Consider the following 288,358-nt stretch of genomic DNA (forward strand, 5'->3'; position numbering starts at 1 on the left):
ACAGGAGTGTCATGGTGGAGAGGGGAGCCATGAAGTAGAAGAGATCTGCAAAGAGCAAGAATCCCCAGCACCCCAGGGAATCCCAAGAGCTTAAAGTGGCCTAGGGAACGGGTCCAGCAAAGGAGAGACAAGGACGCCTAGCTCTTGCACTGACCCAAGCAGTAGCCACTTACACCACAGGTGGTTATTGAGCACTGGAAATGTGGCTGGTTCTGAATGAAATGTGCTATAGGTATAAAAATATGTCCTGAATTTTGAAGTCATTGCACAAAAATGATGTAAAATATCTAATTTATAATTTTTATATTATTTACATGTTGAACAGATTCTATTTTGGATGTACTGAGTTAAAGAACATGTGTCTTTAAATTTTATTTCATCTGTTTCTTTTTTACATTTCTTATGCAACTATCATAAAAGTTTCTTTCTTTCTTTCTTTTTCTCTTGCGGTGCTAAGGATTGAACCCAGGGCCATTCAGTTACACCCTCAGGCCCCCAGAAAAGTTAAAATTATGTATGTGGTTTGCATTGTACTTCTGGTGGTATAGACAGTACTGGTTAGTGTCTGCATCTGAGGCTGGGAATAGGCCTGCAGAGGCCAGGGGAGTTTTTAACTGGGAGGTGCCGCTAGTTTAAATATTTCTCTTAAAAAAACCATCATTTTATAGGATTTATTTTTAAAAAATCCGGGGCCATAGGAAGAAGGGGGTTCTGTCATGTTTACTGTGCCAGGAGATGGACCCACTAACCTGGAAGAGGAACCCTAAGATACAGGAACTCAGTGTTCTTTCTACAGCTACTCAAAACTTCATGTTTTAGATACCATACCATGTACCTGTTCCAGGGCCTGGGGATCCAGCAGGGAACCTAATGAAGATTCCTGCTTTCATGGAAAGGGTATACTTTCCATGAGGAGTTAGGCAAGACTTAGTATGGAATCTACAAGAAATTGCAGAAAATACATAGCAAAGAAGGGGATGTGTGGTAAAGAGAAAAGAAAGGCGAGTTGGGGGTTTTTGATTTTGAATGAGAAGGCTTCACTGGGAAAGTGACATTGAGGCCAAGCCTTAGCAAGGTGAGAGAGTGAATATGAGGGTCTTGCAGAACAGCAAGGGCCTGAGGTTGGGGTGGGTCTGACATGCTTTGCTCTGAGTAAAATAGGGCACTTGGAGAGGGACACTAGCTGAGACATGATGACCTGAGCCATGTTACCACAGGATCAGTAGGAGGAAGCAGGGAGATGTTAGAAGACCACACATCAATTAGAGGAAGATAAAAGGGTGGCTGCTACCAGAGTGGTCAGGGTGGAGATGAATGACTCAGTCAGGAATTGCCTGGGTGGCCTTCAGGTCTCTTGTGGCTTTCGCTTCTCCCCCAACAGTGTAGGCTGTACTATTCCTGAGGCAGGGAGGGCTGCTGACCCTGTCCACACTCCTAGTATTTTCCTCTCTGTCATCCGCCATCTGCCTGGGTGCTGGCCTATTGTTCACCAAGCTCTTCCTGCTTCTGGATGTCTGCTTTGTTGATGCCACTGCCCTCCCTATAGCCAGTTCCTTCTCATCGTCAGGTCTTGACTCAGATGTCACCTCTCAGTCAGGCCTCCCCCCACTAGAGCTTCAAGGAGCCCCTCCCCATTGATGTCTACAATGACACCGTTTTGTCACTTCTTTGCCTTAGTCGCTGGGCTAGGGCAGTCTTATTTATTTGCTTACTCCTTTATTGTGGGACATGGTTGGTGTCACTGCTGTGTCCCCAGTGCCAAGGGGAGTGTTGAGAGGATGACAGCTTGTGTAACACCCACTGCAACCGGCCATGGGTCTGTCTGTCTTGTCCCTCAAGCTGGAGGCAAGGACATAAGGCATGGACTCTTGGCACTGTAGACTGGGCTCACTTGCTTGCTATGCAACCTTAAGCAAGATTTTTTTCTTTCTGTAAGCCTCAGTTCTACCATTTGTAAAATGGGGACAATGTGTGCAGCCACCTCCTGAGGCTATTATGGGGAAGAGTGACAATGCTTAATAAAGCACCTGGCATTATTAACAAGTGCTTATTTATATCGTTCCATTCTCCTATTGTCTAATGTGCTTTCAAATGTCCTGAACTCTTCTTTTCCTTAAGCACTCTAGAACAATACTGTCCAATAGAAATTTCTTCAATAATTGAAATATTCTATGTCTCCACTGTCCAGTAATGCAGCCACTGGCACCTTGTGACTTCGAGCACTTGATATGTGGTTTGTTTGAGGGAGGAACTAATTTTAAAATTCTACATAATTTTTGTTAATTTAGTTAATTATTTTAGTTAATTTCAATTTACACTTAAATAATCACATGTGGCTAGCAGTTACCATTTGGGGTGGCACAGCTCCAGAAACTATGAACAGTGGGAAAACAAAGCTTTTAATGAAAAAAGATTGGGAGAATTTTAAATAAATGCAGTTATTAGTAAAAGGTTCTTTCAGATGTATACTCACTTTATGTAATTTGTCATATAAGAATATGTTTTATGGATGTTGATTCACTTACAAAATGTTTTGGTGTTTAAATATGTAAAAGTTCTTAATTTCCTTCCTGCTCTACCACTCTCTCCTTCCTCTATTTCTTCTACTCCAGTTGTTCTGCTTTTTGGAGGGACAAAAAGTTATTTATAAAAGCTACCCCTCTTTTTCACTCTCTTCTTCTGTTCCTCCTCCTCCTTCTTTAACCTTCCTCTGACTTCTTCACTCTAGTTGCTGTTTTCTTTGTTTCTTTTTTTTTTTTTCTTCCCTAGGTCCTTCTTTCTCTGGCAATAGCTGAGTGGATAATGAGGCTGACAGAAAGAAGCTGCCCTAGTTCATTTCTCTTCTGTTGTCTAAGGATGCCCTGCTTCAAGTGGCACTGTCCCAAGATTGCTGGGTGCTGAGAGAGGGCTGCCCCTGGGGGTCCATTGGATTTAGGAACAACAGAACAATGTGGGACACTGCAGTGGGAAAATCATGAATTTTTGACCTGAGAGGTTCTTTAGAGAGTGTCTGCTCCAAGTCTTTCATTTTACAAATAAGGAAATAAAACCCAGAGAGAGGAAGTGACTTAACCAAAACCCAGGACTCCTGACCCCAGTCCTTGCTTGTACCATAGCTCACAGTGGCTGGCCCACATATTTTTCCAATTCTTTTTCCTAAGAACAAAAGCAATTAAAACTCAACTGCATTAAACCAAACCAGACTTTCAGATTTTGTTTTTCAACTCTTGAGTCTTTTGGGTAGATCTAGGTTTTTGCAAAGAATTTTAGTCTTGATGCATGGGGGAAAAAACTAAAGACATCCTTTGATTTCATTGAAAGAATGACTATTCTATAAGCTTTAAAAATATTGCATCATTTTTAAAAATACTTACTATAAGAATGAAATTACAGAATATTGCCTAATTACTGTCATATATTTTATTCACTTGGTTTTTAGATAAAAGAAACTGCCTGAGTGTTGGTGGCAAGCTACTAACTGAAGCATAGCAAAGCATTTTTTCATATTGAACGTTCATCTGATATTGAAAATAAACTTTAACAAACAACATGCAAAATAGCCTATCTTATTTGAGTTCGCATGAGAGCACCTATTTTCCCTAGCTATTAGATAGCATTGTATTTAAATGTTGAGGTTTTTGCTTTGAGTCCTTGCTCTGGTGTTCACAGGCTGTTTGTAAGTCAGCTTGGGCAGCTGACTTAATCTTTCTGATTCTGTTTCTTCATCTTGTAAAATGGATTAACAAGAGTACCTACTTTAAAGAGCAGAGGTAAGAATTAAAGAGAATCTATGTAGCCAGGCACAGTGGCCCATGTCTATAGCCCCAGCTACTCTGCAGGCTGACACAGGAGAACTGCTTAACCCCAGGGGTTCAAGATCAGCCTGAACAACGTAGTGAGACCCGGTCTCATATGAAAAAAAAGAAGAGGGAGCATATATGTAAAATTCATAGTATGGTATCTGGCACATAGTAAATATTCAATAAGTTGTCATTATTATCATTTACTTATTAAATATGAGACATGTGAACTTTGCAAATTAAGTTCTATGCAAATAAAAATTATTTAAATTATATTGATATTTTGAAAGAAATTAAGTGTAAATTTCTTTTTTCTTTTGTCTGTGTTTTTCTTTCTTTTTTTTAAATTGTTTTATTATTCATATGTGCATACAAGGCTTGGGTCATTTCTCCCCTCTGCCCCCACCCCCTCCCTTACCACCCACTCGGCCCCCTCCCTCTCCCCCCCACCCCCTCAATACCCAGCAGAAACTATTTTGCCCTTATCTCTAATTTTGTTGAAGAGAGAGTATAAGCAATAATAGGAAGGAACAAGGGTTTTTGCTAGTTGAGATAAGGATAGCTATACAGGGAGTTGACTCACATTGATTTCCTGTGCATGGGTGTTACCTTCTAGGTTAATTCTTTTTTATCTCACCTTTTCTCTAGTTCCTGATCCCCTTCTCCTATTGGCCTCAGTTGCTTTTAAGGTATCTGCTTTAGTTTCTCTGCGTTAAGGGCAACAAATGCTAGCTAATTTTTTAGGTGTCTTACCTATCCTCACCCCTTCCTTGTGTGCTCTCGCTTTTATCATGTGCTCAAAGTCCAATCCCATTGTTGTGTTTGCCCTTGATCTAATGTCCACATATGAGGGAGAACATAATGATTTTTGGTCTTTTGGGCCAGGCTAACCTCACTCAGAATGATGTTCTCCAATTCCATCCATTTACCAGCGAATGATAACATTTCATTCTTCTTCATGGCTGCATAAAATTCCATTGTGTATAGATACCACATTTTCTTAATCCATTCGTCAGTGGTGGGGCATCTTGGCTGTTTCCATAACTTGGCTATTGTGAATAGTGCCGCAATAAACATGGGTGTGCAGGTGCCTCTGGAGTAACCTGTGTCACAGTCTTTGGGTATATCCCCAAAGTGGTATTGCTGGATCAAATGGTAGATCAATGTTTAAAGTAGCCTCCAGATTTTTTTCCAGAGTGGTTGTACTAGTTTACATTCCCACTAACAGTGTAAGAGGGTTCCTTTTTCCCCGCATCCTTGCCAACACCTGTTGGTGGTGGTGTTGGTAATGATGGCTATTCTAACAGGGGTGAGGTGGAATCTTAGCGTGGTTTTAATTTGCATTTCCTTTATTGCTAGAGATGGTGAGCATTTTTTCATGTGTTTTTTGGCCATTTGAATTTTTTCTTTTGAGAAAGTTCTGTTTAGTTCACTTGCCCATTTCTTTATTGGTTCATTAGTTTTGGGAGAATTTAGTTTTTTAAGTTCCCTATATATTCTGGTTATCAGTCCTTTGTCTGATGTATAGTTGGCAAATATTTTCTCCCACTCTGTGGGTGTTCTCTTCAGTTTAGAGACCATTTCTTTTGATGAACAGAAGCTTTTTAGCTTTATGAGGTCCCATTTATCTATGCTATTTCTTAGTTGCTGTGCTGCTGGGGTTTCGTTGAGAAAGTTCTTACCTATACCTACTAACTCCAGAGTATTTCCTACTCTTTCTTGTATCAACTTTAGAGTTTGTGGTCTGATATTAAGATCCTTGATCCATTTTGAGTTAATCTTGGTATAGGGTGATATACATGGATCTAGTTTCAGTTTTTTGCAGACTGCTAACCAGTTTTCCCAGCAGTTTTTGTTGAAGAGGCTGCTATTTCTCCATCGTATATTTTTAGCTCCTTTGTCAAAGACAAGTTGGTTATAGTTGTGTGGCTTCATATCTGGGTCCTCTGTTCTGTTCCGCTGGTCTTCATGTCTGTTTTTGTGACAGTACAATGCTGTTCTTTTTTTTTTTTTTTTGGTAGTACTGGGGTTTGAACTCAGGGCTTCACACTTGCTAGGCAGGTGCTCTACCACTTGAGCTACTCTGCCAGCCCCTAAGTATAAATTTCTTTAAAGAAATGTTTGAGGGCTGGAGGCCTTCCTCAAGTGATGAAGCACCTGACTAGCAAGTGTGAAATCCTGAGTTCAAACCCTAGTACCACCAAAAAGAAAGAGTTTGAAAATAAAAATGTAGAAAAAACAAAAATCACCTGTAATGTCACCATTTAAATACAACCACTGGCCTTTTCAATACAACCACAAAACAAACTAAGAAGTTTTGTTTTAGTCTTTCTTCTAAACACTGTAATTTTACCTTGTATATATTGTTCAAATATTGGGCCTCTGGCTGGCTGTGATGGCATGCACCTGTAGTCCCAGCTACTTGGGAGGACAATCACCCGTTTGAGGCCAGCCCAGACTACATAGAAATGTTTTATATTAAAAAATAATTAGTCTCCATCTTTAATATTATCTTCATGTTGTTTGTTAAACTCAGAACAAATCTGAAGCCCACCAAAGCAAGGTTATGGGAATTCATGGTCCTTTTTCTTATTGAAAGATCTTCCCTTCCCTCCCTTCCTCTTTCCTTTACTTCCTTCCTTCCTTAAGAAAAACAGCTTTCCTAGGAAGATGAAAATGACAGTATGCTCACTCAAGCAGCTGGCGTGTATAAGAAAGGGGCTGAAATTCCCTTTGTGATGTCCTCCAAGAGTTTACCTTGTTCTTTCTTCAAAGAAGAAGAAAATAGATAGCCACATACATTTCAACAATTGATGGTCCTTCCTGTTCCCAAGTACAGAGATTCTGACAGCTCCTTCTCCCCAGCCAGCCCCAGCGGGTTCATCTTTACAGAATCTGGGGTTAGGATAGAAGGTAAGCCATGTGAATATTTCTTTATTGGGATCTCCCCTTTCTTTTGATTTATATTACCTCTATATTTTTAAAGATCCCTGTAACTTTTTTTTTTTTGTGGTACTGGAGTTTGAACTCAGGACTTACATCTTGAGCCATTCCACTAGCCCTTTTTTGTGATGATTTTTTTCAAGATAGTGTCTCTTGCACTATTTTCCTGGGCTGGCTTTGAACCCTGATCCTCCTGATCTTTGCCTCCTGAGTAGCTAGGATTATAGGTGTGAGCCACTGGCACCTGCCTCTTACTTTTTATTTTTTACTTTCTGGTGGTACTGGGGCTTGAACTCAAGGCTTTGCACTTGCTAGGCAGGCATTCTACCATGACTCCAGCCCCAAACTTTTTTTTTAAAGAGAGGGTCTCATGTTGCCCAGGCTGGCCTGAAACTGGCTATATAGCCAAGGTTGGCCTTGAACTCCCCATCTTCTTGCCTCAGTTTTTAGAGTGTTGGGATTACAGGTATACACCACCACTCCTACCTTAATTTCAATTAACATTCTATTTGGAATAAGAAATCTGTGACTCAAACCCTGGTTGCACATTAGGATCAGGAAATCAGGAATACTTTAATAAAAAGTTCTAGAAGTGTGGCTGAGCAGTGGCCTGTTTTAAAGTACCCCCCCATTTTTTTTCTGATACTGGAGATTGGACCTAGAGTCTCCAGCATGTACTTTATCACTTGGGCGATGTCTCCAGCACCCCCCTCCTTTTTTTGTTTCTTTGGTGGTCCTAGGGATTGAACTCAGGGCCTTATGGCTGCTGGGCAGGTTCTCTCCTCTTGAGCCACTCTCCCAGCCCTGTATTTTGTATAACTTTGCTTGGGCTGGCCTTGAACTCTTAGTCCTTCTGCTGATTCTCCTGCTTCTACCTCCCAAGTAGCTAGGATTGCAGACATGTACCACCATGCCTCGCTTCCAAATATTTGTTTATGTAAACAAATAAACAATTATAATGATTTCCTATATCATTATTGAATATCATTCCTAAACACATGCTGGTTTAATTAAAAAATAAAAAAATTATTATTTTACTGCCAAAAATGCACAGCCTGAATCCAGTCATTAGGAAAATATCCAACAAACCCAAATAGGGAAACATCTTCAAGATACCTTGTCTGTATTCTTCAAAAATGCTAATGTCTTGAAAGACAAACTTAGAAACTTTTCCAGAGTAGAGGAAACTGAAAAGACATGGCAACTGAGCATAAAATGGAAAATGGGATTTTTCTCCTGTTACAGAATATTGAGATAATCTCAGAAATTGGAATAATGACTCATAGTTTGATGATAATCAAATAATCATCATCAATAAAGTAGTTTAGGGAGAGAAGAGTTTCGTATCTCAAATGATTCCAAACAATAAAGCAGTAAAATATCATTTGGGGAACCATCTGGGTGAAGGACGTAATTCTTGTTTCATTGTTGCAATTTTTTGTAAGCCTGAAATTACCTCAGAATAAATAAAAACAACTTTTACAAGGTCGTAAAAGGAATAAAATAGGGAAAAAAGTGCAATCTCCCCGCTTTTTTGTTTTTGCTAAAATAATCTATAGCTTTTTGGAGAGAGTTCAGAACCATCTTCCACACATGCTGGCAGAGGGTGTCCAGCAGAGGGCGGTGCAGCACTACAAAGACTAAATCACATCCCGTGGGTTTGGGGTAACACTACTTAAGCTGATTCTAGGGTGTTAACAATAGAATGAGGTATTGAGAATCTTAGAACTGAAGTTTATTCACATCTCAATTTGCACATGAGTGGACTGACACTCTCAGTGGAAAAACAACTTGCTCAAAGTCGTAGCCACAAGCAGCACAACCGCCTGGCACACCACAACCACAGCTGCCATTTCTTGAAGGCTTTACCTTGTGCTGGGCGCTACACTAGCACTTTTTAATCACCTTGCCACCACCTTTCAGTTCTGAAGTTGGAGTCTGATAAGTCAGTAACTTCTCTGGTGTCACTACAGACTGATACTCTGCCTGTGTCCACAGTAACGGCATTCTGTCCCATGATTTTGTGGGGGTACTTACCCCCCTTTTTTGGGTGGTACTGGTGTTTGAACTCAGGGCCTCACATTTGCTAGGCAAGTGTTCTACCACTTGAGCCATGCACCTAGACCTTATTGATTGAGGTGGGAGTCTTGCTAACTTTTTGCTTGGGCCTACCTCGAGCCTAGATTCTCTCAATCTGTGCCTCCTGAACAGCTAGGATTATAGCCACTGCACTCAGTTTGGGGAATTACTTTTAAAGAATCAGTCTCCTAGTAGGGAGGAAGAACATAGCCACCAAAAGAGAAATTAACGTCAGTGTCTCACAGCTACACCCCCACAGGCAGCCAGAGATTTGGTGAAAGAAGGTTGTTGGACTGAAGAAAGCAGAAAAGGAGGCTGCAGTGGGCAGTCAGTAGCCTATGAAAATGGACAGGTTTAGAGATGGTGAGAAAACAGAGTAGAGAAAAGGGGAAACAAAGCAGAAACTTGGTAAGGAGGGCCACGAGACTTCTAGCTCCACTACCCTGGGTCCCCTATAATGAACCCATCAGTTAGTTTTCTTAACTCCACTTCCAGAAACATCCAGGATCGCTTCACCTCTCTTATCTACTCCTACCTCTGGCTCTGATCACATAACTCCTCACTTTGATTCTTCTAAAACCTTCACACTGGTCCCATTGTTTATTTTCTCCTACTTTTCACAATTCATTCCACACACAACTGCCAGAGTTAGCCTTTAAAATATCTATCCCATAATGTCACTCTCTTATGAACATCTACCGCTTTCTACTGCACTTAGAATGAAGACAAAACGCCACTCTCGGCTCTGCTGGAACTGGCCCCTGCTCACCTCCCAGCCTCATCTCTTGCTATCTCCTCCTTCTGCCACACTGTCCTTTTCAGCCTGAGGACTGGTGGATCTTGTTCCCACCTCAGTGCCTTTGCACATGCTGCTCCTTTTGTCTGGAATGCACTGCTTTCCAGTCCCCAGATGGTCGACCCCTTTTTTTTCACTCAGGTCTTCCCTAAATGTGGCTCCACGGAGAGGACTTACCACCATCAGGTCTAGGGTGGCTCCACTCCTTTCCATCACTGCATCCTGCTTTGTTCAAGCTATTATGAGTGCTGTTGCTGGCACAGTGCAACCCTTATTAGTATCTGAAACTATCTCCTTCACATGTGTGCTTGTTTACTGTCTACCTTTTCCCCTTTAGAAGGTATGCTTCCTGAAGATAGCATCTTTTTTTCTTCCTTTGTTGTTGTGATGGATAGGGGTACATTGTGGCATTTACACAGGTTCTTACAATGTATCAAATATATCCTACACTAATTCACATCCTCAACCACTCTCCTTCATCCTCCACCCCTCAACCCCTGGGGAAGTTTCAACAGGTGTCACTTTTGCATTTACATACAGGTGTACACATTTTTTGCACCGTATTCACCTCCTACTCCCTTTCCCTGCCACCTCCCTCCTCCCACTGTTGTCATCCTCCTTCCCTGGGCAGGACTTGTTCTGCCGTCCTGTTCTACAATTTTGTAGAAGAAAAGAGAAAAGAGGAAATGAAAAACATGACATTTTAGCCTGTTTGAGAAAAAGATAGCTACATAGAGAGTTTCCTTATGATATTTCCATGTGTATATATATATTATAATCCCAATTGGTTTATTCCTTCTAATTTTTGAAGATAGGCTCTTGTTCATCACACCAGTGCCCAGAGCTGAGAGTACAGCAATGGAGTCACTGATGGGTTTTGATTCTTTCCTCTCTCCCTCTCTCCTTCCCTTCTTCACTCCCTTCCTCCCTCCCTCTTGTACTTGGGATTGAACCCAATACCTCTCACAGGTGATCTACCACTTGAGCCACACCATCCGCCCCTTTTTGCTTTGATTATTTTTTGAGATAGGGTCTCACTTTATGCTTAGGCCCACATACTTTTTTCTATTTATGTTTCCTGTGTAGCAGGGATGACAGACACTCACTACCATGCCCAGCTTTTATTGGTTAAGATGGGATCTTGTGAACTTTTTGCCCAGACTGGCTTTAAACCGTGATTCTTCCAATTTCCACCTTCCAGGTAGCTAGGATTATAGGCCAGAGCCACCATGCCTGGCCTTTGTATGTTGTTTTTGAGATGAGGTCTTTGCTGCTAACTTTACTTGGCTTTAAACTTACCATTCTCCTGTCTCCACTTCCTGAGTGCTGGGATTACACGTGTGCTGCACACCACGTCCAGCACTTTTTTTAGTTCTTCTTCTCAGGACTGGGGATTGAACTCAGTACTTGAGCTTGCTAGTTAAGCATTTTACCACTTGAGCCACGTCCCTGGCCCTCTCTATTTTTAAACTAAATAAAATTTCTACTTTGACCATATAACAACAAAAGTTATGACTCATGCTTCTGTAGACCCTTCAGTTGAACATCTCAGTAAGCGAGCTGGAATGTGCCCCAGCAGTGGCAGGGTCTGAAAGACACCTGAAAGTGGAGTCAGATAGGCTGGGGTTTCAGCTTGTCCTGGTTTGTGGGTGACAGCATTTGAGTCAGTCTTTAAGGACTTAAGTCACAGGACTTAAAAGTCTTAGCCCCAGAAGGGACCCAGTCCCTTTTCATTTTACAGTTAAAGAAAAAAATAGAGTAGAGAAGAGAAGTGACTTGCCCAAGGCCTAGAGGCCAGAAGAGCTCCCTCTGTCTCACAGAGACTTTACCTTTCTGAGTTAGGGGTCCTGGAAAATGCAGAGACAAAGTCTTTTGCATGGGATCTTGTAAATACTGTGAAAGGGCTTTGCAAACCATGCAACAATGGGGCTCACATGATATTTTATTACCACTTGCCATATCTGCCAGCTTAGCATTAGCTTTGAACCAGATTTATTATGACAAATTTTATTCAGTGTCTGCAAATGCAGGTCTTGCTCTGGGCACTGGAGACTGCAGAGAACACAGCACTTGCAATTTCTACCCTACTGGTGCTCATATGCTGGTGAAGTGTGTGCACACACGTGTGCTCTCTGATGACAAATGCTATAGAGAAAGTGAGGCAGGGAAGAGGAACAGGGAGTTGTCAGGGGTCGGGGAGGGCTGACTGGTAAATAGGGGACTCAAGGACGGTTCTCAGAGAAAGTCACCCAGATTCTGGGCTGCACTTAGTTAGTATGGTGAAATATCAGCTCTTGGGGAGCAGAGTCTTGAAGGAAAGGCTGATAATGTGAGGGCTTGTGTTGATGACCATCGACCCTGTGGCTGCAGAAAAGAAACCTCCACATCACTGTTTTAGAATACCAGATAGAACTTCCTGCTTCCTTCTTGAAAACTCAACCCAAGCCAAAATTTTGGAGGTTAGCAGAAATAATTTGTACAAAGACTCATCCTCAAGTAGCCTACTTCTGTTTAGCTTACTATGGTTGCCCAGGCTAGCCTCAAAGTCATGATCGTCATGTTTCTTCTCCCCACACTAGCTTCAAGTCTTCTTTGAGTAGCTTAAGAAGGAGGCAGGGAGCCAGGCGCTATGGTTCATGCCTATAATCCTAGCTATTCAGGTGGCAGAGATCAGGAGAATCGAGGTTCAAAGTCAGCCCCAAGCAATAGTTTGCAAGACTCTATCTCGAAAAAAACCCATCACAAAAAAAGGGCTGATGGAGTGGCTCAAGCAGGAAGACTGCCTGCTTAGCAAGTGTGAGGCCCTGAGTTCAAACCCTAGTACCACCAAAAAGAAAGAGAGAGGAAAAAAAAGGAGGCAAGGTCCAACCTTGGTTGAACCCTACTATGTGCTAAGTGCATTGTTAGCTTCTCCATAACTGGTCCCATTTTACCCTCAATGATACAAGGGAAGTATTATTGTTCCCATTTCATAGATGAGGCACACGAGGCTCAGAGTGGCCCTGTGACTTGCCCAACATCAGCACAGCTGGGAAGTGACAGATCAGAGATTCAAACCCAGGATGGCCTGGGCCCTATCCTGAACTCATCTCTGTGTCATCTTCCACTTCTGTGGACAAAGAGCTGGAGTAGTTTTGAAAGCTTCTACTGAAACCTTTACCAGAAGGAAATTCAGAAATTTCACAGTCCAGCTTCTTCATTTTACAAATCACATGAGCTGGTAGCCACGGAGTGGACGTTGGTTCCTGCCTTTGCAGGTTAGATGTGAAGTTACTTTCCTGAGGTTGCACAGCAGGTTAGCAGCAAGACTTCCAGATCCCTGCCCTGATTCACTTAAGGGTTAGAGGTCAATGCTTATAGGTCAATGACACAAAGAAGAACTGTCAGGCCTACAGAGGATCTGATGCCCACTTCACCAGACTCTCTGGGCAGGAGGGGAATGTGAAGAAGGTCTAGAAGCCCTGTCCTCTTCAGCTCCAGCTGAGGGGAGCAGGAGAAAATCTCTCTGGATGATTTTCATTCAGACTTATTGTAAAGCAGTATTTATTCACCACCACTGACTGGGTGCCAGACACTGGGGATAAAGAAGTGAATGCCTGAACAAGGTCCAATCTCAGCCCTCTAGATGCTGGCAGGTTATTGAGTGGGACAGATAAGCAAGCAGACACTGGCAGTCCCACCACTTGGGTCAGCAGAAGGTTGAGTGATGTCTCCCATGCTGCAGGACTGATTGCTTCTGAGATGTCTTCACATGGTTGTGTTTCTGGCAGAAATTGCCTGAAAATCTCCACTCCTGTGTTTGTCAATGATGATTTAAAGCTTCCATAAAAAATGATTATTTCAGGGTAATAGTGGGGGTGGCTGGAGTAAAAGGGCCAAAAGCAAATTGTGAAGAACTGAGGGGGTGGTGCTGAATTCTCACTCACCCTGCATCTGTCACACTGGATTTGTTTTTCAAGTGCTTTGCTGTGAGAGGCAGAGTGGTGGTGGGCACTTGGAGTTGTTGTCTAGTTTCCACATTTACCGGATGAACCTAAATATCAAGAATAATGAACAGTAACTAACAGAAAATGAGCCTAAATGTAGGGTGGGGCTACAACCTGGGGTAGCAGCTTGTATGACACGCCCACACAGTTCCTGCTCTGGGGGCGGAGCTAAAGCTTGGGGCGGGACTAAACCAGAAGAGGTGTGGTTGCATTTAATTTTCCCAGTACCCCATTATTGTCTTTCCTGTTTCAAGGGTGAGAAGGCGAAGGCTCTGGGATCCTCAAGTTCACACAGCCAGTGAAAACTAGAATTCAAATCCTTCCGGGCTCCATTTCCCCATCTGTGTGTTGGGGGTGTGTGAAGAATTCCTTCCTTCTATTTCAATGAGAAATTGCCACATGGCGGAGGAGGGGAGCGTGGGAGGGGTGCTGGCAATTTCCGTTTGTTGGAGGGAAGGCCCTCTATTACAAGCTGTCTCCCTTTGTCCGGGAAATTCGCAAGGATGGGCCTTTCTGCAAACATGAGGCAAATCCCCACCCATTGTCCTTGGGGACAAGGGTGGGGTCACCTCATTCCCCACGCAGATGCTGTGGACTGCACCATGAGTGCTCTTCGGTGACTGTGAAGAGTGCCTTTTCCGTGGATCTTCACCCGTGGCGGGGGGCGGGGGGGGGGGAGTTGGGGAGAAATAGTATTTCTGGGGGAAGAAGCCAGGGGGACAGTTGGCAGCTGCCTGGGAAGTTATTGAAGATTGAGTAATGGAGGCTTGTGACTGCCTCCTCTGAGCTATCCAGTCACCCACTCATCGCCAAAGCTCTGAGACGCTTTGTGAATACACTGATGAGTTACCCACCTCCAGATGAATTTTGTTGAAACAGGGCAGTTAAGATTGAAAGTGACTGTTGGAACCCACCTGGGGTCTTGATATCATGATGGTACTATCATGGAGGAGAAACACTTTTGGAAGAATAGGAGACTCTGAACAGTATTAATATTTGGGTATTTTCAAATCAAGATCAAGTGGGAGATAAGATTAATTTATAGTTAGAGACTAGAATCAGGGAATGCAGTCTTAGAGATCTGTAGAGACTATCTTTAAAATTTGAATTTAAATGACTTTAGGTGGGGATTGCAAACTTTCTTGGTTCACACCAGCTCCCTATGCACCCCATCTGATTCACGTGTTTATCAGCCATCTGTCCAACCCCTGTAGCTATCTGGGTTTTCTATCCTAACAGTGGGTGTCTCCAACCCTTGAGGGTTTATTTATTCAAGCATTAATGAGCCAAAAGTGGATTTGATATAGTTTTAAATTTTTGAAACTTTCTCAGTGTAATGGCATAGTAATAGTGAATTTTATTGATGATCTTTATTGATCATAATAACAATTGATGATAAAAAATGGTGATTAAGCTGTCATTCATTTCCATTCATTCCACATGTGTTGAGAGCTGCTGTGTGCCAGACACTTATTCTAGGTCTTGAGAATACAGCAGTGAAGAAGACAGTCAAAAATGGACCTAGAACTCCAGTGTGGGTAGTGGGAAATCAATCATCATTGTCAGATGGTGGAAGTGCTAAGGAGGAAAAGTGAGAAAGGGATGTTTCACAAAAATTATGGAAGGCCATTTTCTTTGACTGAGTTTCTTCTTGAATTAGGCCCCAACAGCTCAGACCAAACAAAAATTGAGTTGCTCAAGTTAAATGCTACATAACAAAATTGAAATTTTAAGGAAGCAGATAAATTCCCAAACAGACTAGTTTTTACTAAAAGCAGGAGATTCTAGTCTACCTGAGTCAGGGCAATAAGGAAGGCCCCTCTTATTACAAAAAAAAAGTAAACTGATGTTAACCAATCAGGGTTTTTTTTTTTGGTGGGGGAGAGGTGTTAGGGATTGAACGGGGTGGGGGGCTTTGTGCAAACCCTTTCTACCAGTGAGCTACATCCCCAGCTCCAGTTTTGTTTTGTTTTTTGGTCCCATTTCCTTGTTCCCACCTTACAAAGTCTACTGTTCTATCAACTTAAATATTAATAATGAAAGACAGGACTATAAAATAGGTACAATGTATGTATGGGGAGGTACTAGTAGGTGGGGGTAAGTGTGAATGAAGGAGATTAAGGTGAGGGTTTATGGTTGATGGACTTCATATACCTAGAACTAAAAAACCTCTTGCAATTGCTTTAAGTGGGGAGGGGAGGGGGTTAAGGGGGAGAAATGATGGGGGTGATCTAACCAATGTACAATATAAGCCTAATTGGAATTGTCACTATGAATCCCCTCCATATAACAAATATATTCTAATAAAAAATTATAAGAAAAAGAAAAAACCCTACTGTTCTGCCATGTCCTTCCCGTGGGAGCTTTCATTCTATTTTATAGAATAGGAGCTTCACTGCTTCATGTATTGCAAATAAAAGCAGTTAGATCTATAAAATTGGGTCAATTAAAAAGAAATTCAACCTATAAATAAAATTGTCATTTTGTCTTTTGATGGGAAATAGGAAATGTTGGAGGAGGAGTGGTAAAAGAGTTGGCTTTGCTGAAAAAATGAATATTTAGTAAAATCTTGAATTAAGTGAGAGAGCTGGCTGTATGGCTAACTGGGTCAGAAGAGCTCTAGGCACAGAAAACAGCAAGTACAAAGGTCCTGAAATGGACCAGGTCTCGGGTGTTGAAGGGGAGACCTATCAACATGCCAAGCGCTATTCTACACTTTCTCACTCCTGTGAGGGAGGAGCTGTTATTGCTGTACTTACAGATGGGCTAACCATAGCCAGGGAGGCTACGAAACTTGCTCCAGGTTATATAAGAAGCAGAAGCAGGCTTCTAACTCAAGCTGAGTTTGTGTCCTTAAATACTAAGTTATTAAATCATTACAGAACTGATATCATTGGCCTGGGTAGACCCAGGTACCAAAGACTTACACCTCCAGCTCCAAGTGAACTTTCCAAACCCTGGAGGAAAACCCTGGGTGTGGTGGTAGGAGAGGGAGTGACTCAGGCCTTGGCTGGCTTCCTGCTGAGTCACTGCTTCTGGGCTGAGGAGGAAGGCCAGGGGTGCTCACCCCTCATCTCCTCACAGTGGCAGGTTCCTGCGTTTGGGGGAGATGCCTGGCCACAGGCTTTAACCGCACACTGACAGTGGATGATTTTGCCTGACTTTCCTAACAGTTCAGTTGCAAAATCGTGGGTGGGCTGTATTTCCTAATGTGGTCCCACAGTCAGCAAGAAGGAACAGCCATGGAATCTGACTTTCTGCTCAACCTAGCACTTCATCCCTCTAACATGTCCTGGATGGACATATTCTGTCCCTTGTCAGGCTGGCTCTTTGCCATCTCAGGTGGAATGATTCAAGAACAGTCATGAGCTTGGCATGCCAGGACAAAGGTAGGTAGGATCCAAAGGGGAGGCACTCATATCACCCAGGGCTCGTGATGCTCAGCCTACACACATTCATACATACAGAGGGCTAGGAATGGGTAAGTGCTACAGCGTGTATACAGGTTTGGTAAGTCTTCAAAACATGAATCTCATGAGTAATAACTATAGTTAACAGGTATTGAGCACTTCAGCCGTGCCAAACAGTATTATAAGCACTTAACATGATTTATTTCATTTCCATAACCCTCATAACACCTTACAAGGGATGAACCTCCCATTTTATAGATAAGAAAATGAAGTTACACAGATGTCACAGCTAGGAAAGGGCCAAAAGGATAACAGGGACAAAATTCTGGAGTCAGGAGAATGGAGGCTAGATTTAGGGAGCTATGAGGGCTAGGGTGAGAGATGGAGGAGGAGTTATAGTGAGAGATGAGACTGGAGGGGACAGCACTGACTGACTATAGCATTTGATCATGAATTGATAGATGGTAGAGAAAGAGTCACTGAATTTTTTTTTTTTTCTCTTAGCTGGGTGCTCTTGGCTCACATCTGTAATCTTAGCTACTCCTTAGGAGGCTGATATCAGGAGGATCTCAGTTTGAGGCCAACCCAGACCAGGAAGATGGTTTGAGAGACCCCCCCCCTCCATCTTCAAAATTACCAGAGCAAAATGGACTGGAGGTATGGCTCAAGTGTTAGCGTGCCTACTTTGTTTTTATTTATTTATTTATTTTCTTTTATTATTCATATGTGCATACAAGGCTTGGTTCATTTCTCCCCCCTGCCCCCACCCCCTCCCTTACCACCCACTCCGCCCCCTCCCTCTCCCCCCAACCCCCTCAAAACCCAGCAGAAACTATTTTGCCCTTATTTCTAATTTTGTTGTAGAGAGTATAAGCAATAATAGGAAGGAACAAAGGTTTTTGCTGGTTGAGATAAGGATAGCAATACATTGACAATACATTGACTCACATTGATTTCCTGTGCATGGGTGTTACCTTCTAGGTTAATTCTTTTTGATCTAACCTTTTCTCTAGTTCCTGTTCCCCTTTTCCTATTGGCCTCAGTTGCTTTTAAGGTATCTACTTTAGTTTCTCTGCGTTAAGGGCAACAAATGCTAGCTAAATTTTTAGGTGTCTTACCTATCCTCACCCCTTCCTTGTGTGCTCTCGCTTTTATCGTGTGCTCATAGTCCAATCCCATTGTTGTGTTTGCCCTTGATCTAATGTCCACATATGAGGGAGAACATATGATTTTTGGTCTTTTGGGCCAGGCTAACCTCACTCAGAATGATGTTCTCCAATTCCATCCATTTACCAGCGAATGATAACATTTCATTCTTCTTCATGGCTGCATAAAATTCCATTGTGTATAGATACCACATTTTTTTTATCCATTCGTCAGTGGTGGGGCAATCTTGGCTGTTTCCATAACTTGGCTATTGTGAAGAGTGCTGCAATAAACATGGGTGTGCAGGTGCCTCTGGAGTAACCTGTGTCACAGTGTTTTGGGTGTATCCCCAAGAGTGGTATTGCTGGATCAAATGGTAGATCGATGTCTAGCTTTTTAAGTAGCCTCCAAATATTTTTCCAGAGTGTTTGTACTAGTCTACATCCCCACCAACAGTGTAAGAGGGTTCCTTTTTCCCCACATCCTCACCAACACCTGTTGTTGGTGGTGTTGCTGATGATGGCTATTCTAACAGGGGTGAGGTGGAATCTTAGTGTGGTTTTAATTTGCATTTCCTTTATTGCTAGAGATAGTGAGCATTTTTTCATGTGTGTTTTGGCCATTTGAATTTCTTCTTTTGAGAAAGTTCTGTTTAGTTCACATGCCCATTTCTTTATTGGTTCATTAGTTTTGGGAGAATTTAGTTTTTTAAGTTCCCTATATATTCTGGTTATCAGTCCTTTGTCTGATGTATAGTTGACAAATATTTTCTCCCACTCTGTGGGTGTTCTCTTCAGTTTAGAGACCATTTCTTTTGATGAACAGAAGCTTTTTAGCTTTATGAGGTTCCATTTATCTATGCTATCTCTTAGTTGCTGTGCTGCTGGGGTTTCATTGAGAAAGTTCTTACCTATACCTACTAACTCCAGAGTATTTCCTACTCTTTCCTGTACCAACTTTAGAGTTTGGGGTCTGATATTAAGATCCTTGATCCGTTTTGAGTTAATCTTGGTATAGGGTGATATACATGGATCTAGTTTTAGTTTTTTACAGACTGCTAACCAGTTTTCCCAGCAGTTTTTGTTGAAGAGGCTGCTATTTGTCCATCGTATATTTTTAGCTCCTTTGTCAAAGATAAGTTGGTTATAGTTGTGTGGCTTCATATCCGGGTCCTCTGTTCTGTTCCACTGGTCTTCATGTCTGTTTTTGTGCCAGTACCATGCTGTTTTTCTTGTTATTGCTTTGTAATATAGTTTGAAGTCGGGTATCGTGATACCTCCTGCATTGTTCTTTTGACTGAGTATTGCCTTGGCTATTCGTGGCCTCTTGTGTTTCCATATAAATGTAACAGTAGATTTTTCAATTAGAGTGCCTACTTTGTAAGTGAGTTCAAATGCCAATCCCACCAAGAAAATCTTTTTTTTTTTTTGTTGGTGCTAGGGATTGAACCCAGGACTTGTACATACTAAACACACCCTTTATTGAACAAAGAAACCTCTTGTAATAGTTTTAAGTGGGGATGCTGGTGGCTGACGCTTGTAATCCTAGCTACTCAGGATTGCAGTTCGAAGCCAGCCCCAGCTGACTTCATGACTTCTTGAAAAAACCCTTCACAAATAAAGGGCTGGAGGAGTGACTCAAGGTATAGGCTCCGAGTTCAAATCCCAGTACTGCAAAAAACAAAACAACAAAAAAAACCCACTTCTTCTAAAGTGAGAAAAAAAAAAAGACACATTTTACCTCTGAGCTTTTTAAAAAACCTTGAGTTTTTAAGATTTAAATTTTTTATTTTAAGAGATAGGGACCTACTATGTTGCCTAGGCTGACCTCAAGTTCCTAGGCTTAAGTAATCCTCCTGTCTCAGGCTCCTGAGCAGCTGGGACTAGAGGCTCGTGCCATTGCGCCCAGGCCTCACGCTTGCCAGGCAGGTGCTCTACCACTGGAGCCAACCCACCACTGAAGATTTGTGAGCATATTGCTTCCCAGTGCCTCAGATCTGGATCTGCGCTGGTTTGGTTTCAGATTGTCTTGGAGAATGAATAGTGGAACTGAGCAAAGACAGTAGAAAAAAACTCAGACTCTGTGTGGCAAGGAGACCTCTCATTTGCTCCTTGCTCACTAAGAACCCTCTGTATTTGCTGAAATTCTGCTCTAGCACATCCTTAATAAGAAATGTATGTTCCAGCAAATATCCTGACAGGTGCTATCCACAGCGAGACTGTGCTCTCCTTTCGCTTCTCCTGATTCAACTCACTTTTCCTCTCTTTCACCCCCTTGTTCCCCAATTCTGATATGCACATTAGTTGTTTCTGTCTGGCTAACATTTCCCCTTTTTTGGTAAAACTTCTCTTCATCCATATTATAAGATCTGGTGAGGTTGCTTCACAATCCTTTCTTGTCATGTACACCATTAATTATCAACTTAGTCTCTCTCCTTCCTGGCTTAATTAACTCCAGTTTTGCTCAGTTTGACCACATGGTCTGCCTCAGGCAACAGATAGTTATATATCTAAGCCAATTATGACAACCCTGTTTCCTACTTTCCCAGCTTCCCTTGCAGCTTTGCTAATAAGACCTAATGGAAAGTAGGCTGTGGGGCTTCTAAGAAAGCTTTTGATTTTCCTCCTTCCCTTCTGCCCAACTTAAACAGTCATAATGGCTACAACTCTCCATGACTGGAAGGATATGAACTGAAACTCGTCACCAGCCATAATTTGCCTACTGAAAAGTGAGCATGATCCAACGCAGAGCAAGGAAAGAAAAATAGGTTGAGGCCTTGAGTGCCTAGATCTATTCATATGTAAAATTAATGTCACTCCTGGGATTCCAAGTGATGTCAGCAATACATGCCTTTGTCCTCCAATGCTTCCCCTATTTGCAAGCAAAGGAGTCTAATACTCCGAGGCCTGGGTTTTCTATATTGACAGTGAATGTTTGTTTAGCAAGGCCCCCAACCTTCCTTTACCTGTGACACTTGTGACCTTGACTGGCTGTGAGGATGGACTGGGTGGGGGTGGAGTTTCAGGAATATATGCATGCACCTGCCTGTCCTCACCTCAGCAACTCTCCTTCCAAGATATCTCCTTACTGTCCTCTTGGTCAAAAACTGACCCAAGGGAATGAGGAATGAGGAAACCCAGGATGTCACCACATACCAAGGCCACTTCAATTCCACAATGTCCTTACAAGGCCCGCACAACATCTATGTTTGAGAAACTCTAGGGTTAAGAAATGGGAATCAAAGAAAAACTAGCAGAGGAGGCTGATGTGGGATTTGTTTGATCTGGGAGGAACTTTAGGTACGAACCCATTCTCTCATTCATTCATGTGATGGTTTTGTTGAACATTTACTTTGTGGCAGACTCTAAAATGGTCCCTGCCTTCTCTGTATGTAGGTGAGGAAACATGGAGTATCATCTAAGAAAGGTAGAAAAGAAACTCAGTAGTCTCTATCTTCCCTCAGGTTTCTCAAAGGTTATGCCCTTGAAAATAAAAGAGCTGAGCTCCAGATTGGCAATGAGAGCAGTACTATTGGCCAGATGTGGGATGTTAACATAGTGTGTCACATTGGGATTTGGAGACTCCTTTCCTGGAAGTCTTCAGAAATAAAAACCTAAATCATCCACTCATGTTTAACAGGAAGCCCACGGAGTAATGTATGAAGCAAGGGCTGCTGAGTGACTGGACTTAGGTCTGAATCCTGTTCCTTTCTTGAAATGTGTGAAGTTGGACAAACTGTTGAACCTGAGTCTCAGTTTCCTTAGGGTTGTTGTGGACATTTCATGGAGATGAGAATACTATAACATTTATTGAGAGCTTAATATCTTCTGATTGAGCTAAATTCTCTGTGTGTATTAATTAATTTAATCCTCACAATATCTGAAGGACCTTACTGGTCTGCTGCAGGCCTGGCTTTGAACCCAGAGATCTGGCTCTGGAGTCTGTGCTGGTACCCAGATCATTTACTCCAGCCCCACTGGTAAAATGGGGATGATTCACTCATTTTATTTATTTAAGCAATTATTTGTTGGCAGTACTGGGGCTTGAACGCAGGACCTCAAGCTTGCTAAGTAGGTGCTCTCTTACTTAAGCAATATCCCCAGCCCTTTTGTGCTTTAGTTGTTTTTCAGATAGGGTCTTGTGTTTTTGTCTAGGGCTGGCATCAGTCCGTAATCCTCTACTTATGCCTCCCATAGTGCTAAGGTCAGAGGTCTGTGCCATCATGCCTAGCTTGTTGGTTCAGATGGGGTCTTGATAATTTTTTTTGTCTGGTCTGGCCTCAAACCTTTATAGGTGTAAACCACTGCATTTAGCAACTCACTCATTTTAGATTTGGCCATCGTTAATCAAGAAAATAAATTCAATAGTCATTTTGTTGGTACAAAGATGCTTTTATCACTCATCTGTAGTGAGAGGAGATAGGGAAACGATAAAATACATGGACTCTGGAGCCAGACTGCCCTGGTTCAAACTGATTTCTGACTCATTAGCTGTGTGACTTGAGTTATCACAAGCAAGTTATTTAACTTTTCTCTCCTTGCCTTGATTTTCTTATCTGTAAAATGGAGCTGATAACACTCTTAGAGTTTGGGGAGGATTGAGTTAATGCAATAGACTTAGAATGGCACCTGGTGCATGGTAAGTGCTCTCTAAATGCTGCCTATGATTCCCTTCCTAAAGGAGTGCTCCTTCCGGATCTTAATTATGTTGTTCCTCCCTGATCATCACCCTCATAAAACCCTGTATCTTCCCTGAGTAGCGCAGAGGACGATTTTTAATCACATGAGAGTGACCATCTCACAGGGTTACTATGATGGTTGAGGAAGACAATGTGAGGAAAACACAAAGGGTGGTTTGGCTCTTGGCAAGTGTGAGTTATTATTATTACTATTACATTGAATTCCTTCCTGGGTTAAAACCTCTGACATATTTATATTATTAGTGATTTCACCAAATCTAAGACACATCATTTGTAACTTACACCATTATTGATGTATTTCTAAGAAGTAGAAAAACTGTGACACAAAGCTTTCCTATCACTCAGAAATTTCATGCTGTGCATACTGAAAGGGCTCCTTTAAGTCTTATTGAGACATAGATTTTTTATCATCTATCAAATGGCTGTGTTTCCTTGCCTTTTTTTTTAGTACACGATAACTTTCATTTTAGTGCCAAATCAGCATGGAAGTTTCTTGAAGTCATGTAAATGGCAATTAAACTCAACACCTGTGAACCAACAGTGCACATGCCTCAAGGGAAAGGATGACAAGAGGGAAAGCCTGACCAGGTTTGTGCACCTGCAGACACATGCATGACTGTCACCTGGCTGTCAGCAATTTGAGATACCACACATTGATTTACACATCCATGTAAAAATGTGAAAAAAGTGTTTTAAAATTTAAATGTTCCCCTCCAACGGGTGTGTGGTTCCCTCCCTATTTGACATGGCAAATGCTACCATGGTTTAAATCAAATTTGTAAATTTGTTTAGATTTTCCTTCTAAGTAATGACTTTATCTCTCATATTTAGCTTTGTGTCAGTTAAACCAGTTTGCTGCTATATCAGATAAACCTTAAAACTTCCTCAGTGAATACTGTAAAGGGTTCTCTCTTGCTCACATAAACCCCAAGTCAATAAGTTCCTCCATGGCAACAAGGGCCCTACATAGTCATTCAGGGATCCAGACACATTAAGATTTTACCAGTTTCAACCGGTCATTTCAAGGGTTGCCATAAGAGTGAATGGTTTTGAACCATGGCTGGAAATAGCCTGCACAGAACACTTGCTTACATTCCACTCTGAGAGCTTGTGCATAGGTCTCATCTAACTGCAAGGAAGGCTGGGAAATGTAGTCTAGCACAGTCCTCAGAAAGAAATGGAAATGGGTTCTGTAGCAGGTAGCTATTTCTGCTCCAAACTTTATAGAAGAGTTCAAGCTCTGTGATGATGGGCATGCTGGATAAGTTGATTTGTGTCACTCTCACAACACCACCATGAGTGGATATTGTCTTTCTTTTACAGATTAAGAAACCAAGGCTCAAAGAGGTGAGATGACTTGCCCAAAGACATGTAGTTCTCCAGTCATGGCATCATGGTTCAGCCCTGGTCTGTCTATCCTTTTCCCATTACATCCATTCACCTTTTTGAATTGTCCAAAAAAAGTGAAGAGAAAGAAACTATAGTCCCCCATAAATGGCTGCTTCACATTTAGGGTACATTTGTCTTTTGCCAAGGCTGTGAAGTTTACCCATTGTCAATTACCTTTTACCAGTGGATGGGAGGGGACCAGGCTACACCATTTAACACCTACAAATACCCTAAATTTCTTTGAGCTAGGATGTGTCCTCTTCTGGGTACATGACATTTGTTGACAACCATTTTGACAATGGAGTCATATCTACAGATATAGATGAGACATAGACATAGATATTAAAAAGAGACTTAAAGAGCTAAAGGGCTGGCATAATGGCTCAAGTGGTAGAGCGCCTGCCTAGCAAAGTGTGAGGCTCTGAGTTCAAACCCCAGTACTGCAAAAAAGGGAAAAAAAAAAAAAAGAAAGATTTAAGAGTAAAAACAGCCAAACACATGTGTAGATGCTGAATGAACCCTAGTTTGAAAAAACAGCAGTAGAAAATATTTTGGGAACAATTTATGTATTCATGTATATAGTTTATTTGATTATATTAAAGAGTCATAAGTTTTATTGGGCATGATAATAACACTGTGGTTAAGTAGGAAAATGTCTAGCTTTTTAGAGACGCATACTGAAGTATTTAGGAGTAAAATGTCAGGATATTGCACTTTAAGTTACAAGTCAACAACAATAATAGAAACAGAAAAATGAAACAAACATGGAAAAATGTTACCTGTTAACTGTTGGCAATAGGTAACAGATGCTTATTCCATTACCTTTCCCTGTTTCATTTACTTTTTGAAGTAAGACTATGGGATATTTGGGTCGGGCTTAAAAATCACTATCTGATATTTTTATTTTCTTTACTTGTTGATCAATCCATTTATTATCTTTGACCCTCTTCCCCTTGACTATAATGCCATGAAAACAGGGACTTTGCTAGCTTTCATTAATTCTGTGTTCCTTGCAGCTAGCATAAAACCAAGGGGTGTGTGTGTGTGTGTGTACTGGGGTTTGAACTCAGGGCCTTACATTTGCTAGGCAGGTGCCCTACCACTTGACCCATGCCCCTAACCTTTTCACGTTAGGTATTTTTGAATAGGGTCTTGCGGTTATGCCCAGATCATCCTGGACTTTGATCCTCCTATTTATACTTACTTTTTGTTTTTTTTGTGGTACTGGGGTTTGAACTCAGGGCTTACACCTTGGGCCACTTCCCCAGCCCTTTTTTTGTGATGGGTTTTTTTCAAGACAGAGTCTCAGGAACTATTTGCCCAAGCTGGCTTTGAATCAAGATCCTCCTGATCTCTACCTCCTGAGTAGGTAGGATTACAGGCATGAGCCACCTGCCTTATCTTAATCTATCCTTGCTCACAGGTCCAGTTGGGCAGAAAGCAAAGGGCTGCTGGAGGCCCATGTGCTCACCAGAGCGTCAGTAGCAGCCTGCCATAGTCTCCCATCCTCCAGTGACTTGCTGACATCAATCTGTCCACTGTTTGGTAATGTAAAAGACTTGGGGCTGTACTTAGCTAGGGCTCAGAAATCAGTAATGATTGGTTGTTTATTGTTGATTGATCATTCGAGAAATAGTTTCATGCATTCATTTCCTTCCTCCAATTATTGTTATTAATTTTTTAGCCCATGGTCTTATGCATGCTAGGCAAGCTCTCTATCACTGAGCTATACCCCAACTCCCTTCTCCTATTTTTTTAATTATACAGGTAACATAGTCATTGTAGAAAAATTAGAAAGTGGAAATAAATTAAATGAAATAGGATAAAACAATTTGAATTTCATCTCTTTTTTTATTTGGGTACATTAACTTTTTCTGTACATATACTTAAGTGTATTTTCTCTATATAAAGTGGGATTATTTTTATCCCAAATATTTTTCAGCCTAAAAGTCTTCAGAATATTCTTCCATAGTAAGAGGTATTAATCTATGTCATCACGTTATCATAATTTATTTAACTAGTCCCCTAGTGCTCATGTAGGTTGCTTCTAATTCACTACTATGCTGAGTATCTTCACACATGTGTGTCTTTATTCATTCAGCAATTTTTGGTTGAGTCCTTCTTGTGTATTTTTTCTAGGCATTGGAGAAACAGCAGTGGATTTTCTGGAGTAAAGATAACATCATCATCATCACTGTCTTTTTTTTTTTTTTGAATAAGGGTTCTTGCTATGTTGTCCAGACTGGTCTTGATCTCATGGGTTCAAGTGATCCTCCTGTCTCAGCCTCCCAAGTAGCTGGGACTATAGGTATGTACCATCATGCCTGGCTTTCATCATTGGCTTTTAATATATGTTGCCAAACTGCCTCTAGAGAGACTAGATTGTCTCTCTATTCCCATCTGCCATGTCGAGTCTTCCTATGTCCCACCCCACCATCATCCTTCAGAGCCAGCTCTGGACCCCTTTGCAGGGATATGTCCTGCAGTGTGTTGGACACCCATTCTCTCTCCCTTCCTTCTGGGGTCTCTCCTTGGTCACACACCCTGCCTTTCGGCTCTGGCCTTTTAGTCTGGCTGCCTTTTGTGCTGCTTGGCTCTGGCTCACTGACCCCAGCTTCCTGCTCAGCACAGAGCAGGCCTTTGGTTTTGAGGTTCCCTGCTGATATCCCTCCACCCACCATAGCACATGCAGTGCTCCCCACAGAGTCAGCCACTACACGTTGGTCCCCAAATAGAGAGCCGAGACAACCAGAAAGCAAGAATCAGGCTGGTGTCTGGGGCTCCATGGGTGATGTCTGGCTTTAACTTTCCTTTTCCTCTCCGTCCAATGTCATCAATAACCTCGAACCAACAGGGATCTCTCTCGATCTACACATAAGAGGCTTAGCCACAGTTGGAAATGAATTTCACCCTTTGGTCTAAGTCTTCCCAGAGCAGCAGAGATATCTCTTGGCTTCCAAGGGTTTGTGTGTAGTGAGCAGCCATGTATTTGGATGGTGGGAGCAGAGGATCAGTGTTCCAGTGGAAAGAACATTCTAGTCTGAGAACCTAGAGACCAGGGTGGAACCCTACTTCCACATGTCTTGTGTGACCATAGTAGATAACATTTGGGATGTCTTGCTCAATGCTCAGTGGCACCATGCCGGTGCATTTGCTCCCAAGTGGGAGTGATCTCTGATAGACACTTTTATACATCATGGCCCTGTGCTCTCAGCCACACTGACTAGAACATGGGATCCAAGCTGGGCCACCAATTTCCTCTGGGAATTCCCTCTGGGAATTGGGGTTTGAGGTGGACTAGGAGACTGTGTAAGGACTTCAAACAGAGGTGAAGACAACTGGAGAGAAATGCACAGAGAAGCAGAGAAGGGTGGCCTGCAGCAGGGAAGCAAGAAACAGATGTGCAGAGAGAGACACAGCCAGCCTGGGTACTTGATGGCCTTCTGGTTCTTAGTGTCAGTGTTCATGGAGGCCTTGACACATTTCTACCCTGAGGTTTCTGAGATGTCCCATTGTCCTTAAAATATTTTAGACCACCTCTGTAACCTACAAACAAGCAAACACAGATGTTACATGAGATGATGCACAGGGCTAAATGTCAATCCTGAGTCTCTACTTCCTTGTCTTTAAGATGGGAATATTAACAGTGCCCACTTCTCAGCATTGTCCAGAGGGCCAAATATGTTGCTTTCAGGGCCATAAGTTGATATCCATCTTGATTCATCAGAACATGTGTCCAACTGGTTAAAATATTTAAGTATTACCCTTATTTATATGTGAAAGAACTTTGCAAATTTTAAAATGGTATGGAATTGGGCATATGTGCATATATTTTTATGTATATATAAAATTATGTTACATACATATACATACATAAAAGTAAAGATAAATATGTAGGATTGTGAGCATGGCTCAAGTGATAAAGTGCTTGCCTAGCAAGGATGCTGCCCTGAGTTAAATCTCTAGTACCAAAAAAAGAAAAGAAAAGAAAAGATACACACACACACCTTTAGTTGTGAGCAAGAGATGAGTGTCACTTCCAGGATACAGTATTTCACTGCCAGTTCAACACTGTCTTTCTGTTGCTGTGACAAATACTCGAGATAATCAGCTTATAAGGAATACAGATTTGTTTTGGCTCACAATTTCAGAGGTTTCAGTATACAGTCACTTGGCCCTGTCGCTTTGGACCTGTGGCGGGGCCATACTTGGTGGAAGTGTGTGGAAGGAGAAACCTGCTTATCCCAACATCCCCTTCAAGGTCATGCCCCATTGATCTAACTTCCTCAACTAGCTTTTATCCTAAAGTTTCCACCACCTTCCAATTGCACCACAGGCTGGTTACCAATCCTTTAGCACACAGGACTTGGGCGGGGGGGGGGAACGACACTTAAAATCCAAACCAAAACAAAGATCTCCCAAGCTCTCTCTTTGCCACAGCAATTGGCAAGACTTCAGATAGTGTCTTGCCCTCTGGACAACATGAGTCCTGGAGTGAGGGACGATGATATGGAACACAGCCCCCAGCCGACCTGCAGTGGGCACACAATGAGAACAAGACATCATGTTTATTACCTTACGTCACTGATGTTTGGAAGGTTGGTTGTTGCAGTAGCATAACCTAGCTTATCCTGACTGATAGGCCAATCTAGTCCTCATTTTATAAAAAAAAACTATAGCGTGATGTGTGTGTGAGTCCTGACATCTAGTTATCGGTGTCTTAGGGCCCTGAACTGCAATCTCCTTTCCTTTCCATCAGTGACTGTGTCTTTTAACACTTGGTTTTCCTGGAATATGTGACAGGTACTTCACACTTGTCATTTCCTTTCATCTTCACAATTGCTTGAAGTCAATAAATTTCCTTCTTCTCCTTCTCCTTCTTTTCTCTGATGATTAAACTCAGGGTCTTGTACACACTAGGCAAATTTTCTACCTCTGAGCTATATCCTTAGTCTTCATTCATATTTTCTCTCTGTCTTTCTTTGTCTGTCTGTCCCTCTCTCTCTCTCTGCAGTTCTGAGGTGCTTGTTATGCAAGTGCTCTACCATTTAAGCCATTTAACTTTGCCTGGGCTGGCCTTGAACCATGATCCTCCTACCTCTGACTTCCGAGTAGCTGAGATTGCAGGTGTGCACCATTGTGCCTAGCTCCCTGATCCCACTGTTTTTCTTTTCTTTTTCTCTTTTTTTTTTTTTTTCTTTTTGGAAGTATTAGGCTTTGAACTAAGGGCCTTGTGCTTGCTAGGCAGGGGCTCTACCACTTGAGTCATGCTCCCAGCCCTTTCTGCTTTCATTATTTTGGGGATAAGGTCTGTTGTTTATGCCCATGCCAGCCTGGTCCACGATCCTCCTCTTTATGCTTCCTGTGTAGCTGAGAGGATAGATGAACACTACTGCACCCAACTTTTTATTGGTTGAGATGGGGTCTCTCAAACTTTTTTTGTCCTGCTGGTCTTGAACCTCCAACCTCCCGATCTCAGCCTCCTGAAGTAGTTATGCTTATGGGTGTGAGCTACCACGTCCTACTTTTTATGCACCTTTTTGTGCAGTAAGTATATAGGATTTGAACTTATGACCACCTGATCCAAAGCACACAGTCTTCCCATCACACATCTGCTTCAGATCTTCTAAAAAGACATTTTAGTAATTACAAATATGTCCATGGTATTTACTTTACTCCAAGGAGTATTATAAGTGATTTACTACTTTAATACTCGAAACAATCCTATGAGATGGATATTATAGACATCAACATTCTTGTTTATAGATAAGGATATTGAAACATAGAGAACTTATGTAACTTGTCCAGGGACACACAGCGAGTAAGTGGCCAGACCGGGATTTGAACCTGGCTGACTCCATGGCAAGAGTCCATAACTTGTACTCAGTACATTTAATTCCTAAGGACAAAGCTCATGTATCTATATTATAGAATATATATATATACACACACACACACATATCTGTATATACATATTTACATACATAATTTAACTTACTATATATAATTTGTATTTGATTACTGGTATTTTCTTCTGTACCAGAAATCATTGCAACTTAATTTCTTACCCTGACTGTATGAGTCCAGGTGTCCTATAGATCCAGCGTAAAATGATTAAGAATTGTTTTTTAGCCAGGTGCCAGTGACTCACACCTGTAATCTAGCTACTTGGGAGGCTGAGATCAGGAGGATCATAGTTCAAGGCCAGCTTGTGAAAATAGTTTGTGAGACGCCCCCCGCCATCTATAAAATAACCAGAACAAAAAATGGATCAGAAGTATGGCTCAAGCAATAGAGCAGCTGCTTTGCAAGTGTGAAGCCCTGAGTTCAAATCCCAGTCCCACACAAAAATTTTTTTCAATCTAAAAAAACATCCAAAAACTGGGGCTGGCAGAGTGGCTCAAGTGGTAACAGTGCCTGCATAGCAAGCATGAAGCCCTGAGTTCAAACCCCAGTGCTGCAAAACAAAGAAACCAAACATGTCTTTTCAAACCTGAGAAAAGTTCATTTGATTTTAACAGGCCTGGAAGGACCCAGCTGCCTGAGGACTCTGGTAGCTCACTGGCCTTCTTGTCTTTATACCTCTCAGCCCTTGCTTTCTTTGAGGTAATATTCCAGCTGCTGGCTTGACTGCCTCCTGCCCCCTGCCTGTCACTTCTGGGCTTTGTGCAAAAGTTGTTCACAAGCCCTGGACAAAAGTTCCTTGTCCTGTAGGCCCCAAATCTCCTTGTCACACACTTCCTGCTCCCAGATACCTTAATTAAGACCCCAACTACTGGGTCTGTCCTGGCAGGGCTTGATGTGGGTCCTAATAGCTCTGGAGGTGGTCTGCTGGCACAGAAGCCAGTATGCTCATCATGGGGAGTGTCTGTCATGGAAAAGGTGGGGACCTTTGAAAGCAACAGCTCTCTGTCTTCCACATCCTGAGGTGGCTGCTGTAAACATTTTTCCCTGGTATTGAAAATCTGTCACATGCAACTGTCTCTTTGGAAGTCAAGGCTTGTTTCTTATCTCAACACACATAAGCGTTAGAGATAAAGAGAGAATGAAAAGAATTAGGAAAGTGCTTAATGATGCAAGTGCTTGAAGTCAGAAACAAAAGGACACTGCCAAGGCACCTCCTGGGCTCTGTGTATGGGCAGGTGATTAAGTAGGGAGGAACTGAGGGCTGGTGGACAAAAATGGACTTCTAACCACAGCTCTGTTATTAGCCCACGGGAACCATCCTGTTACTATTATAAAGACGAAGTGCTAGGTTTTTTTTTTTTTTTTAACTTTCTAAAAGTCTTCCTTTCCATTCTGATTCAATTCAAGTCTGCCAGGCAGGAAGGTCTCAGGGAAGCCATGCCTGCAACATTAGCTAATCAGACTCTCAAGAAACATTCCATTCTGCTTAGGAGGGCTTTGGAGAATGGCTTGCTCCCAGTGGCTTTTAAAACAAACGCAGGGTTGCCAGGATGAATGAACTCCCCACTGGGTTGGTGACCTGGTTCTAGGCCAGTACCCAGCAGACCTGCCTCCTGGTGGGATGTGGACTTGTCATTAAACATGATCGTCTTGCCTATTCCCAGCTCTTGTGGGATGAAGTGTAAAGTCCTCTTTTCTGTCCCTTCCCATTTTAAAAACTGGGGAAACTGAGGCCCAAGAGAGTAATAACAGAAGAAAGTAGTAACAGACAATGCACAGAGCACTTACACTAACTCATCTATAAGCATCAAGGGGAAAAGCACTGTGGGTGTAGTGGCAAGAAAGGTAATAATTTCAGATTTTGGTTTTGCCATTCTGAAGATGTGTGACCTTGTAAAATAAGTAAATCAATGTCTCTGAGACTCCGTTTCCTTTTTTTGTGAAATACTGATAATGGTCCTGGTTTTGGGTCTATGGGGTGTTTGTAAAGTGGAGAAACAATGGATGTAAAAATGTCTGGAACTGCTTGGTTCCTGGCAGTTACCTGATGATGTATTTTTTTTTTTTGGCAGGGGGTGGGGTGTGATATGGCATTTGAACTCAGGGCTTTGAGCTTGCTAGGCAAGGCACTTTACTACTTGAGCCACTCCTACCAGCCCCTGACACATGTTTTAAATTATTATTAGTGACACAATGCAGGCCAGTTACATGACAAATAGTATTTCTTAACCATACCTTTAACTCAAAGAAGTGACTAAAAATACAGATTCCCAGGCTTCACCCTCAACAGTGTAAGGAAAGGATGTATGAATCTATACTCTGCCCAGCTTCTGGGTGACTCTTCCTAGGCAATTTTGGAATACCTCTAGAAACCCCTGACTCAGCCTCTTGGTTGGCCTCTGTTCTCTATGCATCTGACCTCACATTCAGTAAAGCTTTACCCTTTGTGTGAAGGGGACATGATTAAAAGGTCAACTATTACACTGAATAGTCTCATGGTGTATGTATCCTGAACTTTGCATTGTAGATTTATTCCTGAAAAACTATTTGCAAATAGAATTTGTTGTGTGTGTGTGAGAACAGACACATATTTAGTATCTTACTTTGCTATTCAAAGGAATGCATTTAATTTAACTAAATAAATATTACTGGAGTGACTGCTATGAGCTGGGGATACAGGCCCTATCTTTAAGGGGCTTACTTAAGAGTCCACAGAGGAAGGAGAATAAATAAGTAGAAATACAAAATGATGGTTTGGTAAGGTTAAGCACAGGGAGCTATGGTGTGTGGAGGGGAAATGCAAGTTGGAAATGTCTAGCTGTAGTGACATCCGAGGGGGAGACCTTTCATGTGGAATCTAGTGGCAAATCCTTTGCAAAGAGAATGATCCCTTTTCTAGCTTGTCTTCTTGGAAGAACCAACTTTCAGATCATGGTATGTCTGGATACATTTGTACAACCACACATCTGCACAAAGATTGAGTTCTTGGTGTGGGCAAAATGCTGAGTGAGGTGTCACAGGGTAATCAGAGGAGCCCAATCCCTAGAGTTCATACCATACCACACCTACTCAGGGTTAATTTCATTCCTCACACGGGTCATCAATTCACTGTGATGTTTATGACTTGGAGACTTAATTTATTAATTCAGGTCTGTACTCCCTTCACTGAAAAGGCTGCTTATCCTATTTGTTCTCCATGTAGAGCGCAAATCCCGTTCTAGTCAACATTTTAGTGAGGGCATACTTTTTACCCAGGAGAAAACCAAAGTACCTGCAGGAGTTTGCAGAGCTGTTTGCAGACCCAAGTTATGAATCTGTGGAGACCCAGATGGGTCTTTTGGGTCTGTGAGTATCTGGGGCAGAATGCAGACCTAGCAATATCAGGTTCTCTTTTCCTCTGGGCATTGTGGACATGAATGGCTTTTATTTTTAATCATTTTTATTTTTTATGAACACCTTTTAAACCACCTGTCTCTGGCTCAAGAAGGGGGAGATGACCAGGTGCCGGTGGCTCACACCTGTAATCCTAGGAGGCAGAGATCAGGAATATTTTGGTTTGAAGCCAGCCCTGGGCAAATAGTTTGTGAGACCCCATCAGGTAAAAACCCATTTTGAAAAAGGGGCTGGTGGAGTGGCTCAATTGGTAAGAGTGCCTGCCAAGCAAGCATGAAGTCCTGAATTTAAACCCTAGTACCACCAAAAAAAAAAAAAAAAAAAAAAGGAAGAGGGAGACAACAACAAAGAACAGAATTTCTTGTGAATTAGGACAATCAAAGTGTAAGTGGACAGGTGAAGTCTTGATCTTTACTTGTCTGTGTGCTATCTGGTGGGAGCCACTGGGAGGGAATCTCTAAGTGAAGATTTGTTCCCATTCTGCAGAGAGCTTGAGGTCCAAGAGATGCCTGGAGGCAGCAGGTTGGACATCTGATGGTCTGCTTTGCTCTGCATAGAATCCAGTCCAGACTCATTATTCAGGCCTTTGAAATCACACCAAATATGAACTCTCAACATCCCATTCCTGTTTCTCAGAAGGGCAAGCCTGAAGCACCTGCCTCCTGCTTTTTGCCAAGCTGCTGACACTTCCGGAGACATACCTTCCCTCTATGTGCCTGATGAAATTCAACCCATTCTTCAAAGCCCAGCTCAGATGTCTCTTCTCCTACTGGTTGGAATCAACCTCTCCTTCCTAGCACTCCTTGGTTTGGCCCTTTCTCTCATTACTTCTCCTTGAGCCAGTGGCTTAGGCTCCCTAGTTTTCTCCTGTGTGCACAGCAGCAGTATCTGCAGGAATCTGTAATTCCTTAAAGGTCAAAAACTTGTTTGACAATGTGACCAGAGTTGCCCTGAAGAGCTAAATGTGTATTGCAGGGCCTGTGTGTGGGTCCCTGAGTTTATTAGCTCTTTATCCACCTTCTCAACCAAGTCTCTCTAGACAGGTACTAGTAGTATTTTCACACAAAAGCAAAGGGAGGCCCAAAGAGGCAAAAATGCCTCTCTTGAGGTCACACAGCTAGTATTACTAGCTTGCCATATGCCACGGCTGGAGTTCTAATTACTGGACGTGCTCCTGTGCTGGCTCTCTGCTTACCTGGCCCAGGCAGGGACTAGGGAAAGAACACAACGCAGGACCTGCCTCCTAAATTTCAGGGTTCACACCCCTCTAAGCCCACCCACTGGCCAGGTCAAGAACGCCTTGGCTGTGTTGCTTAGAAAGCAGGCATGGCTGTGACATCAACAGGGGTCTCGGTCAACATCTGGTGACCCCAAACCTGGGGCCACGGAGTGGGTCGGAGGCTGGGCAGTCCTTACCGATCGGCACCGGCTCGTGGCGCTGGAGCAGTGGAGTGGTGTCCCGGGTCCCGAGTCCCAGGAATGTGGGAGGCTGGGCGGAGGGGGCGGGCGCGGAGGGGGCGCTTCCTCTACCAGCCCGAGGGGTCCGCTAGGGCGCGCGCGGAGCCCGCCGCCACCCCCTTCTCCCCTCCCCGCTAGCTCGGTGGGGGCGGGGGCTGCGGCGGGAGGGTGGCGAGGGGCCGCGGAGCTCTACAGCCGCCTGCCCGGCCGGGGCGGGAGGAAGCGATGAATATTCAGAGGGGGAGGGGGAAGAGAAGGGCCTGAGCGCTCGCCGCGGCTCCCTGCAGCCCGAGCCGCATGACGCGCGGAGGAGGCAGCGGGAGCAGCTTGAGCCGCGGGAGCCGGGACCCGAACGCCGCGCGCGGGGGGTGGGCGCCGCTCGCTCCGCCCCGCGAAGCCTCTGCGCGCCCAGGGACGCGGCCCCCCCGCTGCAGCCGCGCCAGGGTCCGCCGTGTGGCCACCGCCGCTGCCGCCACTGCCATGTCCCCGGGGAAGCCCGGGGCGGGCGGAGCGGGGACGAGGCGGACCGGCTGGCGGAGGAGGAGGCGGAGGCGGTGGCTGGAGGCGGCGACGAGGGCGCCCGGGCTGGGGCGCACGGCGGGGCCCGATTCGCGCGTCCCGTGCACGTTCCAGGGCGCGCAGGGCATGAAGCCGGCGGCGCGGGAGGCGCGGCCACCCCCGCGCTCGCCGGGGCTACGCTGGGCGCTGCCGCCGCTGCTGCTGCTGCTGCGCCTGAGCCAGGTAAGCCTTCTGGTGGGCCCGGGCTTGGGGGTGGGAGGGCGGGGACGGCACTGGCATCCCTTGCACCTGCCCGGGTGTACCTCGTCTGGGGGCTGCGGGGGGAAAGGGGGCGAGGGGTCCGTATGCTCGGAGCCCTCGTCCTGGAGGGGGCTTGCGGGGACCCTAGCTGGCCTCGCACGCCGGCGACCGAGCCCAGTCCCTTCCCTGGCTGCCCAGGACTGGGGGGCGGGCAGGATCCAGGGGCCCTAGGGTGCTGGTAGCCTTTCTGGAAGCCCCCTTGTGGGCTCAGGCGGGCTGTGGCCCGGCCCTTCCCGGAGCTGGTCACATCTGGCCAGCGCGGGCCCAGCTTGCGCGCCCGAGGCGGCCGGAGGGGGCGTGTTTGTGGAGGGCTCTGGATGCCGAGCAGGGCCGGCCTGGCCGAGCCGCGGCCGACCTCCGACCTGGCCTGCAGGGGCCGGAGGGGTTGGGCTGAAGGGCATTGGCAGCGGCTGGGTGAGCCCGGACAGGGTCGGGCGCTGGGCGAGGGGAGGGACCTCGGGGGTGTAGGGCGCTGTTTCTGGGGAAAGTTCCTAGCCCTGGGAAAAGCGTGCCCCTCGAAAGCGTGCCTTGAGGCAGGCGGCCCTTTTCTTGTCGTCTTCCCGGAGAAGGTGCTTGCTTTCTTGGGTGTTTAATTCGTGCTTTGTGGGCGCCGGCTACATTCCCTCTCCCACCTCCCCCCGACACACACACACACAGCCAGTTGTCTTGCTTCACTTTTTAGATAATGCTGTGCCTGGCGTTTTGGTGGTCGACCTTTCTAAAAGTGCCGTTTCCTTTTTGTGGCATTTCCATTGAGGGTGAGGTAGGGCAGCTGGGGGACATTTCCATTTCACAGATAGGGAACTAAGGGAGAGAAGTGAAAGAGCGGAGTCGCCCAGCCCGTGCTGAGGAAGCTGAGCAAGCGGGTTCTTCCTCACAACCTTCTGGGAGCCTGCTAGGGCCTTGAACCTGCAGCGGAAAGTGTCCTGGCGATGCCCCTATTGTGCCTTTTGCTAATAAAAGTCTTGCTCGTTTATAGACACCAGCTTTCAGGAGATGATGAAAGCTGTGAAGTGAATTACTGATTGGGGATAGAACCTGGTTTCAGGGAAAACTTTTCATGCAAAAAATACAGGATTGTCTACACACACCCACGGGCAGCAATGCAATCGCGCAGGCAGGAGGAGGCCTGGGAGCTTCCCTAACCCTCAGCACCCAGAAGGTCACTCAGCAGTTTCCTGCAGCAGGTATTGGCCCTCATGAGGGTCTGGAAGGCTGCAGGACCTGCTCCAGAGAATACTGTGTGGGACTGGGTGTGAGAGTACTGGCTAGAGGCACTGCATCGGACTCGAACTTTTGCTCTTCCTTCTCCTTCCATCCTCACTTAACAGCATCTGTAGAATGGATGTAATACCAGTTGTCTAGCAGAATTGTTTGGAGGGGGGGATTTCCATTGGCCAATGCCTGAAAGAATTTTGTAAACATTAAAAATTCATGTTTGAGCCGGGCGCCTGTAATCCTAGCTACTCAGGAAGCAGAGATCAGGAGGATTGCGGTTAGAAGCCAGCCCCAGGCAAATAGTTCTTGAGACCCTATCCGGAGAGAACCCATCACAAAAAAAAAAAAAAGCCAGCTAGCAGAGTGGCTCAAGGGGAGAGCGCCTGCCCAGCAAGTGTGAGGCCCTAAGTTTAAATCTCAGTGCCACCTAAATAAATGAATGAATGAATAAATAAATAAATAAAAGAAAAATATTCTCTTCAGATAATTTTGTACAAGATGGAATTATCATTAGGGTACAGTATGTATTGGCTGTCTTCTCCCTGTCCTTGTCAGGAAATTCATGGAGAATGATCTATGAGGTTAAAAATAATTATCTCCTATTTGAAGATCTCCTGTACCAAAATTGATACTGAAGTAACATTTGCACTCCATTTACATTTAGTTTAATTTGGTACATATATTGCTTTTTTTTTTTTTCCATCAACTGTGCTGTTGGTTGCTGTGCTTTGAATCAGCAGAAAGTTTCTTGCCCAATTCTTCCTTGTTTTTCATTAGCGTATTGCCACTTTCCACTTGCTTTGTATTCAGTTATTTCCTTCCTCTATAGTTTATTCTGTAGAAACTCAAAAGGACTTGATATTTCTCATGTTTGGATCCATTATAAAATAGGACATCTAAGAAGCTGTCTGAAGAAGCATTCCCAAATCCACATTCAAGAGTTCATTTTGAGATTGGCTTTTTCAGGGAATCAGTGCACTTTCGAGCAGACTCAAAGATAGCTCTAGACTTTGAAGATACCTAGAACCTCTCATACTCAGTAGATGAAGATATCAATGTCCAGAGAATTCAGTGACCAGGCTGAGGTTACCTGGGAAGATAGTAGAGAAACCAGGGTTGGATCTTGGGTTACCTGCTTGTGCCCACATACATATATTTTGGTAGTGATGGGGTTTGAACTCAGGGCCTCACACTAGGCAGCAAGCATCTCATTCCCCTTCTCCAGGATAGGAAGGATGATCAGAGATAATTCCAGCATGAAGACTTTACTGGTTGCAATATCTGACTCCACCCATCCTCGCAGCAGTTCTGCACACTAGTTTTGGTTTATGTGTATGTTTTAGGCAATGTGACGAAGTGATTTTTCCCCACCTCTTTCTCTTGAGAAGTAGAGTCCTGATAGATTCCTTATGAAATCAGCTTGATAGTAGGCCACTGTGAAATGAAAAATGGAAAAAAAAAAAGCTGATCACTGATAGCTATTTTGTTGGTCTTATTTTACTGTGTTTTGGTTTGCTTTTTCTTTGCTTTCTTATTTCCCGGAGAATAATAACTGCTTATGTTTATTATCTTATTGTAGGCTAATCCGTAAGCCTGATTACTTACCTGCTTCCTCCAGTGTACAAAAATTATTTTGACTGCTTTTCAAAATTCTCACAGGAGTGATTTTAAGTTTTGTTTTGCTTTAGAACAATTACGGAAAAACCAAACGATTATGTTTTGTTTGCAGACAGTTTAAGCAAACAGCAAATTAGTTTATGATTAGACTGTGACTTTGAGCTGCCGTCAAGTTCAGCCCCATGATAAAGATGACCACGGAATACCCAAGCTTTACTAAGCAGAGAGAATCCTGGCTCCCCAGTGAGCAATTTCTGTCAGCAAAGAGGTTATTTAGCTCCTAAAAGTAATGCTTGAGGCCGAGGCAGAGTTGCTGAATGACTGTAGGCCTGGCTCTAGCTGGTGCATCACAAGTAATTACTTCTGAGTTCATTTACTTCTTGGCCAAGGGACTTATTTTAAGTGCTGGATAAGATGCAATTTTCTGTGTATTTCCCTTTTAACATCATGCCACTGATAATATTATAATTAATAGGTAGCTTTAGGCGTGGTAGGCACTGTGTTAGGGGTTTCAATGCGTTATCGCATTTGGCCATTTCAGAAATACTAAGGTGGGGGTGTTCTTATTCTTATTTTGTGTGAGAGAAACCGAGGTTCAGAACTTCCAGAGTCATAACTAGTGAGTGGCAGAGCCAAATTTGATGTCTCTGCTGCTCATGTGTGTTAGAGGTTTTTGGTGTACAGCTAAACAGTGAATGGCAGATTTTGTGGCAAGAGACAGATTCTGAGTCCTGAACTCTTTTTGTTTCCCAAACCCTGCAGGATTGGCTTCATTTGTAACATGGACAACTCAGGGATCCTCTTTCCTGCTCACGTTTTTTTGGATTCCAAGTATACAAATGGGAGCCTGGAATGGAAAGACCTGGTTTTGGGTCCTCACCCTCTTTCTTAGTAGCTGCTTAAACTTGGGCAAGTCACTTAACATCTGTGACTTTTCATTTCCTTATCTGGGAAGTGGGACTAATATTTCCTGTTTCACAGGATGGTTGAGAGGATCAATAAGATAGAAGAACTGCCAAGTGAAGCCTAAAGCACAGTTCATTGTTGTAGCCACTGCTGTGTACGCTCCTCATGAATGTGTAGGGAGAAATGAGGTTCCAATCATTAGTTCATAGAAGGAATGTTTACCAAGTAGTTCCTGTAGAGTGGTACAGAATAACTTGGTGGCATGCAGAATGAAGTTAGCTATCATAGTACATTTTTTGAAATACTAAGAAGTATTAGCTGGGCACTGGTGACTCATGTCTGCAATCCAAGTTACTCAAGGAGGCAGAGATCAGGAGGGTTGAGGTTTGAAGCCAGCCTGAGCAAATAGTTCTCGAGACCCTATCTTGAAAAAAATCCATCATAAATAAAAAAAAAGGGCTGGTGGAGTGGCTCAAGGTGTAGGCCCTGACTTTGAACTCCAGTACCACAAAAAACAAACAAACAAAAAAGAATTATTTATTTTATGGAACATTAGTTAAAAATATTTGTAAGCTGCGTATCTCACCTATGATTTTATAAGTAGAATGAGGCACTTTCATGATAAAGAAACTTGTTTAAATTTAATAAATAGTCGAGTTAAAAAAAACAGCAACCAAACGGGTAAATAATTTTGTAAGTACAAGGTGGTTGTCACAAAATTACAAAGGTGACAGGTAGCTTAATTTTGGGGACAGTTGCTGAGTGGAGGTCACAGTGAGGAACAGGAGCCTGCTTTCATGCCTCTTACTGGCCATTGGGGTGAGACACAATTCAGATCTCACCCAGCTAACCAGTCATGTTGTGACATCGGCTGTGTGTGTGGCATCCTTGTTTCCCCTTCAGAGAAAGGACTGGCACTGGATTAGCTAGAAGAAGGGGTGCGATAAGAGGGGCAGAGTCCCTAAGTGGAGATGGCTGCAAGTGGCAAGCATCAGAGACCAGAGATGCTCACGGCAGCTTTGTTAGTACATTGAATGGCTGGCTGTCCAATGGCTTTTCTGGTGACCCCAGAAAGGACAGGAGCTGTAGGAAATTTGTTATTACTTCCTTATTAGTGACAGCTGCACTCCTCCTATTGTCTCAGAATTTCCATGGCATGGAAATGCCTGGCTGAGAGGTGGTGGTGATGAGAGAGCGGATGGGGGGCATTTTGAAAGCAAAGTAGTGTCAGCTCCCACAGAAGTTCTAATTTTAAACATGCAAATAATTTTCAGTTCCACTTTTCCTTCTTCCTGTTAGAGGGAAGCTGTACCCTGCTGCCATTTCTGAGGCTTGGGCAGACAATGTCGTTATTATGTCACAAATTATCTGCTTCTTCAGGGCAGGAATGAGGTTATGTTTTTCTGGGTGCCTGAGTCAGGACCCAGCCCAGTGTAATTTCATGGCTTCTAAGTAAGTGAGTGAATATTAAAACTCAGCAACAAGATGAAGTTTATAATGCAGTAGTTATTAATCTTTCTGGGGGGGGGAATGTATACAAGACTTTTTACAGAGTACAGGAGAAAAATCTCTTCTTAAAAGAGTACATATAATTACAATTTTGTATTTGACTTTAGGGGTTTTATGGATGCTTTAGAGTGGAATTTGTTTTGGTAGGGCACTGAGAATTGAGTCTCATGCATGCTATACCACTGAGCTATGCCCCCAACCCCTAAACTCTTTTAAATAGCCCACAAAACCCAAATTAGAAAACTCCCAATCTAAAATCTGCCTGTGGTATTCCTACCTTATCTTCAGGTTTGCTTTGAGGTTTCAATTACCCATAGTCAACTGAGGTCTGAAATGTTAACTAGAAAATTCTTTATTTTCAGAGACAAAGAATGTATTCATATAACTTTAAAGTATATTGCTATAGTTCTATTTTATTATTAGTTTATAGTTGTTAATATCTTACTATGCCTAATTTATAAATTAGACTTTATCATAGGTATGTATGTATAGAAAAATCCACAGTTTATATGTAGGGGTCCATACTGTCTGTGGTTTCAGGCATCTACTGGGGGATTAGAATAGCTACCAGTTCTCTTCAAAGGCAGATATTCTTCCAAGAAAAGAAATGCTTTGTGTGATGTACTTAGTACCCATATTTGTTTTTTTAGACTGATAGACTGGGGGTGTAGCTTAGGGGTAGAGCGCTTGCCTAACATGCACAAAGCTCAGGTTTCCATCCCCAGAACTGAAAAAATTAAAAGTTACTTTATAGAGCACATTATGTATACATTGTTCTGTGTGTAGCCTTTTAGTTCACTTAGTTATCTTGGAGGGGATGTCCTATTTCTATCTATATCTCTAACTTCTCTAACTTCTTAGAGATATAGTGGCTAGTATTCTGAGTGAATTTACCATAATACATTTAAACCATCCACCTACGAATGGACACTTTAGTTGTTTTAGTGCACTCCCTTTTTCCATTGCAAATCATTCTTCAGAGAATGTCTTTGGTACTTATTTCCTGTAACCTTCACAAGTGTCTCAGTGGGGTAAAGTCCAAGTGTTAGGATTGCTGGATTAGAAGATGCAGGCATTTAAGACTTTGAGAGCTATCCTCTATTGTCCACAGGTCTGTTTTCCATACCCTCACCCGAGTCTTGTGAAGTTTTTAAATGTGTGCAAGTCTGAGAGGTGAAAAATTCTATCCTGTTACTTTTATTTGTATCTTTGAGTTTAGTATCTTTTCCTGTGTTTTGGGCCATTTACATTTGTTTCTTTTTGTTGTTAACTCCCAGTTCAGTTTTTTTTTTTTTGTTGTTTTAAGCCTTAGTTTTCAATTTGTACAAACTTCGAAAATTAAAGAAATGTGTTCTTTGATTATCATGCTCTCCTCCCCTCCTCTCCAGTTATTTTAGATGCAGTTCTTGTTCATTAGGAACTCAGATAATAAGTGTGCATTGAATTTGGAACTAGACTGTCATCTAACTAGCTGGGTGATCTTAAGCAGGTGCCCTGACATCTCTCATCCCTGTTGCTCATATCCCTAAAATCCTGTTAGAAGTGGTACTCCTCACACAGGGTAGTTGGATAAGTTAAGTGAGATCACATTATGCTAATGGTCCTTATAAATGGTTATAGAATTTTAAGAATAACATTTTACAAAATGCTGAGGCATCCTATTTATGCAAGAGATAGACTCCTACCGGGCATGGGTGACTCAACACCTGTAATCCTAGCTACTTGGGAGGCAGAGATCAGTAGGAGTGCAGTTTGAAGCTAGCCTTGGCAAATAGTTCATGAGACCCTATCTAAAAAAAAAAACCCCTTCACAAAAATAGGACTGGTGGAATGGCTCAAATTGTAGGCCCTGAGTTCAAACTCCAGCACTACAAAAAAAAAAAAAAAAGATTCCAAAATTAGGGCAAAGACCATCATTATGAATTGGTAAAATTATGCTGTGAAACCTCTTAAATTGGATTTAAGAGATTAAATCCAACATGGATTGTGTTTTTTTTTATATTCACACATATGAATGTATTGAAATGTAAAATGTGGAGCAGTGGAGATTTCTCTGATAGCACAATTTAAATTATATTTCTCTTTTGACAAATGTGTGTAATTAAGTTAATACAGGGTTAAGTAACCACAAGATGTGACCAAGGAATGTGATCCGAGCCCCCCAGAGGAGCCACAGGGATATTGCCCACGTCCCTTAAAAAAACATGATTCTCACTGTGTTAGCTTGAACGTTGCTCTTTATCTTGTGGCTGAGCCAGCCCTGGCCATGGCCACGGCCACCTCCTGTCTCTGGGTATATTTTTTGTAGGGTCCAGAGGCATTATTTTAAGCCACCAATGAAAAGTGTAAAGGCATAATCCTTGGCTTTGATTGCAGGAGATGGGTGGCTACAAGAGTCTCCTTGAATGTGCCACCTGTTTCTATGGGGGCAGCTAGGGGATCAGGCATTTCCTGCTGCTGGCTGATGGGCCAACACATTGTCATGTCACCATGTCATGGGAATTTTCCTCTTTCATTGAGATCAGACTTTGCTGGTGGTCCTGGATGCTGATTGTTTGGGTGTGGAGGGAGTTGCTGCCCAATGCTTGGTGCATGGGCTTTGGAGTCAGACAGACCTGACTTCTCCACTTCTTAACTATGTGACCATGGGCCAGCTCTTCTAATACTCAGAGCCTCACTTGTCTTCATCAGTATAATGGGAACGAGAATACCTACCTCTTTGGATTGCTGAGGAGGATTAAATGGATATGCACAACAGCTGTTTAGCATGGTATAACCTATCAGATATTGACTTTTTGGCTGGGTGCTGGTAGCTAAAGCCTGTAATCCTAACTGATCACAAGGATCATGGTTTGAAGCCAGCCCCGGGCAAATAGGTTTGTGAGACCTTCTTGAAAATACCCAAACCTAAAAAGGGCTGGAGAAGTGGCTCAAGCAGTAGAGCACCTCCCTTGCAAGCGTGAGGCTGAGTTCAAACCCCAGTACCACACACACATACATACACACAAACATGCACGCACACAAAAGATATTGACTCTTTTTGTATTGTGTTATTTTGCTGAGACACTGGCATAATTTACTATTTTAAGAAAATATTTTGAGACAAGTTCTTGCAATGTATTCCAGAGTGGCCTGACATTTGCTGTGTAGCCTAGGCTGAACTCACGATCCTTCTGCCTCTGAGTGCTGGAATTACAGTTGTAATCTACCATGCCTATGTAAAATTTTTTTTTATCTTATATTTTGCATAACATTCTTGGGCTTGTTCAATCCACACAGTATTCCTGTCATTGTTATTTCTATTTAAGTTGTGGCTCAGAGCCACTACAAGTGACTTGTTTATTTCAGGTATCATCTGTCTTATACACAATAATAATGTATATTCATAGTGTACTCTACTTTTAAGAATTATTTAAATTTACAGTTTGCTTACAAGAAACAAATCAAGTTGTGTCCTTTGGTTTGGTTCACACATAACTATGAACTATATAAATTTTATACTGTTTTTGGTCTTCAGAATATTGTCAATTGTGTATGACTTCAACCTAATATATAGAAGTACAGAAAATGTACTTGTGATGTGAAGTTTGGAAAACCAAAAGCGGTTACTTGAAGTTGTGGGTTAAAAAATTAATTTGGTGCTTGGTGCTAGTGAGTCACGCTTATAATCCTAGCTGTTCAGGAGGCAGAGATCAAGAGGATTGAGGTTTGAAGCCAGCCTGGGAGAATAGCTCTTAAGACCCTATTTCAAAAATGCCCAACAAGCCCCCCCCCAAAAAAAAAAAGGACGGGCAGAGTGGCTCAAGTGGCAGAGTGCCTGCCTAGCAAGTGTGAAGCCCTGAGTTCAAACTTTAGTACCACCAAAAAAAAAAAAAAAAATTGATGTTTGACCAGCATTAAAAAATGATAGACTAGAAAATGCTAGTTTACTGGTACACATTATGCTTTGTGCTATAGACTCATTTCTACTATATATGCATGGCATGTGTGTGTGTACTAAATTTTGTATGAAGTGAATTTCTTGTCACAGGTTCAGCTGTTATCAGAAAAAAAACAAAAAATACTACTGGATGTCACTGTTACAGGGAGTGAAATGGTGGGAGGTGTCAGGTGGGAGATGGAGGTGGATTCTGCTTCCAGGGACAGTAAAAAAAAGTTGTCAGTGTACGTCTTACGGCCACGATGTGACTGATACAGGAAAGACCATCCTCTGGAGAGGTGCTTTAGGCAGGAAGAGGACTGACTGAATGCTAAGGAGGTCTGCCTTGAGTGTTATCCTTTTGGAAACTTCAGGAGAACTTCAGTAAAACAAGCTGTTGGTCAGTGCAGTGCTTGGTTTTCTTTTGGCAAGTGGGTTTAATAGAGAGCTACACTCGTTACCTGCTTGTAGAGCACTTTATTTGGCAGTATTGGGATTTGAATTCAGGGCTCCATGCTTGTGAAGTAGGCTCTGTACCCCTTGAGCCATACCTCTGGCCTTTTTTCTCTGGTCATTTTGGAGACAGGGTCCCACTTTTTGCCCAGGCTGACCTGAACTGCAGTCTTCCTACTTTAGCTTCCCACTGTAGTGGGATGACAGGCATGCACCACCACACCCAGCCTGTTTCTGTTGAGATGTGAGTTTGTGAACTTTTTTCCTGGGCTGGCCTGGAACTGTGATCCTCCCAATCTCAGCCTCCCAAGTAGCTAAGGATTATAAGGTAAGAACCCCTGGGGCCGGCTTGTTTTATTTATTTGTCTGTTTTTGTGGTGTTTGGGTTGGATCCAGGGCCTTGCACATACTAAGTGTTCGACCTCTGAGTGACGCCCATGGGGTATGTATTTTTTTTACACTTGATCTTAGCCCAAAGGCTGAGAAGTGGTGCGTGTGTGCTTTAAATGAGAATTTATGATAATCTCAGGGTTGCTAAGGCCCTGAGAGGTTACCTATCCGTGGGTTCAGTGGTAGAGGCAGTTCAGTTTTTTTGTAATATAAATATAAATTTTAATATAAATAAAATTGAAAAATATGAATAAAAGAAAAAAAAACCAAAATTACCTATAATCTCTGCTCCCCCAAAGTTAACTCCTGTTACCATTTTGATGAATGATCTTTTGTCTTCTTAATGCATGTTCTATTTTTACTAAAATGGGATAATCTCTTATACATGCTCTATAACTTACATCTTTCACTTACTTTTTTTCCTGTCATTATCTCTCTCTCTTTCTGTCATTCTTTCTTTCTTTTTTTAACAATTGGAGTAGATGTCTCCCTAGGGGTACCCCAGGAAGTCACAAGATAAACACAAGCCTTCTTCCTGAAGGGTCACTGTTACTCAGTGGAAAGTATTTTAAAATGTTTTTTGAAAACAAACAAACATGGACATATTATAGACTAGATACCAAATTTGCATCAGGATTTTTTTTTTCATCCACTGCAGGAGACCACAAAGTATTCTGTACTAGGCAGACCCTCAGGGGGTGATGAGTTCACTCTGCTGTTCTCTGGGGCGATTTGTGCCAGTTGTGAGGTGCTAACAATATGTTGCCAACATTTTCCCTTGCCAGTAAATATTCTTGTGTATAACTTTCAGCTCTCACATCCCATTCCATTATATGGAGGCCCCTAACTTACCTAATTAGTCCTGGGATTAGTCTTCAGTATGTTTCCTAATTTTTTTGTCTTGTTGAATATTATTTAGGTGACTTGTGATTAAACCTTTCAATATCTCTCTGATGCTTGTGTTAGGATAAACAGATTAACAGAAATAATAATAGTAGCTACCACACATTGAACATTTATTATGAACTGTTGTCAGCACTTTGTATGTATTCACTCATTTGATCCTATGACATAGGTGTAGAGCAGGAAACTGAGGCTCAGAACCTCCAACTGCTAGTCGCGGAGAGTCTATTGGGCCAGGGCATGTTGGAATTTTCTGGAAGAACAAGTGAGCTCAAGGGCTCTCCTTATACATGGGATGGCTATCTTCTTGTTGGATGGGTGATATGTTGAGCCTCATTGTTCAGAGCTATGATGTGTCAGGAGTGACATGCTTCACAAAGCCACAGAAGAAGAGTGTCTTAGAGCCCAGAGCTATAAGGTGGTGAAAGACTGACCCTCTGGGGCCTTGGTCCCAATCAAATGAATAGCATAATGGCATTGTGTAGAGTTCTTGGCCTTCTTGTTGTGAATGAATGTGGATATCATAGAGGTTGAAATTAGGCACAGATGACATGACTTCAGGATGTCCCATAAGAAGAGGAACATGGGTAGAGCGTGGGTTTTGATGTCAGCAGAAGCCTGGATCCAGATACATGTTCTTTATCTGCAGCCACATGACCCTGGCCTCTGCCCAGGCTCAGCACTTCTCAGGACCTGGGGATTGGCAGGCCACAGGGCACCCAATCCAGATTGTGGCACTTAGCAGACCTTTTCATGTTCTCTCCAACTTACCCCTCTTTACTAACATACTTCCTGATGTTGGGGCTGCACAGTCACGCAGAGGACTGCCTAGGGTTGCCCTGTGCCCAAGCTGTGTTCCAATAACTTCTGTCAGCCTCGGTGCCAGGGAGTATTGCCGCCTAGAGTGGCTACTGTATTCTGCTGTGTGGGGAGACATTATTTGGGATAGAGGGATGGGAGCTCTTACTTAAGATGACATGTTGGGGATGTAAGACCCAGACCATCTGCCTCTATCTGACCACAGAGTTTGTGACTAGTCTTTGACTTCTTTGGGAAGATGCACATTGAGTGCTTAGCCTTTGCTCTTCTCTGGAGCCTAGCATTTAGGCTTTGCAGCTGTTCAATAGTGTGGTTAGGGTTGTGGCGACAACTTCTTTTCCTTTAGCCCACAGTTTCTCAACTTTAGCACTATAGTCATTTTTGGCTGGGTAATTTGTTGTAAGAGATTGTCCTGTGTGTGCACTGTAGGATGTTTAGCAGCATCCCTGGTGGCTGCCTTTGGGATGCCAGTAGCATCCTTCCTCACTTGGGACAACCAACAATATATGTCCAGTGTCTTCTGCGGAGGAGCCACCCTGAGTGAAAGCCATGCACTAGGTAACATCTGTTCTGAAGTCTTGATAAGGATAGGCTGTACCTTGACAGTCTTACTGAGGGGGGCTGGCTGTCCTTGTCTTGCCATGTGATCACTTTAGGTTCATACCTGACTTCCTCCCAGCAGGACAGTAGGCCTAGATTAACAAGAGCATTTATACATGGGACAAATGCCCAGGTTGCTAGGTCGCAAAGTGATCACCTCTAATCCTCTGGTCCTTTATAGAGCATTTTTTTAGGATGCCATAGCAGCATAAGCACAGTAGCAGGAGTCTTGCCTTTGGTGTTGATTCTGCCATGTTTTTCTTTGTGTTCCCTAGCCTCAGTTTCCTTCTCTGTAAAGTGGGAATGACTGATCCTTTTCCCATCTCGCCTGGTGTGGGACAGGAAGCCTGTGTTAATGTGATAGGGGCAGTGCTAAGCTGTGCTGCAGGGCATGTGGCGTTGAGGGGGAAGCTCAGCATTACCAGAAGCTGTGAGGCCAGACTTGCCAAGTTCCACACAGGAGATAGGCCCTGTCAAAGGGAGATCCCATTACAAAGAGAGTTCACTGCCAAGTCCCTCCACCCACCAGCTCCCTGGAGCAGTTTTCAGCTTTTAGAGTGTGTAGAGCCTCAGGGCATACAACTGGAGTGTTCCTTCAGAGCCAGTGTGGGTGTGGACAGCAGAAATGAAGCAGGAGGAGAAATGCACTTAAAGTGTGATGTCAGGGGTGTGTGTCGGGGGGTGGGGGTATGGGTGGGAGAAGCCAGGTTGGGTTGACTTTCGGAAAACTCAATTTTTCATGTAACTTATCAGGAGCCAAAAAAGAACTCTGGGCTCAGTGCTGGACAGACCTGGTCATTACATTACCCAAATTCTAGCATGTTCTGAGATGTCCACTGGACACTCAAGCCTAACACTGTGTGCTAGGCTCTTGGGCTTCTCTACACCTCCTATATCCATTTTAGAGATGAACCACAGAGAGGTGGAGTAACTTGCCTAAAGCCAGGTATGTGGGTATCTTGTAATCTCACTTCTACTGCCTTGTGATCAACAGCAACTTAGGAGCTTTCAGAACTTGAATTTTCTCCTGTGTCAATGGGGATAATAAACACCTCAGAAGATTATGAATAAGAGATCATGAGAAAATGTGTGAGCCCCCAGCAGGGTGCCTGGCCTGTAGAAAGTACTCCATAAGTGCCAGCTGCTACCATTATTATTGTTTGACCTGCCAGTGATAGTAGAAAACACCTGCTTTGATGAGGTTTTCCAGGAATACCTACTGCTTTGTACTAGTCTAATCCTATAGTCTATCTCAGGCCTGGTCAGTAAATGTTGGAGGTGCCACTGTTGAGGAGAGAGGGGTGGAGTGTTGCCTGGGGAGGACAGAGAGTCTGAGACTCAGGAAATAAAGCAAAACCTGTCCTCCTGGATGGAACATGTGATCTCATGGTCTGATCAGCCTCAGACAGGCTGAGCTCATTGCCAGGCAACTAGGTTGTTAATGATAGGCTAGTAAAACCGGAAGAAGGATCATTGTCTCAAAGAATGTTAGAGTTGAGAAAGACCTCAGGGACATTAGGCAAGGAAAGACAAATGGGTTTGAGTTTCTGTCCATCTTCAAATGATAGTGGCTCCTTGTGTCCTGCACAGAAGGGATTCTTAGATCATTTGGAATGTCTTGGCTTAGCAGGAGACAATGCTGGGATCAATCAGTGATGTCTGCCATGGCCTCAGGAAAGGCAAGAGGTAGCACACATGCTGTTTATTTGCTGACTTTGGTTGTAGTTACTACAACCAAACCTATACCGAGGGCTAAGTCTTGTTCTGTAGGGGTCACACAGAAAGGTATAAACCCACAAAAATATCTTTCAGAATGGATCTTTTAAGAGTGTCCAGTTCATGCTGTATGTGCTGGTGCATCCCTGTAATCCCAGTACTTGGAAGATTGAGGTGGGAGGATCGAGAGTTTTGAGGCCAGCCTGGGCTACATAGTGAAATCCTGATTTAAAAGAAATAAAGAAGTGAATTTAAGAAAATAGAACAATCAGTGAGTAGGGTGCGCATACTGTCTTTATCAGTAGAATTGAAAACAAAGGTTTTATTTATTGTGTAAATTTCAACCCCTTGAAATCAGTTTTTGCACATAGATGGAGGAGGATATATGGGCTGGAGTCTTAATTTTTGTATTTCAAAAGGCAGTACATTCTGTCTTTGGACTATTCTCGGAGTTAGAATTTACACCATTGAGGGTTGAGGCCTTCGAAGCCCATTTTGATGGGCTCTTCTGAACTGTGGTTGAATCTGTGGAGCCCTTGGAAAATAACCAATTGGAGCCCCCTACTCTAACCCAAGTGGATTTGGATAGCTCCCTCAGGACCTGGATCTTGCTGCAGTGTCCTTCCTTAGATCTCTTGGCTTTTACCATTCAGCCTCCTTTATTCTGTTACCTACTTCCTTTCTTTCTTCCCATCCTTTTTGCCTACTCCTTCTGTCTGTCTCCCCATATCTTGGAATATAAACTTTAGAAAGGTAGTGACCTTGACTGTCTGGTTCCCTTATGCCTAGAAATAGAGATTCTTAGACTCTTATCACTTCCGGTTATCTTAGCGCTCTTACCTTTTGCAATGACAACCCTAAGTGTGTGTGTGTGTGTTTTGGAGGGAGGACGTCAGTAATCCTTTTGGTTGGTTTTAGCTTGCTCTGGCAAAAAGAGCACAAATTTTGGAGCTATTCTGACTTGAGTGTGAATTCCAGCCCTGCCTCTTCCAAGTTCTTTGATCCTAGGGAATTAGTGAACCTCTCTGAGCTTCAGTTTTTTTTTTTTTTGACTGAAGAATAATTAACTGACATTGATTGAATGCTTTCTATGTCCCAGGCACTGTACCAAGTATTTTATGAGTTTTGACCAAATGAATCCTCATGGTGACCTGTTGAGCTAGGTTTCTTTTTTTTTCCCCTCCACTATACTGGGGTTTGAAATCAGCCTTACACGCTTGCTAGGCAGGGGCTCTACCACTTGGCTCACACTTCCAGCCCTTTTGCTTAGTTACTTTTCATATAGGGCCTTCCATTTATGCCTAAGCTAACTTAGACCATGATCCTCCTGTTTATGCTTTCCTTCTAGCTGGGATGACAGGCACACCCAGCTATTGGTTGAGATAGGGTCTTGAGAACTTTTTGCCTGGGTTGGCCTCGAACCACAATCCTCCTGATCTCTGCCTCCTGAGTAGCTCGGATTACTAATGTGAGACACTGCACCTGGCTAGGTCCCCATCCTTCTCTTGACTTCATTTTGCAGGAGAGGAAAACAAGTCAGAGAAAGTGAAGCATCCTTTCTAGTTGCATAGCTAATCAATTAAGCAGCCAGGATTGAAGCCTAGTCCTGTGGTTCTAGAATCAGAGTGTTAGGAATTTATGAAATCATGCTCAAGATACCCCAGAATGGGTCATGGTACAGACAGGAAATAATAGTTGCTACCCTCCTTCCCCTTTGACATTTACTCTCTTGGTGACATTTAAGTTTTCTTACTCATTTGCTCTCAGGCTGGTAACAGAGGTATTGATTTCCTGTCTGATGGAGGTGCTCACTTCCAGACACGGCCTCTGTTGATAAGACCTCAGTGAGCGACTTTTAGGGTATATGGGGTGTCGCATGGTGGTTTGCTGAGAGAGTGAGGGCAAGTGAGCACATTTTCTTATTGAAAAACTTTCTGCCTCAGATATTTACTGTCATTTACAGGCATCATGACTGTGACCAGCAAAACATTTTAAAACAGTAACTTGCTGTTTGATCTCCCCAACTCAGCAGTCCTTTATTTTTTCATGATCTGTTACCTGGGTGCTTGTCTTGGTTGTGATTATGTTTATTGGAGATGCAGACATGTGACTGTGAGGTGGGTGTCTCCTTGCTGAGGCCGGGTTTCTGGGAATCTTTACCCTGTTTGGATAAACAGAAAAGTAAGCAGCCAGACCTGCACACCCGTGTTTATTGCGGCACTGTTCACAATAGCCAAGTTATGGAAACAGCCAAGATGCCCCACCACTGAAGAATGGATTAAGAAGATGTGGTATTTATACACAATGGAATTTTATGCAGCCATGAAGAAGAACAAAATGTTATCATTTGCTGGTAAATAGATGGAATTGGAGAACATCATTCTGAGTGAGGTTAGCCTGGCCCAAAAGACCAAAAATCGTATGTTCTCCCTCATATGTGGACATTAGATCAAGGGCAAACACAACAAGGGGATTGGACTATGAGCACATGGTAAAAGCGAGAGCACACAAGGGAGGGGTGAGGATAGGTAAGACACCTAAAAAATTAGCTAGAATTTGTTGCCCTTTACGCAGAGAACTAAAGCAGATACCTTAAAAGCAACTGAGGCCAATAGGAAAAGGGGACCAGGAACTAGAGAAAAGGTTAGGTCAAAAAGAATTAACCTAGAAGGTAACACACACGCACAGGAAATCAATGTGAGTCAATGCCCTGTATAGCTATCCTTTTTTTTTTTTTCTTTTATTATTCATATGTGCATACAAGGCTTGGTTCATTACTCCCTCCTGCCCCCACCCCCTCCCTTACCACCCACTCCGCCCCCTCCCTCTCCCCCCCACCCCCTCAATACCCAGCAGAAACTATTTTGCCCTTATTTCTAATTTTGTTGTAGAGAGAGTATAAGCAATAACAGGAAGGGACAAGGGTTCCTGTATAGCTATCCTTATCTCAACTAGCAAATAGCTATCCTTATCTCAACTAGCAAAAACCCTTGTTCCTTCCTATTATTGCTTATACCCTCTCTACAACAAAATAGTTTCTTCTGGGTATTGAGGGGGTGGGGGGGAGAGGGAGGGGGCGGAGTGGGTGGTAAGGGAGAGGGTAGGGGCAGCGGGGAGAAATGAACCAAGCCTTGTATGCACATATGAATAATAGAATTAAAAAAAAAAAAAAGCAGCCAGAACTGCTTTTCAAGTGGCTGCCTTGTTTTGGGGTGAGCAGGCAGGTGAGCCTCAGCATTTCTGTCAGACTAAGCTGGTACAAAAAGATTTTGGTCATTTTTTTAAATACTAAGTTTTTCCTAATTATCTAAGAATAGTATAGCAATTAAAAGAAATTCAAGACTAGAGAAAGGGAGAAAAAGCCATTTGTCATCACAGAACCAGGATCCTTTTTTTTTGGTATTTATTTATTTATTGTGAGACAGGGTCTCACTTTGTAGCATAGGCTGGCCTTAAACTCTCAATCCTTCTACCTCAGCCTCCTGAATGCTGGGATTGCAGGCATATGCCACAGTGTTCAGCTAAGGCAGTGGTTTTGGTCTGTAGATTCAAATTAGCCTTGAATGATATATTTATTTTTTACATTTTAAAAATTATATTATTATTGTACTAGGGGTACATTGTGACATTTACAGAAGTGCTTACAATATATCGTACTTGAATTCACCCCCTCCATCATTCTCTTTTATCCCTTTCTCCCTGTTCCTGGAATAGTTTCAGCAGGTCTCATTTTTCCATTTCATACACGCGTGCGTAATATCTCCACCATATTCACCTCCCACACCCTTTTCTTATATCCTCTTCCTCTCCCACTGGTACCAACTCTCAGATAATTATCATTTTTGAAGTGATACGGCTAAGATTTATTCCAGGTGTTTTTTTACTTAAAATGATTGCAATCACAGAGCAGAACAGTTTCAGATTGTTTAGTGCCAGAAGGCTAAACAAAAGGGCATTTTTGACCATAGTGCTCCATCTGTGATGTAGCCGTAACTTTTAACAGCTGCAGTATATTGCAGAGTAGATATCCTGTAATTCACTTAACTTTTCCCGTATTGAGAGATTTAGGCAGCAGCCAGTTTTTCAGTTATCAGTAGTGTAGGGATGTATATCTTCTCCATTACAGCTTTTTAAATTGAGTAGAAATTTAATTTCTAATATTTGACCTCAGTTTGCCAAACAACTTTTCAAAGGGAATGCTTTGTTTACAAGGTCTTTAGAATGTATGAGACTGCTTGTTTCATTATGTTCACGCTCCCGCTGGGTGTTACTGTTTCTCTAAAAACTTTTTTTTTTTTGGTGGGACTGGGTTAGAACTCAGAGCTTTGTGTTTGCAAAGCAGGAGTTCTACTGCTTGAACCACTTTTCCAGTTCATTTTGCTTTGGTTACTTTGGAGATGGAGGTCTCATGAACTGTTTGCCTAGGCTTGCTTCCAACTGTGATCCTTCTGGATCTCAGCCTCCCAAATAGCTAGGATTACAGGCATGAGCCACTGGTGTCTGACTTAAAAAGATTTTTAAATTTAATATTTGCATTTGCAGACATGTCACCTGGGGTGTATAGTGGCTGCTTTACACTACTTTTTGACTGTGTGTGACTCATACAGAATCTGCTTTGTGTGATACTCTTTTAAAATTAATTTTCTAAATGCTCAGGGAAGATGTCAGATCACTATGTTTTGCACTACCATTTGCACTTGTCTGGTGGTATCTAGAAAAAATTGTAACTGCAGCCAGAAACCAGCTGGACCTAGTTGTATATTATCCAACTACAAAGGTTTCATTTCCAGAGCTAATTTTAGGGGTGCCTGCTCTCCAGAATCTAGCTCTAAACCTGAAGGGTAGGATTGTTAGATGAACACCTGTGAAGTGAAATACGATCAAGCACCTACTAGATGTCCAGGCTTTCCTGGTTACATCTCCAGAGGGACAGCCTGTGCTCCCACAATGGGAAGAAAATGCTGCAGTCAAATCCCAGCCTTGTTCCTTGCCTCGTGACCTGAATCAGGCTCCTCCTGTCTTCCTCCCTACCCTTCCTCCACCACCAGCCTTAGTTTCTCCACCTGTTTATGTTATCAAGGATTTAGCACACAGGAAGTCATGGTGATGGCCTGAGGGTTGGGGATAAAAGAAGAGGAAAGGAAGCTGATCTGGGCCTCTTTCCTGTAGGATGTTCCAGATTAGTTGGAGAGATGAACTGGTCTGGCAGGAGAGTTTCAAGTCACAGCCAGTGTAGGCTTCAATGTAACAGCCAGGGTTGAGACAGGAGGAAAGCCAAGCAGGTAATTGAGTAGCAGTTGTTATTGTTCATTTGGGGTGAGTATTAGGAGCCCAGGTGTGTGGTGGGGTGCATTGAGGGGCTCCTCAGTGTCTGGGACAAGGGCGGCTGGGGCAGGATTTGTAGGTCTCAGACACCTGAGTGACTTACAGTTAATGAGGCATTTGAAAAGATTTTCTTTTCATGTTGTATTGATCATTTTATTGCTTTGTTAATTTTTTGATGGCAATTAAAAATAAACTTTGTCTAGATATAATTCACATACACTAAAAATCACCCTTTTAAGCATTTACATTGGTCTTTAGTATGTTCAGAGTTGCACCGCCATCATCACTGTCAAGTTGCAGAATTTTCCCAAAGGAAATTCTGTATCCATTAGCAGTCACTCTTGATTTCCTCCTCCCTCCAGCTCCTGGAAACCACTGATTTGCTTTCTATTTCTATGAATTTTCCTAGTCTGTGCTTTTCATGTAAGCAGAATCATACAGCATGTGTCCTTTGCATATGGCTATTTCGCCTAGCCTAATGTTTTCAAGGTCTGTCCATATTGGAGCATATAGCCCTCATGGGTTTTACTATCCTTCCATGAAGTGGTAGATACTTGGGTTATTTTCACTTCTTGGCTGTTATAAATGGAACCTCTGTGAACATTTGTGTGTAAGTTTTCGTGTGGAGGTATGTTTTCAACATACAAAGATTTGGGCTTAGGGAATGGTGTGAAGGCATTTGCAGTCTTTGGGCAGGGTAGACTTTGAGGAGCCTGTGTGTGTCTTCCTTGACCAGGTCAGGTCCAGGGCTAGCTTTGTGTGCTTCATTCCTTTTAAGTGACTTTCTGGGGCAGGGTCTGTTCTTATCTCTTTACAGATGGGGGCACTCAGGCTTGATGAGTCATGTAAACTGCCCACTAGAAGGTGGCTGAGCCCAGCTCTGTCCAGCTCTTAGCCAGCCTGCAGCCACCTGTCCCTGGTAGACCAGGCTGGGGCCCAGAGGCAAGTAGTGTTTTAGAGACAGCAACCTGGACAGGGTGGTACTCTCATGCTGGTGTGATTGGTTGTGGGGTGAGGGGAGACAATTTGGAGGACTTGCTGTGTAGATGTCACTGGAGAAAGAGAGTGTGCTGGATTCTTGGAGTGACTTTTGTGACCTTGGGCTGATCTTGTCTCCTTTCGGTACCACCTCCCTCATCTGGAACCTAGGGCTTTTATCCTGGCTTCCTGCCTCCTTCAAGGCTGAATAGGGAGGAAAGGAGAGGAAGAGAGGAGAAATAGTGGAAGGAGGATTGGAGAAAGAGTGAAAGAGAACCTGTAGAGCCCAGCAGTGGTGGGTAGGGGAAGAGGGAGGTCCACACAGCAGGTGCAGGTGGGCATGAAAGGAGGTAGCTTGCTGGTCTGGGAGGATCTCTGCCCACTTAGGGGAGTTCTGGATTCTGCCAAAGCTCCTACTCAGAGGCTGTTGAGTTGGTTGTGATCCAGAGCCTATTGATTTTTCCTAGTATTTGAATTTGAGCCTTTGTTTCTGGGAAGAGAACCACCTGCAGCATCAGCAGCCCCCCTACTTCCTTACCTTGAAGCCTGGAAGCTTTCCTGGGTTTTGGAGGTCTCCTGGTGGTCTGGCCTATGTGGATCTGTCTAAGTGACAGGACTGACTGTGTTCTTTATCTCTGACTTGCAGCTTGCCTGGGCTTTGTAAAAGGCTTGTCATTGCCAGTTAGAAAATGGAGATAGGAACCTGTTCTAGGAGCTGATTTTGCAATGACTTGTTCTTGTTCTGACTCTACTATTTTGCTGGGTTATTATGAATCAGTCACTTCATTTTTTAAAGTGTGATGAACACATTTGTCTTAATATGAGAAAAGCTAGACACATTGGGTGACTTTTTAAAAATAAGAAACCAGAATTCTCCCCCTGCACCTGAATCAGACAGCAATTGCTCCTTTGCATTCCTCTTCATCCTGTCCCGTATGGGGGACATAGGTGGAGATCCCTTCTTCTGTGTGTACCTGCTCTCTTCTCTCCAGGGGCAGCTGCTTGGCTGGGAGCTGTACTTACGAGTTTGCATCATGAATTTAGTCACTGAACATCTATAAAAGTGGTCAGACCCAAGGAACTCATTCAGAGTAGGAAGGGGCCTTGATGCCAGTCTCATGCAACCTGTTCATTTTATAGATGTTGAAACCAAGGCTCAGAGAGGGGAAGTGACTTGTCCAGGACCACACAGTTTATCCCAGTGTGAACCCATGTGAGCCTGACTTCTTGACTCCAGCCCTTTGTTCTAGCCTAATATTCCAGACAGTAAAGTTCTGATAGTGAACATAGCAAATTCAGAGAACATAACCTGCCTTTGACTTGTTTCTAATAGATGCTGAATTGGGTTTCTGGGACTAAATTCTGACAGGTACTATTCCTTTTGGGGAAGAGTTGAAGAAGTCTGCTGGATTCTGGAATGTCTGCTGTTTCCAGTAGTCTGGGGGAGGTTGACCATGCCTGACCCAGGAGGCGTTGGCTGCCAGATGCCTGGCAGTTTCCATCCCCATTTATTGCATTTGCATTCAATAGGGAAATCACCCCAATACTCAGATGAACTTACTGCTAGTGAAACTGGGAAGTTAAGTTTGGGAAGAAAAATAGTTCCTTCTATAATAAAACTTGCTGATATAACATTAAAAGTCATTGTCTTACTCATCCTTCTTTGAGATAAGTCACACAGTGGGTGGTATCGGGTGCATAGTTCCCTGAGAGGATTCAGCGGGATGAACTGTGCATGGGTTTCCATTAAAAGCAAGAAGCCGGGCTGGGCACTGGTGGCTCACGCCTGTAATCCTAGCTATTTGGGAGGCAGAGATCAGGAGAATCTCAGTTTGAAGCCAGCCTGGGCAAATTGTTTGCAAAATCCTATCTTGAAAATACACAACGCGAAAAAAAGGCTAGTGAGTGGTTCAAGTGATAGAGCTTCTGCCTGGCATGCATGAGGCTCTGTGTTCAAGCCCTTAGTGCTGCTCAAAAAATGAAAAACAATTAAAACAGTTTTTAATTGTTGGGCTGGAGTTGAAACTTAGTGGTAGAGTGCTTGCCTAACATCCATGAGGCCCTGGGTCCCATCCCTAGCACCTCAAAAAATGAAACAAAATGAACAAAAGCAAAAAGTAAAATCCCCCAAGAAGACATGTAGAAACAACCTAAATGTTAAGAAACCAAGGATTGCTGAAATTGTGGATTACTATGCAGTGTGATACATGCTTTCAAAGAATGTTGAATGATATGGGAAGATGCTTATAATATGAGCGTTTAAAGATGTGGACTACTACATAAAGTATAATTGGGTAAAACAGTCAAGCAGACCTGAAACTTGACAATGTGCTTTTATGGATACGTGGCCACTTTTCACTGTGGTTCTTAAAAGCAAGTTAAGTGGACCTGACTGAAGTTGAGTTCTGCCACATAAATGTTTTGTGTCCTTGGGAAATCAGTGGACCTTTCCAGGCTCAGGGTTCTCATCTGTGAAATAAGAATGGTACTGTCTATCTTTAAGTTGATGTGAGAATTAAATGAGTTATCTGGCCTTCCAGAGAAAGGGTTTTGTGCCCCTACTATTGGACATCACCAGTTGAGTCAACAACTTTGATCAGTGACTGATCAAAGCAGACCAAGTTATCTACTGCTGTGAGCCCAGGCTCCTGGTGTCTTTCAGATGCAGAGAACACACTCTGTTTGAAGGAGAGAGTTGCCTCCCCTGCCCACTTTTAAATGAATACATATAATGTTTACCAAGTGCCAGGTCCCTTTAAAAAATTATAGTAAAGATTACATACATAACATAAAAGTTACCATTTTCATCAGTTTTAAATTCACTGTCATTAAGTACATTTACAATGTTGTATACTTGCCACTGGTTTTTTTTTTGCTTTGCAAATAATTAATTATCACTTATTTAAATTTTCGTAAGGAGTCTATATTTAAAGTTTTTCATTTGTGAATTAAGGAATCTAAGGTCAGATGTTTCAAGTAAGTTGCCAAAGACCACGTAACTAGTTAGTGCTAGAGCTGGGATTCTAAACCTAGGAGACCCAGTGTGGCCAGTGATTCTAATTTTTTTTTTTTCCTCCAGAAAATTTGGAAATACAGAATTTTAGAAATGTTAAACCTCCTCTTTTTTTTTTTTTGCAGTGTGTGGGATTGAACTCAGAACTTTATGTGTGCAAGGCAAGCACTATACCACTGAGCTAGATCCCCAGCTCCTCCTTTTTGGAAAAATGATTAAAAAAAATTTTTTTTACTTTCAACTTTGAAAAAATTTCTGACTTACAAGAAAATTGCAAAAATAGTAAAGTTCCCAAATGCCTTTTTCCCAGCTTCTCCAAATTACGCAACATGAAAAATGATCAAAACCAGGAAGAGTATTGATGCAATACAACAAACACACATATAAACCTTATCATTCAAAAATTTCCAATTTTCTTATGATTGACCTTTTCCTGGTTCAGGATCCAGTCTAGGATCCCATGTCATATTTGTTGCATTAGTCTTCTGTCTGGAGTAGATCTGACCTTTCAGAAAGGGGTGTGTGTGACATCAATCACTGGTCCATAGCAGTTTTGAAATCCAGCGTGGCATGTGAATGGGGCTTAGTCCCATGCCTGGGAATGTAAATCTCCTGCTTTCTAACAACATTGACACAAATTAACCCAACAAAACACCGTTGGGGCCAGATGACACCATCTCCACTGTAGACTGGGCAGGGTACTCACAATAACTTGGTGGGGTTCTGACACCCACCCTCCTGACATCTCCAATGGAGATGGGAGGATCCAGGGAGATGAGAGGCATGAAATGTTTGATGATCTGTGAAGAGCAATATAGATGTCAGAAGCAGGGTTAGTGATAGCAACTGATGTGTATGTTGACTGCTTAACTGTGCAGACCTCCTGTTCTAAGCATTTTAATTTTTAAATTCTTAAAGAAGCCCTCTGAGGTTGATGTATCATTACCCTCCTTGTGCAAATGTGGAAGCTAAAGTGGCGCAGCTGGGAGGGATGGAGTCAGGGATTAGAGTCCTGGCAGTGAGACTTCTGAGTGGGCTCTATTCACTGTACTTATTGCCTTATGTACTTATTGCCTTATGGGCCCCACTCTCTGGAGTTACCAGGGGAGGGGCTGGGATGGGCATCCGTTAAGCCTTAACTGCTGCCAGACACTATACTAGGTACTTCCTTCCACTGTATTTCATCAAACTCTCATGGCAGTCCTGAGGCTTTATTGGGGTTTGTCATTTTACATATGTGGAAACAGGAAGCAGAGAGGTCTAATGACTTGCTAGGTTCATACTGGGAAGGAAGGAAAAGTTAGGATTTGAACTTGGGTCTGAGTCACTGCCAAGCCCATGTCATTCTTTCCTGCACATGGGAAGGTAATAATTAACTGATTTTCTTTTTGGCAGCACTGGGGTTTGAACTCAGGGCCTCATGCTTGTTAGGCAGGTGCTCCTGCCTTGAGGCACCCTGCCAGCCCTTTTTTTGTGATGGCTTTTTTTTTTTTTTTTTTTTGAGATGGGGGAGAACTATTTGCTCAAGGCTGGCTTTGAACTGTTATCCTCCTCATCTCTGCCTCCCAAGTAGGTAGGATTACAGGTGTGAACCACTGGCACCTGGCTGATTTTCAGTTTTTAAAAATACCTGCTTCATGAAAGAATACTGAAGCCAGGCATGGTGGTTCATTTCTGTAATCCCAGCATTTGGGAGGCTAAGGCAGGAGGATTGTGAGTTTGAGGCTAGCCTGGGTTACATAGACACTCTCTCAAAAACACAAATAAAAAAAATAAAACAAAACAAAATGAAATACTCAAAGAAGAAAGAGCACTGAAAAGGGTAGCTCTGTGGGAGTGACATTCATGCCTGTTTTGGGTAACTTCTTGGGGGAGTCACAGGAGTTCACATGATGGGGCATGGCTTGGGGGAACTTTTAAGCAGGGGTTCCTGGGGTGGCTGTGGTGCTAACTGCTGCCTGTCTTTTACTTGTTTCTCTTTTGTTAGTACTTTGTTAGTGGCACCTTTGTGGATCAGCTTGTTTGGCTCCACATCTTCTCTCTTAACTGGTGCTAATTGAATTAATTCCCAGTCCCAAGGTCATGCTTTCAGGGTTGGCACCAGAAGGTGTTTTGCTGGTCAGAAGGTGCCAACCACCACTTCTGTTGATTCAGCAGGACCCTGAGTGCTTACCCTGTGCCAGGCCTTCACAGCATGAGAAGAGTGAAAGTAGAAGACAGTGTCCCCAAAGTTATAGACCTCATCGTCCTCTGTGTGTGTGCGTCCCCTCCTCCATCTACCACATAGCAGTGTAGACTTTGGGGAAGGATGTTACAGGCAGCAAGAACAATATGGGCAGAATGGGAAAGACACCTGTGGAGGGGGGCTTGGGAGAAGAGCCCTCCAGGGTGAGCCCCTTGAAGAGGACTCTCGGCTCTCATCCATCTTCTTATCCTGGCACTTTGCCTATGGCCTGCAGAGAATGTGTCTTGGGGTTTCATTGAAGATGCCACACCTCATAGGACAGAAGGTAAGAGACACATGATACTGAACTCCATTTGGGCCCACATTTGCCTACAGGCAGCCTTAACTTCTTTCAGATACGTGGAATGAGCACTAAGACAGGGCCATGAATCAAGTGGCCATGTGAAGTCATACATTAGGTATGGACTGCCAGTCTGGAGTGCCACAGTAGATAGGAATCAGAGGTCAAGGCCAGTGTTCTCATCAGAGGCTGAGGTTCTGCCGGAGCCAGGGTACTAGGTAGACAAATGAGCGAGTGGCCCAAGGACCTACAGGGTAGGGAGATGAGGCAGCTGCCTGGAAGTGTTTGGTAAACACTTGTTAATTATTTCCTGCCTGAGGAAGAGCTGTAGTGTGCCCAGGAGAGCCCTGCTCTGTGTGTGTGTGTGTGTGTGTATGCACGCTGCACGCATCCATGCTTCTCATCCAGGTGGCTTGACTTCCTGCCTGCCTGCTGGCTCTCTGGGAGCTGGAATGGTGGCACTAGCCTCTGGAGGCAGGCGGGCATCGAGCGTGGGTGGCTGTGTGAGTAAATAAGCAGTAACATAGCAAGGGGAGCTTGTTGCTAGGCGCTTGTGGGCTTAGTGAGCTAAACCATGTGACACATCCTGCAGGTGGACACCCAGGGACTCCAGGACACATACCCAGATCCCTCCTGCTCTACCCAGTTTTAAAAACGTGCCATCCAGTCTCTGGGATCTTGGCTTTGACTTGGGTATTTCTCTGCATTCAGGCAGCCCTAAGCCAAGGGAGTTGGCTTTGTTGAAGCTGGACTGAGCATGTAGGTTCTGGAATGTGTAGGGGCCTCTGGAGTATTCATCTGTCCAGATGAAGGGGGCTTTTTAACTCTAAAGGATCCATTTGTTTTTTCTTGGGTGGGGGGCAGTGCATACTGGTGCTTGAACTCAGGGCCTCACTCTTTCTAGGCAAGCACTCTACCACTTGAGCCATGCCCCCAGTCCTAGGATCCATTTGGTTTTAAACAGTGCCATGTGTTCCAGAGTTAATAGGTGGTGGTGGTGGTGATAGAGTTGGTGTGGAGAGTAGGGATTCCTTTTGTTCCTTTGCTGTTATAAGGTGGTGGCTCCCTTTCCTTCTTAGAATTATTTGAAATCCCCATGGGGTTCTGAGAACTCTTATCTTCCATTCTTGTGAGGAAAAGGAGGAAGTACTGTGGTTAAGCAAATTTGGAGAATCTGGGCCAAACAAAAAGAGCTATCTTTCTTGTAGGACTTGTAAGAACCTTTAGTATCCTTGTGATTCTTTTTTTTTTTTTTTTTTTTTTTTGCAGTACTGGGGCTTGAACTTAGGGCCTTCACCTTGAGCCACTCCTCCAGCCCTTTTTTGTGATTTTTTTTTTTTTTTTGAGATAGGGTCTCGCAGAACTATTTGCCCAGGCTTGCTTCGAACTGAAATCCTCCTGAGTAGCTAGGATTATAGGCATGAGCCACTGGTGTCTGGCTACTTGTGATTCTTTTAAGAGAGAGAGAGAGAGAGAGAGTTATAAAACTTACTTTCCCTACATTTTGATTTATTCTGTTTCTATTTAATTAATTAATTAAATAATTTATGGTGGTACTGGGGTTTGAACTCAGGGCCTCACGCTTGCTAGGCAGGCACTCTACCACTTGAGCCACTTCCCCAGCCCTCTTTCTCTTTTTAGAAGTATCTTACTACACTAGCGTTTCAGGAACCTCCTTTAGAAAATTAATTAATTAACTCATTAATTAATTATTGAGCCAGCAACTGCTTTAGATGCTTGGGATACATCAAAGACCAATTCAAACCAAGATCCTTGAGGATTCTTGAGGAGCTTATAGCCCAGCAGAAGGGATGGAATAGTCTTTATGGAGCACCTACTGTAAGTCAGACATGAATTTCACACGCTAACTATTTGTTGGACTCTCCCAACAGCCTAGTGAAGTGATTGGACCATTTTAAAGATGAGATAGCTGAGGCCAGAAGGGATGCAGTACTTGCCTAGGTGGGCTGAATTGACCTTTTTGGATGATGCCTTCAAATTGTAAGAATTGTTGGTGAAATAAGAAATACCTGGAGGAGACATGGGAGTGCTATAACCTTGCTGATAAGCTAGTGTGTCCCTTTATGAAGGTCTGGTGGAGAAATTTTCCTGGGACCCTGGCTCAGGCAAGGAAAGATGCATTTCTCAAGATCTGCTGGTTGGTTTTCATGTTAAGGGCACTGAGAATCTTGTGGCAGATCATGTTTCTCTTTGGCTTTGGTTACTAAGCACCTGGGAGATAGATTTGTGGCCCATCTTGACACTTCTGCAGGAAGAGGCCAGAGGGTGTGCATTTCTAGGTGCTAATCTTACCCCTGCTTTACTATTTTCCCTATACTCTTTTTCTCTTGGCCTGGTTCCCTTGACTGCTTATTTTATTCTTTTATGTTGTTTGTACTATTCTAAGCTACCACAAATACTTGGTGGAGTAGGACTGGGTATAACTAAAATTGAAAAATAATGGTAAGATGATTTGTATAAGATCCCTCCAGCTAGTCTGTGGGGAGCCAGGTTCCAGGCTTCACCCTCTTTCACCACACTCTGTACCTTTCCAGATCAGGATCCCCCAGGTTCCTTTGCCTCAGGACCCAAGTCTGTTTGGCTTTTGCAGCTCCCAATTTGTAGGTTGCAGAGGAAGCTGGTCTGCCTGGTTTGGGGGTCTCTCTAGTGGTTTGAATTGACGTGAATGTCTCACATGTGGCTTGCAAAAGGCTCTGGGCTTGGCTTTCTTCTTGGTGAGGGCTGCTCAGCCTCAGCCAGGAGAGAAGCCTTGCTTCTAATTATTGCTTGTGGGGCATCAGCTTCTAAGAAGAGACCAGATGAGATCAGTACTGTGTGATGTTCACAGCTACTTCCCACTCACTGTCCTCATGGCAGTCCTGGTAAGAAGGGGAGAAGAGCAGGTGGTGTTGATGAAGAAATAACCTGCAGAGGTTCAATGATTTTTCCCACTGAGCCTGCACCCCAATATAAAATCTCAGTTCCCTCACAGTTCCCAGACCAGGTAGCCCCAGTGAGAGCTCATTGAATTGTCTGGGGGATAGTAGGTGGCACAGGAAGCTGCGAGAGCTTAGCATTTGGGAGCTGGATGACAGGGTTTGAGTTCTGGCCAGAAGTGTATGCTGCTTTTTAAAACATGGGCCTTAATTCCTGCCCCAGTCACATCCCAGGATTGTGAGGAATTGAATGAAAAGATGGACATAGAAGCCTCTTTTGGGTAGTAAGCACTGTGCCTGTGTATTGTGCATGATGATAATGATGGTGAACATTTAAGCCATGTTGATGTCTGTATCAGATACTGCACATAAAAAGAAAACAATGGATTGTTTTTATTCGTCTTTATGTACATTATTTAATAAATGCACAAACAAAGCAGGTGAATAGAGACCATCTATTATTTTCTCCTTTTTATTGATAGAAACAGAAGCTCAAAAAAAAGGGTTAAGTAATTAATTCAAGGTTGTAGAGATGTTTGGTAACACAGTCAAGATTTGATCCCAGGCAGCTGACCGTACCATGACATCACCGCTTGCTGTCTTTACCCATGTGCACACCATGCCAGGACATGCTCTATTGAACACAGAAAGCACCTTAAGATGCCCAGAGCACACCAGCTGCAGGTTGCCCAGTGGATGATGGACAAGGGAGAATTGTGTGTGTCACATTTTTTCCTAGAATTCTGGGCAGTAACTTCAGGCTTAGCCCATGAGTGCAGCTGTCAGAAAGCAGAAGGTCATAGAACCATTGTCAATTCACGGGAAGCTTTGAGGTTTTAGAAGTACTTTATAAACCGTAAAGCACTTCAGAAATGTAAAATTTTTCCCTGCACTGATGGTAACCAAACCAAAATGCACAAAAATTGCCAGATCTACCAGGCTGGGGTGGGGAAATGAATGCATATGCGGGTGTGAATGTGATTTATTTGATTATAAAAAGTAGTTTATGTATATTTACGTGAAACTTGCAAAATAGAGAAAAGCATAAAATTGAACATAAAATTCACCCATAATCCCACTAAGTAGCCATATCATTTAATGTATTAGCGAATACCTTTTCAGGTTCTTCCTTCCCCCACAACAGGGTTTTGCTACGTAGCCCAGGCTGCCTTCTAACTATTTTACTTCCATCTGTGCTGGGCTTATAGACCTCACCACCATGCTGGACTCCTTTCAGTCTTTTTATGCAAAGGGTTTGTAACCCTTTACATTCTGCAAACTGTTCGGTACTTTCTTTTTTTTCAGCCACTTTGTTGAGATCCATTTTGCAAACTACTCGCACAGGTACAGGTTCATACCTGGGGATGTTGCTCAGTGAAGGTGAGAATGTGCTCTGCTGTGATTGGGACTGGATGTGTTGAGAGAGTTGAGAAAAGTCATTAAGAATGAAGCCCTAATATAAAGAGACTAGGATTCCTGGAGTTGGAGGGCAGAGGGATCTTTTTTCTTACCATATAAAAGTAATAGTAATACTTAAAAAAAAACTACTGTGAAAAGCAGTTAAATAAAATATAAATGCAATGCCGTTGAAGGCTTAAACCAGGCTCAGGAGAAACAGGTTAAGTGAGAGCAGGATCCTTTGTGAATGCCAGTTGGAGGAGAGGGGTACTGAGCAAATTCCTTATTCTGGACTGAGCAGGAACATGGCTCTGACCTGCTGAGTTTTGGAGAGGAGTGAGTGACAGCTCCTTTTCTTTATAGCTTTGTTCTTTCCCAGGTACAAACCATCTAGTCTTCATTCAGTCTATGGCAGCTGGCAGCTGCCCCAGGAGGATAGAGCAGAGACCTTTCTTCCCTCTGCCTCTCCATACTGGCTGGGAGTGGGCAGGGAGTCAGGTTACCCTATGTCCAGACTTTGTCCAGGCTTTTTCAGGGTGTGTGTGTGAGGTGGCAAGGGCTAGCTAGGAGGGCACTTGGATTTTATGAGAGCAGCGGAGAAGGATTCTCAGGGGAAAGCAAACGTCCTGGTTCTCCTTCCAGCCTATCCCCATGGGCAGATGCATAGGGACAGGCCTGTCCTGGCCTGAGACTTCAATAACCACACTTCCCTTCTCTGAGCCTCAGAGGGTTAATTGTGTTAAGAGTGGTGTGACAAGCCTCAGGAAGAGGCCCTCGTCCCTGCTGTGACTGCTCAGCAAACACATTTACCTAACTCTGGAAAGTAAAATATAGTGACCTAGATTAAGAAGTGAAACAAGGTTGTGACGGACATTTTGCCAGGGTGCCAGCAGTGTGTTTGTTTGTTACCTGTTCCCAGGTAACATTTAGGAACATTTAGGTTTCTAATTTTTTTTTTTTGCCTCCTGTTGTACTGAATATTGTCAGTGTCCTCCCGTTTCTAATAAATTAAGGAACGTTGATTTGCTTTTAGAAATCGGCATCTGCATATGCCCCGTCATACTGCATGCAGTTGAGAGATTACTGCAGCTCTTTAGAATTAGCGGCCTGTGTTGTGTGCATAGCGATAGGCTTGGGTGGTGGTTATGGGTGCAACTTGGGACAGAAGAGGAACCATAAATTTTGCAGGAAAGATTTGTTTTGGTACCCCATTACATTTGCTTTGCATTACATATTGTTTAAAAGGGAGATATTTTTTGTCAAAGGAAAAGGGACTGTGTATTTGAGATAAGAAGTAAAATAAAGTGAAATAAATAGTTGGGGTTTTTTTTTCATGTGGCTGCTAAAGTGGCATTATTTCTGAGATCACCCTGTTCCAATATTTATGCAGAAATTAGAAAAATACAAAGTACGGACATTTCTGAGATCCTGGTTAGATTTTAATTTATAATAGCATTCATTTTCCTTTGTTTCACAGAGTTGAGTTTGGTGAAATTTTAGGAGGTTTCAGTCAGTGGTGATCCAAAGATGATAAACATTGCTTTGTGGGGAGGTCTCCACCCTGTGTCTTACTTGGTGACCGTTAAGTGGTAGCCAAATGTCACAACCCATTATGCAAATGTGGAAATGGATAGAGTTGAGTCAGTTACCTCAGCCTGTGGTGTGAAGTACTATGGCTTATGGTTGTTGGTGGTGGAGAGCATCTGTGTGGGGAGTGGGGATGCTCTTTGTTCCTTGATATTATGGAGATGCCTTTGCCTCTTCAACATCTTATTTGGGGTCGCCCCTTTTCCTTCTTAAGCCATTTGGACTTTCCTGGGCTTTGAGAATCCTTGTGCACCTGTTTCCCATTCAGCTGGATTGGGAGGTCTCATAAGCCGAGTTTGGTGCTATCTAAGCAAACGCCCAGACTGTAGCCAGTTATGGTTCAGTTCCCGGAGGTTGGGAGCAGCTGAGTAGGCACTGATTTCAAAACTCTCTGAAAACCAAAGCTTTCAGTCCCATAGTTGCCACCTTCTAGCTCAGAGCTTCTGGAAGTAACTATTGCTTGAGTTGGGTTTCAGTAGTAGACTCTTCTTCCTGCCCCTTACTGGTGTGTGGATGTATGCATGAGCTAAGAACAGCCTGTGGATGAGTGAAACCACCCCAGGTTATCTGACTTTATTTTTGAGGGGCAGATGCCAGAGTTGGATAGAGGAAGGTTCTCAGAAAGAGAAAGATTCTCAAAGGGAAAGGCTAGCTTCTGGTGACTATTTATTTTTGAAGAAAGAACAGGCATTTTACTTTTCTGTGATGGAAGGGGAGGCTGGTCATAGCCTAGAACTTACAGCAAATGGTTAGGTTTTATACCTAGGCCATTTCTAGTAGCTGTTCTGGAAGCCAAATGGTTTGGGGCATTAAGTGTGGGAAAGAAGCCAAGAATAGGTATGTCCAAAGGACAGCTGCTTCAAGAATAGGTTGCAAAATTTAGGCCACTGTGTAGATGAACATGTACTGCACGAACATCCACACTCAAAGCTTGCAGCACCTGAGGATGAAAGCTGACAAAATGCTTAACTGTGGGCCTGGAACGTTTAGTCTTTTGTTGGAATTTCCAGTGTCCTGTCTGGTTTTGTTTTCATTTCTATGAGACTTTGCTTTGCTTTTCAAGGGAAACTGAGTATATTTCAGTTATCAAGTGGTTAATAACACAATGTTCCCTTTTCTGCCAAAAGGAAACAAGTGATTTCTTTTGTAAACTGCTCAAAAATCCTGGGCACAGAGCCAAGGCTGCCTGTTTCAGATACCTGTACTGTTATTTCTGGGCCAGTGTCATTCAGGTGACATTTGTTGAGTTACTTAACCTTTCTGTGCCTCATTTTCCTACTCTGTAAAATGGGAAGGATAATAGAATGTATGACATAATGTTGACATAATCTGTGTGGAGGGCTGAGAGGAGTAGTAGGAACATGGTAAGCCTTTCTTTTTCTTTTTTTTTTTTTGTGTACTGGGGTTTGGAATCAGGGCCTCAAGCTTGCTTGGTAGGTGCTTTACTACTTGAGCCACTCCACCAGCCCATTTTGCATTGGTTATTTTTATCTTATTTTAGCAAGGATTTATTTTAGTATAACAGGATAAAGCATGGACAAGGTTGGTTGTGGGGCAGAGAGAGAAACATTTCCTGTTTGCCACATAAGAAAAAGGAGAAAAGACTCTTTCATTGGATATTTTTGAGATAGGGTCTCTCTTTATTCCCAGGCTAGCCTGGACCATGGTCCAGCTATTTGTGCTTCTGCATGTAACTAGGATGACAGGCATGTGCCACCGCAACCAGCTATTGGTTGAGATGGGGAGGAGTTCTTGTGAACTTTTTACCCATGCTAGCCTTGAACCATAGTCCTCCCAATACCCATCTACCTCTTGAGTAGCTAGGATGACAGCTTGAACCACTGTGCCTGGCCATGCCAAGTGTTACCCATGTTAGTTATGTGAGATGATTAAGATGCCATGTAAGGCAGGAAGAAGAGTACTGGTCAGGTGAGTCATATCTGGCTTTGGCCTGTTGCTAACAAGCTGTGTGTGCGTGGGCCAGGCCCTTTCCTTTTCTTGGATTCTAATTTCCCACCTATAAGATGAAGTTTGACCTGAATAGTACTTTTCTTAGACTCCATAGTAAGGGGTAGGAGTACAGTCCCAGGACCAACTGACAGAAGCTTCTAGACTTCTAAGCTTACTATAGCCACAGCAGCCTGAGTTCATTTCATTTATGGATTTTGGTTTGGGAGAAGAAAGAGTTCTTTTTTTGGTGTGTGTGCATGTGTGTTATGTGATGATAAAGCAGAGTGTGGGTATGGCGGAATGAGGTGACTGAGGACTCTTTCCAGGGAAAATGCAGGAGAAAGAGGGTAAACCAAGGGAGGGGGAGGTCTGCTGGAGATGGGCTTGCTAGGTGTAATGGGCCTGAAGAGAGGGATTTGAAGACTTGAGGTTGCACAGTATGGGACACAGATAAATACAGTATGTGTTAGAATGGTGGGGAGATGATGTTAGCAGTTTGGCCAAGTGAGAGGAGTGGCATACTTATTAGGGATGATGGTGCATGCTATAAGATGTCAAATTCCTCATTTGGATAAAGTGAGAAGAGTTTGGGGGAGAAATTAAGAATAAGAAAACAGAAAAGCGAGTGTAGAGATTAATTTTGTTGGAGGTCTCCCTTTTTGAACAGAGCAGTGGTTGTCTGTGCTAGAACTTGGACTCTGCCAGTAGTTAATTCTCATGCTTCCTCCTCCGTCTTTCCTTTCCATTCTGATAATCACTAGGAATTTCCCTGATACCAATCCATTCACTTGCATTATCATTCAGAGATGAGGAGCTGACTTGCCAAGTGGAAAAACCATTCACAGCCTAAATCTGTGGCTTTCTGAGTCAGATTTTTTCCCGGGGTTTTAGAACTTTGCCCTCATTTAAGTGGAATTTAACATCTCTTACCACTTGATTGTAGCTTTATTAGCTCTACACATTTTTTTTTTTTTGGTCACAAGAATTTTGATTATTTATAATCTCATAGGCCACCTTGCTTTTTGCCCATCCAAAATCCTCTTTGAAAACCTATCTCTAGCACTTCATCCAGTAGGCATTTTGTCAGGCCCAGCCATGTTCGTATCCCTCTCACACCTACAGTTGGTGGCTTCATCCATCTCTAGGGTTCTTTGCTTTGTTCTCAGATAGACTGCTTGCTCACTGAAGACAGGAACCACACTTTCTACTTTTCTGCTTTCCTATCCTGATCAGCTTTCTCTCTTTCTGTAATTCTGTGAATCTGACACAAATGGGTGATGCTAATGGGAGTAAGTGGATTGTCTTATCTACCCTCTTCTGAAACACTGTACCTGCTACCTTATTTACTCACTGGAGAGTGTTGAGCATTTGGCTGTACAGTGTGCGTGGATTGCTAAGCTTCACGCGTGAGCTGTACTGTCATTTCCTGTATTCAGTGTGGCATGTAAGCCAGGGCTACCTGTGGTTTTTTAGGTCTAGCAGACCTGGCAAACACAGCGATCCTGTCTCATTCAACTGTACTTCTTGAACCCTGCTTAGAAGGTCTGACACACAGTAGGTAACAGGAAGAGCTGAGTTTACCAAGTCCTGTTGTACTAGAAGGGAAAGTAAAGGTATATAAAGAGTTCTCCTAGGCTCCATGCCCAGTTCCCTGGAGGGGCCTTTGGATTTCCTTCAGCACTGCCATCTGGCACAGCCTGAGGGTATATGGGAAGAAGCACGGTACTGGGCTGTTGGTTCTGGATCTTGTATGTGACCTGTGGGATCTGAGTGAGAGGTTAACACCTGGAACTGAGAGGATCAGGATTCTAGTGGGCCCATAAATCTAAGCTACCTTTGGCTGAGTTTTGCAAACTCAGGGTGTGGTAGATACCTTTTGAAAGATGATAAATGGCTAGTGGACATTTGTTCTCAGTCTAAAGGATTAAAAAGATTATTGTTGTGGGAAATTGGAGGATGGGTGCTCTGCCTAAATGGAGCAGCTGCTAGTCAGCTTCTTTGTAATGTAAAACTGTAGCCCTAGAAAATCCAAGTTTTTAATGCAGTGCCTTTTAATTTTTAAAAATTGGCAGCCAATTCAGCTACAAAATCATGCTTGTTGGCCTGTAAGCAGCAGACGTCACTAGTATGTGTCAGAGGCCACCTAGGAACACACACACACACACACACACACACACACACACACAGTCAGATTAGCTGGGTGTTAGTCACATCCAGATGGTCAGATACAAGCACTGCTATAGAAAATTGACATGACATGCAAAACAGTCGGGATTGGCATGATGGAGGCATTGATGACGAAAGCCCAGTTCTTTACCCACTAGGAAGCCTTCTGTCCCTTGTCTGCTTCCCTCCCCCAAGAGCTCTGCCCTCTTATTCTACAGTGTAAGTCTGAATTTTCCTGCCTGGTGTTCTAGGCCTACTGTGCCATGCATATGGGATGTAGAGTAAGTGGAGCCTTGGCTTCACTGTGTGGCCTTGACTTACCACTCCAGTGTTTTCTACCCCTAGATCCCCACAGACATCCAGGCTGCAGCTGCCTCAGACTGGTGGGTGTTCTGAAACATGCCCACAGTCTCTTCCTGCCCTACTTTTATTCATGTGATCCTGTCTTCTGGGAATGCTAGTTAACCTCCCTCTCCACCTCCCAGTTATGGAAATCCTCCTCCTCACTGTGCCTTCACAAAGACACATTCTTCCTGAAATCAGCCATTCTCTTCACTCTGTAAATTTGGAATCAGTCACATCTTTCTCTCAGCTTCCATAGCATTGGCCTGCATTTTCAGCACAGCCCTTGTCTCCACTTGTCAGAGGTCTGTGGTCTCTGTAGATGATGAGGTCATTGTGGAAGGTGCACATCTTACTCATCACTGTGTCTGTCCCCTCAGGGTTTGGCTAGGGTAACAGTCAGTGAGGGTTTCTGTGTTAGACACTTGATGTTGGGGTATGGAGAACTGACTCTTAAGAGAAAGCTCTATATAGAGGGGGTAAAGGGGGCAGGAAAAGAGGGATCTAACTGATCCTCAGCCTTAGGTAGTGCTCAATACCATCTACTCCTTTTACTGTGGGTCTTCCTTACTGTACGCAGTGAGCCTCAGGTGGGTCTGACATGAGTGCTAGGATTTTAGGTCTGTTCTTGACACTTGACACCAGTGAGAAGTTTAGGCAGAGACAGAATCAGACAAACCCAAGTCCATTCTTGACCCTGTTACAATGGCTTCCCCTTGTGTACTTCCTCTTACTCACCATGACAGGTCTTCTGAGGGAGTGGGGACAACCTAGGGTTGTGGGCACGTGGAGGCCGTTGGAGAATGAGAAGCAGCAGAGTATTGTCACAAGAACCCTGGTTCTGGAGCATGGAGAACAGGTCTCTCTCTTCCAGTTGGGTGACCTCGGGTGAGACTCAGCTCAGAGGTTTATTTCCTCACCTGGTTTAAGTGGTTGCTTGGGTCCTCTTGGGTCCTGGCATCCCATGACTCAGGGTCAGATGGTTATCATTGTAGGCTTGTAAACTCAGCTGTCACTCCCTGTTCCTCACCGCAAAGTAGGCACTGATCCAACACAAGGGAGAATGGAATGATTTTAGAGGACTTTTCTTTAAGGACCCTTTTTAGGGTTTGAAACGGGTTCCATGGCCGTGGGTAGATGTGAGTGAAGGGCCATGGTTGGGTGAGATCCCAGGGTGAGATTATCCTGTAAAAGGAAGGGCCGCCAGGTGACATGCACAGTTTGGTCTTGATGCTGATTGGGTCAGGATTTCCATATTGTTGCTAATAATATGCAATTAAACCCCCACAACAAAACAAAACTAAACAAAACAAAGCAGGTTATTGAGAAATTTGGGACACAGGCTTTTTTTTTCCTGTTGGAAAAAGGAAGATACTTCTTTTATGACTCTTTTTTTTTTTTTTCCTTCTGGTATTTTTATTTATTTATTTATTTTTCTTTTATTATTCATATGTGCATACAAGGCTTGGGTCATTTCTCCCCCCTGCCCCCACCCCCTCCCTTACCACCCACTCCGCCCCCTCCCGCTCCCCCCCCTCAATACCCAGCAGAAACTATTTTGCCCTTATCTCTAATTTTGTTGTAGAGAGAGTATAAGCAATAATAGGAAGGAACAAGGGTTTTTGCTGGTTGAGATAAGGATAGCTATACAGGGCATTGACTCACATTGATTTCCTGTGCATGTGTGTTACCTTCTAGGTTAATTCTTTTTGATCTAATCTTTTCTCTAGTTCCTGGTCCCCTTTTCCTATTGGCCTCAGTTGCTTTTAAGGTATCTGCTTTAGTTTCTCTGCGTTAAGGGCAACAAATGCTAGCTAATTTTTTAGGTGTCTTACCTATCCTTACCCCTCCCTTGTGTGCTCTCGCTTTTATCATGTGCTCATAGTCCAATCCCCTTGTTGTGTTTGCCCTTGATCTAATGTCCACATATGAGGGAGAACATACGATTTTTGGTCTTTTGGGCCAGGCTAACCTCACTCAGAATGATGTTCTCCAAGTCCATCCATTTACCAGCGAATGATAACATTTCGTTCTTCTTCATGACTGCATAAAATTCCATTGTGTATAGATACCACATTTTCTTAATCCATTCGTCAGTGGTGGGGCATCTTGGCTGTTTCCATAACTTGGCTATTGTGAATAGTGCCGCAATAAACATGGGTATGCAGGTGCCTCTGGAGTAAACTGTGTTTATGACTCTTCCTAATGGGTTTTGCCCACAGAGTCTTTAGTGGATCTGTTTTTGCAAGAAAATAAGTATTGGTGGTACCATTTTTATCTTTTCCAGACCTATTTAGACTCAGTGTTTAGGTTTCGAAATCTGTAGGTTGTGGCCCAGTTTCCGCCTATAGAGAGAAGTGTTGTGTAGGCTGCAGGTAGTATGTTACCAGACCAGGCCCTTAAAAGCAGTGAAAAGGCCAAGTCAAAGGTTGTGTTTCTTAGTTGAATAAATAGGACTCATGGCTTATCATTGCAGAGCTGGGTTTGGAACCCAGAGGCAGAGACCCAAGAGTACCACAGGGAAGGCCTATGGCCAAGCAGAAGCAAATTTTACCTGGAAAGGAAAAAAGATTTAGGGTATCTCCCAGTTCTCAAAGCTAGCATTTTGTTGTCCATCTCCTACTGACAGTGATTTTGGGAACGTTAGCTTCCCAACTTTGGTTTCTTCTTTCATAAATATGGAACAGATGAGACCTATGTCCTGAGGTTGTGAGAATGAAATTTGGTTACATTTGTAAAGCACCTGGCATTTTGCCTGTGCAAGATAGGCACTTAAGAAATAGAGGTTCCTGCTCTCCTAATCCTCTCCCTAGCTCTCAGACACTGTGACATTCTCATCTCTGTCCTGAGCCATTTTGGTGATCATTCATTGAGGTGTGTGTAGTGGGCAGGAGGCAGCCAGGTGTGTGGTCCACTCACTCACTAGAACAAGGTTCTGTGGGGGTAGTCTGTCTGTCTTCCCTTAGCTAGGACTGCTTTAGAAATGCATGCATTACTATCTGGCCCTCACAACAGGATCCAGGGACCTTCTTTGGCTTTCAGAGTAATAATGGAGACATGGGATTAGATATGACTCTCATATGTCAGTTTTCTTGGTGTTGTAGCCGCACGTTTGGATGGGCCCTTGACTAGGTCCAATGGCCTCTGTGGGCTTCAGTCCAGGGGCTGCCTGCGCTCAGGAAGGCTTGTGATAGTAGCCCTGCTTTATTCACTGTTTCACTTTCTGAGGTTTCAGTTGCCCATGATCAAAGTGCAGTCTAAAAATACCAACTGCAAAATTCCAGAAATGAGCAATTCATGACTTTTAAATAACTTTTATTATAGTGTAATTATAATTTTTCCATCTTGTCACAAGTTATTGTTAATCTCTTATGCTTAATATATAAATTAAGCTTTATCTTAGGTATGTATGCATGTACCCATGTAAAAGGGAGAGACTACAATATTGTAAAATTTGTTACTTTTTCCTATAAAAACTTTGGAGAGCTGTAGGTCCCTGGATTACATGCATCCATGTGACCCTGCCTGGGTCCAGGCAGTGAATGAAGTGAAGGGGGCTCGAGGTGGAAGAAAAAGATAGCCAGTGTTCATAGTGTTGTTCACAGTTGCACTAGGCTCACGTAGCACACATGAAAGAAACCTCTTCGTTATCATATGTTGTCTCACATTTGTTTGAAACACAAGGTCCTCTTGATTTATCTTTCCATTTTGTGCTTTTGATAGAGGCATGGTCACTGAGAGACATTTCTCTTAAGGTACAGAAATAGGTGACAGGGCTGGGTGCAGTGGCTCACACTGTAGTACTATCTACTTGGGAAGTGGAGATCAGGAGGATTATGGTTTGAAACCATCCCTGGCAAAAGAGTTAGTGAAATTCCAGTTTAATAAACAAAGCTGGGCATGGTGGTGCACATCTCTAATTCCACCTATGTAGGAGGGATAGGTCAGAGGATTATGGTCTCAGGGCCTTCCACGCAAAAAGCATGAGTTCCTATCTGAAACATAATCTACGGCAAAATGGGCTGGTAGTGTGGCTCAAGTGGTAGAGTGCCTGCATAGCAAGCTTGACGTCTTGAGCTCAAACTCCACTAGCACACACACATACACACACAACAAAAAGCCAAAGAGGGATGATGACCTCAACAGCAGTGGTGCTGTACATGGCTTGGTAGCCCACCATTCCTCCTTTATTCATGCTGTCATCTCCCTGTGGCCCCAATACTGCCTGTTATCCAGTTATTCATGAAAAATTGGAAACCTGGACTTTTGGTATGAAACCTCCTAATTGTTAAAGGACACTTAGGTTTGTTTTTAAAACATTTTAAGGGGAAACCAAACTCACCTGCAAGCATGCCTCAACCTGTAGCTCACCAGTTCTTGGCCTCTGTTTAGGTTCACAGTGGAGATGGAGGTTAAGCTACACATGGGGACTCCTGTACATGGAAGGAGGTTTGGAAGTGTATTAAATTATGAGTGTATGATTTCATACCTTTCTGGGAGCATTTGCTTCTCGGCACAGATTGGCTCTGTGTTATATGATGGCTTTGAGCACAGCTTTGGCAGTAGATTGGGAGGGCCCTCTGCTGAGAGTTGCAGAGGCTTTGGGGTGAGGTAGACAGGGTCCTGGCCACCAGCCTCACCGAATATCCCCACTCATGCCAGAGGATATGTGCCTGTTTACTTGGGCCAGGGGCGTGCATTGTGTATTGTGACCTCATTGCATATTGGTCCAATTACTTCTCAGAGCCATGAAAAGCAGCTATTGTTTTTTAAAGGAAAAAAAATGAAATGATAAACTAATGATATAGGTAGTTCTGTAAAATTCAAAATATACAGAAAGAAGAAAAAGAGGGAAAATTACTCTTTCCTTTCTTTTTCTCCCTATTCTTTTCCCAGGAAGGATGCCTGACTGGTTATATGACCTGAGATCTATCCTTTGGCCTCTTCAGACTCAAGGTTCCATATATATTATGGGATCATAATAAAACCTAACTATTATTATTATTATTACTATTGTCATTATTACTTCTTTAATGTGGATTAAGTGATTTGATAAGAAATTCCTAAATCCTGTGCACATGTAAGGGGTGCTTATGGAACTTTTTTCCTCTATGGTATAGTCAGGATTTCTTCAGTGATCTGGGGGACTGAAGGCTCTGGTAGGTCAGCACAGTCTATGTTGACTTACCTAACTCTTCAGCTAAATAAGAGAAAGAATAACTGCAGTAAAGAGGAGCAGTGCTATTTTCAACTTGAAGTCCTGCTCTGCCCCTTTCCCTTCCAAATGGAAGCTTAAAAATGCTCTCTGGCCCCCTCACCAGATTCATGAAGGCTTCTAATGGGTGCCTCCCAGTAAGACCAGGGGACATTTTTTCTCTTAATTGCAAAAGGATTTCAAAGTACCACAATAACTTGTAGAAATATGTAGAATCTTGGCTGCATATTCTTGGAGCCAGTGATAGAGACAATAGTATACAAAGTTCTGGACATGTAAATATAAAGCAGGCTAATTTGTAGGAATGTTGGATTTTTATCTGAACAGTGTTTTGCTTTTAATAGAGTTGGATAGAAATAAGAGATGGGGCAGGGTTTTGTGGTGTTTTATTTTTTCTTTGGGCTTGTGTTACATAGGATTCGTTTTACTGTACTTAGTAACGACAAACTTGATTAACAGTAATTCAAGAGAGACTCAAGTGATGTAAGGTTTTAGTTCTCAGATACCAACTTGGAGGCAGCATTTCAGGACTCTTAGAAGCCTGAAGCTATTATCTTCTACTTTTCTATCCTTGGCTTCCATTGTTTGGGTCACCTCTCAGTGTTGACTGAGAACTCCAGCTCTCATGTCCCTGGGCCCTATGTTGGCAGAAAAAGGAAAGGCACAGGACAAAAAGGATGCTTCCATGCTGCAGCAGCTCTTCTGAAGCAGTTTTCCTGGAAGAGCATGGAACACTTCTGCTCTCACTGGTCCTAACATAGCCATGTGTACATACCTAGCTGCTGGGGAGGCTGGGAAATGTAGTCATTAGTCCTGAGTGCAATGTGTAAAATGAAAATCAAGGGTCCTTTTACTAAGAAAGAAGAAGAGAGTAAAGATTGTGGATACAAGCAGCAAGGTGGGATTTCAAAGTACTATAATAACTTGTACAAATATGTAAAAAACCTTTTTTTTTTTTGAGCAGTACTGGGGTTTGAACTTGAGGCTTTGCACTTGGTAGGCAAGCACTTGAGCCATGTCCCCAGCTCTTTTTTGCATTAGATTATTTTTCAGATAGGGTGTTGGTGCTTTTGCCTGGGCCAGCCTTGGACTGTGATCCTTCTGCATGTATCTGCCTCTCAGATAACTGAGATTATAGGTGTGTGCCTGGCCAAAATCTATAAATTAACCTCCCTTTTACTCCTCTGCTTCTAGCCAAAGAACCACCTGATCGTTCTGTGCAGTGATCATGGCCCGTTAGATTCTCAGTGTGTAGGCTTCAAGCCAGCTTTCTTTTCATTCTTTTTTTTTTTTTTGGTGGCATTGGAGTTTGAACTCAGAGCCTCACGTTTGCTAGGCAGGTGCTCTACCACTTGAGCCACTCCCCCAGCACCTCTTTCGTTTTATAAATGGAATGAGAATCATAGAACCTGGAAAAGGGTAGTTAAAGATCAAATAGCATAAGAGTGGAAGGTAAATTGTGTGTAGCTTCAGAATGAGTTAGGGCCCTGGTGTCAGATGACCCAGGTCAACTCTGGATCTTCACTGGGACTTGGTCAAGTCTCTTACCTCTCAGAGCTTTCCTGTTAGTGAGATGGAGGAATGATACCACCTCATGGGACTCTGGTGCTTCACTGACTTGGTACTGTGGGAGGTCCAAGTGGGCTCTAATGTGTAATTCAGATGATCAATACTTACTGGGCTGAAGTGCTTGTAGAAAGCACACATGTGAGATGGGGTCTCCTTCCATGGGACTGGGATTACATTCCATTGCTGGGTGAAATACTTGGGTGGAATGGCCTCTGGGAGTCTGGTTCAGCCTCAGGATCAGATTCCAGCTGTGCTCCTTACCAGCTATACATACAGCTTTGTCCCAGAGGGGATAGAACACTGGAAACATGTATTAGTCTTCCTTGTTGGTTTGCTGGTGTGTCTTAGAATGGTTATTTTGCCATGGTAAGTACAGGCTCAGGGACTAAAAATGCGTAGTTTTGTATGGAGTGGCTCTAAATGAAAGCTGATAGTCCCATTACTTTGCCTCCTCCAGTGCTGGCACTCAGGGGACAGTGTGTTTGCCTGCAAATGCTCATGTTAGAAATTACGAAGGTTATTTATTTGGTTTGTACATGGTCTCTTCACCCCCATCCTGGTGACATTAGAACCTAGTGCTGCATTAGAGGCAGTGTCCTTGTCATAGGATTGTCATGAGGGTGAAGTGAGGCAGAAGTGGACAGTGACAAGCTTGGTGCCCAGTGCTCTATCAAGGCTCAGTAAGTGGTCACTGCTGCGAGTGCTGCTGATGCTGTGTCCAGCTGGTGGGATCAGCACAGACAGCAGACATTGACTCAGTTTCCCAGTGTCCCACCTGGTCCTCTGTCAGGGTGCTTTCCTCACAGCCTGGTTTCTTTCTTTTTTTTTTTAATGCAGCTCTTGGGATGGAACCCAGGGCTTTGTGTGTGCTAGGCAGGTGCTCTGCCACTGAGCTATATCCCCAGCCCCTGGTTTCTTTTTGTAACATTCTCATTCCTCAGCTCTGGAGTTTTGGTAATGTACCACTGGTTTCAAAACATTGTGAAACAAAACATAGGGAGGAAAAAGGAGGCTGTAGATGACCCCTCACCTGGGCATTGGCACTTCTTAAGACTTAAGTTAGGCCCCAAGTGCAATTTTGTTTTTAGACCCTCTGTTTGCCTACCTTGGCCTCAAAGTAATTAACCGATTAGATGATTCATTCAGCACACATAATTTACTTAGCACCAGCTCTTTAACACTGTTTGTTATATGCTGGGAATATTGACATAATCAGGACAGACCAAGTTCCTGCTCTCATAGAGCTTGCCTTTGTTAGGGGGAGATAGGTACATAAACAAAAGTACAAATTGGGTAGACTTCAGGGATGTGAGGAAAAGTGAAATAGGATAAGGGGATGCAGTGTGAAGGGGGTGGAGTGGGTACCATTGTTCTATATGGTGGTCAAGGAAATCCTCTCTGGGGGGCATAAGAGGCAGCAGGTGCAAGGCTCTGGGGCAAAGCCTTGTTTGTGGAGTGGCAAGGAGCAGCTTGGTGGAGAGTTGAATGAGTTGGAGGGAGGATTTTGAACTTTTAAGCTTGAGGTGCCCAGTAGACATCTACATGGCATTGTTGCACAGCCTATTGGAGCCAGGAGCCTGGAGTTCAGAGAACATATTGAAGCTGGAATTACAAATTTGAAAGGCATCAGCTGCTATGTGAAGCCATGGGATGGAATAAGCATCCTGTCATGTCAGAGAGGTGGCACTGGCTGGGTGGTTTTCAGCCTCTGAGGGTGTTCTTGGGATATAGCTGCTTCTCTGTCTCACTAGCCTTGGTCCATCTGACTCTGGGCAGAGTGACCAAAGACAAGTTACTGAGTTCTTCCAACATGGCTATGGGATGGATTAACAACCTGGGTGTGGAAATCCCTTGGAATGATGAAGAAGATAGTCACTGGCAGGTAGTCTGTGCTTGTGATCTGACCCTAATAGCTGTGTGGTGGGTGGTACCACTGTTACTGCCCCTTCAAAGGATTTAAAGGGTTTGAAGAAGGAAGAGGAGAAGAATGGCTGAGTAAGCAGTGGGGAAGAGGGAAGACGCCTGCCTTTTGTTTCTGCAGATCTTTTGGGACTGGTTAGCACACGACAAAGTGTTTGACCAATGTTAGCAGTGGAGTGTTCAGAAGATGCTTTTCCTGCTGGGAGGCTTTTCTTCAAAGCATGTTGGGGTATGTGATGTGTGGAAACTTGTGAGGACTTCTCCAAACCCTGTGCTCTGCTAACAGTGCCCAGTGAAGCCTTTCCCTCTCATTTAGAAAGTAACCTGCAAACTTGGCTTGAATCTCCCTTTTCCTGTTCTTCAGCCCATCCTGTCTTGCTGTGGATGTCGGCTCTGGCCATCTCAGCAACCATCCTTTCAAGATGATGTAGGAGGAGCTTGTGCTCTTTCCAGAAGAATTTGGTTGCACAGGCAAAGACTTAAGCTAGAAAAAGAAAAATGGATTCATTCAGTGCTTCTTATTAACTGTCTCCTTCCTCTCCTCCTTCCCCCATCCAAGCCTATAAAAAAGGAGGACTCAAAATCTTTAGATTTTAAGCCTTGATTTTACGTCATGGGATTCTGTTTTACTTGGGTTTCAATTCAAAGATTATATAACGATGGGTATGAAAGCATAATGTAGGTTATTAGTAACTATTGCTCTGATTGCAGGGTCCTGCTCCACAAACCCCCCCTTCCCGATTCATCTTATTTTTATTTAGCCTGAATGCACATGCATGCACACCCGCCCTCCCCCTCCCCCATGTGCATATATGCACACATACTGTATAAATGCTTTGTAAATTTTAACCCATTTAATCCTCACAGTAGCCCTAGGAGTTAGGAACTATTATTTTTACCCATCTGACAGACAAGGAAACAGGCATGGAGAGATTAAATAAAGTCACTAACTAGAAAGTATCAGAGCTAGGATTTGAGTTGGGGGAGCATTACACTTCAAGGCCTATTGGTTTCTCCACAGATCTTTACAAAGGAATAATGACAACAGCCACAGTAATATTTGTGGCTCTTTTCATAGTGTGCACTGTGTTGTGTATTTCAGATGCTTGAGTAGAAATTCCCTACAAGGTATTAGAGGCCCATGTTACTGACGAGGAAATGAAGGCTCAGAGGTAGCTCAGTAGCTTTACCCAATGTCCAAGGCTAGGGAGTAGAGGTGGAATTCAAACTCAGGTCTTTCTGGCTTCCAAATCCTGCTGTTTCCTTAGTATAGTGGTTGTCCTGCAGCACTTTTCTGTGATTCCTGGCACCTGGAAAAAGCCTTTTCCAGACTTTTTGTGGCCCACTGCTCTCACTTGAGCCATAGTGGCCCACATCAGTCAGGCCTGACATGAGCCACGCCAGTCAAGCCAAAGCTAGATCCACCTGGACCACTCCATATCCTTGTTACGTTTCTAGCTTGAGGTTTCCCTGAAGCATTGCAGATGTCCTCTTCCTGCACAAAGAGATCAGGCAGAGATGCACACACAGGGTAATGTGTGGGTGTCCAGTTTCTGGTCAGCATCAGGGTGGGCAGTTTCTTGTGAAGTGCCCAGGCCTGGGAAGCCTTCGGCAAGGGTGGGGACCATCTGTGTTCTCCTGTAAGGGAAATCATGGCTTCGTTCTTTTCTTTTTATTTTTTGTTCTCTCTTCCTTATTTCTCTTCTTAAGTTTATGGGAAAGGGAGATTTGTGTCTCAGTTGAGTCTTTGTGGCATTGTGTTACAGAGAGTCACAGAAAATGTTCTATGTGAATGACTGTGTGCCCTGATTAGAGCCTCAATAGGCAGCATTGTGTCATATTGCTATTATTGGCGATTGCAGGATACCAAATGATATTCTCATCAGGCTGAAAAAGTTCAGTGTTCACAGTGAAACTCGGGGTTAATTATACTGTTCTGAATTAGAGCATAGAATTAAGTTGTAGGGAGAGCAAGGCTACTGCTCTTTCCCCCTGTGTCTCTTCAGGGTTGTTGCTGGGGGTTTGATCAGAATATTTTTTAACCCATCTTCTAAATTTGTACTGCTGGCATTTTGCTCTTGATGAGTTACTACCCCTTTTGGTTCTGGGAAACACAGGACCAATTTATAGGACAGTTGGAGAGGGGGGCGACACGGTCTACTTAATAGTGCATTCTTCTCAGTCAATAGCGGGGTAAAAAATAGCTCAGAGATTGAAGTCTTTGGGGAGGGCTGTCCTCCCTAGAGAGGCCTCTTTAATTTAGCTCTTGTCTCTTCTGCCTTTGAGTTATCGGCTCCTCTGATCCCCACTCACCTCTTTGAAGAAATGACACACTGACCTACATCTTGGCAGCACAGATAGAAGAGTCTGTCTCTGTTCTGTCCCATCTTGGCATTACCTACACAGCCTACAAGGGGGGGCAGTGACAGGTCCTCTCGGGTTTCATGGCATTGACTTCATTGCCTCTTTTTAATTGCGGAGTTTTGCTCTTTTTGAGCCATTCCTGATCATAAACTTCTTGCATTTCTTTCTCTCATTTCTTTTATATGTAAATTTCATGTCCCCAATATCAATTCTAAAGTTTTGAATATAATTATCATCCAAAAAAAACTGAAAAGATTTTTTTTAAAATTGGTGGCCTCATAGATTATCATGTTTATGTAGAACTATTTAAATGTTTTACCATTTTTTCTTGACATTTAAGTTGAATTCTAAGTTCTTAGTTTCTTCCTCTTCTTTTTCTATTGTAAGTCTCTATGTATTATTAGCCTAGGAAAGATTCCTGGAAATGAGCTTATGGACAGTATGAAGTTAAGAGGAAGTTAGGATTTAAACCCAGACCTATCTGCCTTCAAATCCAGTGCTGTTTAAACTGGTATTAGTTCTTCTGTCTTACCTGTCAGAATTCCAGATCCTTCTTAGAGAAACCAGGTGCACACTATTCCTCATGAGGGAGCTGCTTTTGACTTGGGAGATCTAGGGTGAGTTGCTCTGTAATTCTCCTTCTCCTTCTCTCCTCTCTCTTTCTTTTTCTTTCTTTCTTTTTTTTTTTTTTTGTGGGGAGTAGTCCTGGAGTGTGAACTCAGAGCCTTGCCTTTGCTAGGCAGGTGTTCTTCCACTTGAGCCAAACCCCAGCCCCTTCTTTTAATTCAGTAGTGGTCATCTGTCTTTGGAGCAGTACTGGATAAGCTATTTCCTTCACCTGACATGGACACTAGTTGTCATGTCTACCACTTGCAAGCTTTGCAGGTTAAAGACTATCACACTGTGAAAGATAAGTACATTTTAGAGCAAAATATACTTTGAAGACTTTATCAAATAAAGCACATGTAATTTAATCTGATCAATTTACAGTTCTTATAAGGTGCTTCAGAGTTCTGTTTGTAGGCATTGGTTACCATTGATCAGTACAGTTTTGATAAGTGTAGTAACATATCTGATCAGTGTAGTACCATATTTTCTGTTTTAATGATATATAAAGTAGGCTTTCTGAGGCAGAGTCCTGATGAACACAGTAGTCTTTTCCAAACTTCATTCTCTCAGAATGCTGAAGATAATATTGAAGGAAGGGCCCTTTGGTCATTGCCTCAGCACTGCAGTAAGGAATCCCCATTTGGCCCTGTGGCATAAGCAGCAAATAGAATGTTGCAGAGTGTAGGATGAAAGTCTACAGTCATGGCTTTTTAAGCCATATAGCATGCCTCAATCTGTGCTGTCCCCTTCTCACTTCCTGTTCGTCTTGGCCTCTGTGAATCTGTGTGTGCCATCCTTTCTGCTTGGCCAGTCCTCCCCTTACCTCTACATAGCTCACTTTGACCAATTTTCCTAGGCTTAGTTCAGATCTTCTTTATTTGCTTTATCCTTTACATCTTCCACACAATTTGTCTTCTTGGCCTCCTGTATCCTCACAACTGCTCTTTGTACCTGCTGTGTTGACTCCTTTTTTGTGAGGCATGACATGTCTTTTCAACTTGATTCATCTCCTGGAATACAGAGTTGGCTTTCTTTTCCTGCAGTACAGCTGTCACACTGCTTACATGTGGTGAGTGCTCAGTGAATGTTTGTAGGACAGATGCTCTTGGCCAGGTAATACCTCCATTGGAGGGAGGGTCTGACAGCAGTGAAGATAGTGAACATGCAGTTTCTGCCATGTTACTGTAGAAGACACAGAATCTTCTACACTCAGCTCTGGGGAAGACAGCCTTGTTTCTGATTTTCTTCTGATCGGTTCAGTGATTTTTTTTTCCTCTATAAAACTACTGATGGTAATAGTCTTCATTTTTGAGCACTATATACGCTAACAACTTTAAGCACTCTCTCTCAAACCTTATGTCTAACCTGTGGTTTGAATTTGTTATTTAGGCAATGACAAACCAGAGAGGTTAAAAAGCTGGCTGAAGCCAGGTCATATGGCAAATGACAACGCTGGGAATTAAACTCGTGTCTAATTCCAAACTCATTTCACCACGTAACTTTCACTAAACACAACATTTGTGCATGCATGTGTGTGTGTGCGTGTACATGTGGGATTTATTGATTTATTGAATTGACCTTGGGATCTTCCTTCCTGCTGTCCTCTTATCCGTTTTTGGGGTAACACTGTTTCTTTTTCAGTTTTTATTTGTTTTTTACACTTGTTTGAAGGCAGTTGACAGCAATGGCTAAATTTAGTCATGCTGCTAATTTATCTCCAAAGGTTTGTTTAGCATACCAGAATAGCATTTCTTTTTCTCTTCTGGGCATGGTATTCATGGGTTAAAATATGGCTAATCTACCTGCTTTTATAGGTTCTCTTTCTCTCCCCTTCCCCCCTCTCCCCTCTTCTCCTCTCTTCCTTCCTCTCCCCACCCCCCTTTTCTTTCTTTCTTTTTTTTTTTTTTTGTGGTACTGGGGCTTGAACTCAGGGCCTTCACCTTGAGCCACTCGGCCATCCCTATTTTTGTGATGGGTTTTTCGAGATAGGGTCTCGCAGAACTGTTTGCCTGGGCTGGCTTCAGATCATGATCCTCCTGATCGCTGCCTCCTGAGTAGGTAGGATTACAGCTGTGGCCACTGGCGCCTGGCTCTTTTCTTTTTTTGATATTGGAGTTTGAACTCATGCTAGGCACTCTACCACTTGAGCCATGCCCCCAGTTGTTTTTTGCTGTAGTTATTTTTCAGATAGGGTCTTGTGGCCTCAGTCTCCTGTGTAGCTGAGATCACATGTGGTTGCTACCACTCCTGGCTTCTGCATAGAGATGGGATCTTGCTAGATTTTTGTTCAGGCTGGTCTTGAACCAAGATCCTTCTTATTTCTGCCTCCATAGTAGCTGGCATTATAGGCGTGAGCCATCACACCCTACCCTACACGTTTTGTTAATTTTATTTTTGAAACCTTTTTGATACCCTGTCTTGTGTGAGACTAAAGGGTTTTTATCTCAGGCATGACAATAATAGTTAAGAGTTCCTTCCAGTCTAACAATTTCCAAGTCTATGATTTAAAAAAATTTTTTTTGGTGGTGCTGGGGGTTGAATTCAGGGTCTCATGATTCCTAGGCAGGTGAACTACCACTTGAGCCATACCTCCAGTCCTTTAGGTTTTAGTTTGTTTTTCATATAGGGTTCCCTGCTTTTTCCTGGGTTGAACTCAGACCATGATTATCCTACCTCTGTCTCCAGAGTAGCTGGGATAACAGGTATCTGTGCCACCAAACCTGGACCCGATTGTGGGTCTCTTCCTGGACTGGTTTTGAACTGTGATCTTCCAATCTCTGTCCTCCATATAGCTGGGATTACAGGCATGCACTTCTGTGACCCGCCCTCCAGTTTGTTTCCTTTGGAGACAAACTACAGATAGATGCTGCTTTTTACTAGAGTACACGTCTAGCATGGGTTTTGCTAAACAACAAAGCACAAGGAACCCCATCGTAAGGCTCTTGTGGTACTGTGCATGTGTGTCCACATGTGCATGTGCGCCAGGTGAAGTGTAAATAAATCTTTATGGGAAGGAAACAGAATTCTTTCCCCTGAATTAAAATTTGGATTTTCTCCTTATGAACATGGCTTCAACCATGATTCCATATGTTTTCCACAGCTTTGCTTGTCTTCAGCCTCCACAAATTTATTTTCCATTTCACCACTATCAACCAGAGATGTTTCCAAAATGCAGATCTGATCATAGCATCCCACCATTGAACATTCTTCCTGACCCCCTGTTGCCCTTGGGGTGATGGGCCAGTTGTCTGCTTTCTCTCTCCAGTTTCTTCTTTTAGGTTCTTCTCCTGTGATTGCCCCCAGCCTCCTCCTTCATGTGTACACTTCTTTCTTTTGTCTAGGCCTTTTAGACTGTCTGTGTACCCGCCTTCCCCTCCTCTATCTAGCTAGTTCTGTGGCTCATGGCAGTCAAGTCCATCCTGGAGCTCTCCTTCTGGAGCATTATTCAGTCTACTGTGCTGTGTCTTGTTTCTTTTGTTCCAGCTACACCATTCATCTCTGGAGTGCAGGCATTATGCCTTCTTCATTTCTGTATCTATAAAATCAGTGTGTGGCACACAGTAGGTGCTCAGGAACTAATTGTGTTCAGTGAAGATTATAGGAAGATAGGAAACAGCATTTTTTTGTTTCTTGAGCATTCCAAGGTTTGTGTAGTAACTACCATTTATTGACTGCCTACTGCATACATTGATGAGTGCTGTACAGTTTTTCATTAGTCCGCATAGTATGCCCAGATACATGGTGTTATCACAGAGATTTCTTATGTGAAAGTCTTTGCTTCAGAAAGACCATGGCTTCTGAGCATTTCAAGAAACTTTCTGGATTTCAAACTGAAAGGCCTCACTCCAGAGATTCAGAGAAATAGTGTGAGAATATTTTAAACAGGATTTAGGTGCTTTGACCTTTGGAGTCTATCAGTTCTAAGCTCTTGAGTACAGAGACAGAGAGAGATAGACAGATACAGGGTTTTTCTTTCTCAAAGTGTTTACTTTTTTTTGTAAAGGCCAAGTTGGAAGTTGTACTTATTTATTAAATCAATAAAGATACTATCTCTTCAAATACTTGAGAATTGAATATCCCTATTAGACTGAGCTCAGCTTTTGTGAGGGACACGGGACTGTTGGGTGGGACATTGTAGCAATGGGATTTATGGTATAAGGAGTCTCTTTAGTGTCTTCTTGGTCATATGAATTTTATTTTCCCAGTTGGATATGACTGAGGCTCTGAATAGTCAAAGAAAACATCTCTCTTATGTTTTTCTCATGAATAGAACACTCTGTGTCCTGAATTGTTGCTCCTCTGGGGCTAGCACGTGGTGCATTTTCCTAGTATTTGAACGAACAGGCTTTTTCATTTTGGGGCAATCCAGGTAAAGATTCTCTGGTGCTCTTATGTGGCAAGGAAAGCATGTCTTCTCTTATCTTTCTCTTTTTCCTTTCTGTCTCTGAGTTTGAAAGATATATTTTGAATTATAAGACTAGTGTTAGCAAATGTATTGGAAATTGATGTGATCAGGAATTTCTTCCTCTCCTGGCTGTCTTCCAAACCAGTATCCTGGAGCTAGAGGGTGCTGGGGGACAACAATTGAGACACTGGAGACATTTGCAAAGATAAATCTATGGTCCTGGGCTCTGACAGACACGCTGTCTTTTGCTTATTGCTGCTTCTGTGTGTGGGGGTGGGGAGGGGATGGAGGGTGGGAGGGAGAGATTGATTGATTGATTGGTTGATTAGAAAGTTGTTGCCCAGATGTAAGATGCAAAGAGACATAATAGATATCCATGTTTTCCTGCCCTGGATTCAGACTTGCAGTTGGTAAAAGGTTTTCTTATGATTTGTGGTTCTCTTGGTATGAAAAGTCTTGTAAAAGTATAAATATAACATCGGTGGGCTGCCTTAGAAGAAAGAGCACACTCCTACACAGTAGGCACTGACCTGTGAGGCCTGCAGATAATGGTCTTCACAGCCTTTGAGCAGCTTTCTTTTAGGCAGAACTTTCTCTTTTAGCCCCATATTTATAAGTGAGGTTACATTTAGTCACATCTTTTTCTTTTCCAGAAGAACAGCACTACACCCCCAGATTGGAAATATACAGGCATAGGCTTGGGGAGACCAATACTTTCTGACTAGAGGGAGATGGGAGCTGAGAATTAACCATTGTAGACAAAAGCAGCATTTTTGTCTTTAGAAAAGATTCAGTGTTCAGTTAACTAGAGCAGGTGCCACCTGTAGAAGACAGTGGGTGGTCAAAGCAGAATAGGGAAGGAAATGAGTGAATAATTCTTTTTTCCTTTCTTGAATTGTTTTCCTTTCTCCCCATCGAGAAGGATATTTCAAGATTGGCAAGGTCCAGTAAAATGGATCGTGGGATTCTTGGAGGCAGGAGTGGGGGGGGTCCCTGAAGGGGATCAGTCACAGTTGGCTGCTTTTACTGAGTGTTTGCTCTGTGCTACATTTCATGCTTACTCCTCTTAACTGTCCTAAGGGTGGGGGAAGTGGAAGCTTAGGGAGCGGCAGCAACTTTGCCATTATCTGTCTGCTTCTAAGTGGCTCTCAAGTCCGTGCCGCCTGGCTGGCTGGTGAGGAAAGCCTTTGATATTTCGAAAAGGACCATTGTGCAGCTCTCTCCACTCCCTCTGAAGGAAGATATAGTCTTCACCTTACTTTGACAGTGTGAGAAGTTCCAGGACCAGGTGGTCAGTTTGCTCTGAGGGCTTCTGTAGCACTGGGTGCATTTCCTCCTATAGGAGGGACTGGACATGAGGAATGTCTGATGGGCAGGGCTCTCAGCCCTCACAACCTTTTCTAGGACAGTGGGGCCACCCTCGTCTTTGCATTTGTATTTGTTTCAAGGTCCATGTGGTGCTTGCTTGGGTGGGGTTGAACTATTTCTTCACACAGCTGGATGGATGTAGGGTTGACTTCCTCAGTGAGTTCCACCTGGGGAGGTGGGAGGTTTGTCTTCAGTGGGGGCCACTATACGGTTGGTCAGATTCACAGCTGCTTTGAGGTTGAGCCTGATGGATGGTGAGGGCCTAAGGGGCATTGGGCTCATCCAAGCTGGAGCTAGGTTGCATGTGATTCTCAGCGGGGCTGTAATCCATCTTTAACACTGGTTGGCTTATGGGTGACTTTGGAAGAAGGAATTACTCATTTTTATAATGCTTTCATATGTATCAACTGGATTTAGGTTTTATAAATAACAGGGTTACTTACCAGTAAGGTCAGTAGGTCAGCTCAGGTGCTTGCCTTCCCCATTTCCTATGTGAGCAAATGGAGACTTGTGTAAGATCAGAAGGTGTTGTCACTAAGAGTAGCTTAGTTATTCTTAATCTGCTATTGCTTCTATAACTGTGTCAAAACCAGGGTGAGGACATGGGTCAAGTCATGTCTTTAGTGACCAAAACTATGGGGGAGGGGAGGGCTAGCTAGACTTGGCAGTGACAAAGACAGAGTAGAGCCTTCATGGTTGGCGTTGGTCTTGTTCCCTTCTGTGTGCCTGGCCCCTGACAGTGTGTGACCATATGAGGTTTTCGTAAGTGTTTGCTGAGAAGATGAGACAATACCTTTGGTGCTGGGGCTGATCACACCTACTTGCCCAGCACCTTCCAGGATTTCCCCTTTCCCCATGTAACACTGTCCTTTCCTCTCAGGGTCACACCTCTTATCCTATGTGTGTGATTAGCTCTCAACAGCACCCTTGGGATGTCCATCCAGTTTTTCTTTTCTACACAAATGATGGAGACTGAGATTGTTCTTCAGGGATAGTCTTTTGTCTTAGTGGGTTAGGCCTGGATTTTGAACTTGATTCTGTACACATAGACCACTTTTGATGCAGAAGAGAGGCCTTAGAACCTCTTTATTTTGCCAACTGGGGAGAGCAGATTCCAGAGAGGCTTAGGCACTGGCTCTGCTTGGCAGACCTGGATTTGAACCTGATTCTTTCCTGCAGTGCTTTCTCTGCCCAGGTATGGTGGTCTTGTACTGTGAGCATGGAGTATGAAGTGACCAGGCTCATCCTTTGAGATTTATGTCTCTGGTTCCCACCAAGAGGAGCTGAGTGGGAGAGAATTTCTCTTTAGTGTCTGCTTGTCCTAGTGAAACTTTGGGACTGTTTGCTCAAGACTGTTGTAGCTCTCAGATTTTTCTTGTGAGGGTTTGGTTTACTCCTCTTCCCTTTTCTCCACTCATCTTTTGATGTTGAACCACTCCTGGCTACTTGGGCTGCAATGGGAGGAGGGGAACGGTTGTAACACTTGAGTGGGGTGACTGTTCTCTGTAAGTGTGGAGCCAGCTTCCCAAACCCTTGCTGAGGTGGGGCCAGTGCCTGTGGTCCTGTTGCTGGCCTTCTGCAGGCAATAGCTGTGCCCTGCTGCCTGCTGGAAGGTTGTGGGGAGGCCACCTGGCATGAATTTGGTTCTACATGTGTCCTTTCAGTGGAGGGGAAAATTAAGATACCACTGGATAATGTGCATGTTGTGTATAACCATTTCTGAGTTTTCTATTGTCTTTATGCACCAGGTGGAGTCCCTAAATTGGCATGTCCCATCCATCATCTTATTTAATCTTCACAGTAGGACATATGGTAATTATCTCCATCTTACAGATGAAGAAATGGAGAGTTAGACCTCTTTGTCCCAATCATCACGTTCATTCATTTATTCATTCCACAGATAGTAATTGAGCATCTATTGTGTACTGATCCCTGGCCTCAACTTGGCCTTGGTAGACAAGAATGGCAGGCTCCTTGTTCTTAAAAAGCTGAGAGTCTGGGGATGAGGGTTTCCTTTCAAGGATTCTGTAGTCCTGTTTGGAGAGGGGGTGGTGATGATTGGGGACTGGGAAGAGAGTTAGGATTTTAGCTCTGTTTACCAAATGCTTTGAATTGTACCACTTTACCACCCTTTTCCCTGTGGCCCTCATCCCCCAGCCCCTATGTAGATGAATATCACTGTTTACACATGTGAAGCCTAGGCTTAGAGAGGCTGGGAAAGTTATCCAAGGTTATATGGTACATGGCCTGGAATTTGAAGACTCTAGTTGAGTTTTATCATCCTTTATCTGTGAATAATTATTTACATAGAATAATTTTAAAAAGCAGTTTGCAGAGGAATAATCAATAATCTGTTTACATTTTGGTGAACTCAAACACATTTTGAAAAAACTGAAAACCAAGGTGAAGACCTGGGTCTAGTCTTATAATTCGTATCTTAGCAGTGTGAGTTGTCTGGGATCTGAAGGCCAGAGTGAGGGTCATTGTCTAACATGATGGCCTGGTTGTCATCTGACACACATTCTAGTTGGGGTTGGGGTTAAAAAGCATTTTGAAATAAACTTCTCACATTTGTTGCCAACATTAACCTTTATTAATTTTTAGACTCTGCTCAGAATTCTGCTTTAGAAAAACAGAAGTCTGGAAATTCCTCCCATTGCACGTGAGCATGATTGTGACACGGGATGGGGAGGATGACGAGGCCTGGCAGATGCTGCAGCAGTTCTTTGGAAACAGAATTTCCACTGCACGTGCGGTCTTCACCTCTTGTGGGGTTTTTGTGAGGCTCTGAATCTGTAGGATTGGTTATTACCATCTTGATTGGCTTCTGGTTGGTAATGGCTTTCTTGGGGGATGTCTTGCAGTTTGTGTGCATTTTAGGGGACCTGCTTGAGGCCCTTGAATACCTCAGTCTCTGTTATCCATATTACTTTGCAACACATTGGAAGGGGTTGTGGTTTCATCCACCTGTTTTTCCTTTGAGGTTTTCAGAAAAGCTCTGGTTAGTTCTTTTTATGATCATATTTGTCCTTCTCCCACCAAATGTTGACTTAAGAGTGGCCTGCTACCTGACCCTTATTCCTGCTGCTGTTGCTTAGGAATTTGTTGCTCTACCCAGGATATCTTGGAGGGGGGGGTGTATAGGTAGCCCCAAGAAACTCTGCTCAGTCACTGGTGTCTCTTCTCAGTGAACTCTGATCTGCCTTGAGCTTTCTTGGGGGCTCTGCCTTGTGCTGGAAAGCCTCCTCTCTGCCTGATGCCTCCTTCTGCAAGCCACTCTGCATGTACAGCCATTGCCATGTCACAATCTGGAAGATCTCTCAGTGCTAATGCATTTTGTATCTGCATTGTGCTGGCATGGAACACTCTAAACACTTTATGAACTTAATCATTTTTACAAAAATCTTGAGAGGCATGTATTTTTTTTGGCCCCATTTTCCAGCTGAATAGACAAAGGTTTGGCTGGAATCCATCATTATCTGAGCAAGGATAGAGGGCTCTGCCTCCCCCAAAAAGCACTGCTTAGACTCAGCCTTAACTTCCAGTCCTGAGGCAAGAGTTTGTTCTTTTTTAAAAAAAACTTTCTCAGCATTCCACTCTTTAGCTTTCAAGTGTAGTTTTGCTGCCTGGCACCACTGATGTTTGGGACCTGGTAATGCTTTGTGATGGGTTGTTTTGTGTATTATAGGGTGTCTAGCAGTATCCTTTGCCTTTGCCTGCAAGATGCCAGTAGCACTCCTCCCTGTCCCACCCAGTTACAACAACCAGAAAGCGTCTGCGTGTCATCAGATATCCCCTGGGGGTCAAGATCTCACTTGATTGGGAACCACTGAGTTACGATGATCATTTCGAACCCTATGCTGGGATGTGTGGTGAGTGGAGACTGGAGGTGGGGACAGATAAATTGTTTTAACACAGGGACTGTCTGGAAAACGTGGAACACTGTTGCTTTAACTACAGGTATTTATGGGAAGGCAGTGTGACAGTGGGGCTTATGTGATGATAACCTTTCAAAATGAAAATTAAGTTATATATAGTACTGTATACCTGTTGGAGGCCTTGTATGTGAAGCCACCTTAAAATATTTTCTTTCTGCACTGTAAAGTTGTGGGAAAAAATCACAGGCTTAGAGTTATTCTAGTTTGGTAGATAAAAGCTCTTTTTGTTGAAAAGAATCAGGTGAAAGCTAGAAAGGCTTCTTTTGACACTTAGAAAATGTCCAGTGAGCAGAACATTCCTGTGCTGTCTGTAACAACCTGGTGAACCTGCTCTTCTGGTTCCAAAGCCTTTCTCCCAACAGATGGTTTGAGAATGCATGTTTTGTGATGTGTGTGCAGAAGTGTATTTCACTGCGTGTCAATACACTTAGGTGATACACTGCCACATTTTATCAAATGTGATATTTGAAAAGAATTAATTTATTCTTTAGAGTAGTTTCAGGTTCACAGCAAAATTAAGTAGAAGGTACAGAGATTTCTCCCATCTTCCCTGCATCCACATATGCATGACTTCCCCCACTTACCCACATCTCCACCAGAATGGCACATTCATACATTGTTATCACCCGAAAGCCACAGCTTACGTTAGGGCTCACTCTTGGTGTTGTGCATTCTGTGGATCTGGGTATAATGATATGCAATTATGATTTCTTTTCCTCAGTTCAGTGGATGGTCCCTGTTTGTTCACGCATTGATTTGTCAGAATGCTAATGTACCTACTATGTACTGGGTTGTATTTGGAGCCTCTGGGCATTTATTTGGAGAGTTTATTAGACAGAGCATGCAATTTGATGAGATGTCTTGTACTAAGAAAGTCTAATTTATAAAAACTTCAAATAGAACAGTAACATCAGAGGAGTTATTTTTTGGGGGCATGATAAACCCATTTCTTGGATTCTGTAAAACAGAGCTGTCTCTTGTTATATCATAAATTAGGTTTAATTTGCAACATCTTTTTACACACACTTTTATGGACCAGATGTCTGGGCCAGGGTGTGGTGCACGCTCTTCTGTAGCAGGCAGCTTTTTGGGGGGATATCCTAGGATCTTATTTTTAGTACATCTCAGGAGGGTGGCTGATTTTCAGGAAATGGCTCACTGTGAGTCTTGCTAACTCTAACAGAGGAGTTTTGCAAAAGTGCCTGGTGAACTTTTATCTCCTTGTCAGTGTAATATAGCTCCCTCAGGGGAGGCAGTCAATTAATTGATGACATCTTTTTATTCCACAGTCAGTACCCATTATTTTTATTCCCAGGGCTTAACCCCTCCTACACTATAAAGGTAATAATAACAGCTACCATTTAGGGCCCCCTTGCTATATTAGAAGTGTTATTAACTCAGAGAAGTTTAATACCTGGCACAGGGTCACCAGCAGGTAGGAGGTAGAGCTCGCTACAGCCTGCACTTGCCCATGAGGCTCTTCCTGCCTCTGGGGTGTTGATGTAGGTAAAGGACTTTGGAAATGAAGGAAGGTAGAATGGAGAAATAAAAATATCTTAGTCCTCTAGCCTATTATTTTGAGATCAACATTGTTAGTATTTTACTGTTTTCCATACAGTTTAATCCTCAGAATATATTACAAATCAACTGATCATACTGTATATCTTTTTTTTGTATCTTGTTTGCCTCATTTGGTGTCTCATATATATATATGTATATATATAGTGTACGTAGATATGTATATATATATATTTTTTTTTTCTTCTTTCTTTTCTTTTTTTGGTAGTACTGGGGTCTGAACTCAGGGCCACAGACTTGCCAGACAGGTGCTCCACCACTTGAGCCACTCCGCCAGTTGGGTGTTTTCAAGATAGGATCTCTTGAACTGTATACCCGGGCCTGGTTTGAACTGTGATCCTTCTGATCCCTGCTTCCTGAGTAGTTTAGGATTAGTGGCATGAGCCACCAGTGCCAGGCTGGTGTCATATTCTAAGTGCTTTCTTCTGTTAACAATTGGTCTTTTTTGTGGTACTGAGGTTTGAACTCAGGGCTTTTTGCTTGCTAGAAAGGCGTTCTACTGCTTAAGCCCATGCCTCCATCCCTTTTTGCTCTGTTTATTTTGGAGATAAGGTCTTGCTTTTTGCCCAGGCTGGACTGTGATCCTCCTATTTTATGCTTTCCACCATGGCTGGAATGACAGGCATGCCTCCGGATCCTCCCAATCTCAGCCTCCCGCACCGTTTAGGATGATAGGTGCACAGGCCACACCCAGCTATTCATTGAAATGGAATCTTGCCAACTCTTCCCTGCCCCTCCAAGGCTGTAATCCAGCCTCCCAGGTTGCTAGAATGATGCCCAAGCCACTAGTGCCTGGCTTCCATTGAACTCAGGGCCTCACATTTGCTAGGTGTATGTTCTATCGCTTGAGCCATGCCCCCAGTCCCCTTTTTTGCTTTGGATAGTATGTCACTTTGTGTTTTTGGTCTAGGGCCAATCTTGGACTGCAGTCCTCTTACCTATGCCTCTGTGCAGCTATGATTATAGGCCTGTACTACCATTCCTGACTTGTTTATTGAAATCTTACTACCATTTTTTCCCCCTAGTGTGGCCTCGAGTTCACCTCCCAGGTAGTTGGAATTACAGGTGTTTGCCACCATGCCTGGCTGATAATTTAAGCCCATCTTTATTTATTTATTTTGCAGTATTGGTGCTTGAACAGGGCTTCATGCTTGCTAGGCTGGCACTTTACCACTTGACCCACTCTGCCAGCCCTGTTTCGTGATGTGTATTTTCAAGGTAGGATCTCTCAAACTTTTTGCCCAGGACTGTCTTCGAACTGTGATCCTCCTGATCTCTGCCTCATGAGCAGCTAGGATTATAGGCATGAACCACTGGCACCCAGCTAAGCCCCATCTTTAATAGCTGTGTATATTCCAGCATCCATCGTAACATAATTTATTTAACTACCCTATTTTTGGACATTTCCTTGTTTTTGACTTTTCATTTTCATGAAGTGGTGTGACTATGGTGTTGCCCTGATGAACCTGTATGCCTTTGTACACCAACTCTCAGGTCCAAGGCTGTGTGATGGGTTGAGCTGGAAGATTCTTACATTTGACTTGTAATTTTTTTTTTTGAGAGGAAGTCATTTGTTCATATTCTCTTCCCTTCCCTCTCCTATAATATAAGGAATCCCTCCCGCACCAACCCCCCAGGACTGCGTTAACCAGCAAATGTGGAAAAACCTGCTCTTGGTTTTCCTGGTCACTGTGAGGTGAATCTCAACTGGACAATCAGAATCATTATGGTCTCAGTAACTCAGCGGGAGGTGGTCACTGAGCTAAGGGTTTTGCATGCCTTGTTGCAGTTGTTCATAGCAGCCTTGTGAAGGAGACAATGTGATCATTCCTATATTATGGTCACGTGCCCAAGGTCAGTCTCAAGGCCTGGCTCATGTCCACCGTGCTTCTCTGTCAGTTTCTGCCTGTTTGGCCACCTGTTCCTGGGCCCTACCTTTGGTATCCCATCCCATCCCATCTGGGGGCAATTTTGTACCTCATGGGCCATTTGACAATGTCAGGAAACCTTTGGTGTACTGGGGATTGGACCTTGCACATATACTAGGCAAGTGCTGTACCATTTAAGCTATGCCCCACCTCCTTCAGGAGAACTTTTGATTTGTCAAGACTTGGAACAGAGAGTTTTAAGGGTGCTAACTGGCCTTGAATGGATTGAGGCCAGGGGCACGGGTAAAAGCCCTACAGTGCACAGGACTGTCTCCCCAACAGCAGTTTCTCTAGCTCAAGTTCAGGGGCTGGCAGAATGACTCAAGTGGTGCCTGCCTAGCAAGTATGAGACCCTCAGTTTAAACCCCAGTGCTGCAAAAATAAAAAATATATACTATTTCTAGCCCAAGTTCAGGTGGTGCGAAGATGAAGAAACCATGAGAAGGGTGACTCTGAAGAAAACATTCGTTTCTAGGGAGGCAGCCGGGAGGGAGGGTAAGCAAGTTCATTTGGGAGTGGGGTCATTCTTCCTGGTTTTATTGCCTTGAGCTAAGGTGTATCAGCTTTTTGAGGCGAAAATTAGGAAGTAATACTTTTCTGGCATCTTGAGCATGGGTTTGGGGCCAGATTTCCTGGGTATGAATCCTTGATTCTTCTATGACTTTGACCAAATTTCCTTATTTTTTTCTAAGTCTCAATTTTCTCATCTGCCAAGTAGGTATATAATAGTCACACCTTAATGTGATAGTGAGAATGAGTGGGACGTAGAGGCTGCCCAGTGAATGTGAGTGCCTTAAAGATGGTGGTGATGACGATAGAGGTGGCATGGAAGTAACCATGAGGGTGACCACATATTGCGGCTTCTGATGGTAGGCTTTTTATCTTGGCCTGTGCTGTCCCCCCTGTGAGGAGAAGTATTGCTCTAGAAAGTTGCATTGAGAGAAATGACACCTCAGCTAGCCATCATGGCATGTGCTCTGCCTGCATCATCTGATTTTAAATTGACCTCGTATTTCAAGTGAAGAATTGCACTCGGAAGTCACATGTTTGTCCTCTTTGTGGTCTTGCCACTGCCCATGTACACCAGCCCTCTCACTCCAAATGATGCCCTTTTGTGGAAAAAAAAGGTCCAGTGTGAGCTCTGAGTTAGAGTGGTTTTGATTCCATACTACCACGAGATCTGATTGATATCAGAACAAGTTAATAACTCTTCTGAGTGTGAGTTTCCCCATTGCACAATACAGCCAGTTCCTGTGTCTCATAGGATGTTCAGGAGGACTAAATGAAGGGAGCTATATAAAGCCCTAGCCTGGTCCTGGCATGTTGCAAGGACTCAACAGGCTTTCAAAGTGTTCAGGACTTGGCCATGCATCTGTAGAATAATATGGACAGCACTTTTGCCTGGATGATTGCTTGCAAGCATAGAAATTTTGATGCAACAGTAATTCTTAGTGTCTGCAAGGACCCAGACCTCCTACCAGATCCCTGGGGTTAACACCTGGTCAACCTCTTGCTTTTCTTTCTTGGCTTCTGTTCTGCCTACCTCTACCCCGACAAGTGTGACACTCACATCTTCTTTACCATGTTTCTGGTCTCATGACTGACAGAAGAAAAATAGTGCTACCCCCTACTTGGTCCCCCTGGGCCAGCCGGCGGGCCAGCTTCCTAGGCAAACCGATGCACAGATGACCTTGTGCCATTCCACTCAAAGGCCTTGGGGCAGAAAGGTGCCATGCTATCTGAAGACCTCAAAGTCAGGTAATGAAGATGGGTCCTTGAAGTCAGGCCCAGAAAAGACCACTGGGACCAGCTTACCTCTGGTCAGTGGTGTTTATCTCAGGATCTTGCAGGACGCTATTAGCTTGCTTGGCTCAGCCTCACTAGTACTGGGAATAATAAGCAGCATTGAAGAAGTGATGCATTTCAGTCCAAAAGCTCTCTGATCCCTTTCCAGGCTTGGGGAGAATGTTTTTTCCAGCTCAGTTGCTCACTGGCATGCTCAGGTCAGTACACAAGGTGTTCTTGGAGAAACCGAAGCTGAATGTTGACTTTTGCTCCTTGGGATGTGTTCTGGAAAGGAAGTGGGTTTCCAGGTTGTGGTGGGTATGGGATGTGGTCTGGGGTAATTCATATTACATGTTGTGGATAAAGTTAACCGGAGTTGTGGGACTTTTTTCCCTTTTGTGCTTTTGGGCTGAGACACCTCAAAGGAACTTTGAGTATCAAGGAGGTGCTTTTGAATTCTACGTGTATTTTTAATACTTGACTAGAAGTTAAAGCAACTCGTGTTGCTTTATTTTATGCAGCAAATGTTTCTTCCAAGTAATTTGTAAAACAAGTTCAAATGCTGACTTTGATATTTGCTTAGTTGTGTGAACTCTAGTTGGTACACTTAACCTTGTTCTCTGAGCTTCAGATTCCTGAGTGTAAAATGAGAACAGAATTCACCAGTTGCTACAGGGGTTCAGTGAGTTATTGCAGAAAAAGCACTTAGTGTACAGTTCTTGCCACAGAGCAATTTAGTCTTGGTAGCTTTTATCCTAATTATTCGAGAAGTAGGCCAGTATGGTAATAGTGATGATGATAGTTGTTGAGTACTTATGATGTGTCATTTGTTCTTCCAAGTACTTTGTATCAGTTAACTCATTTAACCCTCACAATAACCCAAGGAAATAAGTGTTGGCATAATCTCTGTTTCACAGATAATAAAATGCAGGCACAGAGAGGGTAGATAACTTGCCCAAGGTACCCAGCTCTTAAGTATAAAAAGGGCTTTAGAATCGGATGACTTGGGTCAAATGTTTATGTGAGTGTGGCCTGCTGCAGAAGCACCGACTCTCTGAATTGCCTCTCAACTGTAAAACGGGCTGATGCTATGGACCCTCCTCTAAACCCAGCCTTTCATTGTGAGTTAAGAGTTGTTTGCTGATTAACCCACTAAGGCTGCTATTACGAGGTTCCAATGATCTGTAAAACTTGAGGTAAAAAGTTATTTTCAGTGCTCTGGAGGTGCTTATTGTTGGGGTTCAAATAGCTCCTGTTTTTCAGATTTCTGGACCACTTGAGAGACAGATTGTAAAGAATGCAGAGGTGAAAATGTCGTCTTTATTACTGATGAAGTCTTGGTTGGATGATGTGGCTTAGTTGTGGACAGCGTGAGCTTCCTGGCATGAACCTGAGATTTGGCAGATGTACCCGCCGTCATAGTTCTGGGCACCGAGAAACTTCCTTGCATGGTGGTGGGGTGGTGGCAGTGGCCATGTAAGAAGTGCTCAAACTGCTTTTGTTGAAAAACACTGACTCCTTCTTGGACACATGAATTAACTAAAAACAGGAGAAGCTTGGCATCCCAGCCTCCATTTTGTGTCTGTCTCTGCTCTAAGCCATTCTCTTTGCATTCGCTTTGCAATCGCCTTGGATTTCAGGAAAGGTAGTATCTTCATGACAAGGGACAAAAACTACCTCCAACAGTAGACCTCCCTCAGGATGGGCCACTTGCCAGTTGACAATAAATCCAGACAACAACTCTGGAACCTCCCCAGGTACCCTTGGGCTGAGATAATGATCAACCAGAATACACTGTGACTGTGACTATTTAACTATGCATACTTTTGTCCCCTGCCCCTAGTTCTTGTATCTCTTTAAACCTATAGCTCATGTCTGCACCCCAAAGATGGCTGAAGATAAACTGAGTGCTTACTCTGACTCTTCCCATGGCATGTGTAATAAACCTCCTTTCTCTGCCTTCACCATGCCTCTTTTTTTTTTTTAATCCAAAACCTTTTTATTATTTTTTTTTATTTTTTATTTTTTTCATTTTTCTTTTATTATTCATATGTGCATACAAGGCTTGGTTCATTTCTCCCCCCGCCCCCGCCCCTCCCTTACCACCCACTCCGCCCCCTCCTGCTCCCCCCACTCAATACCCAGCAGAAACTATTTTGCCCTTATCTCTAATTTTGTTGTAGAGAGAGTATAAGCAATAATAGGAAGGAACAAGGGGTTCCACCATGCCTCTTTATTTGGCATTTAGGATTGGGTGGCTGGATCTGGCATATGGATTCTCAGGAGTTTGGGCCTTGGATCCAAAACTCTGGTTTTGGCCATGGCCCCTGTAAATTTCTGGGTGGAGGAGTAGACACCTCTGTGAGAGAAATCCCTCCACTTCTCAAGGAAGAAGCATGTGGAGCAACATACAGAAGCCAGGAGTGTTGAGGGAGAAACCCTTCTTTTTGGAAACCAGAAGTAGGGAAGAAGTGTATAGGCTGCAATAATGATTTAAAGAATGCCCTGCTTTCTTCAAAAACAAAATACCACCACCTTTGCCATGGTTCTACTAGTTTTCCCCTCCAATTCATGGCTACTCCATCCTTCCAGATGCTCATATTCAAACCTTTTGGGTCCTTCTTAATGCCTGTCTTCCAAACCCTATATCCAGTCCATCTGCCAGCCTGTGGGCTTGACCTTCAAAGCAAATCCACCTCTGGGTGCCAGTGGCTCAGGCCTGTAATCCTAGCTACTCAGGAGGCAGATATCAGGAGAGTTGTGGTTCAAAGCCAGCCCAGCAAATAGTTCACAAGACCCTATTTTGAAAAAAACCTATCACAAAAAGGGCTGGTGGAGTAGCTCAAGGTTGTAGGCCCTGAGTTCAAACGCTAGTACCTCAAAAAAAAAAAAAAGATCAATATTAAGCAGTGGCGATTATTAAATACTGGAATAACATAACTTGATTTGCAGTGTAAACAGCATCTCCACATGAAAGTATAAGAGCCTAGCATAAGTTCAGTGATGGAGCACTTGCCTAGTATGTAAGAGGCCCTGGATTTGAGAGGTGAACAGGGAGTTTTATTCTCCCTAGTATTCTTTCTCCCTGTGCCCTACATAACTTTGGATAATGATGCTTCTTTTCTGGGCCTCTTGTTTCCAAAGAGCTGTGGCCTCTGTGGTTGTGGCTACATTAATATCACGCGAAGAGATTAGAACAGAAAACAGCGAAGCTGGGGCACAGTGTGCCCACCCACCCAGAGATCCAAATCCACTTGGTTTAGAGTAGGGAGCTCTAATTGGTTATTTAAAAGAAAAAAATGTGAATCCAGAATCTGACTACTTCTAATGCCTCCCGGCCACAACTCTTGTCCAAATCACCTCTAATGGGGCTGTTGTGGGGTATCCTCACTCGTCTCTCCACTTTTGCCATTGACCTTCTGTGTCTGTTCCCATGAGGCAGCCAAAATGATCTTTTTAAAAATTGAAGTTTGTTCATGTTCTTCCCTTGCTCAGAACTCTGCAGTGCTCCCCATTCCTACGCAGGGGAAAAGGCAAGGGCCTCCCAAAGCCCAATGTGGTTTTCCTCACCAGCTGCCTGACTTTGTCTTCTCCTGCTTTTTGTCCCCTGCACATGGCCCTGCTGCCCCCGCTAGTTCCTACAATGTGTTAGGCTTGCCCTTGCCTCTGGGCTTTGCACGGGCAACTCTTTCTGCTTAGAACTCCCTCCTCAAGTACAAGTGGTGCTTTGTACTTGGGGATTTAGAATTTTTGGTTCAACTTACTTTTTTTTTTTTTGTGGTATTGGGGCTTGAACTCAGGTCCTTCACCTTGAGCTACTACTCCACCAGCCCTTTTTTTGTGATGGGTTTTTCGAGATAGCCAACCTGGGCTGGCTTTGAACCGAAATCCTCTTGATTTCTGCCTCCTGAGTAGCTAGGATTACAGGTGTGAACTACCTGTGCCCAGCTCTCAACTTACAATTTTTTATGATGATGTGAAAGTGATACACATTCTGTAGAAGCTGCACTTTGAGTTGTGGATATTTATCTTTTCCCAGGCTAGCAATATGTGGTACAAAACTCTCTTGCTGTGTTGGACAGTGGCAGCCATCCACAACTCCTAGTGAGCCACCTGAGATAATTCAACACTTAAGCTGTGTTCAGTGATTCTGCCCATCTGTAGGCCAATATAGGTGTTCTGAGCATGTTCAAGGTAGGCTAGGCTAAGCTGTGCTGTTTGGTAGAGTAGGTGTGTTAAGTTGACTTAGGATATTTTAAATTTACAATCAATTTATTTGGATAAAATCCTATCCTAAGCTGAGGGGCACCTGTACTTCATGGTGCCATTCCTCACTTCCTTCACGTTCCACCCCTGACCATCCCATTTATAATCTTGATCTTCCTGTAACTCTGAGCTATTTTTTACCCAAGGCACTGACTACCTCTAGAATATAATATTGCTCCTCTTTAAAGTAGAAGGTAGGACGCATGAAGAGGAGATCTTTTTTGTTAACTGATGCATCCGTAGCCCCCAGGGCAGTGCTTGGTATCACACACACATTGTCCCACCCTTGCAGGGTTTTAGTTTCCTGGATGATAAGGATAGTGAACACTTGTCTAGCTCTCACTATGGCAAGTCCTGGGCTAACAGCTGCCCAACAGGTAGCTACGATTACTACCTCCCTCTGTTTTACAGATGAGGCAAAAAAAGGATCATTCATTAACTCAAGATCACACACCTAGGCAGCGGGGGAGAAATGACCCAAGCCTTGTATGCACATATGAATAATAAAAAAAAAAGAGGATCACACACCTAGCATGCTAGCTCCAAGAGTCTGTGTTAGTAACCCCATATCCCTCCGACTCAACCCAGTTCTCATGAATAGTCCAATTTGATTGGGGCGCTCAGGTTGCTGTGAGCATAGTTAATGAGGTGTCCCAGGTTAAGGGCTTTTGGGAGGCCTGATTTGTGGAAAGGATATTTTAAAACTCCCCTGGTAGATGAATGATTGCCCCCAAGTCAGTTCTGAGTAAACAGTACATCAGGCTTTCAAAAGTGAAGATAAACCTTTTTTTAAAAAAAAATTTCTTTAGGTCTGTGAAATTGATGTTGCTGTTAGTAAAATTTAAATGTTTGGGCCCTAGGTTCCTGAGAACTCAAGAGGTAGATTTAAGTGCTGGTGGAGTGGCTCAAGTGGTAGAGCACCTGCCTACCAAGTGTGAGACCCTGAGTTCAAATCCCAGTACCACCCCCCAAAAAATTAAGAAAATGTGGATTAATGAATAATGAAATAATGAAACATTTGAATGCAGTTTTATCTTTTGAAAAACATTTTGGAGAAGTCCTTTTCAAAGCCAGGAAGTAGGCTCCATGAAACCCTTCTTTTCCATAATGTACGTATGGTGTACTGTAAACAAAGCTTGGACTCCTGAGAGCTGTCACTTTTTTTCTTTTAATACAACTTACAGAAGCAGGTTTTTGTTTTTTTTGAATTAAAAAAAATCCAAATTTATGTTGCCACACAAACAACAAAATAAACTAGTTCATTTGAAGAGCTAACATTTGCTTTACCCACCCACAGACTTGGAAGGATGCATAATTGAAGAGAAGTTGGAAGGCAGTGAGGCAATGCCAGGGTCCTTTAGGGCTTCTGTTAATTTTAGAGAGTCCAAAGCTCCTAGGTTTTTGAATGTTTTTAATAGAACAAACATCTCGGCAAATTTATTAAAAAATTAATATTATATAAAAGAGACTGAGTCCTGCAGCCCTTTCACAGACAGGAAAACTTTTACCCCCACCTCTTCCTCATCCCGATGCTTTCAGAATAATGGTGAAGGGTCTGGGGACCTTTGTGCCTGCTGCTTCCTTAGGGAACCTCAGTAGGGCGGTGGCTGCTTGCTGCTCAGGCCGTTCCCTGGAGCTCTCTTGGAGTGTGTGTCCCACGAGCTGCTGGGGTCTTGCCCTACCTCCATAGCTGTGGTGGCTGCTGCTGCTTTCCACTTAGTTTCCTGTTTTGTCATCGTCTTCCTGACACAAGCCTGCTTGCCAGTCCCACTCACAGGCAGAGCGGCCATGTGACCCTGTCCTGATAAATGAAGGCAGATTGTCAAATTGTGTCCAGGAGTATCTACTCAGGTGTGAACCGAGTACGGCTGCTGGGCTGGGAGGTGTAGCAGTGCTGGTACCTCCATGTGGAAGTGATTACTACCAAGTGATAGAGCATGTGTGTGTGTCATGTGCTTTTCAGGGCCCCTTTCATTAACTTGTTGAATCCTCACAGAAAACCTGTAAGACAGGTGCTGTGATGGTCTCCATTGGATAGATAAGGAAATTGAGGCCGAGGAAGGGCAGTGGACTCGTGCAGGACCACATACAGAGAACTGGGAGCTGGGCACCAGAACTTGTACTCTTCACCTCTGTTTTGCTGTCTCTCACCAAGGTGCAAATCCCACCCTGAAGGATGTGAGCAGAAGGAGCCTGAGTGGCTGCATGTGTCCTGCCGGGGCTTCCTGCTTCTGCAGTACTTGCTTGTTACTAAGGGCTGAGTGCTTTGCACAGGTGGTGGAAACACCCGTGTTGTGTGCTCTTTGTCTTGGTCTTCCCATTTGTAAAATGGAGATAACAATGGCACCAACTTACAGGTCTCTTAGCAACTATAAATGCCTAGCACATATGTGATGCTCCGTTACTGTTACACGATTGTCATCAACAACACTGGCAGGTATTTCAGCAACAATTGAGCTCCTATGGTATACCAAGCTCAGTGAACACAGACACAGAGTAGCCTGCAAGGGAGGAGCAGGGGCTGGAGGACCACGCAGGAGGAGTGATAGCACTGAACAGTAGGATTTGTCCTTGGGCAGCTTTGTTTCTGCAGTGCTTTTTCCTGCCTTTACCGACTTAGTCACTCCTCAGGCCTTAGGTGGAGCTGTTCCACCTGGAGATCTATCCACACCTAGCTGGATGAAGGGTAGTGGAGCTGGCATGCATCCCAGGCTCCTCGCTGTGCAGAAGCGGATTTGTGGGTATGAAGGGAGGCATCAGGGGTTTGTTTGTCTTACATGTCCATGTATTTGAAAAAAGAGAATCAGTGCCTTTATATAAAAAGCTACTTTTGGAGAAGTTAGCCCTGCAAGGAGATGATTTGACTGTCTTGCCCATTGTTCTCAAATAGTGACTGGCACATAGTAGATGCTTAATTAATATCTGTTGAGTGAGTGAACAAGAGGAAGTTGGTCTCCCTTGGTCAGTTCTCATGGAGAATTCTGATTTTCACATGTAGGGCAGCATCCTGGAGGGTGGCTGTTAATGATCACCTCCCTGGGTTCTTCCAACACAGGGAAGTGGACATTTTTTAGCTATGTTTGCTCTGACTGATACACTTGGCTGCCTAACAAAAAATCAGAGAAGAAACGACGATTTTTAGCATCATTCTAAATGCTTGCCATTCCTCTTGCTTTGCGAAATCATGAGTTAGTTATTTCGAGTTCACATGAAGGTCAGAACTCGATCTGCAGGAAGGAGGTTCCCCTTGGTTTATGCAAGGGGAACTCTCCCCCCTTCTGTTTATTTTACCCAAAGGCTTCTGTTTTTCTCCCAAGTGAAAATCTGGCATTTGTTGGAGAAAGTTCTCAGTTTATGTGTGTTTTTTAAAGAAGAGCTCATGTTTTGGCTTTCATTTTGATTCTCATTGATTTTTTTTTTTTTTTTCTGTGAGTTGATTTTCTGCTCCATGAAAAGCCAGCTCTTAAGTGGGTGCTTACCGTTCAGTTTCAGTTTTTTTTTTTTTAAATTTATTAGGATATATTCATTGTACAGGGGGATTCCTTGTGACAATTTCAAATAGACTCACACTGTACGTTGGTTAGGTCTCCCCCAACCACTCCCCCTGCCCAGTTTCAGGTTTAGAAGTGACTTAAAAACTGTTTTCTTAGGTCTTGTAAGGGCAGCTTGTGTGTCCCTCTATTTTTAGTTCACATGTAGGATAGGAACTCTCAAAGTACATGAGCCCTTCTCTCCTCTCTTCCACCCCAGTCCTGTTTTCTAATGACCATGCGATGAATGGGTCCTCTTTTTCTGTGTAATTTTTTGGGGTAGAAAGAGGTAGTGAAACCTGTGAGTCCCTGCTTGACAGCCCCTCCCTTAAGGACCGGGTTAGTTCAGAAAGTGGGAAGAATTAGATCCTATGGGGGAGTGTACTGTAGGGACTGAAAGGTCCAGCTAAAACTGGGCAGTGGCCCAAGACGGTGTCATTCTGCCCTAGCCCAGGAGTCTGCCGGGCAGTGCCTGCCTGAGGCCTCCCTGCTCCTCCAGTGCCCTCAGAATGCTTTCCTACCAAGTAGGGTAGGATGTGTGTGGGTGGGCAGGAGGGGGTAAAGATTTAGATCTGCTGTCCCCCTGCATGTGTTCCTCCTTGGAGTACCCCTTACATACAATTGCATTTATATGCTCTGGAAGCATCTAAAAGTCTTTTTCCTGTTTGTAGATTGTATATCTTCTGTTAAATTTTAAAACTTTTTTATTTTAAATTTTTTGGTGGTACTTGGGTTTGAACACAGGACCTTGTGTTTGTTCGGGTCACTTTGGTCATACCTCCAGCCCTTTTTTTGCTTTGGTTATTTTTGAATAGTGTCTCACTTTTTGCCTGTGCTGATGTGGACTGTGATCCTCTTATTTATCCTCTTATTTATGCTTCCCGGCATAGCTGGGGTGACAGGCACATACCACCGTGGAGATGGCACATAGCCATTGGTGGAGATGGGGGTCTTGTGAACTTTTTTTTTTGCCTCCCGATCTCCACAGTAGCTAGGATTACAGGCCACCTCACCTGACTTAAAAACTTTTGAAAGTATCTGTGTTGCTGTGATGCATTTGTAGAGCGTATTAGAGATTACAAAGCATTTCATTTTACTTTTATGATCCCTGACATGTAGAGGGGAAAGTAAGGCCTGAAGCAGTTAAATGACATTCCTATGGTCACACATTTGCAGAGGGCTGGGATTTGAACCTGGGCAATGAGCTCCAGAATCCTGGTGTTTAATCACTGTACCTTACTGACCTTGAAGATGTTAGCAGGATTTGGAATTATCATTCCTACTTTGTTTCTCAAAAAGGAAAACCTTTCTGTAAAAAAAATTCAAATGTAAGATGCCACTGTGGGAAAAGTGCATCAAAGAAGTTGAGAATCCCCCTGGCCAACCCCCCCCCCCCCCCAATGCTCTGAGATAGACCACACTGGCTTTGCATTTGGAATACGTACATATTTTATGAGTAAACATCATAACATATGTAATCACACAAATGGACCCCCACATTGTCCTGTGGGTAGTAGGAGGGAGGCTCAGGAGTTAAGTCAGCTCTAGGAACAGGTGCAAGGGAGGAGTCTGGACTTGAACCCATATTTCCCCTCCCCACTGTAAGCTGTCTCCTGGGGAACTAGTGGCAAGGCTGGTTTTATGGGAATTCTCCAATCCTATTGTTGACAGATGGCCTTTTGAGCAGTTGTGAGCACCTTTCAAGGTTACAATTAAATAGCTACGTGAATCACAATTAAATGGTGGTTGTGGGCACTTTTCAGGGCCACAGTGAAAAAGGGAATTGACATTGTGCAAAGACAGAATCATGCAAATTTTAACTTTCAGTTTAGAAAATCTGAAACTTGTGGTGGGGATATAGAAAAGAAGGAAGTAGAGCTAGTCTCTTTTTTGCCCTCCCCTTTTTTCCCCCCCTCCTGGAGAGTGAAAGGATTAGGAGGCCTCCTGGAAAGGAGTCTCTTTCCTGTGATAAAACTAGCCCTTCCCCATCCCCAGAGCAATTATAGAGCCTCCAGCCTGGAACCTTCCTCCTGGCCCTGGGAGACACCATTCTGCAAACAATGGGTGGAAGGAAAGGAAAGCAATGCCTTTGCCAATGGTGTGGATGACTTCCTCAATGCAAGCCCAGGGCTTGTGCCTTGAAAATCCCCACCTGGAGAGCCCTGGTGGGATTTGCATACAGGACTTGTTTCACTGTCTACATTCCAATCGTTCAGGAAAGAAAGTTTCAGACTCTAAGGAAGGGTCCTAAAGTCTGTGAATTGACATGGAAATTGAAAGAGAAGGGAACTTTATGCCAGGAAGCCAAGATATTTTTCTAGATTCGAGTGGTCAGGCAACAGCAATTATCTAAGCCACAGAGGCAAACCACAGGCAAAAGAAATCAGAATAAGCAGTGAGAAGAGAGTTCCCCCACAGCCTGTATTAATGTTTTCCTCCTGGGAGAGTCTTTTTCATTCAAGTTGTTTTAAAGACTGGTCCAACAAATGAAGTTCTTTTAGTTTCCTATCTAGATAAGTAGGAAATTAGGAGGATTGGGAGAGGCCTGCAGAATAAGGATAGCTAGGGTGGTGATAGGACAGGAGGAACTGAAAAAGAGAAGTAAGCTCTCAAATGCCTCCGTAGCCCTGGGGATCTCTGGATGCTTTGTTTCTAACAAGAGTATAAAAGGCATGTATCTCAAGTGGCCTGGAAGATACTATTCTAGCTCCATAGAAACGGTCTGCTAATAATTTGGGCATCTTCAGTAAATCAGGATAATAATATTAAACTCAGAGTACCCAGTGTAAGAATATAAGACAGTGATTACAGATCTTCAGTATTTATTTATTCCTTATGTGGAGGGACAGCATGGCTGCGATAGAAATGTTAGCAATGGCTGGATTGATTGGTTATTGATTGAATGATGGCAGACTCCAGGCATCAAGATCAGTGAATAAGCATTTTTTAATTAGCTGATACAGGTAAGCAACTGTGCAGACTCTGGGGCTAGGTAGGTGAAAAAAACATGGATTTTGTCTGGAGGAGGTTTGAACTTCGGTGGTGAGAACCCACGTGGTCTCTGTGTTCAGATGGTGGGGGAGAGCTGAGGCAGAGGAGCACAGATCCAGGACAAGCCCTGAATTGAAGCTGGCTCTGCCACTTACCTTCTCAAGAAGTGCTGGCTAGGTCCCTCTCCTCCTAATCTTCACTAACTCATGTGTGAAATGAATATCAAGAAAGTTCTAACTACCCTCTGAGATCACTTCTGAAAATTATATGAAAGAAGGTGTAGGCACTATCTTGCACAGCCTGGCATATTCTGATAGCTGCTGTTTTTATTTTTAGCCTCCTTCATCTTCCAAGTGTGCCCCAGGGAGAATTCAAGGTCAATTTTGGAGAGGAAGTGGTCTTTCAACCCAGTCTTGGGATTGCCTTAGCTGGCACAAAGGATGTGACTCATTTGAGAGTAAGATGTGGACCTACTTTCAGTTGGCAATTCCAGTTGTGATAAAAAGAGCACTGACAGTTAATTTGCTTGTGTGGAATACCTTATTGCCTGATGATAGTGGGCAAATGCAACTTTATGATACTTCCTTAAATTTTGGCGAAAGGTCACCATTAATGATGCTGCGGTAGTGTTCAGAGAAAAAGTGTGGTGGAATTGCATTGCATTTGTTGTGGACTATGAGACAAGTTAGTGCAGTGGCAGAAGTGAGGCTTAATTAAAATCACAAACGAAGCAAATCATTTCCTTAAGTCATCTCAAAATACAGTACACAAAGTGATATTTACCTACTGCATCGGGGAACACACACTCTCTTTTAGTATGTTATTCCTCCATTGTTGAAAAAGGTGCCAGGTATTTGAGCATCAGATAAAATATTGCACTTAAGGGCGACATAGAGGGAAAATCCATATCCTCACAACATTAGATCCCTACGAGGATGGCGAGAAACAGCACAAGGGAATTGAATCTGCCGTAGATTTAGGACACTCGACTCACGCTTACTCCAGAGTGTGGGTGGAATGGCCAATAGTATTTAAATTATTTTTCTTTCACACCTTTCTTCCCTTAGCAGGTATAGTTTAAGTCACCTGAATAACATGTTTATTTGATGGGACCCTTTCACTACGAGTTTTTGGTTTTGCTACAGCTAATGATCTGATTTTAAATATGAATATGCCATTGCTAAAGAGTTTTTGTTCTACACATTTTGTGTGGATAATTTCTTAAATGGGGTTATTGAAGCGTACGTCATTAGTTATCCCCTGGTAGTTTATCAACAGAAGCAAATATTTCATTCATTTTTATTTGGAAGAGCAGAACTGTTTTTGTATTCATCAATTAAAAGTGGCTTGACATTTTCAAATTTGGAGGGAAAGCTGGTAATTTAGTGTTATGTGATAGGACCTTTTGCTGGTCTGAATGTCACATGATGGTGCTAATTGCTGTGGAAGTATATTATTACCTATTTTCTGAGGGGTAGAGGAACTTGGTTTTCCTGGGATCGCATAATTATTGGCTTACTAAAGCTGCACACAGATTAAAAAAAAAGGGTTAGACACCATCTGTGTCACCCACCTTCCAGTGCAGGGAACTTTCTGCAAAGTTCTGAACTGATATAATAGCTTATAAGAACAACACTATTGATTAAACACTTCCTGTCAAACAGTGTGAAAAGCACCTTATAGGTTGTTTGTCCTTGGTACAGTGTTCAGTACTGGGGTGTATTTTTTCACCCATCCTTGAAACCACCCTAATAGAGATAGCGCTGAATGATATCCATTTGTAAGTGAGAAAACATAGAGAAAATACGGAGCTTTAATACAGATTTGTCTAGTTCAAAAGTCAATAATCTGTTTCTCTTAACTTTTTCCTGATACTTCTAAATGTGTCGGCCATATCACTACTGATGTGAGAGATGGCAAGTGATGAATATTTATTTTATCAATCATCTATCTATTTTAATATGTTATTTGGAAAAACTCCCTTAAAACAGTGCCCCTCATGGTTTCTTGTGGAGTATTACTTGCACAGGGTGAAGCTACATTCATCTGTCTCTCTGTGTGTGTGTGTGTGTGTGTATATATATATATATATGCCTATTTTAAGAAGAATATTAAATAGATAATGGCATATAGATAGTTTGTGGCTATGGTAAAATGATGATAGTGGTCCTTGAATATCTGAAGGAGTTTCAGTGGTGTATTTGTTCTTTGATGCCATCCACGGATAACATGGCCTACTGCTCAGAAAGTTTGGCTGCACTGATTCTGTTTGGTTTCTTTGGAGCTACATGCAAGGAACCTACATGTACTTCTCTTCCCTTTTGGTGTATTCTGTGGTTAAACCGTCCTCCATATATCTTGGTTATGTCTGCCGTACTCTCAGCACCCGGGAGGCTGAGGAAGCATATCCCACCTTCAGTACTGCACTTCTCCTGGGAGCTCTGGAAATGCTGCTTCTGTGCTGGTGACCTTCTTCCGCAGATGTTGCAAGGCAGTCCAGCCTCCTGCTTGGTCCTACCCCCCTCAGGCCTTTTTCTCATGAGCCACACACCTCAGTTTTCTCATCTGTAGCACAGAGATTATGTTTACTGATGTTTACTGTGAATAGACCATGATTGTTACTGTCAAGTCACTTTTCTCCTCCTCCATACTGGGTTTTGACTTTAGACTTTGCAATGTCTAGGAAGGCACTCTACCACTTTAGACATGCCCCTAGCCCTTTTTGCTTTGATTATTTTTGAGATTTTCTGCCTGAGTTGGCCTGGTCTGGGATCTTCCTATTTATGCTTACCATGTAGCTGGGATGAGAGGCAAGCACCACCACACTCAGCTTTTTATTGGTTGAGTTGGGTTTTGGTCAGGTGGGGCTCAAACCTTGATTCTCCTGATCTCCACTGTGAGTAACTATGAAGTCATTTTACTTTTGCTGCTAGTGGATCATATTTGTTAATAATGACTTCTTCAATATGAACTAATCAGCTGTAACTTGAAAAATTTCAAGATTTAGGACCTTTGGCCTCATAGTGAAAGGACCCCTTCCCAATTATCTTTAACAGTTGTGCTTTCAAATTAAAAAAAAAAAAAGGATGTTTAACATCTTTTCACTTTCGAGTTCATTTTCTCTCTTCTCCTTTTTTCCTTTAGGATGGTTAAAGTCATTATTAAAAAATACATACATGTCATATAAAAGTAAACCCATGTAGCTACATGTATCTTACAGGTTTGCTTGCATTTTCAGTTGATTCATTAACTTTGCAAATCTTTAGGGTATTATTATTATTTGGTTTTTTTGAGACTGGGTCTCACAATGTAGGTCAAGCTGTCCTCAAACTTGAGATCCTTCTGCCTCAGCCTTCCAAGTGTTGGGGTTTCAGGTGTGCATCACCATACCTGGCTAGCATATTATATTTAAGATACCTTGCAGCAGTTTTGGCATAGTTTACATGGCAAAAATTATACTTAAAACAGTAAGCTCTTTTTGTGGTATGGGGTTTGAACTCAGGACTTTGCACTTGCTAGGCAGGCGCTCTACTTCTTGAGCCACACCTGCAGCCCCATTAAGCTCTTTTTAAATCAAAGAGATAAAAACCTTCTAAAATCTGTAAACTTTAAAAAAGCACTTAAGGCACTTTAAATTTGAGTACCTTAAGTATCTTCATGAGTTCTGCTCCCAGTTTATTTTTGCAATAATCATTTCAGCTGTCTTCAGTATTAGCATGTTGGAACGTTGAACTAATTTGTGCATGGATATATTTGGAGCCTTTTACTTGATAAGAATCATGTATATCATGCTCAAATTTGTAATTACCAAGCATGGGACTCAAATTAATATATATTGTTTAGATTCTGGCATCATTTGGGGGTAGCAGATCATCTTTCCACCTGTTCTGTGAACTTGGCAATGTATGTAACCTTTCTGAGCCTTAGTCTGAAATTAATTAGACCCTTTCTCCCTGTAACTGAGAGAGGGGGTGTTGGTAAAGTCGGTGTGGGAACATTAATCTTCGTGTCTGTACAATTTGGGTGAAACAGTGAGGTTCCGAATCAGTGTGACTGCCATAGAGTGTGAACCTTAGCCCTTAGGCCACTGCTTCAAAACTGTTGGGTTTTTTTTTTTTTTTTTTTGACCCTCATGTTGATGTTCTCTAAAGTGTTACAGTTTTTAGGATTTTTGAGTTACAGAGCACTGGCTGAAATAACGATGGGATTTCACCGAGTAAGGGCAATGTGTCAGTGCTTACAAGGTAGAAGAATCTCATGTTCTGTGTTTTATGCAGGTTTTGCACATTAAGCAAGCACAGTGGAGATGCAGTGAGGGGAGCAGTGATAGCTGTCAGTTCAGCTTTTCTTTGCAAATGGGAGTCAGTATTTCACATGGGTGCGTTAGCTTCAGAATAATATAAGGAATAGCTGAAAATTATCACATCTCCAAGATTCTTTGTTTACAACTAGCAGCTATAGTTTAACTTTTTAACATCTTTTTCATAGACTCTCAAGAAGAATTTTTTGATGTACGTAACCCTTGATGGTTGTGGCTTTCTGCACTTTCTACCTTGGCATTCTATACTCTCAGTTCAGTCTCCTCTTGTAGCTTCACTTCCCTAGACACAACCCAAGTTCTAATTCAGCTAGCCTGCTCATTATTTTCTCTCTGAGGCCAGACAACGTTTGAGCTTTCTACATGGAATGTTCTCCCTTCTCAGCTGTGTCTACTATCCTGGTCATCCAGTTTTGCATCTCAATGGCCCCCTTGTCCATGCAGCTTCTCAAGGTCTTTCCCTCACCCCAAGCAGCTATATTCATGTCTTATTGAGAACATGGTGAGATGACTTGGGTTCAAATCCCACCTGTCTGCTTTCCTGAGAAATGATATGGGTGTGTCAGTTTGTGTCTTCAGAGCTTTATATGAGGTGAAGGATACTTAACTTCCACAAGACAGTACAGCTGGAGCATCTAACACAGCGCCTGACCTTATGAGATTCTGTTGTAAGCATCACTGTCTGACCTCTTCTGTCTCCTTAATGATGGTTTTCACTTTTGCTGTTATTTTATAGTTTGTGTCTTTGATGTATCTTGTTTTAATAACTCATAATCACATGGAAGGATACTGTCTTTTCATTGTTTCTCCAGAAATTCCTATCACAATACTTTGTACATGATAAATGTTTTGCTGATATCCATAGAATCAAGTTGACCTGGAGTTACTGTAGGTAAGGGATGAAATCAGAGAGCTTTGTGTTCAAAAGGGCCTTCTTTCACCTTTTCATTCTTGTGTTTCTGCTTTCCTCATCTTTTAGCTTCCATTTTTACTTCCTTTAGCTTGAGAAAGCACCAGGCTTACTTCAAAGAGTTGACTTCAAAGCCCCCTTGGCCCAGAAATATTGCCCACTGAGGCCTATAGGAGTTGTCATCAATAAAGGACCCTTTGGCAGTTGCATTTAAGAGTTTTTTCAAACTTCTATTTTTATAATCCTTTTAAAGGAAGAGGAAAGGGTTATAGAAACATCTGCTTCTTTAAAAAATCAAATATAAACCAGTGCAATTCCAAAAAAGTTTAAGGTACCTTGAAAAATGAAAGTGATTTTTATAAATATAATTTTTTTCTGAAAAAAAAATTTCTTGTGCTATCTTGTCCTAGTTATAAGAGCTTAGGACAGAAATACAGACATAATGTGTACAATATTTTTCAAGATGGCTAAGTGGGGTTACATATTTGTTACCTAGTTGAAAACCATGTTGGTGTCTGAACCCTCACACCCAGCTCCCCTCTGAGTTATAGGTTTGGGTCAAAAGAGAAGAGAGGGAGATTAAAGAACAGTGATGTCCTTCCATGGACCCTTTAATGATCTTGTTTGTTGATTTTTTTTGTTTGTTTGTTGATTTTTTTGAGGCTTGAAGTAAGCAACTCTTTTAGGAATGAGCAATGGATCCCTCCCAGTTTCTGTGGTGGTCCCAAAGCATGTTTCACTGAAGGCCTACTCAGTGCCTTAGCCCCATGCCGCCCCTTGCCCCCCAGCCTTACTGAGTATGCTATGCTCCTCAGGATCTGACATCTTGCTACCTGCTCACATGCACATCCTTTACTCTACCATATGCCTTCATACAGACCTTTCCAGCCCTGGATATGTCTTCCCTTGGTCAAACCCTGGCCTCGTATTAGCTGATGAATTTTTGAAATCCTTTATGGAGGCTTTTTGTAGTTTTCCCTTAGTTGGTTGCTTTATATGTAGTAGCCAAATATTTATAACCTTGTGTTATAGAATTGAGACTGAGTTGTGGTTGGTTGATCATGGAAGGTTTTAAGGAAGAGATCTGAGTCAAATCTGTAAAGATTTATATAATTAATTTACAAAATTGAAAAGGATGAGGCTGGGTTTGTTGATGTGTGCCTGTAATCTGAACTACTTGGGAGTTGGAGATTGGGAGGATTACAGTTCAAGGCCAGCCTAGGAAGAAAGTTAATGAGACCTTATCTAAACAAAACAAGCTGGATGTGGTGGTGTGTTCCTATAATCCTAGCTATGTGGGAGGTGTAGGTCAGAGTCGTGACCCCCAGTTAAAAACAAAAAGTGTGTGTGGGGACTTAGGTGGTTCAGGTTGTTAGGAGTCAGGGTGAAAAGGTGTCTTGGAGCCCTACAGAGATAGGCCACGAATGCTATCCAAAGTGCTTGGCCATTTTTAGAAAAGGAATGAGATTTTTAAAGTGGAACTTTTAGGAAGATCTGCCTGAGTAGGAAGGAGCAGGATAGATTTGGAGAACACATGGCTATAGTCTGGGAATGGAGTGACAAGGGTGTAGACCAGGGGCCAGCACACTCCCACTTGACACCTGTTATGTGCAGTCCATGAACTGAGAGTGTTTTTTACATTTGTAAGTGGCTGAAAAAAATATATATTGTGATATGTGAAAATTATATGAAATTCAAACATCATTGTCCATAAGTAAAGTTTTTTTTTTTTTCATAAGTAAAGTTTTATTGGTTCACAGCCACACTTACTTATGTGTTGTCTATGGCTGCTTTCATACAATCATGTCAGCCCTGAGTAGTTGCCATAGAGACCATGTAGCTTGCAAAATCTAGAATATTGACTTTCTGGCTTTCTACAGAAACCACTGCTAACCACTGGTATAGACCAACCAGGGTGAGTGAAAGTATAAATGGATGGAAAGAACAGGCAGGACCAATGGGCAGTTTAGAGGAAGATGCACTAGAGGAGAGTTCTCTCTTCTGATAGAGCTCCACGTGTCATGTTATTGATGTGGGGATTATTAAGAGTATGTGCTTTCATGATGGGCATTTGAGGTAGTCTCAGAGTAATAAGACCAATCATCTGGGTAGCTTCAAGTCCAATGCTAGTCTCCTGGCTAGACCAAGGACAGCTTACTGACTGCTGGTGAAGAGGGACCAGGCTGGATAGTGAAGCCCAGAGGCCCACACCTGACTGATCAAAGCTTTTGTGGCAATGGTATTCTGCAGAGAAGGCAGGAGGAGAGGAAGAGGAAGATGAGGACTGGCCCTCAGGAGGCTGCCTTCTATCCAGCTGCAGCTTCTCAAGGGTGTTCGTGGATAACCTAAATAGTTGGAACTCTTTGTTTCTGGCTGTTGTTGACACCTATTCTCCCAGTCTTTGGGAATGACCCTGTGAGCTCTGAGTGAGGAGAGGGCTGGAGGTCAGCTTCCTTCCTGACTCACACCTGCTTCTGGGGGTCAGTGCCACCAGTAAGCTCTTTGAATGTAAAAAGAGACAAAGAGGAAGTACAGGCTGAAAAGGGAGGTCCAAGAGTACAGTGGGACATCCTGAGGCTTGTTCCCAGTAAGGAAAAAGTCATGACATTCACCCAGCATTAGGGTGCTGAATGGACATCTGCCAACACTGTAAGAGGGAATATGCCCATCAGGACAGGACAGACCCTGGGGACTTCACCTCTTTTATCACTTTTAGAAAAATGGAGTTTTACTGCAGGAAGAGATTTTAGAGAAGATCTGGTCTAAGCCTCTTGTTTTGCAGGTGAGAATTCTGAGGCCCAAGGAATTCTGAGGTTTGGATGGATTTTCCAAACCTAGTTGGTTTGGAAATCTTAGGCCTTTTTATTACTACTAGTAAACAAATCTGGAGTTTTTAATGTGCATACCATAGTTCATGGTTATGATTCATGGTTAATCTTCATCTTAGCCTTGGAAAGTAGCTATTGGCTATGCTTTACAGTTATGAAAGGCTAACTTGAAATGGTAATTGTTCCCCCTCAATTTAACTTCAGAACCTGTGTTCTTAACCGAGAGGTGCACATGAAACTGTTTGGAGTGGCTTCCTAATTCCTGTTCCCCAGTGTCCATTCCATTCTGGTTTTCTGTTCATTCATTGCACATATACTGAGAACCTAGTCAGGAGGATATTGGGTTAGGCGAGGACAGACTGGATACCATCTTGACTTTGGCCAAGGCAAAGAAAATGCTAAAGGCCAGCTAAGTGGGAAATGATTGTCTTTGGCCTCAGCCCCAACATCCCCCTCTCTGTAAAGCTGCCTCAGTCCCATAGGCAGAGTTAATTTCACCCACCAGGGAGCTCCTATGGTTCCCCATTCTCTTTAGCATAGCACACTGTGTGGTGTCTCCTTCGGACCCAAACATGAAGACCCCGTGTCTTTTATCTTTGCATTTCTACTTCATTAGTACAGTGCATATCAGGGACACTCAGCAAATACTGGATGAATGAGTAAATGAATATAGACTCGGATTGCCAATGACTCTCAAACCATATTTTGCAAAAGAATTTCTTGAGGAGCTTGTTAGCAATTTAGATGATCAACTCCTATGTTTTGAGGCGATACCTCAGAATCCAGGTGTTTCTGATGCGGGTGGTCTGAAAGCCACTCTTGCAGCAGCTCTGACATAGGTGCCAAGCCTTGTGGAATAAAGACAGGAGCAGAACATTAAAATAGCTCTCCATTCATTTGCCTGTGCTCAGCCGCCAAGTGCCCCCTCCTGCCGGCGTCAGGTCCGGATGTGGGCCAGTTCTCAGCCCAGGGAAAATGAACAGTGTCTTCTCCGTGGTGCCCAGAACAGTCTGAGTCAGTGGAATGTGCCGGCTAGTCAGGCAGAAGGGAACTTCCACTTCTTTTTAAAACCTTGGTGGGAACTGTGTTGGCAAGACGAACAGGGAGGAGAAGGAAGTTCTATGTGGGGCTTGGGGTTGGCCGATGTCGTGGGGCTGGCAGTAATTTGGGTGGCCGCCCAGTGTCATTGCTATATATGACCCTTCCTCCCTAAATAGTCCCTTTCCTGGCTGACTTGCATGTTGGTTGGTCACCACAAATGTGTAGTTGCTGCTAGGGAGGCTTCCTGGGATGTTACAAAGAGCAAATTGGACCTGGCTACCACCAGGGTTTCAGAGGAAGGCAGGAGAGCTGGTTTCCCCTCCCCCTACCCCATCACTGATTCATTGTGAGATTCAGAAGGTGTGGCTTCTGGGCCCAGGGCTGGTTTTTCCATCCGTAAAATGGGTGGGGTGAAGGGGCAGAGCAATAAAGCTTCTTTCTTTTTCTGAAAGGGATGTTTCAAGGCCAGTGTCCAGATTGAACACAGGGCTCTGTTGTTTCTCTGATGCTATCGATGAAGTCTCAGGAAGCTCTCACTTTGGAGTTTACTCTTTCAGGGTGTACCTGGTAGATGGTGTCATAATAATGTGTGGATGTGGCGTCCTAGAACATCTGTTCCAGGAGCACAGAGACTTGGTGTTTCTTTCTTATCTCTGCATCCTCACTCCTTAAAACTGGGCCTGGCACACAGGATTGTCTCCATACATATTTGTAGAGCTCAGGGAGTCATGGGAACTCACACCAGCTAGTGTATGTGGATGTGTTGTTCAGATGTGTGTGGGGGTGCTGCAGGAGTGATTGTGTGAGCAGAGAGGGTGTGCTTAGCCCTCTGGAAGGCTGGAAGCCCCTGAGTGAGGCCAGTGCTGAGGTTTACCCCTCCTGGAGAATTAGAAAGGAATGCAGCCTCTGTAGTGAGTTTGCAGCCCTTCTAGGGGAGGTCCATCTTCCCCACACTTATTTCTGCAAGTATTTTGGTATTAAAAAAAAACCCCATATTTTATTGTGAAATCCTTAAATTAGCAAATCTCATACTGGCTGAATTAGGCTTCCCAAACCACATCCTCCATGTGCAAAAGTCTGGTGATCCAGTGCTTCATTTTTTCCGCTAGCCCTTACCACTACCTGACATGGGTGTGTACCTTTACTTGTTTATTTGTATATGCTTCACCTCTCCATGAGAATGAGCTGCTTGAAGGCCAGGCCTTAGTGGTATTCACTGCTTAATTCCCAGTACCTGGAGCAGGTGGCACTTAGTGAGTACCCAGGAAATATTTGTGGGATGAATGAATACAGTGGTTGTGAAGTTCTTTGGCCTTCACCAGACTGGTGGTTTTAAAAGAGTGGTCATGGGATACCTGGCAGTTCCTGACGATGTTTTGGGAATCTGTAAATACTTGAATATTTTCATAATGATGGTAAATTGTTGTTTGTTTTTTCCCCTGTGATTCTTTTGTATGTGTAAATCTCAGTGAACTGATTATTTTCCAAGTAACCAATGCATGATGACAAAGCTATGCAGAGTAAAAAGAGCTGTTTGAAGCACAGCAGATACACTATAAATATACACAATTCTTATTGTCAGTTAAAAAGAACAACCACCAACCAAACAAAAGCTCAAATGCAATGGATGCAAAGCCCAGTGGATTTTTATACCACAGCATATGAAAAGTTCACAGAGATAGTCTCACACTCCACGTCACAGCTAACATCTACTTGTTGAGTTTTGATACAGCATCAAGAAAAATATCCATCTTACTGAAGAGGCTATGAAGATACTTCTTTTTCCAATTGCACGTTTGTGTGAGTCCCAAATTTATTTGTATATTTCACCCCTAAAAACTGTATTGTAATAGCGAATGCAGAAGCATATATATATTATATCTATACAAATGAAAATTCCCACAAGTGATGGGTTTATTGTAAATGAAAGCACTGAAGTTCCTTCCTGTATGTGAGACAACAGCACATTTTATGTGCTAGGATTAATATAGTTAGAAATATAGTCCCAAATACTGTTTGCAGACTGATGCACAGCCTGTGAAAGTTTTCAGTGGTCCATGTTAAAAAGAGGAAAAAAAAAAAAGAAAGAAAAAGACAAAGCACTGAGATTCTCATGAAGCTTAGTATTACTCAATGTAAAAGACCATCCTTCAATCAGAATGTGTCTTTGATGAATTAGTAGGGAGAAGTACTACCTTTAGTGAAAGAAGAATGTTAACAGTTGGTAAATACCTTTTCTTTGTGATTTCCTGTGTTGACCCTTAATATTTTGATGTTTGAAATAGCATTGGTCTGTGAAATCCAAAACCCTGATTGATAAAACCCCAGAGCTAGTAGGGACCTTAGGAATTGGTCTTCATTTTATAAAGAATCTGATTGAGACTCAGAGAAGGCATGTGACTTGCCCAACGTTACCCAGCAAATCTGAGGCAAATTGGGGCTAAAATCCAGGTGGGATGGTAATGAGCACAGGTTTTGAGTCAGTAACACCCTTGTTCAAATCCTGTTTCTGTTACTTATGAGCTGATCTCTTGTCTGTGAAATTGGTTTCCTGAGGGATTCGCATGATTTAATGAGATGATTTGGGTTAGAAGAAAATTCAACTCAAGAGCAAAGGAGACCCTCTTTACCTGTCTCCCCTCCCCCATTAATACATAGGTCCTTGTGATAAGTTGGTGAGGGACATCCCCAGGAGGATTTTATTCTAGCAAAAAAAAAAAAACAAAAGCAAAAAACAGTATCTACTGCTTAAGATTCTACATAATTTCAGCTGCTATTTGTGTTGGTTTCTCAGCCTCTCAATGATTTTACTTTTCAACTATTGAATGATTTCAAAGATCTAAAACCTCCCTCTCAGCCTCCCTGTTCCCAATCCCAGGCCATAGTTCTTGGGAAGATGGGATAAGAAAAGTTTTGCCCAGAGTCAAAGCTGTGTATGCAGCTTTGTCATTCTTCCCTGTCTTGAGGTTGCCTGCCTTCCTCTTGGGATCCAAGATGATTGACAGTGATAACATCCAGTTATAGCATTTTCTTTCTCATCTGGGGCACCGGGTGGTAGCCTTTTAACAGAGATATCACAGAGTGGCGAGCATGAAGAAATTCCCATGGCATACTGTCAGATGTCAAAACCAAAAGAACATCCCATGCTTTCTCTTGAAGTCTTGTAATAACGGACATAAATTACCTTGTAGGAATGGAGTGGCCCTGACCTACATTGTGCTGTACCATGTCCTCCTGGTGATAGTGTAGTGACTCCATCTGTTCACAGATGAAGGAAGCATGATGATTTGGCAAATGGCCCCAAATGCTCCTGGCTTGTTGCCATAGGATTGTCCTCCTGACCCAGGCACAGTGATGTGTGAAAAATGCCCTTTGTTTTTGGTGTCTAGTGGGCCTCCATTGATGGTGTCATCACCACTGGGATGCTCAGCTCTGTCAGGTCTTCTCTGAGGTCTTCTCCCTATGTGTTGTTTAAGTATCTAGTGTTCTGCAGGATGGATGAATTAGATACCCATGATGAGGCCATTTATGCACAAAGACAGCTCCTCCTCCTCTGGGGTGAAGGGGAGGAATTGCATGTGTATTCTATGCTAATGTTTGTTGTGCTTGGCTCTGGGTGATGTTAGCAAAAGCAGTTTCCATCCTGGTATGTCATATTAAGGAAATTTATGTTGCATTGGCTTCAGCCAAGTCAGCGACATGCTTTCCTTTAGTAACTTTGCGAAGAATTTATCTTCTATTATTTATTCAAGTATCATACTCCTTGCTCTTAATTTCAGTGTTGCTCCATTTGTCATCACTGGTCAGTGTGTCGTGTGGTCAGGAGGGCTATCTGCTACTATTGTTGGTAACCATTTTGAACATTTTTGTATCAGCTATTTATTCATGCCCAAATTGTTACATGGGGGACTTAAATATCATTTTTTAATTATAAAAGGAAACTACATCTGGTGCCAGAAACACATTAAAATATGTTGGCTGTAACCTAGTACCTAAAGAGGTAATTGTTAATGATTTAGCCATGTGTCATTTCTTTTTTTTTTTTTGGTGGTAGTGGGATTTTAACTCAGGCCCTTACCATGCTTGTGTTAGGTAAGTGCTCTCCCACTCAAGCCACACCTCTAACCTTTTCTGCTTTCATTATTTTTTAGTATTTTTCAGGTAGGGTCCCGAGTTTTTGCCTGGGGCTGATCACAGACTGCAGTCCTCCCACCTATGCCTCACATGTAGCTGGGATGACAGGTGCACACCACCATGACCACTTTACTATTGAGATGAAGTCTTGCTAACTTTTTGCCCAGATTGACTTGGAACCATGATCCTTCCCAAGCTTGCCTTCCTTCCTCCCTTCCTCCCTCTCTCCCTCCCTCCCTTCCTTCCTCTGTTCTTTCTTTCTTTTTGAGAAAAGATCTTGCTAGGTAGCCTAGGTTAGCCTTGAACTTGCAATCCTCCCACTTCAGCCTCCCGTGTGCTGGGATTCAAGTACTTTTCACAGGAAATGATAGGAATTTTAATGGAGGGTATAGAACAAAGTGAGCTCCGAGGCAGAAATGCCCTGCTTCAGGATCTTGAGTCAGCTATTGAAGTATGATGCCTTGCTTTTCCCATCTGTAAAATGGGGATAGTTACAGCATCCCCCCCAAAACCTCATTGTGAGGGTTTAATGAACTGTTCCATGTAAGGTCTTTAGAGCAGTGCTGTGGTGTATCGCAGTACATACTGTCTGCTGTTATTCAAGAGAAATGTGGGAAAATACATTTTTCAACAAAACAGGTGTTCCATACCCTCCCTTTATTCCTCTAGTCTTGGATCAAGGACACTCCTTGTCATTTAAAGTCAGTTTTACGGCACAGCAGCAGCCCCTGAGGGCAGACACAGCATTTGTTTTGTCTGTTGTGTGCCCAGCTCTAGTTGCCTCACCTCCTCCTCTTCTTCATAGTATACACTCTCTCTCCTTCAAGCATTTATCACCCCAGCTTCATGGAGGAAGTAAGGGTGCTCCTTCCTCCTCAGACCCCTGGCCCACCCTGGCCTTTCTTTTTCTTTTTTTTTTGGTTGTACTGAGGCTTGAACTCAGGACCTCACGCTTGCTAGGCAGACACTCTGCTACTTGTGCTACTCCACCAGTCCTGACCACCCTGACCTTTCTTAAAGCTCCTGTTCCTTAACAGGGACTGGCTGGTTGTTTCTCATTTCTCCTTTGTCCCACCAAGTCATCAAGAAGAAGGCTAAATCTGAATCCAGTGACCTTGCACCAGAGTGGCCTGTATGTCCACTCTCCTTCCATACCAGAAATGAGTGCACCTGGCTTCACAGGCTGTTTTCCCATGCACTGGAACACTGCCATTGTCCTGATCTACAGCTCCACATTGTCTTGGAAGGCTGGTTTGAGTGGCCAGGACCATACCTTCTTTCCTGGGAGGAACGTGGGCTCTGTGTGGTACAGTCCCGGGGCTACCGGCTTTCCTGGTCTTTGGGTTTCTTCCTGGAGCTGGTGGTCACCTGGTTTTGCCTGCCTGGGCATGTGGCCAGCGCTGTCCATGTTTGAGTCATTCAGGCCAAGTCCTTATTTCTCCTCATGACTTCCAGCGTTTTAGGAAACACACCCAGGCTACCACACTCCAGCAGAGAGCATCTGGGGGTGGTGGTGGGGCTTCCCCAAACCAAGGCTGTGTGTCATACTGCATTCCAAAGAGTTCAGAGAGGGCCTTGACCTACTTGCCTGGGGCAGGGGCGGTCTTCAAGCTGCAATGAGCAAAGCTTTTTTTGATCAAAGGCAGAGGGGTATGGGCCTTAGGGATCAGTCAGGCCTCAAGGAGGAAGGCAGGGCTTCTTCAAGAGCATTAGCACCCCAGAACTGCAGGCTGGGTGCACGGCTTTAAGTGATTTCTTTCCTGTGTTTTCACCTCAAGTTTTTGGGATTATTTAAAAGTTTCCTGGCATTTAGGAAGAGCTTTGTAAGACTTTGCTATGACATTAATATTATCATTATCATAATGATATCATTGTCAGTTTTGCTACTTCCCAGAAGAGTTAAATGTGCAAATGTGTGGGCCTGTGTATTTAAAAGGTTAGGCTCCAGGCTGTGTGTGGTGGTGCAGTCCTGTAAGCCTAGTACTCAGGAGGCTGAGGCAGGAGAGTGTTCGTTTGAGGCCAGCCTGGGCCACATAGTGAGACCCTATCTCCAAAAAAACCCCCAAAAACAAAACCCCAAAAAGTTAGGCTCCAAAGGAAAACTTTTCTTTTTCTCCAAAGTAAAACTCTTTAGAAACCTCAGAGCAGGATGGGTGTTTAGTTAGTGGTGTTTGGTGACCTAGGGAGAAATCATATACCCACCCATTCTCACCATGGCTTTCTTATTAAAAGCCAGCCTGGACTGGCCTCCTTTAAGGGAAAAGCTTGTAGTTGTTTATGGGACAACTTTTCCTTTTCTGCTCCAGATTTGACCTTCTGTTCCTTCAGGTGATTGAAAAATTTCTCAAGGTCACCTGCTTCCTCAGGATTGGTGTCAAGACAGGACTCAGTAACGCTATGAGGTCAGCTCTTTGGAAATAGCTTGCTGAGGATTGAACTGGGTCTGGGACATTGCTGGTTTGTAGGGTGGAGTTGAGCCTTCCCTGTGAAGTTTGTAGGTTGTAGTCTCTGCCAGCATAAATGGTTATTTCTGGATCTGAAGTTAAAAATGCAGGTGTTTCTAGCCACTGTTGTAGGATAATGAGGTAGTTGCCAAACCGATAAGGGAGGCGTGCTACTTCGAAAAAATCATCTTAATATGTACTTTTACAGAGAGGAAAATCTTATGTCACATTTGAAGAGTGACGTATGCAAAGGGCCAATATACACCATCCCATTGGATCTTTAAACAATTCTGTGAAATTCAAAGGTAGGCATGATAAAGCTCATTTTATAGACAAACGAACAGAGGCCCAAACAAGGTAACATCTTTTTTTTCTTTTTTTCCCCCCTCTTCTTCCTTGGTAGTACTGAGGTTAGAACTCAGGGCCTCACATTTCCCAGGCAGGCACTCTACCACTTAAGCCACCATACCAGCCCTTTTTTATGCTGGGTGTTTTTGAGATAGGGTCTTGTGAACTGTTTGCTTGGGCTGGCTTCAAACCACGATCCTCCTGATCTTCTGCCTCTTGAGTAGCTAGGATTACAGGCGTGAGCCACCAGAGCCCAGCAAGGTAACATATCTTTATCCCGGGGATGGCATAGATAATTAGGTCCAGGACCAGAATGCAAGAGTGTTCTTTCTTCACTCTGAGATCAGTTTAGAGAAGGAGCATGGTGGCCTGTGATCCCAGACTCTTTCTGCACTATCCCACTCAGACCTCATGAGATAACTTCTTGACTTAGTCAGCCAGCCACCCTCACTCCTTTGTTACTGTCTGTTTCTGTCTGTCTCTCTTTCCTTCATGGTCTCCTAGAGTCCGGGTTCTTAGTACCTCTCCACTGCACCCTGAACACAAGCCTATGGGCCCTACCCTGGTTATAAACTTGTCCCTTTTCCTAGTTAAGAATACTGGTTGAATGATGCACATGCAGGCCATTTGGAGAGAGCATTGGGTTTGCTCAGCTTTGACATGAAGCCAACCATTTGTGAGTTCATTAGTAACAAATTATGGGCAGTATTCTCATGACTGATGGCAGCTCACTTTTCTGTTGCTATTTTGTTAACTGAGAACCACTTCTCTCAAAGATAATGATAACCTACTGATTGGACAAACAATTGGTTGTAGTGTGACCATGGATGCTCATAGGCCACTTTATAAGGATGTGCACTAAATGACAAAGCATGTTGATAGTGAGACCTTTTGCCCTTCATTAATGCATCCAGCCTACAGGTATTTATTGGCCATCTATTCCGTGCTAGGTACTCAGAAGGGAACAAAGGGAATAAGGTGCATTTTTGAACTTCCCCTGTCATTGGGGAAATGAGGGAAACACCTAACAGATACCCACAGGCGCTTGGAAAGTGAGACGTTGAGCACAGTGGGAAGATCACTGGGCAGGAGGGAGGAGGTCTGTGTTTTGATTCTTGCCAAGTTACCTAACTCTACTTCTTAATCTGTCGAATCAGAGCAGTGCCTGGTACCTATTTATCTGATAGATGTCATTATCTTTGATGATGATGAGGGTAGATTGTATCAGTAGTTTAAAAATTTATATCAGGCTGGGGGCGAGGTTTAAGTGGTAGAGCACCTGCTAGCAAGCACAAGGTCCTGAGTTCAAACCCCAGTAGTACCCCCCAAGTTACACCATTAATATTTGATAACTAGAAAGAATAGTTACAAGTATAGTAGCAAAGTGTATGCCTGTGAATCCACCACCCACTTATCTCACTTGTGCCTCTTTTTCTATAGCCCATCTCTTGCCCACCCTCAGCCAGATTACCACTGTCCTGATGTCCCATGTTTCCACATTGCGTTGTTTTTGGCATTGTCTGTGAATACCTCTACGCAGTATGTTGATTAGCTTTGCTTATTAAGGTGGCATCTCACATAGTTTTCTATGACTTGCTTTTTTCGCTCAGTATTGGTTTTCTGATTCATCCATCTTGTGTTACAGCAGCTATTCATTTTTGTTGGGTTAAACCATTAATTGGTATGATACCCTGTAGATTATCCATGTTCTTGAACAATGGATGTGCACCATTTCCCACTTTTAGCTCTTGCATTATGATAGAGGTTCCTTTACATGCTTTCTGGTGTACATGGAATGAGAGAGAGAGAGAGAGAGAGAATGAATGTTAAGAGCACCTAAAAGCTGCTCTCTTAGCACATTTCCAGTATACAATGCACTATTATTAACTATAGATTCCATGCTGTATATTATCTCTCTAGATTTATTCATCCTACATAACTGCAAGTTTGTCCCTATTCTCTGTATTTCCTCTCTAGTAACACTGTTTTACTGTTATTGTGAGTTTTGACTTATTTTTTACATTCTCCACACAGCCATATGCTGTATAATGATGGATTGCATATATGACAGTGTTCCCATAAGATTATAATGAAGCTGCAGAATTCCTATTGCCTTGTGACATCGTAGCCATTATAATGTTGTACTGCAGTGTATTTGTCATGTGTTTACCTAATGATTCAGTTCCTAGGATGGATCCCATTTTTAAGAGATGAAGTACAAGTGAGATCATGAAGTATTTCTCTTTCTGTCTTACTTCATTTAACATAATGTCTTCCAGGTCTTATCCACTTTGTCACAAGTAACAGGATCTCCTCTTTTTAAAAGGCTGAATAATATTCCATTGTGTGTGCATATATACACATACACACATCTGTCTGTCTATGTACTACCAGTTTTTTAATCCATTTATCCATTGGCCAACACTTAGACTGTTTGTGTACTTTGGCTATTGTAAATAGTGTTTTAATGAATTCGGGTAGATTGCCATTATCAAGTTAAGAAAGTTCCTTTCCAGTCTGTGTTTGCTAAGAGTTTTTCTTATGTTGAATGTTACCAAATATGTTTTCTGCATCCATTGAGGTGCCATTGTGTTTAATCTAAACCATACTTACATTCCTGAGATAAATTAGCTTGTTCTGATAATACTGTGGTTTTTTTTTTTTTTTTGGTAATACTAGGAGTTGAACTCAGGGTCTTGCACTTGCTAGGCAGGTACTCGCTAGCCTAATACTGTTGTTTTTATACATTGCTAGACTTACTTTTACTAATATTTGATAGGAACTTTTGAATCCGTGATTATGTATATGATTGGGCTGTAGTTTTCCTTTGTCGTTTTGTACTTGTCTGTCTTGGCATCACAGTTACGTTGGCTTCATAGAACGAGGAAATACTCATTCTTAAAAAAAATCTGGAGCTGGGGTGTGGTTCAAGTGGTAGAATGCCCTCCTAGCAAGCACAAGGCCCTGGTTTAAACCCTTGTGCCACAAAAATACCAAAACCAAACTGAACCAAACCAAATCTGTTAGAACTTGTCTAAGATTAGAGTGTAGACGATAAGCTTAAAACTTTCTCAAGGAAACATTTTGTGATTTGTTTCAAGAGTTCCATTAAATCTTTGACTCATTTTGAAAAATATATTTCTTTTTTATTAACACTAGCAACTATCCATGTGATCCTTTGTACTGCCAGCTTGTTTTTAAGACATCTTTAAGAGTAAAGCCCTGTTTTCTATTTAATGGGGATGAATTGTAAAACTTTTACCATTTGCAACTACGTATCTATGCGAATCAGAATTCTATTGATCTTGTGCAACCAAATAAAATGCAGAAATTGATAGATTGTAATAAATGACTTCAATTTGTCCAAATTGCCTTTAAAGAATAGATGGAGTACTCTGTCATAAACAAATGTTACAGATATGGAGTGTTAAAATTAAAGCCTGCTAATCACGCTATCCACTTTATTTGAGATTCCTATAACATTTAATTTATCCAGAGGATTTTGCTGTTCTAAAATAAAAAAAATGAGAAGGCTGTGGTTGCCGATGGTCCCTTCAGCCCTGACAATCCGTGATGAAGTGTTCTTTGATTATGTGTCAAGGTGAGTGGTGCAGACCTTTGACGGACAGTGATTGTGGTTGCAGAGAGCCCAGCATTAACTGCTGACCTTGCCATCCCCAGTGAGCAGGTGTTGAGTGAGCTCAGTTCCCTCTCAGCCCTTCTTTTTCCCTGGTGGGTCATTGACTTTCTGAGTAAGATAGATGCATGCAATAGAAGAGCTGTTAATAGCATTTACTTTGTCTTAATCCTTTTTAATCCCATTCATATTTCAGTGTCTGAAACTTGGCAGGATGTCAGAAGCCACAGTGTGAGTACGGAAATTTTTCTTTGAACAGCAGAGACCAAGTAAAATTATTTTCCTGATACTTAATTTGTTAAACATTTAAGAGTAGAAAATTCCGTCTTAGATTCTCAAATAGGTTGCTACCAAGAGACCTTGCCAGAATGACCTTTCTGGAGCTTCTTATTATCTTTAATAAATAGCTGTAATCAATGTTAGGCTAATATTCAGTGCTATAATGAGATATTCGAGGCATAAGCTTACTGAGTGGGCAAAATAAGTTTGACAGAGGTTGATGTCTGAAATCAGTCATGGTCTCTGTCTCTTGTCAAACCTGTTGGGAATTTGGATCTTGTGCTCTTTCCTGATGAGACATTAGCCTCTGTGCTTGGTCTTGTCAGCCCAGCCTTTTGATTAGCTGGACCTGGCTGTTTCCTTCCAGATCTAATGTATGGAATTTGGAGAATCCTAGTTTAATGCTGGGAAGACTGAGACCCTGATCTCTGTTGTGATCTATCAGATTTGGGATTGGGTGGGTCTTTCTTGCTGGGTTTATTGCAGTAGATCTGTGTATATTTGAAGTCTGGATGTGGCCTTTAAGGATGTTTTTAGTATGTGGAAGCTCTTTCTAATTGAGCCACTCCCAAATACAAGGTTTTGGATTAGACTTTGGGTCAACTTCAGGGTAGCAAGAGGATGGATGCTTAAGAACATGTTGTCTTCAACTTCCTGGCCTCCCCTTTTTGAGTTCTGGCCTTTATTGGGCAGATGGGTCAGCCTTTCTGCCATTTGAATCCTTGCCTAGCACTGGGATGTGAGGGCTTGCTGGGGCAGGGGGGCAGGCCTTGTGGAAGAGAAGACTGAGAGCTCCTGGAGGAGCATTTAGGATTGGAATCAGTTTTGTCTTTAAAAAATTTTTGCCCATTTTGGACTTGTCTGTGGAAGCAATTAGGGAGATCACAGGACTGTTTCTGATTCCTGATTCTGTACAGTGTCTATTCAGAAAAATAGAAAACAGTCAACTGGAACAGGGGATTATTTGAGCACACACAGAGTCCTGTTGTCTCAGCAGCATGCCCTCAGACAATTTGCCTTTTAGTGAAGTTTAAGCCCATGAAAGGAAATAAAAAGTGTTTTATTAGATGGCAAAGAAAGATGGACTGGACTTAGGAGACTTTGAGAATTTTAGCTTTTTCTTTGTTAATACAAACTTTGGAAGAGAGTGACTCTTTCTGTAATGCAATTTATTTGTACAATGTGGTAATTATTGCTAATAGTTAATAATTATCTTCAACTGGGTAAAATACCATTTTGAGAGAGAGAGGCAGAGAGAGAAAGAGAAACACCTTTTGTTTAAAGCTAAATCTTGCTGCTTATGGATGTGACCTGCTAACCTTTATTAAGCATCTACTTTGGAGGTTTGTCAGGCTGCAGCATTTCTCCATGAGTATGTGCAGACTGAAGCTTCAGGAGCACTGGTGATTCACCCAGTGCTGTGCAGCTAGTAAGCAGTGGGGCAGGGATTCTAATGCGGTTGTGACTTCTACAGCCCTTCTTCTTTTTCTCTAAGATGCTGACTCATTTGATTTAGCACAGTTCATTGGTAGTCTACAGAATATGTTTACATCCATCATGTCTTTGAAGTGTTGATTTTATTTCTTGAAAACACAAAGGGCAAAGCAAAGGATCCATAAATGTGACCAGTAATGTGCTGTGTGGACAGATGGTGCCAGTCAGTGGGCAGAAAAAAGATTTACTGCATGCTGAATGGCAGAGTATTGGTCTTCCTGACCTTGATATGAAAAATGTTTCAAGTTGTTGGTCAAGGAAGAAAAAAACCACTCTTAGCCCTAATTCCCATCTAGGCCTATGTGATTACTTTCTAAGATGTGTTATATTACTGGATTTGTTGAAGGGAGAGCTGGGAGAAGCTGTCAGACATTTATAGATGAACTGAGAGAAACATTCCCTTTGACACTTCTCCACCAAGACTAGCCTGGTTGTAGCCCATTGCAGGGTCCACTGAGCAAACTCAGACTGGATTACAGAAAACCACTTCCCTCCCTTGTTTAAAGGCCATTGTGCTTCTACTTCACCTCCTACGGTTATTCTAGACCTTCTTGGGGGCTTAGGGGTTGTGACTACTTCAGATTAAGGGGGTTTTCTGTGCTGTGTCATCTTTTCTCTTTGTCTCTCTAAAATGCTGCAAGCCAGCAGCTCTCAAACGTCACAGGGTATTTTAGTCACCTTGAGAGCTGATGAAGAACATTGAGGCCTAGGCTGGTTGAAGTAGGATGGGTATATATATATATATATATATATATATATATATATATATATATATATATTTTTTTTTTTTTAATCAAGTTCTGCAGATGGCTCTGATACTTAGTAAGGTCTGAGAGCCATTTCCTTGTGCTTTCTTGCATATATATATATATATAATTTTTTCTCTCATACTCTTTCTCTTAGCTCAGTTGTTCACCTTTGTTCTTTCCCATTGTCTAGATCCAGTCCAATTCTTGTGCCTAGCACCTGTTGCCACTTCCATCCTTTTACCTCACTGCCCTGCTTATCATCTACCCAGCCACCTGCCAGCCACTCTGGGTACTGTGCTGAGTGTGCGTATTAGAGTCCTCTACCAAGGAGGACAGTGATAATACTTGGTGGTATGAGGTGAGTGCCAAGTATCGAGCAAGTTCACAGGGGCTTTGCTGGGGAAGGGAGTTCTGTGAAGTTATCCTGGCAGAAAAAGGAGCCAGAATTTATTGAACAAAGGAGGAATGAGGGTACTCTCTCTTTCTAGGTAGTAGAACCAGCATGAGCCAAAGTAGGGGATGACAGTATGGATTATTCAGGGAATTTGAGGTACATTGGTAGGTGGAAAAAGTGCATATGAAATGCAAGTTCTGCTTTTATGATTCACTTTTCTTTAAAGAGATATTGAATACATTTGTTGTTTAAAAAATGTATTCTGAAAGGTTCAGAAGAAGATAAAGTAGAGACACAAAATGGTTCCATCTAAAGGCAGAAAAAAACCTGAAACTCTGTTTGTGTATTTTTTGTCTCTCTTGCTGGCCTTTAAACAACTTGGGACTAGGAAACGTCCACTGTGTGTCCCTCCAGTGTTAGCAGGTCTGGTATAGGGATCATGGTCACTGAACATGGGGATAAAGAACTGAGTTTCATATCCAAGCATGTTGAAAAAAATCAGTTTACGTTTTGGGGCCTTTGTTTCCTCAACTCTAAATTAGAGGCAGGTTGGGATAGATTGTCCCTAAGTTTTTACCCTATGTTTTGACTGATCACACATACCCTGTTGTTTGCCCTCAAGACCCTGAAGTTCACATATGCCTGCTCAGCTTCAACCCTGAAAGGCCAGACCAGCTGTGTCCCAGGTCCCAGAGATCCTATTAAAAATCCACTGACTAGCCAGTACTGAATGAGCATATACCAGGGGGAGGCGATGAGCTAGGCCACGGTGGATGTGAAGTGTGTGACCTCTCATACCTTAACACAGTTTCTACTAAAAAGAGAGAGAAGATAAACACCTGGTAAAATAAGTTGGCTCACGCTTAGTGCCAACAGAAGAGGGTTAGGTGCACGTGAACAGGATGCCATGGGGACCATAATGAAAGGCAGTCCTGTGGCCTCCACTGCTGTATAAGCACAGTCCTCCGTTGACAATTGACTCATATTTCAAATTATTTTACCTCTCAAATACCCTGTATTCATTAAGAGAGACTTTGTTCCTTACCATGTCTTATCAGCCAAAGATTTCCAACTGGAAATTCATACTAGCCTTGAGTGATCCTGTGTGCTTTCTTAAATTGAACTAATTGAAATCTAGCCCAAAGCGAAGAAGCAATGACAACAATAATAGAGTTATACTCTCTTGAACATTTGCCTTGTGTCTGATAGCATTTCATTTAATTCTCTCAAGCATTGGAGGAGCGTATGATCATAAGCCTTATTTTCAAATGAGAAGATTGAGATTTATCTCAGTACTGTAGCTGGTAATTGTCAGAATCAGGACACAGAGCCAGGACCAACTCCTGGGCCCATACTGAAGCTGCTGAAGGCCCGTACTTGTAATTTTCAACATCTCATTTAGCCTAAATGAATGCCCTGAAATCAGGAGGATTGCGGTTCGAAGACAGCTTGGGCAACGAGTTAGCAAGACCCCACTGTCAATCAATAAAAGCTGGCACTGTGGTAGGCACCTGACATTCCAGTGAGGATATAAATAGGAAGACCGTGATCCAGGCCAGCCTGGGCATAAAGTAAAGCCTATCTCAAAAATAACCAGAGCAAAAAGGGCAAGGGGTGTGGTTCAGGTGATAGAGCGCCTGCTTAGCAAGCACAAGGCCCTGAGTTCAAACCTCAGTATCTCCAACAACAAAAACAAAACCCAAACAAACAAAAGCCACACCCGAAACAACACCCCTGCCCAACACCACCTTTAGGGTAGTTTTAGGCTCACAGTGAAGTTGAGAGCAAGTTATAGAGATATCCCATACATGCTCTGCCTGTTCTTGTAGTGTCCAATGTAAATCCATACACTTAGCCTCAATACTTATCATTATGTCACTTGGCCCTTGCTCCAGCTGGTAATTGTTAGTTGCTGAAAGAGGTTAGGTAGATTCCAGAGTGTGTCCTCTTCATTCCTGTGCTTGATAGCTGGCAGTGCCAGGTCAGCTCTTTCTCATGGGATCCATGGTACTGGCTGCCGCTTACTGACCCCTACCATGTGCTGCTTAATCCCTACATCAAGTCTGCAGAGTAACGGTTTTTTTTTTTTTTTTTTTTTGGGTTGGCAGGACAGGGTCTCCCAGGCTGTCCTTGACCTTGTGAGGCATGCTGGGATTATAGGCATAGCCACCATGCCTGGCACCAAGTCCACAGAGTAGATGAAAACTTAAATCTACTTTTAGTTGTCTTAGTCTATTTTCTGTTGCTATAATAGAAAACTAGAGCAAAGAATAAAATCCACACCTGACTCCAAGTCCCATTTATTTTCTCTCCTACTCTGTCTCTGTGAGGCGGTTTCTTGTTATGGGGGAAACTGTGACCTTTGGAAGGACACACAGTGACTTCAGGGTAGTTCTGTGAAGATGGGAAAAGCATTTGGGTCTCTTGACATCAATGCTGACCTGCTGGCCTCTGTGATATCCTTGGCTTTTTGAGACCCCTTTAAGTTTTGTACTCAGTCAAAGGCAGACTTCATGAACCTGGAGCCTGGTGTTCTGTCCTCATCTGGGAGGAGGTGGGAGTTGTGGATACACCAGCTGGGCAGGCTCGAAGGGCAGGATTCCATGAGGAACTGGCTCTGGGTATCACAGGCCTTGGTGAATGGTGGTCTTTGGCTGTTTTATCCACATTCCTAGGGGGATGGGCCATGCAGGAGGGAACTGGTGGGACTTAAGGAATGGTTTTATTATTCAGGTCCAGGAATCTGAAATTGAAGTCTTCATTTGAAGAATTGGAATCCTCTGCCCTATACTTTGCTCTTTTTTGAGCATTTGGGAGTAGAGGTGGTGGCGTGGAAGGGAGGCAGGTCAGAACAAGGAAGAGAATTTGGGTATAGGTGGAATAGTACACTTTTTGTTCACATTCTGCACATTATTCACATCTGCCACTGGTCAGAAATCTTTTCCTAAAAGAGAAACTTAAAAAGTAAACAGTTCATTAATGATTATAACCTATGCACTTTGGTGTTAAGGTATACCTTCATTAAAGGTCATGACCTCAGATGTCTTTGGGGCAGTTGGGAACATAAATAAATGGAACGGGCCAAATCATGAAAAGTAATGCTGCCTCTCAGTCGTTTGTATGCTCACATTTGAGAGAGAAAACTGGCAGTGTGGGTGCCATGTTGCCTGGCAACTGCTACTTGTCCTCAGCGTTGGGGTGACAGTATTGCCAGTGGCTATGAAGACCAAGCACTTACTCCATGGAAAATTAATGGCTTGAATTTGGCAAGATAAGAAAGCGAATTTTTTCTTTTCTGAGAAGCCAGTAATGGGATTTGAAAAAAAAACGCTGAGTCTCTTAAGTTTTAAATAATCAAGATTTTAAGAAACACCATGAGAAGACAGGTGTGGTGTTACACTCCTGTAATCCCCAGCGTTCAGGAGGTTAAGGCACAGGACTGAAGTTCAAGACCAACCTTGGCTACACAACCCAACCCTGCAGGCCCCCCCACCAAAAAAAAAAAATGTGAGTCACTTAAGACGATGGAGCCCTGCTTAGCATCCCCAGGTTTAGTATAGGATGTGGAGAAGGGGGTTTGATCCTCTGACCCACCCTGTAGATGAGGAGATGAGCCCTGCCATTCAGTCCATGGATTTGTGCTCTGGAACCAGGGTAGGTTGAGTTCTGAACCATGTTGTAACTTACTTTCTTCCTTCTAGGCGTATCACTAGTTTTCAATGTTAGTCTCTCCCCTTTCCCTTCTCCCCTCTCCCTTCTCCCCTCTGTACAGCTCAAGCTGGCCTCAACCTCCCTGTGCTGGAGTTATAGGTATGCAACATTATGTCTGGCTCAATTTATGTTCTTTGATGTACAACAGGGGTTCCGTAGGTGTTTACTTTTAGTTTCATTAGGAAAAAAAAAAATCTCTGACCCCCCTCTTCCCCCAAATCTGAGTATGTTTGAAATTGTAATGAAAATACTTGCCCAAATATTTACTGTGCCAAATCTTTTTAAAAATTTTATTATTTTTATTTTTGAGACAGGGTCTTGTTATGTAGCCCATACTGTTCTCAAACTTTAGGATCCTCCTACCTCAGCCTTCAGAGTGCTAGTGTACCAAATCTTAATACTGTGGAGCTATCAGTGTGTTAACTTGGCTGCATATTGATTACATTGAAGATAAGAGCAAGGTCACTTGAACTTAGAAAAAAAAAACTGCACACGCAAACACACACACGTGTGTGTATACATGTAGTTCTTTGTAAGATTCTTTATGAAAAAATAGTTCTGCTGAAAAAAAATACATAATCATGAACATTCTGGTCTGGGATTTCTAAGGACATGCTCAGCTGTGCATTTCACAGTTCACATAGCCTCACCAAAATAGGCCTCTGGTTATTTTTTTCTCTGTGCCTGTTTTCCTCCTCTACACTGGGGATTGAACTCAGGGCTTTGTGCTTGCTAGGCAAGTGGTCCACCACTTGAGCTATGGCCCCTTGTCCTTTTTTGTTTTTATTTTTTTGAGTCTCGCTAACTTTGCCCATGCTGGCCTCCTCCAGCCTCTGCCTCCTAAGTAGCCGGGATTTTGGGCATTCACCACCCTGCCTAGCTTTTGGTGCCTTTGAAAGAGTCCGTCTTGCCTCCAACTGCCTCAGGTTGGGTGAGAAGAGCCAGCTGGACTCAGGTGGTTGGTACTTGTCCTTTCCATTGAAGCCTTACCTGGCACTTTAGGGCATGGAACTATGGATTATGCTGATCCTTATTCTCTATCCCCTTTGGATTACAGCATCAGGTTCAGAGTCATTTATTTGCAAGTGAGGCAAGTAAGCTAGTTTATTCAAATCTTGCATTGCCTGATGTCTAATGTCCTGGGTGCCATTTGTCATTCAGCCAGCTGTCCTGCCCTTCCCTTGCATTTTGGATTCTAGGGTGGAATCAAGTGCTGGGTACTCAGGTAACCCCACAGTGCCACACTTGCCCTTGAAAATAATTTTTTTTTGATGGTACTGGGGTTTGAACTCAGGGCCTCATGCTTGCTAGTCAGGTACTCTACCACATGAGCCACTCCTCCAGCTCCTTTGAAAAATTTTTAACCCTGGTGTTCGTTGTCTGGCTTCTGGGTTTGGTGGGAAGAACCCACCCAGTGTGCCATTTTCATGATCAGTGATTTACCTCTTGGGCCAGTTTTTAGGGAGCTGTTGGGTAATATTCACAAGGGAGATAAATGGGAGCTAGAAGAATAGTGGCCTTTCAGAATCTAGATCTGTACATACTCCAAATCCCATAAAATGGTATTTGATTTTAAACATGGCTTGAAGCAGTTCACATTTTGGTTAATTACGTCAGTGAGTAAAAATAACTATTGTCATATGGTGTGTGGGCTTGGTTTTAGAAGGATAAAGAGTCTATTGTTACCCATTGTGCTGTTCACTGGTTTCCCACCCTAGAAAACTGAACATGTATAATAGAAAACCTGAAGCTTTGTCACTTGCTAAAATGCAGGCTGCTCTGAATTTACTCCTAAAGCCTGCTTCTGTTGAGAACAGTGCAAATGCTGTTTTATTCAGATGGTTTGATAGACTACTGTGTCCATGGCCCAGGACAGGCAGGCATTTGTGACCTCCTGGTCTTAGTTGACTCTTGTCCAGGGTTGAGCCAGTTTAGCACTTTCTGGGAGTGGCTAAGATCAAGAGCTTCAGGGTCAGGCAGACCTGGGCCAGAATCTTAGACTTACCAGCTGTGAGATGCTGGGTCAGGAGCTTAGCTTTTGCAAGGCTCAGTGTCTACATCTGATAATGTGGGTAAGCATGGTTCCTGCCTCCTGGGATTGTTATAAAGTTTAAATGAGATGATAAATACAACACCTGTAGCATAGTGATTGGCTGTTAGCAAAGGACTCAGCCTGTGTTAAGACAAGTAGAGTCCACTAGGATATAACTACCACAAGGGTCACTCTTCAGTGGAGTTTTCTGTGAGTCTTTGCCCAAGCTCACTAGGTCCTTAACTCCCTCTGCCTGCCCATCCGGGTGGCTGCCCCCTGGAAGAAAGCAGGGGAGGGAGGAGCCCAAGGTGGTAGATGTTTATAGACTGAAGATAGTTTAATGGGGCTGTCACATCAGAGGTGGGAAGAGGAGTTCATGCAGGGACCTGTTTTGGTGTGTAGTGTTTTCATGAGAGTTGGCAGAAATTTAAATTTTAGGTTAGTGTGGCTTATGGGGTCCCTGGAACCTAGTTGTTGGATGGGAAGAATATAGAGTTCAGAATGACCCACTGGTGTTAAGGTTGTAGCTTTGGCTGAATTGGGATAGAATGAAAAGCAGTGCTAATAGTTTTATATTTCTTTAGGGCCTGGACGAGGATCCTTGTGACAGGAACCACAGTTCCGGGACTGGTAGAGGTTCCCAGAGAAGGTTTGGCTCATCAGCACAACCAAAAGAGGTTGTGAAACAGGAATCTGTTCCTGGGGGAGGGGAGCTTAAGAGACTGGAAACAGAAGTCCTGTCCTGCCATGTGGCATTGGTTTGGCTGACTGATGGGCTTTCTGCCACACGGGGTGTGTCTAGGTACTGGAAGTCTTTGGCAGAGCTGAGGGCATTGCCACATTCTTCACATATATGCCTTGGTGGAGCGTAATCTCTCTTCTCAATGTTTGCTCCTTTTGTTCAGCTGTGGGGACTAGCAGAAGCCTTGGGTCGCTTGTAAGGTGACTTTCAGAGGAATAGTGAGAAGAGGGTGAAATTTGAGTGCCCTACCCAGGTCTGCATCTCAAGATAGAAGGGGCTGGGGAAGAGTGGCAGAGGACTAGACCTGGGTTCTGGTTTCGGGCTTCCTCCATGGCTCTGAGTCCTTCAGCAATCCCCTTACGGTATTTGGGCTTCAGTGACCTTTTCTGCACTTAATTATTCTGTTTAAATACTTGTAGTAAAAACGCTTGGGAGATTATGAGTTCCAGATTGTCTATTGTTTTTTGTTAGTAGGATCTGAGCTTGGTTTTGTTATCTATAAAATGGGAATAAAAATACCTTGCAGGGTCCCTGTGAAGACTTTAGGATGATGGAAACAGTAGCAGCTAAAATAGATCATTTAATTTCATCCCCATTACAAGACAGATAGGCTTATCATTCGTCTTTACAGATGTAGACAACAAGGAACAGAGTGAGCTGGCTACCTTCCAAAGTCACACAGCTAGAGATGGTGGCACTTAATGTTGTCCTTGGTGGTCTGATTCCAGATCCCATGCTCTTAATATGGCCACGTGACTGTGGTGAGACGAGGGATGTAGGTGGCCCAGCACTGTGCCTGGCACCTGGCAGGCGTTTAGTGCACATGTTCCCATTCATTCTGTCCTCAGGATGTGTTCAGCAGTGCCACTCCCACCCTGCAGAGCTTTGCTCAGGCTGTTCTGCACAGCATGAGTTTTTCCAGTTCAGGGTGGTTCTTGTTCCTCTTCTGTGTCTGCCTAGATCCATTTTTCAAGACTTCCTTGTTTTTCAGGTCGTCCTCCAGGAAGCTTTCTTTCCTCCCTCCCTCCAGCCAGTGAGTGAGGCTGTGCTTCATTACACCACTCTATTTTAAAATCAAGGTGAAATTTACATAGCATAAAATGAACTGTTTGAAAGTGTGCAGCTCAGTGCATTTAGGACATTCACAATGTTGTGTAACCATCACCTCTGTCTTTTTCCAGACACTTTATCTACAAGGAAACCCCGAAACCCTGAACTCATTAGCAGGCACCCTGCCTCCTCCTCCTCCTGGCCCCTGGTGACTGCTAGTCTGCTTTCTGTTTCTGTGGAGTTCCCTGTTCTGCACATTTCATGTAAATGAACCCAAATACCATGTGGGCGTCTGTGTCTTGTCTTTTTTTTTTTTTTTTTTAGCATGTGAATAAAGCAGCATTTGCACTGTTCTCAACAGAAGCAGGCTTTGGGAGTAAATTCAGAGCAGCCTGCATTTTAGCAAGTGACACAGTGACAAAGCAGCTTCACATGTGTATACATTGTTTTGTGCTCCTTCCCCCTGCCCCCATTCCAGGCAGAACCTGTTCTGCCCTCTTGTTCTCCGATTTTGTTGGAGAGAAAACATAAGAGATAATAAGAAAGGCATAGTGTTTTTGCTAGTTTGAGATAAAGGTAGCTACACAGAGAGATTCTTAGCATTGCTTCCATGCACATGTGTATTACAACCCACATTGGTTCACCTCTGCCAGACCTCTTGGCTACTTCCCGGTCACCTTCCCATAGTGACCTCTGTCAGTTTAAGATTACTATATCAGCTCCTCTACAGTGGGCACATCAAACACTTTCAAGTTTTAGGTTTCCTTCTCTTTCCTTATTCCTCCCATGTGCGTCCTCCCCTTAGTGTGTGATCCATGTCCAATAATATTACTGCATTTGTTTCAGTATATGAAACAAATCTGAATATGAGGGAGAACATGCGAGTTTTGGCTTTCTGAGCCTGACTAACTTCCCTTAAGATCATGTTCTCCAGCTCCATCCATTTACTTGTAAATGACAAAATTTCATTCTTGTTTGTGGCTGAATAAAATTTCATTGTGTACAGATACCACATTTTCTTTTCCTTTTTTTTTTCTTTTTGCGGTACTGGAGCTTAAACTCAGGGCCTACACCTTGAGCCACTCTATCAGCCCTTTTTTGTGATTTGGTTTTTCAAGATAGGGTCTTGCAAACTATTTGCCCAGGCTGGCTTCGAATCGTGATCCTCCTGATCTCTTCCTCCTGAGTAGCTAGGACTGGGATTTGAACTCAGGGTTTCACACTTGCTAGGTGCTCTACTGCTTGAGCCACTTCTCCAACCCAGGGGGCAGATCTTAAAGTCGGATGTGAACCCATCTCTTTGCATACTTTCTCTGGTTCAATTTCTATTCAGCGGAAGTAGAGAGTGGAAAGGGACAGTCGTACCTCCAGCCTGAATAATACTCTTTCCTGTTCTCTTCATCTGACCCCGTGTCCCTGGGGCAAACTCATGGTAGCTGCTGATGTTGGGTGTGTAACCTGAGCTGTAGGACTCTTATCTGTAGGAGGGGAATTATGATTCCTATTACACAGGGGTATCCTGAGCCTTTGTGGGGAAGGAGCCTGTGGAGTGCTTGCTGTTTTTCTTGCAGGGATTGGGAGGTGTTAGGGACCAGCTGTGGAAGTCAGTCGCAAAAGGGACTATTTCTGTGAGGTCCTCCCTTAAGGGAAGGGGCAGGAACTGAGGCTCTTCTTGTCACAAAAAAGTTATCCCCAACGACTTTCTTTTGCTGAGGAAACTGGTCTCCTCCCATCTCACTTCTGGCACAGCGAGGCTTCACTTAAGTTTGGAAAGATGAGCTTTCTGTTGATGGTATTCCTTTAAAAAGTATTTATGAAGTACTCAACTGGCCAGATATTTTGCAGGTGTTGATTACAGTGACTTTTAAAATCTGTGGAAAAGACTAGGGGTCTGGTTTTCTGGAGTTGGGTCATGGCTCTGCCTGTCACTGACCAGCTCAGTGATCCTGGACAAGGAATCACTTATTGGCCTTTCAGTTTCTTCATCTGTAAAAGTGAGGGTTAATGTGAAAATTAGCTACTTCACTGTGTTATTGTTGTATCAACTATAGTATACTTTTGTTACAAATAATAGATAACCCAAACACAGGTAGTTAAGTAGTAAGGGGTGTTTTATCTGGCCAGGCAAGAAGTTAGAGCTAGGATTTAGCATTGACTGGGTTAGCAGCTCAAGGATCTAGGTTTTCTCCTTTTTGTGTCTTAGTAGTGAGTGTTTTCTCCTCTTAGACAATGGCTGCAGCAGCTTTTGGTATCACAGGCAGTCAATGAAGTTCAACCTGAAGTCCAACAAAGTGGTGTGGTATTTTCTCTATGTATCCTTTCTGACTAGTGATGAATCTCTTCCCTAGGAGCCCCCTGCAGACCCGTAAGTCCCCTTGTCTTATGCTGAGTCCTTTAGGTTCCTTAGGTTCAGAGGAAAGTACTGACACATTGTTTGGGAAGTCAGGTCCAGTTTGGTGAGGAGGGAAAAAAGGGGGAGAGCAAGGGAAGCAAAGGTGTGATGCCATCTGTTTTTGCACCAGCCACTGCTTCATATGAGTCTTGGAGGGGTTGGGAGGAAACCATTACCTGATTTGTCAAGGAGCACTTTTACCCTGCTGGGTTCAGACAGTGGAGATTAGAAAGGAGCATGTTGATAATATCTTTTGAAATTGATTTTTAAGTCTCCCCTGGTGTATTTCTGACTACTTGGGAGGGAGGGTAGCTAGTGGTTAAGCACCTGGGTTCATATTTGGGTCCTGCAGCTCACTTGCTCATTAATGACCCCTTCTGGGATGTTTGGAGGATTGAGAGCATTTAGAACAGTGCCCAGCTGTCAGTGCTCTGTGTGCATTTGATTAAACACTTTGAGAATACAGACTCAAAGCTGTAATTTCAATTTCCTGGAAACTTGCCTTTTTCTCCAAGATGTGATCCTTCCCCTTTCATCTCTAGAACTCAGAGCTCTTTGACATGTCCACTGTAGTGATCAGTGCTTACCAAGTCTATGACTTAAGGACACAGATAGAAATGCACATTCTGCCCTTACGTGGGCCCTCTTCTGACTTTCCCTGGTAACACTGGGTACCATTCACCTGTCTTCCTGGGATGTGGTTCACCTGCGTCCTCCTTCCCAAGCAGAGATGGAGCTTCTGCTTTAGTGTTAGCACTTCAGCAGAGTGCTCGGCCTGTGCAGGTGCCTTAGAATTGCTTGTTCAATGAGTTATCAGTGCTTTCCACCCTGAATTTCTTATTTTTCAGACATGTTTTATTTCCCCTACTTTTCTATGAACAGTTTGTGGGCAGGACCTAGAACTTTAGTGTTTTTAAGTGATGCTTACGTGCATGAATGGATCCCCGTAGCAGAGATAGCACATAGATGCACATGCAAAGATGTCACCAGGAGGGGATAGCATGTGCCGTCACACAGCGTCAGAGTTTTACAGTCTAACAAATTATGTTTGCTTCCCTGTGCTACTTCTTTGCCTACTGACTCCTCTTTTCTTTCTGTCTCTTCTGGGATCCATCAGGGTTTATGTGGATTGATGCATCACATGAGTTGAAGACCAGGGGCTGGAGCCAGGAAGATGAATTGAAAAAGTTAGCCCTAAGATGATGATGATTTGAAGGTAGATGGAGTAGAGAGTTTGAGAGTGGGGGACCTTGGAGAAAGCCTTTTCTCCTCTTTGGGCTCATTCTTTCCTTTCAGTTGAGTGGCTACTGTATGTACCATTCTAGTCCCAGACAAGGTCTCTGCTCTTGTGTAGCCTACGTCGTAATTGGAGAAGAAAGTGATACAATGGTGAGTGAGGGGCATGAATTTCCATGACTGGTCGGAGAACTGCTGAAGAGGTGGCATTTTGGCCATGTCAGGGGAAGGAAGAATTGGTGCAGAGTTGTTTTACAGGAAGGAATAAATTTGTAAAGGCTCTAACAGGAAACCAGCTTCGTGAATTGAAGGGTGCTGAGACCAGAGGTGCCGAGTAGGCTGTGGTTAAGAGGTGGAATTTTATTCTAAGTGTGGTGGGAAGTTAGAGGATATTTTTTCCCCTTTTGATTATTTTCTTCTTTACAAACACCATAGTTTGAAAAATCCAGTCCACCAAAAGCATGCATTTTAAGACAATAGAACCTTAAAGTACTTTAGGTTTTTAAAGTATGAGGAAATAATTTATAGGTCACAGTGGATATCCTCAAACCCCACCCCCCACCTAAAGATTGCGATTGGCAGACTGTCAACTAAATCTTTAAGGCGTCTTCTGTTTCAAGTATTCATTCTTCCACAAAGCTGCTTGCCATATGATTAAAAAAAATTACTGCCACCTACTGATAGAAAGATGATTTTTTTTTTTTTTACAATGAAAATCCCAAACCAGTGGATTTCTTCTTCACACACCTGACTTTACACCCTGCAGGTGTGAGCCTGGTCAAGGCACTGGGAAAAGGGTGTGCTGGTCCTGGTTTCTCCATTTTTTCTGGGCCTGGGGGGGTGGTGGCAGGGTGTGCAAGTGGATGTGGGTGTATGCTGCTCCAGTGTTGCATGTGTCTACGGGAAAAACACTGGTAGCCAACAGCCCCGTGGACTCCATAAAAACCAGTTAGTCCTTTGTTAGTAATTGACCCATGGTTTCACTGACTCCCTGTATTTAATGTCCCAAGGAATTGTAACACTGGCCAGTAGGCCTTTGCGTCACGTACTTCTTAACACCACCCCCATTATTGTTAAATCCTCAACTGCTCTATTTCTGATTTGCATTTCCTGTGGCTGAATGAATCTGCTGACTTCCGTTTTCTTTTTCTGTTACAGATTGTGTGTGCAGGTGTCGGTGAGTACCATTTTTCTCTCCTTTCTTGTGTTGTTCGCTACTGCCCCCTAATGGACAAAGGCCAACATTACCAGCAAATGTGACAACAGAAAATACAAATTTACTAAAACCTGTATACTTTCTCTTTAAAAGTGAGGTGAGACTAGTGCTTGGAGGCAGTTCTAGGAATCTCTCTGTGTAGCTATCCTTCTCTCAACTAGCAAAAACACTTTGTCTTTCTTACTGCTTATGTCTTCTCTTCAATAAAATTGGAAAAAAAGGCAGAACAGGTTCTGCCTAGAAGCAAGGGGGGTTGGGGGGGAGAGGGAAGGGGTGGGGGGCAGGAGGAGAGAAATGGCCCAAACAGTGTATGTACGTATGAATAAATGAATAAAAAATAAAGCAAATATTTTAAATTCACAATAGGAAAAAAAAAGTGGGGTGAGGGTGGAAACAGAAAATGAAAGGAAAACTTCAATTAACTATACAACCATGACTTAAAAATTATGTTTTCTAAGTTGCGTGCCATGGTGCATGCTTGTAGTTCAGTTACTTGGGAACCTGAGGTAGGAGGATTGCTTGAGTCCAGCAGTTTGGGGGCAACCTGGGTAACATAGCTAGATCCTGTCTCCTAAAAAATTGTATTTTCTGTGATTTTTTTTGCCAGTCTATTCCCATGGGCAATTTATCTGAAAGTACAATATAGACCTTTTATATCTTAGGAGCTGTTAGCCCATAAGTATTTTCTTGTGTTGCTACTTTGCTACATTAAAAAGTGATGTACTGGGATTATATAACTTCTAGAAAACCGGAAGTGGCTTCCTGTATATTTTGCTTTTGTGTGGAAGGCTGGACTGATGGTATAGCTCAGTGGTAAGGCACTTGCCTAGCTTGTGCAGGCTCTGGGTTAAATCCCCAGCACCTTAAAGCAAAACCAAACCAAACACCCCAGGCCAATACTGGTGTCTTGTAGAAGTCTGAGTTATAATTGCTGACTAGTGCTGGTTATTTCCCTGGCCTATAATAAAATGAGAAAAATAAGAACAAGTTTTTTTTTTTGTGTGTGTGTGGGGGGGTACTGGGGTTTAAACTCAGGGGCTACAGTTTGAGCCACTCCACCAGCCCTTTTTTGGTGAAGGGTGTTTTTGAGATAGAATCTCAAGAACTATTTGTCTGGGCTGGCTTTGAACTGCGATCCTCCTAATCTCTGCCTCCTGAGTAGCTAGGATTACAGGCTTGAGCCACTGGCACCTGGCAAGAATAAGTTTTTTAATGAAGCTAGATATATTCCAATCCATTCTGGGATTATGACCTTACTAATTTTTGGTCATAAAATGTTTCTATGAGGAAGATAATAAAATTAGTACTTATAAATGTTGTCTTTGGGGAAAAAATAAAAATTGGTAGCTTTTGTGTGTTCCGAAAATTTGGGAACATTTTTTTTTTCTGATTGGAAAAATACCAAAGCCTATGAACTATCCAGATAAAATGATTAGATTGTTCTCAGAGTGCCATACAAATGGGGGGGCAGATCTTGCTGAACCCTTCTAATGAAGCAAATCTCAGTTAATTACAGTAATTATGCAAAGCCTGTGCAAACAATGGGAAGGGTTGTGCAGTTGTTCTCTCTCCTGTTAATCAGTCTGGTTAATAAGCTGGTTGGTAGCTTGTGCAATCCTAAATCACTGGTGCAAAAGAAGAATTCTGTGTCTAGATTCCATCATAGAGAGTGGAGTGTTAGCCAGAACTCAGTTACAGGAAACAAACTGTGAGCTATTTTAAGCCACAATGGATTTTTCTTGGGAATTGAGGGTTTATAGAATCATTAGAAGGGCTTGTGTATTTAGTTTGCTAGGACTGCCATAATGAGCAGCATAGAAATTAATTTTCTCAGAATTCAGGAGGCAAGAAGTCACAAGTCAAGGTAACAGTAGGATCAAGCCTTTCCTGTTGGCTTGTAGGTAGCTGTCTTCTTCCTGTATCTTTAGGTGGTTGCCCTTCAGTCTGTGTGCATCCATGGGCTAATTTCTTCTTCTTATAAGGACACCAGTCTTAACCGGGAGAAGTCCCATCCTTGTGACTTTACTTGAACTTAATTACTTCTTGAAAGACTGTATGAAAATAGATTCCCACACTGAAGTACTGGGGTTAGGACTTCAGTGTATGGATTTTGAGGGGCACATAATAAAGTTCTTCATAGCCATAGCTAGAGAGTGGGATTTAGGCTCAGAATCCAGAATTACTCCCAGACTAAGGCTACAGATCTGTCCCATCTAAAGAGTCACCCCTATATCGTAAGCAGCACAGTGAGAGATCAGGAAGTCATTACTGTTGCTGCTGTATCTAGGAGGGTATCTTCTGAGCTATGATCTTGAGATCAGGGGGCTGCGAACACTACCACAGTGTTGATTCTAGAGCAGGCAGCCTGAGCTCCAGTTATCACATCCACATTTCAGTTATAGGAAGGATGCTGGGCAGAAAGTAGAGCCTTTAAGGTTTTATTTCCTAGAAACATATAGTATTTCTACTCACATTCTATTGGCTGGAGTTTAGTCAACTGTCTCCATTTAGCTGAAAGGGAGGCTGGGAAATGTAGTCTTTATTCTCTGTAGCGAAATACACAAATAAAAATCTGGGAATAATCAGGGGAGTATACATTGTGAGTCAACAGCAACTTCTGCTGTAGCTTTGTAAACAGAGGTTCTGGGAGGCTTAGTAGAATAGTCAAGATAAAGCAGTCAGCAGTGGCCAAGTTTCTACTCCACAGCCCAAATGCTTGTCCCTGGGGAATGATTGCTGCCTCTTGTTTTCCTGTGAATGACTGTCACAGTGTCTGTGCTCTTGTGGATGAGTGCTGTCTCCATGGCCAGAAACACCAGTTTCTGAAGGGTTTGTATTGTAGCTGATGATTCAAAGAGCAAAAGAGATAACACGTGTCTTAAACATGCATTTAATCTCATTGCAAATATTTTGTAAGGGTTGGTCACCTGAATTCTGGAGCAAATCAAATCATTTGCTATCTTCCGACAGATCCTGCTCCAGTTTCCAACCTTCAAGGGACGAATGTCAGCCCAAGAGAAATTGGCCTAACTAGGAGCAGCAATGACTCAGAATCCTTTAAGAGTCTTACCACACAGGATGGAGCAGAAAAACATCAAAATGATACAACCAATAGCCAAAGAATTACCATGGGTGACTTAAAGCCTGGAACCAATCATAGTATTGAAATATTTCCACAAGGACCCAATGGGACTGAAGGGCCATCCCAAACAGTTACAAGTAGAACAGGTAAGCAAGTAGGCTGTGCTCTCTGTCACACTGTGATGGTTCTTGAAGGAAACCAGAATAATTTATAGATGTCATGGTTTCCAAATACTGGTTTTCATTTAGTTATCTAAAATTAAAAAAAATTCATAATGACAGTAATGCATATTCATAATATAAAATACCTGTCAGCAAAAAGAAAGCAATCACATGTAAAGTTTCAACCAGAAATGATCACTGATAACTTTTGGTTTATGTTATTTTACATGTATTTACATGTATTTTTTCTCTTGCAAACATTGAGATCATTTTGTATATGTGATTTTGTAATCTGTTTCTTTCCCCATTAGCCAGCTTACTATGAATATTCTCTGTCAGTAGAACTATTTCTACAACATAATTTTAACATCTGCCTTGCATTCTGTTGTCTAAATAGTAATAGGCAGATAATAATGGTCTGTGGTCTAAAACTGGCCCACTATATGTTTTTGTAGATAAAGTTTTATTGGAACACAGTCATGCTCATTTTTTTATATACTGTCTTTGGCTGCTTTCATGCTAGAATTGTGCAGTAGCAACAGAGAATTTATGACTTGTAAAGTCTAAAATACTTGTTCTCTACCCTTTATAAAAAGAATGGTTTAATTTCTGGGTTAGATCACCAGTTCTTAAAGTATGCTGAAAGTGGGCTCTAGGGCCCCCCATTTTTTTCCTCTCAAGGGCTCTGTGAGGTGTGATAATCATAATAACACTGAAATGTTACTTGACTTTTTCATTGTCATTTTCTTTTCACTGTACAGTGCAGTTTTCTAGCTGCTGTATGACATGAGGGTGACATTGTCGCTGTAATGGCTATTGGAATATATGTGTATTATTCTGTATAAAAATTTTTTGGGCTGGGAGTGTGGTTCAGGTAGAGTGCTTTCCTACAAACATGAAGCCCTGAGTTCCAATCCCAGTACCACCAAATTTTTTTCCTTATTTATTTGTAACATAGTAATTATTGATAAGTATAAGCTATATAAACAAAAATTCACTGAGATTCTTAGTGATTTTTGAGAAGAAAAAAGGGTCCTGAGATCAAAAAGATGCAGAGCTGCTGCTCAAGAGATTTTGTAAGTTATTTAACTTCTTCTCTAACATTGGACAGGTAGATTATTTTTATATTTTTCATATACAACATTGTAAATCAATTACTAGTTTGATAAGGCTAATTGATATTAATAAAATTATTCTCTGAAGGTAGTTTAAATAAATCATTGAATGATTCCTAGGTAGATAAGGTTCATTATTATTATTTTTGAAATTGTGGTGCCAGGCTTAGGGCACCACCAGTGTTTCAATGACCACAGTGGTTTTGGGTGTAGGGACTACACCAGATGGTCTGCTCAGAATCTTTCACTTTTTTGGTTTATTGCTGAGTGATGTTCCCAGACAAAACTAGTCTATAAAGATTGGGACAAGTCTCTACTCCTTCATGTGCACAGACATCAGTATACATTCACAAGGATCAGTGATAATCAGGGAAACATAACATCACTAGAGAGACAAAAGAAATGGGTAGAGATGTATTGACTATCTGATAAAGAATTAAAAATAACCCCTTTAGGGAAACTCATCGAACTTTAGAAAAGTAGCAGAGAAATAATTCAAAGAAATGAGTAAAACAACAAGTGACCAGAAATGAAAAATTCAACAAAGAGATTGAAATAATAAAAATAAAAAAACAAAACAAATTCTGGAGCTGAAAAATACAGTGACTGAAAGGACAGATGTACTAGAGAGTATCAGCAGCAGAGCGCATTTTGTGGAATAGAGAATCTATGAACTCAAAGGTGAGTTATTTGGAAATAATAATCAGCGAAGAAAAAAGGAATAAAAAACCAAAAGCAAAGAAATGAAGAGAACTTATGTAATATATGGGACAGTACCAAAAGAGAAAATGTTCAAGGAGACGAGGAAGATAAAAAGATAGAGAGCTTTTAAATAAATACTAGAAGAAAACTCCCCAAACTTGGAGAAAGATATAAATATCAGGTTCAGGAAGTACAAAGATGTCCAATGATATTCCATCCAAATAAGGCTATTCTACACATTATGATCAAGGCATCAAAAATCAGAGATGAGAGGATTCTGAAAGCAGCAAGAGAAAAGAAGCAAATAGCATATAAGGTAGTTCCAGTATGGCTAGCAGCAGACATCTCAGCAGAAACCTTACAGGCCAGGAGAGAGTAGGTGGATATATTCAAAGTTCTGAAGGAAACAAGGACCTGAGCTATACTCAGAACATTCCTCCAATAGCTGTACAACATACATTCTTCACCACTGCGTATGCAGGATTCTCTGGGTGCACCTCATGGTAGCCACAAAATGTAAGAATACGGAGATCATCTCAAGTATCTTTTCTAACCTCAATAGTATAAAACTAGAAATTAGCAATAAGAGCTTGAGAAATTTCACAAATATGTAGGAACTAAACAATATGCTCTTATACAACTAATGGTTCTATAAAAACTTTAAAAGGGAAATTAATAAATTTATTGAGAAAAACAAAAATATAAACAACATATACCAAAACCTGTGGAACATGGCAAAAGCAATTATAAGAGGGAGGTTTATAGAAATAGATGCCTACGTCAAAAAAGAAGAAAGGTCCAACCTCATGTTGCACCTGAGGAAAGACAAGAACAAACCGAGCTCAGAATTAGTAGAAGAAAGGAAATAGTAAAGCCTACAGCAGAAGTAAATGAAGAAGAGACTACAAAAATAATACAAAAGATCAACAAAACTGAAGTGTTTTTTTAAAAAGACAAATAGACAAACCTTTAGCTAGTCTAAGAAGAGAGAAGATGTAAATAATATCAGAAATGAACTGGGAGAATGGCTTAAGTGGTAGAGTGCCTGCCTAGCAAGCACAAGGTCCTAAGTTCAAGTCCTAGTACCACCAAAGTGGGGGTGGGGAGTAAATGAAAAAGGAGACATCACCAATGGTACAGCAATGTGAAGCACAAGAGACTAATATAAGAAATTATGTGTCAACAAGTTGGATAACCTAGAAGAAAATGGATGAATTCCTTGATACATGTGACCTACCAAGATTGAAGTAATAGAAAGTCTATGAAGAAATAGAAAATCTGAAAAGATCAGTGAGTAAGGAGATAGAATCAGTAATAAACCTCTCCTATCAGAGAAGAGTACAGGACCTGATGACTTCACTGCTGAATTCTACAAATACTTCAAGAAGAACTAAAACCAATCTGTTTCAAACAAAAAATTGAAGTGGAGCAAATACTTCTAAATTCATTTTATAAGGATAGCATTACCCCAATACAAAAAAAAAAAAAAGACAAGGACACCAACAAAAAAAGAAAACGACAAGCTTTGATGAAGTTAGGTGTACAAATACTTAACAAAGTACTAGAAGTCAAATTCAACATTAAATTAAAAAGACCATTCACTATAGCAGGTGGGATTTATCCCAAGGATACAAGAATGGTTCAACATTAGGCAAATTAGCAAATATCACATTGACAGAGGGAAGGACAAAACTGTATGGTCATTTCAGTAAGTGTAGGAAAATCCTTTGACAAATTAAAAAAATGTGCATTTTTTCTGAGTGGTTGAAACTTATGAACCTGTTTCCCAAACCTTTCCACACTTCCTGTATGAATTAAAACAAACAAACAAACAAACAAACAAAACAAAAAACCTTTAGTTCTTAACATGTTTCTCTTGCTTGAAAATGGTGCATAGGCTTCTTCATGGAGCCGTGAGGTATAAATGGAGAAAATGCTGTAGAGCATCTGGTATAGGGAGCTACTGTTCTTGATACTTCCATCATAGTAGCTGCTATTTTAACATTATTCTCATCACCATCATCATTGTTGATTGTAAATGGCAACACTCCAATGATAATCTGTCAAAAATACTGCTCGGACACTGTGAGCTTACCACTTTATAGAGGAAGACCATGTGTGGGAGGGGCTTCTTGGCATGAAGTTTGTTGACTTGTGGGACAAAAAATTATATCTTGCTTGTTCCGTTTTCCATTTTATTTCTTCTCCTGCCTTTTTTTCATCAGTTGGATAAACATTTGCATCTTCTAAGCTGGGTGAATTGGTGCACACTGTCCATGCTCATGCCTAGATGGTGTTACTTGCACAGTTTTGACTCCTCCCAGATCTTTCTCGAGTTCCTTGAGAATAAGGGCCTTATTGCCTATATTTTATTCTGTTTCTGGTTATTGGTCCTCAGTCCTAAATTTAATCAGGACATGTCCATTTGGTAGTTTCACTGTCAATAACCATAACCACTTCTATTGGTATAAATTCCTTTTATCTTCAGTATTACAGATGGCAAAGCTGATGCTCAGAGAGGTGAGATGACTTTGAGTAAAGTTACAAGGCTAGTGATGAGCAGGATTAGAGTCTGAACCCAGATTTTTAAATCTCCATGTCTGGTAATCATGTTTATCTCCTCATGGTGATGCAATACTAACCTGTTACATTTGGTATGTTGTGTCAACAGAGAAACCTGAGGCTGAGTGTATTTAAGGGACTTACTCCAGGTCACTCAGCATATGGGTGGAACAGGTGTGCAAGTATAGATTTGGATTCTAAGAGGTGTCTAGTATTTATGCTGTCCTGCCCCATGCCACCTTTATGTCACAAAGCTGCTGAGCATCTTTCTGATGTAGGGTTTGGAAAATGTTACCAGATGCTTCACGTCATAATAAGCAGAGTTTTCTGAGAATTGGGAGATAGGCTAATTTTTCATCTTAGGGATTTTTTGGTGTTAGCTTCTGTATAGATTTGATCCCATCATGTTATAGCCAACATGGTCATCTTCTATCAGTTTTGCATCTGTTCTAAAGACTTCTGTTTCTCTAACTTACTCACTTTCTCTCTCTCTCTCATATTTAAATAAATTTTGTTTCAGGGAAGTCTAAGAGGCAAATGAAGAGAAATAAAACTCTGTGATTGTGAAATTCACTTCTGGAAAGTACACATAGAGAGCAGACTTTACTCTTGCATTTGGTTTTTAAATATAATTTTTCTTTTTTCTTTTCCTTGAAAACAACATTTAAATAGCACTCAGTCCTGTGTTTGACATTGAAGCTGTTTTTGTTAGTCCAACCAATGTGGTCCTGACCTGGAAAAATGATCCAGCTGCTTCAGAGTACATGTGTACTGTAAAGAATCAGATGGAAATGGATCGGATGGTTACCGTTAGAGATCAAAAAGTGTGTAACATCACAGGCTTAAGTCCAGCCACCTCCTACACATTCTCCATAATTCCAGGAACAGGCAATGGGACTTGGGGAGATCCCACGGTCAAAAATGTTACAACAGGTAAGATGAAGGCTTCCAGGGATGGTCATGAACCATTTCTTAGTACCTATCCTAGAACCTTGTCTATTCAGGTTGCCAGTTAGAAAGAGATTTGTTTTCATATGCTAGGAAAGGAGAAAAAGTACTGAGCAGTGTCACCTCAGGAGTTCCAGGTGGCTAGATCCTTCAGGATTAAGGTCCTATGTATTTTTGGAAGCCTTAACTATTTTCAGCTGTTTTGTTTTAAAAAAATTCTGCTATTTTTGATCAGACCTACTTTTTTTTTGCTAAGACTTAAGAGTGGAGAACTCATTAGAAGTATGATTCAGTGATGTCAGAAAGCTCTCCAGGAAATTGGTGCTGTGTTTATATTCATGGGTGTTTCTTTGGGGCAGGAAAGTTTGGTAGACTTTATAGAAAAATGCATGTTTGAAATGAAATAAAAACATTATGCCATTTAGACTTAAGATCAGGCAGCTGAGACTTAGTTTAGTGTTGGTACCCTACGCCACTTATTATTATAGCTGTAAATCTGTCTTTGTAAGCTGGAAAGAACCAAAAAAAAAAAAAAAATTAAAAGTACCCAAAAATGAGCATGTCTTTTTAAGGTGAGAAGGAAGGACTGGAGGAGTGACTCAAGTGGTAGAGTGCCTGCCTAGCAAGCACGAGACTCTTGAGTTCAAACCCCAGTATCACCAAAAGAAAAACCAAAAACCTTAAGGTGAGAAGAACAAAGAGGCCCTCTATTTCTTTTCTGGATGTGTATGAGGGAGGGAAAGTGGAGAGAAGAAGGAGAGGAGGAGAGACGAGAGAGGAGAGAAGACCTTTGATCTTATTGACTGGTGAAGCCTTTGGCCCAAGGTGAGCTGGGTCCAGCTGGCATAACTTCCCTCTGGACGTGTAACATACAAACACAAAACCAATGGCTTTTAACGTTTAAAAAAATTTAGCCAGGAGACTATTTCTTTAAATAAAATCTTGCTCCAAAGTCCAACAATAAAAACCAGAGAGAAACGAGCCACACAGGCCACAGGGATGAGTCTCACAGGCACCTTTACACAATCTCCCCAGGCTCCACAGAGCTCAAATTTAGAAGAAGAAGAGAAAAAAAACCCAAAACACAACACAGTAAGAACTGGCTGTGTTGCATTGTGAAAAAGAGAAGAAAAAGAAGAGAGCAGAGAGATGATGGTAGAGAATTAATGAGGAAAAAGAATGCAGAATTTAGAGATGAAGATGGGGCAAGAAGATAGAGAGTTGGTGACTTCAAAGAGGAGGTGGGGGGTGGTGGGAGATACCCAGAGCAGGAGCCTCCTTATCTACCTTTGAGCATGGTAGGCAAGTGCTCTACCACAGAGATACACCCCCAGCCCTAAAGGACCACTGTAAAGAACAGCTTCAAATCACTGTTGGGGTTAGTCTCAAAGAATAGAACAAATCCTAAGTAATTTTGGTTTTGAAGTTTATTTCCTCTGCTTTTCTGCATGTTGTTTTCTCCCCACTGTGAAATGATGCAAATGTATTAGACTGTGGTGTCAATGAAGTGTTTTTAGGGTGTCACATTGACATATCAGTGAGCTAATGAAAGATGACTACAAATATTTTGTTTCATTAATGTTCATTATGTATTTTTAAAACAGAGCCCTATCCGGTGTCTGATCTTCACGTTGCCTTCATGGGTGTGACACAGGTTGTTCTCATCTGGAGCATTGACAATGGCACTGCGTCCTGCCGGATGCTTCTTGAAAGCACTGGAGACCAAGAAGGGTTTATTCAGGCCTTGGCAGTCAATGTTTCAGAACTAAAGCCAGGGTTTCAAAAAATTACCTGGCACCCTTCAGGATTAGGTAAGACACAGAGAGAACCCCTGGCTACTGAAGGTGGCTTGGGTGAGTTACAAAAGAGTACATTTTGGTTTTGACTTTCAGTCATTTAATAGTATTTAAAAATATTGTCCTTACGATTGCATAAGGTTTTTTCCCTCCGTATTTTAGTTTGATCCTACACCTGCGTGAAGAAGGAGGGAAGCGGGTTCTTATTTTACAGGGGAAAACATTGAGGTTCAGAATGGCAATAGGGCTTGAATCTTTTGGAGACTGGAATCCAGGAAGGTGGATGACGGGTCTTTTTGCTTTTATCTTTCCATTGAACAAATAACAGCTGGGTTAAGCTAAGTAAGGTTATTGGAGGAACTTGCCACATCCATTGGGAAACAGGATGCATAGCAGGCAAATCTAGCAGGTGTCCTAGCATCTAGCAGGTGGTAGAGGAGTCATTTGCAGATGTCATAGCATTTCCAGTGGATTCTTATGATAACTTTGTGAAACGAAGAGTCCAAGTACTTAATTTGCATTTTATACCTAAGGAAACAGACCTACAAAGTGGGTGTTAGGATTCTAGATTGCAAGGCACAGACAGAAACCAGACTTTAAACAGCTTAGGCTTTAAAGAGTGATGAATGGCACATGTATATTTCTCCGCTATAGGCAGTGAGGCCTTAAAGAAAGAGATGGATTAATTCTCATCTCTTCTTCCTGCTTCTTTCTGTGTATCAGCCTTGTCCTCAGAGTGGCTCCCTGCACACAGCCCAAGAAGAAATGGCCACCAGATGTTCTCATTTTACACCCTGCTGCTGCCTTACTGGCTGAGGTCTGGTCCAAGGAAAGCATTCCTTGAATGGACTTTGAGTAGCTAAGATTGAATCAGGGAGCTGTTCATGGAAATCATGTTGGGATGGGAGAAGATAATATTTCAAAGAAGGGAGAACTGTTCAAAATAGCAGAGTTGAGAGAAAATACAAAATATCTGTAGTGTAACTGAAATAATTGTACAATATAAAATATCAGATCCTTTTCAAGAGACTGGAACTCTCTCTGGAGGAGGAAGGGGTCAGATATTTATGGAGTGCCAACTGTGGGCACTGTTGCATGCGTCATTGTATGGGATGGAGCACTGAAAGATGGGGGATGTGTTTCTCATGTGGTTGATGTCTTTGCTTCCTGTGCTCAAAACAGATACCAACAATACAGAGACAAGCCCAGTGGTGAGCCCTGCAGGCCCTGCAGATCTATCCTCTGGCCAGGAGTCTCAAGACACGGAAGTCCTGCTCATTGGGTTAGAGCCTGACATACAGTACAGGGCCACTGTTTATTCTCAAGCAGCAGATGGCACAGAAGGACAGCCCCAGGCCATCTTTTTCACAACAAGTATGTTGAATTTTGTGAAATTGCTTCAGCCGGAGACTCAGCTTGTTCACAGTTTTATTTTCTATGATTCTGGCAAAAGTATGTTGATTAAACTTTTTTTTTTTGTAGCATTGGGGTTTGAACTCAGGGCCTCACTCATGCTGGGCAGGTGCTCTACCAATTGAGCCAAACCCCCAGCCCTGTTTTCTATGATTCTGGACCTGAGTTATTTCCTGCTTAGCATTCTGTTGTCAGAGAGAGTTTTCTGGAAGAGATTTTCTGGAAGAGATTTTGGATAGGGCAGACCTGCTGAGTTTCTTCTTGCCTGTGTGGCCATGGCACACCATCTTTCATGAAGTTCAGTGAAACATATGGAGCAGCTACTGTGTATAGCTGGGTCCTGCCTTGTGTCTGTTTGTCTGTCTTATCTCTGGAAATCTGCCAAAGAGACAAACAGCTATAATATTTTTCTTTTGTGTACATAGTCATTGGTTGATTTTTTTCCCCCTAGAAATAAGAAAATGAGTTTCTCTTTTTTGGTCTGCCCTTATGATTCGTATTGCTCTTTCTGTCAAAACCCCTGTTGATATGCACATTGTTAGCTTGATTCATCAGCTCTCCCACTCTATGGATTGGGCAATATTTGGAGACCTTTTGGATCAGTGCTAATGAGGGAACAAAGAAATGTAGGGTTCCTACCTAATATAGATGGGGAGTTGAGACAAACATGCATGAAAAAGCACATGGGGAGGGGAGCAGGTAGTTGTAAGAGAGCTGCTTGATCTCAGGGGTCCTCAGTGACACAGTGGCAGTGGTGGGGGGTGGCTCTCCTCTGTGGAGTGCTTGGGTTTCCATAGGGTAAGAAAGGGTTGAGGAGGACACTGGGCTTCTCCCAGGTGTGTGGGCAGTGGTGGGTTGTCCTACACGTGAGAAGCTTGTGTAAGAGGGTGAACAGGGATGAAAACTCATTCCTGTGCTTCTCACCAAGCCAGGTGTCCCAGGCTGGGTCCATTCAGAGGAAGGACTCTCTTTGCCTGATTTCTTTTTACAAAGGTCATGTGGTTTAGTGTGGGCCTTTGATGCCTGTTTTTTAAAGTGATTTGAGCAAAAGTAAAGTAACAGTAATTGCATCTTACACTGTTGGTGGTCTCAATATATTTTTGTGTTGAAGTGTCTTAGGGCTTGATAAATAATTACAGTAGCTGTACTTGCTACTCTGTGTGTGTTTGGCTACATATGTACATATGTCTTAGTTTTGGCGACTATGACAAATTGCCATAGACGGACAGCTTACACAATAAATACTTATTTCTCATAGTTTTGGAGGCTGGAAGGAAGTCTGAGATTGGGGTGCAGCATGGTCGGCTTCTGATTGTGGACCCTGTTCCAGGTTGTAGACACTGTGTCCTCACATGGCTGAAAAGATGATTACTAATGATAATGGCACTAATGAGTGTACTTGATAATGACACTAATCACATTTATGAGGCCCCACTTCCTAATACCATCAACTCAGCAGTTAGGAACATAAACATTCAATCCATAGCAACACACACGTATACATTTGTATACACATACATATGTACAGTACATATACACACACAGCACCTGGCATTTTTCAAGTGACTGGTTAGGTGGGGCAGGGTTCCGGAAACCATCAGAGGATAATGAGGTGCCTAAAATGAGCCAGTGTTCAAAAGCCACCTCCAAGGCTGAAGGGCCACAGAAGGAGATGGTTTTTTGGAGCCTAGTGAGAGCTGAGCCAGTTTGGGGGGTGGGGAGGTGGGCACAGCTATGCCAGGACATGCAGGATCAAAGGAAGATCTGACTGCTCACCTGCCAGCCTGTGCTCACTAGCTCACCTCGGTCACTTGTTGGTGGAGTCTGCTCGCAGGCCATGTGGCAGGGCCCTCATGATGACTTGTGTAACCTCCTGGGGCACAGAGCAGGCAAGAGAAAGATAAAGGATGAACAGGGAGGGTAGGGAGAGTAAGTGGCAGATAATTTGTGTGTGCCTATGTTAGCTTTACTTGAGGTGAGGACCGTTATCCTCATTCTACAGATGAGAAGACTGAGCTCAAGTGATTTCCTTAAGTTCTACCTGGCTATTACAGCATAGTTAACCTTAGAACCCAGAAATGCCTCCTGTCCAAGTGTGTGGCCTTAAATTGATCATGTATAGTGTTCATTCCTGAGAGGATAAGTGCTTGAGGACTTTTTGTGGGTCACTGTCACACCCAGGGCATGTGAAGAGTCCACATTATTGTTCATTGAGGAGTCCGTCATACCTCTAAAGGTTAACTCACAAAATAGAACAAAGAGTATCTATGTAGGTACAGTTGGTGATGCCTAACTTAGGCAGGGACTCTGCACATTTCCAGTCACGGTTAGATGGTGAAGCAGTTAGATGAGGGAGCAGTTGCTAAGTGTGCTTCCTAGGCTTCATGCATACTCTGATGACAACTTTCTCTGGCTTGGTCATTCTAGTTATTTTTCACTGCTCTTGTGTCTTCACAGATTCTGCTCAGGTTTATGATATCAAAGTTGTGAACATCAACGCCACATGTATGACCCTGACCTGGAAAATCAAGAATAATGGGTCATCCCGTATCTATACCTATGAGGTACATGTGGCTGGGGGCACCAATTCCTTCAACCTCACTGTTGATCAGACTCCTCATGTCATCTGTGGACTCCGTTCGAGCACTTTGTATAACATCACAGTGCATCCTTTCCTGGGAGATACCGAGGGCACACCGGACTTTCTCCAAGTGTACACCCGTGAGTTCACTTGTTGCTCTGGCTAACCTTTCTTGCAAGTCTACCATGGGCCAGGCCCAGATACAAGACAAGGAAGCTGTGTTCCTGTCTTGAAGGAATGCACGGAACAGCATGTGGGTGCACAGGGACCCTTGCCCCCTTCCAGATGTGAGATGTGATAACAGTGATCATTGGTTGACCCTAACTACATCCTCAGTGTCTTGTCATGTGCTTTCTTTGCACTTTCTCTGAATGCTCATGAAATCCCTGTGACTTGGTTGGCATTAGCCTTCTTTTATGGATGAGGAAGCCAGGGTTGAGAAAGATGATGTAGGCTGTTGTCACACCTTGTAAGTGACAAAGGTGAGATTAGATCTGTGGGAAGCTCAATAATGCATTCAAGATAAAGCAGCCAGCAACAGCCAAGTTTCTATTTCAGAGCCTGAGCCCTTGACCATGACCCAGGGGAGTCTTGCCTCCTCTCATTTTCCATGAGTGCACGGTGTCTGCACTCTTGTGGACATGTGCTCTCTCCATGGCCAGAAACACCAGTTCTGAGGGGCTTGTGTTGTAATGATCCAAAGAAGAGCAAAAGAGAGAACTGATGTCCTAAATGTGCATTTACCCTCAGTGTAAATACGAAAATGCACATTTTTTTTTCCTGGTGGAGCTGGAGTTTAAAGTCAGAGCTTCACACTTGCAAAGCAGGTACTCTATCTCTTGAGCCACACTTCCAGTCCATTTTGCTGTGGTTATTTTGGGGATGGGGGTCTTGTGAACTATTTGCCTGAGCTGGCCTTGAACTTCTGTCTTTCCTATGTCTGCTTCCCAAGTAGCTAGGATTATAGGCATTAGCCACTGGTGTCCAATTCAAATGTAAATATTTTTTGAGAGTTGGTTACCCCTATGTTTTGGAGATAGAGATTTTTTTTGGTGGTCCTGGGGTTTGAACTAGGGCTTCATGCTTGCTAGGCAGGTATTCTATTACTTGAGCCACTCCACCAGCCCTTTTTCATGCTGGGTGTTTTTGAGATAGGCTCTGTCAAACTATTTCCCTGGTCTGGTTTTGAATCGTGGTCCTCCTGATCCCAGCCTCTCGAGTAGCTAGGATTATAGGTGTGAGCCACCAAGCATCCAGCTTTTTCTTTACTTTTTTTTTTTTTTTCCACTTTCGAAATAGGTATTGCTTTGTAGCCTCAGCTTGTTTTAAACTTGAAATCCTCTTGCCTAAGATGCTCAAGTGCTGGGATTACAGGTGTGCCCCACTTAACCTGACGAGGAGATAGAGATAACTTAATCCAATCTTTCATTATCTTTCCACAGCACCTGGGCCAGTTTCTAACTTTCGAGTGATGAATGTCACCCCAAGAGAAATTAGCCTGTCTTGGAGCAGCAATGACTCAGAATCTTTTAGGATTCTTACCACACAGGATGGAGCAGGAACACATCAAAATTATACAACTAACAGCCAAGGAATTACCATCGGTGATTTAAAGCCTGGAACCAATTATAGTTTTGAAATATTTCCACAAGGGCCCAATGGGACTGAAGGGCCATCCCAAACAGTTACAAGTAGAACAGGTAAGCAAGTAGGCTGTGCTCTCTGTCACACTGTGATGGGTCTTGAAGGAAACCAGAATAATTTATAGATATCATGGTTTTCAAATACTGTTTTTCATTTAATTATCTAAAATTTAAAAAAATTCATAATGACAGTAATGCATGTTCATGATATACAGTATTAACAAGAAAAAATTCACATGTAAGCCATCAATTAGAGTTAATTGTGATACAATTTTTAGATATATGTATATGTAGATTTATAACTTTTACAAACCTTGAAGTAATTTTGTTCATGTAATTTTGTAATTGCCTTTTCCAACATAACAGTTTCTAATGAACATTTTCCCCTACCAGTATAAGTATTTCTATAGAATAATTTATCAGCTGCCTCATATTCCTTTGTCTATATATCAGGGCTGATTGATAATAATGGCCCATGGGCCAAAACTGACCCACTGAGTGTTTTGTAGCTGTAGTTGTATTGGAAACTGTAATCATACTATGCTCATTCTTTTAGTGTGCTGCCAGTGGCTGCTTTCATGCTGGACCTGAGTGAGAACAGTGGAAAACATGTGGCTTGCAAGTTTTGAAATACTTAATTCTCTGACCCTTACAGAAAAATCTTTCTGACCTGTGGGCTAGATGAGTGGTTCTCAAAATGCAGTCCAGGATTCACACAGGTTCCCTAGTGAGGACTCATTCAGTTCTTGCGCTCAAATGCCGTTGGCTAGAACCACGTGACAAAAATGAGACCCACTCATCCCCTCCAGTGTATATTGGAGTTTTCCAGAAACCCCATGGGACATTGTCACTCTAATGGCTAATGGAATGTATGCTTGTGTATTTTTTCTTTTTTATTTAATTTTAAATTTCTTACTAGGATATATTCATTGTATAGGGAGAGGATTCGTTGTGACAATCGCAAATAGGCTCATATTGTACATTGGTTAGATCACCCCCACCATCTCTCCCCCTTGACACCCTCCCCGCCCCACTTCAAGCAATTGCAAGAGGTTTCATTGTTCTGTTTCATATAGGTATATGAAATGCATCATCCATGTTCCTTCACCTTCATCTCCTTTGTTCTCCCTCCCCCTCCCACAAGTACCTCCCCACATATGCACTGTATCAATTTTATAGTCTTGTCTTTCAATATTAATTTCTGAGTCAATGTTCAAAGGAGCTTGTTGATGTATTCTGTCTGTGATTATACTTTACTTTGGCCCATTCAGCCATTTCCGTTACTCTCCCTTACCCCTTCTCTCCTACCCAATCCCCCTCTTTTTGACAGTTTTCAATACATTTCATTATGTCCTCTACCTTCACAGATGTTGTTTTATGTTATTGTTGACGCTCTTTCTCTTTTCCTTTCCCGCCTTCCCCAAGTTCCATAGAGTAGTTCTAGTATTACAAACATGTTCTACATATGATCTTGAATATCTTTTTCTTCTTTCTTTTTGGCAGTACTGGGGTTTGAACTCAGGCCCTTGTCCTTGCTAGATAGTTGGGTTACTACTTGAGTCACTCTACCAGCCCTTGTGTATTCTTATGTTTAGAAATTTTTCTTATTCATTTGTAATAAGAGTAAACATTGATAAATATAACCTATAGAATCAAAGATTCTCTGAGATCCTTAATGATTTTTAAGAAGGTAAAGAGATTCTGAGACCAAAAAGTTTAAGAATTGCTGGTCTCGGTGCCTCACGCCTGTAATTGTAGCTACTTAGGAGGCAGAGATCAGGAGGATCAAGGTTCGAAGCCAGTCTGGGCAAATAGTTCGTGAGCCCCTATCTCAAAAAACCCTTCACAAAAATAGGGCTGGTGGAGTGGCTCAAGGTGAAGGCTTTGAGTTCAAGGCCCAATACACCACCTCCCTCCCCCACACAAATTGCTGGTCTAAAGGGTTTGTAAATTATTTATCTACTTTTTGAATGTGGACTCCTTCATGTTGGGCAAGTTGATTATTTACAAGCATTTAGAAACAACTTTGTGATACAATAGTTTTGTTAGTTCTGTAAGGCTAATTGATAAAATTATTTTACAAAACAGTTCAAATAAATCATTGAATTATTCCTGGGCTAGTAGGAGAAACTTTGGGGGAATTCCTAGGTGTAGCTAATGTCATTATTATTGTTTTTAAAATTTGAAATAATTTTTTTATAAAGTGTAGACAACATATAGTAAGTATCCCTTGATTTTTGATTGTGAAATAATTGACTGCCTTTGTACCGAGGGGAAGAATAAAGTCATGAGGGGGTTCTTTGAATCATACATGAAACCCACTGAACTTTTCAGTCTCCTGATGGAGGTTTCCTTAACACTGTTGGTTGGGTAAAGTGTTGATACTCACTGCAAAACATTGAAACTCAGCTTCTAAAATAAGGGAACTGACAGAACATATCCCTCAGGTGGTATTCAGTAATCCCCCTTCAAGTCTGCATTTTAGGATGGGATTGTTGAGATCAGGGCTTGATAACAGCGTGTTTCTTCTCTGTTTTTATGCATGTTGTAGAGAAGAGGATCACCACTGTGCAGAGCACTTGATATTGTGTGATTAGCTAATGCTCAGTTTAATGTAATAATACAAGTGCTGGGTGCTGTTATGCTTAAGTTGTTAACACAGTTTCATTGGGAAGGTCCTATTATCATCTCTGACAGAGTAGGATATGGGGCTCTTTGAGCTTTAGTAACTGGCCCAAAATGCCAAGGTGGCAGACTGGTCTCTTACCTGGCATCTGAGACTAAGGGTAGAGCCACCATGTGGGTGACACTGTGATGTGATGCAGTTGCAAAGCAGTTTTGTGTTGATGAGGAGACAGCAGCCCTTCTACGACAGCCTAGATGGGTCCCATGGAACTGACATCAAGGAGGCTTGAAGTAAGGTCCTAGATGCCTATTGAATAGCTGTAATTATAATTGGAAACAATCAGTTTAACAGTGTGAAAGGCAGTTTTGAAAAAGGGACACAAATGCCAGTAACCCAGAAATTCCATTTTTAAGTATATTGGAAAAGAAAATGACAGAGTGAATGATATTGAAATACATTGCATCTGTGTAGGAATAAGATACAGCAAAACACATTGAATGCTATTGAACAATACAGGGTAGGGGGAAAAAGTAAGGAAGAGTAACAGAGGGGGTTAGACTAATTAAAGTGCAATATATTTACAGGTGAAGTATCAAGGAAAAATAACAATGACCAGGCACTTAAACAATGAAGGGCAGGAATGTAAAACAGGACATGTTAAGGGAATGTTAGTGGGAGGGGGAGGGTAAATGAAGAGGGTAAAGGAGTGTGGATATGGTCAATGTGCTTCCTATACATGTATGAATATGGAACATTGAAACAGGTCAAAGTCATTTCAAGAAGGGGGAGGAGGGGAAGAGAGAATAATGGACAGGATGAAACTAAGTGGGGTACAATGTATGCATATATAGAAATGCCACAGTGAAACTGTCTGTACAACTATTTCATACTAAGAAAAGCATTAAATAAAAGAATTGAAAGTAGCTTTTCAAAACAGTTATCTGCATACCAATGTTCATAGCAGAATTATTCACAATAACTAAAATGTGGGAACAACTCAGTGTCTATTGACTGATGAATAAATAGAAAAAATTTGGCTTGTTCATAAATAGAATATTATTCAGCCATCAAAAGGAATGAAATACTGATGTAGACTATAGCATGGATGACTCTTGAAAATATGCTAGGTGAAATACGCCAAACTCAGAAACAAATAAAAACTAATAATTCTACTTACATGAGGTACCTAGGATAGGTAAGTTCACAGAGACAGAAAGGGACTGAGGTGTGGGAATTGGAAAGTTTTGTTTAATGGATACAAACCTTATATTGAAAATGATGAAAATGATGGGGTATGATAGTGGTAATGTGTATTCAACACCAAGAATATATTTAATACCACTGAATTGTGTACTGACAGATGGTTGAAATGATAAATATTGTTATGTGTGTATAGACACCTACATGTATGTATATATATGGTCTCTGTATGGTACTTGGGCTCGAACTCATGGTCTCAAGCTTGCTAGGCAGGTGCTCTACCACTTAAGACACACCTCCAGACTTTTTTCCTCTGGTTATTTTGGAGATAGGGTCTTACTTTTTGCTCAGGCCAGCCGCACTGTGAGCCTCCCATTTTAAGTTTTCTGCTGTGATTGGGATGACAGGCAGGCACCACATGTCCAGCTTTTTCCCATTGAGGTGGGGGGTCTGATAATTTTTTTTTACTTGGGCTGGCTTAGAACCGAAATTCTACTGATCTTAGCCCCCCAAGTAGCTAGGATTACAGCCACCAGCACCTGATTAAAAAATAGGAATCTTTTTTTCCTTTTTTTTTTTTTTGGCAGTACTAGGGTTTGAACTCAAGGCCTTGAATTTCCTAGGCAAGTGCTCTACCACCCATGCCCCTAGCCCTGTGTTATGTATATTTTACCACAATAAAAAGAAAGGGAAGCAAATATAACTGTACTCTTCTAACTCAATGAGTCATATATTTTGTTCACATCATTGTAATTATTACACTAGTAATTTTATTTTATATTTGAACCTTTTTTTAACTTGGGGTATCCCACAATTCCCCCCGCCCCACCCCAAAGTTAGTATGATAGTCATGTTTTTACTGAATGCAGAATATTTCATTATGTAGCCACATCATGGTTTATACAATTCCCCCTTTTACCCCCTTTTTTTTCTGGAGTATTTGGGTTACTTCTAGTGTTTTTATGTTTAGAGAACAAAGCTTCCTTTTGTGATCTTTTGTCTGTGGAATGCCTTTGATACCAGGAATCTGGTGGTAGAAAAGGAAGACTCTCCAAGCTGTTCCCTTTAAGAACCTATTTAAAAAAATTAATTTTGGCATAGATAGTACATGCACATGGTACTTTTGCAGTGAAAATGTTTCTGTTTCTTGTCATTTAACCACCCAATTCCTATCCTTGGAGGTGACTGGTTACCAGGTAAAGAAAGGAGGGTTTTGAGAGCAAGGGCAGAGAATTCCCCTGCTTACATCTGGGTTTGCATGTGAGCATTCACGATTGAGCATGAGGAGGTGAGCAGACTTGAGCACAGGTTCTTGAGGCCAACTTGGCTTCTGACTCCCAGCTCTGTAGTTGGAGGGCACACAGTTTTTCCTCCTTCCTCATGTGACCTCAGATGCACCAAGTTAGTAAAAGTCAACTCTCCATTTCCATTTTCCTCTTCAGTGTGCCAGGCTGTGACACAGGAGTGCATTTTATTTTGAGTGAATGACTTATAAAAAACCAAACACACTCTTCATTGAGATGTAATGTACATATCAAAAGCTGACTAGTTTAATGAATTTTCACAAACCAAAAGCATTGGGTTACTAACTCAGATTATGAAACTGAATGTGATTTCCATTCCAGATGACCCCCGGGGGGGGTCATTTTTATAACAAAAGCAAAAGGCCAGAGAGTTGATAAGGTGAACTGGTAAGTTCATCCTTGTCATGGCAGAGCTAGGATTCTTGAAAGAACTGAGCATGTGTATTTCTCTGCTCAGTTTAGGGCTTGCCCTTTGTGAACTCATTGGAGAGTTTGATAACAGAAGAGCAGTTTCTTTTTGCAACCACTTTGAAATGAAACTGAATATCATGATGATCATGTAAGGATTTCCTTTTTCCTCCCTTTCCTCTGACCAGACCCCAGTATGGTGTTTGACATCCATGTCGTCAGTGTCATCACCACTGAAATGCATTTGGAGTGGCGGAATACAGACAACTCTTCTGACTATATCTACCAATTGGTTATACAGTCTGAGTATGGCTCCAACAAAATGAACAGTTCTGAGAAAGCCGTCATTCTTCAGAATCTAATCCCGGGCACTTTATACAATGTCACAGTCTTTCCAGAAGTGGACCAGGTCCAGGGGATCTCTGACTCCATTGCCCAGTACACACGTAAGTCTCTTAGGATGCCCTTCCAGGGGAGATTCTCTGGGTCTTTTGCTTTGATGAAGCATGGTTAAATGATGGTGTAAGGGTCCATTGTGTTTCTGGGCTTTAGGTTGACTTTGAAGGTGCTTAAATTGAAAACATCAGCCTCAGCCCTCCTGGGACACTGTGGTTGAAATCATGCAAATGTGGAATTTCTTGAGAAGGAGAAAGTGACTCATCCCATGACAATGGAGAACATTTCTGTTCCATTTACTCCTTGGGAGTACAGACTAGAGCAGCTCACCTTGTTAGAAGATCCTCCTCCCTGGCGCTTGGCCTGGGACAGTGAGGGAGAGATTTTACTAATTCGAACTAAGTACATGGTAGAGATGTCAGTTTATTGTATATTTTTCCTCTTTCATCAGTAAGATTCCAAAAACAGGTTGGAAATTAGATCTTAAAATATTCAGGATAAACTTGAATTACTAAAAGAATCTTGAGAAACTTTCCTTTTTTCTGATTTAATCTGTATTTTCTCCCATCCAAGCACTAACGAGGCCTGACCCTTCTTAGCTTCTGAGATTAGATGAGATCGGGCACATTCAGGGTGGCTATAGACGTAATCTGTATTTTCTGAATGTCTTTTTTGGGGAAGTCTTCTATCTTTTGAGCTAGCAAATACTGGCTTTATTCATTTTTTTCCTGAAGAAGCTAGGCTACTTTTGGATGTAGTAAATAAAATAATCCTGGAATTCAAGCTAGTCCATGCTTTTACTTAATTGTTTTTTTTTAAATTTTTTTTAAAGGGCCCAGCAGTGTGTTCAACATTGAAGTAGAGACCAACACCACAGCAGCAGCCATTCGCTGGAAGAGCGTGGATGCTGCTGCTCCCACATATTCCTACTGCGTTGTTGTCACACAGGCTGGAAATGCCAGCAACACAACTCAAGTGATCACTGTTATGAATGTCACTTTTGTGACAGTTACTGGGTTAACATCTGGCTCGTCTTACATAGTGGAGATCTTTGCACAAGTGGGGGCTAATGTTAAGTCACTGGTACCTGGCTGGCAGTCGTTCTGTACAGGTGAGTAGCTCTAAATGCCTAGATTAGAAGTGGGGGTCTAAGCAATTGGTCTCCTTGGGCCCTGGGCCTCTGACCTTTCAGTGGGGGGAGGTGACCTTTTAGTGGGGGGAGGCTAAAGAATCCCTGTGGCCTCTAATCACTCCTGCTCACTGGGCTGCATCCCACATGGCCAAGATACTGACCTTTAGTACTTGGGTGGCTTCCATTGGTAATACCTATCATATTATCTGTAGTTATTTCAGCCTGCAGCAAGAGAAAAAAATTTTATATGAGCATTTATGGCTGGAACAGGAGCTGTCAGAGTGGGTGCACTGGGCATGTTACCTACAAGGTCCCAGGGGAAAGTGTGGGAGCTGCAGCAGGTGACTGTGAGAGCTTTCCCTGCTCTAGAATCATGAGATATTAATGATAACATTCTTCCACTGTGTTAATACAGTTACCCATTGGCATCAGTTTGATGTTGGCCCTCAAGAAAACTATTGGTTCTCAGATGAGTAGAGACAAATACCATCCCATTTTTAAGATGAAGGTGCTGTTTCCATTCACCATGGATTAGTCAGCTCTTTGCTTGAGTAAACTTGGATTTAGAAAATCTGGAGTACAGTTCTGGCTTTGCCACTCACCATATGTCATCTTTTGCAAATTATTCACCTTTGCTAAGGCTCAGTATGAGCCTTACCTGCTTCAAAGGGATTGTCAGGAGGGCCCCAGATGGGGAAATGCAGGTGAAGAGGTTGCTACTACTCAGTGAGAGGCACTTCTTGTGGAGCCCATTTATTTTCTGGGCATCTTGCTCAGTGACTGACACATAGTGTTTCATTTAATTCTCAGTGCTGTTAAGCCTCAGAGTAGTTGGGTGACCCAATGTGGTATTGCGCATTTAAGGTCAGTCAGCGCCTCTTCCAGCAGGTTTCACGTTCCTTCTTTATCATGAACTCTCCATGAACCTTGTGCCATGCTGTTCTTGCTTTGCAGCTCCCGCACCAGTGACCTCCTTCCAATGTGAAGTGGTTCCCAAAGAACCAGCCTTGATTCTGAAGTGGGCCCGCCCTCCTGGCACCAACACAGGTTTTGAGCTGGGGGTAAGCAGTGGAACCTGGGATAACATGACACGCCTGGAAAGCTGTGCCTTGGAGAATGGCACTGAGTGCAGGACAGAAGTTACTTGTTTGAATTTTTCTACCTCGTACAACATCAGCATTGCTACCTTGTCCTGTGAAAAGATGGCACCCCCCACTCAAAGCACCTGCACCACCGGCATCACAGGTGGGCTCCATGGCAGGGAGGGCAGCTGTGCTTGGAGAGGCTAAGCCAGTAGGCCTGCAGTGTGGCCCAGAAATCCTTTTTTTGTTGTTTCTTTCCCCTAAAGTCTTAATTTTTATTGGCAGATTGGTATCCCATTCCATTCCATAGAAATCCAGTCAAAAAAGCAGAGTGGAGGGAATCATTTTTAACAGTTTGGTTGCTTTACCAAATAGCTTATTGCCATGCTTTGTTTTAAGTAGAGAGTTCCCTTACTGCATTTTAAAAAAGCATTTTTACAAAAATGTTCAAATGTACACAAAGTGGAGGACAGTATGATGAAACTCATGCATCTGGTCAGAACTTGGTTAATCCCATTCTTTTTACATTCCCTTCTCCTTCCCCTCATAGGGTTACTTTGAAACTCCTTCTAACCATAATATATTTGTGTTTGCAAATATTCAGCATTTATTGCTTCAAGACAAGTGCTCTTTTTTCTTTCTTTCAAACACAGCCACATTAATATGGCTGAGCACATCATATTAAAAATGAACAAGACTTTTGAAAAGACTTAAAGATCAAGTCAAGACTCCTGTTTCCTTGGAATCCATATTAACAAACTCTCAAGGTGCTTCAGGAAACGAGATCACTTACCATGCGGGGGATCCTTAGTTAATCTTTGTTTTTCTTTTGTGTTGGGGAGGAATTGATTGTTATATGCTTGCTTCATTTTATCTATTCTTTGATCCCATGTTTTTGCCAAGTTATATCTATAATTAACCTGGTGGAGTCCATCTTCCTTTGTGTTTCTTTTTGACCCCTGGGTATGTGTTCTTTTGGGCACAAGAATGTTTCTGACAATTTCTAAAGAATTAGTGGTTGTAGTAGTAAGATAAAAGGGCCTCTTATTTCAGGGACCTGACTTGGAAAGTCAGGGTCCAGCACCATTTTCTTCTTTTCTGTGTTAATTCAGAGAGTGACTGCACAGATGGTCTGTGGATTGCCTTGGACTTAGGCAGGCAGACCTGGGTTTGATTCCACGTTCCACCTTTGGAACTAGTGCTCAGAACAGCTATTTAACTTCTCCAAGTCTTGTTTTCCTTAGTTATAAAAAGGGGAAAATAATACCTTCCAGGACTATTACACAAATTAGATGAAGTAATGTGTGCTGAAAGATCATGTTAAAGTTGTTGTGCATGACTGCTAAGGTTGTGCACTGCACAGTTTCCAGGGACACAATTCCTGTTGACTGTGTGCATGGTACTCCTCAAAGTTGTGTAGTACGTAGCTGTATATGACCCTGGCCCACACCCCTCTGGCTTTCTGCAGAATGTCATGGAAACAATGACATTTTGTTTGCTTTTTGTAGTTCTTTGTTTCTTGGTATCATCTCTGTGCATATAAATTGCTAAAGGACAGAAACCATGTCTGATTCAGTGTTTGCAAAGGGCTGCACATGGTGCTTGCTGCTACAGAGCACGGGAGCTCATCAGAATTACTTGTTTCTGAGTCTGAACAGTGTGTGACAGGTTTGGATAATGACCCCATGTCATTTAGTTCAGTGATTCAGTTTTTAATTGAAGAATTTTAGAATTCTTTTTGCCACCTAAAAGTAGAGGTATGTTTTTCTCTGCAATGGGAGGCACTGCAGGGGGCGGGGTGGAGTGGAGAGGGAGAATTGGAGTTATGGTCAAGGCCAGCATTGGTCGGTTGCTTACTGTGTGCCAGAAGTAGGGTACACTATGGTGAATAAGGTAGGCAGGGCCCCTGAAGTTGAGGATTTGAGAAGATTGAGAAGGAGAGGATTTCTAGGGTCAATGGTGGGGGAGTTAGCATGCTACTGCTAGTCTGGGGCAGGGAGCTTGGGACCGTCCATGGCCAGGTAAAAGCCATGTAGCTGGTGAGAACTGTGGACACCCGTCAAAAAACCTCTGAAGAGGCAGCTGGCAATCAGGTGTGGGAACTGTGCCCCTAAGTGGTCACTGCCACTGATGACTTGAAGTTGCTGAAGGAGGTGGTGTAGAGCTGCCCCATCCCCTAGAAATACAAATTTTTCTAGGAGCCATATCAGAAAAGGAACAACTGAAATGAATATTAATGACATTTATTTAGCTTAGTTTATTAAAATATTATCATTTCAATATATAATCTGTGTAAAGTATTAATGAGATATTTTACCTTCTTTTTTTGTACTAGGTCTTTGACATACAGTTATATTTTATGCTTACAGTACATCTGAATCAGGACTAGTCACCTTTCAAGTGCTCAACAGCTGCCTGATTGGGCAGTGCAAGTTTAGAGAACTGCATTATGGATTCTTTTGGAGTTCAATTTTCCCAGTCTCCCTGAATGTTATATATAACAATGAGAATAGCATAAACCGTATGTGGGAGACAAATCTAGGTAGAGTATATTTGAAGAGGGATAATCTTTAATTCAACATTGTTTTCTTCTCTGTGTTAATTCAGAGGGTGACTCTGCAAGCCTGACTTGGAAAGGGAAGGTGTGTAATCATGAAGGTCACCCAGAGATGGTTTGGTGTGGGTTTTTCTAGCTTCTGGGACAAGGGTCAGCTAAGTTTCTTTAGGTGGCGTTTTAGACTAACTACAGCAAAAATGGGGACAACAGTGTGAAGGATGTGTAGTGGAGTGTGGCCAGGTCTCAGGAGAAAGCGTGTCATGTTTTGTTTTATTTTGTTTTGTTTCAGATCCTCCTCCTCCAGATGGATCCCCTAATATTACATCTGTCAGTCATAATTCAGCAAAGGTCAAGTTCAGTGGGTTTGAAGCCAGCCACGGACCCATCAAAGCCTATGCTGTTATTCTCACCACTGGAGGAGGTAAGGAGGGGCCACCATGGGTTAAGCAATGGGTGATGCCATTAGGTATATCAGTGACATAAATAGATGCTACCCTTTGTACTGCAGCCCTTAATTTGGCACTCTGAGAGGGAGGGCCAGCTATTTGCCTGATGATCTACGTTAGGGTTTGAAAAACTTTGTCTCAAAGGGCCAGATAGCAAATGTCTTAAGCTTTGCAAACCCTATATAGTCTGTGTCACAACTACTCAACTCTGCCATTGTGGTATGAAAAGAGTTCTAGAACATACCCAAAGAATGAGTAAGTCTGTTACCATTAATTGTTAGCTACCAAAATAGATGGTAGCTGGTTTGACCCTAGACCATGATTTGCTATCCTCTGATCTAGGTTTTTTTTTCTCTTTAACAGTGCAGGATCTTTTAATGGCAAAATGTTAGTCTTTCTCAAATTTGTCCCCCACTTTGCCCCAAATCATCCTTAGAGGATGACTTTCTCTTGAAAGAAAACAGAGAAAGATTTTTATTTACTAGTGAGACCTTGCTGAGAGCATCCTGTAGCTCAGAGAGGAGGTGGACTAAAGACTCCTTTTCCCTAAAAGGCTCTGTTACATTCCTTGGTAGTAAGAAGGAAATGATTTAAGGGTGTCTTTGATGCTTGCATGTGAATGCTTTGCACAGACCTGTGCTTAAAATGCCAAACAAGGTTTGTTATTTTCTGTGATTCTTAAACTAAATCCTCCTTGAGGAAGGTAGAGGCCAAACACTCAGGGATGCTGGGTTTCTAGAGGACAGAAATATGCTGGTATCATAAACCTGTTAAATTTCAAAAACAATGTGGAGATCTCAGTCTCTCTTCTCTCTCTTTTTGTTTTGGGTCTGCTGCAAGCTCTTTGTTATTTTTCTTTGTTTTTGTTTAAATTTGAACCTGTTACAGGTTTTGATTCTAACATTTTGTCATCTTCAAACCGTATCAGTGATGAAACAAGGATGCTAATCATAACATTAAAACTCTTTGTTATTTTTCTGTGATGATTTCCAACTAATTCCAAACTTAGTCCTTTGCTGAATGAAAGGGGCAATGTTACATGGTGACAGGGCTGACCAGTACTGGCCTATGATGAACAAGACCACAGGCCCTGGGCCAGATGGTGTGTGTTAGGAATCCACCTTTATCTTGAGGGCAGTGTGACTAATAGGCCAGGTCCTATTACTTTTCTGTGCATTCATTTTCTTGTCTGTAGAATGGGGTAACAAACTTTTGTGAGGAGATTTGTAGTGATGGATTGAGTTAATGTAAGTGAGATACTAAGAGTTTAATGTAAGCAAAGAGAGATGGTAGCTAGTGTCATCATCCAGCAATGGTGTCATTATTTAGATTTATTTAGATATATGTCTTTCTTTTCCATCACTTATGATCTACCTTCTGTGTGCCTTTCTTAGCTGATCACCCTTCTGCAGATGTTTTGAAATACACGTATGACGATTTCAAACAGGGGACCTCAGATACTTATGTGACATACCTCATAAGAACAGAAGAAAAGGGACGATCTCGGGGCTTATCTGAAGTCTTGAAATATGAAATTGATGTTGGGAATGAGTCAACCACCCTTGGCTATTACAACGGGAAGCTGGAACCTCGGGGCTCCTACCGGTAACATCTTTTGTTCTTGCTGTTTGGGGCTGAGCCTCATCATTGTAAAACTCTACGTGCTTATGGTAGTAGACACATCTCGTGACTCTGATTTTTCTTTTTGTCACCTCAGGGCTTGCGTGGCTGGCTTTACCAATATTACTTTTATCTCTCAAAATGGTGGACTCATCAATGGGGCTGAGAGCTATGTGTCCTTCAGTCGCTATTCAAATGCCGTTTTCTTGCCTCAGGATCCAGGTAGAGGGAAAACAACAGCCCTATTATGATTCAGTGGGTTTTGCTTCAAGTGTCCACAGAAGGCTGCTGTCTGTACACCCCCCTGAGCCCCGAGAAGGGATGGAGTGCTGGATTCTCCCTTCTCACAAGTAGAGATATCTTTTGGCCATTGGGCTCAGCTGAGCTTTCTCCTTTGAGGTCCCTGACAGCTCTGGTCCCCACACTCTCCCTTCTCTAACAGCAAGTTACAGTGCTGGTAGAGTAGCTCAAGTGGTAACAATGCCTGCCTAGCAAGTGTGAGGCCCTGAATTCAAACCCCAGTGCCGCAGGGAAAGAAAAAAAAAACACCAGTTACACTTCTAATCTGCAAAAATTGTACTGTCCTTTGTGTTCTCACTATAGTCATTGGTGGACCCCCATGCCAGGTACATGGTATAACTGTATTTATGGAATCCTTAAGTATCCACATCAGAAGATGCCACAGAAATAGCCTTGTCTGACCTCCCTTTTAGAAATAAGTACCCTAAGGCCTAGAGCTGGGAAGTTGCTTGCTTAGGGTTACACAGTGGCTTAGAGGCAGGCCTGAAATTCTGACTTTGGCCTCCTCGTCAAGTGCTCCTGTCTAGTATCACACAGTTAAATGATACAGGGATTTCCAGGACCCAAGGAGGATATACCACCTATCTACAGGCCAGATGCAATTATTATTTTTTTTTGAGTAGACAAAGGTTTATTAAATAATAAAAAGCACTAACATTAAGAAAGGAATATTGTTAACAAAATTTGATTGATATGAATTTTTAAGAGCCATTAAAAAATGGAAGGCAAGTCACAGAGTGAAAGATATAATAAGCAAAAGGCAAACAGTCCAATGAAAAACACACACAAAAATCTTAGGCAGGCCCTTGACAGAAGAGGACACCCAAATTGACTGATTGGTTCTTAGTTTGTCTCATTTTTCTTACTTGATAGTTGTCAGCATAAGAATTTCCTAGAAGCAAAGTTCAGGGAATCCCTACCCTGCCCTGTCAATGAAGGTGTTTCACGCTCCCAAACATGGTGCTGTGGGTGCTTCTGCTCCTAAGTGGTGTTTTGTTTTTTTCTGTGGCTCTAAAAGTGAGAGGTGGCAGGAAACTACTGATCTTGTCCAGATTTGCAGTAGAGGAACTGAGGCCTGGAGAGGAATTAATGACTTTTGTTTTTGGTGGGACTGGGATGGAATTCAGGGCCTCATGCTTGCTAGGTAGTCGCTTTTCTGCATGAGCCACACCCTCAGTCCTTTTGCTTTTAGTTTGTTTTCAGATAGAGTCTCATGCTTTTTCCTAGGCTGGCCTCAACTGGAATCCTCTTATCTTTGCTTTCTGAGTAGCTGGGATTATGGGCATGCATCATCATGCCTGGCAGTAGTGCTTTTCTTAAGACTATCCAGCTAGTGGTGAACTGTGGACAAAGAATATCAGGAAAACATTTAGGTCTATGTGTCTTTGGATAGATAGTCAACTGTGTGTGTGCTGCACATGCACAGGGGTGTGTGTCTGGGGGCTTTGTGGTCTGAGGGCCCCTGGTTGGTTGTCGGTACAGCATGTGGTCTTGCACAAACACTTACAGCTGTTCCCTTTTGGACTTTTCCTCAGGTGTCATCTGTGGAGCCGTGTTTGGATGCATCTTTGGTGCCCTGGTTATTGTAGCTGTGGGAGGCTTCATCTTTTGGAGAAAGAAAAGGTGATGTTGTTTGTGTCATTTATAATACTCTGCTCTTAGGAAAGCTTTCTATTGTGGGAAATTTGACCACTTACAGAACTGGAGATAATGTTTGCATTATCCCGTGTTCATCATCTGATCAGTCTTACTTCCTCTCTGCAGGGTGAGTCTAAAGCCAGTTCCAGCCACCATGTAAAGTCACTGGTTTACACACTGCCATTGGATGCTACTTCCAAATGCAATTTTAGTTCACAAGTCAGTTTTGTTTGACAGTGTTAAGAGTGTTTATTTTAGAGTTGGCCAAGTCTGAATGCCTGTTCCATTTCCCGATAGCTATTGGGAAGCTAAGTGTCAATGTCCTTATCTAAGTATGGGAGTGATAGCATTGCCCAACTGGTGAGGCAGAGGAGTGCTTTGCACACTGTCTTGTTTACTATTGTTATTGTCTCTGTACACCATCCTGTAAAGTAGTTAAATAGTGAAAATGGCAGCCTCATTTTGGGTGCTACCTGTGTGCCTTGATTTATGTGTTTTGTGAATCATCTCATTCCCAAGTCTCTGAGAGGGAGGTCTTGAAGCCCCTTCCTGGGGTGCAGAGGCTGAGTTTAGGAAGTGTGAGAACAGAACTTCATCCTGGTCTTTGCACTTCATTGCACACCCTCTTGCCTCACCATGTGAAGCCTGTGCATTATTTGGGATTCATTTACTGTCAGGTGCTGCCCCCAGGGAATTTCTATCTGAGCCTAAGGGTTTTAATATGTCCTGCCTGGTCCCTTGTGCTGCTAGCTTGTTCTGCTGAGTTGATGAGCAGTGTTCATGTTCAGCTTGTTGCATTAGGTTCTCACTTTTTGGAGGTGAGGGGAGGAGAGGTCAGTGGCTTGGTAAAACAGCTTATTGTTTCTTATTAAAAATAAAGTAATATATCAAAAAATACAGAAAGGGGAAAAAAAAGTTAATCCATAATTCTATCACCCACCCAAAACTTTTTATATTAACATTTTATATTAATATTTTTATATTTTTATATTAACATTTCATATTAATATTTTGGTATGATTGCAAAATTCACCCACAAAAGGAATCATATTGTACATAGTAGTGAATAAAGTAGCTTGCTTTATTTGCTTAAGAGATTGTAGACTGCTTCATTTCATCATTTTGAGTGGCTGCAAAGTATTAACCTCTATGGAAATACCATCATTTAACCAGTTTCCTGGATAGTTTCTTTTTGGCCACAGTTACATATCTTTGCAGCTAAATCTCTGAGCACATTGATGATTATTTCCTTAGATTAAATTCTAAGCTGATAGTTCCTGGGTCGGTGGATAAGGATTTTTCAGTTTGGATAAGTGCTGTTAAATTGCCTTCCAGGCAGTGTTTTTTAAAGAACAAGGGGGCGCTAAGGCAGCAATACAGACGGATGTAAGTTCCCCACTGCTGTGGCAGCATTGGGCCTGATAGGGTTTCAGGTTAACACATCAGATAGGCTTTTTCAAAGCTTTTTCATCAGCAGCAGGTAATGCTGCTGATAGGTATTTGCAAGGAAGTTCCTAAAAGTTGCTTTAGTAAGATTTCCCATATTTTTCGATAGACTGAAAGAGAGTAGCTTTACAGATTTGTGATTGGTGTTTTCTGCTTGGACCCTTAAGCTTAGTGTTAGTGAGCAGGATTTACTGTCAGATATGAACCACTGCCCAGGGAAGGGACATTTGGTAGATTTGAGAAAGGGGGAAGTGCAGGATGAATGATCCCCCCGCCCTCCTTTTTTTTAATCTAATGGGTCTTTTTTTCTTTCAAAACAGGAAAGATGCAAAGAACAATGAAGTGTCCTTTTCTCAAATTAAGTAAGTCTCTAGAACATGAACCTGAAGATCCAGTCCCTCAATCTGTTCCATGACTGCCTGTAGAATTTCTGATGGAAGGTGCTGTCATTTTTCCTGATTGACACCTTTGGCCATGATCTTGCAGAAGTTCTTGCTAGCTGTTCTCTGCAAGGAATCCATGTTTTATTGGTCTCCCAAAGTTAGCTTCTTTGCTATGTTCCATAATTGTACCAATAAATATATATTTTGTTATTTTTTTTTAAAGTGAGTTGTCAAAATGTAGGAGGAGAGAATAACTTGTTTAAACTCACAAATGTGGTTAGTTATATGACCTACTTGGTTTCCTGATTCACATTTTAATGTTTTGTAAATGATATGACTCTGATCTCTACCTGCCCTCTCACCCCCCAAATTGTATTTTACTTTTTACTATTTCGGGAAAATTTCCCAAATGAACATGTTGTTCTAATTGCTTATTTTTTTTCTTTCCCTTTCTATGATGAAGACCTAAAAAGTGAGTAACTTCTTTTTTAAAATAACTTATATTTTTCTGCTTTGAATATGAGCCTCATTGAACATTAAAAAAATATTCCAGTAAGTTATTTTGTTTTCATAGATCCAAGTTAATCAGAGTGGAGAATTTTGAGGCCTACTTTAAAAAACAGCAAGCTGACTCCAATTGTGGGTTTGCAGAGGAATATGAAGTAGGTGGCTTTAGATATTGTGTTTTTCATTGTTTTATGGTTTTGTTTTATGGGGAACCTTTGGGGGAAGAGGTGGCCATTCTGGAGAGGACAGAGGAGCTTGGGCCAGTGCCCTCAGATGAAGCTCAGAGGAAACCTCCCTTCTAGTGGATTAGATATTTAATCTTGTTGATGCCCAAAGATTATCCAGAGAGATACAGAAACTGGGAATTTGAGTTCTGGTACTACAAGAATAATTAGGAAACTATATGAACTAGAAGGAAACCAGATGGGACATTCAGAGGTCAAGGGCTTGACAACTGTGGGACAAGGTTGACTTGGGGAAGAGTATTGTGAAGCCTTAGAGGAGTTTCTTGTTCAGTGTTTGCCTTTTAGTCACTGCTGTCCTCTGTCCCCCAAACCAGTCCAGGACAGTACTGCCCCATTCAGAATGTTCACGCATGGTGCTTCCATGCTGCCCCATCCATCACAGGGCCTCAGCCTTTACTCCCATAAAATCCTACTTGCCATTCCAAGCTCAGCTCAGATACTACTTCTTCCCTGTTGTTTTTTTCAAATTCTGTGAGGGAACTCATAAAGTCTCTGTTTTGTGACTCTTTGAAGTGTCTGTGCTCAGATTGCCTTGTTTTACCTCTGACATGTTGCTTGTCACCAGTATTCAGCATTTGTCTAATTCTGCCTTGTCATGTTAATGATTTCTGTCTCTACCTCTTCTGTAGGTTGTAAGCCTGTGGAAGGCAAGAATTGTCCCTTTTCTTTTAACCTCTGTATTAGTTCCCTAGGGCTACCTAACAAAGCACCATAAGTTCCATGGCTTTATAACAGCAGAAATTTATTGTTTCACAGTTTTATAAGCCAGAAGTCCAAAATCAAGGGGCTGGCAGGACCCTGCTGCCTCCTAAGCTTTAGGAGAGGACCCTTTCATGCCTCTTCAAGCTTTTGGAAGCCCATGTCATTCCTTGGTTTTGTGCCAGCATCTTTTCTGTGTCTGCCTCTGTTTTCACATGGCGTCTCCTCTCGTAATTGTTCTTTGTCTCTTTTCCTCTTATGTGAATGACACACATATTAGGTTAAGGGTTTACTCTAGTCCAGTGACCTCATTTTAACTTGATGGCATCTGAAAAGACTGATGCCATGTCATCTCTCTTGATGAGACCCTCCCCCCCCCCAGTATAATAACGAAAGACAGGACTATAAAATAGGTACAGTGTGTCTGTGGGAGGGGAAAGGGTGGATGAAGGAGATGAAGGTGAGGAAATACAGTTGATGGACTTTATATACATACACAAAATTGAACAGTAAAACCTCTTGCAATTGCTTTAAGTGGGGCAGGGAATGGGGAGATGGTGGGAGTGATCTAACCAATGTAAAATGTGAGTCCATTCGGAATTGTCACAATGAATCCCCCATGTACAACGAATATGTACTAATAAAAATGAAGGAAAAAAAAAAGATGTCCCTCCTAAACCCTGGACCTTTGAGATCCAGCATATCTTTCAGGGGACAGAAGTTAACCTGCTTCACTACTGCATTCTCCACTTTGTTTCCTCATGTGTGATCAGTATAAATCATATTTGAAGACTAAAGAAACAACTTGATTGTTTTATTTCAGGATCTGAAACTGGTTGGAATTAGTCTACCTAAATATGCAGCTGAACTGGCTGAGAATAGAGGAAAGAATCGCTATAATAATGTTCTGCCTTGTGAGTGATTTTATCCATGTCATCTGCCCTGTGCTCTGTCATTGGCTGTCATATCACATCTCTAAAGTAGAGGGGAGGGGAACCAGTGGTACCAACTGGCTACTTGCACAACCATTCAGTAGTCACCTACTGTATGCTAAGTGCTGTATTTAGGGACAGTACATTTAATTTAATCCTCATAACAGCTTTATGAAGTAGGTTGCAGAATATTCATTTTGCACATGAGGAAAATGGGGTACAAAGTGTTGTCCAGGGCCTCACAGATAGCAGTGGTGACACCAGGCATTGGACCAGGTGCATGTCAGGGAAAAGGCCAGAGTTTGAGTGTTTAACCTCTCTGTATCTTACCCTTCTCCCCTTTTAAAATTTCTACAATTCTGATATAAGGGGCAGAAGGAGAACAAGCCATGAGACATGCTTTCTGCTTGTTCAGACCCATCTCTGATTGTCTGGGTGCACTGCAGTTAAATGTGAGCTATATTTGGATTCTTTTCTGTTTTGAAAATTACCAGTGTCTGCCACCCAACCCGCAGGGATAACAGCAAACTGAGTTTACAAAGGAGAGTCATTTATCACATCAAGCACTAGATAGAAATGTAAATACTTCTCCATGAAAAGTTCATTATGATCTCTCTTTGGGGTGGGAATTAGGGCACAGAAAGGAGTGTAAGTGGATTGTAGCTGTGGTCTAATTTAGCTGAAATGGATAGGCTTTGTGGAAAACTTGACACCAGGGACATTGTCTTTTTTATCTGAAGCCATGTTTTCTTGCCTGGAGTATAGTTTCTGTTCAGACTTAGTGTTTTGTAGCTCCCACGTTCTTTTTCTGTTTCCTCCCCTATTCTTAACAAAGGGATGTTGGCCCTCACTGAGAGAAATGCTTTTAAAACCAGGCTGGGGGTGCTGCTTCAGCCCTGCCCTTTGGAGGATAGTTTAGATAATTTGGCCAGTTCTTGTGAATGTCTGTGGAGACTTTCAAATCCAGAAAGAGGGTTGGGAATTTGGTGTCTGGGTATAGGTATTTTTTTGGGGGGAAGGGGTGGTGTTTAGTGGAGCTTGAACTCAGGGCCTTTACCTTGAGTCACTCCACCAGCCCTATTTTTGTGAAGGGTTTTTTGAGATAGGTCTCGTGGAACTATTTGCCCAGGCTGACTTCAGACAGCGATCCTCCTGATCTCTGCCTCGTGAGTAACTAGGATTATAGGTGTGAGCCACTGGTGCCTGGTGGGTATAGTTTTTATTGGGAAGACTTTCAGCTGAGAATCACTTTGGTAATTGGGTTTAGCATTCCATGCCATTTTGTCCAGGGGATGGAGAGGTGATATGGGCAGAGATAGGGAACCTCTCATGGCTTACCCTGAGACGTGGGATTCCTAGGTTACTTCATTTCTGGAGTTGGTCAAGTTTGTGGGTGTTTTTTTTAAACAGTACTGGGGTTTGAACTTGGGGCCTTGGGCTTGGTAGGCAGATGTTTTACCACGTGAGCCACCCCTACCTCCAAGTCCTTTTTTACTTTAATTATTTTTCAGGTAGAGTCTTACATTATTGCCTGGGGTCAGTCTTATATGGCTTCCCATGTAACTGGGATCAGAAGTGCATGCCACTAAACCCGGCTTTTTGATTGAGATAGGGTCCCACTAACTTTTTGCCTCAGCTGGCCTTGTACCTTGGTTCTCCTGATCTCCTCCTGAGTAGAGATTATAAATATGTACCACTGCACTGGGCCGTATGTGCTTTTGAAATGACAATAATATTTAGAAAACAAGAATTTTGTATTTTAGACCCTTATACTCATAGTAGGCTTATATGTTCAGTTTACTGTTAAGTTTAGTACTTTTTTGTTGCTTGCTGGGTTTTTTTGTTATACCTCATTTAAACAGTTCGACATCACACATATTCAAGTGTGTTACACCATATTCATTCCTCAGTGACATTTTAAAGTGTTAAGCATTTTTAAATATCAAAAAGTACAACTCTGTTTTATAATATAGTACTGGCATAATTCAAAGTACTATGCCAATTATAAATAATCAAGTTTCAAACATCCTTTCAAACATATTTAAAGGACAGCATATAGACATATTTATATGTACACTATTATATTCATATAATCAGAGTGTTTTTTCTTTCTTTTTTTTTTTTTTTCCTGTTTTTGAGAAAGGATCTTGCTGTGTAGCCCAGGCTGGCCTTCAAATCACCATCCTTCTGCTTCATCCTCCCTCGTACTGGGATTACGGGTATGTATCACCATGCCTGACTCAAATTTAGTACTTTGTATAACAAGTTTTTTACATAAGAATAGAGGCAGCCTCCTAGGGATATACCCAAAGGAGTACGACTCAGGTTACTACAGAGGCATTTGCACACCCACGTTTATTGGCTAGTTATGGAAATAGCCAAGATGCCCCAGTACTAATGAATGGATTAAGAAAATGTGGTATTTATATACAATGGAATTTTACTCAGCCACGAAGAAGAATGAAATCTTATCATTCATAAGTAAATGGATGGAACTGGAGAACACCATCTTAAGCAAAGTTAGTCAGGCTCAGAAGGCCAAAAATCATATGTTCTCCCCCATATGTGGACTTCAGACCTAAAACAAATGCAGTAATATTATTGGACATGGGTCACACACTAAGGGGAGAACACATACAGGAGGAATAGGGAAAGGTAGGAAACCCAAAACTTGAAAATGTTTGATGTGCCCACTGTAGAGGAGCAAATATAGTAACCTTAAACTGACAGAGGTCACTATGGGAAGGTGACTGGGAAGTAGTGAAGAGGTCTGGTAGAGATGAACCAATTTGGGTTATAATACACAAGTGCATGGAAGCAATGCTAGGAATCTCTCTGTATAGCTGTTCTTAACTCAAAGTAGTAAAAACGCTGTGTCTTACTGCTTATGTCTCTTCAACAAAATTGGAGAAGAGGGCAGAACAGGTTCTGCCTGGAAGCATGGGGGGCAGCGGGGAGAAATGGCCCAAACAATGTATGCACATATGAGTAAATGAATAAATAAACACACAAAAAAGAATAGAGGCAGGGTGGAAAGGCTAACCTGGGCCACTGGCCTGCCAAGGTAGAATGGACACTGGGTTTGAATTCTATCTGCCATTGACCAAATGGAAGGACTTAGAGACATAATTTCATCTCTGTAGCCCTCAGTTTCCTCATCTGTAAAATAACATAAAAGCTGTTGGGTGGTTTTAAGGAATACATAAAATTGCTTAGCACATGGCAGACACCCAAGGCTGCTGACAGTAACAGGCTTGTTTTTTCTGAGAAGGTGAATCAGTTTGGTTGGGAGCATAGGCCTTGGTGTAAGGCTTCCTGGAGTCAAATCCTATCTTTGCCATTAGTGAGCTCTACTCAGGTAATCATAACTTCACAGAGAGTGCCTGTGGGGGTTAAATGAGGTCACACATATAAAACTCCAAGCTGTGCATCTGCACTAGACTCGTCCCACGGTTGCCATTTTGTATTGCTTTTTTCTTTTGCATGTGCAACTTTCCTAAATCTTTGCTTTTAGTGAGGACCTTTTTTCTTTTACTATTGCAGATGATATTTCGAGAGTCAAACTTTCAATCCAGATCCACTCAACTGACGACTATGTTAATGCCAACTACATGCCTGTGAGTGTGCGGACAGCCTTACAGCGCCTGCTTGTTCTGATGAGACCTTCAGAGTCGCTTCTTTCTGTGTCTTTGACATTGACTTACGTGTTTTCTGTTTTTAGGGCTACCATTCCAAGAAAGATTTTATTGCCACCCAAGGACCTTTGCCCAATACTTTGAAAGATTTTTGGCGGATGGTTTGGGAGAAAAATGTATATGCCATTGTTATGTTGACCAAATGTGTTGAACAGGGAAGGGTAAGTATCATTTAAAAATTGATTTTTATTGTGGTAGAAGAGTAAAGCTTTAAAATCCATTTGTCTTTTCTTCTGTTTATTTACTTGTTTATTTTCGGTGTATTGGGACAGGGTCTCACTCCTTGAACTTGTGATTCTTCTGCCTCAGCCTCCTGAGTGCTGAGATTTCAGGCATGTGTCACCACACCCAGCTCTCTATTTGCCTTTTTAAAAAACATTCCTCCCAACATTAGTAGTATCTTCTTTCTTAGAAATTTGTTGTCTTTTTCTCCCTTAAAAGTTTTTTTTTTTTTTTAATCTTGAAAACATTCTGTTTTGTCATTGTTTCTCTTTGTGGACAAATACCAATGTCCTCTCTTCATCAAGTGTCTGCTGCTGGAATAGTTAAAGCAGAAGCTGGGTAGTGCGTGGGAGATCTCCAGCCTGGAGCAAGTGGCTGCTGACCATGCAGTTCTGTTCATCATCAGCTCTGCATGCAGGCTCTAAGCAACCAGCTCCTCAACCTCTGAGCTGACAGATTCTACCAGCTTGATGGTTTTCAAAGTTAGTTTTTAGCACCAAACCTCTTTCTGTAAACAAATCCAGACTTAACCTAGTCTCAGCAGCCCCTTCTCCCCTGTGTGGCCTGAAATCCCCCTGCCTTTTCTATCAAAGACCGGATTTCTTCTAGTAACAAAATCTCATATTTCCATGAATTGATGTGAAGAGAATAAGAAAGCACATACTAAACTGAAACATTCTGAGCTTAAGGACTGGGACTTGATTTTACTCCAGGCATAGTAATAATAACAGTGAAATGATAATAATAATAATAATAGTAATTTGGTGCTGAGGATTGAACCCAGGGCTTCGCACATGCTGAGCACGTGCTCTACCACTGAGCTCCATCTCATTTACGAATATTTATTTTTAATGTAGGTTCATGTCTTGAGAAATAGGAGTGGATTCCTTAAGCCAGTGGTTCTCTCACTTTCTTGTCCATCAGAATCACCTGGAGGATGGTTCTGCTGCCAGAGTAGCTCACTGAGAACTGCATTTCTGAGAACTGAGTTTCTGACAGTTCGCAGATGATATGGTTGCTATATTCAGGATGTACGTTTTGAGTGGTGTTGTCCTGAGTGACAGCAGAAACCCATCAGACATCACTTCTTTTTTTCAAATGTTCATTATTTCACTTCAAGTCAGTAGATGTTTATCCAGCCCCTAATATCTGTAAGGTCCTGTGTTAGGGACTGGGATAAAGGAGGGAAAATAACAAAGAGCAGTGAGCAGTGGAGCCCTTCTCTGTGTTGCTTGTGACATGGAGGATAGGGTCTTGCACCACTCTTGCATCAGGAGAACAAACATGCAGAGAAATGAAAGAACTCTGTTTTATAAATGCAAATAAACTGTATAGTGCCTCTGAGTCCAGGGCCTTGTACATGGAACATTCTCACAACTATGTTAGGCAAGCAGCAACATTCAACACTGTGGTTGAATGTAGGAAGACCACAAAGATGGGCCCTTGCTCATCTTAGGTCAACATGGAAGATGATGATACTGACTCAGGGTGAAAGGGGAGGGAGCCAGTGTAGGTTCTGCATTAAACACCCCATATTTGTTACCCATTTCCTATACCAACCCTGGGCACTATTAGCAGTGCTTTATAAAGAAGAGAAACGAGGCTCAGAGAGCTGAAGAACTTCCTCAAAGGTAGCAAGAAAAACCCAGCTGAAAAGAGGTTGATTTGGGAATCAAATCCGTGTCACAGTGTGTGCACCATCATGATGGCTTGTTGTTTGAGACAGAGTCTCACTAACTTTTTGCCCAGGCTGGCCTCAAACCAAGATGCTTTCCATCCCCACCTCCCAAGTATCTGAGATTATAGGCATGAGCCACAATGCCCAAAAGATCTTTTGACTTTTAAAGAGAATCTGAATTTTCATGAGAAGGATCCCAATTTTAAAAGAGTTGTAAATTATAAGACAGGCAGACAATTCTAAGGGTCAAACAGCCCAACTAAGGGACTGATCTATCCCGTTGTCACTTTTCATTGCCTGTTCTTCCTCACGAGGCTTTAGTGGTGGTAGGTGTGTGATTTGAGTGTTTCATAAAAATGAAATTGTATTCTAGACCAAATGTGAGGAGTACTGGCCTTCCAAGCAGGCTCAGGATTATGGGGACATAACTGTGGCAATGACATCAGAAGTTGTTCTTCCAGAATGGACCATCAGAGATTTCACTGTGAAAAATGTAAGTAAGAGGTCAACATAGATAGATTTCAGAAAATTACTGGATGTTAATTTGGGGGGGTGACACTTTTAGGTTGATATTGACTATTTTATGTATCAAAAATATTTTTGCTTTCTTTTTTGCAGAGTAAAAAAATCCATACCTAAACATACTTCAAGGCAACCCCCTAGCTTTACTTTCTTGAGGGAAGTTTCTTAAGTTATTCCTGAATGAAATGAATCTTAAGAGTGTGGCTTAGCAGCAATGACTCTTTCCTTTCCTTTCACTTCTAGGTGACTTGCTTGTAGAGTTTTGTCACAAACTGAGGCCTTGGATAATTTGGTTGGGAATATGGCATTTGCTGTGAGGAACATTTTACAATAGTTACGTAATAGGAATCCGGGGAAAGTGTACATGCCCTCCTTTCCCACCAAAAGTTGCAAAAACATGAACAATTAGATCTTGCAGGCATTCTAGGAAGTCGGGTTTATGGGTTCTTATTCTTTTTTTTAAGGGTGTTTGAAAATAGAGGTGAGTGTCACAAAGCAACTTTGAGATCTACTTACTGTTGGATGTGTTAATGGGTTTTTACCCTTTGCATTTTATATCAATGACCTAAAAATGTCCATTCCTTTTGATCTGGTGGACCTAAAGAAATAATCTGAAATACAGGAATGGGCTTATTAGTCATAGAGGTGAATCTCAGTCTTATTTTTAATGGAGGAAAAATTGGAAACCATGCACATACCTAGGTTTTAGAGAATGGATAGCTGAACTGTGACTTGTCTGCTCACTGTATCATTGTCCAAATACTAGAAATGATGTGTATCTAGACTAAATATAATCAGCCCTCTTTATCCCTGGGTTTTACATTCATGGGTGCAACCAACCTGAGTTTGCAAAATGGAGAGTGAAATTTGTGTCTGTACTGAACACGTACAGGCTTCCTTTTCTGGTCATTACTCACTAAATGATATAGTATAGCTACTATGTATACAGCATTTGCAGTATGTTAGGTATTGTAAGTAATTTTGAAATGATTTGAAGTATAATGCAGGGTACACATTCTGAGAATTGTGTCATTGTGTGAACTTTATGGTGTGTACATACACAAACCTGGGTGGTGTAGCCTACAGCACACCTAGCTAAATAGTATGTGCATCATATATGTGTTCTGTCATTGACCGAATGTCATGCATGGCTCTATGGAGGAGGATGTATGTAGGTTGTATAGAAATATGACATCGTTGGGCATCCTCAGATTTTCTTGTCACTGGGGGTCCTAGAATAATTTTCTCCCGATGCTGAGGGATGATGTAATAACCACCAGATATTAGAATGCAATATAAGTGAAACATACAAGAAGGCAGTATTTCATAAATATCATTAATAGTGCACAAAAGAAAAGCCTGGAAGTCGACTTAGGGGGTTAGTGGGTTAGGTTCTAGTTTATAAGAGTTATCTCCGAAGATCTCACAAGTCACGGGTAAAGTGTAGTGAATTAAACGCTAACTTTTTACTAATTAACATGTCTCAAAGGCTCTGCCTTCAGTGAATATTTCAGTTCCTCCTGTGGAGATGCTGCCAAAGCTGCGGCCATGGACTGATTTGACTACCTAAATAGTTAAGTTCGCAGTAGCTGAAAAGCCTCTGAAATGTGTCATGCTTATTTCTACAGTCTTTTTCCCCCCATTTAAGCTGATGAGCTTGTTCATGGTTGCTTCCACTGTTGGTGTTCACCCTTGTGGAGGGGAACTGTGTGGGATTTTCCACAGCATTTAAAAAAATTGCTATTGCTTTTATTAGTGTGTTTTTAATTAACTAAACTCCAGATTATTCTGAATTCATGCTTTACCACTTAAGCCTTCTCTCAATTTGGGATACCACGTGGAATTCAGTCAAATAGTATTTTCTAATTACACAAGATGCACAAATACATTTTCCTTTTATAAAATGAGAATTATAGATACAGCTAATGGTTTCCTCTCACTACTGCCAACCACAGCCCCTTTGCCCTTCTGCAGAGGCAATACCGAGAAGTGTTACTTCCATGAGTTCTCTTTCTTTCCTGCTTCTCAAAGCTGGTTTCTTTTCTGAAAAGCACTTTTTTTTTCTTTTATTATTCATATGTGCATACAAGGCTTGGTTCATTTCTCCCCCCTGCCCCCACCCCCTCCCTTACCACCCACTCCGCCCCCCCCGCCCCCCCCCTGCTCAATACCCAGCAGAAACTATTTTGCCTTTATTTCTAATTTTGTTGTAGAGAGAGTATAAGCTATAATAGGAAGGAACAAGGGTTTTTGCTGGTTGAGATAAGGATAGCTATACAGGGCATTGACTCACATTGATTTCCTGTGCGTGGGTGTTACCTTCTAGGTTAATTCTTCTTGAACTAACCTCTGAAAAGCACTTTTGATGAAGTTCTGAATGTTGTTTATCTGTGATGTGGATTCCCAGTATCTTCTCTAACTCTGCCCCTTTCCCCTTACTGTTTTCCAAATTTTGACTAATGTAAATTTATTACTTTCATAATGAATATGCATTAGCTTCAAAGGGTGGAGGGCTTGAAAGAGACGGAGAGTCCCACAGTCCAGCTGTGGGCACACTTGGGGAGGCCAGTGCCTGAGTATGACAAATGAGTCTGGGTGAATGAGGTTCATGAAGGGACAAGACCAGCCCCAGTGGGCAGAGTTCTGGTAATTAGAGGCAGCATGTTTTGTCTGAGGTAGGAAACGAGTCTGTGTAATAACTAGTCCTGTTGTAAGAGGTTCCGCTTTCTGCTGTCTGTCAGATGTTGAAATAGGTGGGCTTTGGGGGTCCTTTAAACTCCCACATTCTAAATGTTTGTCTAGGTACTTCCTGGCTGCCTGCCAGTCCTTCAGAGTCTTTGGAGCAGCTGGTGAGTTATGAGGTGGTTCTCACCCGGCAGATGCTGTTCCTCCTGCTTGTATTTTGGTGAATTATTGTTGGTTGTTGGTTTTGTGGTCAGTGACATTCCCGGGTGGGCTTAGGGAAGAGATCTGACTCAAAACCCAACATCTGCATATGTTGGCTGCATCTGAGATGAGTGATGGGAGGTCACTCCACTGTTCTCCAAACCTCTGCTCTTGAGTCGTTAAGGAGGAGATTAAATCCTCTCGTGGGCATATTCTGAGGATTTGCTGAGCAAGATGAAGTGTGTGCACGCACTTAAGCGGCTGTTGTACTAATGAACAATTCTAATTTCTAGTTGTAGTTAGAATGTAAACTGGTTCAGTTTACATTCAAAGATGATGAGGAAGGAGGATAAGAAAGAATAACAGGGAGTGAATTTGATCAGAGTATATTATAGGCATGTATGAAAATTTCACAATGAAACCCTTTTGTACAGTTAATATACACCAATAAAAATTAAAAAACCCTCCCGCTTAGAAGCAGTGCAGCATGTAGGTTCTGCTCAACTTCACTCACCTGTGTGGTCTTGCCAGGCAGTCCTTTGCTCTGACCAAACCTCTGTTGGCTTGTAGATCCAGACAAGTGAGAGTCACCCCCTGCGACAGTTCCATTTCACCTCCTGGCCAGATCACGGCGTTCCTGACACCACTGACCTGCTCATCAACTTTCGGTACCTTGTTCGAGACTACATGAAACAGAGTCCTCCAGAATCACCAATTCTGGTGCATTGCAGGTATGCAGTTGGCACCTCTGTGTATATGACAATTTTAAATGTAATGATACATTTATGAACATTTCCCAAAAGCAAGCCAGAAGAGGGAATGCAACAGGCAGTTACAAATTCAAGAAAGGTTTGGATAGGAGGTGGTGAACTTACTCCCTAAGCCCCTAGACCCTAGAACAGGGGTTGGCAGACAACCTGTGGGCCACATCTTGTCAGCTGCTTGTTTTTGTAGATAAAATTTTGTTCAAACATAGCATGGCCACTCGGGCACAGGGCACATACTGTTTATGGTTGCTTTTATGCTAACTGTTTGCTACCTGGTCCCTTAAAGAAAGTGTCCCTGCTTCTACTTTAGGACAGTAAGAGATTAGTTTTAAAGCTAAAGGAATTGATTTAGGGCAGAAGAAAGGAGGAACTCTGTCACTCTGTGGGGAATTAGTAGATGAAACTTGCTATCCTGGGTTATGGTAGCACTTGAGTAGGATTGAGTGAGAGAAGCTCTAGCAAGGTGTTTCACTTGTGGCATTTAACTCAAAACTAAGTTTATGATGTAGGCCCCAGACCCAAGCTAGGGCAACCAGACTTGTTGAGTTGCCATTGAGCAAATATTTGCTGATCCTTGGGCAGTGCCCCCAAATGGTGATAGTGGAGAAGAGCAAGATGTAGGCACAACTGGGGAGATTTTAGAAGTCTATGGTAGACATGCTTATTTCTTTTTCTTTCAGTGCTGGAGTTGGAAGGACAGGCACTTTCATTGCTATTGATCGTCTTATCTATCAGATAGAAAATGAGAACACTGTGGATGTGTACGGGATTGTGTATGACCTTCGAATGCACAGGCCTCTAATGGTGCAGACGGAGGTGAGGCCATGATTGACATCCATTGACATCCACCCTTCCCATCAATTTCTGAAAAGTCATAGGATACTTGTGTTAAGATACTTCACCCTTCCAGGTCTTCCTGGCTCTTGCCTATGAAGTAGTGCTGGCTTTCTTTGCAGATCCTAAACTGAATGAATGACTGGTATCCACCCAGATAGTGTCAGAATTCTTCACCTTGCTGCCTCTGATTTATCAAATAATCTTCACAAGTCTTCAAACTTTGGTTTCTAGGTTTTAATCTCGTAAAGCTGCTGTTTTTCACCTTTGTTTCTAAGAAAGTTTAACCATCTTTTTTTTTTAACTTTAATTTATTATTATTTTTTGGAGGTACTGGGGTTTGAGTTCAGGTACTGGGGTTTGAGGTACTCGTGGTTGCTAGGCAGGTGCTTTCTACCACTTGAGCCATGCCTCCAGACCTTTTGCTTTAGTGATTTTTCAGGTAGGACTTACTGTTTTTGCCTGGGGCTGACCTTAGACCTTTATCCTTCTACCTGCAGCCTCCCACATAACTGGGTTTAGAGATGTGTACCATCATACCCACCTTGTTTTGTTGTGATTGGGGGTTCTCACTAACTTTTGTTTGGGCCGGCCTAGTTTCTGGATCCTACTGATCTCCACTTCCTGAGTAGTTGGGATTATAGGTGTGAACCACTTGCCTAGTCCTGGTCTGACAATCTTAAAAATAAGCTAACGAAACAGACATATCAAACATTAATGGTAGGCTAGCATAATGCTGCTTAAGTTTTATCCTTATCCAGTCTTGTAGATGTTAAAAACATCAATTATAGAGCTACAGAAGGATGGCTGAGCAATGGAGAGAACAAATGCTTAGTATCTGTGGTGTAATGTGTGCAAAGCTGTTGGATTTGTTTTCCCTGCAATGCCCCTGTTAAACAGTGTTTTCTAGGCACGTTCTCATCAGAATATATTGAGCAGTAGTTCCCTTGAAGGGGTGAATGTGCCCTGACCAGGATGACAGCAGAATATTAATTCTGTGTCAGGCTGTTGCCGTGTACCAATTTAGAACTCTATGAATATGTGCTGTGTTTTTGAGTCTAGCAGGGAATGTTCTAGAGGCCTGGGTACATTGTGTGCTTTGGGGTGAGATGTATGATTGTGGTAGAGTGAAATTTACCTCCTGTGTTGGTTAGAAGAGAGCTTTTCATTTTTCTGCTGTAATTATATAAAGAAGTATTTCTCAATTTTTTATGCTCTTTTGAGAAACACAGAAATCTGCCTGCAGATTCTGTTCTCATCTCTCTTTGTATATTTTGAAAGCAATGCTTAGTTATGTTAAAAATTTAACATAGGACTGCGTAGAATATATATACATATTTTATTTTTTCTTCCCTAATCTCACACCTAGATGTAGGCAATGTTTATAGTTTGGTGTATATCTTTATAGGCTTGTCTTTGTACATTTATAAACACACACGAAAGATATTTTGAAAAGGTCGGACTCTGTTTTATATATATTATGCCTCCCCATGTTTACTCTTCACTGCATGCAGGCTCCCAGTCAAGACAGTCTTGCTGGACACTTTACTGTGCATTATTTCCTCATGGCCTTGTTTTTTTGCCCCCAAGATTCCGATGTGTGTCTGTGAGCAGGGAAGTGAGATTGTGCCCTTCTGATTGAGAATCCTTGATGAAGAAATCTTCTTGTTTGTGGTTCAGATTTTAACAGAATGCTGTTACTTTGAACCATTTGCTGTTGGATAGATGGGGTTTGGTAGTAGTGTGGTGGTGGTGGTGAGGATCTGTTTGAAAATAATTTTGAGTGCTCATGCCTGGGACCTATGTTTATTTGTTCTTTCTGTTTCCTTTTTTTTCATCAGGACCAGTATGTTTTCCTCAACCAGTGTGTTTTGGATATTATCAGATCCCAGAAAGAGTCAAAAGTCGATCTCATCTATCAGAACACAACTGCAATGACAATCTATGAAAACCTTGAGCCAGTGAGCATGTTTGGAAAGACCAACGGTTACATCGCTTAGTTCCAAAGGAAATCCTTTCTGAAGTTAACCAGACCGGCACACCCACAGCGAAGGAAAATGCCCCGATGTTGACATGTTTTCATATGTCTCATATCTTAGTTCTTTGTTCTGTTCTGTTAGAACTGCTTTGGAGGGCGTGAAGCTGCACGTGTCAAACATGACAGATGAGAAGTTGGGGCTGCCAGGTGCTGTGATGGGTGGTGAGCAGATCACCTGCATTCCTGATTACCAATGGGATAAGTTCACTTTTTTTTTCCTTGAGAATTGTGGGAAAACCAGGAAAAGTGAGCTATGATTTTTTTTTTTCTTCAAAACAGGTTCTTTTTTTTTTTTAAAGACTATTTTATATGATTCACATGCTAAAGCCAGGATTGTGTTGGGTTGAATATATTTTAAGTATCAGAGGTCTATTTTTACCTACTGTATCTTGGAATCTAGCCGATGGAGAATGCGTAATTGTGGATGCGTGATAATTGTGTGTGGAGAGGCACATGGCGCCTCTTCTGCCTGGGTTTTCTATTTGAACATGTGCCTTTCTGAATTATGCTTCCACAGGCAAAACTCAGTAGATATCTCTATTTTTGTATTGAATCTCATAATTCGAATATATGGAATATTTAAACAGTAGTTTAGCATCAAAGGTTTGCCTTCTCAGTAACATTCCTGTTCTCATTTGACTAGAGGAGGTCTTTCTCTTTGCTCCCCCTTACCCCATCATCCCCTCCATACTTGTGCTCCATTTTTTTCTTCCTTTTTCCATCTCATTTTTCTCCACAGATTTCTGTTGGCAACATTTTTTTCCAGCCCATTGATTGGGTGAGAATGGAAACTAAAATAATCACCTTGAGAATTTCTGTGGGTGGAAGTGGGAGAAGCAGAGGAATCCTACCAAGACATACATAAATCCTTTTCTTGTCCCTGTCTTATCTTTTTTCTCGTTTCTGTTTTTGGTAAGAAGGATTATTTAAAGGTGCAATATGTGACTTAGTGATTCATGATGCTCTGTGTTTTTAGTAATGTTTTACTCAGGTTGGCATTTTGTGTGTGTCTGTGCATCTGTGTGTGTTTGTGTGTTTTTAAAAGCGTGGCAATCTGTGAACATTTCAGTGTGAACTCGATGTCAGATTAATCCTCTCCCGAAGTCCACTGGCTTTAGTCTCTATCTGCAGTGACACGTTTCGGTATCTACTGTATATATAAGTACTAAACTCCTACAACAGTCATTCCTATGAATCGAGGTGTACAAAGTTTGATTTGTATCAAAGATGTAATTATTATTTTTAAAACCTCTTTTCACTATACTGCTGCTGTAATTACTTTGATTTTTTAAAATATAGATTAATTTTTTTTTGCTTCGGGTGTGTATTCACTAAGAATTTCAGAATTTATGTGGATTTATTTTATTGGTACATAATCTGTAAACTTCTCAAGGCATTAACATGAAAGGATTTGTTTCTTTTATTTTATGTTATGGCTCAGGTTATATTTTGAAGTTTTGAATTTATTCTCCAATAGGCAATGAAGTATACAAGGTCTTATGAAGGAAATACCGAGTCCCTGGAGTCCTGTGGCTTCTTCCACAGTAACACATCCTGCTGTACACTTAGGGCAAGTGTGTCCTGTTGAAAATGGGGGTGGGGTTCTTCTCTGAGTGCCCTGGCCACCGCGGGCCTACAAAGCCCATGCTCCGCTCCTCACTCACTGGCACTTTGATAACTGACTGGACATGTTAATGGGTATTTTAGGATTATAAAGGGTGAACCACAGTGTACTTAAAGCCCTTATGTGGTTCAGAGGTTTAGTGCTGTCTTTTGTCCCCCCTTTCCCTTTGAGGTACTGAAAGGATTAAAAGGAGAGATCATGATGGTGTCATGTTTTGGGGAGAATTTTATTTCTCAGATGGAAATTGCACTTTTTTTTTTTTTCTGAATCCTTTGCATTATTTAGCTGTAAAAGTTTGTTCAGTAACAGGCCAGGCCTGATTGGGTCCCTGACTCAACTTCCTTGGGGAACCTGGCTCTGCAGCTCTGCAGGTGTGACTCAGGGAAGCCATGCTGTCCCTGGGTGTGGAGTGAAGCTGCATTTGGGCAGATTGCTCCTGACCTTCACACTGGTCTGCCCCCCAATACATACAGACTGTGGAGTGGCCCATAGCTTCATTCAGAGGCTATGTCTGGGTGCAGTTTCTGAGGGCCACACCTGCTCCCTCTCCTCCTCCAGTGTGTCAGAAGCTGTTGTGGTGGGTGCCTAGGTGTCACATCCCATGTAGGTCCTGAGCCCTGCTCTGTCTCCACTTCCATGGAGAAATCAGAGGAAAGGACTTGCTTCTAAAAAAGGTTTTAAAAAGATTAGAATCCTTAAGAGATTAAAGCAACATAATTATAAACATGTTGTATAAAAATGCAAAACACAGAAACCCTTCTCCCTTCTGCCTGATATGGGGTTGGGAAGTATTAGGGCAACAGCCCCAGCAAGGCACTCTAGGAAGTTATTCCTAATCCCAGGAGGAAGGCTTGTAGTGGCGAGGTCTGAAATTTCAAATGGGCAGGTTACCTGTAGGTCATGATGGTTCCCTGCATCCTGAAGGGCCTGGGGACCAGGCCATTGAAGGTGGTAGGGGTATTTATAGCACAGTCATTGTAAAGGGAAGATTAGTGTGTATATAGGAAGGACATGCAGGCTGGGGTTGGTCAGAGGCCCAGGGAAAGGTGCTCCTGAGTGTGTGCCCTAAGCCCTTCCCAGATACTGTGAACTAAAATTCAAAGAGTACAGTAGAATCCAGGGGATGGGGAGCTTTCTTCTCAGTATTTGACGGTTGCATATAGCAGAAGCTGCCAGTGTGGGATTCGCTGTCAGTGAAAGTGCTAAAGATTGGTGCCAGATGGTTTGGGGGGATTTGGGCCATTGGTATCTAGTCCCAAGAACAAAGACTTCCTCCAGAGTTGACTCAAGTGATGATTGGCACCAGTAGAAAATGACATTTGGTGTCTGTCCCTGATGGTCACATCATGACCTCTAGCCAGACTTTGGCATAATTGACTCCACTGGATTTGTGCTTTGTAAAGTCTGAGGCTCTGGGGGGGATAGGGGGATAGAATAGGGATGGGGAGGGGGTGGGGGTCAACTATGCAGCTGGTTCATATTTGTTTTTCATCTGGGTTGGAAAAGCCTGGTATTCTTTCAAAATGCTTGATTGCGCTTGTTGAGTTAAACAAGTCTTTGTGACTGATGTTGATTTGCCTCAAAAGTCCAAGTTCTGAGATTTCAGACTACTGTGTAGCAGTTGTGTGTTTAACATACTGTAGCTTTTTCTCCTTTGGGGGCACATATGAATAGGCCGTGTTGATGTGGACTCTAAACTGTAATTTTCTTGTAACTATTTTGGAATGATGCATATTTCTAATGTTTGTTACACTTGTACAGAGTATTGCTGTTGGTTGCTTTTTTTTTTTAAGGTTAAAAAATGGCCTGAAAATTTTTTAAAAGACTTACAAATACCAAATATAAAAAAATGTCAACACATTATGTCTTTGTTTCTTTCTTTCCAATCCCTCCCCTCACCTTTAATTTATATCCATACCATTTACCAAGCAGTTTAACTGGCTTATTATATATCCAGCTGGGGCATTGTTAACAAAAACACATTACCCTTTGGGATTTTCCACATAGTTTAGTTTTCTAGGGCTGCCATTCTAAATACCACAGACTGGGTGATTTACACAAAAATAATTTATTTTGTCACACTTCTGGAGCCTAAAGGTGAGAGGTCAAAGTATCAGCAGACCTCTTTTGTTGCCTACCTTTCTCTCTGTGTCCTCTCAAGACCTTCCCTTTGTTTACCTGTGTCTAATGTGTCTGATCTCTTCTTATAGGGTCTCCAGTAATGCTGGATTAGGATCTTACCCTTATTACCTCATTTTACTTTAATTATCTCTTTAAAGACTTCAGTTCTAAATATAGTTATATTTCAAGGTTCTGGAGGTTAGGAATTCAGCGAGTTTTGGGGGACACATTTCAGCCCATAACACCTCCAGGATGCTCTAGGGAAGTAGAGAGACTTGGAAGGCATGGCTGTGTGTGCTCTCAAGGGCTGAATGCATGGTCACAGAAGGACAGATGCTCACTCAGAGGCTTGCATGCCTTAGGCAAGTTCCCAGGATTTTTAGAGGGTTTGGGGAATCTCAGAATTGCTGGGATGCTATGGCAATGGATAGTTTTGAAATTTCGTCTTTTTGTGCACTGAGGCAGACTATGCAGATTAAGATAACTTTATTGTGAGACCTCTCTTGTTTCTCTTGCGGGAGACAAATTCATTTATTCAACAGTGATTTATTGAATGGCTTATTACTTACATACTGGACACTATACTTTGGTGCTGAGGGGTCAGCAGAAAAAAAAAGATAAAAAAAATCTCTGCTTTCTTGGAGTTTACATTTTTATAAGGGAAGAATGCACAAGCAACTTGTAAGCCAAATTTTCTGTATATGTTAAGAGGATGAAAATGTGGAGAAAAATGGCATTTCACATCCTGGTGCACCAAATTGTCATTCTCAAATGGCTGGCTCTGCAGTTAAAACATGTCAAAGTGAAAGATCTATGAGGTGCTTTCCACACAATTCCTGCTGTGGGGGTAGGTGAGGGAGACAGGAAGAGAGAGAGGGAAAGGTAGAAGAGAGGAGAGACATGGTTTGGATAGCAGTAACGTGCATTCCGAGGCCCATGGGTGAGACAAAAGTTGAATGGAGTTGATAGGTAGCAGTCCGACATGGGATATGCAAAGGAGGATCCTTGGTTCAATGCCTACATGCTGAGAACCTCTCTCTCTCTCTTCCTATTTGCTTGCAAACTTATCTTGATCTAGGCCTTTGGCTCCACATTCTTGTAAACCACCTGTGAAACATAAAAGAGATCCTGATGGGACAGCCTGGTGTGGCAGGACTTTCCTCACCCTCACCCTCATTCTGGAATGTATACTCATCTTTACGTCCCCCTGCACCTGTCCAAATGAAAAAACAAGTACAAGTTCTGGTCTAACCTGGTTAAGGTGGGCTACTTTGACTAAGAGTTGTCTTTTTCCCATTACTATGTCATTATAATCTAATTGCACTTTTAAAATTTCCTCCCTTTGTGTTTTTCTTAGGTGGTTATGGATAATTATGTGCACTGAATGATTCTTGAGACATGTCATCATTCTTCACAATTTTCATGTCAGTCACTCCCCGTAGGCTGGTCCTGGGGAGGAACTTCTCGCTCTAATCCCCTTAAACTACAATAAAGCCTGCTCAGGGGTTGATGTTAGCATTATTCTTGACCTGTTTTTCTGAGATGACCCACTTTCATCTCTGAAAGTACCTTTCTATTCTAATAAGCTTTGCTGTTCTTAATAAACTTTGCTATCACTTGCCTACGTTTCATGTCTTGCCTGAATTATTCTCTCACTGGACACGAATCAAGATAGCTGCACTGACTGGCAACTGAGCAGAAGTCCTGCCCTTAAGTAGGAGACACCCTAGAAGGAGGGGCTTGGGCCAGTGTGATACAGATGCAAAATGATTCCCAGCCAGGACTTACCAGCAGAAGTCTAAAGAGAGGGGTATCAGGGAGTCAGAGGGATTATGAGTGCGGTGTTATTTTAGTTGAGTTGAAGTAGAATTTTCGCAGGAGGATTAAAATGGGGAAAGGTACAGGGCATGAGGGTGCAGGCTTTGGAGAATGGGAAGATTTTGGGGTAGATGGAATATGGGGAGTGTGCAGGGAGGGACATGATGTGGTGAGATGGTGGCATGTGATAGCAATAGGTGAGTGATTTAGGAATGGATTTGGCTAAAACTCTGACCTTTAAAACACTGTGCCGGGTGTGTGTGTGTGTGTGTGTGTGTGTGTGTGTGTGTGTGTGTGTGTGTGATGTGTGGGCATGCACAATTTTATCTTTACTATTTTCTTTGCATGGGAACTGCATGGTGGTCATGGATGACTGTAACATGGAAGGAAAGACACCACTAGACACAGGTTCAAGAGCTGATAATATGAGTATAGGATACAGTTTGTTACACTGAGCAGGTCACACTATAGCACTTTCAGTAGGAGACACATTTCCCTGGCCTTTGACTCACTGGATTCTTAGTAGTTCTTGATATTGGGCAGGTCAAGCACCCTACTTGGTCTTGCAAGGCATTTGCCTTGCCACTCTTCCTTTCCCCCAACCTTTCTGGAGACTGGCTAAATGTTGGCCAGCTTGCCAAGTGCAAAGAAACTAGTCAATTCTAGTACATTCTTGAGTCACTTACTATGGAATACAGGCTAAAATAAGGTCAGTTTTCCCACACACAGTACCCATGGCATGTCCAGATTGAACCCAAGGACAATTTTCTTAGTCACTCTTCAGATTAGGCAGAGTAAAAACCACAAAATGGAGCTGGAGAAGTTGCAACAGTGTGATTGTGTCACACTTGTGTTCTCCCCTTCATACGTGGAAATCCTAATGCCCAAGTGATGGTTTAAGGAGATGCACCTACTGGGAGATGATTAGGTCAGGAGAGTGGAGGCTTCCCCTCCTACCATGTAAATACACAGCAAGATGTGTCATCTATGAACTAGAAGGTGGCCCTCATTAGACAAAATCTGCTAAGGTTTGTGAACTTTCCAGCCTCCTAGGACAGTGAGAAATTTCTGTTGTTGATAAGCCATCTAGTTTATGGTGTTTTGTTATAGCAACCAGAATAAATGAAGGTAGCGATGGTTGTGGTAGTGAAGATGGAGAGAAATGGATGGATATGAGACATGATGGTGGTGACTGATGGAGTCCCTCTCCCCTGACTTTGATTCTAGGCAAGGCTTTGGTAGATGAATGTGTGTGAACATGACAACATTAGTCCTGAACCTAGACCATAAGAGAACTCACTTGTTTTTATTCACTCTCTTGTACTTCAACCATTGCCATAAAAGAACCTCCCCTGGGCAGCTGTTGCCCTGATCCTGCACACCCCCAGTGAATCTTTGGTGCACAGCTGCCCCAGCCAAGGCTAGCCAGACTCCATCTTGGAGCAGAGAGGTACCTGGTCCAGGTCTCTCTAGATTAGTTGGCCCTTTGCCAACACGCACACCTGTGAGATAGGTTTATTCCATGAGAACCTATGACTTTGGGGTTGTTTGCTATGTAGCATTTTGTGGGACAATAGCAAACTAAAATACTTAGCTTTTCAGCTAGTAATTGGCGGTACTGGGATTTGAATCAATTTCAAAGCTGGTTTCTTGGCTGTATCTTAATAGAGTTCAAAAGTTTATTTCTTAACACAGGCATTTATGAACAGAACCTGGAAGTATCTATCACGTTAGATAAAACAGAAATTTTCCTACACCTTGGTTCTAGAGGCCTTTAGTAAGGGCTTAGTTAGCTGTCCTGGACTTCCTACGGTGATAACACTTGGGCTGGTGGTGGGGCAGTGTCCACACTCTTCCTGTTGTATCAGAACAAAACTGTCCCAGAACTCTTCTGCATACACTGTTAGCATGGAGGAGACAGGAAGATGCAACAGACCTTCAAACTCTTGTTTCTGACCTTTTATTGTCCATGTACTTTTTAGAAAGTCAGGCAAAACTGCAAAAGAGCACAGTATTCAAGTATCTTCTGAAAACTAGCACTTAGGACTGCCCAGGTATAGCTTAGGAACTGGACTATCATAGTAAATAACAATCAAATGGTCAAGTGTCAAGTTTAAGTGAGAAATAAATTTGTAACTCTGGAGACCTGTGGTTTGAGGACAACTTGTGCAAAAAGTGAAACTCCATGTCAACAAAAAGCCAGGTAATGGTGTCACAAGCTTGTAATCCTAGCTACACAGGAGGCATAATTAGGAGAACAGTAGTCTGAGGTTGACTGGTGCATAAATAACAAGACCTTCTCTGTAAGTGACATGGGGCTGTACTTACATGTTGAAGCTGTAGAAATGGACATAATTTTTTTTTCTTTTGGTGGCACTAGGGTTTGAACTCAGGCCCTCCTGCTTCCTAGGCGGTTACTCTCCCACTTGAGCCACTTCACCAGCTCCTTATCTGAAAAATGACTAAAAATGGTAGAGCACTTGCTTAGCAAGCATGAGGCACTGAGTTCAAACTCTAGTACCACCAAAACTATAGAACTATGGGAATAATCCCATTACAAAATTAAGTATATAGAAAGACAACTCTAGAATAATGTAAAGATAGAATTGTGAGTAGCTTTTATTATTTTTACTTGCCTTTATTTTCTAATTTAAATGAATATGAAATACTTATTAATAATAGCTAGTTAAAAACAGCATTTTTCCTTCTTGTCTCAAGAAACAAAGTCAACATATTTTAAAATATATTAGTCAAGTTTTATAACGTTCTTGAAGATGACTGTATACTATGTTACTTGTCTGGTTTTTGAGCACCCCCTGTTGCTAACATCTTGTTAAAAATGAAAGTGTTTGGGTGCTAGATTGAATATAAAGCTGTTGGAAAGAAGGGACCTCCCTTTTGCTCCTAGCGGAGCGTGGTCTGGGAGGGTCCAGGGCCTTGGTGTTTAGGGAAAAAAGGAGGTAGCAGGAAAAACAGAGGAGATTCAGACTCCCTCTCCCCAGTGCTCTGAAAGCCCTCCTATACTTCTTGGGATTCCACAGTCCTTTCGGAGCTAAATGTGGGAGATTTCTGTATGGGATCCTGGGCATTACTGGTTCCTGCAGGCAGGTGAAATCTGACCCCAAAGTTGAGCTGCAGTTTTGGATGCTGCCACTAGATGGAGCCAGAATACTGGCCGAGGAAGCAATTTGGCTGTGGCAATGGAGAATGGGATAGAAAAAGGAAGCATGAGGTGGATAAAGAGAAACCTCCGAATCAACAACAGGACAAGGGAATGGCCTTGCCACCAGCTGGTAGGCTTCTTTTTATAACTTATTGCATAATATGTTCATAGTCATAAAAATTATAGTCAAAAAAATTAGGAAGTTCAAAGGGAGAAAAGAAATCCCATGGAATCAGCAGTCAGGAAGATGGTTAACATCACAAGTCACTTTTGTGTTCAATTTTTATACTTGATTTATCTTTTTCACCATTTTAACAACTACATGATATTCTCCACACTACTCTCAAGTTTACTGTTTTATCGATTGATATTAGATCATTTCTGAGTCTAGTCTCCTACAAATAAGACCATGGTATTTATTGTAGCCAGATGTAGATATTTGTAATTAACTTATTAGTAAAGTTTTCTATACATAAATTTAGTAAATAAAAGAAGTATATAACACTTAAGGCTTTAGAGAAGTCCTACTGAACTTTCTAGTTAGTAGTTTGCATTCTTACCAGAGTATATGAGAACATCTGCATCTTTACACCTTTATCAACAATGAATATTATAATAGCAAACAAAAAAGAAAAGCCTCTGAGAGCTACAGAGTTGGAAGCCCATTACAGTCTCCCCTTACTTTTTTTTTTATTGTTTTATTATTCATATGTGCATACAAGGCTTGGGTCATTTCTTCCCCTGCCCCCACCCCCTCCCTTACTACCCACTCCGCCCCCTCCCTCTCCCCCCCACCCCCTCAATACCCAGCAGAAACTATTTTGCCCTTGTCTCTAATTTTGTTGACGAGAGAGTATAAGCAATAATAGGAAGGGACAAGTGTTCTTGCTGGTTGCAGTCTCCCCTTACTTAGCACCACCAAGATCTAAAGGATTTTGTTCTATGTCCCCCTAGATGCAGGTGTGGGTGTGACACTAGGTGTCCTGGATGTGTCTTGGACAATCTGACTCAGCTTTGAAGACTCTGATTCAGCAGCATCAGCAGTGAGGTTCATCTGAGGCACTTCTTGTTCTCTGACATAGGTCACAGCCTCTCAAGATGGGAAGGATAGTTGAAGGCTTGAAGGCCCCTTGAACCTATCCTTGCCTTGGTTCCTCTCTATTCACACTGGTTGGAAGCTCAGATGCTTTGGGGGGAGGAAGAAGGCCACCATGGGTGAGAAGGAATAGATGTGTCTTCTAAGGCCCCACAGGCTGATTGGGGACCTGTGAGTGGTGGTGACAGGGAGACAGGTTTGCTCTGCATAAGGAAAAGTCTTCTGAGGAGCAAACTCCCCTGAGAGGTCAGCTACCCTCTCACAGCAGTTCAGAATGGGCTCTTCACTTGAGCATGACCTTGAGTCTATGACTCTGTGTTATATATCCTGGTGTGATGTCTTCGGTTTTGGGGGTAGTGAGGTGGAAAGAAAGAATCAGAGAACAAGAAGGACCTGCCCTTTGAAGTTACTGCTGATGGGAAGGAGGTCATCTTAGTTACTTCACTGGGAACCAGCTGAGGCAGGAGGGCAGACTGGGGTTGTGTTTGGGACAGGCCTGTTTGCTGCCTTAGTTTAATACTGAGGTGTCATGATGCGTCCCAATGACCAGTTCCTCCTCCTTATTCTGCCCAGAGTCCACCGTCCAGTTATAAGAAACCACACAGTTCTCCACTATGCTATTATCTGCCTTTTGCTCAAATGCTTGCATCCCTCCTTTGCTCAGCCAACTTTCCTCTAAAATTCAGCTTTAGGCATTCCCTACTCCAGAAATTCCCTTACTCCTTCCTATTTAGATTTGTCCTGCCATAGAGTCTTGCATGTGAACTTGGAAAATTAGGGTCCCTGAGTTTTGCAAGTGTAAAGTAAAAAGCTTCATTTCAAACAGTGCTGGAACACAGTAAGTGATCAGTAAATGTTTGCCACCATTTTAATCACAGCTCTGTCATAGTGTTTATAACGCAGGATTGTAGTTGTGTTATTACCTCCCTCTGGTGGGGGCGGGGGGAGGAATAATTTCTTATTCATCACTGAATCCCAGAGGCTAGCACATGGCCTGACATCTGGCAGACACACACTATTGAGTGAATGAATGAATACACATGTGAACATATAGACAGAGGAGGCCATCTCTACAGTAACACCAGTAAAGGATGTCAGGCAGAGCTCCCTCCCAAACACTTGCTGGTCATTCCATCCTTGATGGAGGAGGTTGATCTAACATCTACGGGGTATGCCTGTGATGAGTTGGGCTGGACACTGTCTAGGAGATAGATGTTGCTGAGGGGGTCTGACACGGACATTGCAGCTCAGGGTATAGAGCTCTTTGACTGTCCAGAGCCAACATCACCTCTCTCTTAAGTACCATCTTGCTGATGGCAAAAGGTCAGGGAAAGCATTACTTGTTTTCTCTTAAAAACAAGTTTTTAAGCTAACTTAGATTCTTTTGCATAAATACTCAACCCTGCAAATTTCTCCACTGTGCTCTTTTGCTTTCCTATGATAGAGGCCTGTTGTGAGGGGAGCTTATATTTTCTCAGGGTGGTGGGTGAAGGCCCCTCTGGTTTTCAAGTTGCTCTGTGGCCTTCACTGGCTTCTTGTTGGTGCATCCTGTCCAGCTTGCTTCTAGTCATTGCTGAATCTTATGAAGGAGAAATTGATTCCATTAGCTATGGCCTTTGCTGTCTTGAGGTGTTTGCTTTAGGCTACCTCCTTGTCCCAACCTCAGGTCCAGTGGTCTTTGTCTTTTCAACATCCTGTATCCCTTGGGGTGGGGGTACATGGAATGTTATAGATCTCTTGCACACTGCATAAATATTGCTCTTCCTTCACTGGTGAAGTTACACCACATCTGTGCAGTGTTGGAGGTGGGGAAGAAGCCCCTGTCTACATGTTCTCAGAATCTCAGCTTTATATGGAGTTTCTATATGACTTTTTAAAATTGGTTCCTCTGTGTAGCCCAGGATGGCCTCAAACTCATGATCCTCCTGCCTTACTTTCTGTGTAGCTGGGATTATAGGCCCAAGCCACAGTGCCCATTCCACCTGATGTTTTATTGCCTTGAGCCCCCAACTCCTCTGATTTTGGGTTAAGGAGCAAGAGGGTGAGAGGCTGGGGTCTTTCTCAGGGGCTCCGACAGTGTCCTCAGGGACTCTAGTTTTGTCCCTGATGAATGTCTGTTTCTATTCCATCTTTAACCAAAGCCTCTTCACTTCCTTCCTGTGACATACCCTGAGTTTTCTCTCTCTGTAGTTACAGTAAACCTGTGGACTTAGAGTCTGAGCTTGACTCTTGATGAGTGTTATGGTTTGAATATGAAATGTCCACCCCGTGCTCATATACTGGGGGCTTGGTTTCCAGCTAATGAGGTTTTGGGAAGTGATTGGATTCTGAGTGGTCTGACCTAATCAATGGATTAATACCTTGATAGAGTTATAATGCTATAGCATTATTGGGAAGTGGTGAAAAGTAAAAGGTGGGGCCTGGTTGGAGGAAGTAGGTTGCTGGGAGCGTGCCCTGGGAATGTGTGTCTTGCCCCTGCCCTTTCCTTTCCACAGTTCTTCTTCCTGGCTGGCATGAGGGGAACAGCTCTGCTCCACTGTCCCCTTCTACCATGATATTCTACCTTAACACAGGCCTACAGCAATGGAACAAGCTGATCATGGACTGAAACCTCTGAAACCACGAGCCAAAGGAAATCTTTCCTACCTTTAAGTTGACGTTTCCTCAGATATTTGTCACAGCAATGAAAACCTGACTAACACAATGACTAAAGATAGATTTTGGAACTTAGGTATTCCTACTTTCAACGAACTTGGCCTTGCAGATTCTTTTCATCTGAAAATTTCAACAGTCTATTTTAACACCCAAAGCCAAACCAGAACTTTATATAACTAGCATCTGCTCCTCACATGACACGGTATTACGTATTATGCCAGTTTCATGTGGCTGGCAGCTGTTCAAGGATCTCGGCTGGTAGAGGTTCTACAACCTTTAACTGAAACCTCTCAAGACCACCCAGAGTGTCACCATTCAGATGGAAGACAAGGAAGAGAAAGCAGAAGACAGTTTGTTGGGGTATTATGGGCTAGGTTTGGAAGTGACATAATTTTCATTCACATTTCACTTGTAGGAATATAGTTTTGAGCTGTATGCACAGAGAGAAGAGGAGAACTATGAATGTTGGTGGGCGCTGGTGTTCTCTGTCATGTTTGTCAGAGCATTGGATAAAGTTATGGGCACAGTACCCTGCACATGGTAGGGAATTCCAAAATGGCAGCATCCTCCCTACTAGAGTGACCTATCTGGAGAAGGAGTAGAGGGGAAAGAAATGGCCTTTGCTTTTCTGTGTTGGCGTGGTGACCCAGTTCTTCTACATTTGTTGATATGGACCTACCAGGGGCACTGGTAAAACCACAGTATGGGGCCACACCCATGGATACAGGTGCAGATTGGAACTGCAAGTCCTGACTCATCAGTGACCTGCATGTTGCTTGCACCTGTGCCCTCCTGGTCTATAATTGTGCCCTTAATTATGTATCTGAAGCTCCTGGGTCTTTCAAGGAGGTAAAAAGTTCTCAGTCAGTTCTGAAGAACCTCTAAGGGATAACGTTAATTTGCTTCTTTGCAAACTTTTCCTAACTCTTTGCCTCAGCTCCTTAGGGTGTAATTAGTTGTCAAAGCCTGTCACTGTGCCATAAAGCCAGGGCATGGGCCCAGAAGGTGGAGGACTAAATGATCACTGAATTCACAAAACAGAGAATTAATTGGTCCCTTTTCTCTTCTTGATAATCACTGTGTCAGCAGAGAGAATTTTCTGCTATATTCAGAGAGGCCAGTATCTGGGTCATGGAGGGAACTAAATATATGGAATTAATCCACCAGTACTTTTGTCTACTCCTATAGTATTATATGGTACACCCTATTTTGAGACTTTTAAAAATTATCCTAACAATATATTTTGGAGCTATAAAATGGTAGTAAACTTTTAACTGTTCATAGTGTTTTATTTTGTACAGGTGGCAAAATATGTGTGTGCTTTGTATGCAAGTGCCACTTGGGGAAAATGTGTATATCAACCTCAAAATTAATCTAATTTTGCTTTGTTTCATTGTTGATCCGTGTAAGACCATTGTTAACTACTTGTTTATTTTATCTTCCTTATCCTTTCATCTCTCATCCTTTCCAGAGGAGCAACATTCTATTAGGTATAGGTAGAAATTTTTTGGTCACATTACCGTGTTTTATGTTATAAGCAATGATACAGTGCCTTTCTTTGTGTTCATCCTTCTTCATTTGCAATACTACTTTAGGAGAAGTAACCAGAAAGAGAATTTATGGGTCATTAGGATGTACTTTTTTACAAGACAAGGTCAACTTGCCCTGGTACAAAGCTCAACTCAGTTCATTAAGTTAGGCTTGGCCATGCTAGTGGAGGGTCCAGAAAAACTCCAAGGGGTTAGCCAAGATCAGGTAACAGTTATTGGCCATAGTAATTCCTGGACATACCATGTAGGAACTGTATACATTTTAGTTACTATTTTGCTATATTTTGTGCCTGCCCACATACCAATACTCCCCAATGTTCATTACTTTAGTATGCTTTGATATTTGCTTCAAATACCTTACCATTAAAACATTACCAGATGTGTGGTTCATGCCTGTAATCTCAGCACATGGGAGACAGAATCAAGAGGATCTCAAGTTTGAGGACAGCCTGTAGCAAAAATCAACCATACAACAAGGTTTATGAAGACAAGATCTCCAGAATAGCTGAATAAAGAGCTCATAAAATCTCTCTCCAAGAAGTAATGATTAAACTAGACAAAATTGTCAAAAATCATGCTTTGATGATCATATTGACCTATGTCTCAGGATACTGATCTAAAGTATACAAGTTGGGAAAGTGCTGATTCAAGGACATTTGCTCAACCCTGGAAAGAGTAGTGGGAGGTTGTTGAGTTTTATCCTGATGCTGTCTCTATCCTCCTGCTCCCCAGTTCCTTGGTGAAGTCCTATCAGGACAGAGCAGTAGGCAGTGAGCACAAGCAGCTTCAGTCCTGGAGAGGGATGACTTTCTTTGAAGCAGACTGAGGAAAATGTCATGTCTGGAAACTGCCAAAAATAATTGTAAAATAATAGTAATCTTATTGGTAAGCAGTAAGAGGGCAGCACTGCAGGTAACCCAGGCAATAGCTTGGTAGACTAATGAGAAATGCTGTGGAAAGACTCAGGTATGGGGCTGGCTGAGTGGCTCAAGTGGTAGAGCACCTGTCTAGCAAGTGTGAGGTCCTGAGTTCCAACCCCAGTACCACAACCCCCCCCCCAAAAAAAAATGAAAACCAAAACAAAACCCAAAAAGATTCAGGTATGAGACAGCCAAAGAAGGGCTTGATACGATCCTGCTCATCTCTTGTGGTCTGGAAGGCTGTGTGCATGGTAGCCCACACATATGCTCATGAGAGACCACAGAGGAAGCTACTTGTCTCCGGATGAATGTGAGACAGACAGACAGATAAACAAAAGACTGTAACAATAACTATCTTTGTACACCCAAATGTTCAACAAACTCCAACTAAGAAATGCAGAAATTTACATCTACACGTATCATAGTTAAACCCTTGAAAGCCAAGGCAGAATTTTGAAAGCAATAAGAAAAATGACATCTCATTGTATACAAGGGGGGACCATAATGAGATTAACAGCTGTCTTCTTACTAGAGACAATGTGGCCAGAAGACAGTGTGATTACCTATTCTAAATAGCTAAAACCACCAAAACAAACTAAGAAAAGATATCCTTTTACAAATGAAAGCAAAAAAAAAGACATTTTCTGCAAAAATGAGAGATTTTATTGTTTGTAGACCTGCCTTGCAAGAAATATTAAATGAAGTTCTTTTGACTTTTTTATTACCATATTATTATTGTACTGGGGGTATACAACAAAATTTGTAAGCAGAAGTGCTTACAGTTTATCTTAGTTAAATTAACCTCCTCCATCACTCTCCTTTATTCCTCTTCTCTCATTCCTAGAATGTTTCAACAGGTCTCATTTTTCCATTTTCATACATGAGTACATAATATTTCTACTTTTTTCACCCTCATACACCCTTTCTTTATATCCCACCCACTGGTACCAGCCCCCAGACAGGATCTGTTTTTTTATCTTCCTATCCTCTGTATTTGAAAAAAGACATTTGTTTGTTTAAGATATCTATACAGATGTTCTCCCTCATATGTGGACATTAGATCAAGGGCAAACACAAAAAGGGGATTGTACCTTTATCAAAAGATAAAAGCAAGAGACACACAAGGGAGATATGAGGATAGGTAAGACACCTAAAAAATTAGCTAGCATTTGTTGCCCTCAACGCAGAGAAACTAAAGCAGATACCTTAAAAGCAACTGAGGCCAATAGGAAAAGGGGACCAGGAACTAGAGAAAAGGTTAGATCAAGAAGAATTAACCTAGAAGGTGACACACATGCACAGGAAATTAATATGAGTCAACTCCCTGTATAGCTATCCTTATCTCAACCAGCAAAAACCCTTGTTCCTTCCTATTATTGCGTATACTCTCTACAACAAAATTAGAAATAAGAGCAAAATAGTTTCTGCTGGGTATTGAGGGGTGGGGGGCAGACGGAGGGGGCAGAGTGGGTGGTAAGGGAAGGGGTAGGGGCAGGGGGGAGAAATGACCCAAGCATTGTATGCACATATGAATAAAAAAAAAGATATCTATACAGAGAGTTTCACTATGACATTTCCATGTATATATGTATTGTATCCTGAATTCATTCTTGAATAGAAAGTACATCAACCTTCTTTACTTTTTTTACCCACCTCCTCCCATTCTTTTTTTAATTTTTATTTATTTTTTATTTTTTTATTTTTTCATTTTTCTTTTATTATTCATATGTGCATACAAGGCTTGGTTCATTTCTCCCCCCTGCCCCCACCCCCTCCCTTACCACCCACTCCGCCCCCTCCCTCTCTCCCCCCCAATACCCAGCAGAAACTATTTTGCCCTTATCTCTAATTTTGTTGTAGAGAGAGTATAAGCAATAATAGGAAGGAACAAGGGTTTTTGCTGGTTGAGATAAGGATAGCTATACAGGGCATTGACTCACATTGGTTTCCTGTGCGTGGGTGTTACCTTCTAGGTTAATTCTTTTTGATCTAACCTTTTCTCTAGTACCTGTTCCCCTTTTCCTATTGGCCTCAGTTGCTTTTAAGGTATCTGCTTTAGTTTCTCTGCGTTAAGGGCAACAAATGCTAGCTAGTTTTTTAGGTGTCTTACCTATCCTCACCTCTCCCTTGTGTGCTAAAGCTTTTATCATGTGCTCATAGTCCAATCCCCTTGTTGTGTTTGCCCTTGATCTAATGTCCACATATGAGGGAGAACATACGATTTTTGGTCTTTTGGGCCAGGCTAACCTCACTCAGAATGATGTTCTCCAATTCCATCCATTTACCAGTGAATGATAACATTTCGTTCTTCTTCATGGCTGCATAAAATTCCATTGTGTATAGATACCACATTTTCTTAATCCATTCGTCAGTGCTGGGGCATCTTGGCTGTTTCCATAACTTGGCTATTGTGAATAGTGCCGCAATAAACATGGATGTGCAGGTGCCTCTGGAGTAACAGTCTTTTGGGTATATCCCCAAGAGTGGTATTGCTGGATCAAATGGTAGATCGATGTCCAGCTTTTTAAGTAGCCTCCAAATTTTTTTCCAGAGTGGTTGTACTAGTCTACATTCCCACCAACAGTGTAAGAGGGTTCCTTTTTCCCTGCATCCTCGCCAACACCTGTTGTTGGTGGTGTTGCTGATGATGGCTATTCTAACAGGGGTGAGGTGGAATCTTAGTGTGGTTTAATTTGCATTTCCTTTATTGCTAGAGATGGTGAGCATTTTTTCATGTGTTTTTTGGCCATTTGAATTTCTTCTTTTGAGAAAGTTCTGTTTAGTGCACATGCCCATTTCTTTATTGGTTCATTAGTTTTGGGAGAATTTAGTTTTTTAAGTTCCCTGTATATTCTGGTATCAGTCCTATCTCTGATGTATAGTTGGCAAATATTTTCTCCCACTCTGTGGGTGTTCTCTTCAGTTTAGAGACCATTTCTTTTGATGAACAGAAGCTTTTTAGTTTTATGAGGTCCCATTTATCTATGCTATCTCTTAGTTGCTGTGCTGCTGGGGTTTCGTTGAGAAAGTTCTTACCTGTACCTACTAACTCCAGAGTATTTCCTACTCTTTCCTGTATCAACTTTAGAGTTTGGGGTCTGATATTAAGATCCTTGATCCATTTTGAGTTAATCTTCGTATAGGGTGATATACATGGATCTAGTTTCAGTTTTTTGCAGACTGCTAACCAGTTTTCCCAGCAGTTTTTGTTGAAGAGGCTGCTATTTCTCCATCGTATATTTTTAGCTCCTTTGTCATAGTTATAGTTGTGTGGCTTCATATCTGGATCCTCTATTCTGTTCCACTGGTCTTCATGTCTGTTTTTGTGCCAGTACCATGCTGTTTTTCTTGTTATTGCTTTGTAATATAGTTTGAAGTCAGGTATTGTGATACCTCCTGCATTGTTCTTTTGACTGAGTATTGCCTTGGCTATTCGTGGCCTCTTGTGTTTCCATATAAATTTCACAGTAGATTTTTCAATCCCTTTAATGAATGTCATTGGAATTTTGATGGGAATTGCATTAAACGTGTAGATTACTTTGGGGAGTATCGACATTTTTACTATGTTGATTCTACCAATCCATGAGCATGGGAGATCTCTCCACTTTCTATAGTCTTCCTCAATCTCTTTCTTCAGAAGTGTATAGTTTTCCTTGTAGAGGTCTTTCACATCTTTTGTTAGGTTTACACCTAGGTATTTGATTTTTTTTGAGGCTATTGTAAATGGAATTGTTTTCATACATTCTATTTCAGTTTGCTCATTGTTAGTGTATAGAAATGCTAATGATTTTTCTATGTTGATTTTATATCCTGCTGCCTTGCTATAGGTATTGATGATGTCTAGAAGCTTCTGAGTAGAGTTTTTTGGGTCTTTAAGGTATAGGATCATGTCATCTGCAAATAGGGATATTTTGACAGTTTCTTTACCTATTTGTATTCCTTTTATTCCTTCTTCTTGCCTAATTGCTCTGGCTAGGAATTCCAGTACTATGTTGAATAGGAGTGGAGATAGTGGGCATCCTTGTCTGGTTCCTGATTTTAGAGGGAATGGTTTTAATTTTTCTCCATTAAGTATAATGCTGGCTGTAGGTTTTTCATATATAGCTTTTATATTGAGATGATCAAGTGGTTTTTATCTTTGCTTCTGTTAATGTGGTTTATTACATTTATTGATTTTTGTATGTTGAATCACCCCTGCGTCCCTGGGATGAAGCCTACCTGGTCGTGGTGAATAATCTTTTTGATGTGTTGCTGAATTCGGTTTGCCATTATTTTGTTGAGGATTTTTGCATCAATGTTCATTAAGGAGATTGGCCTATAGTTCTCCTTTTTGGAGGTGTCTTTGCCTGGTTTTGGGATAAGTGTAATACTGGCTTCATAAAATGTGTTTGGCAGTTTTCCTTCCCTTTCTATTTCGTGGAACAGTTTAAGGAGGGTTGGTATCAGTTCTTCTTTAAAGGTCTGATAGAATTCAGCAGAGAATCCATCAGGTCCTGGACTTTTCTTTTTGGGGAGACTCTTGATTGCTGCTTCAATTTCATTTTGTGTTATAGGTCTATTCAGGTGATTAATTTCCTCTTGGTTCAGTTTTGGATGATCATATGTATCTAGAAATCTGTCCATTTCTTTTAGATTTTCAAATTTATTTGAATATAGGTTCTCAAAGTAGTCTCTGATGATTTCCTGGACTTCCATGGTGTTTGTTGTTATCTCCCCTTTTGCATTCCTAATTCTACTAATTTGGGTTTTTTCTCTCCTCATTTTAGTCAGGTTTTCCAGGGGTCTATCGATCTTGTTTATTTTTTCAAAGAACCAACTTTTTGTTTCATTAATTCTTTGTATGGTTTTTTTGGTTTCTATTTCGTTGATTTCAGCTCTTATTTTTATTATTTTTCTCCTTCTATTTGTTTTGGGATTTGCTTGTTCTTGTTTTTCTAGGAGTTTGAGATGTACCATTAGGTCATTGATTTGGGATCTTTCAATCTTTTTAATATATGCACTCATGGCTATAAACTTTCCTCTCAAGACTGCCTTAGCTGTGTCCCATAGATTCCGGTAGGTTGTGTTTTCATTTTCATTGACTTCTAGGAACTTTTTAATTTCCTCTTTTATTGCATTGATGATCCACTCTTCATTAAGTAATGAGTTATTTAGTTTCCAGCTGTTTGCATGTTTTTTGTCTTTACTTTTATTGTTGAGTTCTACTTTTACTGCATTGTGGTCAGATAGTATGCACGGTATTATTTCTATTTTCTTATATTTGCTGAGGCTTGCTTTGTGCCCTAGGATATGATCTATTTTGGAGAAGGTTCCATGGGCTGCTGAGAAGAATGTATATTGTGTAGAGGTTGGATGAAATGTTCTGTACACATCTACTAGGTCCACTTGATCTGTTGCATATTTTAGATCTTGGATTTCTTTATTGAGTTTTTGTTTGGATGACCTATCTATTGATGATAATGGGGTGTTAAAGTCTCCCACAACCACTGTGTTGGCGTTTATATATGCTTTTAGGTCTTTCAGGGTATGTTTGATGAAATTGGGTGCGTTGACATTGGGTGCGTACAGATTGATGATTATTATTTCCTTTTGGTCTATTTCCCCTTTTATTAGTATGGAATGTCCTTCTTTATCTCGTTTGATCAATGTAGGTTTGAAGTCTACTTTGTCAGAGATAAGTATTGCTACTCCTGTTTGTTTTTGGGGGCCATTGGCTTGGTAAATCTTCTTCCAGCCTTTCATCCTAAGCATATGCTTATTTCGGTCGGTGAGATGAGTCTCCTGTAAGCAACAAATTGTTGGATCTTCTTTTTTAATCCATTTTGTCAAATGGTGTCTTTTGATGGGTGAATTAAGTCCATTAACATTAAGTGTTAGTACTGATAGGTATGTGGTGATTCCTGCCATTTAGTTATCTTAGTTGTTTGAAGGTTTGATTGTGTGTACCTAACTTGATGTTACTCTCTACTGGTTTGCTTTTTCTTATCCTGTGGTTTGGTGCTGCCTGCCTTTTCATGGTTAAGTTGGGTGTCACTTTCTGTGTGCAGGATCCCTTGCAGAATCTTTTGTAATGGTGGCTTTGTGGTCACATATTGTTTTAGTTTCTGCTTATCATGGAAGACTTTTATTGCTCCATCTATTTTGAATGATAGCTTTGATGGGTAGAGTATCCTGGGGTTGAAGTTATTTTCATTCAGTGCCCGGAAGATCTCACCCCACGCTCTTCTTGCTTTTAATGTTTCTGTTGAGAAGTCTGCTGTGATTTTGATGGGTTTACCTTTGTATGTTACTTGTTTTTTCTCTCTTACAGCCTTCAATATTCTTTCCTTAGTTTCTGAACTTGTTGTTTTAATGATGATATGTCGTGGAGTAGTTCTATTTTGATCTGGTCTGTTTGGTGTCCTGGAGGCCTCTTGCATTTGTATGGGAATATCTTTCTCTAGATTTGGGAAATTTTCCGTTATTATTTTGTTGAATATATTACGCATTCCCTTCGCTTGCACCTCTTCTCCTTCTTCGATGCCCATGATTCTCAAGTTTGGTCTTTTGATGGAGTCAGTGAGTTCTTGCATTTTCTTTTCACAGGTCTTGAGTTGTTTAATTAATAGTTCTTCGGTTTTTCCTTTAATTACCATTTCATCTTCAAGTTCTGAGATTCTGTCTTCTGTTTGTTCTATTCTGCTGGATTGGCCTTCCGTTTTGTTTTCCAGTTCTGTGTTGTTCTTTTTTCTGAGGTTTTCCATATCCTGGCAGTTTTCTTCTTTATTGTTGTCTATTTTTGTCCTGAGTTCATTTATCCATTTATTCATTGTGTTCTCTGTTTCACTTTGGTGTTTATACAGTGCTTCTATGGTTTCCTTTATTTCTTCTTTTGCTTTTTCAAATTCTCTATTTTTATTGTCTTGGAATTTCTTGAGTGTCTCCTGTACATTTTGGTTGACCCTATCCAGTATCATCTCTATAAAATTCTCATTGAGTACTTGTAGTATGTCTTCTTTTAAATTATTCTTGTGGGCTTCATTGGGTCCTTTGGCATAGTTTATCTTCATTTTGTTGGAGTCTGGATCTGAGTTTCTGTTTTCTTATTTCCCCTCTGGTTCCTGTACTAATTTTTTGCTGTGGGGAAACTGGTTTCCCTGTTTTTTCTGTCTTCCCGTCATTGTCCTTGGTGTTGTTACTGTCCCTGTACTGTGTGTAATTAAGTATTTTCTAGCTTGTAATAATAACAATGGTAATATTGAGAATGGAAGAGTGAGCTGAGATGGAAAGCAAGAAGTTAAAGAAAAGGGGAAAACAAATATACAGACAAGAGGGAGAAAGCAGAACAAGGTATCAGACAAGAGAGTTTCAAAGGTATAAACAGGGAGTGTTAGTGTACTAATCGACAGTAAGCTGAACAGACATTAGAGAGACAGAGAGAGGATTGAAAATCAAAGATAAAAAAATAAAAAATAAGTAAATGAAAGTAATATCTATATATAAAAATGAATTAAAATAAAATGGAAAATAGAAAATTAAAAAAAACAAAACAAAACCAAAAAACTTCCAAGTTTATATGCAATGCAGTTTCAGTCTTAATAATTTGGGTGTCCGTCTCAATCTCCAATCCTGGAGTTGGTGCCTCAGATGTTGTTCTGTAGTTGTCTCATCAAAGGGGGATGCATAAAGTAGAACAAAACTACACACACACACACACACACACACACACACACACACAAAAGCCCCACCAAGTGTCCCCAGTTCAAATGCAATACAGTTTCAGTAAGTTTTTCGGCTTGCAGGTGTAATTCGGTTGTTCTCTCATCAAAGGTAGGGAGAAAAAGAAAAAAAAGCATCTGGAGGCAGTTCTGAGAGTGGTATCTGCAACTGTGGCTTGCCTGCCTGCTGCTTTCAGCCTGTAGCTGGCGGCGTTATTTATGCAGATCTCTGGGGTGAGCTTAGCACTCACCTGGTCCCACAGGCTTTGTTTGCTCAGAGTTCTCCTGTGCGGGAGCCTCTGCTACAGGCTTTCCCCTTTCCAAGCACTGGGAAAGGTGACACTGCCCCCGTGTTGTCAGGCCTGCATGTTTATTTACAGTTCATGTGGGAGGTGGGTCTTCCCCCCTCTCCTCTGAAGTTTTCCTCCAACTGCCACTTTCAGAAGCTTTCCTGCTTCTGTTTACTGGGCGGTGCTGCTGCTCCTGCTGGCCGCCATGTTTGTTTACAGTTCACGTGGGAAGTGGGTCTTCCCTCCTCTCACAAGCTTCCCTGCTCCTGGTTGCTGGGCGCGCCCTGCTCCCGCCAGAGGCTCTCCGGCCCGCCCAGCTTGTTTATTTACAGTCCCGGGAAGGATTCCCTTCCCCCAATCTTCAGCGCTCAGGGCGCCCCACCCTCTTTCCAGCGTGTCTTAACTGTTCTTATTGCTTATTACTCAGTTTCTCTTTTTTTTTCCTGGGTGGAGGTCAGTCTGTCCAGGGGGCTATGCTGCTCTGGCCCAGGCTTGTCTGTGGGGCTACTGCAGTACCGCGAAGCTCACCTGGTCTGCGTCTTCCCAAGCCGTATGGGCGCCGGCCACTGGTGGCCCCGGGGGCCCTGCTCGTTTCTCCATTTAACGTGAAGTGGAGATTCTCTGCGCTGGCTGGAGATGTGGAGGGGTCAAAGTTATCCCTTTTCTCGGTGATTATGCCTGCAAAGTGTGTCTCCAGCGTCTCTCCAAGATTTCACTATAGGAGGGTCGCTTTCTGCTTCCTACCTCTAGCTGCCATCTTGGAATCCCTCTAGGTTAATTCTTTTTGATCTAACCTTTTCTCTAGTACCTGTTCCCCTTTTCCTATTGGCCTCAGTTGCTTTAAGGTATCTGCTTTAATTTCTCTGCATTAAGGGCAACAAATGCTGGCTAATTTTTTATGTGTCTAACCTATCCTCACCCCTCCCTTGTGTGCTCTCGCTTTTACCATGTGCTCATAGTCCAATCCCCTTGTTGTGTTTGCCCTTGATCTAATGTCCACATATGTGGGAGAACATATGATTTTTGGTCTTTTGGGCCAGGCTAACCTCACTCAGAATGATGTTCTCCAATTCCATCCATTTACCAGTGAATGATAACATTTTGTTCTTCTTCATGGCTGCATAGAATTCCATTGTGTATAGATACCACATTTTCTTAATCCATTCGTCAGTGGTGGGGCATCTTGGCTGTTTCCATAACTTGGCTATTGTAAATAGTGCCAAAATAAACATGGGTGTGCAGGTGCCTCTGGAGTAACCTGTGTCACAGTCTTTTGGGTATATCCCCAAGAGTGGTATTACTGGATCAAATGGTAGATCCATGTCTAGCTTTTTAAGTAGCCTCAAATATTTTTCCAGAGTGGTTGTACTAGTCTACATTCCCACCAACAGTGTAAGAGGGTTCCTTTTTCCCCACATCCTCGCCAACACCTGTTGTTGGTGGTGTTGCTGATGATGGCTATTCTAACAGACCTCCTCCCATTCTTGTTTTCCATTCTTGTCCTTCGTTGTTTAGGTGTCTGTTCATTGATCAGTGGGATTTTTGCCTTGTTTTTATACCTGTACACGCATTGGGCTTAAGCCAATGTAACCCCCCCTACCATACTTCCTCACCCCTTTCCCCCATCCTGTGTTTTTTAACAGTTTTCAGTGTTTCCTTGTGTCTTGTTCCCACACAGATGTGATGTTTTTCTCTATTATTCACTATCTTTCTTTCCTTCTTTTCTTCCCTCCTTGGCCTTCTAAACCAGTCCCACTTTTGGATACATGCTCTAGATGTAGTTCTATATATACATACATAATATTGTTTTTATTTATATTGGGCCTGCATTCCACATCTGAGAGAAAATATGCGGCCATTGGCTTTCTGAACCTGTCTAAGATGATGTTCTCCAGTTCCACCTAAATGAAGTTTTTTTTAGAAACTGACAGATGGTAACTCAAATTCACATGAATGAACTGAGAACACCAGTGGAAGTGATTATGTAGGAAATTATAAAAGATAGTATAATAGATATATTTCTCTACTTATTTAAAAGACAATTATGTAAACTAAAATTTTTGTTTATCTTTCCTAGAATTTCTTAGGATTGATTTGTTTTTTTCCTGGCACAGTGTATCCTTTCTGTGTATAGATTCATGTATGTTTAAAATTTCTGGAATGTATTTTTAAATTGTAGTTTAAAATATTGATTCCATCTCATTGTTTTTCTTTCTCTTTTCAGGGACAACAATCATATATATGCTAGATAGACCTCCTTGGTTTTATTCATTTTTACCTCTTTCTTTCTGGCCATTTTTTCTTCTTTTAAGTTTCATTTTAATTGCTTTGTTTGCTTTGTTTTCATGTCATTTATTATATTTTAATTAGAACATTCTCCCTTTGGTGTTTTAATCTTTGTTATTAGTATGACTTTTTTTTTCTGATCTTAAACATTTTACTCCAATAACTTAAGTTATACCAGAGCTCTTTCCTCCACTGAATGATCATTGAAAACAAATGAAGGTAACAGTTTCTTGGCTGCTGTCATTCACTACTAGGTTTTATATAAACTCTTTTATATCCAAGTACATGCATATAAAACATTTGTACAGATAAGTTAGTGTTAAGAATTAAAAATGCACAGTAACACCCAAATACATCTTTTCTATATTCTGAAATCTTACACATTTTCAAGACTGGAAACTTGAACACCCTGGCTACATTAAAACATACCACAATACATGTATGTTAAGGAGAGCTCCAGAACTGACCACTGCATAAAAACAAAACCAAACTTGTGATGCTTTCACTATTGCTTAATCCACTAATCAGGTTAAAAAGGAGACCACTGAATACTGAAGTCAGGTATTTACTAAGTAGTGTTGGTTTCTACTAGTCAAACTCAGCCCTCACAAACCAACAGCTAAGCCAGGACAGTCTTTTTTAGCTCAGTGTCCATTAGGAGTTTGGTACATTTTCAATTAAAGCCTTCATTTTCCCTGTAGACTTCAACATATGTGGCCCAAACAATGCTGTCTCTGAGGTAGCTGCTGATTCAGACTTTGGAACTCCTTTTTCAACTTCACCTTGGCTATTGCTTCAATACCGATAAGCGAACTTCTTCAGAGCCTCTGCTATGAGAGCAGCAGGGTCAGTAGCATCCACTGGCTTAGGGTTTACATCTTGCTCTGACCTCTTGACAGATCGAAGTTTTACACTGTTCATATCTTTAAGGATCTCTAGCATATTTAGCATGTCAGGTTTCTTTGGGTTGTTCTTGGTCAAAGTCTTTCCAGCTGGGCTTTTTGCTCTCTTTGCTCTTTAATCAGATCAATAGCAGACATAGTTTGGTGGAGTCCTAGTGGAGGGGGTGGTGGGGGTGGAGGTGGAGGGGGTGGAGGAGGTGGTACTGCAGTAACAGATGTAGTAGAATCTGCAATGACATTTTGTTGCTCTTGCAGGGTCGCAATTTTGGCAATCTGAGCTCTGAGAGCAGCAAGTTCATTTTCAAGTGCACAGATCGTCTGCAGTGCTTCTTTATAAGCCAGTGCTGTAGTCTTCAGTGGAGGCTCTTCTTGAGACAAATTTGATAAGGAAATTTGCCTGCTTGGGGACATCCTTATGGGGTGGCTCTGACCCCACCTCTGTCCTTAGTCTTATTGAACATACTCCTTCTTCTGTGGCTACCCATCTGACATCAGGAAAAGATGCCACTGTTTCTTCTCCTGGGTGGTTGGGACCCCATTCTGTTGCATGGCTGGTAAGCTGAAATTGAACTCTTGGACAGTGAATCAGAGATAAGTTAGTACCAATTTTCCTTGCAATGCTTCAAGATGAACCATATGGCTTTCCAGACCAAAGTACTGATTGCATGCTTGCTCCAACTTGTTGTAAAACCATCCTTATCAGGCACTTAATTCAGCCAAGCATGTAGATGGCAAAGTCTTCCCAAATTTGCATTTCAGATACTTCAGGCATACATAGCAGTATGTGTCAATAAAGTGCAGTCCGTTGTGCGGCAGTTGGTACCTTCTCCAGCTGCTCAGGCTTCCAGCTAGTTTGACTTTTTAAAAATTCTTTTTTCTCTTTATTTCAATCAACTCTTGCTTCATCTCTTCCTGATTTTTTTTTTTTTGATTCTAGTGTTTGTGCTCAGGGCCTTGTACTTGGTAGGTAGGTGCTCTACGACTTGAGCCATGCTGCTAGCCTTTTTGGTGCAGTTATTTTTCGAATAAAGTTTCATGTTTATGCCCAGGGTGGCCTGGACTGCAATCCTCCTATTTATACTTATCCATGCCCAGCTTTTATTGGTTGTGATGGGGTCTTGCTAACAATTTGCTTGTGCCGGCCTCAAAGTGCCACCCTCCTGATTTCCACCTTCCTAGGAGTACAGGTATGAGCCACCATGCCCAACTTCTTCCTGATTATTATTATTATTTTATTAATTTATTTTCCATTTTCATTGACATATATTATTTGTACAAAGAGTTTTCATTGTAATATTTCCAAAAACTTATAAATGTACCTGGTCAAATTCGCCCCTCTATCACTCCCCCTCTACTCTTCCCCCTCCCTCTCTTGAAACAATTTCAGAAGGTTTAATTGTTCTGTTTTCATACATTCACACACCCCATCCTCTTCTTCCATTCCTCCCTTCTCGCTCATACCCACCTGGAAATAGAACCTGTTTTACATTCCTGCCATTTATTTTTAAGGACTAGATTCTGCTCATGAGAGAACATGTGGACTTTGTTTTTCAGTCTGGGTTGTTGGATTCATTTAACATGATGATTTTTAGTTCCATCCATTTCCCTGCAAATGATAGAATTTCATTCTTCTTTATACTGGATAATAAGCACTCCATTCTTTATATGCCACATTTTCTTTATCCATTCATTGATTGATGGGCTGATTCCATATTTTGGCTATTGTGATTAGCACTGCTATAAACATGGGTGTGCAGGTATCTTGACTGTATGTTGACTTGCAGTCATTTGAATATATGACCAGGAATAGTATAGCAGTAGTTCTATCTTTAGTTTTCCATGGTGCTTGCACTAATTTACATTTCCACCAACAATGGATAAGGGATCCTATTTCTTCATACTTACCAGCATTTATCATTGTTAGTTTTTTTGATGACAGCCATTCTGACTGGGGTGAGTTGGAATCTCATTGATGTTTTTATTTGGATTTCCTTTATGGCTAAGGATGATGAACTCTTCTTCATGTATTTATTAGCCATTTATACTGCTTCCTTAGAAAACTTATTCATCTGCCCATTTATTAATTGGATTATTCTTTTTGGGGTTAAATTTTGAGCTCTTTATGTGTTCTGGATATTAATTCTTTATCTGATGAATAGATGAAAAGATGTCCCATTTTGTATATATTTTTTGATTTTGATAATTGTTTTCTTGCTGTACAGAAGCTTTTTAATTTGATTCATTCGGATTTTTCAATTCTTGTTTTTATTTTCTGAGCAATTGGGGTTCTATTCAGGAAAACATTACCCATGCCTATATCCTCAAGGGTCTTCCCTGTGTTTTCCTCTAGCAGTTTCAAAGTTTCTGATCTTATGTTAGGACCTTTGATCCATTTGGAATTGATTTTTGTATGGGGTAAGAAATAAGGGTATTGTTTCTGTATTCTGCATGTGGATATCCAGTTTTCCCAATACCACTTATTGAAGAGTCTTTTTTTTTTTTTTCAATTTAGGCTTTTGGCATCTTTGTCAAAATCAGATGACTGTATCTGTGTGGGTTATTTCTGGATCTTCTATTCCATTAATTTACATGTCTGTTTTTGTGACAGTACCATGCTGTTTTTGTTATTATAGCTCTATAGTATAACTTAAAGCCAGATAATTGTGATATCTCCAGCATTGTTCTTTTTGTTCAGGATTGCTTTGGCTATTTGGGGGGTCTTTTGTGATTCCAAATGAATTTTTGTCCTTCAGTACATCATCTGTTGACCAAAGAGATTAGGTTAATGATCTACACAGTCCTTTCAACTGTAAAATTTCTTTGATTTTTACTTAGTATTTAACTGAGAATACAGGAGCCAGATAGGGAGTCTTGTTGAGAAGAGTAGATTCCTGTGTCAAGCCATAACCTTGGGCATCCTTCTGAGTGGTGAGCTCTTGCAACACAGGGAGAAAAATTTCCAGAGCCTAAGGAGAACTTTCATGTTCAAGTCTTTGTTTCAAGAGTTCTAAGAATAATGGGTATTATCCTAGGAAGGTAAGTATTGCCCTATTTAGATGACTTCTCAGATAGATGAGAGTGGGTAAGAGACTCCAAATCACTTTGTGATCTGGGACAAGCCACTTTCCCTCACTTAGTCTCAGTTTTTGACTGTAAAAGGGAGAGGTCTAAACACAGACTGTGTTGAACTCCTTTCTGTCAATTAATTTCTTGGATTCCATGTAGTACCACTTTGGGATCCGGAGTGATTAGGATAAGGAGGCCTTTAGCTATGATTTGAAGTCATAGTGCTAGGTTTTCTATGCTCTCTCTAACTTATTGTTTTGTCCTTGTCAGGTATCTTTCCCTAGTGCCTTATGTTGACATATACCTAGTCAGTGTCCAGACCATCATTTACCTGGCTAGCCTACAGGTAATCTGTGACCCAAGTGTGAGGGTTTTAGTTGGGAAAGTGCTGGAGGGAAGAAGAGGTAACTTGCTACTAATTGGCTTTCTATTAGGCATGACAGAAAGAGAAAACAGAGAGAAATATAAGTAATCATCAGAAAGCTTGAGCCAATAACAGTTACTATTTATTGAGAGCATTCTATTTTCCAGGTAACCTTGTTAAATGCTTTATGTGTTTTAGCTCACATTTAATTCTTGCAACAAACATACTAAATATAAATTCTTACTGTATTTGAAAAAATCTCTTCATAAGCATGCATGACATGTGAGTGGTGAAGCTAAGATTGGACTTCAAACTGTAATGCTCACCCTTTGAATCATTTAGACCAATTCTGAGGTAGGGAAAAGGCAGCTCACCCAAGTCCTTGTTTTTTTCCTCATTTTGTCTACAGGTTTGTGAACTTGGAACTCTCCAACACACTAAAAGACAGGATACTTGCCCTTCTGGGAGTCATTACCTCTGTATTCAAAATTATTCCACCGGATCATCTGATATGATTGTATTATTTCCCCTAACGTATTTTAGAAAAGTACCCTAAGTCCACATGGTAACTTTCTCAACATAAGGATTCAGGTATGACGTGTGCACCAGTATAAGAGTGTTGGCATTCTGAGTAAGAAATGTCAGGAGATGCCAACAACTGTAGAGCTTTCTAAAATTCAATTCTTCTGGCCAGGTAGCTGGGAAACAGTGGCAATTTCTGAGTGATATGAGCAGAGGGAGTCAGAGGAAGATTTTTTTAACCTCAGTAAGAAGCATAGATTGGGGAACAAAGATAGCAGACACCTGGGGATACATGGATCATCTCATAGCCTACAGTATTCCTCACATGGGATGGTCTGCCTGAAGATGGTGACTGCAGGAAGACAGAGGAAGGACCTGACGAAATCCATAGGCTGTGGTCTTGTGTAAATCTGAGAGTTGGAGGAGAGGCAACTCTCCTGACTACTGACTTCAGGTGTCAAGTGTGAGGGATGGAGAGATGATAGTGCGGCTATGAGACCCAGTGTGAGATTTATCAGGTCACCTCGGCTGGGAGATAATGACAAAGACCACACATCTCAGTCTTATTAGCTTCATCTTGACTCCTGTCCAAACCTGTGCCATGGGATGAAAGAGGATATTAGACCCCTGAGTCTCACGGTCTGCTCCTGGGCCCCTGTGGCTTCTTAGTCACTGATGATCCAGAGAAGGTGAAACTTACACATTGCTAATAACTTGAATTTTTTCATAATACTCTTCCTAATCTCAAGGAGGAAATGAAAGGATTTGGAAAAATTATTTTGCTTTTGTTTTTGTACTGTGGTTTGAACTCAGAGCCTTGGGCTTAGGTGCTCTATCGTTTGAACCACACCACTAGCCCTTTTGCCTTTAGTCATTTCTTGTTAGGTAAGCACTCTTACCTCTTGAGCCACTCTGCTAGCCCATAGTCATTTCCTGTTTATGCTTGGTCTGGCCTGGACTGCAATTGTCCCTTTCTCTGCCTTCTGTATAGGTAGTGTTATAGGGGTGACCCACCAAGCCTGGCTTCAGAATTTGGAAACGTTTTATAATGGCCAGGAGTCTCAGTGCCACTTCTCTAAGGCACTGGAGTGGCTGTCCTTCTTCTCCTCTGAAGTGTGGTGATTTTCTTCATCTCTTATTCCAGATACTGAGGTTTCAGCCTCGGTTTAACCACTTCCTAGCTATGTTTCTTTAGAAAAGATTCTACATGAATTTTCCTCACTTGTCAATTAGTTACTTACTTCAAAGAGATAAGGAAGAATTAAGAAGGGACGACTGCGTTTACCATATTCTAGTACAGAGAGGATCCTGAATGGAGGGCATCAGTATCTGTGGTTGTTTTGGTTGTGGAAATGACAATGAAAGTAGTGAACATTAGGCAAGCACATGTTCTAGATTTTTTTCTGGCTACCTGACTCTTCTATAGCTTTGTGGATCTATTTGGATGCCTCATTTGTTTCTATTCCTCTGCTTGAATAAGTGAGCCCCCACCCTGCTTCCTCTCTTTCATTTAGTTGCTCTTTCTTGGTGACCCCCATTTAACCCAAGAATTCCCATGTTTTTTCTCCATTTTTAACCAGGCACCTTATTGAGTGTTCTTTCAGCAGACTTTCACGTTGTATGTTTCCTCAGATTTTTGCTATGAGAGAAATTGGAGCACATTAAATATATTTTTTAATTTGGAAGCACAAGAAGAAGAAGAAAAATTTAAGGAAATAAGAGACACTTCAAAGTTTTTTTTCAGTGCTGGATGGAACCTAGGGCCTTGCACATGTTAGGCAAATGCTCTAACTCTAAGCTATATTCCCAGCCTCAAAATAATTTTAAAAACAGATAATCTTGAATGTTTTCTCTCCCATGTGTCACTAATGTTCTCTCTAATCATATGAAGTTGAAGGCTTTATGGCACCCTTCTTTTTATTTTCCTATGTCTTAAATTGTCTAGGTTCTTGGTAGATGCTTCATAAAACTTTGTTTCAAATAATCATATTAAAAAAATCCTCATCTCTACTGACAAAAGTAGAGATAAAAACAAGCAACATGGTGAATTCCCATATATTGTAGTTTAACTATTGTTTGGCAGTGAGTATATCCTGAACAACTTCTAGTAGTCCATGTAGCTCTCAGATATCAAAAGTTCTCAAAATGATTAAAAATGCATGAAGCTATGATATTGGACAAAAATTGAGGGCCTGATAGAATTAAGAAGCTTAGATATCATTCATAAAAATACCGAAGATTCTTTTCAGAAAGGGAGAAGTTTCAATGAGATTGTCATTTCTGGGGGATAAATGGGGAGAAGAAAGGATTCAGGAGCAGAATGACACTTGGAAATCTCTAACAAAACCATCATAAGAAAACACTGAGAATAGGAGAAATGTTGGTTATGAATACAAATCATAACTAATACAAAAATAGTGATTGTTTTGAGTATGGTATATTGAAGTAAGATATTACAAACAATAACCAGAATAAGATGTTCTAGTTGTAGTGCTAGGAGGCTTGGTTAATCACAACTTCTGAGAGTCTCAGTTTTCTCACGCACTTGTGTTTTGGAATCATGGAGTTTGTGAGATTGACTTACTATTGTCTCACATAGAGTGGGCTCACATAGAGCACCAAATGAAACACGTGTACTATATGAATGAATGAATCAACAAATCAGTTAGATAATATGTGTTCTTCTAACCATTCCAAAAGTCTCAAAAGGCAAGAGATTATGGAGAAAGGCTTTTTTTTTTCCTTTTGGTAATACTGGGGTTTGAATTCAGGGCCTTGTGCTTGTTAGGAAGGTGCCGTACCACTTCAGACATGCCCTTACCCCCTTTCTCTGAAGTTATTTTTCAAATTGAGTCTTGTGTCTTGCAAGCCCAGGCTGGCCTGTACCATGACTCTCTTATTTATGCTTTCTGTGTAATTGGGATGACAGGTGTGTGCCACTGTGCCCATCCATTGTTAAGATGGATATTTCATAAGCTTTTTGCCTGGGCTAACCTTGAACCATGATCCTATTTGATCCCTTTTATTTCATTTTTTTGCCTTATGCTCTGGCATTCTTATGCTAAGAATTAATGCATTATATTGAATAAGAGTGGGGAGAGTGAACACCCTTGTCTCATTCCTGACTTTTGAGGAAATGGTTTCAATTTTTCTTCATTTAGGATGATGTTAGATATAGATTTATCATATTTTTTTTTATTATGTTGAGGTATGTTCTTTCTATTGTTATTTTCTTCAGAGCTTTTATGCTAAAAGGATGTTGAATTTTGCCAAAGGCTTTTTCTGCATACATTATGGTGATCATGTGATTTTTGATCTTGCTTCTGTTTATGTGACATATTATGTTTATTGTTTTGCATCTGTTGAATGAGCCTTGCGTCCCTGAAATGAAACCAATTTGATTATGGTACATGCTGTTTTTAATGTGTTGTTCAATTTGGTTTGCAAATATTTTATTACGAAGTTTTGTGTCTGTTCATTTAAGGAAATTGGTCTATAATTTTTTTGTGTCTTTATTGAGTTTTAATATCAGGGTAATACTGGCTTTGTAGAATAAGTTTGATAGTATTTCTTTTTTTTTTCTTTTTCTTTTATTATTCATATGTGCATACAAGGCTTGGTTCATTTCTCCCCCCTGCCCCCACCCTCTCCCTTACCACCCAGTCCGCCCACTCCCTCTCCCCCCCACCCCCTCAATACCCAGCAGAAACTATTTTGCCCTTATTTCTAATTTTGTTGTAGAGAGAGTATAAGCAATAACAGGAAGGAACAAGGGTTTTTGCTGGTTGAGATAAGGATAGCTATACAGGGCATTGACTCACATTGATTTCCTGTGCGTGGGTGTTACCTTCTAGGTTCTTTTTGATCTAACCTTTTCTCTAGTACCTGTTCCTGTTTTCCTATTGGCCTCAGTTGCTTTAAGGTATCTGCTTTAGTTTCTCTGCGTTAAGGGCAATAAATGCTAGCTAATTTTTTAGGTGTCTTACCTATCCTCACCCCTCCCTTGTGTGCTCTTGCTTTTATCATGTGCTCATAGTCTAATCCCATTGTTGTGTTTGCCCTTGATCTAATGTCCACATATGTGGGAGAACATACGATTTTTGGTCTTTTGTCCCAGGCTAACCTCACTCAGAATGATGTTCTCCAATTCCATCCTTACCTTTATATTTTATGGAATAGTTTGAGGCATATTAGTGTTCTTTAAAGGTCTGGAAGAGTTTGGCAGTAAATCCATTTGGTCTTGGGTTCTTCTTTTTAGGAGACTCTTTATTACTGTTTCATTGCTGTGTGAATTTTCCTCTTTTGTGTAGAATTTAATTAAATCTCTTCTGCAGTGCTCACCATGTCATGAATCCCCATAGTTTTAGTTTATCATGGAAGGGTTTTATTTCCTCTTCAATTATCAAGGATAGCTTTGGTGGATGCAGTAATATAGGTTGGTAGCTATTTTCTTTTAGGGCTTTAATATGTTATTTCATGTTTTCCTGGATTTTAGAGTTTCCATTGATAAATCTGCTGTTATTCTGATGAGTTTGCCTTTATATTTGATTTGGTGCTTCTCTCTTGCAGCTTTCAATGTTCTTTCCTTGTTCCATGTCCTTAATGTCTTAGTTAAAATATATTGTAGAGAGGTTCTTTTCTGGAGTTGTCTGTTTGGAGTTCTAAAAGCTTGCTGTACCTGGATGATCATCTCTTTCTCAAGATGTGTGAAATTTTCTGCTATTTATTTTATTGAATTTGTTTTCTGTGCTTTTGCTTGCACCTCTTATCCTTCTTTTATGGCCATGGTTTTTAGGTTTGATCTTTTAATGGTATCCTAGAGGTCTTGTATGTTCCATTTGTGCTTTCTCATTTTTCTGTATCATTGTTTGAATGTTCTAATTCATTTATCTTATTATTTTAAAAATTGTATCATTTTTACATTTACTCACATGTGTATACATTGTTCGGGCCACCTCCTCCCAAACCCCCAAACCCACTTCTGGGGTAATTCATCTATCTTATCTTCAAGTTGTGACATTCTGTCTCCTACTTGATCCAATCTATTGGCAAGGGTTTCAACCGGGTTTTACAATTGATTTATTGATCTTTCTGTTTTTTTGGTGGTACTGAGGTTAAAGCCTAGGACTTCATGTTCTAGTTCTGGTGTAAGTTTCAGGAAACCATCCTCAAGTTGTAGACTCAAGAGTGCAGTCCACAGCAATAAACTCCTCTAGCTTTGTTTGCTTTTGAATAAAAGTGTGAGGGAAAGCCAGTTGTTATCTCAGATTTCTCCAAAATTAAAAAAAGTACATTGTAGATATACTGCATTTCATCTTTTTTTTTTCCCCCAAATCTTCCACGACTTGAAATAACTCAATGGTTATCTTGGACAAAATCTTATGACCCAGTTCTGTCAGACTTATTATCTGCTCATGTAAATCCATTGTTTGCATATCTGGTGCTCTGAGGGACTAGGAATTTTGAAGATGAAAAAAAAGAGGGACTATCAATTCAAAACCAGTGGTGACCAGGAGGACATCTAAGAGGAGAGAAAAAAGTTGACTAAGGAAGAGAATCCAGCTCAGGGGCAATGCTAGATAAGAGGCTGATTCTAGGGTCTTGAAAAGATTTACATATATCAAACTTCTTAGAGCTAAACAAGTCACCTGAAAAAGTTTAAACAGTAGGTGACCCAAAAGAGTGATCCAAAAAAAGTGGAGTCTGGGAGGAGACCACTACTCAAGGGTACCACTGCCAGGCTCAAGGTCTAGGTCATACTCAGGTGGTCCAAAATGGGAACAGCAAGAGAACTAAAAAAAGAGTTATGGGGAGGTGCTTTGGGGGGAGAGAGGTAAATAGAATGGATACTGGAGGCATCCAGGAAATAGTGTGAAGCTGGAACTGCAGGAGTAAAAGAAGAAGAGAAAACAGCCATTTTTGGTAACATGGTTGCACTTAACAGTCCTTTAAATCTCTGCATTCAATACTGAGTGTGAAAGGTTGTGATGCTCATTATCAACCTAAGCTTTTCAAAATCTTCAGAAACTCTCAGCTTAGATAATTTATTAGTCAAATATTTATGTCGCAGTTCTTCAATCTATTGAGAGGACACTGAAAGAGGCTGCATAGAAGGAAAAATTGTCTATGTAAAGGGAAACAGAGAACAAAACAATTAAGCAAACATTCTTCTCAGTAGTTGACAGAAGAATAGTAAATCAATTTGCTCATTCCAGAGTATGGTTCCCATGGTTACTAAGGAAATAGAAAACTCTCTTAATGTAATGTCTTACAGAGCATATTTTTTTTGTGTTTGGAATTTCTCAAAGGTCTCTACCAGAATTAACTGAAGCACATTTTGATAATTTCCCCAACTAGATTTTTGGCAATGTTTATTTTACCCTGGAGACAAGAAGCTCCAGGGGGACTTTGGTCTCCTGATCACAGTATGTAGTCCAATTTATTTTGACTAGTTTGGCATCTCAATATTGAAAAACAGTCCTTGGTCTTCTAATGAATGGGAAAGTTTTCTCAATTAAAAAAGCCAGAATATAAAAGTAATTGATTAGGTGCTTCCCATAGCTATTTTTCTGTCTCTAAATAGTTGATCCAAAGATTGGTCATGGGCTGATTGTCTGTGATTTATCTGCACCACCATAGGCTGTTCATTTTACAAAGTATCACAGGACCTAGGGAATTTTATTGTGTGGAAGGAAACAAGATTTCCTTTTTCATTGGCAATAACAACTTCAAAATCAAATCACTAGAACAGAATCCCAGTGTCATGGAATTAGCACTTACTTGTATCTCAGTCTTTAGATCAATAATAAGTTTTGTGACTTTGAGAAGTCACATAAACTCTCTGGTCCTTAGAGGCATAATCTGTAAATCAAAGAGGATAGGTTAATGGTCTCCACAGTCCTTTAACTCTAAAATTTCTTTGATTTCACCCAGTGCTTTAGGTGAGATGAACTGGTAGAGCTGATTAGGTTACCTTCGATGCAGATACAGGAACTATAACCCTTGGCATCCTCCTGAGTGGTGAGGTCTGGCAACAGAGGGAAAAAACTTTCCAGGACCTAAGGAGAACTTTCATGTTCAACTCTTTGTTCTAAGAGTGAGTATTATCCAAAAAATGCCCAATCCAGATGATTTCTCAGGTTGACTCAGGGTGGGTGAGAGGTTCCAAATTACTGTGTGATGGGGGATGAGCCACTTTACCTCCTTTAGGCTCAGTTTTTGACTCTGTAAAAAAGAGAGGTCTGGGTAGAGAGCATTCTAAGGTCTTTTCTATCCTTCACTCTGAGATTCCATGTAGTACAACTCTGGGGCTTAGAGTGAGTTGTGGGAAGAAGGTCTTTGTGCTATGTCTTTGAGGTCATAGCAATAGGACTTTCAGGCTCTCTCTCACTTATTATTTTGTCATTGTGATGTCTCTCCTTTGGACTTCATGTTAGAGGCTAATATTTTACCAAGTCAGTGTCTAGAATGTGCCCAGTCTTGTACATGCAATCCATAAATTTCCTTCTAATTCATGACCCTAATGTGAAGGTTTTATTTGGTGAAATGCTAGAAGGAAGAGGAGGTAATTTGTTACCAACTGTCTTTCTCTTAGGCAAGGGGAAAACAGAAGCAGAGAGAAATGTAAACATAGATGGGAAGTCCACGCTGGATGTGGTAGATCACCTCTGTAATCTAGCTACTCAGGAGGCAGAGGCAGGAAGATCATGATATTAACCCTCAGCAAAGTTAGTAAGACTCTGTATCAAAAGCAAAACAAAAACCAAAAGGGTTGGGGATATGGACCAAGTGATAAAGTATCACCCTAGCATGCATGAGACCCTGATTTCAATCCACTTGGCACAATTTTCTTTTAAATAAGAAATCTGAGCTAATAATAGGTACTATTTATTGAACATTTCCAATTTTCCAGATAACACCATTAGGTGCTTTGAATATTTTATCTTACATCTAACTCTTGCAACAACCATGTCTAATATAAATTGTTACTACATTAAAAAAAAAACCTCTTCATAATCATGCATGAGATGTGGGTGGTGGAGCTAAGACTGGGCTGCAAACTACAATGGTCACCCTTTGAGCCACTTTAGACCAATTCTGAGTTATGAGAAAGGCAGCTCAACTATATCTTTGCTTTGTTTTCCTCATTTGTTTAGGGATTTGTGAACTTGGAACTACCCAGAACACTAAAAGACAGGTCACTTGCCCTTCTGGGAGTCATCACTTCTGTACTCAAAATGATTTCACAGGATTATCTGATATGATTATATTGTTTCCCTTAATGTATTAAAAAAGTATCCTAAGTCCATTATCTCAACATAAGGACTCAGATATGGTGTGTACACAAGTGTGAGAGGGCTGGCATTCTAAATGAGAAATGGCAGGGGATGACAAAATATTACAGAGGTTTCTAAAATTCAAGTGGTGAAATTTAGTTCAGGTAGCAGGGAGACAGAGGTGATTTTTGAATGATCTGAGCAGAGAGAGATGGAGGAAGACTTTCTAAGTTTACTACGAAGCATAGATTAGGGGGTGTAGAGAGCAGACACCTGGGGACAGGTGGAGCATGTAATTCCCTACAGTAATCTTCACATGGATGTTCTGTCAGAAGATGGTGGCTGCAGGAAGACAGAGGAAGGACATAGGGATATCCATAGGTTGTGGAATTGTGCAAATTTAAGAGTTGGAAGAGAGGCACAATTAGAGCTGACTTCAGGGGTCAAGTGTGAGGGATGGAGAGATGATAGTGCGGCTATGAGACCCCATGTGAGAGTTTGTCAAGTCACCTTTTCTGGGAGATAATGACAAAGACAACAGCTCAGTCTCTTCAGCTTCAGCTTGACTCCTGTCCAAACCTCTGTCATGGGATGGAAGAGGAAAGGCCGATCTCTGAACCTCATAGTCTACTCAGGGACCCATGTGATCCAGAGGTGGTAGAACTCATACTTCCCAAATAACTTGGGGATTACTAATACTCCTACTATTCATAGAGAAGGAATAATAAAAGGATTTGGATAAGATTTGATTTGGCCAGGCATCTCAATGTCATTTGTCTAGGGTACTGGAGTGGCTAACGCCTTTCTCTTCTATCTAGGTGTGGGGACTCTCCTGTTTCTTTATTTTAGATAGGAAGATTTTCAACCTTGGCTCAAGCACTTACTAGCTTTGTGTCTTTGGGTAAGACACTAAATCTATTTGAATCTCACTTTTCTCACGTATCAATTAGCTACATTTGTCTAAGAGGTAAGAAGAATTAACTAAGGGATAACTAAGTGCTTACTACAGTCTAACAGAGTAGATCCTGGGTCAAGGGCAGTAGCTTCTGTGGTTGTTCTGGTTGTGGGGATGACAGCGAAAGTAGTGAACATGAGGTGAACACATGTCTAGATTCCTTTGCATCACCTGACTGTTCTGCAAGCTTGTAGGGCTGTTTGAATACCCCATTTGTTTCCATTTATCTGCTCCAATAAGTGAGCCCTTACCCTGCTTCCTCTCTTTCATTTGTTCTTTCTGGGTCATCCCAACCATTTCCATGTTTCTTTTTCAGTTTTGACCAGGCACCTTACTGTGTTTTCTTTCAGCAGACTTTCACTTTGTATACCTCTTCAGATATCTTTTCACTATGAGAGAAATTGTGGGTGCATTTAACTGATATTTCGGATGGAAGCACAAGTGGAAGAAAAAAAACTGGGGAATAAGGGCGCCTTCAAATTTATTTTTTTGGATAGAACTCAAGGCTTTGCACATGCTAAGGAAGTACTCTACCACTGAATTACATGTCCATCCTCAAAACAATATTAAATGCTGAGAAACTCATAAGTGTTTTCTCTTCCTAGTCTCATAAATGTTCCTTGTAACTATATGGAATTGCAAGCTTCCTAAGGGTGGGATCTCTTTTCATTCTCTTTTCCTATGGCCTGAGTTATGTAGGTATCTTGTAGATGCTTAATAAAACCTTTCCTTCAGATAGTGTATTTAAAGAAATTCCCATCTCCCCCTGACAACAAATTGCCATTAGGAGTGGGCAAAGACAGAAACAAGCAAGGGTGAATTTTCATAGATTACATTTTAATTGTTGTTCAATAGGGAATATATCCTGAACAACTTCCACTTATTCATATAGATCTAAGGCATCAAAGATTCTCAATGTTACTAAAAACTGATAAACCTGACAGATTGCATGAAAATTATAGGGCCTAATAGATTCAGAAACCTGTATTATTCATCAAAGAACACAACAAAGCTTCTCTTTAGAAAGGGAGATGATTCAATGAGATTAGAATTTCTATGTGATCATGGTGAAAGAAAAGGCTCAGGATGAGCCTGTCACTAGGAAGTCTCTACCCAAAGATCTTATAGAAAACATTGAAATGGGAGAAATAGTAATTAATATAAGGTTATCAATGAAGAAAATTGTGATTGTTTTTAGTACAGTTTATTTGAAATAACACATTATAAACAGTAACCAGCTTGAGGTGATCTGGTTCTAGTTCTGGGAGACTTAGTTAATTCACAAATTCTGTGAGTCTCAGTTTTCTTACTCACTTTTATTTTGGGGATCATGGAGTTTTTGTGAGGTTGCCTGAAAACTGTCCTGCATAGAGTTCCTTAGCACCAAATGAAACACATTTACAGTGTGAATGAATGAATCAACCAACAACCCAGTCAGAAAATATTCATGAAAAGTTTTTATCAACAGGCAGGTGCTAAATAAACATGATCATTTGGTGTCATGACTGTTTGCTTTACCACAGGACTTTTCTTGAAGATCCTTCTTCTGCAAAAGAATCTAGAGTCAGTACAAATAACGTGACTGAATTTATTTTCACTGGCCTTTTCCAGGATTCAGAGGTGCAGAGAGTGTGCTTTGTGTTGTTTCTTTGTGTGTACCTGGCCTAAGTGGTAGGCAATGGCCTCATCGTTGTGATGTTCAGCTTCAGTAAGAGTCTGTGTTCCCCCTGTGTACATTTCCTCAGTTACCTGTCCTTGGTAGAGATCTGTTACTTCTCTACTGTTGTCCCTAAACTCATCACTGACTTACTTGCCAAGATTAAAACCATCTCTCTGAAGGGCTGTCTGGCTTAGATCTTCTTCTACTTCTTTGCAGTTGCTGAGATCCTTTTGCTTGTGGTGATGGCCTATGACCACTATGTGGCCATCTGCAAGCCTCTTCATTACATGAACATAATGAATCATCAACTGTGTCATATGATGGTGCCTGGGTCCTGGATGAGGGGTTTTTTCACTCCATAATTCAAGTACTTATCACTATTCCCTTCCCCTTCTGTGGTCCCAATGTGATTGACCATTACTTAGGTGATCTCCATCCCTTATTCAAGCTTGTTTGCATTGACACCTTTGTGGAGGGGGTTATTGTGTGGTCAACAGTGGTTTAATCTCTATCTTCTCCCTCCTTATCTTGGTGTTCTCCTATATTGTCATCCTGGTCAACTTGAGGAAACATTCTGCTGAGGGAAGGCGTAAGGCCCTCTCTACCTGTGCCTCTCACATCTTGGTTGTCATCTTGTTTTTTTGTACCTGCTGCCTTTATCTATATGAGACCCTGTTCTACCTGCACTGGAGACAAACTTGTGGCTGTGTTCTACACAGTCATCACCCCCATCTTGAACCCCATCATTTACACACTAAGAAATGCAGAGGTGAAAATGTCATGGGGAAGTTGTGGGGCAAAAAGAACTGAGGAGTGGAAAGTGATAAAAAATGTATGTCTGATTTCTGTGAGTTTTTGAAATGGGTTTTGCTTTCAATGGGATTTCTAAGAATGACAGCAACAATTATAAGGATTTAATGTTATTACTGCTGTGATTCTTTTTAGTTATCAGGACCCCTTGGTATCCTGGTGTAATGTTCCAAGGACAGAGGTCAGTATTCTCACTGAGTCTTATGGAACTTATTGGCTTCATGATATCCAACCATGATATCATGGGTTTGGTAACTGGAAGGATCTGACCAAGTATACTGTAAATGAGAATATTCTGACTAATATATTATAGGTTAAAAATCATTTCTCTTTGTTTTTGAAAAATGACATTTTTGTTTATTCAGGATATCTATACAGGGAGTTTCATTATGATATTTTTTATGTATATATGCATTATATACTAAATTGGTTCATTCCCACAATTTTATCCTTTCTACCTTAGTTTCCTTCTTATGGTGATTTGAACAGGTTCAAAATTATACACTCTTGTGTAGAAAATACATCAACTGTATTCACTTTCTTTACTTCCTTCTTTTAGGAGGGTGAATATGGTGGAAATATTATGTATTCATAGCAAGAATGAGACTTGTGAAAACTATTTTAAGAAATGGGGGAGGGGAGATAAAGGAGAATATTGAGGGGGTGATTTGACTAAGATATGTTGTAAGCACTTTTGTAAATGTCGCTCTTCAACCTCAGTACAACAATGATATGATAAAAAATTAAAAAATCACTTCCTTGCTTTATTTCCTCCCTTTCTCATATTTGAATACAAGTATTAAGTGTACAATGATCAGATAAGGGTAATTGCTATACTATCATCTCATGCTTTAATCATTTTTCTGTGTTGGGAACATTTGAAATCCATTGCTCTATCTATTATGAAATATTCAAAGATGGAGACTAGAGGGAGGAAGCAGAAAGTGTGCTTCCTAAAGTAAAATCTTGGAGAGATGCTGGAGAACACTTTGCAGGAAAAACCACCAAGAAGAGGTAAACTCCAACACCACCACACCCCCAGCCCACACATAGCATCTCCACTCCACAGTAAATGGAGAAACCAGGAGGGCTCTCACGCCACCAGACACCAGCACCTAACCTGCTTGGGAGAAGCAGACCACCAGGTGAGCTAAGCAGCATGCAGTATTCCCACAAACAAACCTGGGCCAGATCAGCATAGTCCCCTGGACAGACAGATCCCCACCCAGGGAAAAAAACAAACTGAATAATAAACAATTACAATAAAAAAGACACATAGCAAAGAGGGTGAGGCACCCTGAGTGCAGAAGGGGGGGAGGGGCAATCCCTCACGGAACTGTAAATAAACAAGCTGGCCAGAGAAGGCAGGAGCGGCGGCACCCGCCCAGAAACCAGGAGTGGGAAAGCTTGGAAAAGTGGTGGTGGTAGGAAAACTCCACAGGATAGGGGGGAAGTGTCACTTCCCACGTGAACCATAAATAAACACGCTGGCCCAGAGAATGCGGGTGTAGCGCCACCTCTCCTAGGGTGCTTGGAAAGGGGAAAACTTGTAACGGCAGTGGTCACACCCAGGAGAACTCTTTTTTTTTATTGTTTTATTACCAGGAGAACTCTAAGTAAACAAAGCCTGCGGGGCTAGGTGAGTGTTAAGCTCACCTCTGAGATCTGCATAAATAAAGCCTCCAGCAACAGCTGGCTGACAGTAGTGGGCAGGTGAGCCACAGCCTCAGATAGACATTCACAGAACTGTCTCCAGACTCTTTTTTTTTTTCCCTTCCTTTGATGAGACAACAACCTCTCTACACCTGCAAGCTGAAAAACTTACTGAAACTGTATTGCATCTGACTTGGGACACTTTGTTGTGTTGTGTTTTAATTTTGTTTTTTTTCCTTTTGATGAGACAATGACAGAACTACTTCTGAGACACCATCTCCAGGATTGGAGGCTGAGGGACTAACACAAAAATTATTAAGACTGAAACTTTATTGCATTTGAACTTAGAGATTTTTAAAAAAAAATTATTTATTTATTTATTTAGTTTTTTATCTTCTCCTTGTCTCTTTAATGCTGGCTTAGCTTACTGCTGATTAGTACACTATCTCTCCATGTATATATCTTTGACATGTTTTTTTTTTTTTACTTGTTAGTTTATTTGTTTTTCCCTTTTTCTTTTCCTTTTTTGCTTTCCCTCTCCTCTCACCCTTCCATTCTAAATATCACCATTGTTATCATTACAAGCTAGAAAATACTTAATTGCACACAGTACAGGGACAGTAACAATACCAAGGGTAATGATGGGAAGACAGAAAAAACAGGGAAACTAGTTTCTCCACAGCATAAAATTAGTACAGGAACCAGAGGGAAATGAAGGAAACCAATGCTCAGATCCAGACTCCAACAAAACGAAGATCAACTATGCCAAAGAACTCAATGAAGCCCACAAGAATAATCTGAAAGATGAACTCCTCCAAGTAATCAATGAGAATTTTATAGAGATGATACTGGATGTGGTCAACCAAAATGTACAGGAAACACTCAAGAAATTCCAAGACAACAAAAAGAGAGAATTTGAGAAAGCATAAGAAGAAGTAAAAGAAACCATAGAAGCAAGGTATAAACACCAAAGTGAAACAAAGAACACAATTAATAAAGAGATAAATGAACTCAGGACAAAAACAGACAACATTAAAGAGGAAGGGACTCAGGATATGGAAAACATCAGAAAAAAGAACGAAACAGAATTGCAAAACAAAACAGAAACCAATCCAGCAGAATAGAACAAGCAGAAGACAGAATCTCAGAACTCAAAGATGAAATGGTAATTAAAGGAAAAACAGAAGAACTATTAATTCAACAACTCAAGACCAGTGAAAAGAAAATGCAAGAACTCAATGACTCCATCAAAAGACCAAACCTGAGAATCACAGGCATTGAAGAAGGAGAAGAGGTGCAAGCAAAGGGAATGCATAATATATTCAACAAAATAATTACAGAAAATTTCCCAAATCTTGAAAAATCTATGCCCATACAGACGCAAGAGGCCTCCAGAACACCAAACAGACCAGACCAAACTAGAACTACTCCACAGCATATTATCATTAAAACAACAAATACAGAGACTAGGGAAAGAATATTGAAGGCTGTAAGAGAGAAAAAACAAATAACATACAAAGGTAAACCCATCAAAATCACAGCAGACTTCTCAACAGAAACATTAAAAGCAAGAAGAGCATGGCGTGAGATCTTCCGGGCACTGAATGAAAATAACTTCCACCCCAGGATACTCTACCCAGCAAAACTATCATTCAAAATAGATGGAGCAATGAAAGTCTTCCATGATAAGCAGAAACTGAAACAATATGTGACCACAAAGCTACCACTACAGAAGATTCTTCAAGGGATTCTGCACACAGAAAGTGAAACCCAACATAACCATGAAAGGACAGACAGCACCAAACCACAGGAACAGAAAAAGCAAGAAAGTAGAGAGTAACCTCAATTTAGGTACACACAATCAAACCTTCAAACAACTAAGACAACTAAATGACAGGAATCACCACATACCTATCAGTACTAACACTTAATGTTAATGGACTTAATTCACCCATCAAAAGGCACTGCTTGACGAAATGGATTAAAAAGGAAGATCCAACAATTTGTTGCTTACAGGAGACCCATCTCACTGAAAGAAATAAGCATAGGCTTAGGATAAAAGGGTGGAAGAAGATTTATCAAGCTAATGGCCCCCCAAAACAGGCAGGAGTAGCAATGCTTACCTCTGACAAAGTAGATTTCAAACCTACATTGATCAAATGAGATAAAGAAGGACATTCCATACTAATAAAATGGGAAATAGACCAAAATGAAATAACAATTATCAACCTATATGCACCCAATGTCAACGCACCCAATTTCATCAAACATACCCTGAAGGACCTAAAAGCATATATTAACTCCAACACAGTGGTTGTGGGAGACTTTAACACCCCATTATCATCAATAGATAGGTCATCCAAACAAAAAATCAATAAAGAAATCCTAGATTTAAAATATACCATAGATAAAATGGACCTAGTTGATGTCCACAGAACATTTCATCCAACTTCTACACAATATACACTCTTCTCAGCAGCTCACAGAAATAGATCATATCCTAGGGCACAAAGCGAGCCTCAGCAAATATAAGAAAATAGAAATTATACCGTGCATACTATCTGATCACAATGCAATAAAACTAGAACTCAACAACAAAAGTAAAGACAAAAAACATGCAAACAGCTGGAAACTGAATAACTTAATGAACAATAACTTAATGAACAATGGGTCATTGTTGAAATAAAAGAGGAAATCAAAAAGTTCCTGGAAGTCAATGAAAATGAAAACACAACTTACCAGAACCTATGGGGCACAGCAAAGGCAATGCTGAGAGGAAAGTTTATAGCCATGAGTGCGTATATTAAACAGACTGAAAGATCCCAAATCAATGACTGAACGATGCATCTCAAACTCCTAGAAAAACAAGAACAAGCAAATCCCAAAACAAATAGAAGGAGAGAAATAATAAAAATAGGAGCTGAAATCAATGAAATAGAAACCAAAAAAACCATATAAAAATTAATGAAACAAAAAGTTGGTTCTTTGAAAAAATAAACAAGATCAACAGACCCCTGACAAACCTGACTAAAATGAGGAGAGAAAAAGCTGAAATTAGCAGAATCAAGAATGCAAAAAGGGAGATAACAACAAACACCATGGAAGTCCAGGAAATCATCAGAGACTACTTTGAGAACCTATATTCAAATAAACTCGAAAATCTTAAAGTAATGGACAGACTTCTAGATACATATGATCATCCAAAACTGAACCAAGAGGAAATTAATCACCTGAATAGACCTATAACACAAAATGAAATTGAAGGAGCAATCAAGAGTCTCCCCAAAAAGAAAAGTCCAGGACCTGATGGATTCTCTGCTGAATTCTATCAGACCTTTAAAGAAGAACTGATACCAACCTTCCTTAAACTGTTCCACGAAATAGAAAGGGAAGGAAAACTGCCTAACACATTTTATGAAGCCAGTATTAATTAAACTTATCCCAAAAGCAGGCAAAGATACCTCCAAAAAGGAGAACTATAGGCCAATCTCCTTAATGAACATTGATGCAAAAATCCTCAATAAAATAATGGCAAACCGAATTCAACAACACATCAAAAAGATCATTCACTACGACTAAGTAGGCTTCATCCCAGGAATGCAGGTGTGGTTCAACGTATAAAAATCAATGAACGTAATAAACCACATTAACAGAAGCAAAGACAAAAACCACTTGATCATCTCAATAGATGCAGAAAAAGCCTTTGATAAGATCCAACACCATTTCATGATAAAAGCTCTAAGAAAACTAGGAATAGAAGGAAAGTACCTCAACATCATAAAAGCTATATATGACAAACCTACAGCCAGCATTTTACTTAATGGAGAAAAATTAAAACCATTCCCTCTAAAATCAGGAATTAGACAAGGATGCCCACTATCTCCACTCCTATTCAACATAGTACTGGAATTCTTAGAGCAATTAGGCAAGAAGAAGGAATAAAAGGAATACAAATAGGTAAAGAAACTGTCAAAATATCCCTATGTGCAGATGACATGATCCTATACCTTAAAGACCCAAAAAACTCTACTCAAAAGCTTCTAGACACCATCAATAGCTATAGCAAGGTAGCAGGATATAAAATCAACATAGAAAAATCATTAGCATTTCTATACACTAATAATGAACAAACTGAGAAAGAATATATGAAAATAATTCCATTTACAATAGCCTCAAAAAATAAAAAATCAAATACCTAGGTGTAAACTTAACAAAGGATATGAACGACCTCTACAAGGAAAACTATACATTTCTGAAGAAAGAAATTGAGGAAGACTATAGAAAGTGGAGAGATCTCCCATGCTCATGTTGATTGCTACAATCAACATCGTAAAAATGTCTATACTCCCACAAGCAATCTACATATTTAATGCAATTCCCATCAAAATCCCAATGACAATCATCAAAGAGACTAATAAATCTACCATTAAATTTATATGGAAACACAAGAGGCCATGAATAGCCAAGGCAATACTCAGTCAAAAGAACAATGCTGGAGGTATCATGATACCCGACTTCAAACTATATTACAAAGCAATAACAATAAAAAACAGCATGGTACTGGCACAAAACCAGACATGAAGACCAGTGGAACAGAATAGAGTACCCGAATATGAAGCCACACAACTATAATCAGTTTGTCTTTGACAAAGGAGCTAAAAATATACGATGGAGAAATAGCAGCCTCTTCAACAAAAACTGCTGGGAAAACTGGTTAGCAGTCTGCAAAAAAGTGAAACTAGATCCATGTTATTCACCTTATACCAGTATTAACTCAAAATGGATCAAGGATCTTAATATCAGACCCCAAACTCTAAAGTTGGTACAGGAAAGAGTAGGAAATACTCTGGAATTAATAGGTATAGGCAAGAACTTTCTCAATGGAACCCCAGCAGCTCAGCAACTAAGAGATACCATAGATAAATGGGACTTCATAAAACTAAAAAGCTTCTGCTCAACAAAAGAAATGGTCTCTAAACTGAAGAGAACACCCACAGAGTGGGAGATAATATTTGCCAGCTACACATCAGACAAAGGACTGATAACCAGAATATATAGGGAACTTAAAAAACTAAATTCTCCCCAAATTAATGAGCCAATAAAGAAATAGGCTAGTGACCTGAACAGAACTTTCTCAAAAGAAGAAATTCAAATGGCCAAAAAACACATGAAAAATGTTCACCATCCCTAGCAATAAAGGAAATGCAAATTATAACCACACTAAGATTCCATATCACCCCTGTTAGAATAGCCATCATTAGGAACACCACTAACAACAGGTGTTGCTGAGGATGCAGGGAAAATGGAACCCTCTTACACTGCTGGTGGGAATGTAAACTAGTACAACCACTCTGGAAAAAAATTTGGAGGCTACTTAAAAATCTAAACATTGATCTACCATATGATCCAGCAATACCACTCTTGGTGATATACCCAAAAGAATGTGACACCGATTAAGAAGAGAAGCAGCAGCTGCTGGTGTATTCCAAAATGCTTTTTTTCCCTTCCTTCTGCTAGACGGTGAGGACAAGTTTCTCAGATATTTACAGTAAGTACTGCCAGAGCTCCTGGAAATAAGTCTCATAAAATTGCAGGGCTCTCCACACCACAGCCCGGGGTCCTGTGCTGTCTCCACTGCTGAGTCTCTGCTCTGATAGACTTTTTCTCCTGGACTGTGCCCTTCAGAGACTTGGCCAACCAATAATTCAAGAAATTAAATACTTAAGTCACATTCTCTGGAACTCAGCCGGCGCAGAGAATCTCCACTTCACGTTAAACGGAGAACTGAGGAGGGCCCCCGGGGCCGCCAGTGGCCGGCGCCCATATGGCTTGGGAAGACGCGGACCAGGTGAGCTTCGCGGTACCGCGGTAGCCCCACAGACAAGCCTGGGCCAGAGCAGCATAGCCCCCTGGACAGACTGACCTCCACCCAGGAAAAAAAGAGAAACTGAGTACTAAGCAATAAGAACAGTTAAGACACGCTGGAAAGAGGGTGGGGCGCCCTGAGCGCTGAAGATTGGGGGAAGGGAATCCTTCCTGGGACTGTAAATAAACAAGCCGGGCAGGCCGGAGAGGCTCTGGCGGGAGCGGGGAGCAGGGACGCTTGTGAGAGGAGGGAAGACCCACTTCCCACGTGAACTGTAAATAAACACGCAGGCCTGACAACGCGGGGCAGTGTCACCTTTCCCAGTGCTTGGAAAGGGGAAAGCCTGCAGCAGAGGCCCCCGCACAGGAGAACTCTGAGTAAACAAAGCCTGTGGGACCAGGTGAGTGCTAGCTCACCCCAGAGATCTGCATAAATAACCCCGCTAGCTACAGGCTGAGAGCAGCAGGCAGGCAAGCCACAGTTGCAGATACCACTCTCAGAACTGCCTCCAGATGCTTTTTTTTCTTTGTCTCCCTACCTTTGATGAGAGAACAACCGAATTACACCTGCAAGCCGAAAAGCTTACTGAAACTGTATTGCATTTGAACTGGGGACACTTGGTGGGGCTTTTTTTTTTTTTTTTCTTCTGTGTGTGTGTGAGTGTAGTTTTGTTCTACTTTATGCATCCCCTTTGATGAGACAACTACAGAACAACATCTGAGGCACCAACTCCAGGATTGGAGATTGAGACAGACATCCAAATTATTAAGACTGAAATTGCATTGCATATAAACTTGGAAGTTTTTTGGTTTTTTTTTTTTTTTAATTTTCTATTTTCCATTTTATTTTAATTCATTTTTATATATAGATATTACTTTCATATACTTATTTTTTATTTTTTTTATCTTTGATTTTCAATCCTCTCTCTGTCTCTCTATTGTCTGTTCAGCTTACTGTCGATTAGTACACTAACACTCCCTGTTTATACCTTTGAAACTCTCTTGTCTGATACCTTGTTCTGCTTTCTGCCTCCTGTCTGTATATTTGTTTTCCCCTTTTCTTTAACTTCTTGCTTTCCATCTCAGCTCACTCTTCCATTCTCAATATTACCATTGTTATTATTACAAGCTAGAAAATACTTAATTACACACAGTACAGGGACAGTAACAACACCAAGGACAATGACAGGAAGACAGAAAAAACAAGGAAACCAGTTTCCCCACAGCAAAAAATTAGTACAGGAACCAGAGGGGAATGAAGAGAACAGAAACTCAGATCCAGACTCCAACAAAATGAAGATAAACTATGCCAAAGGACCCAATGAAGCCCACAAGAATAATTTAAAAGAAGACATACTACAAGTACTCAATGAGAATTTTATAGAGATGATACTGGATAGGGTCAACCAAAATGTACAGGAGACACTCAAGAAATTCCAAGACAATAAAAATAGAGAATTTGAAAAAGCAAAAGAAGAAATAAAGGAAACCATAGAAGCACTGTATAAACACCAAAGTGAAACAGAGAACACAATGAATAAATGGATAAATGAACTCAGGACAAAAATAGACAACAATAAAGAAGAAAACAGCCAGGATATGGAAAACCTCAGAAAAAAGAACGAAACAGAACTGCAAAACAAAATGGAAGGCCAATCCAGCAGAATAGAACAAACAGAAGACAGAATCTCAGAACTTGAAGATGAAATGGTAATTAAAGGAAAAACCGAAGAACTATTAATTAAACAACTCAAGACCTGTGAAAAGAAAATGCAAGAACTCACTGACTCCATCAAAAGACCAAACTTGAGAATCATGGGCATCGAAGAAGGAGAAGAGGTGCAAGCGAAGGGAATGCGTAATATATTCAACAAAATAATAACGGAAAATTTCCCAAATCTAGAGAAAGATATTCCCATACAAATGCAAGAGGCCTCCAGGACACCAAACAGACCAGATCAAAATAGAACTACTCCATGACATATCATCATTAAAACAACAAGTTCAGAAACTAGGGAAAGAATATTGAAGGCTGTAAGAGAGAAAAAACAAGTAACATACAAAGGTAAACCCATCAAAATCACAGCAGACTTCTCAACAGAAACATTAAAAGCAAGAAGAGCGTGGGGTGAGATCTTCCGGGCACTGAATGAAAATAACTTCAACCCCAGGATACTCTACCCATCAAAGCTATCATTCAAAATAGATGGAGCAATAAAAGTCTTCCATGATAAGCAGAAACTAAAACAATATGTGACCACAAAGCCACCATTACAAAAGATTCTGCAAGGGATCCTGCACACAGAAAGTGACACCCAACTTAACCATGAAAAGGCAGGCAGCACCAAACCACAGGATAAGAAAAAGCAAACCAGTAGAGAGTAACATCAAGTTAGGTACACACAATCAAACCTTCAAACAACTAAGATAACTAAATGGCAGGAATCACCACATACCTATCAGTACTAACACTTAATGTTAATGGACTTAATTCACCCATCAAAAGACACCATTTGACAAAATGGATTAAAAAAGAAGATCCAATAATTTGTTGCTTACAGGAGACTCATCTCACCGACCGAAATAAGCATATGCTTAGGATGAAAGGCTGGAAGAAGATTTACCAAGCCAATGGCCCCCGAAAACAAGCAGGAGTAGCAATACTTATCTCTGACAAAGTAGACTTCAAACCTACATTGATCAAACGAGATAAAGAAGGACATTCCATACTAATAAAAGGGGAAATAGACCAAAAGGAAATAATAATCATCAATCTGTACGCACCCAATGTCAACGCACCCAATTTCATCAAACATACCCTGAAAGACCTAAAAGCATATATAAACGCCAACACAGTGGTTGTGGGAGACTTTAACACCCCATTATCATCAATAGATAGGTCATCCAAACAAAAACTCAATAAAGAAATCCAAGATCTAAAATATGCAACAGATCAAGTGGACCTAGTAGATGTGTACAGAACATTTCATCCAACCTCTACACAATATACATTCTTCTCAGCAGCCCATGGAACCTTCTCCAAAATAGATCATATCCTAGGGCACAAAGCAAGCCTCAGCAAATATAAGAAAATAGAAATAATACCGTGCATACTATCTGACCACAATGCAGTAAAAGTAGAACTCAACAACAAAAGTAAAGACAAAAAACATGCAAACAGCTGGAAACTAAATAACTCATTACTTAATGAAGAATGGATCATCGATGCAATAAAAGAGGAAATTAAAAAGTTCCTAGAAGTCAATGAAAATGAAAACACAACCTACCGGAACCTATGGGACACAGCTAAGGCAGTCTTGAGAGGAAAGTTTATAGCCATGAGTGCATATATTAAAAAGATTGAAAGATTCCCAAATCAATGACCTAATGATACATCTCAAACTCCTAGAAAAACAAGAACAAGCAAATCCCAAAACAAATAGAAGGAGAGAAATAATAAAAATAAGAGCTGAAATCAACGAAATAGAAACCAAAAAAACCATACAAAGAATTAATGAAACAAAAAGTTGGTTCTTTGAAAAAATAAACAAGATCGATAGACCCCTGGAAAACCTGACTAAAATGAGGAGAGAAAAAACCCAAATTAGTAGAATTAGGAATGCAAAAGGGGAGATAACAACAAACACCATGGAAGTCCAGGAAATCATCAGAGACTACTTTGAGAACCTATATTCAAATAAATTTGAAAATCTAAAAGAAATGGACAGATTTCTAGATACATATGATCATCCAAAACTGAACCAAGAGGAAATTAATCACCTGAATAGACCTATAACACAAAATGAAATTGAAGCAGCAATCAAGAGTCTCCCCAAAAAGAAAAGTCCAGGACCTGATGGATTCTCTGCTGAATTCTATCAGACCTTTAAAGAAGAACTGATACCAACCCTCCTTAAACTGTTCCATGAAATAGAAAGGGAAGGAAAACTGCCAAACACATTTTATGAAGCCAGTATTACACTTATCCCCAAACCAGGCAAAGACACCTCCAAAAAGGAGAACTATAGGCCAATCTCCTTAATGAACATTGATGCAAAAATCCTCAACAAAATAATGGCAAATCGAATTCAGCAACACATCAAAAAGATTATTCACCACGACCAGGTAGGCTTCATCCCAGGGATGCAGGTGTGGTTCAACATACAAAAATCAATAAACGTAATAAACCACATTAACAGAAGCAAAGACAAAAACCACTTGATCATCTCAATAGATGCAGAAAAAGCCTTTGATAAGATCCAACATCATTTCATGATAAAAGCTCTAAGAAAACTAGGAATAGAAGGAAAGTTCCTCAACATTATAAAAGCTATATATGACAAACCTACAGCCAGCATTATACTTAACGGAGAAAAATTAAAACCATTCTCTCTAAAATCAGGAACCAGACAAGGATGCCCACTATCTCCACTCCTATTCAACATAGTACTGGAATTCCTATCCAGAGCAATTAGGCAAGAAGAAGGAATAAAAGGAATACAAATAGGTAAAGAAACTGTCAAAATATCCCTATTTGCAGACGACATGATCCTATACCTTAAAGACCCAAAAAACTCTACTCAGAAGCTTCTAGACATCATCAATAGCTATAGCAAGGTAGCAGGATATAAAATCAACATAGAAAACTCATTAGCATTTCTATACACTAACAATGAGCAAACGGAAAAAGAATGTATGAAAACAATTCCATTTACAATAGCCTCAAACAAAATCAAATACCTAGGTGTAAACCTAACAAAAGATGTGAAAGACCTCTACAAGGAAAACTATACACTTCTGAAGAAAGAGATTGAGGAAGACTATAGAAAGTGGAGAGATCTCCCATGCTCATGGATTGGTAGAATCAACATAGTAAAAATGTCGATACTCCCCAAAGTAATCTACATGTTTAATGCAATTCCCATGAAAATTCCAATGACATTCATTAAAGAGATTGAAAAATCTACTGTTAAATTTATTTGGAAACACAAGAGGCCACGAATAGCCAAGGCAATACTCAGTCAAAAGAACAATGCAGGAGGTATCACAATACCTGACTTCAAACTATATTACAAAGCAATAACAAGAAAAACAGCATGGTACTGGCACAAAAACAGACATGAAGACTAGTGGAACAGAATAGAGGATCCAGATATGAAGCCACACAACTATGAGCAACTTATCTTTGACAAAGGAGCTAAAAATATACGATGGAGAAATAGCAGCCTCTTCAACAAAAACTGCTGGGAAAACTGGTTAGCAGTCTGCAAAAAACTGAAACTAGATCCATGTATATCACCCTATACCAAGATTAACTCAAAATGGATCAAGGATCTTAATACCAGACCCCAAACTCTAAAGTTGATACAAGAAAGAGTAGGAAATACTCTGGAGTTAGTAGGTATAGGTAAGAACTTTCTCAATGAAACCCCAGCAGCACAGCAACTAAGAGATAGCATAGATAAATGGGACCTCATAAAACTAAAAAGCTTCTGTTCATCAAAAGAAATGGTCTCTAAACTGAAGAGAACACCCACAGAGTGGGAGAAAATATTTGCCAATTATACATCAGACAAAGGACTGATAACCAGAATATACAGGGAACTTAAAAAACTAAATTCTCCCAAAACTAATGAACCAATAAAGAAATGGGCATGTGAACCAAACAGAACTTTCTCAAAAGAAGAAATTCAAATGGCCAAAAAACACATGAAAAAATGCTCAACATCTCTAGCAACAAAGGAAATGCAAATTAAAACCACATTAAGATTCCACCTCACCCCTGTTAGAATAGCCATCATCAGCAACACCACCAACAACAGGTGTTGGCGAGGATGCGGGGAAAAAGGAACCCTCTTACACTGTTGGTGGGAATGTAGACTAGTACAACCACTCTGGAAAAAAATGTGGAGGCTACTTAAAAAGCTGGACATCGATCTACCATTTGATCCAGCAATACCACTCTTGGGGATATACCCAAAAGACTGTTACTCCAGAGGCACCTGCACATCCATGTTTATTGCGGCACTATTCACAATAGCCAAGTTATGGAAACAGCCAAGATGCCCCAGCACTGACGAATGGATTAAGAAAATGTGGTATCTATACACAATGGAATTTTATGCAGCCATGAAGAAGAACGAAATGTTATCATTCGCTGGTAAATGGATGGAATTGGAGAACATCATTCTGAGTGAGGTTAGCCTGGCCCAAAAGACCAAAAATCGTATGTTCTCCCTCATATGTGGACATTAGATCAAGGGCAAACACAACAAAGGGATTGGACTATGAGCACATGATAAAAGCGAGAGCACACAAGAGAGGGGTGAGGATAGGTAAGACACCTAAAAAACTAGCTAGCATTTGATGCCCTTAATGCAGAGAAACTAAAGCAGATACCTTAAAGCAACTGAGGCCAATAGGAAAAGGGGAACAGGAACTAGAGAAAAGGTTAGATCAAAAAGAATTAACCTAGAAGGTAACACCCACGCACAGGAAATCAATGTGAGTCAATGCCCTGTATAGCTATCCTTATCTCAACCAGCAAAACCCCTTGATCCTTCCTATTATTGCTTATACTCTCTCTACAACAAAATTAGAGATAAGGGCAAAATAGTTTCTGCTGGGTATTGAGGGGGGGGAGCGGGAGGGGGTGGAGTGGGTGGTAAGGGAGGGGGTGGGGGCAGGGGGGAGAAATGAACCAAGCCTTGTATGCACATATGAATAATAAAAGAAAAATGAAAAAAAAAAAAAAAAGAATGTGACACCTGCATGCCCATGTTTATTGCAGCACTATTCACAATAGCCAAGTTATGGAAACAGCCAAGATGCCCCACTACTGACGAATGGATTAAAAAAATGTGGTATTTATACACAATGGAATTTTATGCAGCCACGAAGAAGAACGAAATGTTATCATTCACAGGTGAGGTTAGCCTGGCCCAAAATACCAAAAATCGTATGTTCTCCCTCATATAAGGACATTAGATCAAGGGTGAACACAAGGGGATTGGACTTTGATCATGATAAAGCGAGAACACACAAGGAAGGTAAGACACCCAAAAAACTAGATAGCATTTGTTGCCCTCAATGCAGAGAAACTAAAGCAGATACTTTAAAGCAACTGAGGCCATAGGAGAAGGGGACCAGGGACTAGAGAAAAGGTTAGTTCAAGACGAATTAACTTAGAAGGTAACACACATGTATATGAAATCAATGCATGTCAACTCCCTGTATAGCTATCCTTATCTCAACCAGCAAAAACCCTTGGTCCTTCCTATTATTGCTTATACTCTCTCTTCAACAAAATTAGAGATAAGGGCAGAATAGTTTCTACCTGGTGGCGAGGGGTAAGGGATGGTAAGGGCAGGGATAAGGGAGGAGGAGGGGGAAGGGGGAGAAATGACCCAAACAATGTATGCACATATGAATAAAATAAAAATTAAAAAAAATAGGTATTCACTAATTTTTGTCACCCATAGTTATCCTACTATGCCATAGAATATTAAGAATTGTTATTTCTTCTTATTAATTTCAAGTCTTTGTCATTGTATAATGGCTCTTATTATCTCTTTTTACTGCTTGATTTAAAATTTATTTCATCTGATGACTGTTCCTGTTTTCTTTTTGGATTCCTTTTGTGTAGAACATCTTATTCCACCCCTTCACTCAGTCTGTATGTGTCTTTAGAAGTGAAGTGAATATCTAAAAGGAACATATAGTTTGGTCTTTTTTTTCTTTTTTAAAATTCAGTCATACCATGTCTTTTAATTGGGGGGTTTAATCCACTTGCATTTGAAGTAATTATTGGTAGATAAGACCTTAATATAACCATTTTGTAACTTGTTTTATAGTTTTATCATACTTCTTTTATTTTTCTTCCTATCTTCCAGTTTTCTTTTGTGATTAAATGATTTATTTAGTTGTGTGTTTTCATTCTTTGCCAATTATTTTTGGCTTGTCTTTATGGATTTTTGCTTTGTGGTTATATTCGAGGCTTACAGAAAACATCTTTTCTTTTTGGTGGGACTGGGGTTTGAACTCAGAGCTTTGTGCTTGCAAAGCTTTCGTGTGTCAGTCAGTTTTGCATTGCTATGACAAAATACCTGACACCAACAACTTCAAGGAGGAAAAGTTTATTTTGGGTCAAGGTTTCAGAGCTTTTATTCCATGTCAGTTAGCGTCATTGCTTTAGGCCTGAGGTGAGGTGGAACATTAGGATGGGCGGGGGGTTATGCAGCAGAGTGCTTGCCTCATGGCAGCTGAGAAGGAGTGGGAGAGGCAGAGACAAGGGCCAGGGATAAGATAAACCCTTCCAGGGCATGACCTCAGAGACCTACTTCCTCCAAGTAGGCCCCACCTTAAGTTCCGTCATCTTCCAATAATGCTGTCAAGTTGTGAATCTATCAATGGATGAATCCACTGATGAGGTTAGAACCCTCATGATCCAATCACTTCCCAAAAGCCCATCATCTCTCGTCTAAGTCCTTAACATGTGAACCTTTCTCGGGGGACATTTCAGTATCAAAATCCATTTTATATCTTATTATATTGTCTATTGTCCACAAATAACATATTAAACTACTTACTTTATCATCATTATGATTTTGAAGGCAGAGTCTTACTGTGTATCGAGACTGACCTCACACTCATGATCCTCCGACCTTACACTCTCATTAATTACACTATTGAGGATTACAGTTGTGTGCCACCATGTATGGCACAGTTGTTATTTTAAAAATTATTTTACTTTTTGTTTTCACACTTAAGATATAAATGGTTTATTCACCCCGTTTACAATATTTGATCATTCTGAATTTGTCTGTATAATTACTTTTGGCAGTGAGTGTTACACTTTCCTATATTTTCTTTTCACTCATAACTGTCTTTTTCAGTTCGAAGAACATCTTTTAGCATTTCTTGTAAGATAGGTCTGGTCGGGATACATCCTCCAGCTTTTATTTGTCTGGAAAAAGTACTGTTTGTAAAAGTTTGGGATTAATTACACATTAATTTCTGAAAGAAATATAGGAAGTCAAGAAATGTAAAAGGGGGAAGACAAAGAAGGAATGGAAAAATAAAATAAAACATTTCAGTTGTCTACCTTTATATTTTATCTCTTAAATCTTTGGATATATTACTTTTGCACAAATTAAATTGAAGATTCAATTAATTTTTCAAGGAAAATGTGTATTTAACCAATGGTGTAAAATAATTTAAACACAAAAAGCAATGGAAAAAAAAATAGAAAAACAGACAATTTTGCAATATAGAAATGTAAAGCTTTCAAACATTGAAAATATTTAACTGCACTTTTTTGTGGTGCCAGGGATCAAATGAAAAAAAAAAGTTTTTGCTGTTTTGAGATAGGGTCTCACTATGTAGCCCAGGATGGCCTCAAACTTGTGCTCTTCCTGCTGTACCTCCTGAGTTCTGGGATTACAAGAATGTACCACCATACCTGGATGAAAAAATTTTAAATAAGACTCAAAATCAATTGAAAAAAAAAACCACCCATTCTCACAAAAATCAGAGAAATGCAAATTAAGCAACAATAAAATATCAGTTTAATTTGGAAAAATTTCTTACTTTTTTTCTTTTTTGGTGATGCTTAGGCTTGAACTCAGGGCTTCATGCTAGGCATGATGTGCTAGGCAAGCACTCTAACCCTTGAGCCACTTCACCAATTCCCTATCTCTAACTTTTAATTGTAAAATAAGTTGACATACCAACTTGCAAAAGTACAAACAATAATTCCTGTTTTCCCTTAATGAAAATTCCCCAAGTAAGAGTATTTTGCCATATTTTCATTCTCTTAATAAGTAAATGGACATGAAGACAAAAGTATAGATAGAATTTTTCTCATGCAATAGAAATATAAGTAGGCTAAAGGAAACAAATGGATCACATAGCCTGAGTAAGTCGAGAGATCTAATGTATAGCCTGAGAACTATAATTAAAATATTATACTGCATACTGCAAATTTGCTATGAGATTGAATTCCAGGCACTCTTATTACAAAAAAGCTAACTATGGAAGCTGATGGATATGTTAGTTTGCTTCCCTGCACTAATAATTTCACCTTGTATGTCAAATTACTATGATGTAAACCTTAAATATATACAATAGAAATGATAATTTTTCTGAAATGTTTCAAAGTTGCCAACATGATGACCATTTATCTTTGAAGGCATCAAAGAGTAATTCCTCAACCCAAGGATGTTCTCTGAGACAAATACAGTATGATTATCAAAATAATGAATCAACATTTATATAAATTTATTATGTTACTTATACAGTTCCCCCTCCCAGTAATGTCCTTTATCTAATAGAGGACCCAATACAGGATCCCATGTTTCATTCAGTTGTCATGAGTTGTCAATGTAGAATAATTCTTCAGTCTTTCTTTGCCATCACCCTTTTGAAGAGTGAAAGTAATTTTGCAGAATGTTGTTCAACTTAGGTTTCCCTTATGCTTTTGCATGATCAGATTTGGGTTATATGTTTTTATAGGAACACCACAGTAATGATGTAATGTTGTGTGCCTCTCTAGTGCATAAATCAGGAGGCTTACTGTATCATTTATTTCATTCCTTGTGACATTCACTTCAGGCAATTTTATAAGAGGGTCACAAAGTTACATTTACCTTTTGTAGGAAATAAATATTTTGCTGGGAAATACTTTGGAACAATTTAAAACATTATTTCTCATAAAAAATGTATTTAATCACAGTATTTGACCCTGTTAAGTGAATGTTCACAAGGTCTGGGATTCAATTTATCAATGTACTTCATAATCTTTAACAAGGTAAATTCACTGTAGTAAGTGAGTCTAAAAGAAAATGACAAATATAGTTACCTATTTCACTGTGGGTATTTACCACAGTGCTGTTTACAGGACTTGAAATTAGAAACAATCTAAAATGGCAATGTATGTTATAGTACATACATAAGAAGAAATATTTTACAAGAGTTTAAGATAAAAAATTTAAAGATGGATACCAAATAGAATAACTCTAAAGTTAATAAATCCTATGAACTTTCCTTTCAAACACTGTGCCCCTTCAGTTTGGACTCAACATTTCACATCTAAGGATGAAAACCCACACCCAACCTCTATTCCTAACCAGTTTCATTGTCTTGATCCATAGAACCTTCATGGCCTTCTTCACTTCAGCATTTCTCAGGGAGTAGATGACAGGGTTGAGGAGTGGAGTTATCACTGTGTAGAACAGGGCCACCATCTTGTCAATAGACGTAGTGGAAGAAGGCCTCAGATAGATGAAGACGCAGGGTGCATAGAATAATATAACAACAGAAACGTGGGACCCACATGTGGAGAGGGCTTTGCATCGCCCCTGAGAGCTCCGAGTCCTCAGGTGGAGCAAAATGACCACATAGGATGCTAAGAGAACTACAAAACTGATAACAGACAGAGTTCCTCCATTGGCAACGATCAGCAGACCAATGAGGAAGGTATCTGAGCAGGCAAGTTTAAGCAGAGGAAGTACATCACAGAAATAGTGGTTGATGACATTGGGGCCACAGAAGGGCAAATGGAAAATGAGAAGGATTTGGGCAAGGGAATGCACAAAGCCTCCTGTCCATGCTGTTCCCAGGAGGACAGCACACACCTGCCGGTTCATGATGCTTGTGTAGTGCAGGGGCTTGCAGATGGCTACATAGCGGTCATAGGCCATCACTGTGAGCAGGAACATCTCAATGCCACCAAAGAAATGGAGGAAGAAAATCTGTGTGATGCATCCCCACAGGGATATGGATTTCCTTTCAGCCAGCAGGTCTGAGATGAGTTTGGGAGCTGTAGTGGAGGAGTAGCAGATCTCCACGAAGGACAGGTAACTGAGGAAGAAGTACATGGGGGATCCAAGACTTCTGCTGATCATGACAGTGAGAACAATGAGGAAATTCCCCAGTATAATTGCTGTGTACAAGAGCAGAAATATCACAAAGCAAATTTTCTGCAACTTCTGGTTGGGCGAAAGTCCTAGAAAAATGAACTCAGTCACATTGTGTAAATAAGCCATGAGGTCACCATAAAGAGTCAATGATTTTGGTAATATGTTCTGAAATGATACAAAACAAAGTTTTTTTCATAAAGCAGGCAAATTAAATAAAAAACATGCATATCTGAGATTCTTGTGAGGTAGATATTGCAGGATGAGTAGGAGTAATGTATAGAGGGAAGAACACAGAAGAAGGCAGAGAGTAAGTGCAAAAGCATTGTGGGAGGCTGGGATAGAGGGGAGAAATCTGTAGAAAGAGACTACTATCAGCTCATGAAAGACAATTATACACTTTGGGCTTTATGCTGTAGCCAATGGGGATTTATGAAGAATGGTCATCAACTGGAAAGTAAATCATTTTGTACGTAGAAGTAGGAAACTCACGAGAGGGGAAATATCTATTAAATAGTTGGTAAGTCCTTGGAAAATGTGGGTCACTGTGTCCATGTTAGATGCCTTTCTGTTGCCCTTGAAAGTTTTTAATAGTCTTTTACCTGTAACTTTCCTTCATTGCCCTTCTCCTTGCTCCTTTTCTATCCCTGGTTTGCAGAACAGTGTTCTGAATGTCTCCAAATACCTTTCAGTGTCTTCAGAAGAGATATCCCTGGTGCATCAAATTTGACACTCATCACCACTAAGAGGACCACAAAGCTGATCATAGACAGGATCTGTGATCTTATTTGTGCCTCTCCTCCCAATTCTTGCCTTCTACACTTTGTTACTTGGCAACCATATCATTTCCATTCAGCTCAATTCATTTACAATTTTCTACCTCATTGTCTCTCTAATTTCTTTCAGTCATATGCTCTCAGGGACAACAAAGCTCCAGCATCTCTTCACAGTGTCCACTCATGCTCTGACTCATCCTTCCCAACTGCCCAGCCTTCTAACACCTCAGGGTATTACTCAGATTTCTCATCGACAGATTTGAAGACTGTCCAGGTCCAGGGTGAACATTGTCCAAGGCAGGTCAGGTATGTGTTTATCAACACACCTTATATTCTTAGATTCCAGGGAACTTGAGACTAGGAGCCAAATGATTTATACTTACACTATAAAGCTACCCTCCTTCAATGATCTTGACCAGCTAAGGTGATTAAAGCCCAACATAAACCAGAGGGAAGACTTGGTACAATCATAAAAACAAAGGGTTCAGAGACCATCCCTAAGTTCTTAGATCACCCTGGAGTTATACCAAGAAGGCTTTGCACTGCTAATAGTCCACACTCCCTGGTTTACATTCATGTTTCTCAGGTAGTACTTATGTGATATCTAGAAAGTTCTTTAACCTCCTGTACACTCAAGGTCCAAATTGTGACATGCAGATAATACCTGCCTCACCAGTAGATGCCATAAACCATTCTCAGTCCTGTCCCAGCATAAGTTAAGTTACCATCCTTATTATTCCTTGGATTCTTCTCACAGATAGGAAGTTCATCTCCCAAATCCATAAGCCCTATACTCAGTAACTCTCTTCTCTAAGGACATTTTGAAACCACAACACTTGCCACAATGACTTGTAATTGTTTCATGTGGCCATCTTCCCCACTGCAGTGTGAGCTTCCGGTGGGCAGAGATTATGTCTTACCATTCCACCTCTAGTGCTCACTGAGTGACTCACAAGACAGTATTCAGCGAATGTCATTAGCCTTCTTCGCATAGTATAAGACACATTGCAGGAGTTCAAGAAGTACTGAAAGAATAAAAGTCCCCAAGGTCTGACATCACACTGATATCCATTTCTGAATCTCACCAGGGCCTGGCATAGTGCTTTACTCTAAGACCCATGCAAGTACACTTTGTGAAATCGCTTGAACTCTTAGCATCATTCCTTTTCCTTTACAATGGAATCAGTCATCACATGCAAAAGGAAGTCTACAGTCAGGAAACATATCAGTGTTTCTGTGACTTTTTTGTTCTGAATAGAGATCCAAAATAAGTATCTGGGAACATGTGGGTTTCCCATTTAACCAAGTGGAGAAACATTAAAGCAGCCTATGAACCAGACCTCTGCCTTAGTGGAGTCGCAAGGTGAGGATGGCTCGTTTTGCAGCATTAAACTTGGAAATATGGAGAATCAGAAAGTGGGTCTCAAATCTACATGACTTACAAGGAAAAGCAAAATACACTTGCCTCTCAGATGTTCCACAGAGAACTAAGGTCCTGCAGCTCAGGCTTAAGTTCACATTAAGGGAGAAGGCATGATCAGGTGAAAGGAGGTGGGTCCCTAGGCATCTGCACACTCTCCCCTTCCTAATCAGGCAGAATATCTCATGGGAGGCAAGATCTCAGGTTGCTGTAGGAAACAACTTCAGAAATCAGTGAAAAATGTGAATAAGTTAAATTCACCCCGAGTTCACAAAGCACTTACCTGCATGGGGCTGTTCAAAGGTCGATGAGACCTTTTATGCCCATCATGAATTTAGTCGTATGGCTAGACTAAAATTGACACAATTAAAATGGGTGGTCCAAGGATTAGGGACCACAGGAGTCAGGAAACTAAAGCAGCGTAAGTATAGAAGAACTATAGAACAGTGATTGTCAAACAGAGGTGATTATGTCCCACAGACATTTAGTAATATCTGCAGGCATTTTCCATTTCCCACCCCATTAGAAAAATTTCCAAAGCGCTACCCACTGACTTTTGCTTACATTTCATTGGCCACATCTGTGCCATATGACCACATCTAGTTGCAAGGGAGACTGAGAAGGTGACTTCTTTTCTCTGGGAAAGGATTAGATGTAGGTAAGAGCTTTATCTCTACAGACATGGAGACAGAATTGTTCTTATCAGACACTTCATGTTTCATGAAAGAAGTATTAGGAATTCTTTTTTATTAGCGTATAATAGTTGTACAGGAGGACACATTGTGACATTTACATATGTGCTTACAATAAATCTTAGTTTCACCCCCTCCATTGTTCTCCCTCATTTCCCTTTTTAGAACCATTTCAACAGGTTTTATTATTCTATTTTCACTCATGAATATATGATACATCCACCATATTCATCCTCCTTCACCCTCTTCTTATGCCCGCCCCTTTTCCACTGGTACCTACCCTTGGAAAGGACCTGTTTTACCTTCCTGTCTCTTTTTAAAAAGTGCATATTGATAGTCCAAGGGGGTTTTGCTTTGGCATAATAATTCTCTTTGATAGTACTTATTTGAGTTTCAATTTAGCACCCCTCCTCCTTCCTGTAAAATGATTAAAGGGCATACACCTGAAACTGAATAATAATCCAACTTTATATCTTAAAATCTTAAAGAACATTTATGGAACACCTCCCATGTATCAAGCATTGTGTGAGATAAATATTTGAATCCAGGTTATTTTCTTTCTTACTCTCACAATCCTGAAGTTATCTATTATTCTCTCAATAACAGGAGAGAAAACTGATGCTGAAATCCATTAACCAAATTTTCTAAAATTACTGAATGTTGGAAATGAAATCTGAAACTTTCTTTCCCAGATGCAGCTTTTCCATTATGCTTTTCTTCCTCAGAACTAAACGTTTTTTAAGATCATTTTTAGTCCAGGTAGTATATCTTCACAAGTTTGTGAGTGTTAGTAATTTTCTCCAGAAGTTTCTTTCCCTGCCATCCCACATGGCATCTGCAATGTTTCCTCAAGAATTAGCATTCAAGTTATAGAATGATACAGAGCAGAGAATTTATGAGGCTGTAATGATTGATATTTTTAACAGACTGCAATCACCAGAAACAGTCATAGGTGAGAGGAAACTGCTAGGGTATGACCTCATAATGGACAAAACTATGCGTTTATAACAAATTCTTTCCTTCCTGTTTGCATAGCGTAGTGTTGGAAACTGGAGCTTAAATTTATATTGTTCATAATCACAAATTCCTCTGTGTCAGGTTTTTCTTTTTTTCATTTTTTAGATGGTGTTTCCTGAACTTTTGGAAAAATCTGTTTTTTTTTCAGATGAATTTTAATATAAACAGTATAGATATTTAAAAACATTTGGAAATGTGAATAATCACAAAATTCATTTACAGTATGACTTGTAGAGCTCAATGCTTAACAGTGTTCATGACTATATTTCTTTGTTTAATTAAATACATCTTCACCTTTGGACTTCATTTTCATTTCCCTGGACTCATTTATGTCACAACATTTTTTGGAATTATAGATTAGACAGCTACCTATAACTCAACTATTAGGTAACAATGCACATATAGTTAGGCTTCACTCAGACTTATAATTCCAAGTAAAAAATGGAAATTTTGGATATTTTACCAGTCAGTTCTGTCTATGATTCCATTGACAGTATCTTGTGTAACTGAAATGACCAGAGGCAAGGTAGGCTCTAGGAGAGACTCAATACAGAGGTGCAAATGTTACCAGTAACCAGGTTCTTTAGGACACTGTCCTCTTTGGGGTGCTCACTGCCCTGTTAGTTCTCCCATGTAGCCCTCTTGAAGTTCATGATCTTCTATGTTACAAAATGGCAGATACAGTTTTAGACCTTACAGCCTCAAAGGAAAGTTTTCTGTTTCTTTTGTTGTATTCTGCTTAGGAAACTAATTTCCTGAAAATCCCTCAAATGGCTCCCTCCCTGTATCCTTGACTGGGTTACTTTCTGTCTCTGAACCAATATGGCAGCCAAGGTCAAGGTTTATGTTCTGACTATGGCCTATCCCTGGGTGATCAGCATCATCCAAACTATATGGCTGTGATTGGCATGCTGTGGTTTCTGTAAAACAAAGTCTGGCTACGTATGACACAATAAAGGAAAGTGGATGCTGGCATGAAACAAAACGTTCCATAAGAAAACATGTCCTTGTAGAAGTGCTATGAATACTAGTAATAATGGCTGCAAACTGGCACATAATAGGTACTAAAGAATGGATGTTATTATTGTGATCATAATCACAGTCATTATCATCACTCATGAACCTTTAAGGCATGAGAGACAAGTCCAAGTAATCTTGTTTTCTTTTCTTTTCTTTTGGTGGGACTGGGATTTGAACTCAGGCCTTTGCACTTGCATAGCAGGTGCTCTACCACTTTAGCCACACCTCCAGTCCTCCAGGTAATCTTGAAATGTGGAATATTAGGATAGAAGGGATATGAAGGATGATATAGCCCAGTCCTGTCACTTTATGCCTCAAATTGTAGAGTTGGAGGATCTTATTAAAGTCATTCTGCTGAAGTCTTTACCCCTGGACCAGACCTCTATTTTCTTCTCTCTTAGGTCTCAAGTCCCATGACAACTTAGAAAAAAGATGGCAGAAAGCTCTCCTAATGTCATGTCTTGCCTTCCTTGTCTCAGAGCAGATGTGCTGCATGTTTGGAATTTCTCAACGGTCTCTATCAAAATTAATTGAAACACATGTTGATAATTTTTCCAACTCAGGTTTCTGGCAATGTTTTACACTGGAGACAAAAAACTCCAAGGGGAATTCAGTCTCCTTATCACAGTACATGACCAAATTTATTTTAACTGGTTCTGGCATCTCAATATTGAAAAAATTATCCTTGGTATTCCAGCAAGTGAGAAGGTTTTCTAAACTAAAAACAAGAATCTAAAAATAATTGTTTAACTGTTTCCTATAGTTATTATTCAGTTTTTAAGTAGGTGATCTAAGATTGGACTGATTTCCTAAATCCTTCTCTTTTGATTTATGCATATTGCCATAACTTGTTCACAGGACCTAGTGAATTTTGTTTTGTGGAAGCAAGATTCACTTACTCAATGGCAACAACCTAAAAATTGAAATCAAAATCACTAGAATGGAATCCGTGTTGTAAAAATAGCACAACCTCAGCCTCTTGAACAAGAACAAGTTGTGTGACTTTGAGTAGTCAAATAAACTATCCTGTCCTCAGATACATCATTTATAAACTAAAGAGATTAAATTAATGGTCTATACTGTCCTTTCAACTCTTTCTTTTATTTCTCCTTGTGCTTTAACTGAGAATAAGTGGTTTAGCCGAATGGTTGCCTTTGATGTAGATACAGAATCCAGGTGAAGGACTCTTGTTTAGAAGACAGCACCTATTTTCAGGCCACAACCTGGGATCCTGAGTGATGATGAGCTCTGACAAAAGAGGAAGAAAAATTTCCAGAGCCTGAGGAGAATTTTCATGTTCAGCTCTTTGTTCTAAGAGTGAGTATTACCCAAGGAAGGTAGGTAATGCCTTATCTAGATGATTTCTCAGGTTGAAATCAGGTTGAGGGTGGGTGAGCAGTTTCCAATCACTGTGTGATGTGGGACAAACCACTTTCTTTATGCTCAGTTTTTGGCTCTGTAGAACAGAGGAACCTTGACAGATGGGGGTCCTAAAGTCTGTTCTGGAATTTGCTTTCTGGGATTCCATGCAGTACCAGTTTGGGACTCAGAGTGAGTTGTGTGAAGGAGGCCTTTGTGCTGTGATTTGAGGTTGTAGCAATAGGATTTCCAGGCTCTCCTTCACTTATTATTTTGTCCTTTTCAGATGTCTCTTCCTAGTACTTTATGTTAAAGGCTAATATTTTACCTAGTCACTGTCTAGACCATCATTTACCTGCCTATAGTTTTTCATGCAATCCATGGATTACCTTGTAATTCATGACTCTAGGGTGAGGGTTTTATTTGGGGCAGTGCTGAAGGGAAGAGGAAGTAACTTGTTACTCTTTCTTTTAGACAAGGGAGAAAGAGGAAGCAGAGAGAAATGTAACTAGATTAACATAGAGTATGAGCCAATAATAGTAGTATATATTGAGAGCTTTCTCTTTTCAAAGAACCCTGATAAGTGCTTTATATTTTATCTTACCTACATTTCAAATATGTTGAATATTTGGCTACCATTTCAAGTATGTAGTATTATGCTATTAAAAATCTCTGCGATCTCACAAAATCATCTGATATGATTGTAGTAATTCTCCTAATTTATTTAAACAATATCCTAAGTCTGTTAGGTAACCTTCTCAACATAAGGACTCTGATATGATGTGTGCATGAGTGTGAGAGGTTTGGAATTCTAAGTGAGAAATGGCAGGGGCTGCTGAAAGACTCTGTAGAGGTTCTAAAAGTTAGGTGGAGATATTTAGGCATGCTGGCCAGGTAGCCAGGAGACAGTGGTATCACTATCTGAGCAGAGGGAGACAGGAAGACTTTATAACTTCAGTATGAAGCACAGATTGGGGAATGAAGAGAGCAGACACCTGGAGACACACGGATCATGTAATACCTGCAGTAATCCTCACATGGATGCTCTGCCTGAAGATGGGGACTGCAGGAAGACAGAGGAAGGACCTGGTGATGTCCATAGGCTGTGGCCTTGTGTAAATCTGAAATGTGGAGGTGAAGCATGATCTAGAGCTGACTTCCCAGCCTCAAGCGTGAGGGATGGTGAGATGATAATGTGGCTATGAGACCCAGTGTGAGTTCCACCAGGTCAAATCTGCAGTCTCGGTAGTGCAGCTCTGACCCCTGTTCAAACCTCAGCCATGGGGTGGAGGAGGCAAGGCAGATCCCCGAGTCTCACATTCTGCTCAGGGCCAATGGACTTTCTGGTCAGTGATGATCCAGAGATGGTGGAACTGAAACATTCTCAATAACTTGATGCTTCTTATAATGTTCCTACTATTCACAGGAAGGGAATACTAAAAGCATTTTGGTAAGTTGGCCATATATTTCAATTCCATTTCTCAGATGCAGGGAGGTGTGGCTATTCTCATCTCCCTTTATTTGAATCAGCTGGGGTTTCAGCTTTGGCTCACTCACCAGCTGTGTTTTTTGGGGGAAGATACTAAACCCAAGTCTCAGTTTCCCCTCTATCAATTAGCTTCATTTCTCCAAGAGGTAAGGAAGAGTTAAGTAGAGACATCTGTAAACATTTACTACAGTTTAGCACACCGCAGTAGATCCTGAATGAAGGACAGCAGCTCCTGTGGTCATTCTGGTTGTGGAAATGACCATGAAAGTAGTGAAAATTGGGCAAACACGCATTCCAGGTTCCTTTGTGCCACCTGACTCTCTGTAGCCTTGTGGTGCTGTTTGGTTACCTCATTTTCCATAATCCTTTGCTCCAGTAAGTGAGCCCCACTGTACTGCCAATCTTTATTTAGTTGCTCTTCTGGGTTGCCCCCTTTTAATTCCTTCCCCGTTTCCTCTCCAGTTTTAACCAGGTATGTTACTGAGATTTCTCTAACCTTGTATAACTGTTCAGATTTTCACAATGAGAGAAATTATGGATGCATTTAATGCATTTTTAAGATTTTTAAGAACACAAGCATAAGAAGAAAAAATAGGAAAATAGATACTTCAAAGTAATTCTTTTTTAATACTGGGGATGGAACCCTTGGCTTTGCATATGTTCTGCAAGTGTTGTACACTGAGGTAATAATTTAAAATACTGAAAATCTTGAGTGTTTCTCTCCCTCATCCCATAAGTGTGCTCTTTAGACACGTGAAGTTGCAATCTGCCTGAGGGTAGAGCCATATTTCAATCTCTTTTACTATATCTTGAATTGTCTGTATTCTTGGGAGGTACTTCATAAAACTTTGGTTTTAGATAATTGTATTAAAAATCCTCATTTACTTCTAAAAACAATGTTGCCAGTAGGAGGTGGAGTAAACAAACACAAAAAAGCAAAGTGGTGAATCTCCATATATTACATATAACTCACTGATAGTATATTCCAAACACCTTCCCTTTGTTCACAAAGTCCCCAAGGTGCCAAAAATTCTCAAAATAATTTAAAATTTATAAAGTTGTGGTTTTGGGCAAATTGTAGAGCCTGATAGATTTCAGAAACTTATTCGTGCAAATAAAATATCAAAGATTCTCTTCAAAAAAGGAGAAGATTCAATGAACTTGGTATTTCTGGGGTGTGTGTGTGTGTGTGTGTGTGTGTGTAGGGTGGTGAGTTCAGCACCAGTTGGTAACTTGGAAGTCTCTTAATGCAAAGGTACTTAGAGTAAATATTGAGAATGGAAGAAATGTTAGTAATGAATGTAAATGGTTATTATTGGAATTGTTTTTATAGATTATTTGAACTAACATATTATAAACCATAACCATTTTAAGATGATCTGGTTCTAGTCTGGGAGACTTGGTTAATTCTCAACTTCCATGAGTCTCAGTTTTTCTCACTCACTTGTATTTTGGAGCTCATGGAGTTTTTGTGAGGTTGCCTGACTAACTGTCTTACACAGATTGGGTATGTGAACACCAAATGAAACACATTCACTATAGCAATGAACAAATCAGTCAGGAAATATGCATGAAAGGATATTATCAACAGGTGACTGCTAAATAAACATGAAGGTTTGATGTTATGCCTGTGTTTGCTTTGTCACAGGACTCTTCTTGAAGATCCCTCTTCTGCAAATGGAATCCAAGGCCACTATAAATAATGTGACTGAGTTTATTTTCACTGGCCTTTTCCAGGACCCAGGAGTGCAGAGAGTGTGTTTTGTGTTGTTTCTGTGTGTGTACCTTGCCACAGTGGTGGGCAATGGCCTCATCGTTATGACGTTCAGCTTCAGTAAGAGTCTGCATTCCCCCATGTACATCTTCCTCAGCTCTCTGTCCTTGGTGGAAATCTGTTCCTCCTCTACTGTTGTCCCTAAACTCATCACTGACTTTCTTGTCAGGATTAAAACCATCTCTCTAAAGGGCTGTCTGAGTCAGATCTTCTTCTTCCACTACTTTGCAGTCGCTGAGATCCTTTTGCTTGTGGTGATGGCCTATGACCGTTATGTGGCCATCTGCAAGCCTCTTCATTACATGAACATAATGAGTCATCAACTGTGTCACATGATGGTAGCTGGGTCCTGGTTGGGAGGCTTTTTTCACTCCATTATTCAGGTTCTCATCACCATGCAGTTACCCTTCTGTGGTCCAAATATGATTGATCACTATTTCTGTGATCTCCATCCTTTATTTAAGCTTGCCTGCTCTGACACCTTTGTGGAAGGGGTTATTGTGTCTGTCAACAGTGGGTTAATCTCTGTCTTCCCCCCTCTCCTCTTGGTGTCCTCCTATGTCATCATCCTGGTTAACTTGAGGAACCATTCTGCTGAGGGAAGGCACAAGGCCCTCTCCACCTGTGCCTCTCACATCTTGGTTGTCGTCTTATTTTTTGGACCTGCCACCTTCATCTACATGAGACCCTCATCTTCCTTTACTGGAGACAAACTCGTGGCTGTGTTCTACACAGTCATCACCCCCATGCTGAACCCTATCATCTACACTCTCAGGAATGCAGAGGTGAAAAATGCCATGGGGAAGTTTTGGGTCAAAAAGGAGAGCTCAGTGGTGGGAAAGTGATAAAAATGTCTGATTGTTGTTTGCTCTTGAAATGACTTTTCTTTCATTGGCAGTTGTAACAATGACAACAACCAATATTGAGACTTAATGTTATTGGTTCTGTGATTCTTTTTAGTAACCAAGACTCTTTGGTTTCCATATACAATGTTCCAAGAACAGAAGTCGATGTTCTTCCTGACTCTTATGGAACTTGATTGACTCTGTCATGTTCACCAATATCATGCATTTGGCAACTGGAGGGCTCAAACCAAGTGCAAACATGAATTAGAATATTTTGGCAAGAGCAATTAGGCAAGAAGAGGAACAAAAGGAGTACAAATAGGTAAAGAAACTTTCAAAATATCCCTATTTGCAGATGACATGATCTTATACCTTAAAGACCCAAAAAACTCTACTCAGAAGCTTCTACACATCATCAATAGCTATAGCAAGGTAGCAGGATATAAAATCAACATAGAAAAATCATTAGCATTTCTATACACTAACAATGAGCAAACTGAAAAAGAATGTATGAAAACAATTCCATTTACAATAGCCTCAAAAAAAATCAAATACCTAGGTGTAAACCTAACAAAAGATGTGAAAGATCTCTACAAGGAAAACTATACACTTCTGAAGAAAGAGATTGAGGAAGACTATAGAAAGTGGAGAGACCTACCATGCTCATGGATTGGTAGAATCAACATAGTAAAAATGTCAATACTCCCCAAAGTAATCTACATGTTTAATGCAATTCCCATCAAAATTCCAATGACATTCATTAAAGAGATCAAAAAATCTACCGTGAAATTTATATGGAAACACAGGAAGCCACGAATAGCCAAGGCAATACTCAGTCAAAAGAACAATGCAGGAGGTATCACAATACCTGACTTCAAACTATATTACAAAGCAATAACAAGAAAAACAGCATGGTACTGGCACAAAAACAGACATGAAGACCAGTGGAACAGAATAGAGGACCTGGATATGAAGCCACACAACTATAACCAACTTGTCTTTGACAAAGGAGCTAAAAATATACGATGGAGAAATAGCAGCCTCTTCAACAAAAACTGCTGGGAAAACTGGTTAGCAGTCTGCAAAAGACTGAAACTAGATCCATGTGTATCAACCTATACCAAGATTAACTCAAAATGGATCAAGGATCTTAATATCAGACCCCAAACTCTAAAGTTGATACAAGAAAGAGTAGGAAATACTCTGGAGTTAGTAGGTATAGGCAAGAACTTTCTCAACGAAACCCCAGCAGCACAGCAACTAAGAGATAACATAGATAAATGGGACCTCATAAAACTAAAAAGCTTCTGTTCATCAAAAGAAGTGGTCTCTAAACTGAAGAGATCACCCACAGAGTGGGAGAAAATATTTGCCAGCTACACATCAGATAAAGGACTGATAACCAGAATATATAGGGAACTTAAAAAACTAAATTCTCCCAAAACTAATGAACCAACAAAGATGGGCAAGTGAACTAAACAGAACTTTCTCAAAAGAAGAAATTCAGATGGCCAAAAAACACATGAAAAAATGCTCAACATCTCTAGCAATAAAGGAAATGCAAATTAAAACCACATTAAGATTCCACCTCACCCCTGTTAGAATTGCCATCATTAGCAACACCACAAACAACAGGTGTTGGTGAGGATGCAGGGAAAAAGGAACCCGCTTACACTGTTGGTGGGAGTGTAAACTAGTACAACCACTCTGGAAAAAAATTTGGAGGCTACTTAAAACACTAAACATTGATCTACTATTTGATCCAGCAATACCACTCTTGGGGATATACCTAAAAGACTGTGACACAGGTTACTCCAGAGGCACCTGCACACCCATGTTTATTGCGGCACTATTCACAATAGCCAAGTTATGGGAACAGCCAAGATGCCCCACCACTGATGAATGGATTAAGAAAATGTGGTATCTATACACAATGGAATTTTATGCAGCCATGAAGAAGAATGAAATGTTATCATTCGCTGGTAAATGGATGGAATTGGAGAACATCATTCTGAAAAGACTGAAAATCGTATGTTCTCTCTCACATGTAGACATTAGATCAAGGGCAAACACAACAATGGGATTGGACTTTGAGCACATGATAAAAGCGAGAGCACGCAAGGGAAGGGTGAGGATAGGTTAGACACATAAAAAATTAGCCAGCATTTGTTGCCCTTAACGCAGAGAAACTAAAGCAGATACCTTAAAAGCAACTGAGGCCAATAGGAAAAGGGGATCAGGAACTAGAGAAAAGGTTAGATCAAAAAGAATTAACCTAGAAGGCAACACACTCGTACAGGAAATTAATGTGAGTCAACTCCCTGTATAGCTATCCTTATCTCAACCAGGAACACTTGTTCCTTCCTATTATTGCCTATACTCTCTCTTCAACAAAATTAGAGATAAGGGCAAAATAGTTTCTGCTGGTTATTGAGAGGGTGAGGGGGAACGGGAGGGTGTGGAGTAGGTGGTAAGGGAGGGGTTGGGGGCAGGGGGGAGAAATGACCCAAGCCTTGTATGCACATATGAATAATAAAACAATTAAAAAAAAAGAATATTTTGGCAAATGTTCTTAGGTTAAACATCACTTCATTGCTTTCTTCCTTCTCTCTCTCTTTCTGCCCATAGTGATTTTACACACTTATTGGTGTAATATGAAATTTCAATATATATGTTTCAATATATAAATGTATTAGATATGCATCACCAGATCAGAATAAGTGGCATATGTCAACCTCAGAGATTCCTCATTTCTCTGTGTTGGAAATCTTTGAAATCCACTTCACTATCTACTATGAAATATTCATTAAATTTTTGTCATCCATAGTTACCTTATAGCTATTCTGCTGTAGAATGTTAGGGGTTACTCTTATTTACCTGCAACCTTATACAGTGAATATTTTGATAAATGTTTCTAAAAATTTTTTTAATTTTATTTTATTGTTTTTACATTTATTTATAGGTGTATACATTATTTGGGCCACCTGCCCTGCCCTGCCTCTGCTTCCTGACAAAACCTGTTCCATTCTGTTTTTCTCCAATTTTGTTGGAGATAAAACAAAAGAGATAATAAAAAAAACAGTGTTTTGCTAGTTTGGAACAAAAATAGTTATACAGAGAGATTCTTAGAATTGTTTCCATGTACATGTGTATTAAAACCCACATTGGTTCATGTCTACTAGAACTCTTCATTACTTCCTGTTCCCATTTCCATAGTGGCTTCTGCCATTTGAAGATTACTATATTTGTTCCTATATATAATGAGCACATCAACCACATTCAAGTTTTAGGTTTCCTTCCCTTTCCCTATTCTTCCCGTGTGTGTTTTCCTGAGTGTGTGACCCATGTCCAATAATATTACTGCATTTGTTTTGGGTCTATTATCCACATATGAATCCATTTACTTGCGAATGATAAGATTTCATTCTTCTTTGTGGCTGAGTAAAATTCCATTGTGTATAAATACCACATTTTCTTAATCTATTTGTCAGTAGTGGGACATCTTGGCTATTTCCATAACTTGGCTATTGTGAATAGTGCTGCGGTAAACCTGGGTGTGCAGTTGCCTTTGTAATAATCTGAGCTGTATTCCTTCAGATATATCCCTAGGAGTGGTATTGCAGGACCATATGGCAGATCTACATTTAGTTTTTTAAAGAAGCCTCCATACTGTTTTCCAAAGTGGTTGTACTAGCTTACATTCCCACCAGCAGTGTTTGAAGATTCCTTTTTCCTTGCCAACATTTGTTGTTGGTGGTGTTCTTGATGGTAGCAATTCCAACAGGTGTGAGGTGGAATCTTAGTGTGGTTTTGATTTGCATTTCCTTTATGGCCAGGGATGGTGAGCATTTTTTTCATGTGCTTTTTGGCCATTTGGACTTCTTCCTTTGAAAATGTTCTGTTTAGTTCAATTTCCCACTTCTTTATTGGCTCATTGATTTTTGGGGAGTTTGGTTTTTTGAGCTCCCTGTATATTCTTGTTATCAGTCCCTTGTCTGATGTATACCTAGCAAAGATTTTCTCCCATTCTGTGGGTGGTCTTGACAAATGTTTTGTAGATTAACTTCTCCTTTCTTCCTCTGTGATTACATCCTTTGTTTTCCCTTTTGCCTCATTCTTCTCTTCCTTGCCCTTTCTTTGATAACAACTTATATTTCATTAAAAGAAACCCACCAGAGGAATTGTTTGGAATATTTTTTGATGAGGATATCAATCTGATTTTCTCTTCCAGTGATGATGGAGTATTTTTGAATTTTTCTGTTCTCTGATTAGTTCTTTTTATAATGTATTAGTGTTTATTAAATCATACAAAGGGTTTGATTGTGGTGTTTCCATACATGTACATAGTGTACTTTGATCGAAGTAACTTTTTCTTATCCCTCTTCCTACCTCAACCATTTTTTAAACTGTTAGCTTATTACATTTTGACAGGGGTTTGTTGTGACATTTACATAAGTGCTTACAAAACATCTTAATTAGATCCACCCCCTCCATCATTCTTTTTATCCCCTTTTCCCCCTTCTTAGACCAATTTCAGCAGCGTACATTTCTTTATTTTCATAAAGGAATACGAAATATTTCCATTTTATTCACCCTCTTTCACCCTTTCCTTATGCTTCCCCCCTCCCACATGTACTTTCTCCCAAATAGGACCTGTTTTATCTTCCTGTTCTTCATTTATTAAAAACAAACATTTTCTTCAGTTTGTGATAGCTATACTGGGGGTTTTGTTTAGACATATCCATATATACATGTATTATACTCTGAATTTGTTCATCCCCTCCAGTGTTTTCACCCTATATTTAAAAGCAGTTTTTAATGGGTTTCATAATGCTTTTTGCTACAAAGACATAATGTACTTTGCTGTAGTATCATAGAGCACTAGGAAATTCCCTGAACAATTGCAGTTCTTTTTACTTACTGGCACAAAAGTTTGTCTTTGGGCCCCTCTTACAGTGTCCAACATTTATAAACAGAAGTAATATAAACATGACAGAGATTCTATCTATCACTGTGTTATGAAAAAGAAATCTGTTTTAGCCTTATCCAGAGTTAAAAGTTAGAGAAAGAAAATTCTGAGTCTGGATTTTGTTTGACATGATGATCTTCATTTTCCTGTGAATGAACAGTTATGTTCTTTATATCTAAATAAGTAATACTCCATTGTGTGTGTACATATTTTTTTAAAAAACATTTAAAATTAGTATTATAAGTCATGTAGTTTTAATTTTAGTTTTTTAATTGTACAAAGCAAAGTGCCTAATTGTGTTTTCTATATGTGCATGTAATGTGTGTTGATCATATTAACCTCCTCCATTACTCTTTCTTATCCTTCCTCTCCCATTAGAAAACAATTTTTAGTGTGTTTCTTTCTGAAATTTTCATACATGCATAAAATGTACTTTGCTCATATTCACTACCACATCACACTTTCTTTTCTTCTTCCTCCTCTCCTTTTTGATCCCCCCAAATCCCTTTTTACATTCATGTCCTTTCTTAAGATCTACATACGAGAGGACATGTGATATTTGTTTTTCTGAGTCTGGCTTATTTTGCTTAACATGATAATGGATAACATCCATTTTCCTGATTTTAGAGGAAATTATTTCAGTTTTTAACATTGACATTTGAGTCAATGTTAGCTATAGGCTAGCCTTTATTATGACATAAATGGCATAATTTCATTTTTCTTATTGTTGACTAATACTCTATTATGTATATGTACCACATTAAAATTTTTGTTTATTGGTTGATGGGCACCTACACTGATTTCATAACTTGGATATTCTGAATAGTTGTATTATAAACATTTGTGTGCAGGTATCTCTACATTGTATACTGGCTTACATTCATAGGGATATACCCAGAAAAGGCATAGCTGGATTATATGGTAACTCTAACTTTAGTTTTTCTAAAAAACCCCATTTTACTAGCATACATTATTTGTACTAGGGGTTCACTGTGACAGTTCCACCTGTGATCTTGCTTACATTCATCCTTTCCATCATCCCCGGACACCTCCTCCCTCATTGCTCTATTTTATATTTTTGGTGGTACTGGGGTTGAACTCAGGGCCTAATGCTTGCTAGGCAGGTGCTCTACCACTTGAGCTACTCAGCCAGCCCTACTCCCCCATTCTTAAAAAATTCTAACAGGTTTCATCATTCTATGTTCATACAAATATATAAAGTACATCAACCATATTCCCCCTTCTCACCTTCTCAGTTCACCTTCCTCATTTTAAGTTTTTTTTTGAGGAAACCCCATACTGATTTATGTAAATTATTGGCTGCACTAATTTGCATTCCTACCAACCGTGTACAAGGTTCATTTTCCCTGCATCCTTGCTAGCATTTATTGTTTGTTTCCTGAATGATATCCATTCTCTCTGGGGTGAGACTGAAGAATATTGATGTAGTTCTGGTTGCCATTTCCTTGCAGCTAAGATTGTTGAGCATTTCTTCATGAATTTATTGGCCATTTGTACTTTTTTTGAAATCTGTCTGTTTTTTTCATTTGCCCATTTATTAATTGGATTTTTTTCTTTTGGTATTTTGGTGTCATGATCATCTTGCTTTATTTTTTCATTGATTTTGAAGAATAACTTTGCTAGAAATAGTGATTGGGTTAGTAGTTATTTTCTTTCAGATTTAGTTTTACTGGGCTAGAGTTGTGGCTCAAGTGAAGAGCACCTACCTAGCAAGTGCAGTGCCTTGAATTCAGAGCCCAGTCCTGTCCCCACCCCTGCTCCCCACCAAAATGCTGCTCTCCTGGCTTTAGAGTTTCTGCTGAAAGGTCTGTGGTAATTTTGATAAGTTTGCCTTTGTACATAATTTGGCATATTTCTCTTGCAGCTTCTCATATCCTATGCTTTTTTTTTTATTCATATGTGTATACAATGTTTGGGTCATAGCCTATGCTTTTAGTCTTGGCATTTTAACTAATGTGGCATGGTGGAGAGGTCTTTTTATGCTCATGTGTATTTGGGGTTGTAAATGCCTCCTGTACTTGATACTTGATGTCCACATCTTTCCCAAGATTTGGGAAATTTTCTGCTGTAATTTCTTTTTTTTTTTTTTTTTCCATAGAGCAAAGTTTAATGGCAGGCCCAAACTGCCAGGCTGGCCAGGGGAAAGATGGCGCTGCCCAGAGTCTGGGCGAGCAGTGGCTTTTATAGAAGGGGAGGGTAAAGAAGTTAGTACAGGTGCAGTAGTCTCTGGTAGGGGTGGGGCTGTCTAAGAGCACGGGAATTTGTTTAAGGGCAGGGCTGCCATTTTGGCTGATTCACAAAATGGCGACATTATTGTTCTGTCATTCCCCCATTTTTTCTTTAATAATGATGAGGGTAGGGGCTGAGGATCAGGAATTGGGGCGAAGCATTGATCTCTTTAACTGCTTCTTGCTGGCGGAGGGTGTTGTATGGGGCAGGATCCTCAGGCTCCTGTGGTGTCCTGGATGGGGCCTTCACAGTAGTTTTCAGGGCGGTTTTGGAGAGGTTGGTATCCCTGGAAGTACAACTGGTTAAATTTTTGATTAGCAATAACAGAAATGCAGTATGATACAAGGGAGGAAGCTTAAGAATAGGAGAGCAAGAACATAGGCATCAGGATGGGCATTGACCAGGAGAATCACTGTGACATGTTCTTCCCTAGACAATTTCAAGAGTCCTCCAACTACAGAGAGAGAAATGGGTGGCCATACATTATCTAAGACCCAAATAGGAATATTACGAGGAGCATAAAAAGGTGTCTGTTCAGGGACTACATACCTAGGAATCTAAATTCTGCAAAATCCTATAACTGCCAGGAAAACTGTAAGCTGCCTTATGGTATGGGGGTTGGGAAATGGAAGATTGGGTTAATGCATTTATGTCTCAGGGAGTGAGTCTGTCCCTTTAAGGCCACACCTAGGTAGGTGACCTGTGGGAGGCAGGGGCTATCAGGATTTAAATGTAACACTCTTGGATAAAGAGAGCTTTAGCTCATTATTTTATATAAATTGACACTTTGAATCTTTTAAATGTTTGTACCATATTTAGATAAAGTATAACATAACAGTTACAAGGTGGTCATTTAAGACACATAAGCAAATATATAAATGAACTCTGATTTAGTAGTACTTAAAAGCTTGACAAGATCAGCAGAAAACACAAATAATTTCTTTGATAAAATCTTTCTCTGTAATGGTTTTTTGTAGATGTTACTCAGAGCAGAACAATATTAAGATAACCTTGTTATTTTATAGACATAGAGGATTGGATTTTAGTTTGACATGACCCTAAAAATCGTTTAGGCAACTCTTAGATTACATTCAACTTTAACTTTATCACACACTGAAGTTTCTTATTGTGCACTTTTAAAACTTACTTAGATCTTTATATAACATACTTTGATGGCTTGTTTTTATCCCTCCTATTGGAAACAATCTTTAGGATAAACCCTTTTTTACAAAATCCTTTCTCATCCAAAAGCCATTCCTTTTCTCTTTAACTTCCCCAAAAATACATTTATTACCTATCTATATCCTTTCCAGTTGTTTACTTTGTAACTTGTATTTTAAGATTAACTTTTATAAGAATTTTTAATTTATTATAGGGGCTGGAGCAACTAATTAGTAGCCCTTATTGTTTTTAGGAATAGGCATAAGGCCTCATGTCCCTCAGGTTTGAGGGGACATTGTTTTAGGTGTGGAAACTGTGAGGGATTTTTGAGTTTTATTTGAATAGGGAGGGCTGACCTGGCTCACCCTACACTCATCTCATCAGTCCACACTGTGGAATCTTCTTTGTCCTGAAGGAGGGGGCAGCAGAGATAGCTGCCTGGGGGGAGGAGAATTTGAGCTCTTAATTGAGATAGTAAATCCTGTCCCAGCAGGGACACTGGAGTTTTAGGTACTATGAGGAAAGAGTGACAGAAGAGGAGGTCTTCCCAAGAGCAGGCCAGAGGCCAGGTAAACTAGCGCTCTAGGGGCTTGCCAGATTTGCCCTGAATGATAACTTTTGTCATTGGACTGGGGACCAGGAGAAAAAGGTAAAACAGAGAAACAGGCTCCACTGTCTAGAAGGAAAATGACCTTTTGTTTTTCTGCCATTATGGCTCCTCAACATTGATGCCAAGAAGTGGAGTGTGGCCAGGAGGCTTGGACCCATCAATCCATAGGAGATGGCACCTCGCCTTCTATCTGGTGATGGGGGCCCTTAGACCTCCAGTGGTTACCCTTGGAGAGGGCAGGGTCCCAGTTGGGGGCGGGGCTGTCTCCCGGGCTGTCCCCCCTTAAGCTTTCTCTGCAGAAGTGCCCCTCCTGTCCACCACGGTAGCAAGTTCAGGATACAGGCCTCATTGAGAGCAGCAATGAGGCTGTAGTGTCTCTTATCTTTTTCTCTCCTGTTAGTAAGGTCCTGGACATACAGACATAGCCATAAATATAGACATGGCTAGCTGTATTACTTGGTTCAATGACTTTCCCTTCAGCCACAGTCTGAATTTTTTACGAATATCTGGGGCTGACTGTTAGAAATTTATCTTTGAGGAGAACCTCTCTCACCTGTGACTCTGAGTCCACTGTGGTATGCTTTCTGATAGGTTGTTGCTGTAAAGTAAAGTTGTTATTTTACATTGACACCTGACACTCTGGAGAGCAGGTCTCTGAACTGTTCTGGGCCTCAGTTTCCTCACTTGAAGAATGAGGGATCTGGTCTAGGTTAAACTACATTTTTCTACTATGAGATGGCTGAAGTGATATTAATGCCACTTATCTTCTTTACCATTTTTAAAATTTTTTTTGTAATGCTGGGGAATTGAACCCAGGGCTTTGCACATACTGGGCAGACATTCTCCCATTGAGCTACTTCCACAGGCCCAAATATTATTATTATTATTTTTTACTTTGGCTGTACTGGGCTTGAACTCAGGACTTTCTGCTTGTAAAGTGGCACTCTACTGCTTGAGCCATATAATCATTTCCAACCTGAGTGGCCTGGGCCAGAACCCATTGCTTTTCTAATGATATAAGAGTCTGGTCTAGTCACAGAGATAAAGGCTTGAATGTATTTGGGCATCAGTACAGCTGTTTAGATGTTTTTAAGTTTCCCTTAGATCTGATAACTGGAAGGGGACATAAGATTTGTCCTTTTCCTACCATTGCCTGTTGAAGAAGGAAGCACTCATTAAGAGGTTCTGAATATTGGAGTGACTTAGAAGGTAGAAATATAGGCCCCAAAAGTGACCACGTGGAGAGGGGTGATCTGGCCAAGAGATTCTTTATTGCTGGGTGGGAGAGGGAGAGAGCAGAGAGCCAAGAGAGAAAGGGAGAGAAATTTGTATAGGGGTCTGCTGTAATTTCAATTAACAGTTTTTTTAATGCCTCTAGTTTGTATCTCAGTTCCTTCTTCTACTGCATGGATTCTTAGGTTTGGTCTTTTGATCAGGTCCCAGAGTTCTTGAAGGTTTTGATCATTCTTATTTAGTTTTCTCTTTATTTGTGTCTGAGTGCAATATTTCCTCAATCTTACCTTCAACCCCTGATATTCTTTCTTCTGCTTGACCTATTCTACTAGTGATGCTTTCCATTTGATTTGAGTTTTTCATTTCTAACATTTCTGTTTGTTTTTTGGAATCTTAATTTCTTTGCTAAATTTCTCACCCCATGTTGCTGATTTTATTATCAAGGTCTTGAATTGATTTCCTTACTTTATTTACTTGAATCTTTTTTGAGGTCAGGTATCATTTTTTTCAGGTATCATTTTTAAAAGCAAAGTTTTAGATTCTTTAGTATGTCACCACTCTTAGCATCTTTGGATTCAGTATTCAGGACTCATGAACTTTTGGAGGAGTCATATTGCCTTGTGTTTTCATACTATTTGTGTGTCTGTGTTGCAATCTACACATTTGTTAGATTGGCTATTTTTTTCCTTACCACTCATAGGAGAGAAAGCAGACAGCAAAAACAAAATCAGCAATTCAAAAACAAAGCAAATATTTAAATGTAGTAAAGAAACAATTATAAACATTCAGTACTCCATCTCCTCCCATAAAGTTAGAAATAAAAAGAGCCTGGATATAGGATTATAAGGAATTTAAATCTTTTGAAATGTATAGGTATTCATAATTAAGTAAAAAGAAGAAGGGAGATGGGGAAAGTAAAAAAGAAGGAAGATATAAAAGTGGAGGCAAGTATATGATTTGAAATTATTAGAAATAATAGTGAAAGAAAACACACAAAAATGTGTGCAAAGACAAAACAGTCAAAAAACATTCAGAAAAGAAAGTATAAAACAATAACATCTGCAAAAAAGAAATGAGAAAATCAATTAAAAACCAGTTAATATTTCTTCCTTATAGATAAGGAGGGTGGATACCCCACAATCAATCCCACTGCAGTGTTCTTTAAGTTTGAACAAGTTAAAACACAAAGGGTTGTCTGGTTTGGGGATTTAGCTCAGTGACAGAGTGCCCACACACTTGCAAGGTCCCATTCTTAATCCTCAGCACAGTAAGTAGAAAATTCTGTTTGCAAGTTGGGGATGTTTTCCAGCTGGCTGGTGACTCCTCTTAACATCTTAGGTTGCTCCAGTCTCTCTCCTTACTCCATTTTTGGTGATTCCTATGTTGCTGAGGCTGTGCCAACTCCTAGCTTGCTCCCTACTTGACTGATGACAGGTTACACCTAAGGCTTACTGTGGTGCTGTAATGTGATGTGGTTCCAGCTTGTGCTTTGTACTCTAACTCAAATATCTCTGTGTCTGTGAATCTGAGTCCCAGTTTCCAACATGTTTCATTGGTCCACAGGGTTTTTAGTGTGGTCATTTGCTTGGCCAGTGGGGTTAGGAGTGGCTTTGGGGTCTGGATATAAAACTGCAGGGTCTTTTGTTCTCCCCGATTAGATCAGAACATTTGTCTTTAAGATCACTCCTGAGATAACTCCTGGTGAGTGAGCTGGGAAGTGCCAAGCACCTCTTCTTTATCTTCTGCTTGCTGCCCAGGATACAGATCTCCTGTTTAAAGTTTATTTTTAGTTTTGAAGTATTGGGGATTAAACCCAGGGCCTCACACACGCTCGGCAAGGGCTCTTCCACTAGAGCCATGCCCCTAGCCCTTTCATTTTGAATTTTGTTTTTGAGATCGGGTCTCACTAACTTTGCCTGAATGTGTCTCAAACTTGTGATCCTCTTGTCTCTGCCTACTAAGTAACTGGGAATGCAGGCGTGCATTAAAGTTTATTTATCTTTCAGAGTGCAGGGTATTCGAATCCAGCCTGTGTACTTGTGGGGTCTTCCAGGGAGGCTTTCCTTTTCTTTTTCTCCTGTAACTCCATGGGTGGGGGGTAGTGGGAAGGGTCTCTTTCCATTACTTGCTGTTTTGTTTAGCATTCTATGTTAGGGTCCTTCGTTTCTTTTATAAATCACAAGTTCAACATTTTTGGAATTCCCTTGGTTCTCTAACCGCTTCTTGTTTACTATCACCATCTCTTGCTTCTGCGTCCCAGCCTCTCCCTAGAGCAATGTACCTGTGGTTTTATTTCAGATTCATATGGAGGTGGGAAAGTTGTGTGTGTCTCTAAATCTGCCATTTTAGGAGTATGTTCTCTGTCTTAATTTAATCCACACTCATTGAAGGTAGTTATTAACAGGTTAGGTCTTACTGTAACTTATTTTATACTTTTGTATACATTTTGTAACTTATTTTATACTTTTAAAATAAGTTGTGGTTCCTTTCTTTTTTCCTCTGTCTTTTAAGTTTTTGTTTGTGTTTGTTAGTAGTGTGTTTTGATTCCTTGCTTATTATTTTTTCTTCTGTATTATGCATTTGTGCTTCATGGTTACCTTGAGACTTATGGAAAACATCTTTTGATTATAACAAACCATTTGAGATAATAGCAGCTTGACATGACAGTAAGGAAAAAAGAAAACACACTGAAGAAAAGTTTATACTTGTACTTCATTTCTCACCACATTTTGAAATTTTGTGTTAGTTTTGGATCACAAAATACCTGACACCAATAACTTCAAGGAGGAAAAGCTTATTTTGGGTCATGGTTTCAGAGGCTTCAGTCCATGGTCAGCTTGTGAGGCAGACCATCATAGTGTGCAGGGCACCATGTAGCAGAGCTGCTATATGGCAGTTGGCAAACAGTAAGAGAGAAGAGAAAAGGGGCCAGGAATATGATAAACCCTCCCAGAGCATGACCCCAGGGTCCTACTTCCTCTAACTGGACCCCACTTCCAATAATGCTATCAAATTGTGAATCTAGCAATGGATGAATCCACTGATGAGGTTAGAGCCCTCATGATCCAGTCACTTCCCAAAAGTCCATCACCTGGTACCCCAAGCCTTTCACACATGAGCCTTTTGGGGGATACTTCAGTACTGAAACCGTAACACTTTGGTATCTCATTTTATATTTTGCTATATTGAGTATTATTTATAGATAGCCTATGAAAGTAGTTATTATTTTTGGGTCTTGCTATGTAACCCAATCTGGACTCAAAGTCACATGCCACCTGCCTCCTGAATGCTAAGATTACAGGTGTGTACCACCATGTCAGGCATAGGTACTATTATTTTTGTTTCATTTTTAGCCTTTTTCCTTACGATATTAATGGTTTATTCACAATAGTTAAGCATTCTTAATTTGTATAACTACACTTACCAATGAGTTTTATACCTTCCTTTGTTTTCTTTTTCGTTATGAGTGTCTTGCAGTTTGAAGAACAACTTTCAGCATTTCTTGTAGGACAGGTTTGGTAAAGATACGTTCTCTCAGCTTTTGTCTGGCAAAGATCTGTTTGTGAAAGGTTGAAATAAATGAGAATACACATTTTATACATGTATTTGCTTAAAGAAACTTTGAAAGACACAAGGAAACCAAGAAAATTGAAAAGGAAAGAAGGAATGGGAAAACCAGAATGAAACAACTCATTCATGTAACTTAGTATGCTATTTTAAACCTTATGAATGTATTACCTTTGCAATGTTAAATTAAAAATTCAAATAATTTTTAATATGTACATAACTTATTGTATAATATAATTTAAACACTAGAGTAATGGAATAAATCAATAGAATAATAGATGAATTTTACCATGTAGATATGTAAAGCTTTTAAATGTGGGAAGCATTACTTTTTGGTGGTACTGGGGATTGAACGCAGTGCCTTGCTTTTGCTAGGCAGTTGCTCTATTACTTGAGACACATCCCCAGTCTTTTGTTTCTTTTCTTTTTCTTTTTAGTTTTGTATGCTTAATAACTTTTAATAATGAAACTTTAAAAGAGGAAACATGTAGACAACCCTCACTCAATTTAGGAGCCATTTAGGCAAGCAAATACTTATTAAGCAAAAAAGCAGCATTAAAAACTAAAAGCCCTTACATTTATAGAATGCATTTCAAGTCTGATGTGCATTTATTTGTATAAAGAAAACAAGCATTTTAACATAAAGGAAGCCACGTCCAAGTGCTTACCTTTTTTCTTCCAATATAATCTGCCTAGCCTTCATCTTACAACTGCGACCCCTCGCACTATAGTACTTCATCTATACTGTAGCAGTGTTAGGTCAATCCTGTGTCACATACCACGATCACTACTCATCACTCCCTCACAGGTTTCCATAGCCTTACACAGAGCATTACCATTATAACTGAGCTTGGGAATTTCAGGTGTCTAATGTTAACTATGAGTACACAATTCTGCTTTCTTTCACAGCTCACAATACATAACAAGTGTATATATAACCAACCATAAGTTGAGTATTGACTACTTAGACAAAAACATCAAATTTGTCCCCCCAACCATGAATGAAACAAGTCAGACACAAATTTGCTATCATACAAAGGCTGTGTTTACTCTGTGGTTCAGTCCTGAGAAACCATACCACTGAAATGTGCTAACTACAGAACAGTTGTGGTTGTTCCCAAGTCTGCCATTTTAGGAGTACGTTCTCTGTCTTAATTTAATCCACATTCATTCAAAGTAATTATTGACAGGTAAGACCATTCTATTTTTGTAACTCATAGTGGCTCTTTTTTTTTGTCTTCCAGTTTTTGTTTGTAATTAAATTGTTTATATTATAGTGTGTTTCGATTCTTTGCTTGTTAATTTTTGCTTGTCTATAATGGATTTTTTTTCCTTTGTGTTTACCTTGAGACTTTCAGAAAACATCTTTTGATCATAAGAAGGTATTTTGAAATAATAGAAACTTAACATGATTGTAAAGAAAAGAAAACACACTGACAAGAAAATGCTATACTTATACTTCATTCCTAAACACATTTTGAAATTTTATGTTAGTTTTACATCGCTGTGACACCAACAACTTCAAGGAGGAAAAGCTTATTTTGGGTCATGGTTTCAGTCCATGGTCAGCTTTTGAGGTGGATCATCATGGTGGGCAGCGCATGATGAAGCAGAGCTGCTACATGGCAGTTGGGAAACATTGAAAGAGACAGAGACAAGGGGACAGGGATAAGATAAATCCTTCCAAAGCATGACCCCAGGGTCCTACTTTTTCCAACTATCATATTTTATTATTATCATATAATAGTTGTACAGGAGATAAATCGTGATATTTAAATACGTTCTTACAATATATCTTAGGTTTATCCCCTCCATTGTTCTCCCTTTCCTTCTCAGAATAATTTCAACAGGTTTCATTCTATTTTTATATATGAATACAAAATACATCTACCACAGTCACCCTCATTCACCTTTTCCTTATGCCCTTCCCTCTCCCACTGGTACCCACCCCTGGAAAAGACCTATTTTACCCTCTTGTTCTTTGTTTTTTTGTTTTTGGTGGTACTAGGGTTTGAACTCTGAGCTTAATGCTTGTTAGGCAGGCTCTCTACTATTTGAGCCACTCTACCAACTCTTTTTTGTGTTAGGTATTTTCAACGTAGGGTCTTATGAACTACTTGCCTGGACTTGCTTCAAACTGTGATTCTCATGGAAGGAAGAAAGAAAGTATAATCTTTCCCTGCTATCACTTTCACTTCAAAAAATATGGCAAACCACAATGGATGAATGGATTAAGAAAATGTGATATATATACACAATGGAATTTTATTCAGCCATAAAGAATAATAGTGGAGAATAGCATGTTAAGTGAAGTAAGCCTGGTTCAAAAGTCAAAGATCACCTGTGTTCCCCATATATGGAAGCTAGACATAAGTTAAATGTACACATAAATACATATATGATTAGAGAGAGAGGTAGAACAAGATTATATTAGTGGATCTATCTATGGGATCTACAGGAGAGGGAAAGAAAATGTTCTAGAATGAAAAATACTGAAACATTCCATCTGTATATGGATATAATGTAATGCACTGTAAACTGCTGAATATTAGGGGAGCATGGTGATGGAGAAAGAGTAAGTAATGGGGGTTAATCTGATTAAAGCATGATGTATACATGTCTGAAATGCCAAGGCAAAACTCCCTTAGACTATTAATGTACACTTTTTTTTAAAAATGATGAGCTGGGCGCCGATGGTTCATGTCTATAATCCTAGCTACTTTCTTAGTTTTCATCCTTTTGAAGAGTGAAGGACAGTAATATTGCAGAATGTTGTTCAGCTTGGGCTTCCCTTGTGCTTTTTCATGATCAGATCAGGTTAAGTGTTGTTGGTAAGAACAACAGAATAATGATGTAAAATTTCATGTCTCCCCAGTGCATAATGTAGGGGGCTCACAGCATCATTTATCTCATTCTTGTCATGTCCACTTTAGGAAATTTTTATACAGGGCATATAAAGTTACATTTCCCTTCACAAGTAATAAATATTTATTACGGGATACTTTGAGGCAATAAAAATATTTTTCATCAAAAAGTAGTCATGGTGTTTGATTCTGTCAGGTGGACTTTTTTCAAGGCATATGACTCAATTTAACAGTGTACATCAAAGATCTTCACATCCTCAAAGAAAATTCACTGTTGTAAATGATTTTAAAAGGCAATCAGAAGTGTAGTTGAATATTTCAGTGTGTCTATTTACCACAGTGTTATTTATAAGAGTTAATTTAAAATGGCTAGCTATGTTATAGTACATCCAAAGAGAAAATATTTTATACATATTTAAAATGAAACTTTTGATGACAGAACCAGAGAGAATAAGAACTAAGAAATCTTGTGTCCCTTCAGTTTAGACTCAGTAACATTCTGAATGCAAGGGTCAAAACCCAGCCTTAGTCTCTATTCTTCACCAGTTTCATTGTCCTGATCCATAAAGTCTTCATGGCCTTCTTCACTTCAGCATTTCTCAGGGAGTAGATGACAGGGTTGAGGAGTGGAGTTATCATTGTGTAGAACACAGCCACCATCTTGTCAACGGACGTAGTGTTAGAAGGCCTCAGATAGATGAAGACACATGGTGCAAAGAATAACACAACAACAGTGACATGGGACCCACACGTGGAGAGGGCTTTGCGCTGCCCTTCAGAGCTCTGAGTTCTCAGATGGAACAAAATGACCACATAGGATGCTAGGAGAATCACAAAACTGATCACGGTCAGGGTTCCCCCATTGATAACAATCAGCAGACCAATGAGGAAGGTATCTGAGCAGGCAAGTTTAAGCAGAGGAAGTACATCACAGAAATAGTGGTTGATGACATTGGGGCCACAGAAGGGCAAGTGGAAAATGAGAAGGATTTGGGCAAGGGAATGCACAAAGCCTCCTGTCCATGCTGTTCCCAGGAGGACAGCACACACCTGCCGGTTCATGATGCTTGTGTAGTGCAGGGGCTTGCAGATGGCTACATAGCGGTCATAGGCCATCACTGTGAGCAGGAACATCTCAATGCCACCAAAGAAGTGGAAGAAGAAAACCTGTGTGATGCAACCCCACAGGGATATGGATTTCCTTTCAGCCAGCAGGTCTGAGATGAGTTTGGGAGCTGTAGTGGAGGAGTAGCAGATCTCCACAAAGGACAGGTAACTGAGGAAGAAGTACATGGGGGAACCAAGACTTCTGCTGATAATGACAATGAGAACAATGAGGAAATTCCCCAGTATAATTGCTGTGTACAAGAGCAGAAATATCACAAAGCAAATTTTCTGCAACTTCTGGTTGGGTGAAAGTCCTAGAAAAATGAACTCAGTCACATTATGTAAATTAGCCATGAGGTTACCACTAAGAGACAGCAATTTTGGTGGTGCGCTCTGAAAAGATACAAAACAAAGGTTTCTTCATCGAATAGGTACATTCAATAAAATTCTTTGCATATCTGAGATTCTTGTGAGCTAGATTGAAAGATGAGTAATGTGTAGAAGGAAGAACATGCCAAGAAGTCAGATAGCAAGTGCAAAACATTGTGTGTTGCTAGAGATAGGAGATTGTGTGTTCTCTAGACAGGAGAAGTGCAAGCATACAGCTGTAGAGAGAGACTAATAGCAGGTCATGAAAGCTGTTACAGATTTTGGGTTTTATCCTGAAGCCAATTGGGAATTATCAAGAGTTTTTGTCAATTGGAAAGTAAATCACTTTTTATGGAGCACATAGACCAGTGAAAACAGACCAGAGAGTGCTGACATTCTAAAAATTAAGTCCCCTTGTTCAAAATATGAGCTAGGCAGGATAGTGTGACTATTCCACATTAGAGTCCTTTCTGTTGCCTTTGAAAGGTTTTAATAGTCTTTCACCTGCAACTTTCCTTCATTGGTCTTCTCCTTGTTCCTTTTCTATCCTTGATTTGCAGTGTTTGGAACATTCCCACATCCCTTTCAGTGTTTTCAGAAGAGACATACCTGTACCATCCTTGACACTCATCACCACTAAGAGGACCACAAAGTTGATTATAGATAGGGTCTGTGATCTTATTTCTGTTTTCCTAATTCTTGCCTTGTATACTTGGTTATTTGATGACTATGTCCCTTTCTATCCAGCTCAGTTAATTTACAATTCTCCACTTTATTATCTCTCTAATTTCCTCCAGTCATATGCCCCCAGGGACAACAAAGCTCCAACATCCCTCTACAGTGCCCATTACTCATGCTCTGACTCATCCTTCCCAACAGCCCAGCCTTCTAACACTTCAGGGTATCACTCAGACTTCCCAGTGGCAAAGTTAAGACTATTCAAGTCCATGGTGGACTTTGCTCAAGACAGTTCAGGTGTGTTTATTAACCCAGCTTCTCATATAGTGAGAGTCTGAGGCACCTGCCTCAGAGACAGATGATTTCTACTCATACTATAAAGTTTTCTTCCTTTAGTGATCTGATAGTATATGATGGTTAAAAACCAATATGATTCTGAGGGAAGTTATAATTACAGAAATGAAAGAGCAGAGACCAACCCTAAATTCTTAGATCACTGTGGAATTCTCCTAAGAAGCCATTCATGGAAGAAAGCATTGCAAGAGTTCAGACTACCAAGTGGGCCCTAGTGTTTTCCCATCTCTATGACATATAGAAAGTTCTTAAATCTTTCAGAAACTTAAGGTTCAAAACGTAACATGCAGATAATACCTACTTCACAGGTAGATGCTATAAATCCCGATTTCAGTCTTGTCCCAGGATAAGTTAAGTTCACGTCCTATGAATCCTTGAGTTCCTCTCAGGGATAGGAAGTTCATCTCCCCAAAACATAGGCCCTCACAACCAGTGGTCCTCTTCTTTAAGTACATTTTGGAATCACAACACTTACCATGCTGATTTATAATTGTTTTATATGGCTGTCTGACCCACTGCAGTATGAGCTTCCTTAGGGAATAGATTGTCTTACCTCTCCATCTCCAGTGCATACCAAGTGACTGACATGAAGTAACATTTAGTGAATATTAATAGAATAAGTGAACCATGGATTCTAGCTTCATTAGCCTTAGCACAGTATTTGACACATTGCAGGTATTCAATAAATATTAAAAGAACAAAGGTCCCCAACATCTGATACCACACCTTGTCCTTCCCTGTGTCCCACCTAGGGCCTGGCACAGTGCTTACCTCTAAGACTCATGAAAGTGCACTTTGTGACATGACCTGATCCTCATACCACCATTCCCTTTACTTTCAAAATGGAACCAGTCATCATATGCAAAAGATGCCCATGGTTAGCACACAAAACCCGCTCCAGTGTTTCTGTGACGTTGCTGTTCTCACCATCTTACCTTTTTTGTTCTGAACACAGAGATGCAAATAAGTTTTGGAGAACAGCCCTGGGTTCATGCAAGTTTCCCAATTAACCAATGGAGAATCTTAGTCCAATCTACAAAACTGACCCCTGTGTAGGTGGCATGGAAAGATGGAGCATCTGATCCTCTTGCAGACTTAGACTTGAGAATATGGAGACTGAGGCACTGAGATCTCAAATCCACCAATTTGAAAACAAAAGCAAAGTAGACTTGCCTCCCAGATGATCCTCAGAGAACTGAGAACTCAAGAATCTTTGCTTTAAATTTACACTGCTTGCGTGACAGCAGGGGAGAAGGCATGATCAAGTGAGAGGAGGGTCCCCAAGGATCTGCTCCCTTGCCCCCTCCCAAATCAGGTAGAATATCCCATGAGAAGTAGGACCTCAATGTAGAAAACATCTTAATGTTTTCAATCTGAAATGTGAACAATTCAATTCACCCAGTGTTCATAGTGCACTTACCTGCATGGAAATGAGACCTCTCCTGCTCACGATGAACTTAATAGTGTGGCTTTATAAAAATGACATTATTCACATGGGTACTCTGAAGATTCAGGGCCTCAAGTGTCAGGAAACTGAAACAGCACATCTCTTTGGCAATGGTGCAGAAGAGGCATAGATCAGTGGCTCTCAATCAAAGATGATTCTCAGAGGACTTTAGGTAATGTCTGGAGGCATTTTCCATTATTTAACCTGGCTGGGGAGGGAAGATGCCACTGACATTAAGGAGGTAGAGGCCAGGGATGTTGTGAAATGTCCTGCAAGTCACAGGACAGTCTGACATTGGGAAGAATTATCTGACACAAAGGTTCATGGAGCTGCTGTCGAGATACCCTGGTATAGATGAAAGGAAATTTGTCCTTAATTATGATTATTGCAATTGGGTATTGATTACTTTGGAGTTAATTTTACTGCTTTGACCACACTTGTACATGTTTTAAATATCCTATGATGAAATGTTTTCCAAGTGTCAGAACACTTTTTAAAATGAAATATGCTCCAGGCACAGGTGACTCATGCCTGCAATCCTAGCTACTTAGAGGCTGAGTTTGGGAGAATTTCTGTTCCAGGCCATCCTGAGCAAAAAAGTTTGTGAGACCCCATCTCAACTGAAAAAGAGGGGCATGGTGGTACACACTTGTCATCCCACCTATGGCAGCCTATTTTAGAGCAAAAAGGGCTGGAGGTGTAGCTCAAGTACTACAGTACCTGTGTAGCAGCTGTGAAGCCCTGAGTTCAAACCTCAATACTTCCAAAAAAAAAAAAAAACAGAAATATGCTCTGTGGCAGTGCTAGGCACAAGTATTAACTTGTTTGGGATGAGATGCTATAATTTTCAAATAATGATTAATACGGAACTATGATGATACACATTAAGGTTTAAGAAAATGTTTGGCACTGAATAAACTATTATTCTGTATATAGAAATAAACACAAGGAAGATTAGTGAAAAATTACATAAAAGTATCAAATATTTAAGTACAGCATATGTATTCTGTAATGTTTCCTATTGTAGTTAAGTTTATATGAAACTCAGCAGAAAAATAATCTTAAATTAAGATTACTTTATTTGCTCCTCTACAGTGAGCACATCAAACAATTTCAGATTTTAGGTTTCCTTCCCTTTCCCTATTCCTCCTGTCCACGTTCTACCCTTAGCGTGTGACCCATGTCCTATTTCATTTGTTTTAGATCTAAAGTCCACATATGAGGGAGAACATATGATTTTTGGTTTTCTGAGCCTGATTAACTTTGCTTAAGATGATGTTCTCCAGTTCCATCCATTTACTTGCGAATGACAAAATTTCATTCTTCTTTGTGGTTGAGTAAAATTCCATTGTGTATAAACACCATATTTTCTTTTTTTAAAATTTCTTTTATTCATATGTGCATACAATGTTTGGGTCATTTCTCCCCCCTTACCCCCGCCCCTCCCTTTCCTAAGCCCCCTCCCTCTCCCCTGCTACCCCCTCGCTACCAGGCAGAAACTATTTTGCCCTTATCTCTAATTTTGTTGAAGAGAGAGTATAAGCAATTATAGGAAGGAACAAGGGTTTTTGCTAGTTGAGATAAGGATAGCTATACAGGGAGTTGACTCGCATTGCTTTCCTATACATGTGTGTTTCATTCTAAAATAATTCTTCTCAAACTAACCATTTCTCTAGTCCCTGGTCCCCTTCTCCTATTGGCCTCTGCGGCTTTAAAGTTTCTGCATTAGTTCCTTTGAATTGAGGACATCAAATGCTATCTTGTTTTTTTTTTTTGGGGGGGGGTTTCTTGCCTATCCTCATACCTCCTTTATGTGCTCTTGCCTCATCAGGTGATCAAAGTCCAATCGCCTTGTTGTGTTTGCCCTTTATCTAAAGTCTGCATATGAGGGAGAACATATGATTTTTGGTCTTCTGGGCCTGGCTAACCTCGCTCAGGATTATGTTCTCCAGTTCCGTCCATTTACCTGCAAATGATAGGATTTCATTCTTCATCATGGCTGAGTATTATTCCATTGTGTATAAATACCACATTTTCTTTTTTTTAAATTTTTATTTTATTTATATGTGCTTTATCATGTGATCAAAGTCCAATACCCTTGTTGTGTTTACCCTTGATCTAATGTCCCAATATAAGGGACAACATACGATTTTTGGTTTTTTGGGCCAGGCTAACCTCACTCAGAATGATGTTCTGCAATTCCATCCATTTACCAGCGAAGGATAACAACTCATTCTTCTTCATGGCTGCATAAAATTCCATTGTGTATAGATACCACATTTTCTTTATCCATTCGTCAGTAGTGGGGCATCTTGGCTGTTTCCATAACTTGGCTATTGTGAATAGTGCTGCAATAAACATGGGTGTGCAGGTGACTCTGGAGTAACCTGTGTCACAGTCTTTTGGGTATATCCCCAAGAGTGGCATTGCTGGACCAAATTGTAGATCTATGTTTAGATTTTTAAGTACACTCCAAATCTTTTTCCAGAATGGTTGTACTAGTTTACATTCCCACCAACAGTGTAGGAGGGTTCCTTTTTCCCTGCATCCTCACCAACACCTGTTGTTGGTGGTGTTGCTGATGATGGCTATTCTAACAGGGGTGAGGGGGAATCTTAGTGTGGATTTAATTTGCATTTCCTTTATTGCTAGAGATGGTGAGCATTTTTTCATGTGTTTTTTGGCCATTTGAATTATTCTTTTGAGAAAGTTCTGTTTAGTTCACTTGCCCATTTGTTTATTGGTTCATTGGTTTTGGGTGAATTTAGTTTTTTAAATTCGCTATATATTCTGGTTACCAGTCCTTTGTCTGATGTGTAGCTGGCAAATATTTTCTCCCACTCTGTGGGTGTTCAGTTCAGTTTAGAGACCATTTCTTTTGTTGAGCAGAAGCTTTTTAGTTTTATGAAGTCCCATTTATCTATGCTATCTCTTAGTTGCTGTGCTGCTGGGGTTCCATTGAGAAAGTTCTTACCTATACCTACTAATCCAGAGTATTTCCTACTCTTTCCTGTATCAACTTTAGAGTTTGGGGACCTATATTAAGATCTCTGAATCATTTGAGTTAATATTGGTATAGGGTGATATACATGGATCTAGTTTCAGTTTTTTGCAGACTGCTAACCAGTTTTCCCAACAGTTTTTGTAGAAGAGGCTGCTTTTTCTCCATCATATATTTTTAGTGCCTTTGTCAAAGACAAGTTGGTTATAGTTGTGTGGCTTCATATCCAGGTCCTCTGTTCTGTTCCACTGGTCTTCATGTCTGTTTTTGTGCCAGTACCATGCTGTTTTTATCATTATTGCTTTGTAATATAGTTTGAAGTCACATATCGTGATACCTCCACCAGTGTCTTTTGACTGAGTATTGCCTTGGCTATTCATGGCTTCTTGTTTTTCCATTTAAATTTAATGGTAGATTTTTCAATCTCTTTAATGAATGTCATTGGAATTTTGATGGGAATTGCATTAAACATGTAGATTACTTTGGGGAGTATCGACATTTTTACTATGTTGATTCTACCAATCCATGAGCATTGGGGATCTCTCCAATCTCTTCAATTTCTTTCTTCAGAAGTTTATAGTTTTCCTTGTAGAGGTCATTCACATCCTTTGTTCAGTGTACACCTAGTTATTTGATTTTTTTTGCTGCTATTGTAAGTGGAATTGTTTTCATATATTCTTTTTCAGTTTGTTCATTATTAGTGTATAGAAATGCTAATGATTTTTCTATGTTGATTTTATATCCTATCTTTCTATAGCTGTTGATGGTGTCCAGGATCTTCTGAGTAGAGTTTTTTGGGTCTTTAAGGTATAGGATCATGTCGTCTGCAAATAGGGATATTTTGACAGTTTCTTTACCTATTTATATTCCTTTTATTCCTCCTTCTTGCCTAATTGATCTGGCTAGGAATTCCAGTACTATGTTGAATAGGAGTGGAGATAGTGGGCATCCTTGTCTGGTTCCTGATTTTAGAGAGAATGGTTTCAGTTTTTCTCCGTGAAGTATAATGCTGGCTGTAGGTTTGTCATATATAGCTTTTATAATGTTGAGGTACTTTCCTTCTATT

General features: G+C 41.3%; 4 protein-coding genes, 1 long non-coding RNA gene and 3 pseudogenes across 5 annotated transcripts; 3 read left to right on the plus strand and 5 right to left on the minus strand.

Moving 5' to 3' along the window:
* Positions 1-6,626: 6,626 nt before the first annotated feature.
* Positions 6,627-6,743, minus strand: LOC141416490 (small nucleolar RNA SNORD22; annotated as a pseudogene).
* A 19,128-nt stretch (positions 6,744-25,871) lies between these two features.
* On the minus strand, positions 25,872-35,205 carry LOC141413709 (uncharacterized). The gene is made up of 3 exons (XR_012438520.1): positions 34,965-35,205; positions 28,256-28,780; positions 25,872-27,794 (listed from the first exon to the last, which is right to left on the minus strand). It is a non-coding gene; the product is annotated as an uncharacterized lncRNA (long non-coding RNA).
* An 83-nt stretch (positions 35,206-35,288) lies between these two features.
* On the plus strand, positions 35,289-193,396 carry Ptprj (protein tyrosine phosphatase receptor type J). The gene is made up of 25 exons (XM_020151945.2): positions 35,289-35,747; positions 144,459-144,477; positions 147,487-147,744; positions 152,811-153,071; positions 154,691-154,897; positions 156,065-156,256; positions 158,753-159,016; positions 160,319-160,576; positions 166,246-166,503; positions 167,286-167,564; positions 168,540-168,830; positions 171,514-171,645; positions 173,065-173,275; positions 173,388-173,512; positions 175,126-175,213; positions 176,995-177,036; positions 177,521-177,529; positions 177,632-177,719; positions 179,332-179,422; positions 182,984-183,057; positions 183,162-183,296; positions 185,409-185,528; positions 189,014-189,174; positions 189,891-190,026; positions 191,886-193,396. The coding sequence occupies exons 1-25, from the start codon at positions 35,304-35,306 to the stop codon at positions 192,042-192,044; spliced, it is 4,302 nt and encodes a 1,433-aa protein (XP_020007534.2). The 5' UTR covers positions 35,289-35,303; the 3' UTR covers positions 192,045-193,396.
* Positions 193,397-217,681: 24,285 nt separating this feature from the next.
* On the minus strand, positions 217,682-218,928 carry LOC109680420 (mitochondrial fission regulator 1-like; annotated as a pseudogene).
* A 13,944-nt stretch (positions 218,929-232,872) lies between these two features.
* On the plus strand, positions 232,873-233,971 carry LOC141411835 (olfactory receptor 4B13-like; annotated as a pseudogene).
* Positions 233,972-252,438: 18,467 nt separating this feature from the next.
* On the minus strand, positions 252,439-253,419 carry LOC109702837 (olfactory receptor 4X2-like). Its single transcript, XM_074044647.1, has one exon. The coding sequence runs from the start codon at positions 253,417-253,419 to the stop codon at positions 252,439-252,441; it is 981 nt and encodes a 326-aa protein (XP_073900748.1).
* A 9,305-nt stretch (positions 253,420-262,724) lies between these two features.
* LOC109678890 (olfactory receptor 4B1-like) lies at positions 262,725-263,682 on the plus strand. Its single transcript, XM_020154286.2, has one exon. The coding sequence runs from the start codon at positions 262,741-262,743 to the stop codon at positions 263,680-263,682; it is 942 nt and encodes a 313-aa protein (XP_020009875.1). The 5' UTR covers positions 262,725-262,740.
* Positions 263,683-280,861: 17,179 nt separating this feature from the next.
* LOC141412290 (olfactory receptor 4X2-like) lies at positions 280,862-281,797 on the minus strand. The gene has a single exon (XM_074044665.1). The coding sequence runs from the start codon at positions 281,795-281,797 to the stop codon at positions 280,862-280,864; it is 936 nt and encodes a 311-aa protein (XP_073900766.1).
* Between the last annotated feature and the right edge of the window lie 6,561 nt (positions 281,798-288,358).

This window comes from Castor canadensis, chromosome 1, assembly GCF_047511655.1.
Source record: "Castor canadensis chromosome 1, mCasCan1.hap1v2, whole genome shotgun sequence".
Taxonomy (NCBI): Eukaryota; Metazoa; Chordata; class Mammalia; order Rodentia; family Castoridae; genus Castor; species Castor canadensis.

Bases quoted from the DNA above. Each gene is read 5' to 3' on its own strand.
- Ptprj (XM_020151945.2), top strand. From the start codon at position 35,304: ATGACGCGCGGAGGAGGCAGCGGGAGCAGCTTGAGCCGCGGGAGCCGG. The intron at 154,898-156,064 runs GTAAGACACAGA...TGCTCAAAACAG, and splicing joins CTGGCACCCTTCAGGATTAG to ATACCAACAATACAGAGACA. The intron at 175,214-176,994 runs GTGATGTTGTTT...CTTTCAAAACAG, and splicing joins ATCTTTTGGAGAAAGAAAAG to GAAAGATGCAAAGAACAATG.
- LOC109702837 (XM_074044647.1), bottom strand. From the start codon at position 253,419: ATGGCTTATTTACACAATGTGACTGAGTTCATTTTTCTAGGACTTTCG.
- LOC109678890 (XM_020154286.2), top strand. From the start codon at position 262,741: ATGGAATCCAAGGCCACTATAAATAATGTGACTGAGTTTATTTTCACT.
- LOC141412290 (XM_074044665.1), bottom strand. From the start codon at position 281,797: ATGGCTAATTTACATAATGTGACTGAGTTCATTTTTCTAGGACTTTCA.